The following is a 288358-nucleotide window of genomic DNA, read 5'->3' as shown; positions in this document are numbered from 1 at the left end:
GGCTCCTCTTCTGCTGGAGGTCGTCAGTCGTCTGAGTGCACTGAGATGTCATTGTCCGGGGGGAGAGGAACATCTTGCGGTCTTCCCCAGAGAACAGTAGATGGCAGCGAAGTATAGATCTTTGGCTTGCACTCTGCGGCTCTCACTTCCGCTAATGTGTGAGGCTCCGCTTGGCTGGGGCTGGTGGCTCTCCTTCCAGGGATGTCGGCATTTCTACATCTGCATTTGGCCGGGTAACTTCCAGCTCGAACCAGAGCACCCCTGAGATTTTAAAAGTTCCCATATGGTGCTACACTGCCTTCCTGTGAGCCCCTTCGCTGGCCAAACGTGCCAAACCCCAAAGAAAGCACCCAGACAGCTGACTGATGTGGCAGGAGGTGACTGCGACACATCCGTCTTGGGCCGAGCCATGGCTTCTAAAGCAGCAGCTGCGACTGTGGACTCCACCTTCATATCTCTTAAGGTATTGTCCTGGGGTGACTTTGTGATACTGGTATCCCCAATCGCCTGGTTTATGTTATATATTAAGTTCTGCACCTTTAAAACTGGCTCTGAAAGCGAGAGTGGGGGGAAGAAGAAGCGCACAGTTTGTGTTAAGGAAAAACATCACTCCCACACATCCCGCTCCTGGACTGTGGTGTCTGCAGCATGGACAGACAGCGGGACAGAGCTTCTCTCTGGCTTGTAGTTAGCTTTAGCTAGCTGAGGCAGAAGAGTTCCCTGGACCTTTGTTTTTTTCCCTTTTTTCTTGGATCTGTGCAAACCTGCTCTGGACTTGATAGTAAAAGGCCTTAAAATCTTAGAAAGTTCAGGGACTTAGAAAGAAAGTTAGGTTTGGAAAGCCCTGGGAAAAGCAGGCCCTGGAAATGTTAGGCCTTGTGCTTGCTAAAGACCAGGTCAAGCTGCACCTGTGTAGTCAGTATATGATAAATGATACAATTGTTAGATGGGATTAGATATAATTATTGTTTAGAGAACATGGAGAACCATGCTAGGGGGCTAAGGGGGGATCACGAGAAATTCATGCTTGGGTAAAAACAATGCATACAATGGAACAATGTAAGTTTAACAATTAATATGTAAGTTGTATAACGATAGAGTATAAAATATGTTCAACTCGAAAACCCAAATCAGGTCAGATTTGGGTATGTGTACCCCTGACACCCAGAGCTCTTTAAATAAAGCACCTTCATATAACCATTCGTGGTTATGTGTATTCCTGAACGCTAACAGACTGAACACCCAGCCAAACCCTGGGAGCTCACGCCTTTGGCCCACCAGGGCCTGGGCCTCGGCACTTTCCAGTGCCGAAAGGACTGATAAGAACTTGAGCGAGCCTAGCTACACCACATGAAAAGGACTTTTCTTCCTAGATTTGCCATCCCATTGAACAGTGAGAGGTTTTATTATTTAATATTATTCAATTTCTATTAAATAAACAGCTTTTTCCACTTCTCTCCAAGGAATTTTTTTTTCCTTTCCCAGACCAGTTGTTGGGGATGGGTCATTTCCCTGGGGAAACCCCCATTTGGAGTTTTCCTCCGTAATTTGCCCTAAACTAGGACAGGTATTCAAAAATTTTCCAGATCGAACTGAGCGCTACCGCGTTTTTGCTCTTTCCCGTGATCGCCTTTTCCCACATCAGATCCCCTATATCTTTCCATTCTTCTACTGCAAAAACAGCAGGGGCACCGCAAGGCACCCATGTTTTTTAGCCCATAAAACGAGCCTTTCCAAGTCCTTTCCCCTGACTGCTTCACCTTGTTTAACAATAATAATCAGAAGCAGTTTTTTCACAGCTGCAAATTCAACCTCCATGCTGGCAGCGCACAACCAGGGGAGGGTCACGACCCCTCACTTACTCCTCTGCCTCCGGTTTCCCTCAGCCGTCCGAGACCACATCTCCCCGCGCACGGATCCGCTCCACCAGCCTTGGTCTGAGACCGCGTCTCGCCACGCACGAACCTGCCGAAACCCCCTGCCTGCAGGGTCCCAGTTTGGAGCGCCAGATATTGAGAAACTGCTCAGGCTATTCACGAGTCTACACAGAAGTATAGTGAATGCCGTTTATCTTTAGCACACCTTTTATAGGGTTTTACAGGGTCCGCGTGCTAAGCAAGTTACTATTGGCTAATACACACAGGTTTGCATTTTTTCTCTCGTACACAAGGATATTGTTTTGCTTCATTCTCTCTGCTTCAAGAAAGTTTCAAGGACATTGACTCTTAATATCGCCACTTACACCAAAGGCTGGTTTGTGCAGACAGGCTTTTACTAAAATATCATGCCCACCTTCTGTTAAAATATTCTCTACATCCCTGTCTATGGCTGGGGGTTAGAACTAGATGGTTTTTAAGGTCCCTTTCAAGCCACACCATTCTAGGATTGTATAGAAAAGGATAAACACAGTTGTGATTTCCATAGATTTACCCAGTAGGCCAGCAATAAAGACAGGATGAAAACCCTCCACTTATATTTGTTTCATATATCTGGAAACAAGAAAGGAATTCAGAGTCTTAGGACAACTGTAAACTATGTGCCTGTGAATGTATGCAGAGATATTTATCTCCAGCCAGGAATCTGTCAGAGGAATTTTTCTATGGTTTTGCTATTAGATTCTTCTCTGGCTGACCTCCCTAAAGACCAAAACAGGTGAGAAAATGGTATAAATCTAGTCACAGTTGCTTCATTTCACAGGAATTTCAATTTTGAAGATCCATAACACCTCCCCTTTAAGGAACCTCCTGGTGATTCTGTGCTATCCTTCAAATAACAACTCAAAACAGAGAATACTCAAGTCTGCTGTATCTCAATGAGGCACAGGTGTAAAGGTACTAAACACGTAAGAGTACATGTCTAATTCACAGGCTTCCTTTTACTACCATGTTCAGCAAAGCAGGTAATCAGTACTTGTATTAGTAAAAATTATTTTAAGTCATCTATTAAGGCTTTCTTTGGATTATCCCAGATGTCTTTACTACTCCATTTCCTGGAATAAAAGTCAATCTTCTTACCACAGAAACTACATCTGACAGTGTGACAAGGACGGATTTTTTTTCCAGGACTGTGTGGGATTTTGAAACTTAAAGGAATTTTAATAAGCAAGAGGCAAATTCCTCTGTGGATGCTAACTGTGAAACAGAGAGCACGGTGGAAATTACAGGCCACGTAGCTTTCTCAGTCTTGCCTGAGAAAGTGGCCTGGGAAATCCTAAGGAGGAATTAAAACAATCCTCAGAGATAGAAGACAGCCTTGCAGGTGCTGTTTGTCAGTTTCTTGTTTTCTTGCAAGAGAAGGTCGAGGGGTGGTGTACCCCACTGACCAATGATGGTGATGTGTTAGTTTACTAACCAATAAGAGTTTCTTTTCTGTACTTTTCACGTATCGCTCTATAAAAAAGACCTGAAGTAATAAACCGAAATTCTCCTGATCGACTCCACAAGAGAGTCTGTGCTGTTCTTCTCGCCGTTCCTAATAGAGCGACATTCCTCTAATGAAAAAATAAGAAAGTCCGTCTGAGCAGTACATTCTTCAATTTATTATGAAAATTCTTCACAGATATGACAACTCTCACTGTTGTCCTGATCCTTATGAATGTATTGAAAACATCTAAAATTTTATGTGCAAAGACCATGAGTTCTATGCTGCATATTTAGATTAAGTCTTTTTTTGTCATATTTTCTCTTATGCCAGTTATTTAGTACAATTTAAATTCCTTAAAATTAAATTAATTTAAATAATTTAATTTATAATTTAATTAAACATTTTACAATTTTAAAAAGTAGTTTTGTCTTATAGAGGCTTTCCCCCCATGACTGTTCCTACCATTTTGATTAAAAATACGATACTTTAGAAGCAGAACTTCAGAGTTGGCAGCACGAAAGAAAAAGCAGCTTACATGCTCTGAAACTGGTAATGACGAAAAATTTTGAGACATGCTACCCAAAAATGAGAAGCATAATCCAGATTTAGTTCCTTAAATAAAAAGGATTTTAACTGTCAGAAGTGCTATGCAGGACAGCATTTCTGTTCTGAAGTCACTCTTAGATTTCTATATATACAAAGCTGATCTTATCCACATAAAAAGCTTGAATCCCCTCTGATCTGCTCCTCATGGCAAAGTAACGTTATATCTTCTCTGAGAATAAGAGAAGCTCTTTGCTGAGCTACCTCACCATTTCCTAAGCTTGGTATTTCCATTAACTGGTGGACTTTATTTCAACCAGGAAAATATTTTCAAGCACTTCACATTTTGCATTTTGCCATCTTGACTCATAAAATAAAGAACTGGTTGACCGAGATGCCTCTTTGGAATGAGATGCCAGGTGTATCACTGTGACATCTTCTGTAATAATAGCTCCTTCACTCTGAGAGTAATTGCTGTTTGTGCAGGAAACATAGGAAGCCTGGACTCACCAAGAAAGTATGAGATGTGTCAAGAATTGCAGACAATCTACAGCAGCAAATTAGACCTTTACAAACAACTTGAAAATGTAGGATCTGTAAATAAATATGCTTGTCCAAATACAAGAAGGCAAGAATGGGGATTATTATTTCAACTAAAAGTGAAACTAATGAAAAAATACAGCAGTATGGTAAATAGAATAAGCTCCCTTTCTAAACATGATAGAATCATACAATCATTAAAGTTGGAAAAGACTGCTAAGACCATAAAGCCTAATCATTAACCCAGCACTGCCAGACCCACAACTAAGCCATGTCCATAAGCAACACATCTACAGGTTTTTTGAATGGTTCCATAGATAAGGATTCCACCACACCCCTGGGCAGCCTGTTCCAATGCCTGACCACCCTTTCCATGAAGAATTTTTTAATAAGATCTAGACCTCACCTGGACCAACTTTTGTAGCCATTTCCTCTTGCCTAATCATTTTGTTAGCTGGTAGAAAAGACCCCTGTCTACAACCTCCTTTCAGGGAGTTACATAGAATAACAAGATTCCCCCTGAGCTTCTTTTTCTACAGGTTAACAACCCCTGCTCCCGGGCTAGTCCTCATTTGATGAAAGTTTTCAAGTTATCTTATGGAATCCCAGTCCCATTAGCAAGGTAATTTCTATTACGGGATGTTTGGAGTTTACATGAAGAGAAAACAGGTCTGTTATGGTGGGTATTGCTTTGAACTCTTATTCCTTAAATACAACACCAATTTAAAGGCATTTGCACACAGGTAACCCTGTGGTAATCCAGTTTTGATATTATACAATGAGCTACTTAATATTTTTCTCAGGACTGGATAATGAGTATCTACATCAATATTTTGGATCAAAGCATTATAAAGTAGAGATTTAAAGACTTAAAATAGTTGCCTTATGATTAATATAGACTCTTTGCATTGGTGCTTAAGGACTCATTTAATTAATTCCTTTAATTCTTTTAAGTTAACCAGATGTAGACCTCCTAGAGAAGATTTTACACATCTTTAACTATTTAATCTATCTTCAAATAAGACATTGGTTTCATTGACTATTTTAAGGTATATATCTACTCATTTTTAGTTAGAGTAATTAAAGCTGTAATTTTTTTTTTACATTAAGCACATTAATGTTTAAAACATTAAACCAAACATTAAACATTAAAGCGTTAAACATACAAACATTAAACATTTAAACATTTAAACATTAAACTAAACTCCCACTAAACTCCTCCCCCCAAAGAAAACAAAATCAAAAAAAACAAGCCCACCCCCACCCCCAAGAAAAACTCCCCAACCCCCTGCAACATACCCCCTCCCATAAATCAAAGCTTCGCCACTGTGGCAAATTTTATTATTTGGGATTTTGTCTCAGGTTTTTTATTTGTTTTAAAGATGCAATATCCATATTTTATCAAGAATTCTAACCACAGACAATTTTGCTTTTAAAAATAAGTTATTTTTTATTTTCCACTGCTATAGGACATTGATACTTGTGTTCCACTTCAGTGAAAGCAGAAACATCGTATTTTATGTCAACCAAGTGCAGACAACACTGGTTTTTTCTTATAAAAGTATATTCTAAAGAAGTAATATGGCATGGATTCCTTTCCTATGTGCCATATTTTCTTGTGGAACCATGTCACTCCCCTTGGCCAGTCAAGTTTGTAAGTGCATGCTAAGAGATGCATGCCAGGCTGATGAGAGGACTGCCATCCAGAATGTTCATATTTTAGGGAATTAACTCAGCTGAGCTACAGCCTGGTACATATGGCTGTACCCCATTTGTTGCAGGGGCACACAAGGGGTGCTCTGAGATATAGACCACAGCACAGCGATAAGGACAAGTGTGACATTGCTTTCAAAAGCACTTACCTGGTCCAACCTAAACCATACTTAGTGGTTTCAGTATTTTCCACTGGATCTGATTAAATGTCCTCTTACAGATCTGCTTCTGTAAACTCACTGAACTATGACCCGTGACAGCCATAGGATCATGACAGCACAACTGTTTTGCCTTTCAGTGTCACATTTGACACTCTATTAAAATTCTACAATAAGTTTCAGATATAGGGACTCAAAACACTGCAAACTTTCTTTGATTAAGGGGAAAATTTTGTTATATGCTTTTCAGAACTATTGTAATTCTAAAACCTTTTCATTCACTCAATACACAAAATAGTTGAAAGAAAGATTTTCATGACATCTTCCACTGATGGAACTGGACAGTGTTATAAATGGATAGCCAATAAAAGAATAATATGGATATAAATGGATTTATAATAAAATAAATGGATAGCTAATATAAAGAATTTATTCCATAATTAAAATACCATCGTAAAAGCCACAAGCAAAAATCAGATTGGTGCTGAACCAGGCAAAAAGCACCAGGTGAGACAGGGAGGGGCTCTCTGGCACTGCTCTACCATGTTTCATGAAATGTGGCTATCACAAGGTCCTTTTTATACGTTCCCAGGCTTTTTGGGGGTCCCTCTGTTGGTCTTGTCTTCTTTTGCATGTCGGTACATGTTCCTCTCTTTATCGTGGTGCCCAACAAATCTCTTGGAATACACTTTTTACAGATGAATATTCATGCTGGTCCTGGTGCATATCACTGTAATCTAGTCAGACGAAGATTTCCTGGAAATAGACTTTTTGTAGACGAATATTCATGCTAGATTTGGTGCATGTCACTATAATCTCGTCAGATGAAAATCCCCTGGAGACGAATATATGCTAGGATTTTTATCAGGTGAGATTACTGTAACTTCAGCACGAATTTATTCATGTTATGTATTACAACAGAAATATACCTTGTCATTTACACATCTATGACTAATAGTTTTTTGCAAGCTCATGTTTTCTCATTTGCCTATATCAATGCTTAATAGTACATGTACTAGTTGATGTCTTAATTTTGAAAACAAAGATAGTAGTGGAGCAAAGAATGATAAGAGAAGTGCATCATGACCTGACCACGTATTTGCGATACCCTCTAGGAGAGAAGATTCATTTGAAGATGTGGAATCACAAAAGCAAAATTTGGGAAATGGGATGTCCCCAAATGACCACCAAAGAACCTCAAAAGACCCCCTACTCATATTCAAATAAGTCCATTGAAATAATTAGCATGTATGCATGTATTCAGGAAATATAATAGAAATGTACTGAATATGTATTAGTTTCATTAATATAACCTGGTCTATTAGGTTGATGAGTGTGCATTTTTGTGGACTTATTCCCCATATACTCAGTGCACTGGATAAAGTAATGTTTGCCTCCTAACTTAACAAATTGGTTGGACAGTTTATTTCCTGGTTTTTGGTGACACCTCTAATCACTGTTTCTTGAAACAAGTTAATGCTTCAAAAGTGCAGTAAGGTGTGGTTGTCTGCTCAAAAGTAGCTGCAAATTATTATCCAGTACATTACACAGCATTGACAGGACGGCAGTCTGTCTAATACCCACCTATCTGTTTTCCATCCAATGTGATAACATTCCCTCAGCTGCAAACAGTATTATAAAATTTTCTCATAGACTTTTGGTCAACAGAATGGCCATTTCAGCTTTAAGTCAAGTCAGTATATTAACTACCAGCACCAGCTCTGTCAGACATACTCCTCTGCTTTTCTGGATCAGGATCACCTCAGCTGCTCCTCTGAAGCATTTTATATCAAATTGTACTACATATGCTTACAAAAAGAACATTTTAACTAGGTGCAGAGGAATTTTTCCTGAAAAAAACTCATTCTAAAATTACGTCAAGACACTAAGTATTGGTCAAATTATTTGACAAATTACTTCACAATTGTTGCAGTAATGGTTGTTAGAATGTTACTAAGTTAGATATAGTTTAATATTTGTAGCTGATAGCCTGGAATGCACTCCCCGCCCTCTCCAAGCCGCAGCTTTTCTCCCTACCCCTTTTTCTTCCAGCTCCCTGCTGGGGGCCGGGGGTACCGGAGTTTTTCTTCCTCAGACCCCTCTGTTTGTATCCTTGCCGCCGTGGGGAGTTGGGCCAACCCTACCCTCCCCTTCTGCCTAGCAGCGGGAGGCAGGGGGAAGCCCCAGTGGAGTGGAGGGAGGGCGCCGTTGACATTTCCAGCCGTTCTGGGTTTCCCTAGCCCCGGCACGAGAAGGCGCGGGGGTGGTAATGGCTGGAGCCCACTCTCTGGTGTGGGAACTCACAGCTTTGTTCTGGTCCTGGACCTGTAGTCACTGCCTTTGAGTTTCTATGTGCTTTCCGGTTCCTGTGTCCCATCTAAAGGGGCCGGGTGTGTATCTTTGCCCCCCCTTCTTTGCCCCCCCTTCTTTCCCTCCTGCGTTACCAGGCTCCCTCTGTGCATCCCACGCCAGATAAGAGGTTTCTTATTTGAGGGAATGTACGTCTGTTATTTCTTATCTTAGCGTTTTTAACCTTGATTTGTAGAAAGTTTGTAAATGTTCTATCTGTAGAAAATAATTGGTTTTCTCTGAATGCTCACCCTTCAAAGAGCCCCTGTTAAAAGAACCATCCCAGATTCCCTCTCTTTGTCTCACTCTCTGGAGTTCCCTTCACAGAAATAAACTGTGGAACATAACCCAGCAGAGGATTCCCCCTTTGTTTCTTACTCGTTCGAAAGACTTGAGTTCCAAAAGTGAATTACTGAGCTCAAATCCTACTTCTTCTGGCCTGGAGCTGGAGTGAGGAAAAACCCCATCTCTGAGCTAGCTGAAGCACTCTGGGCACTGAGTCGCACAATGATTTTTTTTTAATGAAAAGCAAACAAAAAATCCCCACCAAAAATATAAACTACAAACAATTTGTACAGACAGAAGACTACATATATATATATACTCACTCCTGCTATAATTGCTTTATTTATAAAAAACGGCAAATTACCTCTTGCTGTTATCTGTTATAAATAAAAATCCCAATGTTCAAATTATATGTTCTTGTTTCAATCCCAGTTTAAGTCCCTGGATAAGGGGTTTTGGTGTTGTAAGTCCCAAAAGGGTTCACTGTTAAGAAGTTTGTATTTGTTTTATTGTTTGGGGTTGCAAGCCTTAAATGGGCCCACTGTCAAGAAGTTCTTACTTGTTTTATCTTTGCATTTGTATCCCCATCCCCTACTCCCTCCCAACCTGTTGGGTAATTTAGCTGCTGCTACCCAGGATGAACTTCCGCATTTCCCATAAAGACTTGCACATAGGACGAGCTTCCACATTTCCCATAAAGACTTGCACACGGGTGCATATTAAAATCATATTACCACCTGGGAGCGGAGACAGCCCTGGACAATGAGCCACTCTTGAGAAATATCTGGAGGACCACACTGTGGAGGCAGCGGGGACCTGGGGAGACTGGGTGCGCCAATCTCCGTCCCGCAAGCTGGTCGCCATGACCTGGGCAGGACTTGAGAGGGAAGACACCCCTAGACCGGCGAGCCTGAGATGGAGTCTCCGGGTGATCCCGGTGAGGATAGAGGCTCTAGTCCTGCCGACAGTGGATGACGACAGGTCTGCATGATCCTCCTCCTCGACGTCAACCACGGGGAGCAGTGGCGGTGGCGCGCACCCTGAGCCTCCACCTTTAGGCCCAGTTCTATCTAATAAAGGCTTGTTAATGGGAACAGAAGGTCTCCTGGCCCTTTAATTTACAACATTATCTGCTCTGCCAAGCCAGACTGGCTGAAAAAGACCAACTTGGGCTCTTCCCTTTTTAGCATAGTGTCCTGGTTCCAGCCAAGATGGGGTTCATTTCTGCAGTAGCTGGGAAGGAGCATGGCTAGGACACAGAGGTTATTTTATACCATGTCATGATATTTCAGAGAGTGAGGGAAAGGGACTCCCTTCCATGGAGAAATGGTTCTTTGTGGACAAGAAAACATCGTGGAAGGAGCTGTCTGATATTGTCTATTCTTGGGAATGTTTGTCCATGTGAATAATTTATTTTCTTATACCCTTTGTTATTAATATTGTTGCTCTTACTATTGCTTTTCTTATCTCATTGCTGTTAAAATTAATTGTTCTGATCTTATCCCATGATCTTTGCCTTTTGCGCCTCCTGTTGGAGGGAGTAGTGGAAGTGCCACATGCTTTGGTGATACGCTGTTGGGGGTTAGGTGTCCTTTTTTTGTTGTTCTGGCTTGCTGGTGGAATTTTTACCCAAATAGTTTCGGGGACAACCTAACTATGGGTACTTAGTGGGTGCTTGACAAAGGACAAAGAGTGACCGTGCCCAGGGGGGGAAGGGGCAGGAAAGGAGGGTGGGGACAGGGTGGGCTGGGTGGGCTTTCTTCGGCTTCGGGGGAAAAGACATTCTTTTTCTGGGGCGCAGAGCTGCTGTGGTAGAGAGAAGGGAATTTTGCCATCACCCAGATGGAGCTGCTGCTTCTTCTCCTTCTTCCCTCTTTGTTGGTGGCCTCACACCCCCTCGCAACCTGCCAGGACGTGTGGCAGTGCCAGCCACCGCCGCGGAGCTGCTGATACACCTCATCCACCGGCCCAGGATCTCTGCTCATCCCTGCTGTTCCAGCCGACTGTTCCTCAGAGCCCTGCAGGAGCACGGGGACTGGCTGCCCGAGGGGGTTTGTGAAACAAGCCTCTCCTCCATCCCGTCTCAGCCGAGAAGGCTGTCATGGGGTCCCTGGTTCTGTTTTCTTGCTAACGCTGTAATTATTGTTGTTTGTTTGCCTGGTTATACTAGTAAAGAACTGTTATTCCTATCCCCAGATCTCTGCCTAAGGGTCCCTTAATTTCAAAATTATAATAATTCGGAGGGAGGGGGTCTACATTCTTTCATCCCAAGGGAGGCTCCCGCCCTCCCTAGCAGACACCTCTCTTCTAGAACCGAGACATATGCGGAATAGAAAGGACCCCTATAACTCGCAGAGTAGTTGTAAGAGTAGGTATGAATTTATTCAGCACTGAGGTGCATGGGGATATCTCATCCAAAGGCATGAACACCTTGAAACTTGTTTCTCCCTTTTTATTCTCTACAGAGTAGGATTACACAGTATGCCTGTCATGGGGTGACTTTACCTTTAAGATAGCTTTGGGAGCTAGGGAAGTTAAAGCTGCTGGTGGCTGATGGGAGTCTTTTGACCAATTATTGGTCATTTCTAAAAATTGACAGCAGTTTTGACCACTGAAAAGTGAGATCAACTTGTGAACACCACCTTAAGATGTAAAGCCAGGGCTCTCTTTTTCTTTTTGGTTTCTGGCTTCTGACAAGGCAACAAGGCTCTGTGTCAGCCTACTCCCACCCCCCCCCCCCCCCCCAGGCCGGACAAGGCCACAGAGCAAGGCCGCAGAGGGTGGGGGGGGGGGAGAAATGGAGCCGGCTGGCCTGACTCTGACTTGGTTTGTAGTTTCTGCTGCTGGACTGAAACCTGACACCATGAACATCTGCAGCTTTTCCAAGACTTTAACTCTTTTACTACCTGGATGAGGCTTAAAGATAACTCTTCTTTCCAAGAGAGACACAGGGAGAGAGAGAGACAATCAACATGAAGAAGACATCATAAAACCATCAAAGACAGTTGTCGTGGTTTTAAAGTAGTAAATAAAAAATACTAGAAAACTTACTTATTTCTTGCTGTGAGATATGGATTAGAACAAGAGCAAAACAGGCTTAAAACTTAAAAGGAATAAAGAAAGTTTATTAACAAAACCACAAGAATAAGAACACTAGAATAAACCTCCAGAAAACCCTTTTATCCCCCACTACCCACCCATTCCCTTGTTCACATGACAACATACAGACAAAAAACTTAGGAACTTTGGTGTTTAAAACAGTCCCAATTCTTGCTAGAGTCTTTTCATCGGTCTTTGTAGAGAAACAGAAGTCTTTCTTCTGCTAATCTATGGAGTTTCTCACAAGAAAACCATTTCTGTTATAGCTTTCTATTTCTCTGATGACAGCTGCCCGGAAGTCTGTCATCAGTTCACTCTTCCCATTTTACATTACTCTGAGGTGTGTATGGGCCATGGGTCTAGGGATATCATTTTTTAAGGATGAGTTATTCAAAGGCAAAAGTTCTCTTCATCTGTCTCTGTGAGTTTTGCTGGAAAACAGTTTTCTCATTGTCCTCAAGGCCTCAAATCTTCACTCTACTCTGTTCCAGCACCTCACTGTATCACAATTACTCTACTTTTTGCTCAAAATCCACACTTTGAACACTCCATTCCTCTCTATATACTCTGTCATGAATTAAAGGAGTTTTTTTTAGGACACTATTGTCCATCTCCATTGCTTTAACAGAAAAATATTTCAGCTTATAAAGCATCTCCTTATTCTCTCTTCCCCATCTAAACTTAACTCTTTTCTTCACTGTCATCTTCATGTTGATTGTCCCTCTCTCTCTGTCTCTCTGGGAAAAAGGAGTAATCTGTACATTTTATCCAGGTAGTAAAAGAATTAAGTCTTGGAAAAGCTGCAGATGTTCATAGTGTCAGGTTTCAGTCCAGCAGCAGAAACTACAAACCAAGCCAAGCTGGCCGGCTCCATTTCTCTTCCCTCCCCCCCGCCTCCTCTGTCCTCTGTGGCCTTGTCCGGCCTGGAGAGGTGGGGAGGAGGCCAAGACAGAGCCTTGTTACCTTGTCAGAAGCCGGAAACACAAAAAGAGAACAAGAGAGCTCTGGCTTTACATTTTAAGGCGGTGTTCACAAGTTGATCTCACTTTTCAATGGTCAAAACTGCTGTCAATTCTTAGAAATGACTGATAATTGGTCAGGAGAAAAGACTCCCATCAGCCACCAGCAGCTTCAACTTCCTTAGCTCTCAAAACTATCTTAAAGGTAAAGTCACCCCATGACAAAAGTGAAGAAAAGAGTTAAGTTTTAGATGGGGAAGAGAGAATTAAGAGATGCTTTAATTAAGCTGAAATATTTTTCTGTTAAAGCAATGGAGATGGACAATAGTGTCCTGAAAAAAACTCCTTTAATTCATGACAGAGTATATAGGGAGGAATGGAGTGTTCAAAGTGTGGGTTTTGAGCAAACAGTAGAGTAGTTGTGACACAGTGAGGTGCTGGAACAGAGGGGAAGAAGTAATAGTTGAAGGTTTAGGGCCTTGAGAGGCAAAGAGAAAACTTCAGTTTCCAGGGAGGCTCACAGAGACAGATGAAGAGAACTTTTGCCTTTGAATAACTCATCCTTAAAAATGACATCCCTAGACTCATTGACCCATATACACCTCAGAGTGATGTGAAATGGGAGGAGGGGACTGAATGCAGATTATTTCCAGGCAGCTGTCATCAGAGAAATAGAAAGCTATAACAGAAATAGTTTTCTTGTGAGAAACTCCATAGATTAGCAGAAGAAGACTTCTGTTTCTCTACAAAGACTGATGAAAAGACTCTAGCAAGAATTGGGACTGTTTTAAACCCCAAAGTTCCAAAGTTTTTTTTTGTCTGTATGTTGTCATGTAAACAAAGGAATGGTTGGCTAGTGGGAGAAAAAGGGGCTTTCTGGAAGTTTAATTTTGGTTATTCTTGTAGTTTGTTAATAAACTTTCTTTATTCCTTTTAAGTTTTAAGCCTGTTTTGCTCTTGTTCTAATCCATATCTCACAGCAAGAAATAAGTTTTCTAGTAATTTTTTACTTACTGCTTTAAAACCACAACAGCGCCTAATGCATATTCATTTGCTAACTCCGCCTGTCCCTGCTTAGTATTAAAATTGGTCCCACGCCTCTTTGCAGCTGTGCACTGCTCCTTGTTGGTCACTCTGATGGTCTTCTGCACGTCTTTGGGGCTGAAGTCAACATTTTTCCTTCGGCTGAACTTTTTACCTTGCCTCCTTGCGCATGCTCTCTTCAGCTCTTTTGAACCCCCTCTTTCCATTTCCTCTGGCTTAGGGGTCCAAAAGAATCCAAGGAAACCCCTCATCCTATGGTGCATTTAGGCTTGTATCCTGTTTACCTATTCCAGCTCCTTACCTCATCCTATAGTCTTTATTCTCTTCCTGCTATTATGGGAACAGTCAGCATTTCACACGGGTTTTGTAGCCCCTTCTTTTATGCAAAGCAATTTTACAAATGATTCCTAATTCTTAATTTTTCTGTTTCATTGGAGAGACTTCGTAAGGGCACTGAATTTTGGAGTACTATTCATAAACTGCAACACATGATTATCAGAATTACCAATGCTTCTGCCACAGTTCTCGTTATATTGATTAATCTATAATGCCAAAAGTTCCTAGGCTCAGGGGAAGCTCACAGTTAAAACAAAATGTCATTTTTTGTAATTCAATAGGTTTTTGTCTGGGAACCAACAGAATAAATATGAAACACTGACTTGATGATTTCCTTCAGAGATCCACTCTTCAGATAAGTTCTACATGCAGAAGGTTTTAATTTATCATAATGAAAAATGGCAGATGATTAACATCTCCTAAAACTCAGCATACACACTCCAGTGATGCTGTGATTAACAGGCCAGCTACTCATCCTGTGATGGCTTCTTCGCTGCTCAGCCAGCAAACTTAAAGAAAAGACTCTGTAACAGGGAACTGTGTGTCCATCCTGCTCTGTTTAGTCTGAAGGGAACTTCAGTGGTACCAAAACTTGTGCAGATAGGAACAAAGTCCTTGAACCAGAAACTGCTCTCCTGTACAGCATCCATCCCCGAAGTTTTATTCTCAGTCCCTTTCAGACAAATTTGAGAATTTAATCCACTCAATCCACTTCATTCTGATTTGCCTTTTCTTTTTATTTTACTTTTTTTTAAAGTGATATATCACTGCAGGTATTTTGCAATTCCCCAATTCTGTCATAAACTTTAATCAAACAAGTCATATCTTTTTTCAGGTAGTATAGTCATAAATATTGTCCATGAAATTCATACAGGAGGAAACATTTTAAAGGCTGTTCTCAATACCCAGAACTGTACATTTGTTCTTGAGAGTCCGCCAGCTTATTCACCACTCTTCACAGAAGTAAACGTGAACGCTGTTTATTTCTATTATTAACACACCTTTTATAGGGTTCTACAGGGTCCACGGTCAAAGCAAGCTACTATTGGCTAATACACACAAGTTTACATTTTTTCCCTTGTACACAAAAATATTGCTTTGCTTTACTCTCTCTTCTGCAGGAAAGTTTCAAGGATTTTAGCCTTTAATATCACGACTTATTCCAGAGGCTGGTTTGTGCAGACAGGCTTTTACTAATATATCATGCCCACCTTCTGCTAAAAAACTCTCTATAATTTGTAATAAAAATCTAGGCTGATGTCAATAGAAATTTGAAGTAGTAAATTGGAAATTACTTAGGAAGTAATTGGATAAAAATTGAATAAAAATTAGAAGCCTTAGAGAGGTCAGGGGCTGCTCAGAAGTATGATATATATTATATTAATGATATTAAATATATGATAGAAATATTATATTAAATTTCAAACCCATCAGACTGATGCAGTACTTGAATTCTCACCTGCAAATGAGCAGATTATTTTAACTGTCAGCCTTTAGTCTGTAATGTTTCAAATGCCACAGAGATCTGTCAGTGAAAGCAGATACATTTTATTTCAAGTGCTGCCAGAGCTGTCCTATGCATCACCCTGTACAGGACACTTCACCTGAACCTTCCTTGCTCTTCCTACCCATTAAACATTTCTCCTAATCATCCTCCACCTCCCAGAGAATATACATGATTTCCAATATTGTCAGAGAAGCATAAATATGGGTCTGTGGTGCCCAAATAAGCCTTTTACAATTCAGAGGAGACACTGGAGGTGGGTGAGAGGTTTTTTTCTTCTGATGGATGAATGGCAGAGATACTGAGAAAATTTAAGTGTATATTGAGTCTTCCATGTCTGAGAATGATTACCGAAGAATGAGTGTTTTTCTAAGGATGCCAAACCATTTAGACACATTTTTCAGATCCTGGCTATTTATAAACAGTAGTCCCAAATACTTGTTGTCAATATACTAATGCCAGATTTGAGAAAGCTGTTACAAATATTCTGATACATCTTTCTTGTCCCATTATTTCCAATTTATAGAACACTTCCATTTCAAAATCTGCATAGCAGATTTATTTGAGTTTGAAAAGCTCACTGCCTGGCTCAAGCCATTTTCTATTTGCTTCAACTACTCTCAGTATTTAATTGTAGCAGCCCACAGACACACATTTGTACCAAGGCTGGCACACAGCTTGCTGTAATAGTTGGAAAAATTTGGTCTTTGACTTCACAGACCTTGCTCCAGAACCAGCAGAGAACAGCATGGGTGCACCTCTGCCTCCCATGCCACCTGTTCCCCCTTGGTGAGAGCTACAGCGAGACTCCAGGCTCTTTTGCAATTTCATGGATGTGAGCTTGTGGGGATATTTCCTTCCTTCATTGGATCCTGCACTTCATCTTGCTGCTGCAATAGTGACAAGGTTGTGATTCCAAATCTCCTGTCTTCTCTGTCTCTATGCTTTCACACCAGAGCACCCAGATGAACATTAACATCTTTAAATGGAGAGCACTTGGCCTCTCCTTCTGCAGAGAGGTTAACTCCCAGTAGCTAAATGCAGCTCTCAGGAGTGCCTTGCTGGTGTGCAATCTTTGCAATCATTTCTCTGCTGTTCTCTGTGTAATGGAATTGCACTTCAGCTTTTATTAGGCCAACCCAGCTGTTACTTCAGTTCTCATCAGACTGCTTTTCACAAGTGAGAAAACTTTATCAAGCCAAAGTGTTTGGAGATTAAAAGGTTTCAAGGAAAGAAGAAATGGCTCTTTTGCTGTACTGACCTACAGTTCTCAAAAGTGGGGTTTTTTTCCATTTTTTTAAACTAGACACCAAAATAGTTCAATTTTCTTTAGTTGCCAGAATAATAAAGAACTCTGACCACTGCATATTTTGTATACACTCCGTGTTCAATTTCACCTTCATACTTAGTTCCAAGGACTTCTTAAATTATATTTTAATTTTAAGCAGTGATACTTCATTTATTAAAAACAAATATTTTCCTGACAAAAAACCCCCAAACACACTATTTAATGACTGAGGGACCAAAAGAAAATACTATATTACTTAATTTGCTCTGTAAAAATCTCTTGAAATTAATCTTCAATTTTGATTTATAAAAAGCTTTTTGTGGGTTTGTCTTTATAACTGGACTAAACACTGTAATAAATAGCATAAATAAATTCATGCTCAAGTTATAATCTTGTCTGATAAAAATCCTTGCATATTTCCAGGAAACCTCTGTCCAGTAAGATTGTAACTCATGAATATTCATCTGGAAGAAGTGTATTTCCAAGAAACTCAACAAGATTATAACATATACACCCAAAACAACCTGAATATTTGTCTACAAGAAGTGTATTCCAAGAGACCCCCGAAAAACCTGAAAACATATAAAAAGCACCTTGAGACAGTTGTAATTTGTGAAGCATGGCAGAGAAGTGCTGCAGATAGCCTCCTCCCTGTATCACCCAGTGCTGTTCGCCTGGCACTGAACTGATTTTTGCTTATGGTTTCCTTTTTATGATTGTAATTTGATTATAGAATAAATTTCTTTTTTTTTATTAATCAAATTGGCTACTCATTTATAACAACACCATAAAACACTTGGTGTTTGCTGCCTTGTTCTAGATAATAGTATCTACACATGTGGTGGTTTCATATTGATTGACATTTGGAAAAAAAGTAAGAAACCATCCACGGAAGTGATTTCTTTGAGAGAAGCTGCTGGGAGCTTCTTCTGTGCCTAGAACAGGCCAGTAGCTGTCTAGTTCTGAGAACTGACAACATTTTGCACCATTTAGAAATTAGATCTGCCACTGTCAATACCACCTTTTAAAAACCACCAGCCCGGGAACTCTCTCTCTTAGGTCTGGCCTTTAACAGGTAACTGGAGGCCAGCCCCTGCCTGGCCCATGGGGCCAGGCTCTGCTCCAGCGCTGGCACCTCCCCAGAAGCCCTCTTGGTCCTATTCCAGCAGAGTGTCTGGGGCCCCTTCCCAGGGGGGACAAGCCCTTCCTGGGGAGCCTGCTGAGCCCTTTCCAGCAGGCCAGGCTGGTCCTCGGTTTGGCTGAAATTCTGCAGCTGCTGAAACTGCCAGGCAGGAGGAGGGGAAGCCCTCAGCCTGCGGTGTGCAGCCTCTGAGTGCTGGCCTGCCTGCTGAGATCATAGCCACCCTCCCCCAGTGCAGCTACCGACAAATCATCCAGCATAAACGGCTCCAGCTGCTGCCCCCAGAAGAGCTCACAAGACCATCCACAGGCCTGGGCAAGATTTAACCCTTCCACTACACCTCGATCCTCTCTTTAGGGAGAAAAAAGGAATGATGACACCTGGAAAGACAACATGAAAACAACAAGGTCAGTAAAAGAAGGAGTCAAACCTCAGATAGAAGGAGGATGAGGAGATGCCAAAAGGAGCAGAAACATTCTTTTGGTAGGGCCATGGAAATGGACAGTGATATACTGAAATATCTACTTTAATTCATGAGAAAAGTGTGGGGGTGTTATTAATTGTCGTGACTGAATAAAAGGGGCAATTTAATAATCATTCATAAAAACCAATTTTATTGATTTAGCAAGTGGTAAAGCAAGCAAAAGGCCAGCTAGCTGGGACGGCTGGGGGTGACGCTGCTCCACTCAGTGTCTCCACCCACAGTGTGCACTTGGCTGAGGAGGTTTTCCTTTTTTAAATAGTTCCTGCATCTGTGTCTTCTTGGATTGCGTCGGCGCCTGCGCCACCTGTTGCTAGGGGGTCTTCTTCTGCCTCCCAGTGATCATGGGGTGAAGGCTTGTAGTCTTCCTTGGTCCGTGATCAGGTGTTGGTCTTAGAACAATTGGGTAACCTTCCTCCTAATAAGAATGATATGAATAGGCCCTACCTGCAGTCCAGGTTTTGCAGGTGTTCTTTCCATTCTCTGTTCCAGGTTCTGAGGCATTCCGGTTCTGGATTCCATGCCAGGCTATTCCTTGTTACCCCTGTCCTGTCGCGACCGGAGTCGGGGACTTCCCGGCATGGCGACTGGAGTCGGCCAGGGTTTGCAAGTGTTCTTTCCAGCCTCTGTTTCAGGTTCTGAAGCGTTCCAGTTCTGAGTTCCATGCCAAACTGTTCCTTGCTACCCCCTGTCCTGTCACGACCGGAATCGGAGACTTCCTGACATGGCGACCGGAGTCGGAGACTTCCTGACACGGCAACCGGGGTTGGGGACTTCCCAAGATGGCAATCAGGGCTTATGCAAATCAGCTACCGAAAAACACCGTCCCGGACAAAAAACCCAATCCATGAAGCATCGGAACACTGAATAAAGAAACCAAGAGCGATGCCCTGGAGTCGAGATCAAAAGACACTATCCGCCAACTCCCCTCTCCTCGCCATGACTGATAAGAGACTCGCTAGAGATGACACCCCTGGACTTTCGAGCCACAAGGGGACTCTGGGTTTACCCGCGAGGACGGAGATCCCGGCTTTGCCTACATTGCACTCCGTAGGAAGAGCAGCATTTCTCCTCCTCCAAGACGCTTCAGGGGAGCAACGGCAGTGTGCGCGTGACCCGTCGGGCCCCCACCCCAAGCTGATTCTAATAAAGGCTTTAAAACAGGAGAAGAAGGTCTCCTGGCCCTGTTTTTGTCAGCTGGGGGCTTGTCCGGGATACCACACCCCTTTGGAGACCCCCCCGACAGGACGGCCGCCTGCTTCGTGGGACCCTCGGGAATTGCTGGTGACCCCCGGACCCTAGGAATCAGCAAGGGATAAGCAATGCGGAGGAGCGCCGGAGTGGTGAGAACATCCGGTGGCGGGTATAGAGGCGTGCGAGTGGGGTGTGAATGAGACGGGGGCCAGCAGCTCGGACCTCTGAAGCAAGAGTGGACCCCTCAGTACCGCGGTTCCGGACTCCCACGAGAGGGCCGGCCAGGAGCAGGGGGAAGTGAGTGAAGGATGAAAGATTGAGGCGCCTCTTGGACAGGGGTATAGGGAGGGGCAGAGTCGTGAACCCTGCTGGGACCTTACCCCAGAGAAAGGGTTGGGTGGATCCTAGCTTGGCTTGCATAGGGGTATAGGGAGGGGCAGCATGAACCCCGCTGGGACCTTACCCCAGAGAAAGGGTCGGGTGGACCCTAGTTTGGCTTGGATAGGGGTATAGGGAGGGGCAGAGCCGTGAACCCCGCTAGGACCTTACCCCAGAGAAAGGGTCAGGCAGACCCTAGTTTGGCTTGAGTAGGGGTATAGGGAGGGGCAGAGTCGTGAACCCCGCTGGGACCTTACCCCAGAGAAAGGGTCGGGTGGACCCTGACTTAGAAAGAGAGTCAAGTAGACCCTGACTTCGATAAGAGAGTAAGAAAGTTGAGTTGTTTTGAGGTTTTGTTTGGAAAGAAGCGAAGGTAATTTTTTTTTAAGAGATATTTTTTGGTAGGAGGCCAGGAAAGTTTAGTTGCGGTCCAGATTTGTGTTGCCCGTCATTAAATTCTAGTTCGGGTAGGGGCACCTTATCAATTTAGTTTGAGGCCTGGAAAATATGGGAGGGTGCGTGAGCAAGAAGACGAGCACTAAAAGAGATAAAAGAGCCAAGAGTATTCCTCCCAATAGTCCCTTAGAGAAATTATTGAACAAATGGGACGATTGGGAAGTAACAAAAGAGCTAGATAAAATAAAGATGATCCACTTTTGTGTGGAGGTGTGGCCTAACTTGAACCTACCAGAACGGTGGCCATGGGTCGGGACACAGGACCTGTGGATGTGCAGGCAATTGAATGAACATCTGAAGGCACAGGACAGGTCTGACCTGGAGGAGATACGGTATGCTGCATGTTGGTTGGAGAATGTAATAGGAGATAGAGGGACGAAAATCTGTATGTTACAGCATAAGGGAGAGAGGAGTAGAGAGAAGAAGGAAAACGGGAAAAAGTGGGACCCCCTTGACTACTTGCCCCCCCCAGATTTTCCTGCTATTTCCCAAAGTGCACCTCCGGCTCCCTCCCAGGTTCACGTGACCCCTCCTACAGCTACCCTTCCTCCACCACCTCCACCCTTCCCAATGACTACCCCTCCTATAACTCCTTCCCCCTTACCTCCTCCTAATTGGGATCAGAGCAAACCAACACCACATTGGGATCAGAGCAAACCAACACCACGTTGGGATCAAAGCAAACCAACACCACATTGGGATCAGAGCAAACCAACATCACCATTGTCACTGTCACCTCTACGAACTTCCAGTAGTCCCCCACCTACTGTCCCCCCACAGTCCGATGCTGCTACTAGCTCTCAACAGGGATTTACCTCCCAAGCAGGTGGTCCTAAGGCAGATGACAGACCATGTTGTAATACTCGGTCCAAGACTTCCAAGGCAGAAAAACTGTTCCCTCTTAGGGAGGTTCCTATGGGAGGGGCAGCTGGTGGCATTGGGTTTGTGAACGTTCCCTTGACTGCTTCAGAGGTCAGAAGTTTCAAGAAGGAAATAGGGAGTTTGGTGGAGGACCCAGTGGGAATAGCTAATCAAGTGGACCAGTTCCTGGGACCCAACACATATACGTGGGGGGAACTTAATTCAATCTTTAACATACTATTCTCCCCAGAAGAAGTCCGGCTAATAAGAATGGCGGGAATAGGGATTTGGGAACGAGAAAATAGACCAGGACCCCCGGGAGATCAAAAAGTACCCATAGCAGATCCCAACTGGAACCCCAATGAGGAGGAAGGGAGGAGAAATATGAGGGAATATAGGTCCCTGATGGTGAGGGGCATAAAAGAGTCAGTCCCCAGGGGGAGTAATGCTAAATTGGCATTCGATGGTTCGCAGGAGAAGGATGAAACTCCGGCAGCCTGGCTAAACCGGTTAAAACGGAACTTCCAGCTGCATTCAAACATTGATCCAGATGGCCCGGAAGGCCAGATGCTTTTAAAGGTGCAATTTGTGAGAAGGGCTTGGCTGGATATTAGGAGAAAATTAGAAAAGATGGAGGGCTGGCAGGAAAAAGACATTAATGAACTCCTGAGGGAATCTCTCAGAGTGTACCTACGGAGAGAAGAAGAGAAAACTAGAACAAAAGCTAAGATAATGGTGGCAGTTGCCAGAGAAAGTGCAGGGTCAGAAAAAAGAGCTCCGGCAACAACAAGTCGAGAGAGGCCAGGGCCAGCAAAACCTTGGAAGAGGTATCCAGAAAGAACGGGGAAACCATGGGTCGGACGCTGCTTTTATTGCAATGAGGCTGGGCATTTTCAAAAGGACTGTAAAAAGTTACAGTTTGACGAAGCCATTGCCTGAGAACAAGATCTTTTAGAGAAGGTTTTAAAAGGGGATGATTAGGGGTGTCGAGGGCTTTATATAGTAGAGGACCCCATGAAACACCTGACAGAGCCCTTGGCAAACTTTGAAGTGGGTCCATTGAGAGAAGATATGGAATTTTTAATAGACACTGGGGCTGAAAGATCTAGTATAAACAAGTTGCCATCAGTAGTCATCCTAGGTGAGAAGACCTGGGAGGTGATAGGGGCAGAGGGGAAACCATTTAGAGCTACGGTGGTTGAAAATGTGGAAATAAGAGGAAACTCTAAGCAATGCAAGGTGAATTTTATTTATTTACCCAAGTCAGACAGTAACCTACTGGGAAGGGACCTTCAGGTTCGTCTAGGTGTGGGAGTAATCCCTGAAGATGGGAGGATGGTGGTAAGAATTATGGCACTTACCCAAAACGAGATGGAGAAAATTAACCCAGAAGTGTGGGCTGGCCAAGGAAAGAGGGGACTCTTGGGGATATCCCCAGTAGTGGTGGAAATGGTGAAAGATACCCCACCAGTGAGAGTTAAACAATACCCGATCTCACCAGAGGGAAGGGAGGGGTTGGCCCCAATAATCAGACAACTATTAGAAGAAGGAGTCTTAGAACCCTGTATGTCCCCTCATAATACACCCATTTTGGCTGTAAAGAAAGCCGATGGAAGTTATCAGCTGGTGCAAGACCTACGGGAAGTCAATAAAAAGACTGTTTCCAGGCATCCTGTTGTGCCGGATCCCTATACCCTCCTCAGCAAGGTGCCGAGAGAACATCAATGGTTTACCACCATAGATTTGAAAGATGCCTTTTGGACCTGTCCCCTTGCAGAGGAGAGTAGAGACTGGTTCGCTTTTGAATGGGATGATCCCGTTACCAGAAGGAAACAACTTAGGTGGACACGTCTCCCCCAAGGATTTTCAGAGTCTCCTAACCTCTTTGGGCAAGCATTAGAAAAGTTGTTGGAACAATTTGATTTAGAAAAAGGAGTACAACTCCTCCAGTACGTAGATGACCTACTAGTCTCTGGAGAGAGCCAAAGTCAGGTAAAGGATACCAGCATACGGCTTTTGAATTTCTTGGGCAAACAAGGATTGAGAGTATCACAGAGTAAATTACAATTCGTGGAATCAGAGGTAAAGTTCTTAGGCCACCTGATTGGAAGTGGTTATAAAAAACTGAGCCCGGAGAGGATCTCGGGAATTCTGTCCATTGAGCCCCCAAAGACTAAGAGGGATGTGAGGAAACTGCTGGGGTTGGTAGGATATTGTAGGTGGTGGATAGAACGATACTCAGAATGTGTAAGATTCTTGTATGAGAAGTTGATCAGCCCGGAACCCATACTCTGGACGGAGAAAGATGAAGTGCAGCTGCAGAACTTAAAAGCAAATTATGCACAGCTCCAGTCCTGAGCCTTCCAGACCTACGTAAAGGGTTTGATTTATTCATAAACAGAGAGGGTGGAGCAGCATATGGAGTACTGACCCAAGAATGGGGAAATTGCAATAAACCTGTGGCATATCTATCTAAGCTACTGGATCCAGTGGCCAGGGGATGGCCGGTGTGTCTGCAAGCAATTGCGGCTACTGCTATCCTACTGGAGGAGGCCCAAAGATTAAAACTATATGGAAAGATAAAAGTGCATACCCCACACGATTTGAGAACAGTGCTCAGCCAGCAAGCACAGCAATGGCTCACTGATGCCCGAATTCTGAAGTATGAAATCATTCTGATGAATACTGACAATTTGGAGATCGCCACCTCTAAGTGCTTAAACCCAGCCCAGTTCCTTTCTGGGGAACCCCTAGAAGACTTAGAACATGACTGTATTGAGCTTATATCGTTACAAACAAAAGTGAGAGAAGATCTGGAAGACAGACCTTTACCACATGGTGAAATCATATTTATAGATGGATCCTCAAGGATGACAGGGGGAACGAGGGCCTCCGGGTATGCCGTAGTAGACGGGAAAACAATGCGGATAATAGAAAAAGGAAAATTGCCATCTCATTGGTCAGCACAAAGTTGTGAGCTTTATGCTCTAAAAAGAGCATAGAATTGCTGGAAGAAAAGTCAGGAACCGTTTACATGGATTCGAGATACGCATTTGGAGTAGTACACATGTTTGGAAAGATCTGGGAAGAAAGAGGTTATATTAACTCGAAGGGGAAGAATATATTTCATGAGAAATTAGTTAAATACCATGAACTCTTGCAGTTTTCTAAAGCTTTTAATTCTTTTACTACTTGGATAAACCGTACAGATTACTCCTTTTTCCCAGAAAGATAGAGAAAGAGACAGACAATCAACATGAAGAAGACATCATAGAACTACCAAAAACATTGAGGAAAAGAGTTAAGTTTTAAATAGGAGAGAGAGAATAAGAAGATGCTTTACAGCTGAAATATCTTTCTGTTAAAGCTATGGAGATGGACAATAGTAGTTTAAAAAGACTCCTTTAATTCATAACAGAGTATTGGGAGGAATAGAGTGTTCGAAGTGTGGACTTTTGAGGAAAAAGAGAGTACTTGCGATACTGTGAGTTGCTGGAACCGGGTAGAGTGAAGATTTTGAAGCCCTGGGGGGCAAAAAGAAAACTGTTTTTCCAGGAAAGCTCACAGAGAAAGATGAAGAAGACTTTTGCCTTTGAATAACTCATCCTTAAAATGACATCCCTAAACTCATGGCCCATACAAACCTCAGAGCGGTGTGAAATGGGAGGAGAAGAACTGATGACAGATTTCCGGGCAGTTGACATCAGAGCAATAGGAAACTATAACAGCAATAGTTTTCTTGTGAGAAACTCCATAGGTTAGCATAAAGAGACTTCTGTTTCTCTACAAAGACTGATGAAAAGATTCTAGCAAGAATTGAGACTGTTTTTGACCACCAAAGTTCTAAAGTTTTTTGTCTCTATGTTGTCATGTGTACAAAAAAATGGGAGATAAAAGGGTTTTTTGGAAGTTTGTTCTGGTGTTCTTGTTCTTGTAGTTTGTTAATAAACAGTCTTTATTCCTTTTAAGTTTTAACCCTGTTTTGCTCTTGTTCTAATCCATATCTCACAGCAAAAAATAAGTAATTTTTTTTAGTTATTGGTTTAAAACAGTGTTAGCTCCTAAAACAGCTTCAGCAATCATAATATATTTAGCAATCATATTAAATTTGATTAACAAACAATAGCAATCTATTACAGGGGGGATGAAGTATTCAAACTGTAGATGTAAGCAGAGGCATCCATTGATGAAGCCAAGCAGATGTTAGAGTAGCTGTGATCCCATGAGAAACTTGAATAGAGAGAGAGATGAGAGTTGAAGAAGACCCTTTGCCACCAGGGAGAAAAGAAGAAAATCTCTGTTTCCAGAGATGAACACAGAGACTGATGAAGAGAACCTTTGCCTTTGAACAACTCATCCTTAAAATAATACCCCATGAGTTCATGGCCCATGGACCTCTTAGGAGGGCTGTGAAAATGGGAGGAATTTCACAATGCAGAACTTTTTGTCTGGGCGGCTGCTATTTGTGGAAATGAAAAGCCACGAGAAAACTGTTTCTTGTGGAGAAGTCTCTATGGCATGACAAGAGAAAACTCCTCTCCCAACAAGAACTGATGAAAGGCTGATTGATTAGTGGGTACTGTTCTAACATCCCAGCTTTTTTCTCTCCAGGTTGTCTGTTGGGAAAGGAAAGAAGTTGGGCCGGGGGGAGAAGAGGTGTTCTGGAGATTTTATTCCGTTGCTTTTTATTCTTGTAATCCTGCTAATAAGTTTCCCTTCTCCTAGTCTGTATCTCACAGCAAGAAATGAGTAAGTGTCCTGGTGATTTTAGCAAGAAATGAGTAAGTGTCCTGGTGATTTTAGCAAGAAATGAGTAAGTGTCCTGGTGATTTTAGCCAGTGCTAAACCCACCACATTATTTGGTGCGCTGGTTGGGAAACTCAAATTGGTGAATCTAAACCACTACAAGACAGTAGAATAATAATGCCACTACACATCTGTTGTACCTCTTTTCCAGATGCTAAATTGAAAAATTTTACTTATGCTTGGGAATCTAGGTGGTGTTCTTTACTGTAAGGTAATTTCAAAACTACTGTACTCCAGGGAGGGTACTATCTGGAAATAGAACAAGGACTCTTTCTCCATGAGCTTGTGGCTTTCCAGTATTAACAACTCTAGCACCTTTTTCTGTAAATAGTTTTACCTCATCATTGTAAGTTAAACTTGAAATAACAATACTGAATGATTAAATAAAGGAACATTTGAGATTAAACATAGAAAAGTCACAAGTATTAGTAAAGTTATGTTATTTTTGAATATTCATAAACACTTTTGCAACATTTTGCCAGAAACAGACCTTGACTTGTCTCTATTTATCAGAGTGCTCCAATTCATAAAATGTTTTTAATTTTGGTAATTCAGTGTTCCAAGAATGTCTAAACAGAATCATGTGTGCTAATTAATATTTAAAATATCAGCAAAATTACAAAAATATTACTTCATTTAGATAGTGCTGAGACAGAAACTTAATCTTGAAAATATTACTTGGTTCTTAAAAATGCCAGATGTTCACAAAATCTCACAGAAAAACATCTTTTTTATCCCTAAAAAATACTCTCTTGAGGCATAACAAATTATAAACTGGTTCTGAATTATTTCTTTCATTAGGGTTTCATCATCATGACACTTACTTTGCTTCAGTTTGCTTACAATTATTTTCTCTCACAGTAACAACGGAAAGAGATGTGGGATGCAAAAGTTTGGTTAAAAGCCAAGACAGCTCATCCCAGCTGTACAGTACAAGCAGACTAGTCCAGCTACCTCCATTTGCTGAGGTTCCACTCATTTTATATTTGTTGTGCAAGAAGTTAATCATTGTGTTAAAATTTTTATTTTAAAAATATAGGTGACAGTAGTATTTGGTTATTTCTGCTACCAACTATGCTCTTTTATAGAAAAAGGATAAGATTCCGGAAAGAGGAAAATACATTTTGTTCTTCTTCTGACTGTAACAGCACATTTAACTGAATTTCAGTAATTTCCAAGTAAAGAAGTCTGACATTTATGTCCAGTACAGTGTGTCTCAAAAGAAACACAAATAAAGATTAGATGACTATGAGGATCTCTCCATTAGCTGCTCTTCACTAAGAATTTCAAGAGAACAGAAACTAATGCCAGTTTATGATAAACGTTACTATAATCCAATATGGTTCAGCTAAGTCTGTATAATGAAATGTCTCCAGAATTCTCAATTCACTTATTTGCACTGCAGATTTTTCCACACATGCAAGGTGTAGTAATGTACTGTATCTTAAAATCCCAAAGTAATTTTATTAAGTTTTCAACTTGAAATATGGTTACTAGCACACCCACTCTCACTTTGTACTTTTGCATTTTGTAAAATCTAGAATTTAATGACACTTAATAAATGACAATTAATGACAGTTCATATATTGTAATTTATTAAATAAAGGGGTTTGTATTGGTCTTTCTTATCATGAGTGGTCTAGTAACATATTTGAAATCGTGCCCATGACTGTGCAGAGGGAGAAAGCACAAATGACAAGTTCTTTCTCTGATCTAAAACCCAGTATTTTAAAAAACTCCATGCCATGTAGGACATCCCTATTTTTACTTGTCTTGCAATAATACATTAGTGTTACACTCTTCATTAGAAGCAAAAGACAGTTAGAAAATTTGAAGCTTACATAGTGAGACAGGACAACTATCATCTTCCTTAATTTTAAAGAAAATATAACATTTCAGTTATATTATTAGTAATGTTTAATGAAATCGATCACTGTTTGATGCACTGAACCAGCTTCTTGAGCTCCAAAGAGCTTAGAATGGAGCCAAACATCTCTGCTGCCAGAGTAACCCAACAGGAATCAGCAGTTACCTTTCAATCCAGACACATAAGCAGCATACTCTTTTGCAAAAGAAATCCCAAACAAAACAAAACAAAAGAGCCCCAAACACACTTCAAAAAGGAAAAAAACAAAGCGAGTGAATAAAAAAATCTCCATAATACATGCAAACTACAGAAGAGGGTGTGCTTTTTGTAAGGTGAATTTGTGAATTTTCACTTTCCACAGGCTCTTAGACAGCTGTCAGAAGAAACAGATTCACTGAAATCTTAAAAGGTACAACAAACATTTGCCTGTCTTTTTTTTTATTCATTCAGCTAGAGCACATGAAAAAGTCAAGTGGAAGGCCAGTTTTAATCAGTATTTCATAGTTCGTCTTCAAACTTAGAATTTATTTAGTAAAATTTTCAAAGGAACAAATCATATTATCAGATTTCAAAATGATGCACTTACTTAAATAGTTGCAAAAATTCTCAAAAACAACTTTCTGCAATTTTATATCCTTCTTTCTTCTTTTTAAAAATAAATCACAGAATGAATAAGGTTGAAAGGGGCTACACTGGGTCATCCAGTCCAACCTCCCTGCTAATACAGGATCATCCCAGAGCACATGGAAAAGGATTTTGTCCACATGGTTCCTGAATATCTCCAGTGAGGGAGACTCCAGAACCTCTTTGGGTAACCTGTTCCAGTGCAAAGGTACCCACGCAGTAAAGTTCTTCCTCATGTTCAGGCAGAACTTTCTATGCAACGGCTTCTTCCTGTTGCTGCTTGTCCTACTGCTTGGTACCACCAAGCAGAGCCTATATCCAACTACTTTTGGAAAAAATCTTTTTGTCCTTTATGAATTATTTTCAGAGGCAGGTGCAGAAATTCTGGGCCAAGGCACCTAAATGACTTGTAAGTATCATAATTATCAAGCACACACAGGCCAACCCAAACATTATCATGCAGATATATGAACTAAACTAAAGGTGTCCAATGACACCATTGAATGAAATTATTTTGTTGAGTTAATAATGTAAATGGGAGAATTTTAGAGAAGAATATTATTTCAGATAATAAATATTAATATAATAAAGTAAAAAATGAAGTTTGGTTCTGAGAGAAGCTAATTCAGAACAAGGCATCTTAATTAACTTTTGCCTGTAATCAGTGGAAAATTTTATTGTTCTAACCCTTGAAGAAATAAGCTTTGAAGGAAATCACTTAGTTTTGATCTAATCTGTTGGGTTTTAAGCAAGATAAGCGCCCCAACCAGCTCCAGCATGGCGGCCACTCTCCAGCCGCTCGGTCCATATCTCACAGCATCAATGTGATGGATGACGAATATGGCGATTTATTGCAGGGAAACTTAACATTTTATAGCCTGGGGTCACTGTGCTACTCCCATCTGCTTATGTCTCACCTAGGTGCTATTGGCTAATTGCAGGAGATGTTACTATCCTAACAGGGAGGGGTTCTTGCTAACTTTCCGTTACATCCCGAAATCTTCCGCATCGCCAGGCCTTAAACTACACCATATCCCCCCTCTCTATGAATAATTAATTTGCTAAAATATAAGGTGTATTAGTCTTAAAAATGGATAATATAAAATTGCGTAACTTTTTCTAGTCGGCTCTTAACAAAGGACACAAGCTTATTTAAAACACATGGTCCAAAGATTAGCACAAGTAAAATCATCACAACTGGTCTAATCAGGATAGACACTAGGGTGGTTAGCCATGGAGATTGATCGAACCAGGACTGGAACCAGCTTTGCTGAGCTTCTCTCTCTGCTTTTCATTGAGACAGCCTGTCTCGTAGCTCTGCCGTGGTGTCTCTCACTACTCCAGTGTGGTCTGCGTAGAAGCAGCACTCCTCTTTCAAGGCGATGCAGAGGCCTCCTTGCTGCATGAATAGAAGGTCGAGACCTCGCCTGTTCTGCAAAACAACTTCAGAGAGTGAGAAGACTGATTTTTCTAGAAAGGATATGGATTTCTCAATTCTCTGTAGATCTTCATCTACATTTATCTGTAGCTAAAACAGTCTCTGTTGTTGGGTCACGATGACAGAGACACCTGTGGCAGCACCAGCTGCTTTCAGGTTAAGCAGCATTGCTATGGTTACACCTGTCACCACTTCTCTTTTCTGAAGTCGGGTGAGTCTCTCCACTTGCAGGCTCAACTCCTCATCCAGGTGGTATAGGACTCTGGGGATGATAACAGCTAATACACAAAAGTCAACAGAGGAGTTAAAGCTTGGGTATAAATACAAGGGCTAGACTATTAAATCGTGGGTTCTCAGCTTGTACCACAAGGTTGGGGCTCACTGCTTCAGGTGTTATGACTATAAACAGCACAATTACTATAAGCAGTTTACCATGTAAATGACACCATGCTTACAAACTTACAGCTAAAACTTTAACGTTAAATGAACTTTCAAAGATGCTTACACTACCTCTTAAAGGAAAAATACTTATACTTTATACTAACATAACAATTACTACACAGGCTAAACATTTTACCTTAAACTATTATCTAACTACTTTTAACATACGTGTTCTGGTATATATGTAGGCTAAGCGTGAAAGCAATTTGCTAGAAAAATAAACACACAATTACAATTTGCTTTGTATATAGTTAGATGGAGTTTCTACACTTCCCAAATCTTCTACAGAATTTCTCCAACACAATTCAGTCCTGGAATGTTCACTGCTCCCATGATGTCAGCTGGTAGCTGATCGGTGACTGAGGGCTTTGATGTTTAAGTTGTTCCTCACATCCTTTTAAATCTTAAAACAAAAGATAACTGAAAAATTGATAGAGACACAACATCATAATAACAACATAAAATTTCTGTTGGCAACTGTCTGTAGTGTTCGGACACAACTGTGTCCTGACAGGTCCACTTCTAATCCATGTCTGGAGTACCAAGGCTGTGTGATGACATCTCCATTCACTGCATCTCATGTGTTCAGAGGCAGACAGTCTGGTCAGATGGACAGGTGACTTTTCTGAATCTGCCAACAAAACACAGGCACTTCTCTCCTTGAAGTTAATGGATTACACTAATCAAATTGATTTTAGGGTATCAATTTCCCCCCTTTTCTTAAAAAAATAAAAATGAGATGTATTTCTGTTCAACATTAACACAAAACCTTATACACAATTAGTAAGAACCTATAACAGTTGAAAATCAATTAAATCGTATACATTATTAATAACATATGTAATATAAAAGTACGGTTAATTATTAAAACACTGCACCAGCATCTCATAGTTAATAAACAAACAAAACCAAAAATTATCAGTGAAGGATTGGAAAATCACCTCCAGAAATGACTCTCCAACCTCACTTTAAAATTGATCCAGCTGTCGTATTAATAGGGTCAAATTGTTGAGTCAAAAAGTGACTCAAATACTAATTTGGTACAAGAACATCTGGATTTGTTGATAAACATTCTGTCCAGGTAAAGTTAAGACTTGGCCAGGGCCTTAAACTTTAAACTGGAAAGATGCCTTTTAACTTATTTTTAAAACAAGGTTTTCAATAGCAACAGCTAAGAGATGCTTACAGCACAGCAAACTGTTAAAATGCATTTGTGCAAAGCAAATAATTAGAAGCCTTAGGTACCAGACCAATTAAATCATTCAGCAGTTGGTTTAATTTGAAGCCTCTTCCATGGCAGCTGATCCTCAGCAATGGTACATCTTCTTTAAAATTCTGGAAACACTGAAAAATAAAAAAGCTATAACAAACAAAAACTGCAAAGATTGCAACAACCAATAGAGCTCTCGATGAAATCAAGGGTGTCACAGACAGCATCTACTTCCATCCACAAGCAGGTGTTCACCAGCGCTCCACCACAGCTGCCCCAGTTGTGGCCGTCCTCATATCTCTAGAAAAACAACTATATTTTGCAATTTAAACAAGTGTTTCCAATAAAACATAAAACAATTTAAATTAAACAACATTTAAACTTAACAATAATTATTTATAACAAAAGAAAATAACAAAACTTAACTTTAAAAGTCTATCTAAGTTATGCAACTTAACTTAAAAACATTCAAGCCAACAGTAACATGGATTCACTATAAAAATTATAAAAATGTAACAAATACATCACAATTCCATGTTATCTAGCTTTGAAAATAACCCACAATAACTGCAAATGTTACCAAAACACTCATTCACAACAAGAATTTGCCTAGTATATGCTCAAATTAGCTAAGATTCCAAAGTGCAGCCTCTCTAAAAAAAAGCCACAACAACACAGGATTGGGCAAGTTGTCATTTAGCTTTTGCAGCACTTCTCAGAAACATCAAGTCCAATTTTTAAACTAAAATCCAAAATCCAAATTGATATATGCAGTTATATGTGTTTTATATAACAAAAAGATTCACATTAAAATTTTCTTACTAAAATTGTCAAAAACTCAGCAAATGGGTAATACATGGTTAACATAACTTTGAGATTATTGAAACAAAACAAAAATCCTTTAAGTTTCTTGGGATGCAAAAATACAACATCTAAACTTTTTAATCTATTTGTAAAGGTACTTCATTCAATAGAAACTTATTTTTAAATCTCAGTTTTAATTACAACAATTTGCTAATTTATAAGCAATACAATTTACAAAGCTTCTAATTTTTAAATTGTCTAATTAAAACTCTCTCTTTTTTATCCCTCTCAAAAATGTCCAGCTTTCTGTTGTTCCTCTTTTGTTTTGTTGTTTTGTTTTCCGCGGTTTTGTCGAAGTTGCTGTTACTTGTTTCACCGGTGGTTGCCATGGCGACAGCGTTTCTGGCTGCTCTGCTCTACTCTACCGTGTGTGTGTGTGTGTGTGTGTGTGTGTGTGTGTGTGTGTGTGTGTGTGTGTGTTTGTTTTTTGGTTTTTTTAAACCTGCCCGAGCCGGGCTGGTTTTAAATCTGAAAAAAACCTCTAAAAAACCTCTAAAATCTCTATGAGTTTATACTCATTATCACTTAATGACTCGATCTTCTCGAGTGTGGCCCGGCTAGCTCAGTGATGAGGTTTCTCTTCACTCGAGTTTCGAGCCAGCATATGTTTGTGGGGTTCACTGATTTTCTTCAAGAATCCAAGTCTATAGAGCGAGTAAAGAAATCAGGGGGGGACTCTCTCTCTGGTTTGCATTCCACAGTTTATTTCTGTGAAGGGGAATCCAAAGGATGAGAGACCAAGGATTTGGGGTCTGGGGGGGTCTCTTTTAACAGGGTTTCTCGGAGGGAGGGAACATCAGAGAGGGAACCAATTATTTTCTCAGTTAGTACATTTTACAAACTTTCTACAAATCAAGGTTACACACGCCAAGATAAAAAATAACAGACACCAACTTCTTCAAATGCCCACAAAGGTGTGGGAGTATTCTATACAGAGGGGCAGAGGGGGAGAGAGGGGGGGCCTGGTTTCCTGGCAACACAGGGGGGAAAGAAAGGGAAGGCAAGGTAAGCATGCCCTCTCAGCTTCCATAGTTTAGAGGCATTCTGGGACAGGAAAAAGTTACAAACTTCCGTGTTGGAAAGAAGAGTTCTCTTCTCCCAACCCCGTGCTTTCCTGGGCTAAAGAAACTTCAAGCAGCTGGAAATGCCAGCGGGGTCCTCTCTTTACTCTACCCGGCCTCTCGCCGTGGGACTGAGGAGAGAAACTTCAGTAACCATGGTAACTTGACGCCAGGTAAACAGGAGAAAGAGAAGCTGGGGGGGAATCACAACTAAAAGATGGGAAAAGATACATTTCAGGCTATCAACTACAACATCTCCCCCTAATTTTTTCCAAAAGAAGGAAGGGAACTTGGTTTTACTTCTTCAAACCAAGGGGAAGGGGTTTGGGGTGTATTGGGATTTGGGAATTCCACAGCATATATCTGAGGTGCAGGAGAAATTAACTTGGTGGTGGTGGTAACACACCAACGTTGCAAAACAGAAAACACAATCAAAACAACAACAACAATTGCAAAAAACCCTAAAACAGTCCAGAAAACAGAAGACAGCTATCCCGAAAATCCCCATCCTGAGAAAATGTCTACAAAACTGTCATACTGAGGATGGTTTCTTCTTAAAATACAGGTAAACAAGGAACAAAAACCATTAGCTAAATTCATCAATAAACAGATTCAACAGTGGAAAGTCAGGGTAGAATGGAGAATCTGGATTTCCTTCTCCACCCAAATACCTGTTTGTTCTTTGAACTTCTGCTACTGAAATATCGGGGGGTCTTGTGGGATGTTTTTCAATGTACGGTTTTACCCACCTCTGTGGGACCCACCGCAAACCCAGGGGTGTTGATACACAAGCGTATCCTCTTCCCCATGTCACTAATTTGTAAGGACCTTCAATTTTTCCACTCTCAGGGTCTCTCATCAGCACTGGTGGATGTTCCTTGAGCTTGTGTTTGCCATGAGGGGAGAAATGCTTAACCACTGGGGGGTTTTGATTTTCCATAGAACAGTTTAAAAAATTGAGAGTGAACAGGGCTTTGCATAATCTTTCCTGTGGTGTTAACTTTACTTTGTTTTTCCATTGATTTTTCAAAACTCTTTTGAGTGACTGGTGTGCTCTCTCTACTATTGCTTGACCTGTTGGAGAGTGGGGGATTCCTGTCTTGTGTCTCACTCCCCATTCCTGCAAAAATTCCTTAAACACTTTGGAAATATATGCTGGTCCATTATCTGTTTTAATTTCTTTAGGGATTCCTAGTACAGAAAAAGCTTGCAACAGGTGCTTTGTGGCATGCACACCTTTTTCTCCTGCATGGGCTGAGGCAAAAATTGCTCCCGAGAAGGTATCAATGGATACATGTACATATTTTACCTGTCCAAATTCAGGGATGTGTGTTACATCAGTCTGCCATACTTCACAGCTTTTCAGTCCCCTTGGATTGACTCCAGCACCCAGGGATGGCAGAGCTGTGCGCTGACAGTGGGGACATGTGGCCACAATGGCTTTGGCTTGATCTCGTTTCAGATTAAACTGTCGAATCAAACCTGGTACATTCTGATGAAACATTTCATGGCTTAATTTTGCCTGTTGAAACAGGTCAGGGAGTCTGGCCAGTCTAACAGGGGCAGCAGCCAGGGAATCAGCTCTGTCATTCCCTTCTGCTATGAAACCAGGTAATTCCATGTGCGACCGGGTATGCATAACAAAATAGGGATGTTCTCGATGGGAAACTGCATAAATTAATTTTGAGAGCAATTCAAACAAAGTTCTGTTTGAGATCTCCTTGAGGACTGCATTTTCTGCTCTGGAAACTACTCCTGCTACATAAGCTGAATCAGTGACCAAATTGAATGGTTCTGAAAACCTCTCAAATGCTCTAACCACTGCTGCTAACTCAGCAATTTGAGGGGATCCTTCTACATAATCAACATCTGTTTCCCACTGCTGCGTCTGAGGATCTTTCCAGGTCATTACTGACTTTCGGGATGCTCCAGAAGCATCAGTAAAAACAGTCAAAGCTTCAAGGGGCTTCTGACTCTTCTTATCTTTTGGTACCAAATTAAATTTTGAATTAAACAATTTGTGTGCAGGGGCATGAACTGAAATCTGCCCAGTAAAATTCTCCAGAGCAATTTGCAGGGTCTCTTGATTCCTCAAGAGGTGCTCAAACATTTCTCTGGTCATCTTCACTGAGGAGGTTTCTTCCTCAGAGAGGCTTAGGGGCAAATGTATACATGAAAAATCACAGCCAGCAAGTTCTCTCATTCTCAGCCTGGCCTTTCCAACCAGCTGGGCCATCAATTCCTGTGGCCTTGTAATATTTTTGGACCGATGGTGACTGAGAAAGACCCACTCAATGATTATCAAATGGTCTTTCTGGTCCTTGTCCCACTGAAAAATCAACCCCTGAAGGTGTGGCAATTTCCCCATTACAATAAATTTGAAAGGCAGCTCTGGATGGCATCTATGTGCCTGTCTCTTCTCCATCATGCTGCTTACCTTCTCTAAAGCATCCCTGGCTTCTGGAGTCAGAGTCCTTGGAGCACTCAGCTCATCTCCCCCTTTCAATAAATTGAAAAGAGGGGCTAGGTCATCAGTGGCAATGCCTAGCCAAGGCCTAACCCAATTCAATGTTCCACACAGAGAGTGCAAGTCGGCTAAGGTTTTGGGATTGCTGTTAAAAGCTAATTTTTGAGGAACAATTGTTTTTGCAGTGATTTCCAGACCTAGGTATTTCCAAGGAGGCATCTTTTGTACTTTTTCTTCCTGAAGGGTGAGTCCTGCAGTTGTTAAAACTTCGGTCACCCGGTCCAGTGTGGATTGGAGCAATTTTTCCTGGGGGGCACACACTAGCACATCATCCATATAATGCAGGATAATGGCTTCCCCCACCTCAGCTCGCACAGGGGATAACAAGGCAGCAACATACCACTGGCAAATCACAGGTGAATTTTTCATCCCTTGGGGGAGGGATTTCCAATGAAACCTTCTCATTGGGGCTTCTCTGTTGAGGGAAGGCACAGAAAAAGCAAACCTGGGGGCATCGATAGGGTTTAGAGGAATTTTGAAAAAGCAATCTTTGATGTCAATCACAGCCAATTCCCAATTTTGAGGAAGCATGGCAGGAGACGGCATCCCTGGTTGAAGAGGTCCCATGTCTACAATGACTTTGTTAATTTCTCTCAGATCATGAACTAATCTCCACTTGTCTTTCCCTGGCTTTTTAATGACAAACACAGGGGAGTTCCAAGGGCTAAAAGTAGGTTCAATATTGCCTTGGGCTAATTGCTCATCTACTAACTCGTTTAGCGCCTTTAATTTCTCTTTACTCAGCGGCCACTGGGGTATCCAAATTGGGGAATCTGTGGTCCATTCTAGTTTCTGGGTCTGGCGCTTCTCAGTGGCCGCAATCAAAAATCCCGAGGTGTTTTCGGAATTTCAATGCGGACTCCCCATTGGGACATGACATCTCTTCCCCACAGGGGAACCTGGAAATCAGTGACAATGGGGCGAATAGATGCTATTTGCCCATCAGGTCCTTTAATCTGAATGGGTTCCTTTGATATCTTGGCCAATTGGGCTCCCCCTATACCTTGGATGTGGCTAACCATCGGTTGCAGTTCCCATTGTGGTGGCCATCTCCTTTCAGGGATGACAGTCACATCTGCTCCTGTGTCTATCATGCCTGTCATTCCCATGCCTTCACTACCTTTTTTCAAATGGCATGAGATGATGGGTTTGTTTTCTCCCACTGCTTGAGCCCAGTAGATCTGAGGTGCTACATCATCTACTGGGATCCCTGATGGAATGGGAATAGCTTGAGCAATTACCTGCCCTTGTGCCAGGTAGAATGGTGGGTTGATGCACCGTGCCAAAAGGATGAGTGCATCCAAGTCAGCTGAAAGAGTGACAGGAGAAATTTCAATCTCTGGGGGTGTGTTTTTTGTGTCCCCAATAACAAGAAACTTACAATTCAAGTCGGGAGTCAGTTTTTCCCTCAGCGGGTCAACGGAAACAACCGTCCAGTGGCGAGACCTAAAAAATTGATCTTTCACAGTAAACAATTTGAGAGGTAATTTTGGCTTCCAAACCTCACAACCATTGGTGTTATTTCGGTGGCAGAAGTCAGACCTGTGAGAAACGTCACATTTAAGAGTGTTATCACATTCAATTTTCCCTCCCCCTGCGACTTCTATTCTACTTGTGTCTCTGCGCGGAATAGACTCGCGCTGCGTATCTAGTTTTTTTGGTTCTGAGGACCCCCTCCCTTTTCCAAGTTTCCCTGCCCTTGCTTGTTAGGATATGGCACTTGGCAGAACTTTGCAAAATGTCCTGGCTGTCCACACCGATGACAGGTGAACGCTCTCTTCGGCTTTGCTGGTGATGGCAGAGTAGGTACAGTTGTGGCTGCAATCCTTCCTGGGGTTCTCTGGGAATCCTCAGTCCTTGGCATTGAAGTGCTGATTACATCCGTACACATCTCGATCAAAGTTGTCAAGGTCGGTGGTGGATCTTTCGGCAGCACCCGAATCAGTGCTTTACAGGCTTCATTCGCATTCACTCGAGCCATTTCCAACAGCAAGTCAGAGTGCAGGGTGGTATTCTGCACTTGTCTTTCAATCTGTACCTTTAATCTATTCACAAAATCTACAAATCTTTCATCAGAACATTGTTTAACTTGAGCATAGGGAACAACAGATTCAGAAAGAGGAATATTGAAAAATGCTTTCTCTGCAGCCTTCTTTATTTTCTCTCTAACTCCTTTTGGCAAATTTTGGGCTTGGTCAATAGGTTCGCTCCAATCACCTTCACCACATAAATGATTCATGGTAATTATTTTACCCGTTTCATCTAAAGCTTCAAAATCACTGCTCAGTAATTCTCCCAAAAGGGTTTTCAACAATCTTTTCCAAGCCCCTTCCCAGAGCAAATATTCTCCTGGGGATAGAAGGCAGGAAAACAAATCCTTCAAATCATGGGGGACCAATTGGTTGGAGGAGAGGGTTGCCTTTAAAAGACTTTTAAAAAATTGGCTTTCCTTTCCAAACTCTTTTGCTGCTTTGCATAATTCCATTTTCAATCGAAATGACATTGCATTCCATTCTGGTAATGTTCCTCCCCTCCCGTAAGTTACAGGTGCTGCAAAGAAGGCAGGCCTCTGTTCCTGGTTTGTCCCTTCACTCCCTCCCTTTACACACTGTGTGAGCTGGAGGGAGTGACCTGGGAGCCAGCAGCAGAGAGAGGGCAGGCGGGGTTGCAGGGGGGGTAGGAGGGGTCAGGGGCGGGGTGCCTTGGGAGGGAGACACCCCTGAGGGGTGGGGCGGAGGCAGAGGAGGGAGGGTCTGGAGGACCAGGAGGGGGGAGGTCTTGAGGGAGGAAAGGGTTGGGGGGGGAGGGGCAACAAAGGGATTGTGGGAAGAAGAAGCAACCTGGGGGTTGACCATGTGCTCGCCACCATTTTGAAGTTCCTGGGCCCTTTGTGTAACACTTGGGGGGAGGCTCACCATGTGGTCTCCTCCATTTTGTGTACCCAAAAGACCACCAGGAACAAAAGGAGAGGGATATTGAGGGTAAAGAGGGGTAGGAGAGGGAGCTGGGATGGGTTTTAGGGAAAGGTTTCCAACAGCTTGGCCAGAGCTCCTGGAACAGGGGTGCTGAGAGGACTCCCCCAGCTTAGGGTAACAGGGTTGAGGTAAAGAAACAGGGTTATCAGGGTTAGGATTGGATAACCTTTTTTCTTCTTTTTCAATAAGGGTTAGTCTAACCAAAACAAACAAATGGATTACTTTCTCTGCTGAACTATCTCCAGCATTCACAGATTCAGTCAATTTTGTCCCCACTCTGTTCCAAAAGGAAACAGAAGTTACATCTGCAGGAGACACTTGAGGAAAATTTAAAAAAACCCAATTCACTAATTTTTTCACTTTTTTCTTAGAAAACGGTTTCTCTCCAATTTGCAAAATGCCAATCACTTGATTAAAAATCCCCCTTTGTGCTACAGACAGTCTTGCACCCATCTCTGTGATCTCACCTGTCTGTCGCAGCTATTTCACCAACGGCTCCAAACTGCTCTGCATCCAGAAGTTTCACCTGGGATGGGACTCTTCTCTCACCCACTCCCTCTTCACCACTTCCCCCCTTTGGGGAATTCAGTCTTCTGAATGCTCCTGCCGTTGTCTCGCTCTCAAAAGCAGCCCCTCGGTGCACAGGGGTTCTTGCTTTTCTCCCCAACACGTCTTCCACTTAGAACAGCGAAGAGACGCTTCTGGGGTAGATGTCGTCCCAGCGGTGGTCAGAATCTCACCTTCCGTGGTTCTTCTGTCCCCTTTGTTGAGGGACAGGCCAGCCCCACGTTGGGCGCCATCTGACTCGATCTTCTCGAGTGTGGCCCGGCTAGCTCAGTGATGAGGTTTCTCTTCACTCGAGTTTCGAGCCAGCATATGTTTGTGGGGTTCACTGATTTTCTTCAAGAATCCAAGTCTATAGAGCGAGTAAAGAAATCAGGGGGGGACTCTCTCTCTGGTTTGCATTCCACAGTTTATTTCTGTGAAGGGGAATCCAAAGGATGAGAGACCAAGGATTTGGGGTCTGGGGGGGTCTCTTTTAACAGGGTTTCTCGGAGGGAGGGAACATCAGAGAGGGAACCAATTATTTTCTCAGTTAGTACATTTTACAAACTTTCTACAAATCAAGGTTACACACGCCAAGATAAAAAATAACAGACACCAACTTCTTCAAATGCCCACAAAGGTGTGGGAGTATTCTATACAGAGGGGCAGAGGGGGAGAGAGGGGGGGCCTGGTTTCCTGGCAACACAGGGGGGAAAGAAAGGGAAGGCAAGGTAAGCATGCCCTCTCAGCTTCCATAGTTTAGAGGCATTCTGGGACAGGAAAAAGTTACAAACTTCCGTGTTGGAAAGAAGAGTTCTCTTCTCCCAACCCCGTGCTTTCCTGGGCTAAAGAAACTTCAAGCAGCTGGAAATGCCAGCGGGGTCCTCTCTTTACTCTACCCGGCCTCTCGCCGTGGGACTGAGGAGAGAAACTTCAGTAACCATGGTAACTTGACGCCAGGTAAACAGGAGAAAGAGAAGCTGGGGGGGAATCACAACTAAAAGATGGGAAAAGATACATTTCAGGCTATCAACTACAACAACTTAAAACACAAAATTAACTCCAAAAGGGTATATAAACACCTTTTAAAAACTCAATAAATCATGACTTTGTAACAAACTGGGTATTATCCCAGCGCTTCTTCCCAGAGAGGGAGTGAGGGGGGGAGGGTGGGGAGGCTGGTGAATCGCTCGTACCTCAGTTGGAGTCAGAACTGGCTGGTGACTTCCTGTTTTCCATGCCTTTTTCTTGGGCCCCGGCCCTGCTACCACCCCTGTGGGCAGGCTGTTCCCTCCCCCCTGGTTCCACTCCTCCTCCACCCCGCCTCTCACTCCACTTTCCCTCCCCTTTTCCCTCCCCTCTCCTCCACTTTTGCTCCCCCTTCTTCTCTTTGCATTCCAATCTCTGTGCTTTTGTACCCATCCCCCCGTGTCTTACCTCTTTCACTTCAGCTTCTCTTTCTTCTTCACATTCCTTTTCTCTCCCATCCCCCCAACTGTGACCTTCCAAGGCCAGCTTTTGTTCTTTGTTAAAGACATTTTTTCCCGCTTTATAACTTTTTTTTCTCAGTGCCATCTTTAAGTTTTTGGGGGGATGCTTTCTTATTTTTTCTGCCACACCTCTGGCTTTTTCTGTTAAATTTTTCCAAAAATCTTCTGCTCTTCACTGTTTCTCTGAGAGCAGATAAGGATTTGGGGGTTGAGGGGACTCCCGGCCCCCCTCCCGGCTCAGTTGAGCTGCTGTCATCTGGAAGCTGTAAAGCTCTAACCCCAAATTTCAGGGTAGCCAGCAAACAGTTCCTTGTCGTTTCCCAAATTTGTTCAGCAAGGATTTTAGCACATCTGTCCCACACCTTAGGGTGGATAAACCTTACAAGCTCATTTACAACTTCAACCACCCAAAGTCTTGCAATAGCAAGCAAATTAGGTTTACAACTTAATTGCAATCTGACCTTTATCTGTGATTCCATCTTCCTTCTGGGCCCAGGATCTCCACGCCAAGAATAGTCCAGCTATCTTGGCCACTGTCCGCTGACTCAGGGTATTCTTCCTTTTTTAATTTCTTCTCACGTTTCTTCCCGCTTTTTCTCCTGGGTTTCGGCACCAGATGTTGGGTTTTAAGCAAGATAAGCACCCTGACCAGCTCCAGCACGGCGGCCACTCTCCAGCCGCTCGGTCCATATCTCACAGCATCAATGTGATGGATGACGAATATGGCGATTTATTGCAGGGAAACTTAACATTTTATAGCCTGGGGTCACTGTGTTACTCCCATCTGCTTACGTCACACCTAGTTGCTATTGGCTAATTGCAGGAGATGTTACTATCCTAACAGAGAGGGGTTCTTGCTAACTTTCCGTTACATCCCGAAATCTTCCGCATTGCCAGGCCTTAAACTACAACACTAATCAGTAAAGAATACCCTTCCAGCTTTAATTTCAGTAGTCTTTGCATTCAGAATTAGTGTTTATTATTGCGGTAAGTGTCTTCATGTATTCATAAATCTGATCTAGTACAACAACAATTTTTTCACGGTAATAACTTCTGCTGAAATTGTTATTATAAACATCATTATTAATAAACACTTATTTGATAGATTAACAAAAAGTAGAAATGGAAAATATCAAACTATAATTGGATCAAGGCTACTTGAAAGAATGTCCCTTGGCAATTGAATCTTGAAACAGTACTTTTGTTCTCTTTATGAATACAACAGGATAAGATAGAAATGTGAGCCTTCTAGGTAATGTAGTACAATGCAAATGACAGCAAATGCAATCCTTCAGTGACTTCAGAGCAGAATGTCAAACAGAGAACCATGAATGCCATGCCATGTCATTACTGAGACATGCCCAAAACATGCTAATAATGGTGTCTTGATTTCTAAAAATTATTTAATTTAAAGGAATTGGGAGCAACTTTTTAGTGCTCAACAGATATGGCAAGATGAGGTTTATTTTTTAAAAGCACATGGTAAATCAAGTAAAATAATATGTCTGACAGTGCAACCAAATTAGATCTCATAATCCTCAATGTAGCCATCCTCAACTATTTGCCTCCACAGGAATATACCGCTTCGATGTCTCTAAAAATTCAGTAGGTTTATTAGGGACCACAGGCTATTAAGGCTTGATTCTGTCTTGTGTGAGCTTCATGTTTGAAGCTTCTTGTTATTTATCTTTAGGAGTACTGGTGCCCAGGAGTTATTTTGTTGGATATCATAAAAAAAATGAAAAAGAAAGCCAAAACCAAGACTGATTTCATAGAATCATAGAGTTCTAAGGGTTGGAAGGGACCTTAAAGACCATCTAGTCCCACCCTCCCCTGCCATAAGCAGGGACATCTCCCCCTAGACAGGCTGTTCAACACCTTATCCAACCTGGCTTTGAACACTTCCAGGGAGAGGGCATCCACAACATCTCTGAGTAACCTGTTCTAGTATGTCACCACCTCACAGTAAAAGACTTCCTCCTCATATCTAACCTAAAGTTCCCTTCTTTCAGTTTTTACCCATTACTTCTTGTCCTGTTACTGCATTTCCTGACAATAAGTCTTTCTTGCTTCCCAGTAGGCCCCCTTCTCCACACAACCTTCTCTTCTCCAGGCTGAACAGCCCAAGCATTCTCATCCTGTCTTTGTGGTAGAGTTGCTCCTGTCACACTATATTGGGAATGGCAAGAAGCACAACATAGACTCTCTTGTGAGTTGAACAGAAGAGTTTTATTACCTCAGATCTTCTTTTATAGACAGATACACGAAAGTACAGAAAGATAAAACTCTCATTGGTTAGCGAACTAACACATCACCATTATTGGTCAGTGGGGTACAGAACCCCTCGACCTTCTCTTGCAAGAAAACAAGGAACTGACAAACAGCACCTTCAAGGCTGTCTTCTATCTCTGAGGATTGTTTTAATTCCTCCTTATGATTTCCTAGGCTTCTTTCTCAGGTGAGTCTGAGAAAGTTATGTGGCCTGCTTTTCCACAGGCACTGTGCTCCCTGCTTGCTGCTCACATTTAGCATCCATAATGCTCCAGTCCTCTTACCAACTTTGTGGCCTCTGCTGGACTTGCTCCAATAGTCCCATATCCTTCTCATGCTGGGGACACCAGAGCTGGTTGCAGTCCTCCAGGTGGGGTCTGACAAGAGCAAAGCAGAGGGAAAGGATACCTCCTTTGATCTGCTTTTCATGCAGTCCAGGATTCAGTTGGCTTTATGGACTGCAAGCACACATTGTCAGGTCATGTTGAGTTTTTCATCAACCATCACCCCCAAATCTTTCTCCATACAGCTGCTGTCAGTCAATTCTCCACTTAACCTGTAGTTGTGTCTGGGATTGCTATAACCTAAGTGTAGGACCTTGCACTTCGCTTTGTTGAACTTCATGGAGTTTACACAGTCCCACCTCTCTAAGCTGTCCAGGTTCCTCTGGATGGCATTCTTTCCCTCCAGAGTGTTGACTGCGCTACAAAGCTTGGTGTTGTCAGCGAACTTGCACTCAATGCCACTGTCCCTACTGATGACAAAAATGTTGAACAGTACGAGCCCCAGTACCAAGCCCTGAGAGACACTAGTCTCCACATGAACAATGAGCTCTTGACCATAACATTTTGTGTCCAACCAGTTCTTTATCTGCTGAGCATGATGGACTCCATGGAGTCCATCCATCAATTTCATGTCTCTCTAAGTTGGATGATTTGTGCTTGACTAGGCATCAGTCTGGCGATAATTCCCTTTTTTTGTAAACTACTAGTGAATTTTAGCCCTTGGCTGTTAACTACACAATAGTACATAGTCAATGCTTGATTTAAAGAGACAACTGCATGTCTACTAGTTTCCAAAGAACAATCAACTTCAGATCCATGGGAAGCCCTGGGGACACTCAACCAAGCAAGCATTCCTGCAGGAACTGTAGTGTGAGGATGGAAAGCAAACAGTTGAGCTGCTTGACTTACATTTTTTCTACATATGGTATTCTATAGATACATACAGAAAAAAGATGCAGACACAAATGCATAGTGGCTTTACATTAATCTTTTAAAATAATTAATAATGTAAAACAATGAATAATTGCAGAATTGTTTGGTCTTCTTAAGGCTACAAAGAGCAGGAGAAAATAACCCACCACACCACACAGACCAGCTGAAGTACAGAGTAGAAGGCTGGATTAAAGAATATCTCACACAGACAAGAGATCTGCACTACCTATAATGGAGGAGGAATGTTAAGAGCTCCAATTTAAATAATCCAGACTAGGAGGGTTCAAGTTATTTGGAAGCAAGGGCTAGAAAATCAGTTACAGTCAGTCTGAGGCTCCATGCATACTGTTCCAAAGAAAAGATGACTATTTTAAAAATTTCCTCCATGCACTTAATTTGTTTAGCTTCAGCCTGAGTTATAGCACATATCTTCTCACCCCTACACTGGAAAAGGAAATTAAGTTCCAGTGGTACTTATGGTATATACATTCACTCTTCAACTATACATTAAGACAGCCTGTCAATTGTTGAATCTTTATCTTATCAAAAAGTCTCAGGAGCTGGTTTTATTCTCAGTGTAATTTGACTGGAAGGAATTGTTGCTTCCAAATGAAAGATTGGAAAGACCACCATGGGCAGGAGCTAAAAAATAATAAGCTTAGAAGTCACAAAGACAGGGAAAGAGATAAAGGGGAAGAACAGGGCAGAGGAAAAAAGTAGACTAAATAAGATAAATTTTAGACACACAAAAGAACCAAACCAAAAATTATCTGTCTAGATTCTTGCCAAATTTTTGTAGTCTCATAAGTATTCAGCAGAGTAGCTGATCAGGAGAGACTTGAATTTTTACAAGATATGACATATATGTGAGAATTCAAGAAAACTTCAGATGAATCTTGAATCATGGCAAGAGAGAGAACAGAAGGGTTATGAAGACCTACAATGGAAAGAAGAGAAACATCTCTCTGACCATGGAGCCAGCATAGAGGTTCAAAGAAAGGCCAAGCATCCCCTTGCATCACTACAGGAAGAGAGTACTAAGCAGCACTGGATATGGAAAAGGAAAAACTCCAGTTGAGATGTGGAATAACAGGATAAAAGTGGCAGGAGTATGGAGGAGTATGAATGCTGGAGGTTTAACATATGCTATATGGATGTAGGGATGTGTCATGGGGTGACTTTACCTTTAAGATAGTTTTGAGAGCTAAGGAAGTTGAAGCTGCTGGTGGCTGATGGGAGTCTTTTCTCCTGACCAATTATCAGTCATTTCTAAGAACTGACAGCAGTTTTGACCATTGAAAAGTGAGATCAACTTGTGAACATCGCCTTAAGATGTAAAGCCAGGGCTCTCTTGTTCTCTTTTTGTGTTTCTGGCTTCTGACAAGGTAACAAGGCTCTGTCTTGGCCTCCTCCCCACCTCTCCAGGCTGGACAAGGCCACAGAGGACGGAGGAGGCGGGGGGGGAAGGAAGTGAAATGGAGCTGGCCAGCTTGGCTTGGTTTGTAGTTTCTGCTGCTGGACTGAAACCTGACACTATGAACATCTGCAGCTTTTCCAAGACTTAATTCTTTTACTACCTGGATAAAATGTACAATGATATAAATAAGCCCTACCTGCAGTCCATGTTTCGCAAGTGTTCTCTCCAGCCTCTGTTCCAGGTTCTGGGACGGTCTGGATCTGGGCCTGTGCCAAGCTGTTCCTCGTTACTCCTGTCCGGCCGCGCCCGGGGTCAGGGATGCCCCGGCGACCGGAGCCGCCGGCCAGGTTTTGCATGTGTTCTTTCCAGCCTCTATTCCAGGTTCCAAAGCATACCGATTCTGGGTTCCATGACGAACTGTTCCTTGTTACCCTTGTCCTATGACAACCGGAGTTAAGAGACTTCCCAACATGGGGACCGGAGACTTCCCGAAACGGCGGCCGGGGAGGAGGATTTCCCAAGGTGGCGATCGGGGCTTATGCAAATCAGCTACCGAAAAACACCACCTCGGACAAAAAACCCAATCTATGAGGCATCGGAACACTGAATAAAGAAACTGAGAGCGATGCCCTAAGGTTGGGATCAAGGGACACTACCCACCAACTCTGCTTTCCTCACCATGACTGGGAAGAGACTCGCTAGGGATGACACCCCTGGACTTTCGAGCCAAAGGGGACTCCGGGTTTACCCGCGAGGACGGAGATCCCGGCTTTGCCTACATTGCACTCCGTAGGAAGAGCCGCATTCCTCCTCCTCCGAGCCACTTCAGGGAGCAACGGCAGTGTGCGCGCAACCCGTCGGGCCCCCACCCCAAGCTGATTCTAATAAATGCTTTAAAACAGGAGAAGAAGGTCTCCTGGCCCTGTTTTTATCAGCTGGGGGCTCGTCCGGGATTACGACACCCACTGGAGACCCCCGACAGGACGGCCGCCTGCTTCGTGGGACCCTCGGGAATTGCTGGTGAGCCCCAGACCCTGAGAATCAGCAAGGGATAAGCGACGGGGAGGAGCGCCGGAGTGGTAAGAGCATTCGGCGGCTGGTATAGAGGCGTGCGAGTGGGGTGTGAACGAGACGGGGGCCGGCAGCTCGGACCTCTGAAGCGAGAGTGGACCCCTCAGTACCGCGGTTCCGGACTCCCGCGAGGGGGCCGGCCAGGAGCAGGGGGAAGTGAGTGAAGGATGGAAGACTGAGGCGCCTCTTGGATAGGGGTATAGGGAGGGGCAGCACGAACCCTGCTGGGGCAGCGTGAACCCCGCTGGGACCTTACCCCAGGGAAAGGGTCGGGTGGGACCCTAGCTTGCCCTGGAGAAAGGGTCGGGTGGACCCTAGCTTGGCTTAGAGAAAGGGTCGGGTGGACCCTAGCGTGGCTTGGATGGGGGTATAGGGAGGGGCAGAGTCGCGAACACCGCTGAGACCTTACCCCAGAGAAAAGGGTCGGGTGGACCCTGACGTATAAGTAGGGTCAAGTAGACCCTGACGTCGTTAAGAGAGTAAGAAAGTTGAGTTGCTTTGAGGTTTTGTTTGGAAAGAAGCGAAGGTAATTTTTTTTTAGGAGATATTTTCTTTTGGAAAGAGGCCAGGAGTTTTGTTGCGGTCCAGATTTGTGTTGCCCGTCATTAAATTTTAGTTCGGGTAGGGGCACCTTATCCATTTAGTTTGGGGCCTGGAAATATGGGAGGGTGCGTAAGCAAGAAGAGTACTAAAAGAAATGTAAGAGCCAAGAGTATTCCTCCCAATAGTCCCTTAGAGAAATTATTGGACAAATGGGACGATTGGGAAGTAACGAAGGAGCTGGATAAAATAAGGATGATCCACTTTTGTGTGGAGGTGTGGCCTAACTTGAACCTACCAGAACGGTGGCCATGGGTTGGGACACAGGACTTGTGGATGTGTAGGCAATTGAATGAACATCTAAAGGCACAGGACGGGTCTGACCTGGAAGAAATATGGTATGCTGCATGTTGGTTGGAGAATGCAACAAGAGATAGAGAAGTAAAAATCTATAAGTTGCAACATAAAGGGGAGAAGAGTGAAGAGGAGGGGAGGAAGGACACGAAGTGGGACCCCCTTGACTACTCGCCCCCCCCAGATTTTCCTGCTATTTCCCAAAGTGCACCTCCGGCCCTCCCTCAGGTTCATGTGATCCCTCCTACAGCTATCCTTCCTCTACTACCTCCACCTTTCCCAATGACTACCTCTCCTGTAACTCCTTCCCCAGTCGCCATTCCCTTACCTCCTCCTAACTGGGATCAGAGCAAACCAACACCACTATTGTTGCTATCACAAACTTCCAGTAGTCCCTCACCTACAGTCACCCCACAGTTTGATGCCACGACTAGCCCTCAACAAGGACTTACCTCCCAAGTGGATGACCCTAAGGCAGAGGGCGGACCATATTGCAACACTCGGTCCAAGACTTCCAAGGCAGAAAAACTGTTCCCTCTTAGGGAAGTCCCTATGGGAGGAGCAACTGGTGGCATTGGGTTTGTAAACGTTCCCTTGACTGCCTCAGAGGTCAGAGGTTTCAAGAAAGAAATAGGGAATTTGGTGGAGGACCCAGTGGGAATAGCTAATCAAGTGGACCAGTTCCTGGGACCCAACACATATACGTGGGGGGAACTTAATTCAATCTTTAACATACTATTCTCCTCAGAAGAGGTCCGGCTAATAAGAATGGCGGGAATACGGATTTGGGAACAAGAGAATAGGCCAGGGCCCCCAGGAGATCAGAAAATACCTATAGCAGATCCCCACTGGAACCCCAATGAAGAGGAAGGGAGGAGAAATATGAGGGAATATAGGTCCCTGATGGTGAGGGGTATAAAAGAGTCGGTTCCCAGGGGGAGCAATAATAAACTGGCATTCGATGGCCCACAGGAGAGGGTTGAAACTCCGGCAGCCTGGCTAAACCGGTTAAAACGGAACTTCCAGCTGCATTCAAACATTGACCCAGATGGCCCGGAAGGCCAGATGCTTTTAAAGGTGCAATTTGTGACAAAGGCTTGGCTGGATATCAGAAGAAAATTAGAAAAGATGGAGGGCTGGCAGGAAAAAGACATTAATGAACTCCTGAGGGAATCTCTCAGAGTGTACCTACAGAGAGAAGAAGAGAAAACTAGAACAAAGGCAAAGATAATGGTGGCAGTTGCCAGAGAAAGTGCAGGGTCAGAAAGAAGAGCTCTGGCAGCAACTAGTCAAGAGAGGCCGGGGCCAGCAAAACCTTGGAAGAGGTATCCGGAAAGAACAGGGAAACCATGGGCCGGACGTTGCTTTTATTGCAATGAGGTTGGACATTTTCAAAAGGACTGTAAAAAGTTACAGTTTGACGAAGCCATTGCCTGAGAACAAGATGTTTTAGAGAAAGTTTTAAAAGGGGATGATTAGGGGTGTCGAGGGCTTTATATAGTAGAGGACCCCATGAAACACCTGACAGAGCCCTTGGCAAACTTTGAAGTGGGTCCATTGAGGGAGGATATGGAATTTTTAATAGACACTGGGGCTGAAAGATCTAGTATAAACAAGTTGCCATCAGGAGTCATCATAGGTGAAAAGACCTGTGAGGTGATGGGGCAGAGGGGAGACCATTTAGAGCTCCGGTGATTGAAAATGTAGAGATAAGAGGAAACTCTAAGCAATGCAAGGTGAATTTTATTTATTTACCCAAGTTGGAAAGTAACTTACGAGGGAGAGACCTTCAAGTGCATTTAGGTGTGGGAGTAATCTCTGAAGATGGGAAGATGGTGGTAAGAATTATGGCACTTACCCAAAACGAGATGGAGAAGATTAACCCAGAAGTGTGGGCTGGCCAAGGAAAGAGAGGACTTTTGGGGATACCCCCAATAGTGGTGGAGATGGTGAAAGATACCCCACCAGTGAGAGTTAAACAATACCCGATCTCACCAGAGGGAAGGGAGGGGTTGGCCCCAATAATCAGACAACTATTAGAAGAAGGGGTCTTGGAACCCTGTATGTCCCCTCACAATACACCCATTTTGGCTGTAAAGAAAGCCGATGGAAGTTATCGGCTGGTGCAAGACCTACGAGAGGTCAACGAAAAGACTGTTTCCAGGCATCCTGTTGTGCCAGATCCCTATACCCTCCTCAGCAAAGTGCCGAGAGAACATCAATGGTTTACCACCATAGATTTGAAAGATGCCTTTTGGACCTGTCCCCTTGCAGAGGAGAGTAGAGACTGGTTTGCTTTTGAATGGGATGATGCCATTACCAGAAGGAAACAACTTAGGTGGACACGTCTCCCCCAAGGATTTTCAGAGTCTCCTAACCTCTTTGGGCAAGCATTGGAGAAGTTATTGGAACAATTTGATTTGGAGGAAGGGGTACAACTCCTCCAGTACGTAGATGACCTACTGGTCTCGGGAAAGAGCCAAAGTCAAGTAAAAGATACCAGCATACGGCTTTTAAATTTCTTGGGCAAACAAGGATTGAGAGTATCACAAAGAAAATTACAATTCGTGGAATCAGAGGTAAAGTTCTTAGGCCACCTGATTGGAAGTGGTTATAAAAAACTGAGCCCTGAGAGGATCTCGGGAATCCTGTCCATTGAGCCCCCAAAGACTAAGAGGGATGTGAGGAAACTGCTGGGGTTGGTAGGATATTGTAGGTGGTGGATAGAACGATACTCAGAATGTGTAAGATTCTTGTATGAGAAGTTGATCAGCCCAGAACCCATACTCTGGACAGAGAGAGATGAAGCACAGCTGCGGAACTTAAAAAGCAAGTTATCCACAGCTCCAGTCCTGAGCCTTCCAGACCTACGTAAAGGGTTTGATTTATTCATAAACAGAGAGGGTGGAGCAGCATATGGGGTACTGACCCAAGAATGGGGAAATTGCAACAAACCAGTGGCATATCTATCTAAGCTACTGGATCCAGTGGCCAGGGGATGGCCGGTGTGTCTGCAAGCAATTGCGGCTACTGCTATCCTACTGGAAGAGGTCCAAAGACTAACCATATATGGGAAAATAAAAGTGCATACCCCACACGATTTGAGAACAGTGCTCAGCCAGCAAGCACAGCAATGGCTCACTGATGCCCGAATTCTGAAGTATGAAATTATTCTGATGAATATGGACAATTTGGAAATTGCCACCTCTAAGTGCTTAAACCCAGCCCAGTTCCTTTCTGGGGAACCCCTAGAAGACTTAGAACATGACTGTATTGAGCTTATATCGTTACAAACAAAAGTGAGAGAAGACCTGGGGGACAGACCTTTACCGCACGGTGAGATCATGTTTATAGATGGATCCTCAAGGATGACGGGGGAATGAGGGCCTCAGGGTATGCCGTAGTAGGTGGGAAAACCATGCGGATGATAGAAAAAGGAAAATTGCCATCAAATTGGTCAGCACAATGTTGTGAGCTTTTTGCTCTAAAAAGAGGTTTGGAATTGCTGGAAGAGAAATCGGGAATCATCTACACAGACTCGAGATACGCATTTGGAGTAGTACACGTGTTTGGAAAGATCTGGGAAGAGGTTATATCAACTCGAAAGGGAAGAATATAATTCATGAGAAATTAGTTAAACTACTCCTAGAAGCCTTAAGAAAACCAGCAGAAATAGCCATAGTTCACATAAAAGGACATCAGAGAGCTAATACCCTGGAGGCAAGAGGAAATAAGATGGCTGATCAAGCAGCGAAAGAAGCGGCATTAGGGCTGGAGGATCCAGTTAAGTCTTTCCACTTGAAAGAGGCACAAGAACAAGAGGAAGGGGACATAGAACCTATATATAGTGAAAAAGAGAAAGAAGCAATCAGAGATCTGGGACTACACCAAGAGCAAGGGGGGAGATGGCTGACTCCAGATGGGCGACAGTTTTTAAATCAACCTTTAGCCAGGAGAGTACTCTCTGAATTACATGGACAAACACACTGGGGAGTACAGGGGTTATGTGACCTGAGGGAGAATCTATGCGTGGGAGTGTATAGGTTAGCTAAAGCTATCACTAAGGGGTGCATAACATGTCAAAAAGTGAATCAGAGGGCAATGAGAAAAATAGAACCAGGAGGGAGAGAAATAGCTCAAAGACCATTCCAGAGTGTGCAAATAGATTTTACCGAAATGCCTCCGTTGCAAGGCTATAAGCACCTCTTAGTCATAGTTGACCACCTAACCCACTGGGTGGAAGCATTTCCTACGAGAAAGGAAACAGCCCAAGTGGTAATTAAGGTCCTATTGGAAGACATCATCCTGCGATATGGTTTGGTAAATCGCATAGATTCAGATCGGGGTCCGCATTTCACGGCTAAAATCTTACACCAGGTCATGAAAGCATTGGGAATAAAGTGGGAATTACATACCCCATGGCACCCTCAGAGTTCTGGCAGGGTGGAGCGAATGAATAAGACTTTGAAAAATGTGCTTACTAAGTTGATTGAGGAGACCAAAATGAACTGGTTAAAGTGCTTGCCTCTAGCTCTTTTACGAGTCAGGACCAGGCCTCGGGCGGACCTAGCGGTTTCTCCGTATGAGATGCTGTTCGGGCTCCCCTTTCTCACTACGTCCTTTGGGGTCGGGAACTATGCAGATGGAGAAACAGCTATCCAAGAGTACCTCAAAACTATAGGGAGAGCTCTAGAGGACTTACTTAAAAAATGTTATCTTCCTCAAACTTCCCCATTAGATGTCAAAGTGCACATCAATCCGGGAGATTGGGTGTTAGTGAAATCCTGGACTATTGTCCCACTGACTCCTAAGTATGAGGGCCCCTTTCAGGTCCTCCTCACGAACACTGCAGTCCGGACACAAGAAAAAGGATGGACACACATCACTAGGGTGAAGGGACCAGTGACACCCCCTGACCCGGAACAAGATCATTCCAAACCCACGGCGAAAACCCCTCAATGGACAGTGTCCAAGGACCCAGGGACTTTAAAGTTAACTTTCAAGAAGAAGACTCCCAGTAAGAGAGGAGTATAAAAAACTTTAATCTAGATTGAAGTTAACATTATTACCACTTTCTTGAAGTTGTTGTTACACCCTTAAATTGCAAAGTTGCTATAAGGTTGTGGTTACACTTCTAACTTAAAAAAATTGTTACAAAGTTGCTGTAGTTCAGTGGGAGAGGTGAACTTTGTTTCCACAAAAGAGTATTTTAGGGCTCTCCGAGGCTTAAGCCAAAACTCCCGCTAGGATCTCCCCTATAGAGAAGTTTGAGAAGAGGTTCAGAGCAGAAGGAACAAAAAGAACTCCTCCCGTGCACCCCTTTGAGAATCCCAGGAGGAAAGACCAGGTAGGCTGATCTCCAATGATGGCCTATACTGGACTCTTTGGGAGTGTGGTGTGGCTCTTGCTGATTCGGGTCTCTAAAGGAGATCCATCAGGACCATGCACCAGATGCTACCAACCTCTCTACTATGAAGAGGAGAGAAGTTCCTTACTGCAAATCCATATGAATCTAAACCCTAAATGCATAAACTCTTCCCTAGCCATGCCATGTCAGGAAGATGGACAGCGATATTGGATGGCTAAAAACACTGCCACATACCAGCAGAGACTACTGGGGGAGTGTCCTGTGGGACAATGGCTGTGTTTCGGAGATGAATTCAGGCAGAATAGACCCATTGACCTGGTAAAAGAAAAGGAAATAACTCATCCCAAGGATGTGGGAGGGGAATTGGACCTTCCAAAGGGAAAAAACCTATTTGTGGACCTAGTGGAGAGAATAAGTCAAGAACTAAATGTAACCAACTGCTGGGTGTGTGGCAACACCCAAATGACTGATATCTGGCCTTGGGAGGGTATTAGTTTAGGTCCCTTGGAATTACTTAAGTGGAAGCAAAGTAAGCCAAAACTCCCGTCTTTAGGAATAAGAAAAATAGAACAATGGAGCCTAAAGAACAAGGTAATGGGAGAGGAATGTATTTTGAGGAGAGGGGAAATGTTTGACATCCCGGTAGGAAACATGGCATGCAAGCGTTACCTGAAGATTAAGAAGGGAATAACTCAATGGGTACCTAAGGCCCCCGTAAAGTATTGGTCTATGGAGAAAGATTCCCACAGCTGTACCTTTCACGAGGGACGTCAATTATATGAATGTGCAGGCGGGGAGACAAACCCCTTCTGGGCAGTGAAAGAACTGTCTAAATTCTGGCAGTCCCCCTCAGCAATCAGTAGTAATTTCTGGGAAACACCAGAACATTTGTTCTGGATTTGCGGAGATACTGCATGCACAAAACTTCCAGGCAGTTGGGCAGGAACATGCACAATCGGAATAGTGAAGCCTGCTTTCTTCCTATTGCCAAAAGAACTTGGGGCAAATCTGGGGATTCCACTGTTCGATGATTTAAAAAAGGACCTAAACCGACAAAAGAGAGGGACCATCCAAATGGGAGGTGACCAAGAATGGAAAGGAAAAATCTGGACCCCAGAAGAGATCATCAAAACTTATGGACCTGCTACCTGGGCCCAAGACGGGTCCTGGGGTTATCGGACCCCGATCTATATGCTGAATAGAATAATTCGGCTACAAGCAGTACTCGAAATAGTGTCCAATAAGACCGCCCTGGCTCTAGATCACATCAGTGACCAACTAACCCAAACTCGCTCCATAATCTACCAAATCAGGCTAGCAGTTGACTATCTACTTGCTGATGAAGGAGGAATCTGTGGTAAGTTTAATAACTCTGAATGCTGCCTGGAAATAAATGACAGGAATGAGGTAATCAAAAATATATCCCAAGGGATCAGAAAGATCGCCTATGTAGGAACCGAACAGTGGACACCCTTGATCAGCACGAACTGGTGGGATGGGTTTTGGTCTTGGAAGGGAGAGTGGTGGAAGAAAATAGCCTTTATCATCATATGTGCTATTACTGGGTTAGTCTTCTTGCCCTGCATACTTCCCTGTGTAACCCGATTGATTACCACCTCAGTGAAAGCCAGCCTTGAAGTCCCTGGAGGATTGAGACAGTCAAGAGAAGTAAGTAAAATGATGGTACTAAAAACTCCTGACAGCACAGAACAGGGGGACGCTAAAGAAATCTATCTTAGGTTTCAAAAACTGAAAGAAATTTATATCCCAGATCCTGAGGCACCAAATTGATGCGGGTTTACAACCCGATCAAAGAATTAGAGGGGGGACTTGATATAAATAAGCCCTACCTGCAGTCCATGTTTCGCAAGTGTTCTCTCCAGCCTCTGTTCCAGGTTCTGGGACTGTCCGGATCTGGGCCTGTGCCAAGCTGTTCCTCGTTACTCCTGTCCGGCTGCGCCCGGGGTCTGGGACACCCCGGTGACCGGAGCCGCCGGCCAGGTTTTGCATGTGTTCTTTCCAGCCTCTATTCCAGGTTCCAAAGCATACCGATTCTGGGTTCCATGACGAACTGTTCCTTGTTACCCTTGTCCTATGACGACCGGAGTTAAGAGACTTCCCAACATGGGGACCGGAGACTTCCCGAAACGGCGGCCGGGGAGGAGGATTTCCCAAGGTGGCGATCGGGGCTTATGCAAATCAGCTACCGAAAAACACCACCTCGGACAAAAAACCCAATCTATGAGGCATCAGAACACTGAATAAAGAAACTGAGAGCGATGCCCTAAGGTCGGGATCAAGGGACACTACCCACCAACTCCACTTTCCTCGCCATGACCGGGAAGAGACTCGCTAGGGATGACACCCCTGGACTTTCGAGCCAAAGGGGACTCCGGGTTTACCCGTGAGGACGGAGATCCTGGCTTTGCCTACATTGCACTCCATAGGAAGAGCCGCATTCCTCCTACTCCGAGCCGCTTCAGGGAGCGATGGCGGTGTGCACGCGACCCGTTGGGCCCCCACCCCAAGCTGATTCTAATAAATGCTTTAAAACAGGAGAAGAAGGTCTCCTGGCCCTGTTTTTATCATACAGATTACTCCTTTTTCCCAGAGAGACAGAGAGAGAGAGAGAGACAATCAACATGAAGAAGACAGTGTAGAAAAGAGTTAAGTTTTAGATGGGGAAAAGAGAATAAGGAGATGCTTTATAAGCTGAAATATTTTTCTGTTAAAGCAATGGAGATGGACAATAATGTTCTGAAAAAAAATTCCTTTAATTCATAACAGAGTATATTGGGAGGAATGGAGTGTTCAAAGTGTGGATTTTGAGCAAAAAGTAGAGTAATTGTGATACAGTGAGGTGCTGGAACAGAGTAGAGTGAAGATTTGAGGCCTTGAGGACAATGAGAAAGCTGTTTTCCAGCAAAACTCACAGAGACAGATGAAGAGAACTTTTGCCTTTGAATAACTCATCCTTAAAAAATGATATCCCTAGACTCATGGCCCATACACACCTCAGAGTAATGTGAAATGGGAGGAGTGAACTGATGGAATATTTCCGGACAGCTGTCATCAGAGAAATAGAAAGCTATAACAGAAATAGTTTTCTTGTGAGAAACTCCATAGATTAGCAGAAGAAGACTTCTGTTTCTCTACAAAGACTGATGAAAAGACTCTAGCAGGAATTGGGGACTGTTTTAAACCCCAAAGTTCCAATGTTTTTTGTCTCTATGTTGTCATGTGAACAAGGGAATGGGTGGGTAGTGAGGGATAAAAGGGTTTTCTGGAAGTTTATTCTGGTGTTCTTATTCTTGTAGTTTTGTTAATAAACTTTCTTTATTCCTTTTAAGTTTTAAGCCTGTTTTGCTCTTGTTCTAATCCATATCTCACAGCAAGAAATAAGTAAGTTTTCTAGTAAATTTTTATTTACTGCTTTAAAACCACAACAGGATGCCAGGGAGAATACAGATTCAGTACCAAATGGAAAGGCCACACTTTCCTTGGCTTCCTGAAGAATAGAAGTGATTTAGTAGTTAAAACACGTGCCTGAAAATCTGGAGGTATTTTTTTGCTGTCATCTCTCTTTATTATTTGCTGTATGATCCTAGGCACAGATTGCTTTGTCTCTCAGGATTTCACTGCAAAAATCTGAATCCCTGAAGGGACTCTAATAATGACTACTGCTGCTGAGGTAAAGCCATTTTCAAAAGAAATACATAAATCATAGCAAACTTACCTTGTACAGCCAATGATAGAGTCTCATTTGTTTTCAATTCAAAGAGAAAATGAATTTTAAAATTCTGATCTAGGACTCAACCATGCCCTGGTCCGCCTCCAAGGCAGCATGGCCAGCAAGCCAAGGGAGGGGATTCTGCCCCTCTTCTCTAGTGAGATCCCACCTTCAGTGCTGCATCCAGCTCTGGGGCCCCATCACAGGAAGGAGATGGACCTATTGGAGTGAGTAAAGAGGAGGGACATCATGTTGATCAGAAGGATGGAGAACCTCTCCTATGAGGAAAGGCTGAGAGAATTGAGATTGTTCAGCCTGAAAAAGAGAAGGCTTTACCAAGACCTAATTGTGGCCTTCTAGTACCTCAAAGAGAACCCTTCAAGGAAGAAGGAGAAAGACTTTTTATAAGAGCCTGTAGTGACAGGAAAAAGAGAAATGAATGCAAACTTGAAAGATAATAGGTTTAGATTAAATACCAGGAGGAAGATCTTCGCTGTGAGGGTGGTGAGCACTGGAACAGGTTGCCCAGAAAAACTGTGGATGCCCCATCCCTGGAAGTATTCAAGGCCAGGCTGGTTGGATTCTGAGTAACCTGGTCTAGTGAAAGGTGTTCCTGCCCATCTCAGGGGTGTTGCAACTTGATAATCTTTAAGATCTCTTCCAACCCAAATCGTTCTGTGATTCTGATTCTGAGGCTGAGACCCAGGTACCCAAGACAAAACTGCAAGAAAAAAACCAAACTCCACAGTAACAGCTAAATTGCTTAAATGATTCATGTACTGCTGTTCTCTTTAGAAATGTGCTTTTTCAAATTATATTCTATTTTGCAGTAAAATTTTGGTTATTTTTCATTCAAAGCAGTTCACTTAACAAACTTGTCACGAAGCTCTTCATGTGGGGAACTCCATATAACACTGTTTTCATATAACATACAGGGAAGAAGACTATAGAAGTTCTTACAATAAGTATAATGTATAAAACAGGACACGATAGTTCCCTAGATTACACTGAAAGGCAGGAAAACTCTCTTTTCTGATCCTGATAAGAGATTCAATCTTCCACCATCACAAAATCTGATCTCTTTGGCTCGTTTTGACTATATGAAAAGATTGAAAACTCTTATATTTCAGCTAGTTTAAGGTTTCTTCATATTGATTAGCTGTGACAGCTTGCAGCTAAGCAACAAGAAAGATTCTTTCTGCCTTGCGTACTGGCCTTATATGCCTGCCATGAAAAATATTCTGTGAGTGTAGGGAGAGGGCAAAGAGGCCACCTCCTACACTCCTCTAGGGTCTAAATAAAGGATTATTTTTGCTTAGAATTGTTTCTTTTTTCATGTCTATTCTTCTTGTCCCTGAAGTTATTTAAAACCATAAATTAAAAAAAAAGTAGAGAAAAATAATTGGGAAGGCAGACCCTACCTCACCATATGCTGTAGGTAATCTCACTAACAGTTGCAAATCAGAAAGCAGAAGAGAATTGATTAGACACAGTTTTATTTTCTCTTTTTTCTCTCATTCTTGATGCCTTGAGCCAAAGATCAATGACAAAGGAGCAGACACATGCACTAAACTCATCCTCTTTCCACAAGCAATAGTGTACCAAGCTAAGTCATCAGAGGATGGTGGCAAATGCTGCTTGTACACATTCTTCTGCATTTGTTCAGTTAATTATTAGATCTACTTTATTCAGAATGACTCTTAATGCATTTCCTTTTTCTAAGAAAACTAAAATACTCCCAGAACCCAGACTTCCTGCAACAAGCACAACCGGCCAGTGGAGATATTGAGTGCTTTGTCTAAGCTATATAGTCCAGATGTATGCTTGCAAAGTATGTCAAACTAAATTTACTTAGTGCATAGTAAATTCTATACCCAACCTCTCAAAGTCATTATGCTTTACCAGAAAAAGAAATAGCAATGCAGAAAATGTGCCACAAAACCTGTCTCAGTGCTGGGGTGGGAAGAGTTCTCTATTTAAGGAAGGTACATACATGATGTCCAACCCCCAGCTTCTGCCGGCAACAAGCCCAGATAGTTGTCCCCGGGGGGAGTTGCTATCCAGAGTTACCAGGCAGTCTCCAGACAGGGGTAACCCTTAGGAGCACAGGCAGAGGTTTTAGGTGATCAGCTCTTTTAGAAGTGATTTCTGTTCTGTGATCAGCTCTGTTCAGCCCAGCCAGCTCCCTTCAGGGGTTACCCCAGCCAACGCAGACAAGAAGTGTGAAGATCATATGGTGTTCCACAGAAAGTCTTTAATGCAGGCTTTAGCAAAGGGGGCCAGTGATGATCTAACCACTGAACTGGGCAAAAGCTGGGGTTTTTATAAGGAAGGGGAGAATTGGGAAGGGGACCAATGGTCTGAGACCGGGATAAGATGACCAATAGTTAACAGGGAGATAACATGGGGTCCTGAGGCAGGAAGGGGTCCACAGCTTAGTCACAGTGGCTAGGCAGTTTTGCCTTATCTTAGGGGGTAGATCTCCAGGGAGGATGCCTGCCAGAGGACTGGCTTCCTCCACACATACAGTCAGTAATACACCTACACATGCCATGTGATTTGAAAGTAGATGTGAAACAACACCATTAAGACTCCCTGAGATCCAAGCAGCAATATACCAGGCTCCTATGTATCTATTTATCACCATTTGCTTTTTCAAAGATTATCTTAAAAAATCCACTAGACACAGAAAGCTAATTAAATGTGGAGTTTTGTACGATGAATATATATTTGATGAGTATATTTTAACATGCTGAGTAATAAATTGATAAAGAGCTTTTACTGACTCATTTTGTTATATTTGACTTCATAAAGTTTTGTACTTTGCAACCATATCTGATATTGCTTTTCTCATTCATATGCATCATCTGATGGATGACAAGAGATGAATCAAGAGATGACATCAAAGGAATGACATCAAGAGAATGACAATATTGATGGACTACAAAACTTATGCAAAGCAGGAGAACTGCAAGAATGCAAAGGAAAATGAGTTCCACTTCAGCTCTTCTATCAGAGTTACAAAGCAGCATGTTAGTCAGTCTTAGGTTTTTGGCACAGCTTTGAAACTCCAAAAATATGCTTATGCATGTAGGGTTTTTTACACATTTATCTAAAATACAGCTTTCTTTCACTTGTCTAAAAGACACTTTCTCCACTTCCTATGGCTGTAACAATTTTAGTAACAAAATATATGCACCTTCATTGATTTAGACAAATAACACTAAAGTTCCCAGGGTATCCATTACAGCTACATCTTCAAACTCAGATACTTTATTCTCATAAATAACCAATTTCAACATCATTACTAATGTCACTCTTCCAATTCAGCACTTGGGGAAACCTTATGCTATTGTACAAAAACACAAAACAAACAAAACAAACCCAGAGTACAAGAAAGATATCATTGTGTTAAATTAAACATAGTAATGCTGTTTAGCAAATTCAAGCAAATAAAAATAAAAATAAAAATATCTGATGAACTACAAAAAAAAATACTGTGGGTGAGAAAGTATCCCACACCCTTTTTCAGAAATGACAGGTTGGTTTTAATCCCATATTGTTAGAGGCAATGGTAAGGGTTCCCAGCCCTATCTCTGTTGTAGGTATGCACCCAACACATGTCAGCAGATACTTGGTATTTACAGTGAACTGCCTTAAGTGTCTTACAAATTAGAAAGTTTAAAAGCGCACAAAAGACCTAGGTATATTTTGCCCTCACCCACTTAGAGAAATATGTGTCTGTACATCACTCTAACTTGTTCTAAGCCTAAGACTTTCATCTAGGAATGGCCACTAATTGTATTTCAGGGTTTTTCATAAAACAAAAATATTCTGAAAATATTCGTATCCCACTCAGATGTCATCACAATGATGTGTCAGAGGCAGGAGAGCAACAAACATACCCACATGTCATGCAGCGACAGCCAACTTTATTGAGACCTCTTCTCCTTATATAGATTGGAAGGGACGTTATTAGTCCTTATTGGTCGAGCTAGTCACCACTGGCCAACCAGCCAATAGCAGCCTGAATCCCCAATGGCCTGGGCCTGCTCTCTAATGGGCATTACTGGTCCAGTTACATAAGCAAGTAATTATGTAATCAATCACATTTCAGTTATAAAACTGGGATTATTTATAACTGTGAGGCCTCCAGGCCACAGTTACCCCTTTTTGTTTTTAAATACAAAAGCAGTGTCTGTCATTCTCTGTGGGGCCCTTGCAGACAAGATGAAAGACACAGCATTGTGTAAAAACCTCAACCTGGGCATTGAAAAGCTTTAAGGAGGCCTTCAACTCAATTTGACAGGTCCAGCCCCTTTTCAGCTGGTGATGCATCCCATATACCTTTGAAGTTGTAACATTCACTCTTGGGAGCTGTCAGGCAGAACCACTTACAACACAATTTATCAAACTGGCATGTTGCAGGCTTATAGCTTGAATGTTACATGTTCACAATTTAAAAACAGGAAATATTTCAACTCTCAGAACTGTGGGAAAAACAACCAACAAGAAAAATAATCTGCCTCAAAATTTTCAATTCAAGTCCTCACATTTAAATATGTAGAAAACCTTCATGTCCATAAATAGATAAAATCCTTAACTAGACTTGTCATCTCAAGAAATCCCAGTTCTCTGTGTGGCAGGTGTGCAAGTTGTTTAAGTCACTGCTTCTCATCATCTGCTGGAGGATCATCATGAGGATATTGTCTCTGGTCCTGAGCACAATATAGGGCAGGATGGACACACCTGGCAGGTGTCCACTGTGCTCCAGTGTTTGTAGAAATACATGCATACCCACATCCCCATGTAACAAGGTCCAGTGGACCTTCCCACTAATTTGTAGTAATGTTTTTTACCATTACCTTAGGTTTAGGTGATTAAACACCACCAGGCAACTGCAAAGATAGAAAATGATTCAGGATCAGTGGGTTCTGATATTTCTCTGGGATGGTTAGGTGGTTCAAGGTGTAGACAGTTTTGGCTACTCTGTGGGGTCTCACCCCACATTCCCCCTTTTTGTTTTTCTAAAATATGTTTTAGAGTGCCATGGGCAGGTTCAAGAATGGCTTGCCCTGTTGGCGAATGGGGGATACCTTTGTGGTGTTTTACGCCCCATAGTTGAAGGAATTGTCTAGTGTTGTGTGCAATGTGAGCAGGGCCATTATCTGTTTTTATGGTGTGTGGGATACCCAAAGTGGCAAAGGCTGATCACCAATGTGCAATGGTATCCCAGCTCTTTTCTGCAAAATGTACAGTAGCCCATATAGCTGAAAAAAATGTGGTAATTGACACATGAACATATTTTAGTTTTCCAAATTCTGGAATGTGAGTCACATCTGTTTGCTAAATCTGTAAGGCTCGTAGGCCATGGGGTTTAACTCCCAACTGTGGTGTTGCTGTGTGACTTTGGCAATTGGAGCAGGAGTTGACTATCTTGCGAGCCTCCAAGTTTGATAACATAAATTATCTCTGCAGGGCCGCACAATGACTCAGGCCAGAATTTTCTGGCTAGCTCAAATGTAGGTTTTCTTCTCTCTCTGGCCTGGGGCCAGGAGGGATCTTGGCCAGAACTGTTGTCTGGGTTTGGATCAGAATTTGAGCATGCCAGTTCACTTTGAGCACAAGTCTATCGACCGAGTAAAGAAGCCAAAGCGGTGGACTCTCCTTCTGGGTTATATTTCACAGTTTATTCTTGTAAAGGGAATGTCAGGAAGAGACAAAGGGCTTGGGGGTCTGGGCTGCTTCTTTTAACAGGACTTTTCTGGAGGGTGGGAAAGAACCAATTATTATTCACAGCTACCTAACTTACGAACTTTCTACAAATCAGGGTTAGACAAGACAAGATAAGAAATAATAGACATAGACTTCTTCAAATGCCAGACAATAGGGAGTAAAGCTACGGGGGTGTAGGAGAGGGCTCACAGGGTGGACTTGGGAACGTGGGGCGAGAGAGGGGAAATGGGGAGGGCGCTTGCCTAACCTCTTATAAAGAGAACACAGGGAACTGGAAGTGCACGGGCGCAAACAGCTGCAACACTGCACTATACTCAGGAAACCAAAAGGCTGAGTCTCCTGCGTCGGAGTCGTCTCTCCCGGGTCGGGGCCGGAGAAACGCGGAGTGGCCTTGACTGCTGGAAATAACAGTTGTGCTTTCTGTCTGCCCCCTTGGGCTCCCCGCTGCATCCATGTGGTGGGGCAGAGGGATGGAGGGGGTCGACATGCCTCTGGCAGCAGCAGGGACTCAAACAAAAAGGTCAAGAGGGGGGAAAACCCAAAAACGGTACACTGGGCCCCAGGCAGGGGGGGGCGGCAGAGAGAAAAAACTGCTGGCACTCTCCACGGGGGTGGGGGGGAAGTGGGAACTCCCCAAGTTGACAGCCACAACAGCACGCCTTGATGGAAAAAAGCATGCAAAGACTTTTAAGAGGAATGATGGGTTTGTCTTTACAAACAAGCTGTGGGTCTGCTGATAAGATGCAGCTATCAGTGAGAGACAGCAGAAACAATGGGATAGATTCCACTGAAAGATGAAAGAGGCACTGAAAGAGCAACATGAATTCCACAAGAGTTAAGAATTAAGAAGGGATTATGCACTGGGTGGGGGGGGGGAAGGTATCCCAGGTATCAGGCATTCCGGGAAGTCTGTACCTCTCAAGTACCTCAGCCTATGGGGAAAGAGAGAAGGGACAAGCGGCAGGGAATTAGGATAAAAAGGAGGCTGCGCCCTCCAAAAATTTGAAAGACGCCAGGGGAATGCCCCATGGCCTCTCCCTTTATTTGAATAAAGTAAAAGGACTCCTCTGTCTCCTTTTTGGACATAAACCTCTGGTGTTTGTGGATTAATCTTCCTGACAATTTTTGGGGGCTAGTCCAGGTTACTTCCACCGTCCGGGGTGGCGGGCAGCGAGCGGAGCTGAAGGCGTGCCTCACCCAGTTTAGGTGATCAGTTCCCCTTGGTGGCCACCGGCACCGGGCTATTGATTGGGTTCCTGAGACTGTCCAGGAGACAGATGAGTGGCGGACCAGGGGGGTCCATGAAGAGTCTACAGGGAAGGACCAGTGAAAATATCACCAGTGAGTAAAATGAGATCTTCAGGGAGCAAGCCTGGGAGGGTAGCACAGGCTAAACAGGGCACCCATGGAAGGTTGCAAGGGTAGAGCTGGGAAGGGGTCTCGGCAAAAGGGATGACCATCCCATAATACCCCCAGAGAGTCCCTTGGGGAGAATGCTGAGATCTTGGGACAGATTATGCATTCACACAGAGCTAACTATGGAGATGATGGTAAAATATTGTTATTACGTATGGCCAGAGTATACATTGCCAAATGGACTTCTATGGCCACCTTAGAAAACAGAATTCATTTGTGTTGAGTTCTGTGAAGCTATCTAGAGGAGAATTGGAAAAGATGGATTGAAAGGGAATGTGGATTGATAGGGTTTAAACAAACAACAAGAGAAATCTATGTGTTAAGAAAAAAAAGGAGAAGAGGAAAAAGGGGGGAAGAAGAAAACAGTGAAGATTAAAATGTCTTTCAGCACCTTCCCCCATCTTGTCCTCCGGTGTTACCTGCTGACCCAGGGCCAGCTGCAGGTCCCTGTATCCTCACCTTCCAGAGCAAAAGGATCAGGGAAATGCTGTTCCTACAGCTCCACCTGAGAATAACAGTGGTGTAGGGGGAGGGGAGCTGCATATCATATCACCCCCTAGAACTAGAAGGGATCTCTAGAATCCACGCCCGGGGGGGGAGCAATAAGGGAAGTCAAGAAAGAGTCTTTGACAACAGGGGATGGATGGATTGTGTTGGTGTGCTGGAACAGAATTGGTTAATGCGGAGTGTGGAGAGAGATGTTGAAGCAGGGACCAGGAGTGGAGGAGCGGGACCAGGAGCACAGGCTGGGGGCCTGTGAGGCTGCTGGGACTCAGCACTGAGCAGTGCCTGACCCCACCAGCCCCGGGCAGGGGCAGCAGCAGCTGCAGGCCCTTTGAGGCTGCAGGATGCCCTGGCCGCCTCTGGTGCTGCTGGCAGTGCCCCCTGGGAGCACTGGAGAGAGGAAGAGCTGTTTGGACAACGTGGTAGGACAGAGACTGGCTCTGGTAAATGGTGTGTGGTAAATAGAGTGAGCACAATGGGGAAAGGTGAAGGTGATGGCCTTTTTCAGGCCAAAAAGGGAAAACCTGCAAGGTCCAAGGGGTCCCCCGGGACAGAGGGGATGGGATCGGCCACAAGAAAGTGGCAGAAGCTTTCTCTCCCCAGCAGGGGAGACCCAACCCAAACAGCAGTTGGGAAAGGATCAGTGTGTTGTCGGCAGGGCATAGGACACTGAAAACTGCAATGTCTGCAAAAAAGCCAAAACCAGCTGGATTGTCGAGAAAGTCCAGAAGATAAGGGAAATGGATTATTAAGAGTGTCAAAGGCTCTCATTATATCCACCAACCTAGAGCCATTGTCAACTTTTAAAGTGGATCTAGATCGAGGAGAGGTGTGTGTCTTAGTAAAAACAAAGACCTCTCGATTCACCTTAATTTTTATCCCTGAGGGGGAAAATTGTCTAAAGAATTTTTTTGATCGTTCAAAGGAGTTGTGAGAATTGTGGTTTCTTCTGTGGACTCAGAAGTTTGAACACATCTTTCTCTGAAAGAATTGTAAAAATTGTAGTAAATTAATTTGAAAATTTACTTCATGTGTCTACATGAGGTTTTGTGCAGAATGGCTCCAGTTTGGAGGAGACCACACCCCTCTGCTTTTTGTATGTTTTGTTGTAAAAAGCCAGAATTGGCAAGTTTCAATTATGAAGCCAATGCTGCAACTCATACCTTGTGGAGAACACCCCCACCAGTCTGTGGTTTGTTGTGGACCTAAAGCAAATTCTGTAACTGCAACCTTGTGAAAATAATGTCCTATGGAAGGCCTGGGTATTTGTCATGCACTTGCTCTGTGGAAGTTATGGGAAAACTTTAAAGGAAAGTATTTTGTTTTCTTTCCTTAATAAAAGTTTTAAATGTTAAAGGTTATAAAATGTTATAAATATTAGAGTTTCCTTAATGGAAGTTAATTTGTTAGTCATCTCCCTACCTAGGATGCCTAGGATGGACTTGATGCAAAAATTGAGATGAGGAGTGGTTAGTTACTAAAAAAATGAAGAAATGTGATGTAATTAGCTTGAAGCAGTGGCATTACTTGCTGCTAAACTAAATCATGTTTATACAAAGTCACCTGTTTTGCTTGGGCAAACTTCGCAGAAGAAAAATGATAGGAGAGTATGCTCCACCCTCAAGGGTTAAGTTGTAGCAGTATGTGGATGATTTGCTTTTATCAGGGGAACAGGAGGAGATGTTTGAAAGAGCTACTGTGAAACTGCTTAAGTTTCTTGCCAAAAAAAAAAAAGACTTAGAGTGTCCAAAAAGAAAGCACAATTGGTAGAGAAAAAGGTCAAATATTTGTGACATATTTTAACTGGAGGGTTACGGTGTATTGATCCAGAAAGAATACAAGGAATTCTACAAGTACCATTACCCCAAACAAAAAGGGAGTTCTGACAGTTTTTAAGGTTGGTGAGATACTGCCGAGTATGGATAGAAGACTTTTCTGTTGTGGCCAGACCTTTATATGGATGTCATGGATGACTTTACCTTTAAGGTGGTTTTGGGAGCTAAGAAGTTGAAGTTGCTGGTGACTGATGGGAGTCTTTTCTCCTGACCAATTATCGGTCATTTCTAAGAATTGACAGCAGTTTTAACCATTGAAAAGTGAGATCAACTTGTGAACCCTACCTTAAGATGTAAAGTCAGAGCTCTCTTGTTCTCTTTGTTTCCTGGCTGTGAAAGGTAACAGAGCTCCAGCTGGCCTCCCATTCCCTGTCTGGCCATGCGGCCAGGCAAGGGCTGGGCTGGGCCCAGCTGCTCCTGGCCAGGAGATGGGGCCTGCAGGACTTGCCCCAGGCTCTGGCCGGGCCAGGCCGGTTCCTGGCTAAGCTGCAGTTTTTGCTGTGACGGAATTCACCAGAGACTGCCGAGTAAAGAAAGAAAAAAAAGCTCTGGACCTGCTGCAGGCTGAGACAGCAACCACACTCTCCAGAGCAGCCATGAAGAATCTTCCATCGCAGACAGCTCCAGCTGCTGCTCCGGCAGAGATCACAGGACCATCTACAAAAGCCTGGGCAAGATTTTAACCCTTTCATTACCCAGATGAGACTTGCAGATTAATCCTTTTATCCAGAGAGAGAAAAAGAGAGTAATTAACATGTAAAGACACTTTATAAACTATCAGAGACAGTAAAGAAAAGAATTAAGCTTCAGAACAGGTAGAGAATAAGGAGATGCTTTATAAGCTGAAATATTTTTCTGTTAAAGCAATGGAGATGGACAATAAGGTCTTGAAAAAACTCCTATAATTCATGACAGAGTATATAGGGAGGAATAGAGTGCTCAAAGTGTAGATTTTGAGTAAAAAGTAGAGTAATTGTGATACAGTGAAGTGCTGGAACAGAGTGAAGCGAAAATTTGAAGTCTTGGGGGGCAATAAGAAAACTGTTTTCCAGTAGAGCTCACAAAGACAGATGAAGAGAACTTTTGCCTTTGAATAACTCATCCTTAAAATGATATCCCTAGACCCATGGCCCATACACACCTCAGAGTGATGTGAAATGGGAGGAGTAAACTCTGATGACAGATTTCAGAACAACTGGCATCAGGAAAATAGAAAGCTATAGCAAGAAATAGCTTTCTTGTGAGAAACTCCATAGATTAACAGAAAGAGACTTCTGTTTCTCTACGAAGACTGATAAAAAGACTGTAGCAGGAATTGGGACTGTTTTAACCACCAAAGTTCCAAAGTTTTTGTCTCTGTTGTCATGTGAACAAAGGAATGGGTGGGTAGTGGGGGATAAAAAGGGTTTTCTGGAAGTTTATTCTGGTGTTCTTATTCTTGTCGTTTGTTAATAAACTTTCTTTATTCCTTTTAAGTTTTAAGCCTGTTTTGCTCTTGTTCTAATCCATATCTCACAGCAAAAAAAAAAAAAAAAAGTAATTTTTTTTTTAGCTACTGGTTTAAAACCACGACAATGGCTTTTTAACACAAGACAGTCCTAATGTTGTGGTATAGACATCAGAAGGAGAGCATGGGGCAACACAGAGACCTGTTGCCTATTTTTCAAAACTGTTAGACCTGGTAGCCAGAGGCTGGCCCCATTGTCCGCAGAACTGTGCAGCCACAGCTCTAATGGTGGCTGAGGCCCGAAAGCTGACAAGGGGGGGTTATCTGACCATTAAAGTTTCACACCAGATTAAAGCTTTATTAACTGAGAGAGCCTCTAAGTGGATGACCAGCTCTCAGTTATTGCAATATGAGTCTTGTTTATTAGAACAGGAGGATTTAGAATTTAAAAGCGGGGAAGGTTTTAACCCAGTCTCCTGTTTGAATGGCCCTGAAGAGGAGAGCCAAGGCAAATTCCATGACTGTATTCAAGTAATAGATCTGCAGACTAGAGCAAGGAATGATTTTTGAGATATTCCATGGCCTGAGGGGGAAAATGTGTTTATTGATGGGTCTTCAAGGGTGATAGAAGGAAGACTATTTACAAGATACTCTATTGTGAATGAGAAGCAACTAAAGGAAGGAGAGAGGTTACCACCCACATGGTCAGCTCAGACAGCAGAGCTGTATGCACTTGTGAGAGCCTGTGAATTATACCGAGACAAGACAGTAAATGTTTTTACTGATTCTAAATATGCATATGAGGTGATACATGCATTTGAGAAACTGTGGGAAGAAAGAGGTTTATTAACCTGCAAAAGAAAGACATTGGCTCATGAGAATTTAATCTCACACCTATTGGAGGTGGTGAATTTGCCAAAAAAGGTAGCAATGATGCACATTAAAAGGCACCAGGCAAGGTGCTCAGAAGAGGCAATGAGAAGCAGACTGGCTGATGGAGAATCTCAAAAAGCTGCATTGTTGCCAGAGGTTTCTGGGATACTTCCCTTGCTCCCGGTAGCTGCCCCCTTGCCAGAAAGGTTGTCTTTTCCACTGGAGGACCTTGAGATAGTTGTGGAGAGTGGGGCAGAGGGAAAGGGAGGTGGTTAGTTTGCAGGGGATGGTGAGCAGTAGACGCCGAGAGCTCTGGCCTTGCAGTTGTGGAAGCAGCTTCATGGGGGAAGTGCCAAGGCTCCCGAGGGATGACAGAGGCCTTCCTCAAGACGTGTGCTGCTGTGAGTCTTTTTGCTCTGGCAAAGCAAGCTTTTAGGGTTTGTTTGATTTGTGCTAAAACAAATAACAGAGTTACAAAGAAACTTGCCAGAGGGAGAAGGCTTTGGTCGGTACCCTCCCTTCCAGAGATACCAAGTAGGTTTCACTGGAATGCCCCTGGTGGCAAGATTTAAATATCTTTTAGTAATAGTATGTCAGTTATAAGCAGCCAGAAGTGTTCCCAGGCGTTTCCGCAACTACAGTGTCAGTTATTAAAGTCTTTTTTGGAACAAGATCAGTTGAGAGATTGAAAAGATGAATGGGGAAATAAAGAAACACCTTCTAAAATTAGTGATAAAAACTGATATGCCATGGGTGCAGCTCTTGGCACTAGCTTTAGCAAGAATAAGAGCCAGACCCAAGAGAGATATTCAACTATCTCCCTTCGAACTGATGTTTAGAATTCCTTATCCTTGTAATTCTTGGCCTAGGGCAGGAGTAAAGTGATGTATATTTAGAACGATTTGTGGCCTGGATACTGTCTCTTGTGAAATCTCTTCGACAGGAAACTCAGCTGTCACAGACCCTGCCTTTGGACAAGTTAGAACCAAGAGACTGAGTCCTAGTTAAAGAGTGGAAAGAAGCACCGCTGGTGGCGAAGTGGCGTGGACATTTCCAAGTGTTGCTAATCACAGAAACAGCCGTCAAGACAGCTGGACACGGGTGGACCCATCACACTCAGGTCAGGGTCTCTAAAGCTCCAGAGATTTGGACATCTCAGATGGAGGAGAAGGATGGGAAGCCGTGACTGACACTCCGCAGCAGTGGACTGGAGCAGTAGCCGTGTGTCGACATCAGGGGAAGCCCTGTGAGCCTACCCACAGACTGCCTGCTGAAATAGTCTGTATGGGCATCCCTACTCTCGAATCTCCAGTCACTGGGGGCCAATCCATGCTGTCATTGCTTTCTATATGCTAAGCTGTTTCTGTGCCTTCACTTGCCACAGGTAGTGTAGAAGACGAAGTGAAAGTGAAAATTAGGTTAAGAAATTAGATTATTACACTATTAGAATGTTTCTCTTAATAATTTTACCTTTATATTTTCAGTTAAGTTAGTGTCTAAAGAGGGAAAATAATTTTTTAACCTTAAGAGAAGAAGTAGCAAAATCTTTGACCTTAGAAATTGTTGGGTCTGCGGAGGGCCACGGAGATCTGAAAACTGGCCATGGGTGGCCAGTCCGGTCGAGCCTAAATGGTAGGTTAGCACCCTGAGTGAAGTCCATAATGGAACAGGATTCTGGGACAAAGAAGTCCATGGCAGCTTCATTCTTCTGAAAGAGGCGTATATTGTCTAATAGAACAGGAAGCACATATGTAGAAAAGAACGTTTGTGACTGGACTTTATCTTTGAGTTTAGATTGTTGGATCCCCAACTGCCCTCCTTATGACTGTTCCAGATATCAAGGCAGATGAAATCAAATGCATATTAAGCTCACTAATGGTAGCTGGGTAAGGTGTTCCTTCCTTAATTACAAAAAAAAATATTTTGAAGGCTGTAAAGCAGTGGGGAAGGGTAAGTTTTTTGACCCCTTATTTTTAAGTTGCCCCCGGGATAATTCCACAAGTAAGACACATGTAGTCCAAGACTATCAGTGTAAACAGCAACACCTGAGTAGAACTCAAATCCCTTTTCAGTAGGTTCTGGTCCCGATCTAATAAAACAGATCTGGGATGTAACTGCAAGTGGAAAAATAAGAAAGTTAGCTCATGTACCAGTGCAAAGGTAGAAAGGATAGGAATAAGACATATTTTCATAGTTACCTGGTGGCCTATGAGTTAAACAGATGCTTTTTTTCCTCTTATGTGTTGTAACAACTCTAATCTTTTTACTATGCATGATCCTTTGCTTAATACAACTCATTCAACATGTGATCAAAAGAATGCTGGTAGTAGCCGTGCCTACTGACCCAGAAATGGCTACAAAAGGGCCGAGAGTGATGCCACTGCAAATAATTGCAAGGCCAAAAAGGACCCAAGGAAAAGAAATTAACTCAATGATAACTAAAGTTTGTAAAGACAATTATTAACAAAAAATTAAAAGAGGAGGGATTGAGAGGAATGATGGGTTTTCTTTACAAACAAGCTGTGGGTCTGCTGATAAGATGCAGCTATCAGTGAGAGACAACAGAAACAATGGGATAGATTCCACTGAAAGATGAAAGAGGCACTGAAAGAACACTATGAATTCCATAAAAGTTAAGAATTAAGAAGGGATTATGCATTGGGTGGGGGGGGAAAGGTATCCCAGGTATCAGGCATTCCGGGAAGTCTGTACCTCTCAAGTACATCAGCCTATGGGGAAAGAGAGAAGGGACAAGCGGCTGGGAATTAGAATAAAAAGGAGGCTGCGCCCTCCAAAAATTTGAGAGACCCCAGGGGAATGCCCCATGGCCTCTCCCTTTATTCAAATAAAGTAAAAGGACTCCTCTGTCTCCTTTTTGGACATAAACCTCTGGTGTTTGTGGATTAATTTTCCTGACACTTTGCTTGTGGACGCATGTCCACTTCTGGTGCTGTCCAAGCAGGGCTCACTAGACAATCTGTTTGGGCAGTGCCCTCTACAATGAAGCCTGGTAGATTTGTGTGACTTCTAACATGTAAAATACAGTAGGGACATTCTCTGGCCTGGATGGTATGCCACATACCTTTTAATATGCTGAATAATCATGCATTGTTAATCTCCTTGAGCAGGGCTCAGTCCAGTCTTTGTGTTATATCCACAACACAGGCTGAGTCAGTGAAAAATATTTAGAGTAGTGTCTGGAAAACACTGAAAGGTCATAGCTACTGCACATAGGTCAACATCCTAAGGTGAGCCATTTTCAAAACCTTCCAGTTCCATGTCACAACAGATTTTCTCATTTTCCCAGACCTGCTGGTAAATACAGTGATATCCTTTAGGGGTATACAACTGTTCAATGGTTTTAAGGATATTTTAGTTAGTCCCACTTAAGTGCAATAAGTTATGACTTGGTAGGTGGTAGCTAATCTCTCCTGAGAAATTTTGTAAAGCACTTTGTAAAGATGTGCTGTTGGCATAGCACCATTTGAATTCTTCCTAAGTCACAGGTATAATTTTGGACGGATCTTTTGCAGCCAATTGTAAACATCATTGATGGCATTTAATTAGTCGAGCGATCAACTCAAAGATGGTAGATGCTGTATTTTTAGGTTGATGGGGTAGAAACACCCACTCTGAGACATGCAAAGGGTTGGACCACTGTGTATCCCATTGCCCTATAATAGTTGTAAGATGGAAATAAATGATGAAAATAAACACAATAGTACATATTTCAGGGTATATCCAGTGAACTTGTTTTTTTGTGACAGCCTGCTCTACTATTTCAAGAGCAGCTTTTGCTTCTGGTGTTAAATTTTGGGAGCATTCAGATTGGGATCACTTTTTAGAATATGAAATAAGGGTGCCAATTGTGATGTAGTCAATCCTAGATACAGTCTGTGTTGTAGTATGTTCATTCAGTTCTGTTAAAGTTGTTGGTGTTTTGTGGGTTTGGTATGTTCCTGGTTTCCCCCCATTTACTGCTTTGGTTGGTTCCAGTTGTCTGTGAACCCCTCCCAGTTTTCTTGAATGTTCCTGGTCAATCACCTCTACCCTGCCCCATCTCCCCATCTATCATTGTAAACCCCACCTCTCTTTCCAGCTCCTTCTATGTATATCATCCCTTCTTCGACACATTATTGGTTGTTATGTTTCCGCCTTCTTTGTATCCCCATTGGTTCCTGATATTGTAACCTCCTCCCCTTACCTCTCCCTCTGCAAACTCCCATTGGACCCTGGACTGTACCCACCCCTGAGATAAAACCCAGTGCACAGAGGTGCTCGGGGCTCTCTTCGGTCCTGATTTCTCCCAGCCCAGACCCTTGTGTTCCTCCTCTCTTCTAAATAAACCTGTTCCTGGGAATTACAGCCGAGTGAGTCTCCTCCGTCCTTTTACCATCACCCACGACGCCTGAGTTGGCAGAGCTCGGTGGGATTTGGCGCTCTGAAGGTTCTGCAGTGGGTTCGCCTTTCCCCTGCAGTTCCCCACTCCTGGCAACTGCCTGTGCCAGAGTGGCACCGTAGAGCTAGCCCAGAGCTCCGGTGTGGCCAGGAGCAGCATCAGGTCTGATCCAATTTTAGTACCCAAAAGATTTTGCACCTTGTTTAGTTTGAATTTCTGTTGAGAGTCAAATTGTTTGTGGTTGTACAGGCTGATCTATGATTTTGAATCCAAGATATTTCTAGGGTGATTGCTGTTGCACTTTTTCTGGTGCCACTTGCAGCCCAAATGTTTTTAATGCTTGCATCAGGCTAGGTCAGATTAATGAAAGATGTTTTTTGGTTGGAGTTGCTATTAAACTAACATCCATATAATGGTAGCAGTATGCCCCTGGAAATTGTTCTCTGATTGATGATAATGCCTGAGCAACATATCACTGACAAATTGTGGGACTGTTTTTCATTCCTTGTGGCAGAACATTCTATTGATAGTGCTCCACTGCTACAGCGTTATTAATGGATGGCACAGTAAAAGCAAACTTTGGGGTATCATCTGGATGGAGAGGAACAGTAAAGAAACAATCATTTAGATACACAATCAGAATGTCCAATTGACAGGAATCATTGTAGGGGATGGCATGCCTGGTTGTGGAGCTCCCATGCTTTCCATGACCACATGAACCAGTTGCTCTTGTACTAAAGTTTTGAGGGTGTATAGTTTCTCCTTTTCTAGGGACCACTGTGGTACCCACCCAGGCTGAGTGGTGAGCCATTTCAGAGCTTGTGTGGGACATTTCATGCCCTTTAAAACAGTGGCCCCCATCAAAAATCTGTTCCTACCCAGACTCCCCATACAGAAAGAACATCCCTCCCCCACAGGTTGAGTGGTGCTGCAGTAATATATGGTTGGATGGTCGCTGTTTGACCTTTGGGATTTTTGACCAACACACATTTGCTGCTCAAGCAGCTCTGTCTGGTCTCCCCAAGTCCAGCAACGGCAGCTCCTACAGGTGTGGTGGACCTTGATAATGGCCAGGTGTGGGCAGAGATGATGGTGACATCTGCCCCTGTGTTAGCCATCCTGCTGACCCTTATTTGCGAGGGCCTCACCTGAGGCACTGTAACAGTGCATACCAGATTTGGTCTTTGATCACTTATGACCTGAGTCCAGCACACCTGGTGGTCTCCGGTGGATCCAGAGTCTCGATCTCCTCGCTCTATAGGCTCTGTTATGGGGACAAGAGACTTAAAAGGGATGAGTTGGGCAATTTGTGTTTTCATGGGGATTGTCACAGGTGGAGTAGGCATTGCAACCAAAGCATGTATCTGCCCAGTGAAATCTGCATTAATAATGTCAGGGTGCACAAAAATACCTTGTAGAGTAGCACTGGATCTTCTGATCAACAGTGCATTCAGTCGTCTCCTGATGGGCCAGTGGGCCTTGAGAGGGACCTTGTATACCTTTAAAATGCTTGTGGTTAAGATGGATGTGGAAACATTCATTCCAGTTGCTCCTCTGGTCCTTCATGTGAGCTGGTTGCATAGGCACTGACAGGAATGTGGGAAGATGCTTGTATCATTGTGCACCTCCCCTTTGAGCTGGGTCTTCTGTTTCTCTGGTCCTTAAAGGAAGGTCTGCTAGTATAAAGTTTGCATTTGCATTGTCTGGCCATATGACCAAGTTTCCCACACCAGCTACAGTATATGTTGGCATTTCCCTGTTCTTGAAATGTCCCTATCTTGCAGGGGCAGTTTGCTCTTAAGTGGCCTTGTTGTCCCCATTGGTAGCACTGCAATGTCCATTTTACTGCAGCAATAATGTAATTTTCTAAAAAGGATGCATTATGGGATTCAGATCCCACCTTGGCACAGGCATTTATCATTTCATCCAAGGATGGGTTCTCATTTGGCAAGTTGTATGACCTTTCGACAGTCCTCATTAGCATTGTCCTTGGCCAACTGCAAAATTAATTGGTTTCTGACCTTAATGTTGATAATTTTTTTTTTCCCCATTGCATCTTGCAGTCTTTCTATGAATTGTAGATATGGCTTGTTAATTCCCTGCCTGATCTTTGAGGAGGTCTGGGTTGGATTTGCCATGTTCATTACCTTAAACAATGCTTGCATCCCCAAATCCTTTATTTGTGCCAGCACTAGTGGATCTAGCCTGGCTTAGAGTCGAGGGCAAGGTAATGGTGGTAGTCCTAAAAGCTGAGAGAACCCTACCTGATAACATGGGTCTTCTCAGGGGACCTTTAGGTTTCTTTGTTCCTGGTTCTCTGCATAGTGTCACCATGCTGACTCAAAGACCATATATTGGATTGTTGTAAAGCTTAGTTTGACAAGATGTTTAATATCAAAGGGAGTAACCTCCTTTGTTGTTAAAAACCACAGCATATTGGCAAGAACAGGTGAGCCCAGGCTATACTTGGCTACAAGCTGATGCAGTTCTGAAGAAACTGGCCACTGAAAAGGTGTGTAATTATCTGGTGTTTTTCCACTACCTCATATTACTGGATATGCTTCAATTGTGCCATACTCAGGTTCCTGACTTCCCAATAATGGCACATCAATCACTTCTGCAGCTTCATAATCCCCATTTGCTATCTCTGCTAGCTTTACCTGGTGACAAATGTTGACTGGATCAGGCATGGCTGTTGGTATTGTACTGATGATGGCTTTGTCTTGAGGGTATGCAGAAAAAAGGTGGCTCTGGCTTTCGGTGCCCCTAACTGGTGGGTGTTCCAGGGGTGACTCCAGGCCTGGTAGCAGTGGTATGTGCACCGTGGTGGGAGCAGCAACTTTCAGACCCTGTGGTCTGCTGCTGCTTCCAGGTATGATGTTCACTGGGTATCCAGGCACCTGAGGTGACGTATTTCCAGGATCCGCCCACGAATTTGCTCCGGTGCTAGGCACGGCTGTTCCATTGTTAGATTCCACTCCAGGGTGGTTGGGCTCAGCTGGGGTGGGTCCTGCTGTCTGTACCTTCTGGCAACAAGGCAGTCTGTAGTGGCCCCAGGGTGCTCTACAGGTGAGGTGTCTCAGCACGACATGGCAGTTTGGTCCCACGCAGCCACAGGGCACTCCACAGGTGAGGTGTCCTGGCATGGCATGGCAGCTTGGTCCCACATGGCCATTTTGCTCCCCTGCATGCCTGGAGCAGTGGCCCTGCCTTCTGCCAGTTCTCCAAATGCCTGATTCTCTTCACCCATCCCAGAAGGCATCTGTAGTGCCCCCTCCACCACCCTCACGTTCTGTTCTTTCTATAGCTGCCTTAGCAGGTCCATTATGAGTCTCCATGGCTTAATAATGCAGATGGCAGCCTTATTTCCAATGGGCGCTGCTTGAAGTATGAGCCTGCCAGCCTGGTCCCATGTTTTAAAATCTAAAGTGACCCCTTCAGTCACATCCAGTTTGTGGCTTTTGCACCACTTTAGCAGGGCAATTAGAGCCCGGCTGTCATACTTTATACCGTGTTTCTTTAGCAAAGGTGTCCATACCTGGAAATGTAGATCCCCATGCTCCCATCCCAGCAGCTTCTTCTTAACTCCTCAAAGAAAGAGGGTCCCAAGACCCAGATACATCTCTCCACACTGTCTTCTGCAGCTCTCTACACTGCAGGTAGCAGCTCTACACGCTGTCTTTGCCAGGGTTCTGTGGCTGTACATGCCACAGGTAGCAGCTCTGCACACTGCAGGCAGTTGTTCCTGCTGCCTTCCTGCCGCCTTCCTGCCTCCTCCACACTACATGCGGCAGCTTGTTGAAATCACTTCAGTGTTCACCAGACATTGCAATGATGTGTCAGAGGCAGGACAGCAACAAACACACCCAAAGGTCATGCAGAAACAGCCAACTTTATTGAGACCTCTTCTGCTTACATAGATCAGAGGGCATGCATGGCCAATCCTCATTGGTCAAGCTAGTCACCATCTGGCCAACCAGCCAATATCGGCCCAAATTCCCAACAGTCTGGGTCTGCTCTCCAATGGGCCTTACTGGTCCAGTTACATAAGCAAGGTTATAACGTTTCAGTTATAAAGTTGGGATTATTTATAACTGTGAGGCCTCCAGGACTACTGTAGGCCACCACAAGATGTGATCAGTTGAACCAGAATTTTAGGTAACAGTCATCCTACTGGTTCATTTACTACTTCCTTAATCATAGGTAACAAATGCATGAGAAAGATGCTTTCATCACCTAAGAACAGGTTTCTGAACATCATTACATACATCTCAAAGCAGTTTCTGCTATTGTCATGGGGTTTACATTCCAGACACACTGCTGAGTCTTGTTTAAAAAAAAAAATTAAAAGCATTTGCCTGACAATACAGCCTTCTTGTTTCCCACTTAATTTCTTCCTTTCCCATGAGCCAGCTGACCACTACTTCTGGTAGCTGCAACAGTAGTGAATATACAGACAGCACTCTACAAACAGAATACTTCTGAACATATCTGAATACAGTAATTGTTCAGGGCACAGATGACTTGGGTTGCAATTGTTCTTTTGTGTTTTAAATAATACATGTGAATAAACATACCCTCTTCTTGACTGTCATTCCAAAGACTAAAACCTGATGTTACCTGTTCCTATGAGGAACATGGTCAAAACAGAACAGAACATAAGCTTACACTCATTATACTATATTATTACACTATTATAGCTGTAGAAAGCCATTCTCACTGAAAGCTACACTGCTGCATAAATGAAATCCTTGTGGAGTGTGAATGAAAACTTAAAAAACCCACTTTTTCGTATTTACTAAAAATCTGAATTTACAATGCAACCAAAAAGTAATGTGCATATTATGCATGGAAAATATTCAAAACAAAGTCAGTTTAACCTTACTGTTGCTGAAGGACACGATGTATTGAGGGTTCCTCAGGTAATCGGATACACACACTGCTTCGTGAGGCTAAAGAATTTATTTTGGGGTTTTGTCAACCTTTATATCTTTTCTTTGATCAGGTCACCCTGATTGGTAGAAGGAACAACATCTCTCTCATCCCATTGGTGGGATAAGAGAGAATACACCAAGAACATCTGTTCAGTATTGTTTTGAGAAATATAGTCTATTTACAATAAAACAATCCTGGAGAGAAAACTGTTCCCAGGAACTTTTCCCCTGAAAAAGGAGGCTGAAACTCTCACAGGCTCAGAAGGCAAGTCTACACCTTACTAGCTCCTACAATTCAATGCTGTTTCAAAAAGATAGGTATGACATATTTAATATAAATAATACTTTTTCCTGTAACTTTTGCTCATAATTCCCTGGTGAGGTCATTTTTAAAGGAAGCCTTTTTTGCTAGGAAAAATTGTCTGTATTTCCATAAGTGCATAACAGCCTGGTAATGAAAGAGTAAGCAAATAGATGTAACATCAAGAAATCCCAGGATATTATTTATAAAACAGACTGTTGTGCAATTATAGCTACAGCAATTTCAGTTGTTACAGTGGTCAGAAATACCTTCACAATCATCAATTTAATGTTTAGCCAACCCAAGTCCTGCCACATTTCTCCTCATACAGACTGGCTTCTTAGAGAAGTAAATATTTTCTTAAAATGTCTTCAAAGGGTTTTCTTAATTTATGTCTTTCAAGCACAGGCTGTGTTATAAATATGGGGTATTAAAAATCCTGAATCCCAGCATAACACATGATTCTGATTAGAACAGTAGAATAGTGCAGTATTTTACTCAGATAAGGACAGTAGAACAGAACAATATAGCCTTGGAGAAATAGATGGTAACATGTATCAGGAGATACAAGCTGCCACATTTTATAGAAGTCTTACACAAATTTAAGGTATGTAGAGTGGCTGTGGCAGTATTTGGTGATAAATCTTCTCCTCTGTTGTCCAGAATCTATGTTATATATTACATGTTCTCCAGTGTCTGTCTGGTCCAGTTGCCTCACTAAATATCCTGACACTCCACATTGCCCCAGAAAATAAAATCTTAAAACCAGTTTTCTATAAATTAGGCAAAAGAATATATATAAAAAAAAATAAATAAATAAAAAAAATTAAAATAAGAAGTCTGAATTAATTCACTTGTGTATGATCTCTCATTTAGAGGGCAAGGGCAGTAACACTACTCAACACCTTTCCACTTGGCTTCTGCTGTCTTACAGTGGCCTTGGAAAGTGCAGGGGGAATGGAGTACATCATATTATTTTCTGTAGGGAAGGTTACAAACATGAGTTGTTGTGGGATAAAGCAGAGAAAATGTCAGATAGCTGGCACTCTAAATTTCCAAACAGCAGTCTGCTAATAGAACAAGGTTATATTTCCCTTCTCCGCAGGAGATAGAACCTCTGGACAACAAATCAGTATGATTTCACAGAAGCTAGTTACTGTTTACATTATGCACTTAATTATACAGTCTAAAACTACTGTTCATGCAATTACGCATTTTTCATTGGTGCCCCTATCTTGTCCACGTGCTCTGCATGCACCCCTTGGGGCACAGGGTTGGTCACAGTCCAGGTGTTCCACCACCCTCTGTTATCTGGCTCCTGTTTTCCTGCTTTCCAGCCTCTTCTTTCTTATTTTTAGAACAGCTTATATCTCAGCAACCTTGAGAAATTCCAGAGGGTCTGATAATAAACTCTAAATACAGTTTGGTTGGAGCACATCATGGCCTAAGCTGTTCAGATGCATTACTACACTTCTCTACAGTTCACATGTACCACATGTAATGCATGAATTAATATTAACTTTTCATAAAATACAAATAACTCATCATGCCCCAACCAGTTTTATACTAAACCTAACTAGAAATCAATAAAAAAAAAAATCAGACAATGAATTCCACTTATTTTTTTAATATTTTCAAGCCTTTTCTTGTATACATAATCAGCATCTGCCTATTTGCTTGATAGCTGTTACAATAAAACAGATAGTTCAGCTTGGCACTCCTATTCCAAAAGGAAATGTACAAGCATTTAATGAAGTGGTCACAACAAGATCTGTGTTTAGTATGAATATTTTCCAATAATTTCTCTGCTTGATATGTCAAATGAGTATAAGTAGATGTGTTCCATCTAAATTTACAGCTACAAAAGCAGAATTCCTCCATATGAGAAAACTAAAAACTATTACTTCTCTGAGCTTTGATAAGGATGCTGTTACAAAACAAATACTGAGTGATAGCATCCTGAATATTATTCACACCAAGAGTAATGGATTTTGCCAAGATAATGCATATTACACATTAGTGTGGGGCACTAACACAAAGGAAGTGGAAGGAAACCTAAGGGAATTCCTGCTCAGTTCCTCTTGTTTGACTGTGCCCTTCTAACTTTGTGAAGGTTTTGCTCAAGCTGTACAGGAAAAACAAGTGTATTTCTTCACTCTTTGTGCACACTGGACTCATCTCTGTGTTACAATTAAACAGCCTTTCTCAAGCTATAGAAACCCAGATCACTAAGGCTGTAAAAGGCCTCCAAGATCATCAAATCCAATCTTCAAAAAAATACCACCCACTAAACCACTATACATACCCACTAAACCATATGTTTATGTTTGTAATTTTATGTACTACATCTATTTTTTTTTTTAACAGTTCTACAGATGGTGACTCCACCATTTTCCTAGGGGGCTTGTTCCAATGCTTAACCAATGTTTCAAGTGAAGACATTTTTCCCAATTCCTTACTTCATAAGCAGCGTCTGCTTTTAGTCTTCCCTCCAAAGTAACTCTAGCCCATACATACTTATTACATCCCTCCCTGGTCAATTTATAACTAAGTTCAGGCTGTCTTCCATCCTGAGTGTGAAGCTTCAATAAAATCTCTCCTCTCTTGCCTAAGAAATTTGCAAATAGATTAAAACCACATTTAACGATAGCAACGAAAGAAGTACATTGTTATTTTAGTGTACACCACCCCACAACCCACCTACCCGCCCCAAACTAGAGTCCAGTTTATTGTGCACTATAGAACCAATGCCAGACTTGACACTGCTGTCTCATTTTCCTCTTCCCTCTAGAGCAGGCAGAGATAGGAGCTCTCTTAGCAGAGAAATGTGGTTCAAATACCCAAACCAAATCCACACAGATGCTCCCCCTCAGCTACTACTCAATTGCAAAGTCAGTTAAAAATCCACAGGACCTGAATTTTCCATATTAAGAGTCTTCATGCAGGTAAAATTCTGCTTAAAGTGTTTCCAAGAGCTACACAGGTCCTGACAGGGTCCATCAGGAAGTGACTGTGTTTCTAAATTCAGCTCTGGCCAAACCAGGCTCTCTGGAACACACTTCTTTTTCAGGATCCATATTTGCAACATGCTTGCAAATCAGAAAATGTATCTGGTGGAAGTGTCAGAGAAAGAAAAGACAGTGGGGATGTTCTATCTTACCTTCTTGTCCCTCTTACTGCAAGCATTAAACCAATGGCAGAATATATAGCAGAGGAGCTCAGTTCCATCCTTCCTCTTATTGAAGCTGCCACCTACCACAGGAAATGTTTAAACCTCCAGATACAGGACAGACTGAGGTCAGAAAGGCAGTGGTTTCAATCTTTTCTACCAAAGCTAAACCATTTCACAGGGATGAATTAAATATTTACTGAGCCAAGAAAAGGAGAAAAAGAATTCACAGACCACTGCACTAGGTATCAGATTCTTTGCCAGAGAAACACAGCTTTCTATGCTGCTCTACTGACTCCTTAATTGAAAGAAAGTGTTGAACAGCACAGATGAGGGGATGGATGCCTCCTTATCTCCCAGAAAACCACACGGCCACTGGGCTTAGAGTCTTCCCAACTCTATTTGCTACATCAATTAATATTTAACCCTTCTTCACAAAGGGAATCAGGTTAAGGACACTGAAGCTATTTGTATCTATGATGCTTTATTGATGTTTCAGTGTATGTCCAAAAAATCTGTACGTCCTTGCGTCCAAAAAAGCCGAAAAATTTCAAGCCAAAGTGGAACAAGCAAAACACCCCAGACAAACTGAATGAAAAATTTACATATCTGGCCACAGTGCAAATTAATAGATCATCTAGATATTTTTATTATCCCAAATTTAAGAAAGTTTTCAGCAAGTCTGAAAAGTGATTGTATGTTGATAATATTTTATATATTAGTAAAGGCCTGTCTGCACAAACCAGTCTTTGAAATAAGTCGTGATATTGATGGCTAAAGTCTTTGAAACCTTCCTGCAGAAGAGAGAGTAAAGCAAAACAATTTCCTTGTGTATAAGAGAAAAAATGTAAACCTGTGTGTATTAGCCAATAGTAATTTGCTTAGCCCACAGACCCTGTAGAACCCTATATAAGGTGTGCTAAAGATAGAAATAAACAGCATTCACTTTTACTTCTGTGAAGAGTTGTGAATAGCTGGCAGTCTCTCAATATTTGGCACTTCGAACAGGACCCTGAGGGCAGGGGGGCTTCGACGGGTCCACGGACAGTGGGACGAGGCCTTGGACTGAGGTTGGTGGAGCAGATCTGAGTGCAGATAGATGCTGCCTCAGATCGGTACCAGATAGGCGACCCACGGGAAAAGGAGGCAGGTTGTTGGGGGAGTCTGAAGGCGGAGGCGTAAGTGAGGGGTCACAACCCTGCCCCAGCTGTGGTCGCATGACAAATGGATGTGGAGTCTGCAGCAGCTAAAAACTGCTTCTTAGCATTATTGTTAAACGAAGCGAAGCAGTCAGGGAAAAGGACCTGGAAAAGCTCATTATATGGGCTAAAAACCATGGGCATTTAGGAGTGCCCCCACTGCTTTTTGCAGTTAAGACATGGATGGATTTAAGGGCTCTGATATGGGAAACGGCAATCATGGGAAAGAGCAAGGACACTCTGTATCTCAGTCCAACTTGGCAGATTATAATTAATACCTTAAAAAACAGAAAAGCAAGATATGCTGAGGCTGTGAGCCCCGTAACTCAACCTGCATCACAGCAGCTGTCTTTACCTCCCACTGCTGGGCAAACATTGTTGTCTATGCTGCCCTTGGAGAGAGGGAGGGAGAGTCAGAGAGAAGAAAATAGTGAGAAAGAAATGCCACAGCAAATGCTGAAACAACTAACAGAATCTGTTCAGCAACAGCAGGATGTGATACATCCTGAACTATTTGCTTACCTTTGGAGACGCTTTTAACACTACCATCTTATTTAAGATCCAGCTTTACTGCCCTAGAAGAAAAGAAGCCAAATTTAGATTGGTTTCTACCTGAACCAGGGGGACATAGGGGAGCACTGAGGTGTGCACAGAGAACAAAGGCACCCTGGGGGCAGAGGCAGTGCAAGAAAAAGTTCCAAGGCCACGCTGAACAATTACAGAAGCAGTTGAGCAGAAACAGGTGGCTCAGACAGCTTCAAAGAGAGACAAAATAGCCAAAAAATTGCAAACTATATGTTATCTAGTTTGAAATTCATCACTGTAATTAGAAGTTGATAAGCTGCAATGGTCACCATTGTTACCATCTGGCCCCGAGAGACTTTTCATGTAACATTGCCTGCTTTTGTAAAATCGTGCCCTTTTTCCTCTATCTGCAAACAATGAGAGAGAAATTGAGAGAAACAACTCCATTTGTTAAAGTTAACTTTGTGAGGTTTTTTCTTTCTCTCCGTTTTCCCTCTCTGCGAGAGTATGTGGAGAATGTGAAGAAAGATAGCAGCAGAGCGGGCAGTCCACCCCCCTTCTCCCTCTCTAAGAAAAAGCACCGGGATAGTACCCAGTTTGTTAAAAAGTCATGATTCATTGGGTTTTTTTAAACTGTTTTTATATACCCTTTTAGAGGTAATTTTGTGTTTTAACTAATTATGGGTATATGCAGTCCCAGTCTTTAGAGTTTTACTAGAGAAATTATTGTGATTCTTTGAAAGTTTAAAAAAGCCCCTTTCCAAAAAAAGGTGTTTAAGGTGAATATTAACAGAAGTTGCCTTGCAATAATTAGTTTTAAAACACAAGGTTAAAATATGGTATGATTTACAGCTACTAAGAAAACCTTCCAATTAATGTTATCTACAAAAGAGATTTATGGTTTAAAAAACAGTTAGTTAAGATTACTTTACTGCACAAGACAAAGTTAAGTTAAAACATATATTACCTATTTGCTTATTTTTTCCACAATTTTAATAAGGTAATTTCAATGTGAGTCCTTTTGTTATATAACACACATATAACTGCATATTTACCAATTTGGATTTTGGATTTTAGTTTAAAAATTGGACTTGATGTTCCTGAAAAGTGCTACAAAAGCTGAATGACAACTTGCCAAATCCTGTGTTGCTGTGGTTTTTCTCTAGAAAAATTGCACTTTAAAATCCTAACCAACTTAAGCATGTACTAGGCAAATTCCTGTTATGAAGAAGTATTTTAGTAACATTTGCAGTTATTGTGAGTTATTCTCAAAGCTAGATGACATAGAATTGTGATGTATTTGTTACATTTTTATAATCTTTATAGTGAATCCATGTTGCTGTTATATTGTGTTTAAAAGGTATATATCAAACTTTTAGTTGCCTTTTTGTAATAACAGAATAAGATTATGTTTTTATATGTCTTGGTTCCAGAAGACAGGTGTCTGCTAGGGAGAGCAGGAACCTCCCTTGGGATGAAAGAATGTAGACCCCCTCCCTCTGAATTATTATAATTTTGAAATCAAGGGGCCCTTAGGCAGAGATCTGGGGATAGGAATAACAGTTCTTTACTAGTATAACCAGGCAAACAAACAACAGTAACTACAGCATTAACAAGAAAACAGAACCAGGGAACCCGTGACAGCTTTCTCGGCTGAGACGGGATGGAGGAGAGGCTTTGTTTTCACAAACCCCCCCGGGCAGTCAGTCCCGGTGCTCCTGCAGGGCTCCGAGGAACAGTCGGCTGGAACAACAGGGATGAGCAGAGATCCTGGGCTGGCGGATGAGGTGTATCAGCAGCTCCACAGCGGTGCCTGGCACTGCCACACGTCCCGGCAGGACAGGGGGTGGATGCGAGGCCACCAACGAAGAGGGAAGAAGGAGAAGAAGCAGCAGCTCCATCTGGGTGATGGCAAAATTCCCTTCTCTCCACCGCAGCAGCTCCGCGACCCAGCAAACGAATGTCTTCCCCGGAAGCCGAAATAAAACCAGCCAAAAACTGTCCCCACCCTCCTTTCCTGCCCCTTCCCCCACCCTGGGCCTGGCCACTCTTTGTCCTTTGTCGAGCACCCACTAAATATCCACAGTTAGGTTGTCTCCGCAGCTAATGGGTAAAAATTCCATGGGCAGGCCAGAACAACAAAAAGGACACCTAACCCTCAACATTATATCATATAGAGTAAGTGTTAATAGAATTAAGAAAAGTCAAGTTTTATTATGTTTAAGCTTGAATGTTTTTAAGTTAAGTTTTATAACTTGGATATTCTTTTAAAGTTAAGTTTTGTTATTTCCTTTTGTTATAATTAATTTTTATTAAGTTTAAATATTGTTTAAATTGTTTTATGTTTTATTGGAGACACTTGTCAAAACTACAAAGTATAGTTATTTTCCTAGAAAAATGAAGATGACTACAACTGAAACATCTGTGATAGAAAACTGATGAACACCTGCTTATGAATAGAAGTGAATGCAGTCTGTGACACCCTTGACTTCATCGGGAGTTCTATTGTTTGTTGCAATCTCTGCAGTTCTTGTGTTTTATAGCTTTCTTATTTTTCAGTGTTTCCAGAATTTCAAGAAAATGTGCCATTGCTGAGGGTCAGCTGCCATGGGAGAGGCTCCAGATTAAACCAACTGCTGAATGGTTTAATTGGTCTCTTACCTAAGGCTTCTGATAATTTGCTTTGTACAAATGCATTTTAACAGTTTGCTGTGCTGTAAGCATCTCATAGCTGGTACTATTGAGAACCTTGTTTTAAAAATGAGTTTTAAGAGGCATCTTTCCAGTTTAAAGCCTAAGGCCCTGGCCAAGCCTTGACTTTACCTGGATGGAATGTTTGCCAACAGATCCAGATGGTTTTTTGTACCAAATCAGTATTTGAGTCACTTTTTGACTTAGCAATTTGACCCTATTAGTATGACAGCTGGATCAATATTGAAGTGGGCTTGGAGAATCACTTCCAGAGGTGGTTATCCAATCCTTCACTGATTTTTTTTTTTTTTTTTTGAGTTGTTTTTGTTTGTTTGCAGAATATAAGATGCTGGTGCAGTGTTTTAGTGGGTAATGATAGTTTTATATTACATATGTTATTAATAATGTTTATGATTTAATTGATTTTTAACTGCTATAGATTTTTATTCATTGTGTATATGGTTTCGTGTTAATATTGATGTGTATAACAGAAGTACATCTCATTTTTATTTTTTTTTTTAAAAAAACAAAACAAAAAAAAAACCACGGGGGAAATTGATGCCCTAAAAACATTTGATTAGTGTAATTCATTAACTTCAAGGGGAGAAGTGTCTGTGTTTTGTTGGCAGGTTCCAAAAAGGTCACCTGTTCATCTGACCAGACTGTCTGCCTCTGAACACATGAGATCCAGTGAACAGAGAAGTCATCACACAGCCTTGGTACTCCAGACATGGATCAGAAGTGGACCTGTCAGGATACAGTTGTGTCCGAACACTACACAGACAGTTGCCAACAGAAATTTTATGTTGTTATTATGATGTCGTGTCTCTACCAATTTTTTTCAGTTATCTTTTGTTTTAAGATTTAGAAGGATCTGAAGAACAACCTAAACATCGCAGCCCTCAATCACCAATAAGCTACCAGCTGACATCACGGGAGCAGTGAACGTTCCAAGACTGAATCATGTTAAATCATAGTCTGTTTGTGAAGGAAATTCTCTAGAAGATCTAGAAAAGTGTAGAGACTCCATCTAATTGTATATAAAGCAAATTGTAGTTGTGTGTTTACCGGTTCAGAAAATTGTTTTCACACTTAGACTACATATACACCAGACCATGTGTGTTAAAATAGTTAGATAATAGTTTAAGACCAAGAGTTTAGCCTGTGTAGTAATTGTTATATTAGTATAAAGTATAAGCATTCCCCCCCTTCAAGAGGTAGTGTAAGCATATTTGAAAGGTCATTTAACGTTAAAGTTTTAGCTGTGAGTTTCCAAGTATCGTGTCATTTACATGGAACAAACTGCTTATGGTAGTTGTGATGTGTATAGTCGCAGTCAACTGTCTGCTAACTAACATCCAAAAGCGACAGAACATATGGGTCACTTTAGCACACTTGACAGGCCAAAAATCAATGTGTTTGAGCCTAGCCACACCTGGAGATCCTTTTCGCACCTGTCTCATACGAGTCCCTGAATAGGATCCTCCAGCATTTAAAGGTTTAGTTAGTAACGAGACTCGATTGAATCGATCAGCAATGCTGCAAGAGTGCAATCGCACCATTGGCTTCACATCTAGACAGCTTGAAGCCTGCTGGCAAGCAAAAATTATCGAAGTTCTCAATGTCACCATAGGGCCCCCGGAAGAATTAGACTTGTTAGGTTCCACCAATACCTCAGGTGGCTGGATAATGTTTGAACCCCCGAAAAAAAAGTCATTCTAACAAAGTAATGCAGCACTGACCTACAGTCAACCCTATAGTTGATCTCTTTACTCACACTGAAAGTGAAGCTTTTTATTCACGGTGCAATCTCACAGGACAATTACCAAAGCGATTACCTAGTTCCATATTCCTAATCTGTGGAGATAGAGCATGGAATGGGATTCCTGCTAATCCACATAGAAGACCCTGTTATCTTGAGAAACTTACTTTGTTCCATCCAAGCTTACATCAATTGCTGAATGTAGCTGATAAAATAAAAAACATCAACCAGTCAAAGCGAAGCCTGAATGAATGAAGGCTTAGCAACTCAAAAAAGGCTCGCTTGTTAGACTGAGGAAGAATTGAACTTAACATCCACAATGTTAAGTGAACTTTCAGCTGATGTGAGTAGTGTACGTCATGCAGTATTACAAAATCGAGCTGCAATTGATTTTTTGCTCTTAGCACAAAGACATGGTTGTGAGGAGTTTGAAGGCATGTGCTGTTTGAATCTTACTGATCATTCCGTTTCCATAAGCAACTACAACAGCTACAGAATGGGTTACATGCCCTGAAAGAAGATAGTGACCCCATTAGAAGTTGGTTTGCCAGCTGGGTATCACTGGATGGTTGAGGTCTCTTGTGCTAGAAGAGGGACGAATTTTACTTATGGTGTTAATTGGGATGACAGTTTTAAGTTGTATGTTATCTTGTCTTCATAAAAGTATAGAACGAGTTGAATCCAAAGCCTGGTTTCTGCAAAAAGAGAAAGGGGAAATAGTTGATGATATTTTATATATTAGGAAAGGCCTGTCTGCACAAACCAGTCTTTGAAGTAAGTCATGATATTGAAGGCTAAAGTCTTTGAAAATCTTCCTGCAGAAGAGAGAGTAAAGCAAAACAATATCCTTGTGTACAGGAGAAAAAATGTAAACCTGTGTGTCTTAGCCAATAGTAACTTGCTTAGCCCGCGGACCCTGTAGAACCCTATATAAGGTGTGCTAAAGATAGAAATAAATGGCGTTCATTATACTTCTGTGAAGACTCGTGAATAGCTGGCAGTCTCTCAATAATTGGGTATTATCAAATTACTTATAAGCAATGGATGACATAGACCCTGACATAATTTTTTATGAAGTGACATAGAGAAATAACAGTTTCCTACAAGTATCAAGTTAGCTGTGACACACTGACATATGATCTGTTGGAAAAACCCTCTTGCAGTAATGAACCATGAGCCATACAGTCACAGCAGGAACAGTCAGATTTAAATTCACTAGGCTAATAAAGAAGAGAAAAAATAATAATATAATTATATAATATAAATAAATATAAATATAATATTTATATTTTATATATTATATAAATAAATAATATAAAATAATAATAAAGATAAATAATGATAATGAAGAATAACAATAATAAATAAATAATAAAGAAAAGGAAAAAAAAAGAGAAATTTTGTTTATGCTAAAGCCAAAAGCCATTGTCAGTATTTTCCTATCGAAAAGCAAAAAAACTCTACTATAATCAACAGACACTGGCTTTGTCAGGTTGTCAAAGTTACTTCTGGTTAGGTGATAGAATTTGGTAGGTTTCCTCCCCGCGGACTTGTTCAGACAATTGTATTTTGGGATTGTCTAGTGATGCAAAAAATGAAAATTAAGTTCCATAAGATATGTTATGCTGTTACTGCTGAAGATGAATAGATCACACGGATACAGGTCAAGGTGTGGTGAAAGAAAGAGAAAGTTTATTTTTCCTCAGGATTTATAGGCTTTTGACCACAGCCAGGGATTGGATGACCAGGATAACACTTTCTCACTCCACTGGCCATGAGAGATGCCCATCACAAGACGCGTAACAGAAAGAATGTACACATATCTATGTTTACAATTACTGTCCTGGGAAAGTCTTTAGAAAACTATGTTAGCAAGCTCAGAAGCTGAGTTTTCAGGGTGACTTTATGCTACTGGGCAGATTGCAGAAGAAAAAGTGGAGTTCCATTACTTCTTGCTATTAGTATTTGCAAGCTGCTTACAAATACTGAACCAAAAGATAGGAGAGTTTCAATAAATACTGTCTTCTTGTTTACTAAAAAACCCAAGTAGTTTGCTATCCAAATTAATAGTATGTAAATTCTCTAGCAATATGTATTTTGGTAGGAAACATAAGCATAAGAAAAGCTTTTTTGGATAGAGAACACCACTATTCCTGCCAAACTACTAGCTTTATATGCAGACCAGAAAATGCTCCTACATGCTACAACTAAAATTTTTTCAAGTCAGCTCACAAATTTCCAATAAACATAATTTTCATGACCCCTTTTTCAAAACTTAAGCAAAGTAGGACCAAACAAGTAATATAATACCAGTGATAAAGATTCAATAAGCTAGAAATTATATTCCTTTTTTCTTGCACTGTATTTCCAGGGTAACAGAAATTCAGCCATGGTGACTAAGGACTCAAACCCATTAGAGTCTTTCCATGTCTGCTGCCATGTGGAACAGACTGTAGGGAGTTCAGTGAGGAAAGCAATTTGGAGGAAAGCAGGAAAAGGAAAAGCAGAGAAAGGACAGTTCCTCCCATAGATATTCAGGAACAACTTTGATGATCAGACTCTCCAGACACTCAGTTTAAGCATGTGACAGTTGGTAAATTATTCACAACAGCACTTCAGAAGAGCTACAATAAGCAGATTGATACAATTCAATCATTTATGGACTGATAGACATAAAAAAATTTTCAGGCTCTGGGTGATGTCAAGCTTGTAGAAGCTTGAGAAGCTTGAATTAAGAAGCTTCAAGTTTGAGAAGCTTGAAATGACCTGGAAATGAGAAACAACATTGCATCCTGGACAGTCAACTGCATCCCTAGGCTGCAGGTCCAGGGACGTAATTAACTCACTGTGTTCCTCTCTGGTGAGACCCCACTGTGATACTACATCCAGCCCTGGGTTTCACAATTTAAGGACATAGATCTCTTGGGAGTGAGTCCAGAGGAGGCCACACAGATGCACAGATAGCTGGAGCACCTCTGCTATGGAGAAAAGCTGAGAGATTTGGGGTTGTTTAGCCTGAAGAAGGGAAGACTTTGGGATTATCTCAGTTTTCCAGTACCTAAAGTGAGCATACAAGACAGAGGGGCATAAAGATATTTTACAAGGGCATATAGTGTTAGGACGAGGGAGAATGGCTTCAAAGAAAAGGAGGGTAGGTTTAGATTACATATTAGGAAGAAATTCTTTACTCAGAGGATAATAAAGCACTGAATAGGTTGCCCAGACAAGTTGTGGGTGCCTCATTCCTGGAAGGCTTCATTCAAGGCCAGATTAGATGGGGCTTTGAGCAACCTGATAAAGTGAAAGGTGCTCCTGCCCACAGCAGACATTGATTTTTGAAGGCCCTTCCAACCCATACCATTCTGTGATTCTATGGTTTAGAGAGAGATTGGATCCTCAGCCACTACAAAGCTTTGTGGTTGAAATTACCTCAATGATGAGTAAGTGTGAAAATCTAGCCAAGAATCTAGTCTACTACACCATGCTCATGGCCACTGAACAGTCAAAAAAAGCTTTGAGTGAACATATAAAGCATTGCCCAGTAATAAAAATAAAATTCACTACTGTCCTTGAAACTTGTTGGTTTAATATTAATTTTACTTTGAGATTAATATATAATCCCAGAATTGGGAGGCCAAAAATGAAAGGGATTGCTGGTACATAAAAACAATTGAAATAGTGACTTTCATAATATTCCCCACATGCCTCAATCAAAGCTTGGTTTTAAGGATTAAATGGCCAGCATCTGGTGTTCAGAGGAACATAAAGCCTCCTAGAGCAGAGCACAAAACAGCAGGTATTCAAAAATTGTATTGAGAGAAGTGGCAGCCATAACAATGCTTTAAATCTGTAGAAAGTACTGTTAGTTTGCAGTCAGGTTAAAAGTGAGGTAAGATATTTACTATTTGCTCTTCCTCTTATAGTCTACCTGTGTTTAGTTTAAGTCTTTTTAAGCACCTTCCTGTTTTCACATATATATTTTTACATACATATTTTTAATATGTATACACATATATGTGTGTGTCTACATGCATGCAAACTGTGCAAAAACACAAGCAGGAACTACTTAATGAAGTTATTATGCACCATAGTGAGCAGGGTAGTACTGTTTAACTAGGAGTATAATATGTTGTCCACTCAAATAGATAAATAGAAAATATATCTAGTTAGTTTAATCATTCAATCACTTTATCGTTTATCTCTACAAGCAAAAAGGGTAGCAACAAAAAAGTATGATAGATTATTAGACAGAGTTGATACACAAGTCGCATGGGGTAGGGTAGAAAGCTGACTTGATAGAAAAAGTCATACAGGTCCTGAGCACCAGATAAATTGAGAAGACATATTAGTTCATTACCCTGAGCTCCTGTAAGACCAAAGGCTTTAGTCTTTCACACAGTTGCACCTGCATTGAATTCACTAATGTGCATTTGCAAAGCTTCATCTTCAAGAAACACAGATAGTTTTGCTTTAAAACAACAGTCACATCATAGAAAGAATTACAGCTTCCCTGGTAATTAGGTCCATTGTTTGACCACCACATTGTTGCTGGCTGGGTCCTGGGGGCCTGTCCGACCCCCAGCTTCTGCTGGCAACAAACCCAGATAGTCAGGCTGTCCCAGGGGACAGAGCAGCCATCCGGGGTTTTGCAGGCAGCCTCCAGCCAGGGGTAACCCTCAGAGCATGGGCAAAGGCTTTGGTGATCAGCTCTTTTAGCAGCGATTTCTGCTCTGTGATTAGCTCAGTTCAACCCAGCCAGCTCCCTTCAGGGGTTACCCCAGCCAACGCAGACAAGAGACGGAAAAACTATATGGCATTCTGCAAGTAGTCTTTAATGCAGGCTTCAGCCAAGGGGGTCAGTGATGGTCTAACCCTGAACTGGGTAAAAGCTGTGGCTTTTATAGGGAAGGGGAGAATCAGGAAGGGGACCAATAGTCTGAGACTGGAGTGATGAGTTCGGTGGGAGAAATGCAGCACTAAATATGAATGATCAGCAAGTCTCATTTATTGGTAACTCTAAAACCACTTATATAGCATCAATAATTAGGCTCATACATAGTGCAAAAGCAAGCTCATTATTGGATATTTCATTTAAGGTCAACTCCACCTAATTCCACATTCCTGTGATCACTCATCTATGCTGAATTCACATTCTTCTGATCACAGCGTCCTGTTCTCAGTTTACAGTTATCACTAAGGTCTTCCTGACTTTGCAACATCTCACACTAACTGTACTCTATTGTCTAATTCTTTCCCAGCTCACTGCTGCATGGGAACATGACCTTTGCTAGCTAGCCATTCCTCTGTACTGGAGCAAGATGACCAATACTTAACAGGGAGATAACACAGGGTCCTGAGGCATGGTGGGGTCCGCAGCTTAGTCACAGTGACTAGGCAGATTTATCTTATCTTAGGGGGTAGATCTCCAGGGAGTATGCCACAGATGCCTGTCAGAGGATTGGGCCTCCTCCACACCACATTACAATGGAGATGGGGTGGGGGAAAAAACAACATAAAGATCCAATTCCAAGACAAATTTGTCAGACTTCAGTTTCCAGCTGCTGGGTACCACTAATCTGGTGACTGGTGTCTGTTTAGTTTTTTTTCTTTTTCCTTCTGTTTGATTTCTATCTATTTTTGTCACATTTCATTTCTTTCCTTTCTTCTTTGATCTTAAAGTATTAAAAAGCTTGATACTTCTTCCACTAAAATGAATTTTCATGTGCCTTCAAGAGCGTCAGACCTTTTTCCCCTTTTTAGAGCAACAGTTGGTTCACCACATTAAAAAGAAGTTACTGAAAACTCAGCACCATTGTCATGGTTTTAAAGGAGTAACTAAAAAAATTACTAGAAAACTTACTTATTTCTTGCTGTGAGATATGGATTAGAACAAGAGCAAAACAGGCTTAAAACTTAAAAGGAATAAAGAAAGTTTATTAACAAAACGACAAGAATAAGAACACCAGAATAAACCTCCAGAAAACCCCTTTATCCCCCACTACTTAACCATTCTCTCGTTCACATGACAACATACAGACAAAAAACTTTGGAACTTTGGGGTTTAAAACAGTCCCCAATTCCTGCTAGAGTCTTTTCATCAGTCTTTGTAGAGAAACAGAAGTCTTTCTTCTGCTAATCTATGGAGTTTCTCACAAGAAAACTATTTCTGTTATAGCTTTCTATTTTTCTGATGCTAGCTGCCCTGAAGTCTGTCATCAGTTCACTCCTCCCATTTCACATCACTCTGAGGTGTGTATGGGTCAATGAGTCTAGGGATATAATTTTAAAGATGAGTTATTCAAAGGCAAAAGTTCTCTTCATCTGTCTCTGTGAGCTTTCCTGGAAAACAGAAGTTTTCTCTTTGCCTCATGCAGCCCCAAATCTTCAACTATTACTTCTCTCCTTCTGTTCCAGCACCTCACTGTATCACAATTACTCTACCTTTTGCTCAAAATCCAAACTTTGAACACTCCATTCCTCCCTATATACTCTGTTATGTATTAAAGGAGTTTTTTCAGGACACTATTGTCCATCTCCATAGCTTTAACAGAAAAATATTTCAGCTTATAAAGCATCTCCTTATTCTCTACCTGTTCTGAAGCTTAATTCTTTTCTTTACTGTCTCTGATAGTTTATAAAGTCTCTTTACATGTTGATTACTCTCTTTTTCTTTCTCTGGAAAAAAAGATTAATCTGCAAGTCTCATCTGGGTAATGAAAGGGTTAAAATCTTGCCCAGGCTTTGTAGATGGTTCTGGGATCTCTGACTGAGCAGCGGCTGGAGTTGTCTGCGATGGAAGATTCTTCATGGCTGCTCTGGAGAGTGTGGTTGCTGTCTCAGCCTGCAGCAGGTCAAGAGCTTTTTTTTCTTTCTTTACTCGGCAGTCTCTGGTGAATTCCGTCACAGCAAAAACTGCAGCCAAGCCAGAGACTGGCCTGGCCCAGCCAGAGCCCGGGGCAAGTCCTGCAGGCCCCATCTCCCGGCCGGGAGCCACAGCAGGCCCAGCCCAGCCCCTGTCCGGGCCGCATGGCCTGGGCAGGGGACGGAAAGCCAGCTAAACCTCTGTTACTTTTCACAGCCAGGGAACAAAGAGACCAAGTGTATTTGTCCTGGTTTAGGGCAAATTTGCGAGAAAACCTCCAGTGGGTCTCCCCCCCGGGAAGCAAACCCACGTGGCCCTTTTCTCCCACACCCCAACCGGTTCGGGAAGAGATTTCTCTGAGAGAAGTGGAAAAAACCTGTTTATTTCACAGGCACAGCACTACCGAGCACGAAAATGAACGATATCAAATTACAAAACCTCTCGCCCTTCAGAAGAGATGACAAACTTCAGAGGGTCTCTTTCCTGTGGGTGTTTGCTCTGTTTTCAGTCCCTCTGGCGCTGGAAAATGCCGCTGCCCAGGCTGGGCTCCCGGTAGTCCATGGGTGCAAGCTCTCGGTGCTCCCCCGAGTCCCCAGTCCAGAGCAGGTAAGATTCATTTCAGAAAAAGGGAAAGAAAACAGTCCAGGAAGACCTCTCTGCTCCGGCTAGTTGGAAAGCCAAGGCGATCTGTGTCTTGTTGTCTGTCTGTGCTGTAGTCAAAACTCCCGATGCGGGGAGTGGGGGGAGCAAGTACAGGCTGATAACAGACTCTGTGCTTCTTTTCCACTCACTTTTACTCTTAGATGTGTTATAAATGCAAAGGCAAATTTGGGTTAAATAAAAGAACAATTTATTATAAAACAATTTTTATGATAAAAATAAACAATGAGGAAAAACCACAATAAAATAAACAGCGCAGCGCTGGGTGGACAGGGGTCTATACCCAAAGGTATAGGTGTTCCCAAATCCACAAAGGAGGGTAGACTGTCCAGGGTTTTTATAGGGATTTTGTGTCCTGAGGCCAAATTCCAGGCAGGCACCATTCACCAAGGGTCCTTGATTGTTGGATGAATTGATTTCCTGGCGTTGGAGAATAGAGTCAAATAGACGTCTGGGCAGAGTCTCCTCATATGTAAAGAAGTTCTGAGTGTTCCTTGATTTCATTTTGGTTCAGGCCATCTGGATGGGATGGTTTGATTCGGGTTGGAGCTGATGGATATCTCGGCTGGACTTTTTCCCTTTGTCTGCCTGATTGCTTCCCCAACAGTGGCCTGCAAGGCAGGGTGTTCAGGTCCGGTGATGAGTATCTCGTCCGAGCCCTTCCCTGTCAGCCTGATGGCCCATGTCCTGTTCATTCTTTTCCATTGATGGGCGCCAGCTAGGATCGTTATCTCTCGAGTGGGAATTCGCGACTAGATCTGGGAAGGACTTGTGGGCCACACTGTACTTTATATTTTATATTATTATCACTACAAATATATTTATTTAGATCTCTACGAATTTTTATAAGTTCATTTATCACAGTCCCCCGCCTAATAATCCATCACATTAAAAATTCGTGTTATTTTATCTAATTCTATGGGGGAAGGACTATAATTTTCACTCACATTCATTTTCTTCCCAGTCTGTTAACGAATTCTCACAATATTCTTGTGACAGGTTATGTTTATTTTGTTTTCAGGGTCCATCCCTTCTTCATCTCTGGAGAAGCAGAACACTTGGTCGAATTGCAAACATACTCGGTCATCATCACTTTTTAACAAATCAAGAATTATCGGTTCATTATTAAAAGAGGCTTTTTCTTCATGTTTTAAATTTTTACCTTCCCAATACACTTTCCCCCCTATGGTACACATTTTTAAGTTTGCTTTATTGTAACACAAAGGGTTGATTTTATAATATGCTAAAAGGTGGATTGTCTTTTTCCTCCTATTCAGACAGTTTTGTTACATTGGCTGCAGATTGGAATTGGAGGAAGCATTCTCACTTCTCTCTTATACTTGAAGTGGGTAGCTTTGGTTTTTCTTCTCATAGGAGTCTTAGACTGCTCGTCCTTAAAACTTGCCCCTGAGTGGTAACACCAGACCTCCCCCTTTAATTCACAAAGATTATACTGAGTGCTGTTAGACAAACAACGTTCCGGAGGACAGTTAATTATTCGTCTGGTATCTGTGGCAGTCCGACACTGCTCACACTTCCCCAGGAGACGCTCCCCCGGAGGTACCTCGGGAATCATTCCCTCGGCCAAGCACACGGCTAGACTCAGGACAGTCAGGATTCCCCACCAGTGTATCCCTCTGCCTTGCCCTTCGCCCGTATAGAAATATACTGCGGGGATTACCATCTTCTCGGCAGCAAGGATATTCTTCAGGGGCCCTTGTAGTCCTAATGGCGTACTTTCTCTTGAAAGCAGCCCACCGAGACGACTTAATCTTGTCTGTCCTGCACGGTACCTTGACTGTCTTTCGGCACTCAATTTCTAAAGTTTCTGCCTTGGAGTCTAGTTTACCTCTAATCCCCTTTTGAAAAAGCAGGTACCACTCAGGAGAGTCAAGTTCTAAAAACCCCGCCCGGGTGACAAGTATTAAGAAACGGCTAGTCAGCTCTTGTTCTTTAGTCAGACAATCGGTACACAATCCCTTAGACTTGTACTCTCCCCAACAGTGGGTTACTCAAATTTGTTTACAATAAGCACATTTAAAATGTATAAATGGAAAACAATCACAGTTTGCGTTGATGTAACTTATCTGGTCTGCAGCTCTATGATCTCAGAACAATCATGTACTAATTTTTCTGAATAGAAACTGAGCAGGATTTTGTGCAGAAGTGGTTTGCAATTTCAAACGGGGTGAGCTGATTAAGATGGCTTCATATTTTAGAAGCCTGGAATCAGTCAGCCACTTCTCTGCTTTTTGCTGCAATATGTTTCTCACGTCATGGGGAGTGTAAACTACCAGGGGAGGAAAAGTTATTTTCTTCGCTTCTCCCACTAACAGAGCCACTGCTACAATTGCTTGTAAACACATAGGCCAACCCCGACTGACTGGATCTAAGATCTTTGAAGCCTATAGGCTTCCTTTTGTCTGCCCATTCCTGAGTCAGGACTCCCTGTGCTGTTTGTCTACTCACATCCACAAACAACTGGAATTCTTTATTCGTATCTGGTAGAGTTAGTACCGGGGCAGTCATAAGAACAGTTTTTAATTTCTGGAAATTAGACTCATCCTGTTCAGTCCACTTCAGCCTGTCAGTGTTTAATCTTTCATACAAAAACTTCACTTTTTCACTGAAACCCTCAATCCACTGCCTGCAATATCCCAAGAGCCCTAGAATTTGTCTAATTTGCCTTTTTGTTTTTGGTGCAGGCAATGCAAAGATGCCTGCTACCCTTTCTGGGTCCAATTTTTTTTTTTTTTTTTATTTTTTTTTTTTTCTTTTTCTTTGAGATATCTAATGTCCGAGGTATTTTATTTCAGGCTCTGTGAATTGCAGCTTGGATTTTGATACTTTCAAACCTTTCTTTCCTAGAAAGTTTAACAAGGCAATCGTGCTTTTCCTCACGCTCTCTTCAGTCGGTCCAGCTATTAGCAAGTCATCTACATATTGCAAAATCTTTGTCCTGTCCTCAAGAGCAAATTGGGTTAACATTTGTTCTAAAGCTTGTCCGAAAAGGTTCGGAGACTCCACAAACCCCTGGGGGAGGACCGTCCACCTTAGCTGTTGCTTACGGTTTGTATCTGGGTCCTCCCACTGAAATGCGAAATAATCTCTACTCCTTTCATCCAGAGGGCAGGTCCAAAAAGCATCTTTCAAATCAATTACACTATACCACACATCTTCTGGTGTGAGTCTATTTAGTAAAGTATAGGGGTTGGCCACCACCGGGAATCTAGTCCGGGTCCTAGCGTTTACCGCTCGTAGGTCCTGGACCAATCGGAAGCTGCCATCCGTCTTCTTTACAGCCAGGATGGGGGTGTTGTGTTGAGACATGCAAGGTTCTAAAGTACCCCCTTTTAGGAGGTCATCAATTATTTGTTTCAACCCCCTTCTCCCTTCCATCGGGATGGGATATTGTTTAACCCTTATAGGGTCCTCAGAGTTCTCGATTTCTATTTTGATAGGTTTGATATCTAGCTTTCCTACCTCTCCCTTTGAATGCCATACTTCAGGGTTTATTTTCTCCTCATCTTTAGGAGTCAACTTAAATATTTTCACCACCAATTCAGAGTTTTTAATCATGATATTAATTCTTAAAGCGACAATCATGTCCCTTCCCAACAAATTGTAATCTGCTTCTTCCACTAATAGTAAATTCCCTAAGCAAATTTTATTTTCAGATTCTATTTCCACATCTTTTATTACAGGCACTTCAAAGGGGTCTCCCTTTGCACCGATTACAAAAACTTTTTCTCTGCTAGCCACACATCCGTATGGCAATTTCTGCAGGGTACTTCTCTCTGCCCCAGTATCCACAAGAAAACTTACCTCCTGTCGTTGGGGTCCCACTTTTAACTTTATCAAGGGCTCCTTGGATGTTCCGGTCCCCAAATTAAAGAGCCCCTGACACCCCTAATCTTCCTGAAAAATTTTCTCATCTTTTATTCTTTGTTTACAATTCCGCTGAATGTGTCCTACCTGTTTACAGTAGTAGCATTCAGGGGGCTCTCTCCGTGGGGCCGGGGCTGCCCGGTGAGAACCTTGACTTTTTCCGGGTAGTGTTTTAAACTTACCCTGCATCTGCTCTTGTTTCTGGACCTCTTTCACCGCAGTTACTAAAACCTTAGCTTGCAATTTCTGCTTCTCATCTTCTCTCCTCATGTATACTTTTTGAGCTTCCCTTAGGAGCTCCTGGAGGCTTTTATCTTGCCACCCCTCGATCTTTTCTAATTTTCTCCTAATGTCTTCCCAAGATTTAGCAACGAATTGTGTTTTTAACAGAACCTCCCCCACAGGAGAGTTCGGGTCAGTCCCAGAGTAAATCTGTAAACTTCGCCGTAATCTCTCGATCCATTCAGTGGGTGGTTCCTCTTTTCCTTGACACTCTCTAAAAACTTTGCTAATATTCTGGCCCCTAGAGACCGCTTCTCTTATACCTTGTACAATTATGCTCCTTAAATCCATCATGTTCCGTCTGCCTTCCTCCGTCTGTGCATTCCAGCTCAGGCTTACACTAGGCCATTTCTGGTTACCTGGCGTCCCTTGTGGATTGCGTCTGTCCCAGTCTCTGATACCGGCTTGTTTAATCATCTCTCTTTCCTCCTGATTAAACAATGATCTCAGGATTGCCATAAGATCGTCAAAGGTATAGATACTACTCCCTAAAAATTCATCTAACCTCTCAGCCACACCAAAAGGGTCATCCAACAACCGCCCCATCTCTTTTTAAATGCCCTTACATCTCCAGAGTTAAGGGGTACATTCACAAAACCGATCACTCCTGGGGCCGTCGGTACTTCCCTAAGAGGGAACAACCGGTGCCCCTCTTCACTCTCTCCCCATTCATTATCCATCATTCTCGCTCTCAAACGGGTTCTACTTGCGGGAGGGGAGTTGGTGATTGTGGGTTGCCTCCCCGTTATCAATTGTGGGAATTCTGCCGCCACCCGACTGAAGGGAGGGATCCCCTCCGTTGTATGGGAGGGTCCCGGTTGTGGCGGCTGGACCGGCAAGGACGGATAGGGTGATCCCCAGCCTTGTGCAGGAGAAACCTCCGAGGAGGTTGCTGTGGCTACGGTGTTTGCAGGCGGGGAAAGGGGAAGGGCTGCCGGCATCGCTGCTGGCCCCGAGTCTCCCGCTTGAGACACACGTATCTCAGTGGGTTGGTCTCGGGGGCCCAAGGGTGCTGAAGGCACCACTTGATCTGCAGAGGAAGGTCCTGCCGGTCCACGATATGGGGGTGGTAAGTGATCGAGGGGTTCCCAGGACTCAGCTCTCGACTCACGTTTTTCTTTTTGTTTTATTGGGAATAGCCCTACTCTGACGTTTACCCAGAGCTTAGCATATTCCCTCTCCTCAGGATCTGAGGGGACCTTGTTCTCCACATAGGAGAATAACTTATTACACGTCCATTTTTCAAATGTGCCTAACACTGGCCAAGTGAGATGACTTCTCAACTCCTGTCCTCCCCAAACCTCCATACAATAATGTATCAATTTTTCCTTTGATTTCCCCTTCCTCTGGGGACAATCTTCCCAGTGTTTTAGCATCCACCCCAAGGGACTTTCCAGCGGGATGTCTGGTGATTCCTCCCCCTGATCGGAGGAATTTTTCCCTGTGCTTCTTCTTTGAAGCTTACTCTTTTTCTGCCCCATACTTCGCAAATATATTTTCTTACCTTTCTTGGACTTCTCCGTGAGTCGGTATCCGTTTCTGTGTTGTGTACTTACTCTAGGAATCAAAATTTGCTGATACTCACCCTTCAGCGAGCTGAGCTGAGGTCTCTTGTAATCGGTACTTTTGATCCTCTTCTGGACCTCTACCTGGGTCCGTTAACTAAAAGGGTTTACCAGTTCCCGAGCTCGACAGGACGTATCCTTCCCCTTTTAGTTCCTTGCGATCAGTCCCCGAGACACCCTTTGGCCTCAGGTTTTTACAAGTGTGTGTCGAGAGAAAAAAAAGCTTTCACTCTGTATCGCTTCCTTCGCGGCCGGCCAATTCCCTCGCGGGAGGATGGAAACGCGGCCTTGAAGTCCACACTCGCCCCGTGATCAGATCACGTCTCACACACTCGCCCGATCGCCCACTCAACCAGCAGTACTTACAGCTATTTTCCTGCGTGGGTGTCTTTGTGCACAATAGACGTTTTACGAGCAAAACAAGCCGCGGCTTCCCGAAGGCTCCGTGCCTTCCCGAGCTCTCCGATCCGGATCCTTTTCCTTTTTATTGTGGTTTTTATCTCAGCCTAAATTTGGTTCGGACGTCGGAACGAGCTACGGGGGCTCTCAACTCACCAGGCCGCCAAAATCAGCGGGGGTACCCGTCCTGGGCAGTGAGATTCCCCGTAGTTTCTCCGATCCGAGTCACGGCACCAATCTGTTATAAATGCAAAGGCAAATTTGGGTTAAATAAAAGAACAATTTATTATAAAACAATTTTTATAATAAAAATAAACAACGAGGAAAAACCACAATAAAATAAACAGCGCAGCGCTGGGTGGACAGGGGTCTATACCCAAAGGTATAGGTGTTCCCAAATCCACAAAGGAGGGTAGACTGTCCGGGGTTTTTATAGGGATTTTGTGTCCTGAGGCCAAATTCCAGGCAGGCACCATTCACCAAGGGTCCTTGATTGTTGGATGAATTGATTTCCTGGCGTTGGAGAATAGAGTCAAATAGACGTCCGGGCAGAGTCTCCTCATATGTAAAGAAGTTCTGAGTGTTCCTTGATTTCATTTTGGTTCAGGCCATCTGGATGGGATGGTTGGATCCGGGTTGGAGCTGATGGATATCTCGGCTGGACTTTTTTTTTCCCTTTGTCTGCCTGATTGCTTCCCCAACAGTGGCCTGCAAGGCAGGGTGTTCAGGTCCGGTGATGAGTATCTCGTCCGAGCCCTTCCCTGTCAGCCTGATGGCCCATGTCCTGTTCATTCTTTTCCATTGATGGGCGCCAGCTAGGATCGTTATCTCTCGAGTGGGAATTCGCGACTAGATCTGGGAAGGACTTGTGGGCCACACTGTACTTTATATTTTATATTATTATTGCTACAAATATATTTATTTAGATCTCTACGAATTTTTATAAGTTCATTTATCACAGATGGAATTTTAAGAATACAAAACCTGTGTCTGGGTTAGGTGGACGAATGGGGATACAATTGAACATCATAATCAATCCAGGACACCAAGAAATTCCCAGGCTTATGTCTTAAGGTGGTGTTCTCAGGTTAATCTCACTTTTCAATGGTTAAAACTGCTGTCAACTCTTAGAAATGGCCAGCTGTTGGCTAGGAGACAAACTCCCATCAGCCTCCAGTGGTTTTAACTTCCTTAGGTGTTTCTCTTTGTTTTCTTAAATGCCAATCTATCACAACCATATATCATCATTCTCGCTTGTGCTGTGAAAAGACAAATCACTTTCTTGCTCATATTTACTACTCCCTTATTCACCCATCTGCAGAGCATCTCACCTTGTTCTGTTAGAGCACATCATCTGTTTCTTGCATACTGTTACCCCCAGGTACTTTTAGTTGCTGCTTTCCACTAATTTCTCATTTGAAGTAAGCTCACACTCCTTTTTTCAAAGAGTGTAAAGGATCACTTTACATTCAGTGTATTTAAAGTTTATTTCTGTTTCAACGAATGTCTATCATTCTTTCAGCTGCTGATTTATCTAAATGTTTTCTCCATGTTGATTTTATAGTTACTATTGCAAAACTGTTAGAGCTGAGACATGATAAAATTAATAGTATTATTCCATATCATCGATCCTTAGTGCTGAGGATGGCTAACATACATTATAGCACTGCTGGAAAAGGCCATCCCATCATGCCCACATATTTACTTGGATGGAAGTTTAGAAGAGGGGAGCAAATTTTCACTTGATCTTTAGCTGTAAGATAAAGCAATGGCAAGTGAGCTCTCTACTGTACAATGAACAAAGGTACATGAAAAATTAAGAGAGATTAGGCTACCAAAATGCAGCACTGACAAAGACTCCATGGAACCCTCAGCTGCTACACTGACACTAGCCTCACACAATTAATAACAAGAATGATTTAAATTAGCTTTTTGCCACAAACAACTGCATAAGATTTTAGACTGGATGGACATACTTTGTCACCAGATGAAGCCATGAAATGATTCAAGGGGAAGGTGAGGAAGATTAGTTTATGCTAATCCTCAGTCCACCTTGCAGGAGAGGAAATTAATGATATCTCAGATTCAAAATACAGTAAGCCACCAGACAAGCCAAGCACCACACTGGAACAAGCAAGCAGAGTGTGTCACATTAGCAAGGAGCAGCATCTCAGTAATTCTTCTAATGATGAATAAAGAAAAGCAACTTTCTCACTGAAAAGAAATTCATCATCTGACCTGCTAAGCATGAGAGAGATAACTAAGGAGAGACAGAACTAGGGCTCCTCTCACAAATGCCCACCTTCTCCCAGACAGCCTTTGTATTTGGGCCAGTAGCAGTATAATTCTGCTAACAACTGGTGTCAGCCCACCAATGATGTGCACATTTTCTACCTGTCCTTCTGACAATACAATGCTTGAGCAAAACAATTTATAATTATCACTGTAGCATCTTACAGGGTCATTGGCGCCACCACAGAATTACCTACTTGAGGCTATCAAATAAAGCAAATGAAGAAAGAAAACAGTGTATATGACTGTATCAATTTTGCAGCTACAAAAAGCACAAGCTCAGTGATTGCATTTCATACAGCAACTCCACAGTTATAACTGCAAACAAGATGCCAAACAAGAAGTCCTTAAGCCTTACACACTTTCCTGCCTGTCTTCCTTTCTTAGTTTTAAAAATAAGAAAGAAAGAAAGTATTTCAGTGCTTTAAGTGACAAGAGGTATTAATGTTTGTTAATTAAGAAAACTAAGTAGTGCAGGAAATCACCTGTACAGAGTATACTTGATTTGAATAGACAATCTATTTTACTTTATTAAACACCTGTCTATATTAGACTAAAGGAATTAATGCAGTGGTTTATTAGACTAAAGGAATTAATGCAGTGGTTTAATACTATGGTAATCTTGACCCACTTGGCAACCTTTGGGCTTTTGTTTATTTGTTCGTTTGTTTTGGGGTTGTGCTTGTGTTTGATTTGGGTTTTTCTTAATTTTTTTGCTGAGGAATGTGGACCTTCAAAGTAATTTCTAGAAATTTGAAAACTGTTCCCTAGCAGAGCCAGTCTGCTTCTGTTTCAAGTTCTGTGCTTCCATTTGGGACTTGCTTCCTTTTTCACATTATTGCTGCAAATAAAATGTCTCCTATAATAAGAAATCCAGCATGAAAATATGCTTCATTACTCCATATGGCAATGAATGCTGATTTTTCTTTGGACTGTCAGGAAGTTTTTATCTGTGTATCAAAACAACAATTTTATTTAATGAACCTTAATTACAGAGGATTTTTTCCAACATCCTTAAAGTTCTTTACAATGACTAATGCTTCAGGACAGGGAGCAGAAGCAACACTGTATAAGATAGTTCCATTTTAAAGGTGTCATGGCCATTGTAAGCAATTTCTGCTGCCCAAGACAGCTTACACAGGTGATTTTCAAATACTGTTTATCTTTATAATATTTATTATCTTTATTTTACCACTTCAATGCAGTTTTCTATTGTATTTAAATAATTATTTACCCTGAGACACTTTATTATGACCTTTCAATAAAGAATCAGCTTATTTATTGCTATTCACATTTTTCATTCACATGTTTGCTGATATAGGAAATTTTTTTCTTAAAACTTTATTTTACTGACTCAACTGTTTCTAAAATAGAATTTATATCATTCTTTCACATGAAAAGGGGAAACTTTCTCAAGCTTTTAGTGTTTGATTAGCCTGTCAGCACCTCAGAGAAGCCAAGATTGCTGTACTTGACCAGTCTGTCAGTATCCCATTGTGGGATTCCTTCCACAAGCAGTGCACTAGACTCAAGTGGCAGTTCAACTGACTTGTGCCAGGTCACACACCAAGCATAGACACCCCTCCTGGGTCTCCACATCTTTACCCACTGCTCACAGTTACCAGCATGCAATGTGTGAGGACTCACACTAGCAGTTTACAGAATAACACTCTTCATCAATAAAATTGTGATGAATTCAAGAATTACTGGTGATAGCATCCGGCTGCAAAAAGATATTCAAAGTAATATACTAATTAAAAGAAATAAACTAAGAAGCTCTAATCCTCAATAAAAGTTAACTTGAGACAATCATTCAGCATACTCACAATATAGTTCTTACTCAATAGGTAACCCCATGGACTGGTCCCTGAAGTTACAATGGAGTCTTTTTTCTAACTTCTCCCCATTCTTAACTCACTTTTATACAATTTCTTTACATTAGGAGGAGCTTGAATAACTTTAGTCATACATCTTACTTAGTGAGGGGTGGTTGTAACTGAGGCAGGTACCTCAGGATAGTACCAGAGAGTACCTTGGGATGGGGACATGCATCAGTCCAAGGAGACTGATTTTGCCACAGTGGCTGATTTAACAACAGGACATCTTCCTTTACCTCCCTTGGTTTTCATTTGCTGTGCAGCTTATTAGCCAGAAAGTACCAACTAGTTCCCTCCTCTGCAGTGGTTTAGACAGAGCCTGGCTTTGGTGTCCCTCCTCTGCTCTACTGTCCTTTTAGGCCCCTTTAGACTTTATTGTGTGGGGGAGGTTGTATATAATGACCATATTCCACCCAGGGAATAGCTGTATTTTTTCCTGTAATTTCCATACTGTTATCTTTTTATCCCCAGTCATCTTCCCACACAATCAAAATAAATCACATTTCCCTTACTTCCCATTTATATATCACACAATGATGAAAGAAAAACAAAAGTAACATTGTAGACCTTTGTATGTTTGCATTTGTCCAGCTACTCCACACTGACATTATTTTCAGATAGGACTTAAAGTATTATCACCATAATGACCACATATCAAACCTAGAAGCTTACAAAGTATATGATAAAAATAGAAAAAACATGATAAATATAGCATTTTGATAAGCAGGAAAGCTTCCCCTAGAGAAAGAAAGAAGTCAGCAGATAGTTTCTATGATTTCCACTTGCCACGTCTCTTTGATAGAGATGAAGAGTATTGCTTCACTATAGTTGTATTTCAGTTCACAATTCATAGTCACATAGACACCTTAGGTTTGCATTGGGATACAGAAAACACTACATCAATAAACTGTTCCCTCTGCTTAGCAGGGATTTTGTTAAAAAATAAGGACCTACACTGTGCTTGAAGATAAGTTTGCTGAACTGGCTTTGCTCATTTGTACTGTGCTCTGAGTGCAAATAGCAGACAGAGGAGGATCCTTAAACATGGTCATTAAAAGCCCTGAATTTCTCTGGGTAAGCTGCATGCCCTGTATCACTGCCATACATTATATATCCTACCCCCTACTGAACAGATAAGACTTTCAAAGGCACAAAGAATGTACTAAAAACCAAAATGCATGTAGAAAGAAAACATATGGATAGTGATAATTTATAAACAAACACTGGATAAAGCAATTGTTACTTCCAAGGTTGTAAGAGAGGCTTTGGGGGGAGGACAGTCTGAGACACGGCTGAGACCTCTATAGTCGAGTTAGGTGTTAGTAGTTTATTTCAGGGTGTGGGAGAGAGAGAGGGAGCCTGCTATGAGCCAGCAGATAGAGCTCAAAGCAGGCTCGGAGAGAACAATACAAAAGGGGGTAGAATATGAATACATGAGCTCAAGACTTAAGATAGCTAAGAAAGAGAGTAACAGAACAGAAGTGAGAGAGCCGGGAAAAAAAGAGGCCGAGCTCTCCTATACAACTACTTATATAACCTATACTTTTGAATATTCTATTCCTTTACTAACCAATCTTTCTAAGTATACTAATACAGTAACATTTGTGTGCAACCTATAGAAATCGCTGCTTTTGCATATTTTTAGTTATCTCAGGGTCTTTCAGACCTTTCCTTATAAGGCTGGGGAGAGGGGTCTCAGCTTAGTTTTATTGGGGGAAAGAATGTGTTCTGGCATACCAGACTGGTTTCTTTGAATTATTCAAACCGTGCTTTCATTTGTATTTCTTCCTTAGCCTTTCTGGCTAAAGAGTCATATTTATAACTTCTTTCTAATTCTACCTTCCCAACACAAGGTGGGAACATTTTCCTTATTGCAAGACAGGAAAGTGAAACACCATTATGAATTTAGAGATTAAATTCTTCTGTACACACACCAGAGAAACTGATTATCTTGACACATGTTGATAGCAAGTTTTTATTTATATCTTACAATCAGAAGATCAAATAAACAGGTTACCAATACTGTACTAAAACTACAGGTTAATGATACCAGTATTTAGAAAAGTTTAGTTTAAGAAGGCTTTTAGCTTTCTGATGCACACAGACTCTTCTCTGTGATTTAAGGAACTTGACATGTAAAGATAGAATGTTCAAAAATATGTTTGGTTTTTTTTAATAGCAAATCTCCTGTATCAGAATATTGGAAGAAACAAGATGATTTCATCATCTGCTGAATATGATTTTGTTGTGATTCTTGTCTCAGTGCAAAAAACTTGATAAAGTTTTCTCCACAAGTGAAAGATGAAAAATGTTACAAATGCCTACTCAGCAGTGAGTTTCGACTATTCTGAAAATGGGATCAAAAACCACAGTGTCAAGTTTACCCTCCTTCAAAATTCATTAGAAAAACATTTTTATTTTTTCCCCTGATGTTAATAGACAAAGAAATACTTATTTCATAACACATTCCCATTCTTTATTAGAATACATATCACTTTTTTCCCTTTCTTTAGTGAAAAATGCCATTCTCTGAAAATATTTGTAAATATCTTATGTATAATGGAATTTGCTAAATCTAGTTTTGATACTTTACAATCACAGTAGTTAACACTGTCAAGACTTGTTCATGACACCCCTGCTGTTGTCTTTGATCTTGTTGCAGGCTTATGCCATATTTACATTAGCCAAATATTTAGCAGGATTCCTTAGACATGCTCAAAGTTCCTTTTCTGTGAAGCAAAGAACATGCTATGACAGCATGGGATATCTGTGTCTCAGATATGAGACACAGCATCAGTCTAGCCACAGATATACTTGACTCCATTGAATTTGACCTCAATGTGAACAAATTTCTTTAGGGGGCTATCACAATAATCTCAGTTGTATTACTTCCGGGACCCCAACTTTTTATATTTATATTTTATATTTTTATATATGACATATTTATGTCCATATACTACATCATTATAAACGTATTGTTGGTGTAAAATGCTCACAAAGTACTACATGCTTCCCTCACAGTTCCAATGACCATGAATCTGAGCACAGAGGGAACTCTAAAATCAAGTTCTGCCTTAAAAAATGCCAAAACACCAAAAAGAACATGCCCTAAATTAGATCAGTTTTTATTTAAAGTGAGGTCTGAAAATTTGTAGCAATTGGCTATTAGTCTCAGAAAAACAATCTGTTGAAAGATTTCCCCTTCCTGCTTCCAGGCAGACCAGAAATACACACAATTTGCTTTGTAGTATTTTCATTTTTCTATACTGCTTCATGAAAGTGCATTCATATAATAAGGCATGGTATAACTGGTCCTCAAAAAGTATGCTTGAATAAATTTACAGATTTTGTTTAATAGAACCCAGAATGTAAAGAAAAAAAGAAAAAAAAATCATCACCAAAGGATGACTTAAAAACTAAACCCCTCATCTTGCAACATTGCAAGCAGTACTCCTTCTAAATAATAGGAAGTATGCTGTAGAGCTGGAGGCCATTTGCAACCTCAACTGTTATGATTGCCCCAGGCTCTTGAATGCTATGAATAATTTCAAAGTTCAATGAACTGTTCATTCACCAGCAGAATTAAAATATTTTCTGGCAGAATTTCCCTTCCTAATGGAAACTCCGAATCTAGTCTTTTAAAGTCAACAAGGACAGGGTGAGTGAACTAAGTAATAATATGGCTGAGGTAGGGAATCTCCAAACTGAGGCTATTTTGGTAGTTTTGAAAATGCAATGGATCAGCCAATGGATCAGCATGATTAAATTATGCCATGCCAAAACTATCACTATTGCCGCACTAGAAGACAACGGGTATACGATCTCTAAATAAAATTTCCAAAACACCTATAAGACAGCAGATATCAGCACTTGCAAACCTTCAACTTGCAACTGATTTCATCCCAGGACAGTTTAAAATGCCTGAGGTGTACAGGTCCCACAGCCAAGGCCAAGAATCACAAGGTAAATGCTCTGTGTCCTTCCCACATCACCATAAGCCTGAACTATGGGTAGACAGTTCACCCACAAAAGATGTTATCACTGAGCAACCTGACCTAGATCAGTCAACCATGTCCCTTGCCATGGCAGGGGGATGAAACTAGATCAGCTTCAAAGGTCCCTTCCAACCTAAACAATTCTATGACTGTTAGATAGAGGCATGCGGGAGCTCAGGACCTCTGAACAATGAACCAATCTGATTACATAGAAGCCGTTTATTGATAACATTATGCACTTATTTATACATTCTAAAACTATTGCACACACCGATCAGGCATTTCTTGATTGGTGCCTCTATTCTGTCCACGCATTCAGCATGCACTCCTCAGGATTGGTAATTGGTCACAGTCCAGGTGTTTGACCACCCCCTGTTATCTGGCTCTTGTGGTCTTGTTTTTCTGTTTCTCAGCCTCTTCTTTCTTATTTTAGAACAATTTATGTCTCAGTAACCTTGAGGAATTCCAGAGGGTATGATAAGAAATTCTACAGATGGTTTGGCTGGAGCACAGTATGGCCTAAGTTACTCAGATACATTGCTACACAGGCATCTGAGTGATGTCAGGCATGTAATGATCACACTTCATTTTTACCTCTCAAAATAAAATTCCTGCCTTTTTGATCACCTAGTCCAAATCCTCCATCAAAACTTTAAAACTGGATGCATGTGCTCCTACAGAACCAACACAGAGTCAGGTACAAGAAGGTCCTTCCCACCACAGTTCCTTATCTCTTTCCAGAGAATCACAGAATATCCTGTGTTGGAAGGGAACCACAAAGATGATCGAAGTCCAAGTGCTGGTCCTACATAGGACAACCCCAAGAATCGCATCATGGATGACCACCAGTGTGGGATTCATAGCAGAAAGAAAATACTTGCAGCCTCACAGGCTGACATTTGCACTATTTTAATGAAATATATGAATAAGTCCGAGGTGCAGGCTCTGCAGTCTCCAACATTAATGCACATTCATAGATAGCACTTCGGGAAATGTCTCATTGCAGCTTTTATTTCATGCAGGCAGTTTTTGTGGCACAGAGCTGGCTGGTTTCAGAGAATGCTATAGAAATACATCTACACTTTGAGTGACTTTGTCAGAAAGGCTTACTTTAGTTTTGAAACCTGTCAGTATTTCACAGTTTCTGGAACAAGCTGTCAGATTTCCTTTGGAAGGGAGAAAGGAGGGGATGTACATCCACTGAAGGAAAATAACTAACACAGAGCTGGATTCAGACTCAAATAAGCAATTATTTCACTGAATAAGGACTACAGGTTTTGCATTACTGATTTTAGGTGAAAAACAATTCTAGGATTTGGCCTTCATATTTAAGCATGAGGCTATTTTATAGGACTTACCTGCCTAAAAACCAAAAAAAGACTTAAATTCTGCATGAGCACAAGATGCATAGAGAAAAGCTTCAACATGTGAAAATTAATACTGCAGACACACAATAAACAGACCAGCAATGATTGCAAGCTTGTATTGTTCAATACAACAGCATCATTCAAAAAAACAACTTGCAATGGAGCAAAATATCACAGAGCTTTGTAGTTACACATCCTCTGACTTTTGAATGCAAAACCTATTTCTGTTACCTGCAACATTGTCAAGCTGAGGTTTATCAGCATGAGACAGCACCCTGACATACCTGTTTAATTTTTTTTACAGAACCAACTAACTGTTATATTGGAGTCACAGGAAGAGATGGAATAGATGGGATACACCATACATAGGCATAGAAAAACAATACCAGCAAGTTTTAGTGCAGTGTTTGGAAAAACAAGTCTTCGCATTCACTGTAAGACTCACCTTTCTTGTCCAGGAATTGTGTAGTTTGTGGGGATATTCTTGAAGTACGAAAAATAATTCCACAAAGATAACCAAGAAATAATCTGCTGAAAGAAATAATCACATCAAGGCTTACCACAGTCTCTCAAAAACCACGTACTTATACCTCCACCACTCTTAATAAAACCACATTACCACCAACCTTTTAAACTAACTATGCCCCAGCAAAAGCATAATAGAAACCCAGCAGCTGTCAGGCACAGAGTTACATAAAAAAGAGACTATTCCAATGGTTTCTGTTAGACAGAGGAAGAGAAACCATTCTTTTTCTCCTCACATAAAAATAAAGGTTATAATAGTGAAGGGTTGAATAAAAGCAAGAGCAGTTACAGAAGAAACTGATAAATCAGGAGAGACATGCTTCTGGGGCTGTACATTTAGAAAATCTGCATCGGGCAAAAATTTTCTACAGTGGAATATCACTTACATATCTATATAGCTAATGCCATCAGCCAGCCATGTGTGAAAAGTGAGAGCTAATGTGCACCATCCAGAAAACTCCCACTGACACACAGAAGAAGTCTTTTTATCTAGTATATAGTCTTTTTATCTATTCTTGCCTTTTGCTGGGGGAGAGCAATAGAGGAACACAGTAGAGGGCCAAAATACTTAGTCTGAAATACTAAATGCTAAGCAAACGCCTTGCCTCTGTTGTCACAGGTGATTCCCATTAAAATGAAGTAATTCAGCTGTGAAGCAGTGTAGCCTACTTGGTTGACTGTCCCCATGTAGATTCAAGTATGAAATGATAGATACTCTGAAAAAAAATGAATCAAAGAAGCCTGGAGTACGTGGAATTTTTCATATTCCTGGTTCAATGACACATGTCTGTAAGTATGTTCATCCAGTGTTACAGCTGTAATTTTTAGCATACAGCTCTTGAGCCTTCTTTCAAAACACTGGGGACTCACATAAAAGACTAAGTCCTCTCTTAAGTGGTAGAATTGCCAAAATAATTACAGGATAAGGAAGCAAAGGGCAGTCCAGAAGCAAGACTGTTTTCAGCCCCAGGGTTTGAAAGGATGCAGGCACTAAAGTCATGTAATGGGGGTATTAAGAATTCCTTTTATAGGATACAGTGCTAAATAGGAGAAAAGAAAACATTATCATTCAATTTGTTCTAAATCAATGCATAATATTGAGAGGATTCACATTTGTATCTGAGTACAATATTTAAATTATCACTAAACCTATTTTCTTGACAGATTTCTTATTGTAAGCCCTGATCTGATTCAACAAGCAGTCACTGGGGCTATTCATATGCTAGAATACTCAAATACTCAAAAATACTCAAATGTTAAATGATGGAAGATGCATTCAAAATAGTAGCTGAAATAAGAAATGAAACACGTATTTTTGAGTCAGAAAGGCTACATTAGACTCTGAAGAAGTACTAGGATTGAAAAAGGAAGTGCTGTTACAGGTGGGAAGACCCCATGTAGCTTTCCCTGGCATCTAGTTTACACCAAGCCTCTGCAGCTTTTCTGGACAAAAGAAACAACACTCTTTTAATGATAAAAGCATAACAGAATTGAGGATTTGCCTCAGTGCAAGAAGTATGCTGATGTTGACTTGGAATCTTATCATTACTTTTATGTTTTAGAGCCTTATTACATCTGGATGAAGTGATTGAGTATTTCAGGAACACTCTTGCCTGAAATGAGGGCCTTGGGCACTCATGGACCTCTTGCCATCACTAGCTCAGCCAGCAACCTATGCACTGCAAGTTGTTTTCAGTGAAAAATTGATGCGGGATCTCGGTCTCTTCAGGGCTGAGTTCTCTTGGAATCCTCCTCCATGGGGAGTTTCACTTATCTTAGTTCTGTGTCAGGAAAAATACTCTAAATGCTTGTTCGGTTTTTGTTTCTTGTGTTTATTAATATATTATCAAAAGACTTGGCAGCCCTCCCCAGACTTTCTGCTCAAGTTCAACCCACCATCAACTGGCTCAAATTGGCTCGAATGGCGTAAAACGGCCTTGAAATACAAAGCTCTTTTATCTTTATACTCATTTTCACCCAGTTTTTATTAAAAATTAATTAATTTTTTTAGTGACCCAATGACCAAAACCCTGTGTGCTGCACTGCAGCATTCTCTATCAAATCACTTATTACTACCCAAAAACCTCTAGAAGAAGATGAAGAAGAAAGAAGGAAAAAGAGACAACACCCTAAATCCTTCATCTTTTCTTCTTTTCTCTAAACTAGTCTAAATCTTTAACTTTTTCACCCAGTGACTTAAGAAAACTACCTAATTTACACACTCACACTCTTAGCTTTTCTGTTTAACAGCTGTTCTCATGGTGTTATATGAAATTCAGTGTTTTCTTGGATATCAAAGCCAGGTATCAGAGATAAGGGCACAACTCTGTGCCTCAGACTCCAACATCTCCCCCTTCTCTTTGCCAAAAAAACCCACTTTCCTTAACTATGAATGAGTCAAACAGATGATGCCTAGACCTGACACATTGGCCAGAGCTCTCCAGACATTTTCCCTTGACTGATTCATGGGCAAAACTGTGTTGCCTAAGGCAACCAAAGAAAGGACAAGGCACTAATACAATAACTGATTGATCTTCTTGTTCAACAGCCCCATCTTCCATAAGAATTCTCAGATGTCTGAACAACCCTCCCTCCCAGAGTTCCCAGTCCACAAATTTCCACACGCAGGTTGTCTGATATTCAAGATGCCAGATTCTGTCTTCATGCTGGATCACGTCTGTGTGCTTGCTTCTCGGTTTCTGGGGTCTCCGTCTGCTTGCTTCTCAGCTTGATATGGTTTCACATGCTTTGCGGGAACTCACTTCGGTCCTTGAACCTGTGGAGACACAAGCATACCCTTTTCCCCAGGTGATTAGTTGAAATGGACCTTCAATCCATCCTGAATCTAAATATCTAATCAAAACCAAAGGATTTTCTCCCAATTTCACTTGAGTACCATTAGAAGAATACCCGGTAATTGGCAGAGTTGGTTTTGTAAAAAAACTGTTCAGAAAGAGCCGTTCAGAAAATTTGCAATATATATAAGATTTTTACGCTTTTTCATAAAATTTAAAATATATAAGGTTTTTATGCTTCTGAGGCATAGCATCTGTTCCCCCTTTTTTTTTTTGTAATTAAAGATATCCGTTTTCTTGTTTTGAACATGAAAAACCATCAAAGTAAAACACATGTACATGTATACATATAGTATATAACACTTTTACAGCAATCAAGAACTTGTTAAGATGCATAATTGATATTATGTGATATTATAAGATCTGAATAATCTATAGTATAGATTACTGAATGTATAAAATGTACTATCATCCCAGAGTCTGCAACAGCTGATAAATCAGTGACAGACTGGAAAATTATGTCCGGGTAACAATTCTCCAAGCTCACTGTAAAGATCCAGTGCTATATTAATTTATTGATTGCCAAGTCAAACTGACTTGAATATTGTTTTGATGCAGAAAACATCTGGGTTTATTGGTAAATTCTCCATCCAGCTAAAGTTGAGGCTTGGCAAGGGCCTCAGCTTCAAACTGGAGGGATGCCCTTAGCTTAATTTTCTTAAACAAAATTCCTAACAATTAGAATTTAATCAATTATCTGTTATTTGGATCTTTTTCAGTTTAACTTTGAAAGTACTGAAAACTGTGTTGAATTAAATCTATAATATACTTATTCGAAAGAAGGAAAAGATTAAAGAATGAAAGAAACCTGCTCATGGTTAACTATGTAATCTTTCAATTCAATTTTAAGGAAATGCATTTTGCAGAAGTTGTAATTACATCACTAGTACTTGGTGATCACCTTATATATATATAATATTTCTTTATATAACTTTATATTATACAGTGCTACACTAGCAGTAGATGAATAGAGAAGATAACATTTTTAAAACATTCATGCATTGAGAATATTGAAGCAAAGCAAAAATCTTTTAAATTTATTGTGATGAATGACTATCATAATTTTTCATGTTATTTATAAAAGCAAAACCAGCAGATATTATCAAAAATGCAATATCTATATGTATTCTATTATGCAATATCTATAAAATTTTTGATTTATTTTTGAAGACACTTCATTCAATAAGGGTTTCTCTGAAGCTTAATTATGACTACAACAATTTGCAGATTAGCCAGCAATGCAACTTACAGTGCTTTTGATTTTTACATTGCCTAATTAAAATGTCCTTTTTTTTTAAAGGTAGATAAATTATTACAAGATTTTTGCCTGTTATTGTTGACCATTTCATTTTCGCCTCAAATATGGTTTGTATTATTCTTTTTATTATTGTGAAAATTGTTTCTGAAGGACCTGTAGGGAAAACATCCATTCTATTATTAACAATGAATTTTTCTTTGAGGTATCTCATTGAGATATGAGACCATAGTTGCATGTTTCTTTTTAGCACTGTAAGAAAGAATGGTTGTGGCATGGCACAACAATGCACCTATCTCTTCTGAAGACCTTCAATGACCTTCTTAAGGGCTTCTTGAGCTTCAGGTGTGAAGGTTCCAGGAGATTCAATGTTGCCTTCTCCTATTAGTAGGTCAAAGAGTGATGCACGTTCATCACTGATGGCTGTTCTCTGGTCTTTGAAGAAGGACTTTTCAATGGTATCTTCACAAGGGTTCTCATTCTTTGATGCTTTAGGATCGAAAATACATCCTTTGGATGACATATAATGTCAAAGAATTCTTAGTGTTATCAGTTCTGGGTTGCTTGGGAAGCTGTAGATTGTTCTGCAGATGGAGTTTGATTGGAGCTCCCCACAGATTGTGTTCCTTGAGGGATGTCGGATTGCTGAGTCACTGTCATTACTTGTGTACTTCTCTTCCCATTCCCTGGAAGGGGTAGGAGTTTTCTATCCGCATCTCTTTTTGAGTGACATTGGCTTGCATAATGTCTTCCTCCTCTGTATCTTAGGCAAAGACCTGGTGCTTTTGTGTTTCCTGAAGGATCTGTGCTCTGAAGGCACATTTTTTTCTATGTGTCCATGTTTCCCACATCTGAAACATGGCTTCTTGTTGCTTGATTTCTGCCTTTCAGCTATTTTGTGGAAAGCAGCCCAGGGATGCTGGACTTCGTGTTGACATGTCCCAAATCCACAGGTTCATGCCTGCTATTTGCTGAAACTGCTGCTCAACTGCTTCTACAACATCTTGAAGCACTTCTGCAGGCAGGTCTGCTATTTGAGTTTCTGGCTTATGGTGTGGCACGTTGTTACCGCTGAAGATCAATAGATCACGCGAACACAGGTTGAGGTGTGGTGAAGGAAAGAGCAGAGTTTATTTTTCTTCTCAGGATTTATAGGTTTCTTACCATGGCCAGGGATTGGATGGTCAGGGTAACACTTTCTCACTGCACTGGCCATGAGAAATGCTCATCACAAGATGTGTAACAGAAAGAATGTATACATATGTATGTTTATAGTTACTGTCCTGGGAAAGTCCTTAGAAAACTATGTTAGCAAGCTCAGAAGCTGAGTTTTCAGGGCAACAGCACGTCTCCTTCCATTTGAGCCACTGTGATGTCTGCATATGGTCCTCTGGCATATTTGTTGCTCAATTCAAGGAGAGCTTTTCTCCATCTTGAATTCCACAGTATATATTGCGAATCCGTGAAAATTGTTGAGGCTATATATTTGCAGACATATGGCAACATTCCATGACTGCAGAAAAGACCTTTTAATAACTGTTTAAAATATGGAGAACCAAGTCCTTTTCTTTCCACAGCATCCAATAAATCCTTTAAAAGCAAACGATCCACAGGCTCCCATCTAGGAACATCATCTCTTCTTCCAAGCCTCACTGGCAGCACAGTAATGTCCTCAATTTTTCTGAAAGCATCACCTCCTTTCTTGAAACATACCTGCATATCAGGTCCTCCCCCTTCTCTTTGAGGGAGAATTGATATAGATTGTAGCTTTGGTTGTTGAGGAGCTGTAAGTATGGTAGAAAAATCCACTGGTTGTGGATTTTGGCTGCACACAGCATCCATTAAATCTTGAAGAAGTGGAGAAAATTGTAATCTTGTCAAAGAAGAGATGTGCTGTCCTAAGAACCAGTCCTTTGGAGCAGTCTTTTGAAAAGCTGAAATATCGGCTTGAAGCAGAAAATCTGGTATTTGAATCGATGTCAGAGGAATCCCTTCACCAGTGATAGATATTATGTTGTCATCTGATACATGCTGGCTTACAAATGTAGAAAAAGTTGAAGGCTGTTGTGATGCTGTTTGCCCACAAGGTGGCGCTGCTGCTCCACGAAGCAGCTCTTGTTCCGATTTTATAGGCACCTGTAATTCAGACTGGATATGAACCTGAGAAAAAAGTTCTAAAAGCCTATATTTAGGGAGAAACTCCTTTTTAGCAGATAAATCCCTTTTAAGGTGAATGCTGCTTGTGCCAGAAACTGGACTCTGAACAGGAATCGTAACTATTTTCCCCATTTCCAGGTTATTTTCACACACGGATTGCGTAACATCGACATGAACGAGAGAAGGTGCATGCGCGGCTTGGCGGGGAGCGGTGCCAGCCTCCGCCTCGGTGGGCTGGGGCCTCCGTGTCATCGATAGTGTCATTGGTCCAGCAGCAGGGCGTGGCTTAGCGATTTTGGCCAGCCCCTTAGTTGCTTTTGCTGCACGACGGGGAAGGCTTTTTGGCACTGCCCCGAGCTCCCCCTTTTGGGTGGGGTTAGCAATGCTTCATGGTCCAGCTGTCCCACCGTATCCGCATTTTGTGGCTCCGCCTCTTGGGCAGCCTCTGGCCCTGCCTCTTGGGGGGCTTCTGGGTCTGCCTGCTGGGAAGACCTTTCTGAACTAGCCTTTTCTGACATCATCTGTAGGCGGTCAGTTTCATCAGAGGGCGGGGTCCTGCTGTCCTCTCTGGCTCCTCTGACGTACTTGGGGAAGACAGGGGAAGGGGTTTCTCTGAGGGTGTGGTTTCAAAAACAGCGCAGGTTTTTTCTAACCTTTTCTTCCCCCTCATAGGGGTTTGCATGGACCGTGAAAATTCTAGAAATACTCGGTCCAATTTATCATGCTTCCCCATGAGACCTCGTATTCTTAAATATTCTTGCAAACTGCTCACTTTGTTTTCTGTACTAATTGCGATACCCTCCGCCTTTTCAGTTTTCCCCCGCGCCCCTCCCTCCTCCGCCATGTCCTCTGAAGGGTTGGGGGCTGGGAATTCCGCGCCGCTGACGGATTTTGGAGTTTCCCACGGTTCCGGAAAGGGCAGTTCGGTCTGGGTGGCTGGGTTTCCTCTCCTCCCGTCCCACCCTCCTGGGAAGGCAATTTTGGAAAATGATACTGATACATTACATTAAAGAGACTATTACTTGTCTCTATCATATTTCCATGCCCCCGTTTTCCCCGGGTATTTAACTCTTTTAACCTCATATTTGCATTTGCCCATATACAGGGCTCAAACAATTGCTCCGTGCTTATGGTGGAGTAATTTTCTTTTATCCAGAGCAGTAGAAATTCCAACTCTTTCCTCTGAATTTTATATAAGGACTGCTCTGTTATTTTTTCTAATTTCTGTAAAATTGCCTGTTCTTCCTTAGAGATATTCGATCCCATTTCTTAGGTTGGACAGAGTTTACCAGACCCGTTGGCTATCTCTGTGGATTACTGACTAGCAGAATCCGATGTTTCCAAGTCCTGGGCCCTTGGAACTCTGGAAGTTGATAGCAGATATATTTGTCCGGACATCTTTCTTTCAGGAACCAGCTGCTCTGGTCCAGGCAGGTGTTGATCGAGTCTTCTTTGAGCTCTTACTGACACACACGGAGCACCACTTGATGCAGGATCTTGGTCTCTTCAGGGCCGAGTTCTCTTGGAATCCTCCTTCACAGGGAGTTTCAATTATCTTAGTTCTGTGTCAGGAAAAATACTCTAAATGCTCATTAGGCTCTTGTTTCTTGTGTTTGTAACTTTTTTAATCTGTTTTTTTTTTTCTCTCTTTTGATTCTTGCTGTATTTCTTCTCACACGTGGATTTCCCAGTCTCCTCTGAGTTGGGCTCCTTCGGAATATTCCCTCACAGGGAGTTCTGCTTATCTCAGTTCTCCAGGTCGGGAAGAAAGCTCCAAAGCCTGTTAGGATCTTGTTTCTTGTGTTTATTAGGATGTTATCACAAAACTTGGCAGGTTTCTCAGACTTTCTGCACAAGTTTAATTCACTGCAATCTGGCACATTTTGGCTCTGACAGCACAAAATAGCCCCAAACCATGTATCTTTTTGTATCTTTATGCTTATCCAATTAACAATAGACATGTATATTATTTTTCTTAATGACCAAATGATCCATCACCTATGTGCTACACTGTGACATTTTTTATCCGATCACCTACTATTACCTAAAATCTTCTAGGAGAAGAACATGAAGAAGAAAGAAGAAGGAAAAGAGACAACACCCTAAATCCTCCATCTTGTCTTCTGTTCTCTAAACTAGTTTAAACTCGAAACTTTAGCTTTTTCACCCAGTGACTTAAGAAAACTCTAATTTACACACTCACACTCTTAGCTTTTCTGTTTAACAGTTGTTCTCATGGTGTTATATGAAATCCAGTGTTTTCTTGGATGTCAGAGCCAGGTATCAGAAATAAGGGCACGCACTCTGTGCCTCAGACTCCAATAAAAAAATAGTATAGACTCTAACCTGATAAATACTTCTAATTGCAAACAATAAACTCATGAGAAATAAATTAATATTAGATTAGCTGCAAGGTAAAGGAAAATCAATTGGAATATTCACTGAGTCCTCATGGAGGTAAGAGGGAACTTCATTTATTGTATAACTCAGTACATTCTTATGTGTTTTTTTCAGGGTTCATGCAGCTTAAGCAAAACTACTGTTGGCTAGTTCATCCTGCTTATCATCCTCATCTTAATTTTCATTCTTTACAGAGACTTGAAGGTTACTGCCCCTGGGGCTGTAAGCTGGGTTGTACAAACAAGCTTTGAATAAAATATCGTGTCCTTGGTCTGCAAGAATATTCTCTACAGCAAGGTTAGTGCAAATCTCTGATGGACATAACCCCACCAAAATCAACCCCACAGAGCAGGTTACAGAAGGCAGGTGTACAAGGTTCGAATTTCACACTGTTCAAACCAATAAAATGAGGATTTCTTTTTAGTAAAGGTTAATGCACATCTGGTTTGAAAAATGAACTCAAAAAATACAGTTCACACATGTGTACAAAGTATTTTGCATTCAAAATACTCCAAACAACCAACAGAAATTAGGCTGAGAAAAAAAAAAACAGCAGCGAAATTAATCTGAACATTTCTAACTTAAATTTATTTATTATTTTACCTTGTAATCATTTGATGGGATTGCTTGGTCTTTTTAATTTACTAGTCAGAATTAAATAGCATACTGATCACTTTTCAGGTTTCCTGGATAAGAATACTCTGATGTTCAAGGACATGAAGATGCGCTTTTTTGCAATCTTTACCTTCAAAAGCATTTGCTCAGTATTTTTTCTACTATATCAGGGCATTCCAGGTACAAATGATGCTTACAAACATCCTAAAACGAGACACAGTTCAGTAAAAAAAAAATAAAAAATTCTAAATTGGAAGAGTTTTCTCTGTCCAGAAAGTCACTCACAGTAGTGGCAAAGCAAGTAGAGGATGTTGCATTTACGAAAGATTACTTGTGTTTAATATATAGAAGAATTTCCCCAGGTTCCTCCCTATTGAACACACAATGATGAAGATGGGTAGGGTAGTGACTTGTAGAAAGCAGTAGAATCCTATGCCATGGTGTTGACAGGGCACACAGAAACCCACGGAAGTGTTCTGCCCAGGTTCACAGGCATGAAAGCCCACAATGAATATTCAAGTCAGCCCACTCATTCCCTCGCCATACATCACACTGTCTAACAATAAAGCACATGTCTGTCTGTCTGTAATATATTATTGTGTAATTTTCCCCACCATACTAGACACAAGTTAACTCCATAAAAAATTATTCTAAACCAGCATTGATTGATTGGGTCCATGGACTAAACTCAGATAATGTACTCATAGACAGATCACAGAATCACAGAATGAACTAGGCTAGAAAAGACCTTTGAGATCATCAAGTCCAACTTATGACCTAACACCACCTCATCAACTACACCATGGCCCTGAGTGCCATGTCCAGCCTTTTTTTAAACATGTCTAGGGACAGTGACTTCACCACCTTCCTGGGCAGTCCATTCCAGTGCCCAGTCACTCTTCAAGTGAAGAATTTTTATCTGATATCTAACCTAAACTTCCCCATGCACATCTGTGTCCTCTTGTTCTGTCAGTTGTTGCCTGGGAGAAGAGACTAACCCCCACATGACTACAACCTCCTTCCAGGGTGTTGTAGTGATAAGGTCTCCCCTGAGCATCCTTTCCTCCAGGCTAAACAACTACAGTTCCCTCAGCCATTCTTTACAGGGCTTGTGTTCCAGACCCTTCACCAGCCTTGTTGCCCTTTTCTGGACATCCTTATTTCAACAGAAAAATCCCCTGTATCAAACAGATAACCCAAATTCAGCCTAAGACCACGTACTTAACTTGCTCCTAGTCTTCCCATAATCATGAATATTGAATTCATCTTCTTAATAAGGCCTAGGCTGTTGCTGGAGTCCTGTAGCTTTATTATGCAATGAAAAAATGAAAGGGAGTAACGTTACACATTGATCCAGGACTATGGCTATAAACAGCTGTCTGGCACAAGCTCCCGCTGGAACTGTGCTGTCCCAAGCATGCTGTCAGCACAAGCTTCCTTCACAAGGCCATTTTGACCACTTACAATCTCAGTGACAAAACCTTCCCTCCTCTTTTCAAGACTGACACTTCCTAGGGCTCAAAATTATTTCCTTTACTCTGGAATGTTCTCAGAGGTATTCCAGGGAACAACTTACTTGGAGATTGTTCTTATCTGTTGGATCTTAGCTTTTTCAGAAAGAAAGAGCAACTTGGCAGAATCCAGGACAGATATGCACATTCTGCTATTCTGACACAATTACATTGCAGATGGTACTATTCCACACAAGCTGAATATTCAACCCTTACTGATTCTGACTTTTTCAATAATAGACAACTTCCAGGAAATCATTGTTATCACCAGTTTAACATCTCAGACTTGATGACAAGAAAGAACTGGGAGGAATTGTGGACATCATTTTCTGAACCTGAGAGAGTTTCAAGCTCTCAGGGGCTGATCTGTTCCCAAGGGAAAGTATTTTGGGGATTTCTCTCAAGGACGGTTGCCAAAACAAGGGTTTACTTTCCCAGAAAAAAGACCCAGATGTTCTGAAAGTATGTTTCTCTTGTCCCAGCAATGGGATGAGGGACATGTTGTTCCTTCTACCAATCAGGATAACCTGTATCAGAACACCTTATAAAAAGGGTTGAAAGACTCCGAAATAAAGGCTTTTGCCTCCTGAGATAAACCTTTGGCTGATGTTCTGTGATTCAAACCCTCACTCTATCCTTCATGTCCTCTAGTGACAAGGATTTTTTTTTAAAAAAAACTCACTAGAGTAAAAATTATTCAATGGAGTCCCATGGCTACAGGCATGCTGAAGTCATTCCATACTCATCATGGCATATGAACATTGTATTCAACTGTAATCAGTCTTAATACAGTATAGAACTATAATTATAAAGTGATTTTGATATCAGAAATGGCATTGCAGTACCTCACTTAAAATTACCCTCCCTTAAAATAGGATGTTAAGACTTTTGTTTAGCAGAGAGACAGTAAGTTAGGCATCAAAGCAGGCTTTGGCAAGGAGAAAGTCAGACACTTATCTCACAAGACATGGCTAACAAAATAAGGATTAAATGCATGCTGAATTCTGCTCTGGAACACTTTCCTAGAAGTTCTGAATTATGTCTTTTGTCTTAAAGGGAAGTAAGGAAAACAAAAGGATAAAGGCAAGATGATGATTGCAAGCATCATGTATCCCTTCACTAAGCATGGGCCAGGATTGAGACGTGTCAGATGGTACAGGATGTAGTTGTGATTCAGCTTCTTCTTTCTAACATTAAAAACACTTTCAATCCCTCAAGACTATTTTCTGCCACCAAGTCTCTGATGGGAATGTAAGAGAGGCAGCACTGACATTCAGCATCTGCTCTCAGAAGCAATGAATTAATAAAACCATTTTCTGACCTTCATGAAAAAATGACAGGACTAGCCTAAAACCAAAACACTGTTCCACTGAGATATTTTCACTCCTTTGTATATTAAGCTTATTTAATTAGACGAACATCAGACATGAAATTCAACTCAGACCCTCACTTTCTCATTCACATAAACAATAGCGTGTCCAGTATTTTAAAAGAGTACTAAAGTGGAATAATGAGTATAAAATAAAACTATTAAAAAACAATGAGTACTTACAAGTAAATGAAAATGCAGCACTATTCCTGCTGCAATTCAGAGAAAGTCTCCAAAACAATGGTTTCTACACTGAAAAGAATTTAAACTATGCAGTAATCCTAAAAATCACTATTTACTCAAGAACAAGGAAAGTGATGAAACATAATAGCTCTCAAAACAAACTCCTGCAAATCAGTTAACAGTTTCTCTTAATCCAGAGATTAACAAATTTGATAAATGAGGTTTGTGTTGCATTTACATTTTCAATGAAAAGAAGAATAAGAGGAGCTCTAAAAAACCAAGTATTTCCCCAAATACCATGAATTATCATGTTAAGCTGCAGGATGCACAGCCATAACAAATCTGTTATACTTCATTCTGGAAAAATCTCAAGACAATTAGTTATATTTCTGAAGAACAGTATGACCCATTTCTATTCCAATTAAAATTTCCAACTTCTTAATTATGTAATATATATCATATATATATAATATAATTTTTATATTATCTGAACTATAAAATAGATATTTTCTAAATATTGGATATGTATGTATCTATGACTGTATACACACACACATACATATATATATATATATGTATGCCTTTTTCACGTAACCTTATTTGGAAGTCATTAATATGGAAGGGATACACATCATACCAACACACCTACTGAGACTTGTAGGAGATCTTAGTCTGTGCAGGAATTTTTAGCTTTTTTAAGGAGTCAGCATGAGGCAATTATGCTTTCCACTTACTATTCCACTTTTTCCACCTGCACAGCTTTTTCTCCACTACCAGTCATAAAATCTCCCGTGTGCTCCCAATGCTTGCCAGGAGCTGCCAAGCATCTTAATCACTGCACAAGTCTAGTGTTTCCCTGGAAAGGCTCATTGTCTGCTGATTTGTTTTAAAGTTGGTAATAAACAAGTATACATTTGATTTACTGTGAGTGGATATCAGAGGACAATAAAAGCGTGGGAACATGAAATCCTCTTCCCATTGCCACACTCCTCTAGTATGGGATTAAAACATTAACATTCTCAGACACTTATGTGCCCTGAAAAATATGGTAAGCATTTTTGGAAACACCAGTGAATAAAGATCATTTACTGCAACAAGATTTATTGGCAGCACAATACATCAGTGAAATTCTGAAAGTAAACCACATCTTTACTTATTTATTAATTTTCATTATGGTTAGTGGGATGAAACCTATATGGCCTATGTTATGATTTCTGTTCAATTCTTCATAGAGCCTTCACTAAATATAGTCAGTCTCAAGGAAAGCAGAAGTTTTCATGTAATTTTATGAAATTTTTCTTCAAATCACACTATTTCAAATTGAAAAATAAAGATATTACATAGTTACATACTACATTACATAGTTACATATTACATTATTGTTAACTGACATACCAGAATTGTGCTTGTTCTAACAGTGTGTCAAATGTTCTTGTTTTTCCATATAACTCTGGAATTCAATGGTTAGAACTTCCTAGAACTTCATTATCATGTTAAATAATTGTTTTTTACCTTTAGTTTTCCAGTTTCTATTCTCTGTTTATTTGACTATGATGTACCATTTCCCTGTAAATGAAATCCTAAAATCATTACTCATATATTTAGATATAGTCATTGTGTCTAGGTGAAGTTTAGGTATGTTCTTGTCTTGTTTCAAGGACACAATTGAGGGAAAGAAGTGTTGGTATGTTCATGTAATCACATGTTACCATACATGTCTTATACATGTCAGAATATGCATGCATGGTGGCAGACTAATTTATGTGTCATTAAAAGTTTTATCCTTAAGTTCTAGTCTGATACTCTACACAAAAAAAGGAAAAAGAAAAGTGGTAGATTTTAGTCGAGTATGTTGTCAGACATTCCAGCATGTGTTGACTGCCAACATCAATTTGTGATGCTTTCTTTCGGCAGAGAAACTGTGTATTACTTTTGTCTTAAGGTAAAGGTTTAACTTTAAAGTCACATTTCCAGGATGAAAGAACAAGAAATCCACGTCTGTGTCCTTTCCTTTTTGGGTTCCCCCAACCTTGCAACACTGATTTAAAACCTGTGAGTGAATCCAAGTGTTCCCCAATAAGCAAATTAATGAGTTCTTCATAAAAGATCCAACAATGCAAACACACACAAATAGTACACTTACGTATGAAAATACAAGAGCCTTGTAGAAGACTCTGCTAGATGTCCCTGCTCCCACAACCCACTTTTTTCATGCCACTCTGTTTGGTAAGGGCTGAAGCATTTCTCAAGTCTAAAGATGCGACTATACAGAGTGACCCATATTAGTGAGTGATCAACCAGTAGAAAAAGAACCACAGAGTGTTAGAACAGCAGTATCAAGACAATTTTGAGCAGGATAAAATTTCAGCCAGAATATATATTTTTAATAGGGTGCTTTATAGCTGTACCAGTCTCTTGGAATCCAGAGTTCATAGCCGGGAACAGACTGTAAACCCCTGTGTCAAACTGGTGAGGCTTATTTGACATGCAGAAGCAAGATCTGTGAGAGCTTAATTCCTTTCCATATCCAAGATATGAAAGAGGTGCCCTAGGCAGGGCTAGAGAATATCAGTGCCTGCAGAAATCAAGTAGAATCTACAAAAGCCAAGAATCATCTGTTCCCATTCTCATCCAGATGTGAGGAAAATTTTACTTGTTTTAGAATTAATTTTATACCAAATAACTCCAAGTCTACCTCTGCTAACATGCTTGAGGGAGGAAACATATGCAGCTCTATGGCTTGGAAAGGTGCACAGTGATTTTTCAGACTGTGTAGCAGCACAAAGGCAAGCAGAGTGCATACTGAGCTTGATAAGTAGTGAAATCTTCCTCTTGGTTTAACTGCCCTTGTACTCAAACAGAAGCTATTTAATGAAGAAAATTTATGCTTGGATATAGTAACTGTAAACAGATGTTCTTTTTGTATTCCCTAATTACTGTCCAACTGAGGTATTCTGGACTGACAAAAGCATCTTATGAACATGCTCAGCACAGTACCTATAAGCATTCTTTGGTTTAGCCAGAAAGTGGAAGGAAGTTTCACAAGGATTTAGAGTTTATCATTATATGCTTTTACAGATTTTATTCAAGGTTATGATACTACTGAGTTTTACACTGAATCTTCCCAAATGTTCCAGTGCTTATACGTATGTTTTTTTGCACATAAGGAAAAGGTATAGACAAAAGGCTTGTATTTAGTGTGCATGTTTTTAGTCACCAATTAGCAACATCCTTAACCCTGTAAAGCTGTCTTGTCTTGTTTCTGTGGAACAGTTGTGACAATCTATGAAGACGTGAAACTAATAAAAAGGGATTCATTGCTGATGAAGGAAAACTATGAAGATTAGCTGAAACCTTATGAAGCAAGTTAAGGTATAACTTCAAAAAAAGCTCTGTTTTCATGGACCCCAACAAAAACTGTACTCTCAGAGACCTTACAGATCTTGGATTGCAATCTGACATTTACAGTAACCTCTACACTAAAACATAAAAATAAATTTGAGGAAAATCATAAAGTGAACAATGAATATCTGCATCTGTGATCTAGAATTAAGCACTACATCATATTTGCTCACCTCTGGTTAGAAAGTTAGAATAATAAAAAATAAAAAAAGTAAAATAAAAAAAACACCTTGCTACCATCTTTTTAAAAGATGTAAAAAATTTCCAATTGTTATAAATACATATAGTGATTTTGCAAGTATTAAGATGAATGTTATATGTATAATGTTAGACAGCTTTTGCTATGTCTTTTTCTTTTTCTCTTGCTATTAGCTAGAATTTAGATGTAGGTCATGAAGAATTTTAGATGTTAGGGTTAAGTCCTGTCTGAATGGGCAGGATAACCTCCAGTGAACAAATGATGGGGCCCAGGCTGCTATCAATGCTTACCGCCTGTGGAAGAAGAAGCCCAAGCCCAAATTAAAAGATGATAATAAAGAAATTAAAACCACAAAGTCAAGAAACGTGCATGCTCTAAAAAGGCGGACCTGAGGTGTGGTCATGCAAAACATTTCCTAGAAGAGTTTGAATATGCATACAGTCCAGACTGTACAAATGCTATATAAAGGGTGTTTCCAAAGCACCAGGTGTGCTCTTGGCAGAAAGCCAAGCACCCGGCCATTTAACTTTTTGCTTTGTTATCTTTGTCTCCTATTGTCTTTTTTTTTTTTATATTAAACCTTTTAAAAATTATCAGGAGAGTGAATCTCATTTTTCACACAATGATATTGAGAATTAGTACATTTAATCTGCCATTAATTATTAATTGTATATATTCATCTAACTGCTCCTTACAGAGCCCCTGTCCTTCTCTACATTTTGGGTTGAATCCCATCTAAGTAGAGGGAAAAATTAAAGTTCGTTATTATTCCACTGCTAATCTGGTATGGACATGTATAGTTATCTTCTGTCTAATGTTAGGGATTTAAGATACAGTTTTCCAAAATGTACAAAACCAGCTACTACATAGAAATCTGTGTCAAATGTTTCCAGATAGGTACAAATCAAAGGTTCTTGTCAGAAGGAACCCTTGAAAGTTCCTCTAGGAAAACTCAAATAACGAAGTCACTAAATTGTGCGCTCATCCTCTGCAACCACCTCTTTTCTCTTGGCCCACAATCCATTTATTATAATAATAAAGACCCTAATGTGGAAGCAGTAAGAAAAGATCCTTATCTTTTTCCCATCATGAGCACCAGTAGAAGTACTATAAAGTTCTAAGGTGACATAGAACTTATGTTTTAAGATTCCGTGATCTTTATGGTGGGAATCAACTTCCTCATATATACATAAAATATTATGAATAAAAATAATCAGTCGCATTGTTTGCTGACTCCTTACAGTCATCCTAAGCCTGAGACTCCAGTAACTGCTTTGGAAAGAAGACTACACAAATGGCTGCTCTTCATCCCCTCAAGAACAAAGGAGCCAGAACAAAGTAGCTGAGGCTCTAAAACAAGCAGCATGCCTGAAGTGCAGCAGAATTTATTGGCTCAATTATATGTATTTTCTAGAGCACTGTTGTGGTTTGACACTAGCCCAAGACCATGCACCCACCAAAGTTGCTTGCTTACCCTCCCCTACTACAGCTGGGCAGCAGAGAGGGGTAAAAAAAAATAAAGAAGGGTTCATGAGTGAGATAAGGACCAGGAGAAATATTTTAAGGGCAAAACAAGCTCAATTTAGAGTTGCAAAGTGAATTTGTTATTAAGAGAATCAGAGGAGGATAATGAGAAGTAAAATAAGTCCTTAAAACACCTTTTCCCCACCAGCCCCTCCCTCCTTCCCACCAACAGGCACAGGGAGACAGGGCGTGGGAGTTTTGGTAGTTCATCACTGAGATTTTCTTCTGCTGCTCTGGGAGAGGAGTCCTTCCCCTGTGAGGTCCATCCCATAGGAGACAGTTCTCCATGAACTTCTCCGGTGTGAGTCCACTCTCACAAGCAGCACCCCTAACACAGCTGCTGCAATGTGAATTCCCCCCACGGGCATGCAGTCCTGCCAAAACTGCTGCAACACCATGGGGTGCAGTCCTCCAAGGACAGGCTACTCCAGCCTGGAAGCGGAGGCCCCTCTCTCCACCAGGTCTCTGTTATAAATCCATATTGTGATATTGACTTTCGCAAGCATTAGGATGAATGTTATATGCTTTTGCTGTGTCTTTCCTTTCTCTCTTGCTAGCAAGTTTTAGGCATGGAAGAATTTAGAATGTTAGAGCTATGTCCCTCTGTACAAAGCAAGATAACCCCAAGAGGGGTTATCTTGCGCAAGATAAGAGGGCAAGACAGTGGGGCCCAGGCTTTTATCAGCAGAAGGATGATGGAGCCCAGACTGTTATCTGCACTGACCACTTGCAGAGAAAGGAACCCCAGCTCAAATAAAATGATGATCAGAAGAAATCAAACCTTTATAGTGCATGTACTAAAAAGGTGGAACCAGGGAGTGGCCATGCAAAATACTACTTGGAAAAGTTTGAATATGCATTAAACCCTCACAGCAGGATGAGATAAAAAGAGTGTTCCAAAGATATCAAGTGTGTTCCTGGCAACGCGCCAGGGCACCTGGCTGTTTTAACCCTTTGCTTTATTATCTCTGTCTCCTAATTGTCGTTTTGTTTATATTAAACCTTTTATAATTTATTAAGAGAGTGAACCTCGTTTTTCACAGCTTCCACTGGATCACAGCCTCCTCCAGGCATCCACCCACCATGGCATGGACACCTCCCCCACAGGCTGCGGGTGGATCTCTACATCCCCTGTGGACCTCCATGGACTGCAGGGGCACAGCTGCTTCACCATGGTCATCACCACGGCCTGCAGAGGAATCTTGGCTCTGACACCTAGAACACCTCCTCCCCATCCTTCTCCATTGACATTGGTGTTGTTTCCCCTCACATGTTCTCACCTTTTTCTCCTCTCTAACTAGAAGTAAAAACTGTGTGACTTTGTTTTGATTTTCTTCTTAAATATGACATGACATATATCATGACAGAGGCAACCTCCCTCATTGGCCCAGTTTTGGCCAGTGGCATGTCCATCAGTGATTGGCTCTGCTGGACATGGTGGAAGCTTCCAGCATCTTCTCACAGGAGCCATCTCTGTTCCACACACCCCACCCCCCCACCCCCCCAGTTCCCTGTTTTACTTCTCATTATCCTCCTCTGATTCTCTTAATAACAAATTCACTTTGCAACTTTAAATTGAGCCTGTTTTGCCCTTAAAATATATCTCCCAGCTCTTATGTCACTCAAGAACCTTTCCTTATTTTTTTTCCTCTTTCTGCTGCCCAGCTGTAGCAGGGGAGGGTGAGCGAGTGACTCTGGTGGGTGCCTGGTGTTGGGCCAGTGTCAAATTACAGCAGTTGTATAAGCATATTAAAAGAATCACTCATCTTTTCTGTTATGTATCTTATACCAGGTCACCCTTCCTTCAGAAAGCTGTGCTCTCTACCTCCATGAAGAGTTCTGTCCAAGCACACTTCAATCTTCCTCTAAATCTTAAAAGATTTGCAGCAAAATCTATTTTAGTTACCTTCAGGGATTATCATCTGATGGGTCCAATGTGCAACGGCAAGCAGTGGAGATCCCCTCAATTCCAATCTAAAGCTTGACAAGTACTGAACACTTAATCCACAAAACAACAGCACCTTGATACTCTAAAAAAAAAAAATAATAATTTTAAAATGCTTTCATTACAAAGCAGAAAATTAATTCTTAACACACTACACCATGCAGCAGGAAAGTTGCAGTACCTCCATACCTCCACTGCAGCTCCCAGGTACACAACACAGGTCTCCTGCATACAATCTCAGACTCTCCAGTAAGGGTAGCAGGTAAGCCTGCTTTTCTCCACCTTCCAATGCACCTCATCAGTCTCTCATTATGACAGTAAGACTTTTGATGACCAGTTCAGAAAGCCCAGGATCATGCTGAGACTTTTGTTAAGTACTTAGATCAGCAACCCAGTAACCCCCTCTGATGACCTAACAGGCTTTTGAAATGGGTCTGTATGAACCCCATGAAGTTCAAGGCCAGGTGCAAGGTGGTGCATATGGGTCAGGCAATCCCAAGCACAAAAACAAGCTGGAAGAAGAATGGTTTGAGAGAAGTCCTCAGGAGTCCTCAGGAGAAGGCCATGGGTGTGAGAAACTCAACATGACCCATCAATGTGCAGCCTAGAAAACCACATCTTGGGCTGCATGAAAAGCAGTGTGATGAGCAGGTCAAGGGAGGTACCTGTCCCTTTACTCTGCTCTTGCGAGACCCCACCAGGAGCACTGTGTACAATTCTGGGGGCCCCAGCATAAGAAGGACATAGACCTGTTGGAGAGTCCAGAGGGGTCCATGAAGAACCTCAGAGGGCTGGACCACCTCTAGTACAGAGAAAGGTTGAGAGAGTTGGGCTTGTTCAACCTAGAGGAGGGAAGACCCCAGAGAAACCTTAAAGCCCTTTTCAGTACATAGACACAAGAGAGCTGGGAAGGTTTACAAGAATGTGCAATTATAAGATGGACTTCAAAGAGGGAATGTCTTTAAACTGAAAGAGGGTAGATTTAGAGTATGCGTTTAGAGGAACTTCTTTACTGTGACAGCAGTGAGGCAGTAGCAGAGGTTGCCCAGAGAAGCTGTGGCTGCCCCATCCCCAAAAATGTCCAAGCCCAGGCTGGATGGGCCTTGGAGCAACCTGGTCTAGTGGAAGGTGTCCCCGACCATGGTAGAGGGTTTGGAACTATGTGGTCATTAAAATCGCTTCCAACCCAACCCACTCTACGATTCTACCCAAGTCACATGACTCTATGCCTAATTATAGATGCAGGGAACAAACACAAAAACTTAAATTCATACTTCACAATAATGTATGACATCACAAGCTAATTAAATAAATGATAGGGCAAGAACACAGATGCAAAAAAGATATACTTTGTTTAAAATTACTGAGGAAGACAAGAAACTGGGCAGACGTTGCATGATCGTTTATGAATAATACATTTTATATTCCTCAACACAATCCTTGGGGATTGATGTATGCACCAGCACTCAAATTCAGGAAATGTTGAATCCAGTAAGGCTGGAGTCTACTATAAAAAGCTGGAAAAGAAGGTTTTTTCTTTTCTTTTAAGGAAAAAAATGGAAGAAACAGAGGAGCCAGTAAGAGACATCTTCAACCACCCAAGCCGAGCTAGATCAGCGCCGGCTTCACCGCTGAGCACCAGCAGCGCCGATGGAAGGCAGAGGTGGGCGGTGCATAGGGTCGGAAATGTTGGCAGAGCACGCCGTCAGCGGGCCCTGAACCCTACATCGGCTGGGAAACCAATCGCGTTGTTCTCCCTTTGCCGTCATAGAACACCTTCCATTGAATTCACTACCGCGGGCACTCGTGCGACCCCGCTACAGCGCCCCGCCCCGCCCGCCCCCGACGGCCCCAGGCCCGGGAGGGCACTGCTGGCGCAGCGCCCGGGGGGGGGCCCGTGGGCGGGCTCCCCGCCGCTTCCTCCGCGGCGCTTGTGGGCGGTCGGGTTCGCCATGGGGCAGTGCCTACCCTGCTTGGGGAGTGCCGTGAAGGACGTGGTGGAGACGCCCGACCCGGTGAGTGTGGGATCACGGTGGCGGTCCCCGGCCCGGGGGCGGTCCCCCCTCCTTTACCCTGTTGTTTATCAGTGACGCCTAGCGTCGCCACGATGAGGGTGAGCGCAGGGGGCGGTTATCTTCCTTCTTCAACATGGAGGCCAGGCCGTGCGGCTGTTTTAGTGCCCCGGGAGGTAGTGGCAGTGCCGGGGAAAGGAAACCCGTCCTTCGGCCCCCGGCGGGTAGAACTTTTGGGCCGAAGCCACCCGGGGCATCCCGCAGCTTGGGGCCTGGCGCCCAGAACGTCCTGCTTCTCTGCCTCACGGATCACGTGTGGGCACTTCTATGGTTGTATGGAGACCGGGGGTTTCAAGTGGGACGTTTTAGTGCATAATTGTGGCCAATATGACCCAGATTTTTACAAGAAATAGGAAAAGCTGGGCGTTTTTGTCCAGTACATAGGTTTGCTCACTTCTAACTACCCTCCATTGCATGACATTTTTCCTAGGTGAGTAAGAACTCATCTCTGTGCTTTGTACCCCTCTTCTGAGGATTTCATGGGGGAGAAGGAAGGGAGCTCACTTTGCCTGGGAGAGCAAGCATTGCCCTTTCCAGACTCTAAAAGGACGTTTCATAGACTGCATGCCATTTCACCCCAGTCTGGATTTTTTTGAGTGAATGCATTCAAAACGGTGCAGAACGGCTGAATAGCGATTTCTGGTGAGGTTTGACTGTATATATGTCAGCAGCTGCTCTTCTGGCATATTCACTAGAAACACTTCGTTCTTGCAGGCTGGCAATGCAGGGTAAGATGATGCTAATTAACTTGAAGTTGACATTTTGTGGGAGTTAGTATCAGCTCTGAGTCATACTTAAAAATTAAGACTTTAAAAAGAATGCAAAGACTATATTGAAGTAGAATTTCACTATCTTTAACTTTATATCTAGGAAATAAAAAGAAGACAACTAGCAGAAGCTGCTGAAAAGAGGCAGATGGAGGTAATGTGTGATAAAATGTCATTTATTGAAATTATTTTTAGATAACTGTTTATGGGGAGAATGGCTGTGGCTTTTCTGGTAACACTGGATATGTTTGGATTGTGGGAATTGTCATTAAGTACCTCCCTAGTATTATTAATGTTGTACAGTTATGCCTTTTTTATATATATTAAGAATTTTACAGCTAGGTAGGTGCTCTAAGATCATTGCAAAGTAACTGAGCTTGTTTGGATGGGAAATACTTTACAGTAGTTTATAAAACAACCCAAGAACTGGAAGTTCAACATTATTTTTTCCTTATTCTAAGGCTTGAAAACAAGAGATAAAGAAGTATTCAAACCAGAGTGGTCAAACAATTGTTGCAGTAGAAATTTCAAGTGGTACTGCACTTGCGCTTTCCTTTAAAATTTGGGTTGTATGCACTTGCAGGTTCTGTTTATCAGCAAGGCAACAGTTTGAACATGTTTATTAGCTCAGATTCCAGCAAAGATGTAGTATTAACTTGGTCTTTTCTTTCTAAGGTTGCCAAGCTTTAACTGCTTTGATATCTTTAAAGTTAGAAGAGGTAGGATACAAATGTTCTAGCCAGCCTGAACAGCCAGCCTGGTTTTTTTTCCTTATGTACCTCTAAAAAATGCTTATGCCTTATACTATTATTGTAGATTTTGAATTCTGTGTCTTAGAGACCACAGCTGAACTTTGAAGAGAAATGATTGTTATTTGTGTGAATGTTAGTGACATTACATATTGAATTAGGAATTAACCATTATGCGTGGGGACCATGTTGACCTGTTTTGAAGGGAGTTTGGTAAATAATTGGAGCTACAGCTGAGTGATGCATTAGACTCCTTAAAACTCTTGATTTTGTGTCATTCTATATACTAAAAGCAATCCACATGTTATTTTCAATCACAAATGGGTTTCAGTTACAGAGATTTTTAAGCATAACAGTAGGAAATAGCTAGCTCTTAACTGGCTAAAAAGTTTTCCTGAGAGGAAGGAGAAATGAAGCAATTAGGGTTGTGGATGTCCGTGGAAATTTGTGGGACCCATTATGCTGACAAAGAGAAATGGAAGTAGCACTCTGTTACTTTTTGTTTTCTCGGAAGACAAAGAGATAAAGCATCTACCAGGATTTTTCAGGACTGTCTTTGAGGTCATTTTAGCCTCTGAATGTTGGGTAATGGAGATGTTTTGCAAGCAGCCATACTTAGTTTCGCCCTAGTGAGGGGACAAGAGAGTAGATCAGATGTCCTTTCTCTGCTTAGTGTTCTCCTGTAAATGCTTCTTAGCTGCTCATTATCCCTTCCTGACATCATGTGAGATGTTCTTCCTTTTGGGGTGCTGCAGGCAGACAGTTTGGGTACGTGACTCACTTGGAAGGCCAGTTTCCTAAGAGGCAGAGTAAGAGTATGGTCTAAGTAGGCTGGTAATTGGTGGTAAGATTTGTCTTAATACCCCACTGAGAATTGAGCTTATTGTCAGGACATTGAAATTCAGGTGAGAACATTGCTGTTTTGCCTTGGTAGATTTTGTCATCTTTTGTATAACTTCTGCATAACTTCTGCTATGTTATTATAACCCTAAACTTAGAAAAGAATCAAGTTTTTTAAACTTTTTTCTATTTGTTTTTCATGGTGTTAACTGTCTGTAATTCTGATACTCCTGCCATCTAGTCTAGATTGTCATTAAACAGTTCCCACAAGGGATGTGAAGCAGTCAGTTCACGACAGAATTTTCATTTGGTTTTCCTACTACCACACACCCTGTGAAATTTTGAAGGGTAGACTATCATGCAGGGTATTTCTCATAGGTCACAATTTAAAAGTTGAACTTCTTCACAGCCTGGGCACTACTAACACAGCTCTTCTCCTCTCCTGTTCATGAGGGTGAAAGTAGGCCCTGACACTGAAAAAAGCAGACAAAAATTTTGTGGACTATTGGGAAGGGAAGTTCTGGTTCTACATCTGAGAATTAAGTATCTTCACCTGGATGTAATAACAGTGAAACAAAACCACCCTCACTTACCCATGGAACCAAGAGTTCACAGAATGAGGAAATACCCTGAAATGTCTACCTTGATATAATAGTAGCATTACTAAGTGCTTTAGTCTTTTCATGCAAACCACAGTTGATAAAATAGTGTTTCCAACACTTGCAGTTTGGTTTCTCTCCAGAAAAATTGTGCTTTCTCCCAGGCTTCCTCTCGAGGTATTAAGAATGCTTACTCTGTAGAGCAGAAGAAAAAGAAACAAGAAGAAATAGAAAGAAGAATTGCAGCTTCATGTCCTGGAGGAGAAGGAAGACTGAGAGTAAGTTTAAAAAAGAAACAATATGATTCAACTGTCCATATATCCATTGTGAAAATCCTGTTTTGTCATGCAGAAGATTGAATAACTTGAAATAAAACCAAGAGGAAGGGAAATGGAATAAAAATAGAAGTATGTGTCATTATCATGCAGTGTTCTTAATTAGACTTCATCACTAGGACAGAAAGACAGCAGGGATGGCAGAGAGCTTTTTTCCCCCCCCTCTTCCCAGTTTTTACATCTATGATGCATCAGTTTTACAGGTCTCTGAACACTGGGGACCCCATCACTGTTACTGTGTACTCAGTGTCCCTTTTCACTGCCAGTTGAGATTGTCTGTTTTACTTCAGAGCTTATAGAAAACATGTGAACTAAGAAGAGCAATGGTTTTGGATTTATGTATGTGTGTCTCATTACAAAAGAAGTGCCAGTGTTGGCATAAATATGGATGAAGTTTACTACTATTGCTATTCTAATGTGAACTTTACCTCAGAAGGCCAGGCAGAGAGTTAATGAAGAATTACAGTCTCTTCAAAACAATAGATGTATCTGATCATTGAAACTCAGGCTTTGTAAACCTTCATCTTTTGCCCTCATTACTGTATATGACTCAGGAGGCAGGAGTTTCTGTAAGTTGCCACTGATACACTGCATGTCCATCACTTGCTGGGATAAAAGGTGAATTGAGAATTTAAAGGTAAATGGAGAATTTATTGTAGTTCAACAATATGATGTTTGTTTGGTTTGGGATTTTGCCTTTCTTGTCATCATACAAACTGGTGGTATATTTTGTTTGTTTCTTTAGTGGCAGGTTGGATAACACATAACTTCTGAAGAAAGATGATTGATGTTTACTGCCAATAACTTGTCAGTTTCTGCAGCCAAGGGGCACTTACTCATCATGTGGCTTTTGCTATTTACACCTGGAAACTTAGCAGTATGTTGCCATTGTGGGACAATGGATGTGGAAACATTCATAAAGAAACTTAAAAACTAATCTGAGCACTGTGGTTTTGCCAATTTTGTTTGTTTGTTTTCCATGCATATTTTATTGCTTCCCTGTCAAGACTTCCTGTCAGCTGGAGGTGGCCTCCTTACATAGTCAGTCAATATGTATATACTGTCTGGTCAGTTGATGTCTGTCTGTCTGTGTATGACTAGCCTGAGGAAGCTCAGGTGCCCATGTGTTGGTTTTGATGGTTATTTCAAGCTCTACAATTAAACTTGGTCTCCAAGTCCTCATGTAGAAAGTTTTTCACACACACACATATACATATATATATGTATTTGAATTTGCAGATGACAGCATTTCAGCATTTCTTTTCTGTTTCCTGATTACTCTTGGACTGCTTAGAAATTTAGTGCCTTTTTCAAAAAAAGAAATGTAGAGTCATGGTGGGTCTTTACAAATGGAATAATTTTGTGACTAGTTAAAAGAAAAAACAGAAACCTTTATAAATCCTGTGTACTTAGATCAAGAATGCTGTTTTATTATGTGTGTAATAATTGTTCTCATATTCTCATGTGGATTTCTTTTGAGTCTGTAAGTATTTGTAATGAACACTAAAAGTTAAACACAAAATTAAAAATCCTGTTATTAGTTGTTTTCATTTATTACCACAAGAGGGCAATGCTGCCCTTCTCAACAGCATTGAAAATAAACTGGAAAACAGTTTGCCATCTCTTTGCCAGTTCGTTTCCAAAAGTTTATGTGTTATTTAGGTGGACTGCTTACAGTGCAAAACCATTTTCTTTTCCCCAGAGAGCATTATGCACATTATGCATGGGCTCAGTACTGCAATTGCCTAATTTCTGACCTAGTCAGGCCTAGAGGCTTTTTTTTTCACCCCTTGAACTATGTATTTTGTCTTTCATATATATCTCAGTACTGCCCAGTGTTGTCCTGGGAGTGCAGTCTTGACACAGTTTCCTGGCTTAGCCTTCAAAATTGAGTTGAGAAGGGAGAACTTTCAATATTAATATAATGGCGTTTGGCCTGAAAAAAGCTGTGTCCTTGGCTGAAGACTGCCTTCAGTTTCCTTTGAGTGTTGGCAGTTGCTTTTTTCAGTGTATTAACTGGTCATATTTTTTTTTAAAGTACTGAAAATGCATTGAGTTACAAAAAGTATCTCAGACATTAATTCAAAATGAGAATTTCAATCTAACATCCCAGTAGGTGTCCTATAAGACACTTAAGCAGCACTTACACTTAGATGGTCACTTGGGGTATTTAAAACTTCAAACATTTTTTTCTTCATTTTCTGTCATACTGCTCCCCCAAAACTGCAAGTGCAGCAAATAACCATGGCTCTTGTCATCCAAGGCTCTGCTTGCATTGGTGCCATGAACACTTTAATTTAAAGCCATTGAAAGAACCTAGAGAAACCAATCACGCTCTTCTCTCTCTCCATCTTCCAAGCCAGAGCTGCCTGTGATTCTTAAGAGACCAAGTTTTGAATCCTGGATTTATTCTATGGCTAAGGAACCACATCAGAGGATATGGGAGTGTGTAGTTCTAGATTAGGGATCACCTACAAAGCTGTTCTAAAAGATGTTCCTACACCATACACATCCAGGCTCAACTGACTGGGAATTGTTTGGGTAAATAAAAACACTTATTGTTGGTTTAAGTTTTGTTTCAGCTGAGAGTGAAAGCAGGAACTACTGCAAGCAGTAGTGTGCAACTGATAAGCTACATGACATGTATCATTAAACAGTAAGGCTGAGAGCCACATAGATTAGAGCTGCTCTCTCCTTATGGATGTCTTCCCTGTCTTTCTTATTGCTTAGTGCAGCACTAAGTTAATGTGAACCACAACAGTTTTGTCCTTTTTTTCTCCAATCCTAGATGTTTACTTCACCTCAGAGTTAAAATGCACCTTTTCACATAGATTATCTAGACAGTTGATATTTTGTTTACATCAGTACAACTTTTTTTTCTTCATCTGCTTGCACTTCAGACACTGGCAGGCCAAAGCCCATTGCTGGTAAATGGGACTGAAAAGCTGACTCTCTGTGACTGTGATAGCATCATCTTTGGAAACCATTTGCCAGTCCATATGGTTAAAATACACATATTATGCTAGAGAGAGAGTGTAGCAGATGTCTTGAAATTTGGGAAGACAGAGAAGCTGTGTCTCCACAAGGATGGGCAGCATCACAGTTGACCCTGAGGAACATAGATTACTTCAGCGTGTGGATTTGGCACAGCGACAAGACTAAATACTTGAGACAGAGCTCATCAGGTATAAGCAGTGCCAGAAGTTTTTCCAGAGTCTGGGAAAGCCTGTCCAGCCCTATCAGCATTAGTGTGATCCCACTTGTCTGTTCCAGCTTACCTTAGTCAACATGCCACAGGCTAAGAAAGTAGGAGACAGAGCAAAGAAGCAGCACTGTACCTCCTTCCCTTGTCAGGTACTGTGAGGCTGCTGCCAATTAGGCAGTACAATGCATAAGCCCAAAAAGAACCAAACCCTTGTCAGCATCTCTGGGAGATCCTTCTCTAACTCTGTGGTGTGGCAAAACAGCTCATCTTCCAGATCGAAAGTGAACATGTGTAATGAATTCAGGACTGAGTCTTCAGTTATGAGAAACTTGCTATGTATATAGTCTCATTTCACACATCTCCACCAACACTCCTTTAACTAGCTGCCATAAATTTTCCTTACCTTCTCTAAATTGCTGGTGGAAAAAAAAAGATGGTACTGCAAAGGAAGGAGCAATTATCCCTATAATAAAAATGCGAAAAAGCTCTATCCTGTCATACAGGATACATTGTGATATTTATATCAGTGATGTAAACAATCCTGCTTGGAAAAAAATCTCCAGGTAATGTATGAATAGCAAGGTGACAGAATGCACTTCCTATAACAAGCAATAACAGATATCACAGTTATATTTCCAAAGTTTGAATAGCTTCCAGCATGGTGAGGTGTATTTGACATTATACAATAATAATGTGTTTTGTACATAAATTTTACATAATTTATCCATTTTGAGATTAAGCACAGTTTATTCACAGGCAGCTCCCATGGGATTTGGTCTGCGAGGACTTTGAGAAAAGGCTTTGTTGCAGCTCCTATCACTTAAACTTTTTAGGACTTCAGCCTCCTCAACATTCACATTCAGCCAATTTGCACAGCAATATAGTTAGCTAAAATCACTATATGATGGAAAATGACCTAAATCTGTTCTGCCTCCACCACTGCAACAAGAGCTGTATCCTTTGAGGAAGATTCTAATGCTCAGCTTTAGCTTTATAAATTGAGCCATAATGTTCTAATAAACTAACAAATGTTTTTTACATCAGGCAGTACTGGCAATACTTTAAAATAAAATCTTACAGTCTCCCATTCTGGAACTGGCAAAGTTGAAGTTTTAAGTGAGGAAGACTTTTTAAAAGACATTTGAGTACCCCAAAACAAAAAGAGACTATTTTGATAGGTACATGTGAGAGCTATAGCTGGTCTACAGCTGCACAGATAAAATTAGCCATGACAGACACCAACTCAACCAGCCTGGCTCCTTAGGGAATAGAAGTAAACAAGTCTCTGGGTATGTAATGATAGGTCAGATTCAAACAGGACCCCAGCCAATCCCTTTGAACCATGAAGGCACTCATATCATTGGCCAGTGCTCTGGGCAGAGTTAAGACCCCTAACCAATCATGTACGAAAGTGTGGGAAATTTGAAGGCCCTATAAAAGAGGGTGCCCAACAATAAAATTTGGCTGTTGCTGCATGAACCTGGTGTGTTCTTGTTGCATTCCTGTCTCCAACATCAGCGACAGGTACAGTTCAACACATAAAGGGGTTCATGTTTAGTTTAAAATCTTGATTTGGATTTACTGGGACTGTTGAAATTTACTATTAAAATAAACCCATTTTTATAATTATCTGCTCTGATTTTTTAATATGTAAACACCTTCAAATATTTAAAAAACCAACATAATAATAGCAACACAAACATAGTCTTGGATGATGGAAATAAAGGTTGAACCTGAAGGTCTTGGAAGTCTTTTCAATGTTAATGATTCTATGAAATCCAGCTAATTGTGTTTAAAAAAATAGCCATTATCTCTAAATAAATATCTCACATTTTCATGAGTGATTTTTTTTTTCATTTGAAAATAGATCTCTCTGTGCTTATATTAAAATAATTATTTTTTTTCAGCTATGCTACATTCTTTCTAAAATTATGTTCCTTGTGGTCTGTTTTCTGCTCCCTTATAGAGGACATATGACAACTTCTATGACAGCTGAGACTTCCTATGGCTTTTCATAAGATTTATTGCTTGAATATGTGTTTAATCTTTGTAGAAAGTGTTTCAAAATAAGAACAAAAGGCTGCAACTTTGGAATTATGTCCTGCTACTTTGTCTGCTGCACCAAGCAATTGTGAACTGTATGCAGCAGTTATTTTTAAATGGTGAGGTAGGCCTTTTCCACAGAAGTAAGATACAACATGCTGATTTTAATAAGGCACAGAACATGAAAGGTGGCCTTGATGCTTTCTATCTTACAGACATTTTGCTGTTAAGGACCACAGGAGCAGACTATAGGACCATTTTTTTAAAATTTAACATCAGAAAATAGAGAAAAATACTAGTCAGTACTAAATTAAATTATTTCAAGGATGCTTTTGAATTTTTTTCCCTGCAAAGAAAAATTATTTTTCAATAAAATTTGGGTATTTCTGTGTTACCTGTTTGCCCCTTTCTTTGTGCAGCTCATTATTAGGGCAGCAAGCAGTGTTGTGTATTGTCGGCATCCAGTCAGTAGCAGCAAAGTGGAGATGAGAGATTACAAATAATAAGAGCTCCAAAATGTATGAGTACCTAAAAAAAATTATTTTTTAAATTTATACAGTCATCAAAACAATCCTATAAAATGATCTTTACAGGATGTTACAAGGCACATAAATTACCAAATATAAACATAGAAAAGTAGCCAAAACAATGAACTGAGCCCACAAAAACCTTTAGCTATATTACAGTTGTGTGAATGATTTATGAGAATGTGAATCACTCTATTTATAGGGTAATGAATATCTCACATTTAACATGACCAACAACATTAAAAAGAAAGGGAAGGAAAAGGTCATATCCAAGAGCAGTGCCATATTTTGTGACTCCATATTTGCATCTTCTGAAGCTCCTCCTTGGGTCTGAAGACTGTGCACCTGTTACTGGTTCCCTTACAGGCTGTAGAACATCACTTCATCGGTATGACCAAACCAGCTCCACTGACTGACAGAGGAAGGGGCAATCTCTCCACTTTCCCATGCTTTTACATTGGGCAACTTTGTGAAAAACAGAAAGGATCTACAAATAGATTGAACACTCAGTATTGTCTTCAGCTTTAAATAGTGAAATGGTGTGAAAGGGTTTCTTTTTGCTTTTAAGTAATAGCTTTGAGAAGTTCTTTGGCATGCAATAAGCCATTATATTCTACTAATTAAGAGAAGATTGCAAAACATACAAATAGCAAATTTTTATTTCATTTCAAGGGACATTACCAAATAATTTCCCCAAATACCCATTTTCCACCTGCATACATATATTTCCACTAGCCTAACAGTCAGAGATTCAGAGTAATAAGATTTTCATACAAATATATTTCATTGTCTATTTTCTTCCATTAACAGGATCCATTCCTCTATGTAGCTCTAAGTATACATTCACATATTAAAGAGTAATAATTTGGCTAAAAATATATGTTTATTTATTATCTGATTGTAGTAATTAGCCTATCAAGGGTAATTTCCTATAAAGGATACAGTACTAGAAATAAATAGTTAGTTCTAAATTCAAAGATCTTCAAAATGGGGTGTCATTTCCAGTCTGTGTTAAATTTTCCGAAGTCCTTTTAAAGCATTAACTAAATTCACTACACTTGGGAGAATAATTTGGACCTACATACATGAAGTCCCACCCACATGAGAAGCTTATTTCACTGAATCTCCTTCTTGGTTTTGTAATGGGCAGAAACAACCAGGTAATTGTCTGGATTCATGTCCCTGAGGTTTGGAGACTTGCTCTGGATTGGAGAAGTTTTCCCATCTGCTCGGGAGATTTGAAGCATTCGGCATGGGTCATGCTTCAGTAAGTAACCTGCAAAAGTCTCCCAGCCTCCTCCAACACGAACCATCACATGTTTGTTGTGCAGCATCTGAAATTACATAGGCGGGAAAAAACACAAACACTCTTGAGAGGCAACCATTAAACTGCTTACTTTAATTCAAAGTTAAAAACATATGATGGTAGTCCACAATAAAAGGAAAGGAAAATAGAGTGGTTTTATTTGCATTTTAAAAGTAAATTTAAAAAAAAATCTTTAAGAAAATGTGCTGGTATTTTAAACTAAAGATTTTCATATTTTATGTAAATAAATGCAATACATTTTTCTAGTCCTATAGCATGAAGTCTTTCTCTTCTTCAGGTGTTTAGTAGAAATATGCCAGGGAACATGACTACATTTAGATTATTTCTTTGAAAATATGTTAGTAAAGACACCATTTTATATTGTCTTGAAATTGGATTTTCTTTATAGGAATAGTGAAGGGCAAGCAACCAAAACAATTTCCTCTATCTCTGAAAAATTACCAAAAAAACAATTAAGAAAATGAAGTTCCATTTATCTTAAAAGTTAAGTCTTGCTGATAATACATTATAATGGAATAGTTTAAAGTTGTAATTAAAAGAATCCAATGAGGTACATCAGAAATAATTTATCTGTAATTGTCTGGAAACATCTGAATTTTCTGCCAAAATTTAAATAAAATTTTTCTCCAAGTGCCAGTGTACCTTCTCCCTGGCCTACCCTTGAGTTCAGTTGGTGATTGTACCCACTTCTCCCTTTTGTTTCTCCATGCAGAAATAAATACCAGTGAGGTATCATAAAGCAGTACAATCTATATTTTATTGGTTTATTTTATAATCAACATTGTAAATACCACATTGAAAAATGCTTTGATCAGGATATCTCGTGAAATGCTAAATATTTAGCTGTAGTACCAGAAATTAAAAATTAGTTCTGTAAAAGGCATCTAGAAGACATTTAACATGGTCTGGGTTTTTGAATTTGGATGTATGGCTGTGATGCCTATATGGACATGTTCAAAACTCCCTTGAGAGCTGGCAGTACTTGCAGTTGAGACTTACATGCTACGTAAACCTTTTGTAACACAGTATAGCAAACAAAACAGGAAACATCCCAAATCAAACAAAATCATACATAACAGAAGGCAAAAAATTAACTAAAAAAAAAAAACAACTCAAAAAAACCCCCACCTCAGCCTATTTGAATGCTGTGACATAAGGAGACAAATTCACGTGGAGTGAAGAAAACATGGCCAGCTGTACAACTTACTGAAGTTTGAAAATCAGGTTATGTAAGTAAGAAATGGAACTCTTCATTAGAATAAGCAGCTGCAGATTAAAATCTCATTTAACAGTTTTCATTTAAAACATTTTTACACAAGGAAATTCTTGCTTCTGCACTTTGGTTTTATGTGAAACATAATGGGAAATCAATTATGGATGCTGAAAAATAAAGTTACTTCTGATCCATCGCAAGGAGGTGCTCAAGCACTCTCAGTTTCATTAGTATCTCCCAGCTACTGAGTCTGCCCTGTTGCTCTGAGTTGCTGGGTTGGATGAATGCTAGCTTCTACAATAGCTGTACATGAATGAGGTTTTTCTCTAGATTTATGTGAGTGAAAACAGAATCAGACTTTGTCTTTCAAGGTTTGTATTTTAGTTTCAAGACTCTGATTTGAGCTGACAAGGGTATGCGACTTGAATCATGCCTTTAGTCTGAACAATATATCATGCAAGAAGCAAATGGTTTTTACATCAAGTTTGAAAATTTAAGTTCAAATGGTGACAGAGCCTTAAGACAATCTAGAGAATTTTATTTAGCAATTTTCTTCTCTTTGAACACCTTAAAAAGCATTTGAGGACTGCCCCAAAAACTTTCAACATTAGAACAACTTAAGCCAAACTAGTGCAATACAACATGGCATGAGGAGAGGTTAACTGTGCCTGAATTTCAGCTTCCCTATATTATCACAGAGGGATTCATATTCCAAGAGCAGTTAGTACCTGGACTTCTGATTAAGATGAAAAGCTAGCAAAAAGTATATGTGGTTCAATTTCCCTTACTGTCTAGTGTGCAAACACACTATACTGTATGGATGCTAACTCTGATGCAGGGAGCACGGTGCCTGTGGAAATTACAGGCCACATAGCTTTCTCAGTCTTGCCTGGGAAAGTGGCCTGGGAATTCATAAGGAGGAATTAAAACAATCCTCAGAGATAGAAAGCAGCCTTGCAGGTGCTGTTTATCTGTTTCTTGTTTTCTTGCAAGAGAAAGTCAAGGGGTGGTGAACCCCACTGACCAATGATGGTGAGTTTACTAACCAATAAGAGTTTTCTTTTCTGTACTTTTCACGTATCGGTCCATAAAAAAGACCTGAGGTAATAAACCGGGAGAAACTTCTCCAGTTCTGACTCCACGAGAGAGTCTATGTCGTTCTTTCACCGTTCCCAATAGAGCAATGCCTGGTGACCTCCAATGTGATGTGCATCTGGTGACCCCTGAGGGTTGTTGTAGTGCATCTAAAAATCTTGGTACCTCCCAAGGGTAAAACTCACCTCTGGTTTGTGTAATGTTAGTTCCTACCTGAGAACCTTCTTTCCCTTCCCCCTTCCCATTGGCTGTGACCTCCCTGCATCCCCTAATCACCCCTGCCCCCTGGTATAAGAGATAAGACCCAGAGCATTTCGGTCTCTCACTTGCCCTGGATGGACGACAGACAATAAACCCGGGATTATTCCAGCAAGTTTGAGCCTCCTGTGAGTCTAGATAGAGTCCATGTTGTATCCACTCCAGGACCCCCTCGGCCGCCTGCGCCTTGAGATGAGCAGGCTCTCACCACAGGGGGTGGGACAGAGGGGTCCCATTGGGGAGAAGGATTGCAACAGAGTGGCGCCTGGCTGTAGGGGCTGAACAAGCCCACGTTCAAAGGCTTATCAAAGCCAGGGTGAGCCGTTCTTTGGAGACTTTGGATGCAGTTTAAAAAATACAGCAAAAAAAGTTTCCGAAAAGGAGTCGAGAATCCTCCAGCACCAGGGGACCGATTCCAGGGCAACAAGTATCTTTCCACCGCCAGAAAACGACAGAAAAAGGTAAGATTGAACTCCGACACCGGGCTGGGAGGGGTGGAGAGTGAAACAGACCCTGGGGGACTGTGTTCTGTGTAACTCCTTCCCAGCGGCAGCAGCCCCGAGCGTGTGGGGTTCCCCCAGCCGTGGGCAGAGACGGAGGGGTGGGAGAGGGAATTCTCCCTGCTGCCTGTACAGTGTGAGTTTAATTGTAATCCTTTTGGTGCAACTTTGTTTTCTGTGGTAGGGAAAATAGACAGATTGTGTGCAGAGCTGCTGTGACCTCCAAAATGGGATCCCGGCTCTGCACACAAGAAAGGAGTCATACACAAAAAATACAGAATTTTTTAAAAACCACAAACGTAAAAATTTCAAAACATAAGATAAAACAGTTTGTATCATATTTGACTCAGCAATGTGAACAGATCAAATTGTTGAAATTAGATTCAGTAACTGCCTGGGATGAAATTGGAAATTTATTAACCTTAAAAATAGAAGGAGGAGACAAATCAGCCCTGAAATTCCTCCCGGTTTTTCTTTTAATTCGAAAAGAATTAGTTAACAGAGAAATAAAAACGGAAGACAAACAAACACCACAGTATCCATCTAACTTCCCTAACTTTTCCCCCAAAACCTCTGCTCCCCCAATGGAAAAGATACCCGAGACAAACAATATAAGTTCTAGTCCCATGTGTCTCTCTCAGCCACCCAGTCCTGCCTCACAAGCCATCAAGGCTCCTTCCCTATACCCTGTCAGTGTTACAGAAAATGTACCTTCCTATCCCCACATGGCTGAGAGCCAAAATGGCGCTGGCCACGTGTTACCTGGCCACATGGTGAATCCTCCTGTGTATTCCCTTTCTCCTACCCATAATCCCTCCCACCCACCAGTTCCTGCCCCTAACCCTTATCAAAATCCCTTTGTTCCCCCTGACATTCCACCCTGCTCCACCCCCCAGCCCTGCTTGGCCCCACCCTATGACCCTGTCCCCCGGGACTGTAACCCTATCCCCTATCCCTCCAGCCCCTGTCCCGCGGGGAGGAGGTGTGAGGAGGGAGAGAGTTACACCCCTTGCTCCTGCAGAGGGGCAGGGGGAGGGGTGTCCCGGCCCTGCACCCCGATGGGGGGGTGCCAGCCTACCAGGCCTGGCATGGTGGGGTGCGGGCTCTCTCCCAGCTCCTGCAGGGGTGGGGCTGGGTCTCTCCACCAGCCCGGTGAGGGAATGGGACCCCCGGGGCCCAGCGTGGGGAAGTGTGGACCCCTGGGGCCCGGCATGGAGGGGGGCAGACCCCTGGGGCCCGGCATGAGGGGGGGCGGCCCCCCCCTGGCTCCTGCGGGGGAGGAGCTGTGTCTCTCCACAGGTGTGAGGAAGAAACGGGCACCCCAGGGCTCGGCGTGGGGGGGGGTGGGCAAAGAAGCCCAGGGAATGTCAGCCCTGGAGAAGATGAAGTTATGCTAACAGCAGCTCCTGTAGTATACAATAACAGCAGAGGAGCAATGTGATTACAACATCAGCCTTTCAATTACCAAGTAATCAAAGATATTTGTAAAATTAAAAATTATTTTGGTCATGATAGTGAAGTCTTGAGGGGAATAATAAGAACTACATTGAAATCACAGGATTTAATTCCTGCAGATATTAAAGATTTATTTTGGTGTTTGCTAACTCCCTCTGAATATGATCTTTGGGAAAGCTTATAGAAAAGATCGTTAACAAAACTCCTAGCTGAACTCAAACAAAGTAATCAAAATGCACATGATACAGAGAACAATGAAATCACTTTAGAACATTTATGTGGGGAGGGAAATTGGATTAATCCTGCTGATCAAGTGAAAATATTAACAAAGTTTGTTGCAGATAAAGTTTGTGATGTGGCTGAAGACATTTTTAACCAATTACCAACAGTTGATATTCAAGTCAGTTATGTTAATATTAACCAGCTCCCATGTGAGAGTTTCTTACAGTTTGTAGATCGTCTGAGACTACAGATACAGAAACAAGTTAAAGAACCAGTGGCCCAGACGGAACTGCTTAAAGAAATGGCCCAAAGAAATGCCAACGAGGCTTGTCGTAGAGTAATTCTGAGTCTTCCTATCAATCCTCCACCCACCATAGCAGATATGATTGAAATGTGTGCCCAGAAAGCAGATTTGTACAGTGTACACGACAAGAAACCAGGAAACCTAAGGACAGTGGCAGCAGTGACACCAGGAATGAACAAGCCACAGATGTCACCAGAACAGCTGCAGCACATCATCTGTTTCCAGTGCAAGAGGCACATTTTGCAAGGAACTGTCCTCAAACCCAGCAACAAGGGAAACAGCAGGAAGAAGCTATAGAAAATCAACCAAAAAACTAAAGTCTCAGCGCTTTTCTGTCAAGCGCAGAAACATAAAAAATGACAGACCCGAAGCAGGAAAAAGACTCTGTTTTAATGGGAAAAGGGGAGGAAAGGGAGCGGGGTGGGAGACTGCAGAAATATAATTGTGAGGAACGTTTGCCTAATAAGGTCCGGCAATCGCAAAAGTGATTCAGACTTGTAACTTCTAAAGCTTTTTGTTTCAGATCTGATCAATGGACTGTTGTTGGAGTAGACTTGCAGGATAATTCACAAGACCTGTCTGAACTGGACAGTAGGTGTTTTGTTATTGGAGACACAGCACACACACCAACAGAGATTGAGGTGGCTCCCATGACAATTAAGGGAGACCTAACACACCTCATTCTCTTAGCTAAGTGCCCCCAACCACCTTACTATATAGACAAAGGGCAGGTAATAGCCCAGGTGATCCCTGTTCCAACAGAAGTCCCAGTAGATGACAAAGCACCAGGAGTCTACTGGGCAGAAGTAGTGGGTGAAGACAAGCCCATTATGGGATGCAATTTAACACATAAATCAGAACATCTCCATGTAGAGGGGTTAATTGATACTGGGGCAGATGTGACCATCATACCAGAGAAGGTGTGGCCCTCACACTGGGAACTACAACCAGTAGCAGGAAAAATACAGGGTGTTGGAGGGGTGAAACTAGCTAAAATTGCTAAAGATATCATCCAGATTGAAGGTCCAGACGGTAGGATAGCTAGTGTCTGACCTTTTGTTATTGACTACAAGTGCCCCCTGTGGGGAAGAGACACCATGTCCCAGTGGGGGGTGAAATTATCAATTCCTGAGACACCTCAGGATTTTTTGATAGAGGCCACTGTAGAGCATCTGGTCCAAAAGCTATCTTGGGTAGATAATGATCCAATTTGGGTGAACCAGTGGCCTCTCAGCAAACAAAAACTCGGGGCGCTAGAAAAATTGGTGGAAGAAGAATTGGCCAAAGGACACATAGTAAAAACACCCAGCCCTTGGAATTCCCCGGTGTTTGTAATAAAAAAGCCAGGGAAAGATAAATGGCGCCTCCTTCAAGATTTAAGAGAAATAAACAAAAAAATACAGGACATGGGATCTCTCCAACTAGGTATGCCATCCCCGACTATGTTACCACAGAATTGGTTACTAGCAGTACTGGATACTAAAGATTGTTTTTTTCAAATTCCCCTGCACCCAGAGGATGCACCAAGGTTTGCCTTTTCCATTCCTACAATTAACAGGGAAGCTCCAATGAAACGGTACCACTGGACAGTATTACCTCAGGGGATGAAAGCCAGCCCCTTCATCTGCCAGTGGTATGTGGGGTCATTGCTGTCCTCAGTGCATGCTGAAAAGAGAGAGGCTATCATTTTGCATTACATGGACGATATTTTAATATGCTGTCCCAATAACAACATACTGAAAGACACCCTTGACCTAGTGGTTAAAGTTTTAACCTCTGCTGGATTCCAATTGCAGGAAGACAAAGTTCAAAGGATGCCGCCTTGGAAATACCTGGGCCTGGAAATTACTGCACGGACTGTTATTCCGCAAAAATTGGAAATTATTGGTAATCCTAAAACTCTAGCAGATCTCCATTCCTTATGCAGGTCACTAAACTGGGTCAGACCACGGCTAGGTCTCACAAATGAAGACCTGAGCCCCCTACTCAATTTACTGAAAGGGGAGAGAGAGTTACTGTCTCCCAGGGAGCTGACTCCAGAAGCAAAAACTGTAATTGAAAAGGCACAAAAAGCCTTGACAGAAAGACAGGCACACCGCTTCAAACCGGAGCTGCCTTTCAAATTTATTGTCCTGGGGAAATTGCCATTTCAATGGGCCGAGGGGCAGAGAGACCCACTCTTAATAATAGAATGGGTTTTCCTCTCCCATCAAAGACCCAAAACTATCACCAAGCCACAAGAGCTGATGGCTCAGCTGATTGAAAAGGCCAGGGTAAGGCTGCGGGAACTGGCAGGTTGTGATTTTATGTGTATTCACTTCCCAGTCAGGCTCTCTGGAGAAGACAAAAACTCCCCTGAGAGACTGACCAAAGAGATGTTTGAGCATCTGCTGCAGAGCAATGCTAACCTCCAGTTAGCTCTGGACAGCTATAGTGGGCAAATTTCAGTTCATGCACCATCACATAAATTGTTTCATGAGGAATTCCACCTCATTCCTCATGAGAAAAGGAGCCGAAGGCCACTCAAAGCTCTCACAGTGTTCGCTGATGCATCTGGGACATCCCACAAGTCGGTGATGACTTGGAGAAATCCACAGACTCAGCTTTGGGAAGCTGATGTTGAGTTTGTAGAGGGGTCACCCCAGATAGCTGAACTAGCTGCAGTCGTGAGAGCCTTAGAGAAATTTTCAGAACCAATTAATTTGGTTACTGACTCAGCCTACGTAGCAGGAGTGGTGTCCAGAGCGGAACAGGCTCAAGGACATTGAGAACGAACATCTCTTTAGATTGCTTTCAAAACTGATTTACTTGGTTTCGAATAGAGAACAAACTTTCTATGTGATGCATATAAGATCGCACACCCCGTTGCCAGGTGAAATTGCTGAGGGGAACCGGAAGGCGGATTCCCTTGCTGCCCCAGCTGAAAAGGTATGTCTCCCAGATGTTTTTCAACAGGCAAAGATAAGTCACCAGCAATACCATCAAAATGTGCCAGGACTGATTCGTCAGTTCCAGCTGACACGGGGTCAGGCTAAAGCCATTGTGGCTACCTGTCCCAATTGTCAGCTCCAGGCAGTGCCATCATTAGGCATCGGGGTTAATCCCTGAGGCCTTAAGAGCTGTGAGGTGTGGCAAACAGACATCACTCACATACCCAGTTCTGGTCGCCTTAAGTATGTACACGTGAGTATTGATACATACTCAGGAGCGGTGTATGCCTCTGCTCATGCAGGAGGAAAGTCTGTACATGGTAAACACTTAGTACAGTCCTTTTCCGTACTGGGAATCCCTAAAGAAATTAAAACAGATAATGGCCCAGCGTATAAATCCAAGGAGTTCCTGGAATTTGTCCAGCAGTGGGGAGTGGAACATAAAACTGGCATCCCCCACTCCCCCACAGGTCAGGCTGTAATTGAGCGTACACACCAGACGCTCAAACAAGTCCTAGCCAGGCAAGGTAGCGAGACAGTGTGGATGTCTCCACAATAGAAACTCTGTAAAGCTCTGTTTACCATTAACTTCCTAAACTGCTCATTTGAAAACATGAATCCTCCTGTAACTCGGCATTTTAACAGTGGCGATCAGTTTAAATTGTCACAGCATCCACCAGTTTTAATCAGGGACCCTGAAACTTGGCAAACCAAGGGCCCCTATGAACTTGTCACCTGGGGGCGTGGTTACGCATGTGTATCCACCCCTTCAGGCCCCTGATGGATTCCTCAGAAATGGGTAAAACCTTTTGTTCCAAAGAATCCAGCACCAGCAAGAAGAGAAGAGAAACAAGTGGCTTTTGCTTCCAAGAGAAGACACCGCTGAAGAGAGCAAGAAGAAACCTCTCTAGCCTCTGACCTGCATACTTTGGCTGTGAATATGTTTTAAAAAATTTCTGTTTCCTTTTTTTTAGAAATAACCTACCTCTTACTCAAATCCATGTTTCTCATTTTTGTATAACAGAAAAGGGTGAGGTGTTGTAGTGCATCTAAAAATCTTGGTACCTCCTAAGGGTAAAACTCACCTCTGGTTTGTGTAATGTTAGTTCCTACCTGAGAACCTTCTTTCCCTTCCCCCTTCCCATTGGCTGTGACCTCCCTGCATCCCCTAATCACCCCTGCCCCCTGGTATAAGAGATAAGACCCAGAGCATTTCGGTCTCTCACTTGCCCTGGATGGACGACAGACAATAAACCCGGGATTATTCCAGCAAGTTTGAGCCTCCTGTGTCTAGATACTTTGAGTCCATGTTGTATCCACTCCAGGACCCCCTCTGCTGCATGTGCCCTGAGACGAGCAGGCTCTCACCACAGGGGGTGGGACAGAGGGGTCCCACTGGGGAGAAGGATTGCAACAGAGGGTCAGTGCAGCCAGCGGTCGACGAGCCAGCCGCTTCCCCCACAGAGGGGTAAGTGAGAATCTCCCACGCTCCCCTGGAGGGAGCTGGTTTTCAGACCAACGGGATAGTAGAACCCTGCCAGTGAGCGGGCTTGGAACGGCTTATCTTGGTGAAGCTAGAGCTTTAAGTCCCGGGTTAAGCCACTGCGTCTGCATCATTGCATTTGCCGGCCGTCAAGATATGAAGATATGACGTCTTCAACATATGAAGATATGACGTCTCACAATGAAGAACCGCATTTCAACTAATGATCAGCTTGACTTCTCTGTGTGGCAGGACGCCTTGCCGTGCATGGGACTCAGTATTTCTGAAGATGCTATGCACGCTTTGTTCCAGTGGGTGAAAGCGCAGTTTTACTGTGACTGTTGATAATGCCTTTGACCTCGAATTTTGGCTGTCAGTGGGAGACCACCTGTGGTCTGAGTTAGCTACAGGAGATACCAGCGTGTGCAGCTTGGCAGCCACCTGGGGCATGCTCTTTAAAGCGCTGGAGCGGTGCCAGTCTGGGGACAGTGATACTGAGATAGAAGATTCGGGTGCCGGGGGTGCCTCTTTTGTACACCATGAGAGACTGGGGGGTGAGTCCGAGAAATCTCCCTCTCCAGAAGAGTTCAAGTACCCGTCACCCGCAGAGCCGAGCTCGCAAGTTTCGTCAACAGAGAGGCGGCAGGGGAACGGAGACCACCCGTCCCCGCCTGCACCCTCCGCGGCGCCTTCACCGGCGCCGCGAGCACCACCACGAGTGGCCGTGGGGGGCCCTTCGCTGTCAATGGTGTTCTTCAGCACCCCTGCGCCCTCTGCGTTTCTTTCTCCTATGCCGCAAGGGACAGCACAGACACCCCCGCTGCGACCCACCGGCGCGGCGGGGGGAGATCAGCTTTCAGCCCCCCCGCGTCCATCTGCAGGATCCGCGCATGTGCCAGTGTTGTGGAGGCAACCATTGCTGCTACCTTCATCAGGGGTGTTCCCTGTGGCCTCCACACCACCTCTGCACAGCACCCTGATGGCAGCGGCACCGCCCACCACGGCGGAAGCGGGCGTGGACTCTTCCCTCCGTGCCCAGCCCAGCGCGGGGGGGCAGAGAGGACCACAAGCGAAGCCGCTGCCCATGCCGGCAACTACAACTTTGTTGCCGGTGCAACCACCGCTGGAAACAACAACAGCTGAGCAGGAGCTTCAGCGAACAACTACAGCTTTACAATGGAGTCAGCTTTACTCAAAGCATGCAAACTTCAAATTACTCAGCAACACAGCTGCAGAACCCGACGAACAGCAACAGCAGCCCGAACCTGACGAAACAACCATCTCTACACTGCAGATAGCTTCCCTGGTTACTTCACTGATTGTGGAGAATCGAGAAGCTTTTAACCACAGCCATGTGAACTCTACAAGTCCCTCAATCATACTTGAGGGGAAAATCCAATGGTCAACCAAAAAATAAAAAAAAAAAGGGGGATCAAAGCATTGTGAATTGCATTGTTAACTGATCTGTAAAAAGTTTATAGATTTTGCATAGCAGAATTGAGTAGAGTTTCACTGGGTCTGAATCTGGGTGTTCTTGAGTTTTGTCACTTTGGTATTCTTTTAAACTTCCCTGTTGACAAGTTAGACTGTCAGTTTGAACAGACTAATGATGTTTTATGTGCTGTGTGTGTTAGTTCACTGAACTAGTCAACCATCAGCTCCTTGCAAAGAAAACAATCCTTAAACATCAAGAACATAGGCCAGAAAATCATTCTTAATCAGTGTCCATACAAAGTTCTGTTGAAAGAGGCCTCTTGTGCTGTGTTTCTTTTCTTTCCTGCAAGGGCCCAGCAGGAGATTACAAACACTGCTTTTTTATTTTAAAACAAAAAGGGGGACATATGGATGCTAACTCTGATGCAGGGAGCACGGTGCCTGTGGAAATTACAGGCCACATAGCTTTCTCAGTCTTGCCTGGGAAAGTGGCCTGGGAATTCATAAGGAGGAATTAAAACAATCCTCAGAGATAGAAAGCAGCCTTGCAGGTGCTGTTTATCTGTTTCTTGTTTTCTTGCAAGAGAAAGTCAAGGGGTGGTGAACCCCACTGACCAATGATGGTGAGTTTACTAACCAGTAAGAGTTTTCTTTTCTGTACTCTTCACGTATCGGTCTATAAAAAAGACCTGAGGTAATAAACTGGGAGAAACTTCTCCAGTTCTGACTCCATGAGAGAGTCTATGTCATTCTTTCACCGTTCCCAATAGAGCGACAATACTGTTTCCTGATGCTTAGGTTAAATGCACATCTTTTGTCTTTCCCCTTTTTGATCTTTACCTTTTGTGTTATTATACTATTACAAAATTCATTGAGTGCTTGCTTTCTATGGACAGAGCTTTCCTGCAACCTAAATGTAGTAACTGTTTATGCAGTGCTGTGCCATTGCTGTGCCACAAATGCACCATTTTACTCCTACAGTCATATTTTGATGTTAGTAACATCAGCAGGATCCAAAATAATTCTGCTACTTTCAGAATTGCTCCAGCTTCACAGAAGTATGAAGGATTTCTTGTCATGGAAAAAAAAACCAACAACTTGCTCTACTTTCTAACTGAAAAAGCAGTTTTCTCCCCAAAATACTTCAGCTGAAGATGAAACTTTTGAGATTTCATAATCAATCCAATTCACCTTTTCAACTGCATGAGATGTCTGAGGAGAAAACAGTTGGATTCTACAATAATAAAGTTTATTAGTATCAATTTAAATACATTCATGGTATACGTGTATTTTCATACTGCTATCCAGCCACCTATAACTAAGAAAATCCTTTCTGAAAATAAAATCCAGCATATGATTATGATTGCCATAAATTCCATTATTTCAGTTGTGTCTGAAACAGGGCTGTCACTAAAGCTCTTCTCTCTTGAACCTGTCTTTAAGCTGAGTCTACAGTGAACCAAACATGTAACACACCAGAGGACCAGAAAATAGCATTACAGAGGAAGATCGATTGATAGATTGTTCTGGTAGACATCAAGGCTATATCTGGAGATAACGAAGGAAAAAGGTGGAAAAATGTTAGGTGATGCTAAGCTGTCATTACACAGGACTTTGGTGTCAGAGTAAAATATAGTCTAGGCAGTTACGGTTTTCACATACCGTAAGTTTGGTGAGTTTGATTCGTTATTAAAGAGCTATTAGGCTGTACGTAAAGACAGAAGTTAATCTAAATAAACAGCATTTTACTGACTTGAAAAAAATCTATTCTGTTTGATCAGAACTAAAAATCTGGCCCAATACACACTTCAGATTATAACTTTCTTACAGAATATTTCAGGAGGTGAGAGGAAGAAGGAGGAACTACAGACTATGGATCTGATCCAAGTACTAAAAAAAAACCCACAAAAATCCTGCTGACTCAAAAGGAACTTGGGCTGGGCTCTGGAAGCTAAATGCAGCAACCTACGGCAAATAGCTGATATAAGACCTGTCATGGTATTGTCACAGTACAGCTGGCCTGGACTGGACAAAGTTAATCTGACCATAACACAAATCTAATTCAGCTAGCTTAGTTCATGCCTGAACATGCCTCTGGATAAGCTAAAAACAGTCATCCAGCCCCATCCAAGCTGAGAAGTAAGCACACCACGGGCCAGGAAGCTGGGCAGGGAGAGATATCTCAGCCAATGGCTGTACAGCCCAGGAGATTTGAACTGGGTATTTAAGTGAGTTCTGAATAATAAACAAGGCTGTTTGTCTCATGAGCACCTGAAGCAGGAGTTGTGGATTTTTGTCTCCCCACCCACAACTGGCATGTTCTGAAGATCAGCTTCAGAAACAGTGTAGGCTACATACTAAGAGAATATTTGACTATAAAAACTGAAGGTGTTTGACAAAATAACGCAGAGCATCACACCATTGTGTTGGCTGTGCAACACAAGTTTCACACTCACAAAAGTGAAATATTAATGGGATTGCTAATGAGAAGAAATCGAATTGTGCTGAATATAAGCCACTTATTGTCATCAGTAGACATATCTTGTTGATTGTATCTTAGGACTTAAGGATCCTTCTTTAAATGGCGTTCAGAACGATATCATGAAATGGGCTTCTAGATCAATACATTTCACACTGTCCCCAGAAACATCACAGGCCAACACTAAAGAAATACCACTGTTCTATAGATGTAAGTGCATTACTGTATCAGACTGCTGCCCACAGGAAGCTTGAAGGCTTTGCTGCTACCACAGAGAGGTACACACATTCATTCACCCACCCACATGCAAGGCACCCTCAGATGTGGTATCTCTAGGATTCTGCTGCAACCCCCGGTGACGCTATTTATGGATCATTTTGCTCCAGCTTGTCCATGCCACTTTTGAGAATCTACCCTACTGTCTATGAAAAATAAGAAAAAATGGTTTTCTCAAATTTCAGCAGTATTTAGCACTCACTAACCATTCTTAGTAAAAAAAAGTGAGAGCAGGATACAAATCTCAGAGCAGGAATGGGACTCAGATCTAGGCTTTTAGCCTGCCACAGTGAGTCTCTGGACCTGCATCTTGAATATGTTATTGTCAAGTGACAAATTATTCTGCAGGGCATAGCTCATGTGGACATTTTCATGGAGTAGGACATCTCTTCCAGTCTTTCTCTTCCCAGTTGTGACCAGAAGAACCGATGTTTGGGGCTGGCAAAAGGTGAAGTCTTGGAATTTGATTTACATATCTATATGAAAGATGAAAAAGTATTATCTACAGACTTGAGACAGTATTGCTTCAGGCAACAGGGCCAGCAAAATTAGTTCTCAAAATCCTCAGAGATTCCAATGCTTGGCAGTTACCCAGGTCTGCTTGAAGGTAGCCATTGAAAATTCTCACATTCATCACTTAATGTGGAACCAGGTCTAGCTTGGTGAAGCCCTGAGAAAACCTCTGGAAGACTGGCAGTGTGCAGAAAAGTCTGTTCAGCTGTATGCCTTCCCAGAGGCTCTGATGACAGTAGCTTAGCATCCCTAACAGTCACCAAAACATTCAAAAGTTCATGCTAACAGTCTATGCTAATAGTCTGTTCAAACAGAATGACTGGGGGCCAGCCAAGAAGAGGACACCACCACAGAAGGCATTTATACAAAACTAGAAATTTTCTAAATTCATTCAAACAGGGATATGAATTTTCAGAAATTTTTAGGTAACTGTTTGTTTCTATATGAAGTTTTTCTACTTCCCTAAGAATTCAGTGACCTGAAAACACCAGAGTATGTAACAGGCTCCTGATTATTTGCTTGCAAGCCACATTTACAGACATTAAAAATACCTTGTAAGCAAAAATTACGCAGCTTCATCTCTAGAATTCCTCATAAAATTTATAACAAAATCCTGAAGTATGATCTATTTATCTGACTTAATTATCAGCCAGGTTCTATTTAGATATAGTCCTATATTAAAAAGTTTATAGACACTACAGCATAAATATTATAAAAGGCAGTATTGCTCTTACAGAGGACTCACCTACACACAAGGAATCATGGGAGTAATTCCCAGAAGAATATGGAAGAAAATCAGCTTCCAGTGGGAAAGCTAGAAAGCTTCCCTTCAACTACACTTTTTCTTGGCTTTCATTCCCCTTTTGTAAAAGAAAAACAATTCTTAGAGAAATGTTTTAGTCTAATAAAACAATAAAGCTTATTTTAGACTTTTAAGGAGTCACTTATGTGCCTGAGTACACACGTCCAAGGGATTCAAATTAAACCTCACCTCTAAAACTCTGAAAAAGTGCAAATGATGTAGTCAATTCCAGGTACCAGTTATTCATCCACACTGAAGTAATTTATTTGCAATCTATTGAATGTATGTTTTTGTTGGAGTCAGAGGCACAGATTGTGTGCCCTTATCTCTGATACCTGTCTCTGACATCCAGGAAAGCACTGAATTTCATATAACACCATGAAAACAACTGTTAAATAGAAAAACTAGGAATGCAAGTGTGTAAATTAGGTAGTTTTCTTAAGTCACTGGGTGAAAAAGTTAAAGATTTAGACTAGTTTAGAGAACAGAAGAAAAGATGAAGGATTTAGGGTGTTGTCTCTTTTTCCTTCTTTCTTCTTCATCTTCTTTGAGAGGTTTTTGGGTAATAGAAAGTGATTGGATAGGGAATACCACAGTGCAGCACACAGGTGTTGGGCCATTGGGTCACTAAGAAAAATAATTTACATGGCATTTGTTAATTGAATAAATAGACATATAAAAGACCTTGAAAAAATGCTTTCTAAGCCATTTTGCACCTTTCTATCTTAGTGCACATAGCTCCTTGTATCCTGTATACATGTAACGTAGATAAAAGAAGAATAAACAACCAAGTCTGAACAAGAGAAAACTGCCTCTCATCAATCTCAGTCCAAGGGGGAAAAAGAACCCAACCACAAGTGTCCCATCAGGACGTATTTTGGCAGATAACAACTTATTAGTCCCTTCCAACCTAAATTGTCCGAAAAATGAATAATTAAAAATAAGTATTTTTCCACCTGAAAACCAGGAAATATGCACTCCTCATTTTCCCTTGTCATCCCTCATTAAGTCACATTTTGCCTAGCTCCCGTCTTTATATAGGATTATACAAAAATGGTTTGGGTTGTCTACTAGTTTTAGAAGTTCCAAACGATGCAACTTCAACCATTACATATGGACTTGTTTAAGGGCCAGCTCCAACTTTCTGTGTTGTCATTCTAAAACTGTAATAAAGTAGCCTGCACTTCCTCTCTCTTCAGACACCATGGTAATGACATAGAAAATAGCTCTCTGTATTAACATCTCCTTCTCACTTTTGGAGAGTTATATATTGGAAATTGCACGAAACAAATCGCAGTTGGAAAAAACATCATAAAAAAGCTCAGACTGAAAAAAATTGTCAAGAGAATATGCTAATTGCTTGTCACAGTATTTCTAGCTATGCTGCGATTTGGTTTCAGAATTAACATAGTTTCTGAATTATAAAGAATTTTGTTTTAATGTTACATCTTGGGCTGTATCAAACACATCAACAGGTATCCACTTAATTAATTGAAACAACATCTGTTTCAGATCAAAAGAACAAGCAAATTTTGTGTAGGCAAATATAAAAGGCATCTAAATAATCATTTAGAGATGTAAATACCCAAAGGACTATTTAAACATTTATAGTATGAAACAGAAAATGGCAGGTGTAATTATCCACTTTTCTTATTTTCAAAATCTGGCTGTCACTTCACTCTGCAAACAAAATTCATCAGAGGACTGCAGACATCTCTCTGCAGGCAGGACATTGAGGAGATCAGCCACAGTAAAGACAGTGATTTTAAGCCATACCCTTATCCTTTTGAAGTTAAAAGTAAGTGAGGTTTTCAGCACAACTGTACTGAGTCCTAATGTAATGTAATCTTCCTAGGCAAAAACTATTATGCTAATAAGAGTATCAAATATTGTTGGGGGTTAGGTGTCCTTTTTTTTGTTCTGGCTTGCCCGTGGAATTTTTACCCATTAGTTGCGGGGACAACCTAACTGTGGGTACTTAGTGGGTAGTTGACAAAAGACAAAGAGTGGCCAGGCCCAGGGGGGGAAGGGGGGCAGGAGAAAGGAGGGTGGGGACAGTTTGGCGGGCTTTTCTTCAGCTTCGGAGAAAGACATTTTTCGGGCGCGGAGCTGTTGTTGTAGAGAGAAGGGAATTTCGCCATCACCCAGACGGAGCTGCTGCTTCTTCTCCTTCTTCCCTCTTCGTTGGTGGCCTCACACCCCCTGTCCTGCAGGGACATGTGGCAGTGCCAGCCACCGCCGCGGAGCTGCTGATACACCTCATCCACCGGCCTAGGATCTCTGCTCATCCCTGCTGTTCCAGCCGACTGTTCCTCAGAGGCCTGCAGGAGCACCGGGGGGTTTGGAAGCAAAGCCTCTCCTCCATCCCGTCTCAGCCGAGAAGGCTGTCACGGGGTCCCTGGTTCTGTTTTCTTGCTAATGCTCTAGTTATTGTTGTTTGTTTGCCTGGTTATACTAGTAAAAAACTGTTATTCCTATCCCCAGATCTCTGCCTAAAAGCCCCTTGATTTCAAAATTATAATAATTCAGAGGGAGGGGGTCTACATTCTTTCATCCCAAGGGAGGCTCCTGCCCTCCCTAGCAGACACCTGTCTTCTAGAACCAAGACAAATATGTAAGAAGGAATGGCAGCAGAGTGGTATATTATATATTGCGACATCTTTAAGACAAACACTATCTTTTATTTAATAATGTGAGAAATGAACTTGTAAAAATTCGTAAAAATCTAAATAAATGTATATAACAATAATGATATAAAATATAAAGTACAGTATGACACACAAGCCCTTCCCAGATCTAGCCACGAATTCCCACTCAAAGGATAACGATCCTAGCCGGCGCCCATCAACAAAAGAATAGACAGGACGCGGCCCATCAAGCTGACAGGAAAAAAAAAACTCCTCAAACTGACAAGGACAGGCTCGGTGACCATCAACGGGGAAGAATAGGCAGGACACGAAACATCAAGCCAAAACGGAGAGGCACCGACGAGATATTCATCACCGGACCCGAACACCTCGCCTTGCAGGCTACCGTTGGGGGAAGCCATCAAGTAAACAAAAGGAAAAATCCAGCCGAAATATCCATCGGCTCCAACCCGGATCCAGCCATCCCATCCGGATGGCCTGAACCACAAGAGCCACTCAGAATTTCTTTACATATGAGGAGACTCGGTCCGGACGTCCATTCGACTCTATTCTCCAATGCCAGGAAATCAATTCATACGACAATCAAGGACTGTTGATGAATGGTGCCTGCCTGGAATTTGGCCTCAAGGCTAAAAATCCCTATAAAAACCCCGGACAGTTTACCCTCCTGCGTGGATTTGGGAACACCTATACCTTTGGGTATAGACCCCTGTCCACCCAGCGCTGCGCTGTTTGTTTTATTGTGGTTTTTCCTCATTGTTTATTTTTTTATAGAAATTGTTTTATAATAAATTGTTTTTATTTAACCCAAATCTGCCTTTGCATTTATAACAGATTGGTGCCGTGACTCGGATCGGAGAAACTGCGGGGAATCTCGCTGCCCAGGACGGGTACCCCCGCTGATTTTGGCGGCCTGGTGAGTTGAGAACCCCCGTAGTTCGTTCCGATATCCGAACCAAATTTAGGCGGAGGTAAAAACCACAATAAAAAGGATAAATCCGGATCGGAGAGCTCGGAAGGCACGGAGCCTTCGGGAGCCGCGGCTTACTTTGCTCGTAAAACGTCTAGTGCGCACAAGGGACACCCACGCAGGAAAATAGCTGTAAGTACTGCTGGTTGAGCGGGCGATCGGGCGAGTGTGTGAGACGTGATCTGATCACGAAGCGAGTGCGGACTTCAAGGTCGCGTTTCCATCCTCCCGCGAGGGAATTGGCCGGCCGCGAAGGAAGCGATACAGAGTGAAAGTTTTTTTTTCCCTCGACACACACTCGTAAAACCTGAGACCAAAGGGTGTCTCGGGAACTGATCGCAAGGTACTAAGAGGGGAAGGGACGTCTTGTCGAGCTCGAGGCTGGTAAACCCTCTTAGTAACGGACCCAGGGAGAGGTCCAGGGAAGAATCAAAAGTTCCGATTACAAGAGACCTCAGCTCAGCTCGCTGAAAGGTGAGTATCGGCAAATTTTGATTCCTAAGTACACAACGCAGAAACTGATATCGACTCACGGAGAAGTCGAAGAAAGGTAAGAATATATTTGCGAAGTATGGGGCAGAAAAAGAGTAAGCTTCAAAGAAGAAGCACAGGAAAAGATTCCTCCGATCAGGGGGAGGAATCACCAGACATCCCACTAGAAAGTCCCTTGGGGTGGATGCTAAAACACTGGGAAGATTGTCCCCAAAGGAAGGGGAAATCAAAGGAGAAATTAATACATTACTGTATGGAGGTTTAGGGAGGACAGGAGTTGAGAAGTCACCTCACTTGGCCAGTGTTAGGCACATTTGAAAAATGGACGTGTAACAAGTTGTTCTCCTATGTGGAGAACAAAGTCCCCTCAGATCCTGAGGAGAGGGAATACGCTAAGCTCTGGGTAAATGTCAGAGTAGGGCTATTCCCAATAAAGCAAAAAGAAAAACGTGAGTCGAAAACTGAGTCCTGGGAACCCCTCGATCACTTACCACCCCCGTATCGAGGACCAGCGGGACCTTCCTCTGCAGATCAAGTAATGCCCACAGCACCCTTGGGCCCCCGAGACCAACCCACTGAGATACGTGTGGCTCAAGCGGGAGACTCGGGGCCAGCAGCGATGCCGGCAGCCCTTCCCCTTTCCCCGCCTGTAAACACCGTAACCACAGCAACCTCCTCGGAGGTTTTTTCTGCGCAAGGCTGGGGAACACCCTATCCGTCCCTGCCGGTCCAGCCGCCACAACCGGGACCCTCCCATACAACGGAGGGGGCTCCTCCCTTCAACCGGGTGGCGGCAGAAATTCCACAATTAATAACAGGGAGGCAATACACAATCACCAATTCCCCTCCCGCAAGTAGAACCCGTTTAAAAGCAAGAATGATAGATAATGAATGGGGAGAGAGTGAAGAGGGGCACCGGTTGCTCCCTCTTAAGGAAGTACCGACGGCCCCGGGAGTGATCGGTTTTGTGAATGTCCCCCTTAACTCTGGAGATGTAAGAGCATTTAAAAAAAGAGATAGGGCGGTTGTTAGATGACCCTCTCGGAGTGGCTGAGAGGTTAGATGAATTTTTAGGGAGTAGCATTTATACCTTTGACGATCTTATGGCAATCCTGAGATCACTGTTTAATCCGGAGGAAAGGGAAATGATTAAACAAGCCGGGATCAGAGACTAGGACAGACGCAATCCACAGGGGATGCCAGGTAACCAGAAATGGCCTAGCGCAAGCCCGAGCTGGAATGCACAAACAGAGGAAAGCAGATAGAACATGATGGATTTAAGGAGCATGATTGTACAAGGTATAAGAGAAGCGGTCCCTAGGGGCCAGAATATTAGCAAAGTTTTTAGAGAGTGTCAAGAAAAAAAAAGGAACCACCCACTGAATAGATCGAGAGATTACGGCGAAGTTTACAGATTTACTCTGAGACTGACCCGAACTCTCCTGTGGGGGAGGTTCTGTTAAAAAACACAATTCGTTGCTAAATCTTGGGAGGACATTAAGAGAAAATTAGAAAAGATCGAGGAGTGGCAAGATAAAAGCCTCCAGGAGCTCCTAAGGGAAGCTCAAAAAAGTATACATGAGGAGAGAAGATGAGAAGCAGAAATTGCAGGCTAAGGTTTTAGTAACTGCAGTAAAAGAAGTCCAGAAACAAGAACAGATGCAGGGTAAGTTTAAATCACTACCCGGAAAAGGTCGAGATTCTCACCGGGCAGCCCCGGCCCCATGGAAAGAACCCCCTGAATGCTACTACTGTAAAAAGGTAGGACACATTCAGCGAAAATGTAAACAAAAATTAAAAGATGAGAAAATTTTTCAGGAAGACTAGGGGTGTCAGGGGCTCTTTAATTTGGGGACCAGAACATCCAAGGAGCCCTTGATAAAGTTAAAAGTGGGACCCCAACGACAAGTGGTAAGTTTTCTTGTAGATACTGGGGCAGAAAGAAGTACTCTGCAAAAATTGCCATACGGATGTGTGGCTAGCAGAAAAAAAGTTTTTGTAATCAGTGCAAAGGGAGACCCCTTTGAAGTACCTATAATAAAAGATGTGGAAATAGAATCTAAAAATAAAATTTGCTTAGAGAATTTGCTATTAGTAGAAGAAGCAGATTACAATTTACTGGGAAGGGACATGATTGTTGCTTTAAGAATTAATATCTTGATTAAAAATTCTGAATTAGTGGTGAAAATATTTAAGTTGACTCCTAAAAATGAAAAGAAAATAAACCCTGAAGTATAGCATTCAAAGAGAGAAGGGAGTTGAAACAAATAATTGATGACCTCCTAAACGAGGGTACTTTAGAGCCTTGCATGTCTCAACACAACACCCCCATCCTGGCTGTAAAAAAAAAAAAAAAAAAAAAAAAAAAAAAAAAAAAAAGACGGATGATAGCGTCCGATTAATCCAGGACCTACGAGCGGTAAACGCTAGGACCCGGACTAGATTCCCGGTGGTGGCCAACCCCTATACTTTACTAAATAAACTCACACCAGAAGATGTGTGGTATAGTGTGATTAATTTAAAAGATGCTTTTTAGACTTGCCCTCTGGATGAAAGGAGTAGAGATTATTTTGCATTTCAGTGGGAGGACCCAGATACAAACCGTAAGCAACAGCTAAGGTGGACGGTCCTCCCCCAGGAGTTTGTAGAGTCTCCGAACCTTTTCGGACAAGCTTTAAAACAAATGTTAACCCAATTTGCTCTTGAGGACAGGACAAAGCTTTCACAGTATGTAGATGACTTGTTAATAGCTGGACCGACTGAAGAGAGTGTGAAGAAAAGCACGATTGCCTTGTTAAACTTTCTAAGAAAGAAAAGTTTGAAAGTATCAAAATCCAAGCTGCAATTCACAGAGCCTGAAATAAAAAAATAAAATACCTCAGACATTGGATATCTCAAAGAAAAAATTAGACCCGGAGAGGGTAGCAGACATCCTTGCATTGCCTGCACCAAAAACAAAAAGGCAAATTAGACAAATTCTAGGGCTCTTAGGATATTGCAGGCAGTGGATTGAGAGTTTCAGTGAAAAAGTGAAGTTTTTGTATGAAAGATTAAACACTGACAGGCTGAAGTAAACTGGACAAGATGAGTCTAATTTCCAGAAATTAAAAACTGTTCTTATGACTGCCCCGGTACTAACTCTACCAGATACGAATAAAGAATTCCAGTTGTTTGTGAATGTGAGTAAACAAACAACACAGGGAAACCTGACTCAGGAATGGGCAGACAAAAGAAAGCCTATAGGCTTCAAAGATCTTAGATCCAATCAGTCAGGGTTAGCCTACGTGTTTACCAGCAATTGTAACAGTGGCTCTGTTAATAAGAGAAGCAAGGAAAATAACTTTTCCTCCCCTAGTAGTTTACACTCCCCACGATGTGAAAAACATATTGCAGCAAAAAGCAGAGAAGTGGCTGACTGATTCCAGGCTTCTAAAATATGAAGCCATCTTAATCAGCTCACCCGGTTTAGAATTGAAAACCACTGCAAAAAAATCCTGCTCAGTTTCTATTCAGAAAAATTAGTACATGATTGTTCTAAAATCGTAGAGCTGCAGACCAGATAAGTTACATCAACGCAAACTGTGATTGTTTTCCATTTATACATTTTAAATGTGCTTGTTGTAAACAAATTTGAGTAACCCACTGTTGGGGAGAGTACAAACCTAAGAGACTGTGTACCAATTGTCTGACTAAAGAACAGGAGCTGACTAGCCGTTTCTTAATACTTGTCACCCGGGCGGGGTTTTTAGAACTTGACTCTCCTGAGTGGTACCTGCTTTTTCAAAAGGGGATTAGAGGTAAACTAGACTCCAAAGCAAAAAAAAAATTGAGTGCCAAAAAAACAGTCAAGGTACCGAGCAAGACAGACACAATTAAGTCGTCTCGGTGAGCTGCTTTCAAGAGAAAGTACGCCATTAGGACTACAAGGGCCCCTGAAGAATATCCTTGCTGCCGAGAAGATGGTAATCCCCGCCGTATATTTCTATACGGGCGAAGGGCAAGGCAGAGGGATACACCGGTGGGGAATCCTGACTGTCCTGAGTCTAGCCGTGTGCTTAGCCGAGAGAATGATTCCCGAAGTACCTCCGGGGGAGCGTCTCCTGGGGAAGTGTGAGCAGTGTCAGACTGCCACAGATACCAGACGAATAGTTAACTACTGTCCTCCGGAACGTTGTTTGTCTAACAGCACTCAGTATAATCTTTGTGAATTAAAGGGGAAGGTCCAGTGTTACCACTCAGGGGCAAGGCTTAAGAACGGGCAGTCTAAAACTCCTATGAAAAGAAAGACTGAAACTTCCCATTTCAGGTATAAGAGAGAAGTGGAAATGATTCCCCCAATTCCAATCTGCAGTCAATGTAACAAAACGGTCTAGATAGGGGGGAAAAGACAATCCACCTTTTTGGCATATTATGCGGTTAACCCTTTATGTTACAATAAAGCGAATTTGAAAATGTGTACCATAGGAGGGAAAATATATTGGGAAAGTAGAAATTTAAAACATGAAAAAAAGGCTTTTTTTAATAATGAACCGATAATCCTTGATTTGTTAAAAAGTAGTGATGACCGGGTATGTTTGCAATTCAACCAAGTATTCTGCTTCTCCAGGGATGAGGAAGGGGTGGACCCTGAAAACAAAATATAAAACAAATAACCCTAGAGTTAAAGAGGCGAGAAGCGGAAGCTCAGAAAAAGAAGTTAGAACAGGAGAGGCTTAACTCTCTTAGTGAACATTATGAGCAATTAGAGAAACAATACAGCAATTGGGGGTTGCCAAACCCCAACCAGAATCTTTTCATAGATCTAATGCAAGAAATAGCCACAGAATTAAGTCTATCTAACTGTTAGATCTGTGGCGGTTTAAAATCAGCTGAAAGATAGCCTTGGAAGGGAGAGGAACTAACCCCAGAGTAACTTCTAAAAATGAGAAGGCTCTAAAATATCAAAAACAAAACAAAGACCAGAGAGAAAAGAATTCACTGATTTAGTAGGCTATACCCCGTGTGTAAGCACACTCACGGTGAATTCGGAAAGCAAAACAAAAACCTGGCAACCTGAACCACCCGCGGGCTATTGGAGTCGCTCCCGGGGGAATAACTGTGAATAGATGGAAATAATTGAACTTTACTGGTACAAAAACTCTGGGGCCAATCCCTTCCATGAGCTAATAGGATTGAAGGAATATTGAGATGATCCGGCAAAGTTGAACAAGGGTTGGGAAGCTCCTGATGGTATATATTGGATATGTGGAAAAAGGCATACAGCGAGCTACCCAGAAAATGGAAAGGATCCTGCACACTTGGAATAATTCGGTCCTTTTTCTTTACTCTACCTAAAACAGAGAGTAAATCATTGAGCCCCTCTCTTTGAGACATTAAACAGACAAAGGAGGGAATTAAAACGGAAACTACCAATAGCGGGAGGCAACCAGAAGTGGAACGAGGAAGAATGACCTGCCAAAAGGATCATTCAATATTACGGGCCGCTACTTAGGCAAATGATGGCAGCTGGGGTTACAGAACCCCCATTTATCTCCTCAACAGACTTATCAAGTTGCAAGCGGTGGTAGAGATAGTTTCCAACCACACTTCAGAAGCCCTAGAACTCCTAGCCAAACAACATTCACAAATGAGAGCTTTTGTGTACCAAAACAGACTAGCTCTCGATTATTTGCTAGCCGAGGAGGGAGGAGTGTGTGGCAGATACAACGAATCCGAGTGTTGTATGGAAATAGACGATTACGGAGAAACAATAAAAGGATTGGCTGCTGAAATTAAAAAGGTAGCTCATGTGCCAGTCCAAAAATAGAATTCAATCCTACAAGCCTCCTGGTGAGACCAGATATTCGGGCAAGGAGCTTGGTAGAAGAAGCTAGTATTTTTCATCACTTGTTCAGTTGCCGGAATCATTTTCCTTCCCTGCTTAATTCCTTGCTTCATCAGACTAATTCACTCTGTTGTGCAAGGAATGCAGATTGCCACACTTCCAATTGATCCTGAGAAAGCGCAAGGGAGACCTACTCCTCTCTCTAAACTAATGAAATTAGAGGAGGAAAAAGAAAACGAAAATGTGTTTAAAGCCTTAAAGAATTTTTGAAAATAAATATAACCTGGCACAAGCATATAGTGAGAATTCGTTAACAGACTGGGAAGAAGATGAATGTGAGTAAAAAAATTATAGTCCTCCCCTGCAGAATTGGATGAAATAACACGAATTTTTAATGTAATGAATTATTAGGCGGGGGACTGTGAGAAATGAACTTGTAAAAATTCGTAAAAATCTAAATAAATGTATATAACAATAATGATATAAAATATAAAGTACAGTATGACACACAAGCCCTTCCCAGATCTAGCCACGAATTCCCACTCAAAGGATAACGATCCTAGCCGGCGCCCATCAACAAAAGAATAGACAGGACGCGGCCCATCAAGCTGACAGGAAAAAAAAAACTCCTCAAACTGACAAGGACAGGCTCGGTGACCATCAACGGGGAAGAATAGGCAGGACACGAAACATCAAGCCAAAACGGAGAGGCACCGACGAGATATTCATCACCGGACCCGAACACCTCGCCTTGCAGGCTACCGTTGGGGGAAGCCATCAAGTAAACAAAAGGAAAAATCCAGCCGAAATATCCATCGGCTCCAACCCGGATCCAGCCATCCCATCCGGATGGCCTGAACCACAAGAGCCACTCAGAATTTCTTTACATATGAGGAGACTCGGTCCGGACGTCCATTCGACTCTATTCTCCAATGCCAGGAAATCAATTCATACGACAATCAAGGACTGTTGATGAATGGTGCCTGCCTGGAATTTGGCCTCAAGGCTAAAAATCCCTATAAAAACCCCGGACAGTTTACCCTCCTGCGTGGATTTGGGAACACCTATACCTTTGGGTATAGACCCCTGTCCACCCAGCGCTGCGCTGTTTGTTTTATTGTGGTTTTTCCTCATTGTTTATTTTTTTATAGAAATTGTTTTATAATACATTGTTTTTATTTAACCCAAATCTGCCTTTGCATTTATAACAATAAGATCCTTAGCAAGATCCTTCATCTGCCCAATGGCATCATCACACAGCAAGGAAGAATTTAGGGTTCAATTACATAGGGGTAACATGGTACATTAGGGTACTATCTTCCATATTCAACTCCAAACTGCTTCAGATATCTGCAGCAGACACACATTAATAATGAGGGTTTTTTTTTCAGCAGTAAGAATAAGATAGTACTATTATTATGATCTATCACAGATACTGTTGTACTTTCAAAGAAGACTTGCTCTTTAAAAAAGCCATTTCTCTTCAGTTAAGGCATAATGAGACTCATAAGATTTAGTTGGCAACAGACACATCTAACAGTCATTATTAGGACAGAATATTTTAATTATAAGTGTGTTTCATTAAATTTTCTTCCCTACTCATATTTTTGTCATTTTTCTATTACACAGTTGAGTTTTCAGGATTTGTAAAGTGATAGCAGCTTATAGCATCATTATGAACTATAATATTAGGTACTATAATACTGTACTGTACTTGTTACTGTAATATTGTATTTTATTATTAAATAGATATTACCTACTGTTTCACACTTTAACCCAGTAATACATTTTGAAATAAAGTAGAGATGGAAATGTTTAAATATATAAATAAAGTGAAGATCTACTCCTACCTGGAAGCTTACTCAGTAACAAACAGATACACTTCTGTACCAAATGAAACCAGTTACATATTTTCAAGAAGTGAGTGGTGTAGTTCCTACTGAAGTCAATAGGAAGTCCAGTTCTTCAAAATGTATTTTGGGTCATGTTTTTCAGAAATCTTAAATAGACCCTTTTGCTAAAATAAGTAGTATTTTTTTTCTTTTATGAAAAGGCCCCTAGGATAAAGGTTTTAAAACCATAACCACTATATCATTTTTTAATTAAATCCACTCCTTTCAAAGTATCCTGAAACCAAGTCACACAACTTTCTCATACTGGCCTAGCAAGTTTTATTATAAAATTATTTGAGAGTTCCCCTAGAAGACGTACAGATATGGAAAAGCTGAGATTTTTTTAAATGTAGATCTGGGCTTATAGAGGTCTGAAAGATGCTAAGAAACATATTTGATCAGGAAGGCACAGGTGTGGGAGTCAGCCGGCCTGAGGTAACCACAGACTTAAGCCCATGGGAAAAACCTGTTAGGCAGGGTGAGGAGAAATGGTTGATGAGAGTTCTTATGTTAAATAAGAATTATTATCTTTTATATATATATAATATTATATATGTAATATATATTATAATGTTAATAGTTATTCCAGATAAGGTTATTTTTCTAGTTCTCTTTTATGATTGGACCCCTACCCTCAGACCTACCCTATATATTGTTGTGTTTCCCCATTTTCTTGTCTTCTGAGGTTGCCCCCATACTGTGCACAGCTTATGTTCCTTTGTTATTTTACGCATTATTAAAGTTCTTTATTTTTGCAACACAGTCGTACCTGTTCCTATTTTAATTTTGCTGTGCAATCCCCAGCTGGACTGGTCTCTGTGTCACAGAGCCGAATGCAACAAGTGGCACAGGATGATAAATTATTAAAGTCCTATGTGATCTAAGAGAGATAAGTAGTTTCACAAGCCTCCATTTATAGCAGAGAGCAGGAAAATTGCATGTTTGCAGTGATATCAGGAACAATGTACCAGAAAAATCTTCCATTTGATGTATCAGCATAACATCATACTAGGACAGCACCACAGCCTCCAAAAAGGGGCAACAGCAATTGCTGAAAACAGTACTCTGATAAATCTAACAACATACAGTGGTATCACTGAAGATCAGCCAATTGTGGTTTGTGAGAAGTACAGCAACAGCAGGGTGGGGACAGAATAAGAAAGTAGAAAATAGGATGTGGAGATGTGTAAAATGGTAACAAACAGGTGGCCTAGAAGTACCCACTGGAATGTTAGAGGCAACAGTACTTGAGAGCCAAGGTATCCTGTGGTGATTGATAATGTTATTGTATTCCATATCTATCTGTGCCAATAATTGTTAGTCTCTTTCAGACCCTGCATCTGGGACCCTTGTGTGTGTCAGGTTGCTATCGCGGTCGTTTTCAAAATCTCCCCACCAAGGTGGTTTGCTGCTTTTGCCACATGGTGTTTGCTCTCAGTCTGTTTGGTCTTTGCTCGGGGAAAGGTGGGGTATTTTTTTGGTGTGTGTGTGGGGTTTTGTTTGTTTTTTTTTTGTGGGGGGGAGTTTGGTTTTTTTTGTTTTGTATTCTTTTTTGGGGGGCAGGGGGTCCCCCTTGGCTTGGAGAGACTGCAGTTAGCGGGTTTGAACTGCCTTGGGGCAGTTCCGCACACGCCTGCGTGTCCATGCCTACGACTCAGCTCCAGTAGAGATGTTGCAGAGCTCTCGCTCTTGTGTGGCAGCAGAGCTCTCGCTCTTGTGTGGCAGTGTGATAAATGTAACCTTGGATAAAAATTCGTGAAAGAATAAATAAGTATATAACTAGATTTGTAACAATGTAAAAAGTATATAAAATATAGTGTGGCCGAAGAATTTCCCCAAACCCAGCAGTAACTACCCATTCAGGCGGTAACGACCCTAGGCGAGGTTCATCAGCCTGAAAGAAAAAGCAGGTTAAGCCAAACAAAGAAAGGAGCCAGGCCGAGATATCTGTCGACTCCACACCGGACTTGGATACTTCACTCTGAGAGCCCAACCGAAGATACAATCAAGAAGCACTCAGAACTTTTACATATGAGAGGACTCTGCCCAGTCGTCTATTGATTCAGTTCCACGGTTCCAGGAAATTCATTCAACCAGCCATCTAAACTCTTTGTTGAACAGTAACTGCTCAGAGTTTTGGCCTCAGGACACAAAATCCCTATAAAAACCCCGGACAGTCTACCCTCCTTCGTGGATTTGGGAACACCTATACCTTTGGGTATAGACCCCTGTCCACCCAGCGCTGCGCTGTTTATTTTATTGTGGTTTTTCCTCGTTGTTTATTTTTATTATAAAGATTGTTTTATAATAAACTGTTCTTTTATTTAACCTAAATTTGTCTTTGCATTTATAACAGCAGCTTTCCATTTGTAACTGTAGCCATTCCTAGAAAGTGTATTTCACAATCAGAAACTGTTTTGAAGTGAATTTTGCAAGCTGCCGGCAGTGAAAAAAAGAGCAAGGGAAGTGCTGGGGTAAGGACACAGGACACCCCAAGTCCCCAGTGGACCTGTCCTCCCCCAGCCACCCCACCACCACGGTGCAGAGCCCAGGAGCAGGAAGAAGCGGTGACAGCGACATGGACGCCCCCACAAGCCGGCAAGGTTCCATCTGCCCTGGAAGTTCTCTGTAGCTCCTGCCTATCTGGTAGGGGCTGTCACCATCTCGTCTGCTCCTGGGGCCAGGCAGTCACCTGGATTGCGTAATTTTAGAAGGGAAAGGTGTGACGTCATCTCCACCCCCCCCCCCAAACCCCCCATCCTTCAGTCATGTGGCCGCTGCTGCCTGGCGCCATTTTGGGAATGGCAGTTTGTGTCTCTCTCTGTTCCCCTGGAGTTGTGAGGTCTAGCAGTTTAGTATCTAGCAATTACTTACTTATTTTCTCCCGCCTGTTGGCATTCTGTTTGTTAATAAATTTCTGTGTTTTTTTTTTTTCATTTCCATCTACTCGTATTCATTCCTTATTAGTGGAAAGGGATTGTATGAACTCTTAAAGGGAGACAACTCATTCCAGAATGTTCTCCATTAAATCATCTCAAACCAAAAGACAAGGGAAAGTTTCTTTTTCAGCAGGCATCTAAGAGTATGCAAGAATATAGCAGCCCACTGAAATCCTGAACTGATGTAGCACATGTGTGATACATGGCATGAATAAATTCATGCTAAAGTTATAATAATCTCATCTGATAAGAATCCTAGCATATTTCCAGGAAACCTTTGTCTGACAAGATTATAGTGATATGCACCAAAGTTAGTATGAATATTTGTCTCCAAGGAATGTATTTCCAAGAAACCTCTGTCCAACAAGATTACAGTGATATACACCAAGACCAGCATGAATATTCGTCTGTAAGAAGTGTATTCCAAGGGACCCCCGAAAAGCACAAGAACATATAAAAAGCACCATGTGATAGTCACATTTTGTGAAACATAGTGGAGAGGAGCTAGAGAGCACCCCTGTCTCACCCAATGCTGTTTGCCCAGTACAATGTCAATCTGATTTTTGCTTGTGGCTTTTACAATTGTATTTTTATTATAGAATGTGAGAAATGAACTTGTAAAAATTCGTAGAAATCTAAATAAATGTATATAACAATAATGATATAAAATATAAAGTACAGTATGGCCCACAAGCCCTTCCCAGATCTAGTCGCGAATTCCCACTCAAAGGATAACGATCCTAGCCGGCGCCCATCAACGAAAAAGAATAGACAGGACAAGGATCATCAAGCTGACAGGGACAGGCTCGGTGCCCATCAACGGAAAAGAATAGACAAGACATGAATCATCAAGCTAACAAGGAGAGGCTCCGACGAGATACTCATCACCGGACCTGAACACCCCGCCTTGCAGGCCACCGTTGGGGGAAGCCATCAGGTAGACAAAAGGAAAAAGTCCAGCCGAGATATCCATCAGCTCCAACCCGGATCCAACCATCCCATCCAGATGGCCTGAACCACAATGAAATTAAGAAACACCCAGAACTTCTTTACATATGAGGAGACTCTGTCCGGACGTCCATTTGACTCTATTCTCCAACGCCAGGAAATCAATTCATACAACAATCAAGGACCGTTGGTGAATGGTGCCTGCCTGGAATTTGGCCTCAAGGCTAAAAATCCCTATAAAAACCCCGGACAGTCTACCCTCCTTCGTGGATTTGGGAACACCTATACCTTTGGGTATAGACCCCTGTCCACCCAGCGCTGCGCTGTTTGTTTTATTGTGGTTTTTCCTCATTGTTTATTTTTTATAGAAATTGTTTTATAATAAATTGTTTTTTTTATTTAACCCAAATCTGCCTTTGCATTTATAACATAGAATAATTGTTTTTTATTAATCAAATTTGCTATTCATTTATAACAGACTGCTGACCCCAATACTATGCAAATTTGGGTCTGCAACCCTCCCTCTCTGATCGGGAGGCACCCCACTATTTATTAGTGACCTGATGCTGTGGGAGACCAGCAACCCCTGCTGCACCCTAATATTGAAGTAGAAGCCATAAGCAAAAGAGAACACCTGTAATTAGAACAAGAGGCCGTAAGTACTGCTGGTTGAGTAGGTGCGACTGAGCATAAGAATGAGACGTGACATAGTCATGAAGTGAATGTGGACTCCTGATAAGCCACAGTTCCTATATCCCATGAGGGATAAGGTCAGTAAAAGGAGGAAGTGATTTTGAAGGGGCTCATTACATACGTAAAATCCGAATTTTGTGAGGAGTTCGGACATTGGTCACAGGGGGGCTAAAAGGAAAGGTACGCTCTCAGGAATTCGAGGGACGAGCAAACCTTTTAGCCTAAGAATGGGAGGTCCACGGGAGAGAGAAGGAGAGAAAATAAAAGGGAGCATATTACCGGTCAGAACTCCAAGGGATGGTCCCCCGCCAGCTGGAAGATCGGTAAAAATGGAAACAAGAACTGATCAGGTACGTTGAGTACCAGCCAATTGAAAATCAGAACGCATGACTAAGACGCAACAGAAGTTGCAGAGCAATTGCAAAACCCCTAGAAGTGTGTTTTTCAGTATCCTACTAAGGACCTGGACACTGAGGGGAGAAGTGATTGAGAATTACACTGAAACATTTAGTAAAATGGGGCAGAGAAAAAGTAAAACCCAGAGAGGATTCCAAGAAAAGTCCTCAGGAGAAAAGAGGAGGGAAATCCCAGAAATTCCACCAGATAGACCACTGGGGTTTTTGTTAGAAAACTGGGAAGACTGTCCCTCAAGAGAAGGAAAATCTGAAGAGACGGTGATTGATTACTATATGGAAGTTTGGGTGGGGAAGGAGCTTAGAAGCCATTTGATCTGGTCCATGTCTGGATCCTTTATGGGATGGGTGTGTCAAGCTCTAAATATTTATGTAAATAGTAAAGAACCATCAGATCATGAGGAGAAGGACTATGCAAAGATATGGATAGGATCAGCAGCTCGGTTACTTACCATTAAGACCAGAAAGCCAGCTGAGACCGAGAATGAGAACAAGGCTTAGGATCCACTTGACAACTTACCACCCCCATAACTGGCACCCCAGCCTCAGCTCATTCAGCCTTCACAATTGCCGACCCAACCCCCACCTCAGCCTACGCAGATCACAAAACCAACGGCTCCCCCTAAGATGACTTGTTCTCCCCCTCCAAGGAGGGCATGGAGGACAATAAGAGAAGAAATTAGTAGTGAGAATAGCGAGAGTGACGAGGATAGGGAAAAGGGGCATAACCTTCTCCTGCTGAGGGAAGTACTGACAGCGCCAGGGATAATCGGATATGTTAATGTCCCCCTTAATACTGGGGATGTCCAAGCCTTCAAAAAGAAGATGGGTTAGCTGATGGTTGACGCCCTGGGGCTGTCAGACAGGTTAGACCAGTTTTTGGGACCCAGTATGTATATGTGTATATGCAGGCTATACTAAGGATGTTGTTTACTACTGAGGAGAGGGAAATGATAAGACAGGCAGGAATGAGAGAATGGGAGTGCCAAAATCCACAAGGGGTACCTGGAAACCAAAAGTGGCCAAACCAAAGATCCAGGTGGGATGCTCAGACAGAAGAGGGTCATCAAAATATGGCAGATTTACGGGATATGATAATACAAGGGGTCCAAGTGATAGTAAAAGGTTTTAAAATCTTAGAAAATCTGGGGACTTAGAAAGAAAGTTAAGCTTGGAAAGCTCTGGGAAAAGTAGGCCCTGGAAAATGTTAGGTCTTTTGCTTGCTAAAGATCAGGTGAAACTGCACCTGTGTAATCAGTATATGCTAAATGATATAATTGTTAGATGTGATTAGATACATTTATTGTTTAAAGAACATGAGGAACAATGTTAGGGGGTTGAGGGGGATCACGAGAAATCCATGCTTGGGTAAAAACAATGCATACAATAGAACAATATAAGTTTAATAATTAATATGTTAAGTTATATAATGATAGAGTATAAACATATGTTCAACTCAAAACCAAGTCGGGTCAGATTTGGGTCTGTGTACCCCTGACACCCAGAGCTCTTCAATAAAGTACTTTCATATAATCATTCCGTGATTATGTGTGTTCCTGAATGCTAACACAAGAAGCTGTCCCATGAGGGCAGAACATTAGCAAAGTATTTGGAGAATGCCAGGGAAAAGACGAATCTCCTACAGATTGGCTCGAGAGATTACGGTAAAGCCTGCAGATGTATTCAGGAGTAGACCTTAATTCTCCAATAGGAGAAGCATTATTGAAAACACAATTTGTAGCAAAATCATGGGAAGATATACGAAAGAAACTCGAGTAGTTGGAAAATTGGCAAGGGAGAGGATTACTGGAATTGTTGAGAGAAGCTCAGAAGGTTTATGTAAGAAGGGATGAGGAAAAACAGAAGGTTCAAGCGAAAGTATTAGCTGCAGTTGTTAGGGAAGTTCAAAAACAAGAGCACCCCTGAAGCCCTGTAAGATCAGCACTGAACCAGGGAAGCCAAAAGAGGCAGTCTGTCCTATGGAAAGGGACATGAAAGAGTCCTCAAAATGGACATCCTGAATGCTATTATTGCAAGAAGAAAGGGTATCTAAAAAAGAATTGTAGAAAAAGAATGCAGGATGAGAGGACTAGGGGCGTCAGGGGATCTTTATTTTGGGGTCCAAACCACCACCTAAGCCCTTGATAAAATTAAAAATAGGACCCCAAAAGGAAAAGGTATTTTTTTCTGATTGATATGGGGGCTGAACGGAGTACTGTTCAAAAATTGCCAAGAGGATGCATGAAAAGTAAGGATACAATGATGGTAGTAGGGGCAAAACAGGAACCCTTTAAGGTCCCAGTTATTACAGATGTAGAAATAGAGTCGGAAACTAAGATTTGTTTACGAAACATGTTGCTGGTTGAGAAGGCAGATTATAATTTATTAGGAAGAGATCTAATTGTAGCTCTGGGAATAAGTTTGACAGTACAAGGAAAAGATCTCGTAGTAAGCCTGTACAGACTAACTCAAGGGGATGAGAGCAAAATTGATACCCAAGTCTGGCACACTCAAGGAGAAGTCAGAAGGTTAAAAATGGATCCAATTTCCATTGAAATACAAAGGCCAGAGGACCCAATTAGGGTCAAACAATATTCCATTTCTATGGAAGGAAGAAAGGGATTAAAACCTGTAACTGATGAATTAATAAAAAGGGGGACTCTGGAGCGTTGTATGTCAAGGTACAACACAGCCCATCTTGCCAGTACAGAAAACTGATGAAACCTATAGGTTAGTTCAGGATCTGAGGGCAGTCAACTAAAGAACAAAGACATGTTTTCCAGTGATTGCAAACCCATACACCCTTCTGAACCAAATTTCTCTCGAAGACACCTGGTATAGTGTAATAGATCTGAAAGATGCCTTCTGACTTGTCCATTAGCAAAAAACAGTCAGGATTATTTTGCCTTTCAGTGACAGGACCCGGAGACAAAAAGAAAACAACAGCTTACATGGGTAGTGCTTCCCCAGGGGTTTGTCGATTCTCCCAATTTATTTGGACAAGCACTGGAGAAGCTATTAAGTCAGTTTGTGCCAACAGAGGGAACCAAGCTCTTGCAGTATGTTGATGACTTATTAATAGCTGGTCAGAAGGAGGAAGAAGTTAGGACAAACACAATAGCATTATTAAATTTCTTAGGAAAGAAAGGGTTAAATGTATCAAAATCGAAGTTGCCATTTACTGAACCAGAGGTAAAGGTACCTAGGGCATTGGATTACAAAAGGGAAAAGCCTTTTTTGTAAATTCCAGCCTAAAAGAGTAGCTGGAATTGTTGCATTACCACTCCCATGGACAAAAAGAGAAGTTAGACAACTACTGTGACTTTCAAGGTATTGCAGGCAATGGACTGAAGGGTATAGTGAGAAAGTAAAATTCTTATATGAGACATTGGCTACTGAGAGAGTAAAATGGACAGAGCAAGATGAAAGAGGATTTAGAGAATTAAAGGAGACTCTTATAGCAGCTCCAGTATTAAGATTTCCTGATGTAAGGAGGCAGTTTCAGCTGTTTGTAGATGTTAGCAACCATACTGCTCATGGAGTATTAAGGCAGAATTGGGCCAGAACTAAAAAACCTGTGAGATATATGACAAAGCTTTTAGACCCCATAAGCCGAGGCTGGCCCACTTGCTTACAAGCAATAGTAGCAGTGGCACTATTAGTAGAAGTGGCCAAAAAGATCACCTTTGGAGCCCCACTAATAGTATATACCTCCACAATGTAAGAAGCATTTTGCAACAGAAAGCAGACAAATGGCTCACAGATGTAAAGTTTTTAAAGTATGAGGCTATACTGATTCATTCACCCAACCTGGAATTGCAAATAACTACCACTCAGAATCCAGCACAGTTCCTATTTGGTGAGCCATTGGAGGTATATAATCGTAATGCAGTGCAGAGGTGGTGGAATTACAAACAAACATAAAACCAGGTTTGGAAGAAGAACTAGAGGAAGGGGAAGAGTGGTTTGTGGATGGGTCCTCAAGAGTCATAGAAGGGAAAAGAAGGTCAGGGTATGCAATAATAGATGTCAGGAGAAGTGGTGGAATCAGAACCCTTAAGTGCTAGTTGGTCAGCACAAGCTTGCAAATTGTATGCAGTTTTAGAAGCACTTAAAAGGTAAAAAGAAAAGAAAGGGACAATTTTTACAAATATGGCTTTGGGGTAGTCCATACCTTTGGGAAAATTTGTGAAGAAAGAGGTTTAACCAGTACCTGAGGGCGAGGATTGATTCATGACGAATTAATAAAACAAATCCTAGAAGCTATTGGGGGACTGGAAGAAATTTTTGTAGTCCATGTTAAGGGCCACTAGACAGGGAGGCGATTTCGGACTAGAGGCAGTAACTTGGCAGATAAGGAAGCTAAGAAAGCAGCACTATTAGTAGTAGATATTCCAGAAATTAAAGAAGACAAATTCCAGGAATATCCCTTCTGTCCCACTTCAAAGGAAATTGAAGAATATAAGATAGGGGGCAAGTGGAAAGGACAAATGGAGACTTCCCAATGGAAAGGAATTGCTATCTAGAGATTATACAAGGAATGTTTTGAGTAGGTTACATCAACAGACTCATTGCAGGGCACGAGCACTTGCAGAGCAGTTTCTGAAGTTTTTTGGGTGTAAAGGAATCTATGAGCTAGACAAACAAGAAATGCTACGGTATATGACATGTCAGAGGATAAATAGGACAAGGATGCGGCAAACACCATCAGGAGGCTGCCCTTTAGCATATCGACTGTTTGAAAGAATTCAAATAGATTTTACTGAACTACCCAAAGTGGGGAGGTATAAATATCTGTTAGTAATGGTAGATCAGTTAACACATTGGGTAGAAGCCTTTCCTAGTACCAGAGACACAGCTCAAACAGTGTCAAAGGTACTGCTGGATGAAATAATACCACAGTACAGGATAATAGATCATATTGATTCAGACCAGGGGATACACTTTACGTCAAAAATCATTAGACAACTGGCAGATGCTTTAGGTATCTGCTGAGAATACCACACCCCTTGGCACCCTCAGAGCTCTGGACAAGTAGAAAGGATGAACCAAGCACTAAAAGCCCAGCTGTCAAAATTGATGCTATAGACAAAAATGTCGTGGGTTAAGTGCCTCCCCTTAGGTCTGCTAAACATACGAACAATGCCACACTCCAAGAGTGGACTGTCACCCTTTGAGATGCTTTACGGAATGCCATACGAGCACAGGATGCCAGGCTACATCCAAGGCTAGAGGATGGCCAAATCCACCCTCATTTAATAGCCATTAATAAGAATTTGCAGGAGCTGAGAATAAAAGGGTTAATAATGCAAAGCACTCCTTTGGGGTTTGCCATATATAAAATACAACCACAAGATGAAGTGTTGATTAAAACGTGGAAAGAAGTCTCCCTCACACCTCACTGGGAGGGTCCTTTCCTTGTGCTTTTAACCACAGACACAGCAGTACAAACTGCTGAAAAAGGCTGGACACACCATTCCTGAGTAAAGAAGATTGAACACCAGAAGACGCCTGTATGGAAAGTGACTTCTCCTCCAGGAAGTTTGAAGATAAAACTGAATCAACATACTAATGACTGAAGAAGACAAGACAATATGTTTGGTACCACAGTGCAAATGTTATCCTTTTGTTCATTTTAAGTGCTATTATTGTCAAGAAATTTGAGTTAAACACTGTACACGTGGATATAAACCTAAAAGGCTTTGTCCAGCGTGCTGGGTGGAAGAAACCTCTACAACCAGTAATTCAATAGTTGTTGCTACTAACTTGGGCGTATTGGAATTAGATTCTCCAGGGTGGTATAGATTGTTTCAAGAGGGAGCGAGAATTAAATTGAGATCAGAGGCTCAAGTCCTTATAACTGAGGGTCGGCAAACAAACAAAGTACCCTGTAATGCCGATGCAGTAAAAATATCAGAGTGGGATGCCTTTAAGAGTTATACAGCTCATTCCACTTATGGATTCCCTGAAGGATATCCCTGCTGCCGAGAAGATGGACTCCCCTGTCACAGGCAAGGGTTTAGGCAGAGGGGTATGTGTGTGGGGAGCCCTGGTGGTTCCGAGTCTGATAATGGGCAGGACTATCAGTCTGCTCTCCAAGGGTTACCCCAGAGTTAAGAAGCAAAGCTCAACCCAAGACTGTGGGCAGTGTTTTGAGAACACCCTGACAGGACAAGGGGTTACAAAAACCCTGGCATGTCGCACCCACTATGACTGCAAAACTGGCAACAAAACACGAGAATGTGAGCGTAACCACACTCAATACAAGATGTGTGTGCCAGATAGGAAGAAGAATAGTCTGTTATGACCCAAGAGAGACACCTAAGGATTGGTGGTTAGAGGTGTAGTCTGTGCCAAAGAGTAAGGGAATAATGACCCATGCATTACACAAAAGAGTTGCTGGGTTAGGGCCTACTGTTCCCACCTGTAACAAATGTAACCGTTCGGTATGGGTCAGAGGAAGAAGGGAATCAACGTTTATGGCACACTATGCACTATGGGTGTGAAAACATACTGGGTTGGAGAAAATCTAAAATATGGTAAAATAGTTTCTTTCAGTAATGAGCCTGGGATAACTAATCCTCTTTGTTGGAGTCTGAGATACAGAGTGTATGCTCTTGTTTTTAATACTTAGTTATAGGATTCAAAAAAACACTGAATTTCATATAATATGAAATTCCTGAGCATGTTTTCATGGTGATACATGAAAACAAATGTTAAAGTTAGATAGAAAAAGCTAAAAGTGTAAGTGTATAGATAGAAAGTTTTTTTAATCACTGGGTGAAAAAGTTAGTTTAGAGAACAGGAGACAAGATGGAGGATTTAGGGTGTTGTCCCTTGTCCCTTCTTTCTTCTTCATGTTCTTCTCCTAGAGGTTTTTGGGTAATAGTGAGTGATTGGATAGAAAATGCCGCAGTGCATCACAGAGGTGATGGGTCATTGGGTCATTAAGAAAAATAATATACGTGTCTATTGTTAACTGGGTAAAAATAGGTATAAAGATAAAAGAACTGCGTAGTTCGAGGCCATTTTGTGCGTCAAACACGAAGTGAGCCACAAGGCCTTGTTTGTACCATCAGAAGAAAGAAATGTGCCAAATTGCAAAGATTGATCTTGTAACCAGCCTGGAGAGACCTGCTAAGTTTTGTAAGGATCCTTCAATAAACACAAGAAACAAGATTCTAACGAGCTCGGGAGTTTTCTTCGAATCATAAGGACTGAGATAAGTGGAACTCCACATGAGGGAGGATCCCAAAGGAATTCAGCCCAAAGGAGGCTGAGAGACTAAGGAAAAGTTGTATCCACAGAGAATTCAGCCCAAAGGAGGCAAAAAAGGAGAAAGAAAATTACACTCTTGACAGTAACAAGGACTGAATTTGCTTACGATATGGCAGAACTTTCTGTTCTGTAAGAGATGGAGAAGGGGTAGATCCAGAGAACAAGTTGAAGCAAATCGCCCAGGAATTGAAGAAACAAGAATCAGAGGCAAAAAAGAAAAAAATGGAGCAAGAAAAGTTAAAAGCATTAAATGAGTAATATGAACAGTTAGAACAGCAGAATAGTAATTGGGACTTACCCACCTCAAATAAGAACCTTTTTGTAGATCTAATACAAGACATCACTACAGAATTAGGATTATCTAACTGCTGGATCTGTGGAGGGCTTAAATCAGCTGAGAAATGGCCATGGAAAGGTGAGAGTTTAGCTCTAGAGCAACTTCTAAAATAGAATCACACCCAAATTTCCAAAACACTAAAATGACCTGAAGGGGGGTTTTGGATCACTGAATAATTGGAACAGTTTGTATCAGCAGAGAAGGAAAAAGATATACTGAAGTAGTGGGATATACTCCTTGTATATCCACTTTAGCAGTAAATTCAAAAAATAATACCAAAGACTGGCTATCAGAAACCCCCACTGGATATTGGAGTTGAACAAAAAAGGCAAATTGTGAATGGAATGATCAAATTGAGTTATGATGGCACAAAAGCCCTGGAGCTAATCCTTACCAACCCTTTAAAATCTTAAAGGGTTACTGTGAGAAACCAGAAACTGTAAATGACCAATGGAAAGCATCTGACAATATACTGGATATGTGGGTAAAAGGCATACAGTGAATTACCCCACAGATGGAAAGGATCCTGTACTCTGGGAATGATTTGACCCTCCTTCCTCATGCTACCAAAGTCTGACAGTAGGCTGTTGGGAGCACCCCTATATGAGACCCTAGACAGAGAAAAGAGAGAGCTGAATCATGAGTTCCTAAAAGCAGGAGGGAATCAGAAATGGGGAGAGGATGAATGGCCTGCAGAAAGGATATTAGCCTACTATGGTCCAGCAACTTGGGCTCAAGGTGGGAGCTGGGGATACAGGACCCAAATTTACCTATTAAATCGACTAATAAGACTTCAGGCTGTAGTAGAAGTTGTAACGAATCATACTTCTGATGCTCTTGAGTTATTGGCTAAACAACACTCACAAATGTGAGCATTTGTGTACCAAGACAAATCGCTTGAATCGCTTTGGACTACTTGTTAGCAGAAGAAGGAGGAGTCTGTGGAAAGTTCAATGAGTCCAAATGCTGTGTAGAAATAGACAGCTATGGGGAAACTATAGGGAACCTTGTGGCAGAAATTAAGAAAGCAGCACTTGTACCAGTTCAAAAATGGAATTCTATCCTTCAAGCATCATGGTGGGATCAAATGTTTGAAGGGGGAGCTTGTGTAAGAAAATAGGATTTTTAATACTGTGCTCAATAATGGGGTTACTATTACTGCCTAGTCTCATACCATGTTTTATCCAACTAATCCATTCTGTTGTCCAAATAGCAGAAATGCCCACTGATCCTGAGTTAGCTACAATGGAAACTGGTCAAACTGAGAGAATATCTAAAATTTCTAAGATAATAGAATTAAAGGAAGATAAAAAGAGCAGAGCTGCTGAAGCTCTGGCCAGATTTGAAGCACAGGTGCGATTAAAAAGCATAAAAAAATAATTTATACAGACAAAAGAAAGATTATGGAATGTGTAAGGTACTGTCCTGGGACAGTCATAAAGATGAGTTTTAACAGACAACCTGAAAAAGCATGGGAAAGTTATTTTACCAGTAGCATTAAGCTGTGTAGTCAAAATATAACTCAAGATACAATAGGCATGTACATTGATATATAATTTAGTATCCAAATAAAAGGAATCAAAGATTAGAATAACCAGTCTTATGAAAAGAGTTGTTAATTTTAGACACCGACTAGCAGTATAGAAAAAGTCTTGCAGTATAGTTAAGTCTTGTAAATACTGATTATAAAGCTGAAGAATAAGTGAGCTTTATTGAAAACTGTCTTAAAAGAACTAATTAATGAATTAACAAAGGGGGGAACTGTGATACATGGCATGAATAAATTCATGCTAAAGTTATAATAATCTCATCTGATAAGAATCCTAGCATATTTCCAGGAAACCTTCATCTGACAAGATTATAGTGATATGCACCAAAGCTAGTATGAATATTCATCTACAAGGAATGTATTTCCAGGAAACCTCTGTCCAACAAGATTACAGTGATATGCACCAAGACCAGCATGAATATTTGTCTGTAAGAAGTGTATTCCAAGGGACCCCCGAAAAGCATGAGAACATATAAAAAGCATCGTGTGATAGTCACATTTTGTGAAACATAGTGGAGAGGAGCTAGAGAGCACCCCTGTCTCACGCAACACTGTTCACCCGGTACAGTGTTGATCTGATTTTTCCTTGCAGCTTTTATGATTGTATTTTGATTATAGAATAAATTGTTTTTATTAATCAATTTGGCTATCCATTTATAACACATGGGACAATGAAAGATAGAAAGGGAAGTCTCTGGGCAACTCACAGTAATTACAACTTAAAAGACTGAAAAGACAAACTGGAAGTGGGACTGACTGTTAACACTGTCCCATAAATTATGGGATCCAGCACAGCAGTGATTTTTAGCTGATACTAAATACAGATAGCTGATACAGACTAGCTGTCTGCTGAAGAGATAGTAGAGACTGTTCCATAGCTTCAAAGATAAAGAAAATTGCACATAATACCTGACCTTAGGACCTGAGATATTTACAAAGACATTATGGAAATCAGGGCCAGGGAAACTGAGAATTTTATAGGCATAGGATAGGAACAAAGAAAGATCCACCTGCACAGTGAAGTGAATGGAAAGATCTCATTGATTTACTAAAATATGGATGTGATCTAGTATCAATATCTAACTGAGATGGACAAAGACTCTTTAACCATTTTGGGGTTGCAGAGTGATATGTTTATTAACAGCTCTGGGCCAGTGCTGGGTCTCCCCTTAATATGCATATCCCCGAATACAGGTGGATCCAGGCTTTTTATTTACAGAAATATTGAAAACAAACGCATATTCATAACCCAGTCGTCACCCACTCTCCACTTCCTATGCTAATTAGGAAAAAAGCAATTAAACATGTGTAATTTATTCCTTGAAATGGGTTGGTGGTCCTATTATGGGTAGGGGTCACAAATGAGAGAAAGGGATATGGCTCTTCCTTGTTCTGACCTTTCTACCTTTTCAATGCAAAGTGACAAAAGGACCCTTGGCTGGGCTCCTAGTTTCATGTCTTCAATGAGTTTCTGATTTACAATTTTCTTATGTTCTTGAAGCTCCTTACCAGATTCTTTGTCTCTCATTATAAGCCCAGCTGAACAAGCATAAAGTTGACAGACAATTAGTTATTAGCCAATGATTAACCTCTAATTTTAGCAAAGCCTTTCTATCTACCTTTAATTTTAACGAGGCCCATCTATTTATTTTAATTAGATTTAGCAAGGCTTATTTTTAATTAAGGCCTCAGCTTCTCTAAAATCTTAAATTCTTCAAAGTTTATGTCTCATCATGAAGCCTGAGAAATTGAAGAACAATGATTTGATTTGTGTAGAAGTCCAGTCTGAGGGTGAGCATTTCTGCAGTCATTCCGTGTATCACTAAAGATACTTAGAAGCCATGAAATAACATCTTGTGTTCTGCAAAGGAAATTAGCAAGTAAGGAAATGGAAATTTTTTCCTTTTCACACTGCAAAAATTCAGCATTCTTCACCTATTTGTGCATGGCAAGAGATGAAGTCAATATGCTTGGCATAATGGCATGAACCACCAATGCACATGAGTTCAGCTATTTGTATACCAGAAGCAGACAGGAACTGGTTTAGAGGATGAAACCACAACCAGGTAAATTCTGTATGGCACAGATAGCTATCAACCTCTGGAGTTAACAGTTGTGTTAAACATTTCTACAAAGGGAAGGCATTGGGATTGACTATAGCAAAAATATTACACCTAATGAAACTGCTTATTTCTGTTTTCAGACAATAGCATACTCATTAAAATAATTATTCCAGGTATTCCTGCCTAAATAACTGAAATCAAGATACATTTCTGTACTGATAAAAGTAACATGCCAAGTGAAATTCTTATTCTTGATTTAATTTTCCCTCAAACCTCATATTTAGTTTCTGATACCATTTTATATAATTTGGAAATAGCGTATGTTTCATTTCTAACACGAGATCTTGTTTTACTGATTGAAAACAGCATCCTGCATAAGTGAGCACTTTGTGTGCAAGAAGTAACACAGATGCAGAAGTAAACACAATTCCTGTTCATTAAGAACAAGTGAATTTCTGACAAGTGAAGGCATTTGTCAATCCAAGATGTAACCGAAAGTATGTATTCTATTACCATTTGTTAAAACTAAGTAGGGCAGTGTTCTTTATCTCTTCCATGACCCATTCCTCATAACTCCAGGGGATATCTTTTGTTTATGGGCCAGCTGTTAAAACCAGATGGGGCAGTGTTCTTTATTTCATCCACGACCCATTCTCCCTCCAGGGAGATACCTTCTGTTAATGGGCCATTGAGTCTCACTGCATGATTGATAAAACAACATCATCCTGTTATGAGATGCTGCACCCAGAGAGAGGAGACAGACATTCCTACCTAAATATAATCTGAGATTTAGAAGAACCCCAATCAGCCTTTTTCCACTGGATTCCTAGAAAAAGACCATCTATACCACCACTAAACCTTCAAAAGAAAACTACACCCTTCTACAAGACCACTGCTTCAACAAAACCACATCTGTCATTCCAGGAAGACTGCAGCCACCATTTAATCAGCCTGCTAACAACACCATGATAGACAGGGTGTCAGACTGTATTCTGACTCTGTCAGTGTTTTTTACTACTACATTTTATTTTTCCTATTAAATTGTAGTTCTAACTTAGGATCTCCCACTGATTTGCTTTCAAACTAGCACAGAACTGTTATTCCTATTCTCATACCTTTGCTAAGAGCCCCTTATTTCAAATTTACAATAATTTAAAGGGAAAGGGTTTACATTTTCCATTCCAAAGGAGGCTCCAGCCTTCCTTAACAGACACTTGTACTTTAAACCAAGACAGCATTTATGTCTTGGATGAAGATTAATAGTGTGAAGGAAAATTATTTAGACATAGGATTCATGTTCAGAATGGTATTTGTAGGTAAAGGGACAGTGCACTCCCAAGCACTTTGGGTGACATCTGGTGCACCTCATTGAGGTCTGAGGGCAATTAAGGTGACACTTTCTTGTTTCTTACCCTCTAGACACATATGCCTGTGCTAGCCACAAGGAGGACCTAGTCCCTATCAACTGATTTGTGTGATATTGAGCAGAAATCTAGTTGCTCTTAGCTGCAACACAGGCTCAAAAGAAATATTTTTTGCAACACTCAGCAGAAGAGATGATATGGCAAACAGATGAAATACATAAAAAGAAATCAGACAGAGTTTATGACAGTAAGTGAAAGTGTCAACTCACAAATGGTATGTCTGGATGGAGTTATGGAAAACCATATGTACTAAAATCAAATAATGGGGGTAGGGGAAGACTAGCATGAGGCTGCTAAAATAAATTTATGAGAGATTTCTTAAAAAGAAGAAAAATTCTTTACCCCTATTTTTGAATAAAACCCCAAACAAACAACTAATTTTCTTAATTGTAATGATTAATCTTTCTACTAGCATTTAGGACCCTGAAAAGTCTCTCTTTAAAAAAACCCAAATAGCTAGAGAAAATTCTCTCTCATTTTCTAATGTCAACTAAGTTTTTACCCCTCAAGAAATACCTCTAAAATTATGTATTAGAGCAGTGAGGTAGTGTTCAGAGTAAGTCAGAAGCAGAATTTAATAAGAAAAGTATGAGTTCTATTTATAAACTGTGCACAAATTTAAAACAGAAGCCCCACTAAATATGAAAAGGAATTAATTTTTTACAAGCAATCAAGATTCTCCTAAGTTACATTTCTTTAAGGGTATTGAGTCACAGAGTGTTTCAAGTAGAGTGATCATCTATTTAGATTTTGCCACTGAATTCAGCTAATCTAGGGTTTCATCATGCAAATGTCCATGGGTTGCATGTGAACATGCTCATGTTACAAGATTGCAGAAGTACATGATAATATTCTTATGAATCCTGAAGTACCATTTGTTTTCTAGGTATTTTATCAAGACTCATTCTGTCTCTTCTAATGCCTCAAACAGCCAAATAAAAGAAAGTACCTCCTGCAACGAAACAAATAACTGCACATATTCATCTACAGAATTCTTATCACTGCCTGCCTCTGGAAGTGATATGCATGTGGTAAGTGACAGATGTTTTAAGTCCAGCACAGATTGATTTCCATTATCATATACATCCAATTGCAGCAATCTATGTGTTTCCCTGTCTGAATGCTTTTTGTTGTTTTTTTTTTTTACCTTCCGAATTGCTTCAAACAGACACTTTCAAGTGTATGCGAGATTAATGCAGAAGCTGAAGTTAAAATGCTCACTTGTTTCTTTTATTGTGTGTCCCCATCCTCTGGGACACTACTACAGCAAACCCAGCAATATCTTCCCTGTAGTTGTGATCTTTGTAATATTTGTCACAAAAGTGTCTGTAGGCCATTTTCCCCAGATCACTGTTTTTTACCCCCTGCTGAAATAAAGATGCTGCCAGTCCCTTAGTGGTAAAAATCATGACCCACAATATTTAAAATTATGTTTAAGGTATTTTGATTTACCCAATGTTCAAAATTAAGTTTAGTTGAGACAGGTATGGTAACATCCTCAAATTGACCATTAACATTTCAGTTTAACATGTGACATCCAAAACAAACAAACAAACAAACAAATGGCATGTCTAGAGTCACTGCAATTCAATTCATTAGCTTAGTATGGCCTATTAAAAAAAAACAAACAACAATAAAAAACCCAGCCCCAAACTAAACCAACCAACCAAAAAATCAAAAAAAACCCCATAAAACCGAAACCATCAAACACATCAGGTCAGGATTGCAGTTTTAAGGAAAATCACAAGGAGGCAGGCAAATACCACAATCAATTAAAAGCATGAGGAATAGGAATAAAAAAGTCTATTCTAGAGAAATTAAGATCTCAAAAAGGATAGGTAGGACTTTTTCATTTCCTTGTGCAATAAAAACTAATAAAATTTAAAAACTTCGATACCTTAACAAGGAACTGAATGCCATGTATTTTATGTTTGCAGATTTATCTTTGCAAAGAACTAAAAAATATATGACACTGTAGAGGTCTTCTGTGCTACTAGTCAGTGTCATGAATACTTTGACTTTAGGCGGTTCTCTGCCTTCTATGAATTTACTCAGGATTAGCAGCTGCCTCATTTGGTTTGAGACTATCAAGTAAGCAAAAGGAAATTAAATACTTTTAAAAATGAGGGTCCCAACAAAAGAATACCAGAAAGATTTGCATTTTTCTGGACATTCTCACGATAGTCTTTACACTTTCAGATGCAGAAACTGTCTACATATTTTTGGATGAAAAGTTCAATAATGCCTTTATTACTCAGGCTTCTTACTTCTTCATGGCATTACTTTTAGGAATGGCAAGTGCTGAGGTGTGTGATCCAACCCATAAGAGAAAACAGTATGTAATAACTATAATACCATTTCAACTTCCTCAAATCTATGAGAGATGTAGGTTTAATTATAAACTCTAAAGTTATCTTTTTCACATGTCCTTCAGCAAGTAAATATACTGTAATTCTCTACTTCAAGTCTCTAGGCTTGGCATAACAAGACTTACTTCTTCCATTTCATCTGTGTACAGGCTTGCTGGCTCATCAAAGGTGGGAACTGTGACTATCTGGATAAAATGTTAACATTAAAAAGTACAGTTTCCAATAACCGAGATAAAACTAGTCAGAGGGTAGCTATGGTTGCAATTAGACTTTTTAAGATTTAACATATGCATAACATAACTCCTCTCTGAATGCTTGCAGATGAAACTGGTCTGTGCTCAAAATTATTGAGCTGTCTATATGTTCCTGAAGATGAAGAACCTATAGTGCATAATTTCAATGTGCACTAACCCCTACCTTACTGTGACTGCAGCTTACTAAAATAAACATAGAAAAATAAAGAAACAAACATGAAAGAACACCACCAACATGACACATGACAATGATGGCTGTTATGAAGATTAATTAAAGTGAGACATGTAAAACTGGGGAAGTTTCAGCCATATGACTACTCTGGCCTGTGGAGATCATGTGCTAAAATACAGAAATTATCCAAGAGAAGCTGTAATACGCTTACAATCCCTGTTCCAAAGAATGAATGTTCTTTTAAAAAGCTTTTTAAAGCAATACATTATACTAGCCAGACATAAAGCCATTTGTCCTTGGTTGCTTAGCAATCCTAGAATAGAGATGTAAATAAAGTCATCTGGCCTTTATTTCTGACTAAGTCGAAATTACATTCTATTGTCTAGTCATTGTAAATATATTTAACAATATGGTCCTTTAGAAGGAAACTATTATTTATACTATCCTCTACAAAAAGACTCATTAAAATGTGGCTATACTGGGGATACTGCTTACAAGAATCTCTTCTAATAGCATCAGCAATTAATAAATAATAATTGAGATACATTTATTGTTTTTAAGGATAGATTATAATTTAATCCATCTACTTTTACTCCATCTTTCCTCTACAGGATGTTTATTTCCTGTACTTTCCATAACTTAACCCACAAACTTCATGGAAGTCTGCTCCCTGTATTACAGGTGAGAGAAAATTAAAACCTCCTAAAAAATAGAAGCACAAAGGAACAAGCAGTGGAACAGAGAGGAGTGCAAACCTCTTTACAAGTGCCCTATGGCAATCCAGTACTCCAAAATGGCAAGAAGAAAACAGGGAGCTGTTCTTGTTCCAGTCTCCTAGCTGTCTTGTATTCTAAGGCCAGAATATTCCTCAAAGAGATGCAGTACAATTTTAGTATCAGACCAGTAGGAACTATTGCCTAACACATTAAGGTGAAACACTGCATATGAAAAATTGCTGTGGAGCAGTAGTAGCTGCTAACTCACATTCCTAAAAGTAATTTGGTTAATTTGCCCAAAAACCTAAGTTGCACAGTCTAATTCTACAGAAATGTAAATTAATTCCCAATATACTGAAAGAGATTTTCTAGTCTGACTCTCTTCCAGAATGTTCTGGACCATGGTGTGAGGGCTTGGCCTTCAATTGCTTCTCCTCATGCTGTAGTGTAGCTGTAATCCCATCTCCTCCCACTAAGACTGCTCTGAGCTCCTAGGTTTCCACCACTCCAAACTCCACCTCCTCCTTCCCTCGATGAGTTACACCTACCATCCTCACTACTTATCACAAGCAGTAAGGAACTCTGGATACTGGACGAATGCTGCTCCTTCTTTATCCTGGACTATATAATGTATACTTTAAAAGAAAGAGTACATGGACAGAAGAACAAATAATGGGCAGAAGACTTCAGAAAAGGACTTTTTTTTCCCCATTCATATTTATACAATTCCACTTCTAGAGCTTGATTTAACTAGATTTCCTTTTCTTCTTTGGAGAAATGCTCTCCTAGATTCATAACCCTGTACATTCATAAGCATGTAGGTGGAGCAGAGTAAGGTTAAAAACATGAGCTGACCAACATTTTAAGATTAAAAGTAATAATGTATATATGTCTGTATCTACTCCATTGTTTGTTGTATGTCTTGTGAACACAGTAATTAACAACTGATACTTAACATTGCAGTAATTATACTGAATATCAGTACATTGTACACTCATTCTAACAGCTATTTCTTTATTAATTCCAGGTTTTCCTTGCCCATGGGGGGAGGGCTGGAACTAGATTATCTTTAAGGTCCCTTCCAACCAAAGCCAATCTATGATTCTATATAGCTTTTTTTACTTGTAGAGCAGTTATATTTGAAAAATGCATTCCTTGTATATTTTATTTCACTCTTTTTCACAGTATCTCCTCATCATAGTGCTGAGAGCCAGCAAGCCTATGCCATCATTGTCATTTGGGCTCACTCTAATGTCCATTCACAAAAAAAAAAAAAAAAAAAAAAAAAAAAAAAAAAAATTGACCCTTATATGTTTTAACAACACTATGTTCTCACTGTGGCAAATTTCCAGCTCGATTTCCCTTTACATATAGGATACATTATAAATGGAAGCAATCTTTATAGTTCCATGTAAATTGAAGGAAATATCTAAGAAACTCAAGGTCCCAAGAAGTGAGTACACTGTCAGCCAACTCTACAGTATCACTGCTTCCATTGACCTATTACTGGAAGAGAAGCAGCTATAGCTTTCACAGGAAATTTATTTTGGAGAAAAATATTTTGGTTACTAGCATCTCTAACAGAGATAAAAGGCTTTTAATAAAAATATCAGTGAGCTGGCAATATTCAGATAATATTTCTTCAACCAATTATATCCACAAGAACTGCTAGGACTCTGTAAGGTACATCAGAAAACCTATGCAAAACAGATAATGTATGATTCTGGTTGTCTGCCTACAGAGTGCCTCAGGTTCCTTCTGTTTTATGATTCCTAGTTATGCTGGAAACCTTAGTCCATGTGCTTTTAGATAAAATGTAATAGACAAAGAAAAAAAAGTCTCAAGATATGTTTTCCAGTTTTACATACAAAGAGTTAAGGGCAACACCAAAATGATGGAAACAGTCACACAGTAAGAGACAGAAATCTGGAAACTCTCTCCTACCTCCATCCCCTGGTTTCTAAATCAACAAACCTACATGCATAAGCAAGAAAATTACATTTGGAAAGTATCTAGAAGCAGATTGTTTTATTAGATCTTGCTTGGATTTAGACTACAGGTATATATGAACAGTTAAGGGCAACACCAAAATGATGAAAACAGTCACACAGTAAGCGACACAAATGTGGAAACTCTCTCTTACCTCCATCCCCTGGTTTCTAAATCAACAAACCTACATGCATAAGCAAGAAAATTACATTTGGAAAGTATCTAGAGGCAGATTTTTTTATTAGATCTTGCTTGCTAGTCTAGAGGCTATTCTTTTAAATGAACAGGCCTGAAATAAATTTATTTAACTTCATGGGTTTCATTAAAATGCCTTCTAATTTACACTAGGTTAATGAGGGGAGAATAAGGGTGGCATAATTTCAATAATGTTTATCCGTTGGTCTAATTTCCTTTAAATAGTACAAAGCATTCCCTCAAAGTTTTCAAAATTATTTCAGTGTCAGTCTATGGGGCATGATGTTACAAAGTTGGAATGAAATTAAGTCACTACAAATCTATGAAACCAGCATTGTCAGTAATGAGCCAAAGCTATACTAATGTGTTAAAAAATTGTGAAAATCATCTAAATGGAATGAAAAACTTTAAATAAAATTAAGATATTGCAGATTGCAAACTATTTATCCAAGACTGCAGTCATGGGTTTTGACTATAGATCCAAATACACATACATATTTGGCTGGAGTCAAATCTAGTCCAATGCTATCTGCAGCAAAATACTACATATTTCAAATCTACCACATCTCAAGTGACTTGATTAGCATGGAAGTCTTTGGACCAAATTTGACCAGAGTATATGTAATACTAGGAATTACATACCAAGTACATCAACTGGAGAAGAGTACAAATGGCTGTAAAATTTAAATTAGCGTGCTAAGTTGACCAAATTAACTCTTGCTGCAATGTGAAAGCAGGAAATCCACAACTGGTCACTCTCCCAACTTCTAAATTAGCCATCTAAATGCAAGTCAGAGGTGAATTGGTTGCATTGATGAGAACAGTATGAGCAGAAGTTAACATATAACAACCTGGCTGCATGATATTTCACTGATACCAACTTTTCTTGCTACACCTTTTTATTTTCTTTTTGGGTCCAGATTAGTACTTCCCATCATCTTGAACCAAAATTCTAATATATTTGAACTTAAAATGGGTTCTGTAATTGTACAGCGGTATAAAATTTAAGGATTTGCATATAAGCTTGAAAAATGTATGAATTTTACATATTGAAATTAACTATTTCATTTCATACGCATCACTACTTTGCCACAGTCATTACACCCATTTTTTGAATCTCCTTACCAGCATTATGTGTACACACTTACACTATTACTCCATTAATACTGAACGTAACTAAACATACAGATTAGAAGTATTTTATTTCTCAGCCACAATAATATATCTTACTAATGTCCTAAACTGTACAGATATAAATCACTTCAGAACTTTTTTTATTCAGGCTTTTCTTCTAAACAGTTTAGCACAAAATAAGTTTCAGCTGAAATCAGTCTCATCTAGTTTGATGTGTTTATGTCGAATTTTTAACTGTTTTGACCCATATTTTACATGGACATGAAACTAAGATTTTGGTAAATTTTGGCAATAAAAGACAAAATACTGATGTTCTTGTTCTCCACAGCCCTACTTTGACAGTATATCTGATACTAACTTTTTTTGTAATCCTCACTTTTCCATGAGACACAATCCAGGAAAAATCATGGTAATATTAGCACTTTTGTTCAGTGGAATTACAAGTTTATCTTTGGAATGCTTTCCAGGAGTTTACTCTACTTTCATGACACTTGTTAGTGGCTGACCAGGTGCCAAGCCCTGAAATCCATTTAAAGTGCAGTGAATGCTACCAAAAAAACCACACTTCCTTGGCATGAAATTTTAAAGATAAAAAATGGATGGGGTTAAAAGGAGAAGCAATCAAAAGAATGCATAGGTTTTTCATATTGTGATATTTTATGTGGGGTATTTAATAATTTTAGGACAATGGTAACTCTCTTGACACAGGAATGAATTATTTAAAGTTAGTATTAGTAATCCAGTTTAGTTTTGATAGCCGCTAGCTGTAACCTGACAGCACTTCAATTCAGTCACGTGGAAATTCCGTTGTATATATTTCAGTATGCTGGATCTCTTTGCACTCATCAGTTTTATATCTTTCTGCAAATACCAAAAGATCATTCTAGGTTCTGGCAAAGATCTTGGAAAGGGAATATGTGCTGGTTGCCAAAAAGACACTGATTACTCTAACAGAGTAGCCGAGAGTTTCTATCCTTTCCCTTTTAGTATGTAAACTTGTTTCTGGATGAGAACTGATTACTGGCAAAGGTGTTTTCGTCAGTGCTCTTTTGTGTATAGTTAGGCTCTATATTGACTCTCTTGTCTTAGAGAACACAAACCAGTTTCCACTTACTCAGAAGCATGAATAGATTTTATAAAATTTAGTCCTGTGTTTCAGGACAGGAAGACAGAATGAGCACACATAATAGGAACAGAAACAGTACTTCTACTGCATGTATACTTTTTAATCATAATTGCAAGAGCAAGAATTATGTAAAATTCGTTTAAAAAGTATAACAAAAGGAAGAGCTAGACAAATCCAATATGTAAACATCAAGTATGCAAGTATCCTTGCAATACTTCATCTTTAGATTTCACTTTCTACAGAGATGTACTTTTTACTTATTGTTAGAATAATAGATTTTCCTTTGATAATATTCCAATAGAGTGATATAAAATTTAATGAATAAGTACAAGATGACTTCATGCTATGATGACATTGTTTTGAGGTGGTTTGGGGGGGTTTAGGGTTTGAGGGTTTTTTTGGGTTGTGTTTGTTGGGCTTGGGCTTTTGTGGTTAGCTTTGGTTTTTGGGGGTTTTGGGGTTTCTTCTTAAGGTGATCAGGTGATGCTTCTGTAAAGCCTGAAAAAGCAATGGAAACATTCTTGATTAAAATGCCTTCTCAAATATTGTCTCTAATTCATTGCTGCTACATCTCAGCTGTGGAGTAGACAGTGTTTCCTATGTTCCACACCTGTATGGTGTGCCCCAGCCAATACCTTAATCTATGAGATGACGAGATTTTTTTTAACCTTACCTCTCCTTGTATTTTCAGGTTATCATAGAAGAGGCACCACAACAACTCTACCTGCATACTCTATCTGAACATTTAAGAAACCCTGTGTGTCCAGAATTGTATCTACTTCACATTCTAAACACAGACCTGACTAGAACCACCTTTTCCTAGAAGTTTCTAAAAATTTCAGTTGACTGTCTACAATTCTGTTAAATCTTTAAAGCTTTATTAAATTTTTATTGAGGAATCAGTTTCCTAACTGTCACTGTTGAAAGTAATTTCTACAGAATCTTTATGCACTGATCTTTGTTTTTACAGTGTCTCTCCCTATATGCAGATTAATAGATACTTTTCATTATAGTGCATATGTTCTGCAAAACAGTTTGACTAGATTAAAAATCAGCATGCAGACATAAATATTTCAAACTCAGGGACAAAACAGAGAATGTTAAATCACTATTTCCTTCTTGCATTTGCCATACTTAAAGGGTACAGTGTTCTCTTTTAATTCACCTGGATGTCTAAAAATTAGCCAGTTAACATATTAACTGTCCTTGATGCAGGACTATGGTTTCACAGACAGTAGTGTGCACACGCACATTTGTACACACCCATGTGTAACTGTGTACACACACACACAAACACACACATACATTCTCTCACATAAAATACATGAGGTACCCCAGGCCCAGGTAAGATGGGTTATTAAAGCAAAAAAGAGTTCCTAAATGCAAGCATATGTGTTAAGTTGGTAGATCAAAAAAATCTTAATAACATTTTTTCCACATCTGCGTTATGAATAAAGCAAAATGAATGTGTGTTGTAAAACAAAGCTTCTTCAGACTCAAGAATCTGTTAAGCTAGTCTCAGCTTTTGTTCTAGAAAGACTTTGCTTTTTAAATAGTTTTTGTTATTATGTTAATCTTGAAAGTCAAAACTAACTGTTAGGACAAGACTTTTAGTACTAATTGCATCACAGATAGCTCCAAGCAGTAGCTCTAAACAGAGATAAAGCTACAGAGATCTTTCCCTTAGACAAGCCTTGCTAATGCTAAGCCCCAGTGCTGAGAAATTCTTTCCATGTAACTTTCTTCTCAAAGTATCAACTAAGCAGTTGTTATGAATCTTAAACAGTTAAAGAAACATGAATGTGAAGATCATAGTGTAAAATGTAAGTATGCCTATTTTCACATCAACATAATCTTTCATCATCAGGATAATCTTAGTTTTTGAATTGGACTCTACTTCAGTATTAGCAAAAAGGGCATATTACATAAAAATTCCTGCAGTATTAAATGACAGTACATTCATATTCACTAGACTCTGCAAAAAATTACTTGATGGCTCCAAGCCAAATACAGGCAGAGTCTTGGCTTCAAAAAATACTCATTGACAAACATTTTAGATATACATATATATACATATATATACATTGCCAAACTTCAATCAAACACTTGATCTCCATATTTCCTACAGCAAAGATTTAATGCCACAGACACCATGATATACAGCATAAAGCTTTGAGCTTTAAGGCATCTCCTCTGGGTAAAACCTCAGACCAGTTTTTGGACTAAATGGAAACAGCAGAGAACAGACAGAGTTAGAGAAGCACCATCATAAGCCTAGTCTGTATGTTACAGACGTGTTGCTTTTCACCAGTCTGAAAGAAGAGATGTGGATGCCTTGCACATTTAACAAAAAGCCTCTGCCACACTATTCCATATATAGTGAGATACTCCAAAAGCACTGGTTGCTTACTTACTTGTCCTCAATAGCTTTTTTGTACTGACAGGATTTCCTGAAGCACTGAGAACCAGCTTTACTTCTCAGAGATTGAATTTTTTGGTGCTGTTTGCAAGGGACTAAGGGCTAGGTCAAGACTGAATACTAAAATGATAATAGCTAAGAAAAAAACCCCTGAGCAAAACCACATCCCCTTTGCTATTACTTTTCCTCAGTTGGAAATGTGTTCTAAAATTAGGCCAGTAAGACTGTAACCCTGAGTAAATTAGCTACATTATACCTGTAACAAAATTATACACAATTATCAGTACATCCAGACCAGATTTTCATGGGCTCCTTCAAAATCTGAGTTTATGCCCAGAATTGTCTTATGTAGGAATTTCTATTAGCATCTTTTGCAAACACTATATTAAATTTAAATAAAAACAAAACAGGAAAAAAAAATCCCACCAGTCTAGCAAAGAATAAAGAGAAAGAGGGAGACTTGAGAACAATATACACTTTCAGCATGAAATTGCCATGATATCATTCTTTAGATTGCCAATACTTTGAGAAACTGGGGTGGGGAGGAGAGAATGAAAGAGAAACAGGGTTCTTTATAACCTTATGAAATGCTAAATTTTCCTTCTCCCTCTTGCCAGTCAGTAAATCATGAGTAAATTTTTAAGTAAAAGAAATTTGTATGAGCACCACTGAAATTTCAGAAAACCTGAACCTTTTGCAGTCTATCATTTTACTTGATTTATGTGAGTTGAATTCTGAATACTACTATGGTTCCACACCTTAGACACAACGGAAATACATTTAAAAGAAAATTTAAAGTAAAAATTAAAAAATACCTCACATACATTTAAAATCCATACATTTTGACTGGGAAGTGTTTTACATTATGATTTTTTAAACCCTACCATATAAAGAATTCAATTTATTGTTCAAAACACTATTCAAATATTACCTTCAACTACAGTGTCTGAAAATAAGTGAGCTATATTAGTTTAACTGGGAATATAATAGGCTAGCTAATGGCAACTAATGACTAGCTAATGTTTCTCAGGTCTGATATGGAAAGTGAAACCTGAGCTGTAAAAAGAATAACTGCTTCAAAAAATTTTTTATGTATTCTCTTGATGGAAACCAGGAGGTATTCTGGAGCCTGAAGCAATACCAGTTTAGCTGAGCTTAAATGTCTTCTAGGGAAAGCAACATGCTAGAGCAAAATGGTATCAAAAGGTTAAATATCTGTGTCAGTTTAAAAAAAAAAAAATTCTACTAGAAGCTCATTTTGTGACTTAGCCGGGTCATCTTTAAGTGATCTACTGATATGCTCCACGTAAAATCACGCTAGTAGAACAGGGCCCGGAGGCCAGGAGTTGCCAATCCAAAAGGCCCTCGGTACACCTGTCTTTGAATCTTCCTGTCACACTAGAACCACTTGCACCAGCACATATCCATTGTTATTCTAATGGAATGATTCAAAATTGTATCTGGGTTCCAGATTGAAATTCAGAGTATAGTGATCAAGTATTCCTTGAGATCTTCATTCAAAAGGAATAATAAAAATTAAACATTCAGGAAAAGGAAGCATTTAAGATGAGGGGGGTTGCAAGGGAAGAACACAGATGAGGTAGAAACCAGTTCCTTTACAGGCAGTCTAACACATGAAAAACTTTGACACAGTGGCAGAGACCCATTTCCTTTATATTTAAAAAGTCTTTGAGATTATTAAAACTTACGTGAAATGAGACAGGAAATTATCATGGTTATGCACTTGCCAAATTGTTATAAACATGTCTCCTTATGAATAAATAATTACTCTTTAATACAATAAAGTTCATGTTAAGCTAATGTAGTAATATGTTAAAGATTATATGAGAAAAGCAAGACTGTTAAAGGCAGTAAACACAGCAGAGGAAGCAGCAATTTTCCTTATGCTGTGTTGTGACAAGACAGGGCAAGGGGTAATGGTTTTAAACTGATGAGAGAGTTGATTTAGATTAGATATAAGGAAGAAGTGTTTTACAACGAGGGTGGTGAAGCCATGGCACAGGTTTCCCAGAGAGGTTGTGGATGTCCCATCCCTGGAAACATTCAAGGCCATGTTGGACAGCTGAACAACCGGGTCTAGCTGAAGGTAACCCTGCTTACAGGAGGGGGTTGAACTAGATGACCTCTAAGGGTCCAAACCAAACCAAACCAAACCCAAACCATTCTATGAGTCTATGTATGATAAAACCTTAATGCAGATTTAAAAATTACTTTTTAATTAATTTCAGTATTATTTACAAATCAATCACAACCTAACATGGCATGTTTTGGGCAACAGTTCTGGCTCTCTTCTAAATTTTAAAAGCTTCAGAAACAGTTGCAACTACTTGGTTAGAGAAGAGGTGTATTCTTAGGACTGCAAAACCTAAAATATCTAGTAAAATATCTAATAAAATCCATAGCATATATTCATCTAAATAGTGTTTATAACAACCAAAGCACTTCAGCATCTGTTGCCATGATTGAAATACTATCTTAATAAAATAGGACAATTCTAGTGTTCTGGCATGTGGAATCGTGGGGGGAGGGGGGTGGTGGGATGAGGAGCTGGAGTTGTGTTTTAAACCTTAATATAAATTCATTTCTGATGAGTTGAAAGCACTCATGATAGCATACCATAAAGCAATCTGTATCAAGTGATGCTGATTTACAACATGGTGAGCAATCTATAGCTGGTCTTCAGTTTAGTAGTTGCTGGGTTTTGGTAGATACACTTAAGATAACAGTTGACTCCGTCCCCCAAGCTTACTAGTCTTTGGCAAAGAAAATGTTTTCTGTGTTTAAAACTTCCTTATAGCAATGTATTCTTGTTTTGTTCTGAGTTTCAAAAATCAGTGACAACAAAAAGAGTACACGGAGTGCTCCTAAACTTCCACTAAAACAAGCAAAACAATGTTTAAGTGTCAGAGCAGTCTTACATCTGTTAGATCTCAATGAGATTTGTAAAACAAATTGTTAAAAAAAAGTAGTAAATAAGTTTTAGAAATCTGAGTATTCATCATTTTAAAAATCAAAATATAAGGGAAAGTTTGTTTGCATGTACAGCTAACCCCCCATGAAATACTTCATTACTAGAAGACAATCACAAAAAAAGCATTTCTGGAAGTATGTTGAACTATGTTGTTTTCAGAAAGGGATAAATAATGGAAACTGCATATTCAGTTTTAACTTTAAATTCCACATTAGGATAGAAGTTTTATCCCTTGGCTTGTGTGGGCTACCTCTAACTTCAGGGCATTTCTAACAACTTGAACCCATCTCTAAGTTGGTACTTACTCTGCAGCATTCATGTGATAATTAACAAACTTTTCATCAAGGGAAAAATGCAGTAATAGTTTTCTTAATGTTCTATTGCTAAAGAAGAGAAACTACACAGCAAACTTCAGTGAAAATTCATTATTTGATGCACAAAGCATATAAGTGGTCTTGGACTCAAACTTCTAATATCAAGAAGAAAATAAACAAAATCAAAGGAAAGAAAGTCAGGATCAAATGGTGACCTTTGTTGGGCATTTGTGATTTCTGCTGATTGAGGTGCTATGGAAGCATAATTCTGATCCCATGTGAACTGGCATAGTCACTTGATACAACTATTTCCCTTTGTGATATACAAGGAGGTGACCAGCTCAAGAAGCAGAAACAGTAACTAATACACACTAGTCTAGGATCATTCAGGTACCTGTGCAGAACTACTAAAACCTGTATTTTAATCTGTTCATGTATTTTGATCATTAACTAAACTTTATATAGTTCAGCACAAATAGCTTCAAGGGCAAGTTGTCATTATATTAGAATAACATATGTAATCAAATTTGAGTGCACTTAACCTTAAAACCTCTTTCCTTAATTCTACCTTAACGTAGGCAAGAATATTTGATAGTCATTTTTCTTTAATTATTTACAAATGGAATTTAAAATATGAACTAAAAACAGCTATTAATACTATCCTAAAGTTTTAAAAGCAAATTATATTTAAAAGGACTTTTTTTTTATCTTGTAGTTAGACAAAAATCAAAAAATCTGTGCTGAAAAAGCATTATTCAGTAAAACCTAAGAGTATTATTTCTATGTTATTGCAATATGAGAGAGATACACTGAATTTATCGTGACTGTTTCCTAGGCTTTGGCTCGTAGACTAATAAATAATTAAAAGGATGTAGCTGTTATGGATAAAAGGTTTCATTGTTTTATTCCTTTGCTACCATGAGAGTTTCTTGTTAAATAATTCTTTTTACTTTTTGAAAGATAAATCTATTCCTACTGACTGACGCAGATGTAGCTAAAGTTTTGTTTGGGGTTCTTTTTCTTTTAAAGTTGGAATATAACATCTCAAAATAGAATCTTAATAAATCAATGTAAAAAACATCCCCACAATTTATAACAAAGAATATATCAAATTGACAAATTTTTACATTTTTAATCTGAAAGATAAATAATATAAAATGCTATATAACTCTGTAGTTTAATTATCAATCCAATTCATCATCATAGAAAATAGAGAGGAATTTCTTGCTCCTCCCCACTGAAAGGACGCTGTAGGTGAGATGAAGGCATCCCTCTGATTCTACAAAAAAACCCCAAAACAAAACAACTTTTTAAGAGAATAAAAACCAAAAACAAAAATTCAACTTCCCCCACCTCTCTAGAAAGAGTGGGCATCCAACAACATCTGCTAGGAAAGACAAGATCCTCATGGAACAGACTAGTTGATAAATTCTCTGCCATGCAAATCATGACTACTCTCATTAAAAAACAATGTTCTGTATTTCAACATGAGAAAGGATTTGGAAATATTTACTACTTCTCCTCTGGTCAGAACTAGAAGGTGTCACAGAGGACAAAGTCATCATTAAACAAACGGGATAAAATCCTGCTGTGTTAATTTCTTGCAAAAAGTACTTTATGCCTTTACATGCATGTTGCCAGAGATGCAGTGGAGCTTAGTAGATACAGTTTTTGGTGAACAACACAAATGCTTAGAAAGTGTAACTGGATATAACAAGAGGAAAAAATTGCTTTCACACTGACAAGGGAATGACAGAGAAATAAAACATTTTTTTAAATGCACTCTAAATTTCTCCTATTATTTTAGGAATAGAAAGGTAAAACCCCATAGTATTAAATATTTTAAAAGCCTACATACCATTTTTGTTAAATTGTGGCCAGAATTATTATTCCTGAGTCAAGATACAAAGCCCAACTGGAAATTCTCTCATGTAGGCTAAGATTTCTCTAAGAGTATTACACTAAAGCTAAGGAATATGGCAATAGATAATCAATGCATTTTTATGCCTGAATCCTAAATGTCCACTGACAATCCCTTATGAACAGTGCAGAAGCTCTGGTTAATGGATGCCAACACATTTGCTCCTTTCTCCAGATGGCAGCATGAGTTATGCTTACAGTATAAAAGTATACTGTACACAATGTATATCATAAAGAATCAGGTGGGTTTTTTTCCTTTTCAATTAGCATTGTGTAGTAATTATCTAAACCTACAGAGAAGAATATTAACTTAAATTCACCCTAAAAAATATTTTAGCATTCTTCTACAAAAGACAGATGTACTTACCTTGACTCTGTTAAATCTAATTCCCATTAGTCTCATACTTAGTCAGAGAAGTTTAAAGAAATGTAAAGCTCAGTGCCATCCTTTAACAGCAACACTACAAATATCAGTATATTAATTTCTAAAGCATCAGGTTTACTAAAGTGTTTTCTAAATTGCAAGCACTTGCTGCTGTCTCATCATTACTGTAGAATATATTATTGTCTAGTAAATGTCAAATGGATTCCTACAAAATGACTAATCTATTTAACAGAAACACAAGAAACTAAGAGACAGGAAATACTTTCCCCCATTAAAATTTTCAGTATAAACTTATGGGACCCAATCCTTAGTTCTCAACAATACACTATAAATAAAGAAGTTTTTGTTTTCAAAATCGTCTGTAGATTAATGGTGGACACAAGTAGCAGTCTATATATGTTCCTAGCTGTGCAGATGCTGGTCCAATACCTTTTATATACAGGAGTAAGGGAGGGGAAAAAAGGAGAGGAGAAGAGTTATATAATTTGGTGTATTTTTATATTCTCGGTATTGAGGGAAAAAAAATCTAAAATAATGAGATCAAGAATACCTATTTTTCTAGCTTTGTACTTATCTTTACAAGTATTGACAATTTTTTGTACAATTAATTACCACGCAGAAAATACTTCCAATGCTGGTGTGCAGTGTAATATTACCCTGGTTTACTCCTGCCAGAGAAGAAACTCAGGCACCTGAGGAATGTCTTGCTTTGCCAGCTTCATCTGTTGCTATGAAAATCAGCTGAATTTTAGGGTGATGCTTTTAGACGTAAAGCTTCAGACTACTCTACCCTAGCCTCCTCCTCAGCAGTATTCTCTTCCTACTAATTTCAGGTAATGTAATATTCTTGTAACTTCAGTTCTAGAAGTCTAAATTATAAATATGGCAGAAAATTACCACAGGTGTATTAGTAATTTCAATAACTAGAATATTACATTTCTTGAAGATGTATTACACCCTAAAAAAAGCACAGTACGATTTGCTAAAATTTTTTCTTATCTCCAAGTGGAGTTCTCATAGTACAATAATGCATTAATTTAATTCTGGGAATTAAAGAAGACATGATATTTGATTGTCCACAGAAGGAGGTCACTGAGGCAAAAAAGACTAAGCTAGTGAGAAAAACTGTAGAGCTATTGCACAGCCTGTCAGTTCCACTGAATCTGAATATTGCATCAAAGATATATTCTGCAAAAAAAATTTCCACCAAATATAACAAGAACTTGGGTGAAAGTAAAAAGGAGTAACTTCAACAGTTTTCCATTAAATTCAGAGCTAATAATTTGACTTACAAAGGGATTTTTTGGTAAAAAGTTTCTGATTAGTCCTTTCAAAGTTTTAGACACTAAATTAACATCAATGGCTGCACAAATGCAGTATGTTGGTGAAAAAATGTAGAAAATTAAATCAAGAGGGGAAAACAAATATTTATTTAATTTATCACACTTTATGGATTTGGATAGCTGTAACTTTTCTCTAAAAAATCTTTTTTCTGTTTCTCTGATTCTGCTTCATTTCTTCTGTATTTTTCTTTTTTGTCTTGGATTTCTCAGCTTTCTTTGGGTTGAATTCTTTCGGGATCCTCCCTATTGGGGAGCCCTGCTTATCTCAATTTTTCTGATTTGAAGAAAACCCCTCAGTTCATTAGAATCTTGTTTTTCGTGTTTATTAAAAGGTCATCACAAAACTTGACAGGTCTTTCTAGGCTGGTTACACAAAGTTAATCTTTGTAATCTGGTCCATTTCTTTCTTCTGATGGTACAAACAAGGCCTTGTGGCACACTTCATGTCTGATGCACAAAATGGCCCCGAAGTACGCAGTTCTTTTATCTTTATACCTATTTTTACTCAATTAACAATGGATACATATGTTATTTTTCTTAATGACCCAATGACCCTTTACCTATGTGCTGCACTGCAGCATTTTTTGTTTAATCACTTACTATTACTCAAAAACTTCTAGGAGAAGAACATGAAGAAGAAAGAAGAAGGGACAAGAGACAACACCCTAAATCCTCCATCTTGTCTCTTGTTCTCTAAACTAACTTTTTCACCCAGTGACTTAAGAAAATTTTCTAATCTACACACTTACATTTTTAGCTTTTTCTATCTAATTTTAACATTTGTTTTCATGTATCACCATGAAAACATGCTCATGAAGTTCATGTTATATGAAATTCAGTGGTTTTTTGGATCTTAAAACTAAGTATCAGAAACAAGGGCACACACTCTGTATCTCAACTCCAACAACAACCCTCAGTGAAAGTCAGTCAACTATTTAACTAGAAATGTCAAATCTTCAAAGGACCAGACAGTGGAGCTCTAGCTACTTTTTTATTCATTGCAAAAACAGGAACAGAGTGAAGAGAGAGATGTCCATGGGCTTCTGGTTCCATAGAGGCATCTAGCCTTAAATAAGAAGAGCTGAAGGCAGGAAGGGGAAAAAATAAATAATAAAGGAAGAGTCAGGAGAGAAGGGGTAACTAAAAGAACAAGCAAGCTGCAACTTAAGTTGAGGCAGGGCAGGGTTCTGCCCAATGTCAACAGATTAACAATGGAGTATAGAATAAAACAGATTTCCTGACAGTTCTATAGGCAACACGCAACTCCAGCCACTCCACTGACACGCTCAGTATCACTGTTTGCCCAAGAATTTTTGAGTCTTGTGGAGTGAATTTTACTGCGCCCTGAGAAGGTTGAGAAGAATTCCACCTTCAGTAGCACCAGACTGAAATGTCATCTATTCTGTGATTGCAAAGCTATTGGAGAGGAATTGGCACGGAGTAAAGATATGTCCAGCTGAAAGATCTCCAAAACCACCTTTTATCTGGATATAAACTAGGGCTGGACTTCAGACATGCCTTTCCCTGGGTGTTTTGCAGTCTCAACTTGAGAATTAATGTAGTTGTCTACAAACACAAGAAGACTGAGATTAGAAGCCCAAAGAGACCAATGACTGTTGCTGCCCTGAGGCCCAAGTTGTTTTCAGAATTCACAAGTTCCCAGGCTTCCTACTATATCTTCTTTGGAGTTAGGTTAATTAAAACTCCTGATCTGCCCATGATTTTCACGTTTTAAACACCCTGAAAAGGTATTTCTTATGGATAAAGCTTAGGAAAGGCTTTTCACTACTGAAAACATAACTCTTTTGCAGATTGGAAGTGAAGAGGCCTGGGAAAAACAGAACTGTGAAAATCTTTGGAATAAGGAAGACAATAAAAACTAGGAAAATGATGCTGAAGGAAAAACAAAAGACAGAAGCACACCATGCAAAAGCTGTGAGTAAACTTTTGCATTTGAATTGGAAAGGCAGAACAAAGCATTTGAGTCTTGTGGTCTGTATAATCAATCTGCTTTCTATTTCTCCTTATTTCTAGTTCTTATATAGTATATGGTACATCATCCCTATCTGGATGGTTTGGAGTAAAATATACTTATGTATTTATATACAAGTAAATTTTTCTCACCAGGAAGAGGCAATAGTGCATACTAGACTGTCTGCAGAGTGATTTTTCTATATATTCTATTCTATATATTACATATATATTATATTAGTGAATCTGAAAATAAAGTTTCTACACAGGTTCTGTAGCAGGTAAATAACATTCCTTTCCTGGGATTTAGAAGAAAGTATTAAATAAACATTTTATTATTACTATAGCAAAATAATGTTACATGATATTAATTATTTAGAATACAGGGTCAATCATTTAAGAGCAATCACATACTTATCAACTGGTCTGCAAGATAGAGAAAATCTATATGTCACAGGAAAAATCAGAAGCTTTAAAACCAGGACCCATTATATCATCTAATGTGACTCCAGTTGCACTAAAGATAATTTCCCAACAGTTTGCATGTCATCATGGATATGGACCAAAACAACAGATCTTTCTGAGAGACACTGGTTAGTTTGTGCAAAATCTTCATACTAATGCATATACAATGCAACATGAGGTAACTTGAAAACAGAATTCTTGTCACTGAAACTGTTAAAAAAGTACTTTTTTAAAGGTGTGACTGACATTTCTTACTATAAAAATCTCTCTTAATAACTACTTTTATGCCTTCTGCAAGAAGCAAGCACTTCAAACTCTGTGACTCTTTTTCCTAATTTATAAACCAAGCATTTGTACAAGTTTCCATGACTTGTTATTCTTTATTTTGAAAAACAGACGTATTCTTTCAGTTCCATTTTGAAAGACTAAAGCATAATGGTAGGATGGTAGGAAAGTGAAACGGCAAATGATTCATTGTATGTTGCACACATCTCACTAACTGTAAACCAATGTTTCAGTTTTAAATAAGATGGTCATTTATTTCAACTTATAAATATAATCCTTTACTATAAAACATGTCTTCCATCTTTTCTGTGTAAGTGGAATTTAGAATCATTCCTATTTGGAAGGAAGGAAAGAAAACCTACAAGCAGATAAATTTTTATTGAAAAAAAATATTTAGCATCTAAGCCACCACAACATTATGTTAATCATATTCAGTTTATGCATTATGGAACCACTTCATGCACAAAAACCCGCTTTTGGGGCATGCAATTTTATCAGGAGATTTAAGTCTCTTAATGTTTTAATGAAGTTTAATAATTTCCTTTAATTCCCATATTTAAAAATTCTATTAGGAATTTAAATATTTTCCAATGTTAAAAAAAAAATTAATTTTAATGGGACCATTACTCCTGCGTTTTTTGCTACATATTCCAAAGGGTTTCCTTTCCTTAGAATTACTTTAAATTGAGACATGTGTTTCTCTGTTTTTTTTGCATGAAATCCATGCTCTGCCATGTTTTACTTTGCTTTGCTGTTCCTTGTTCATTTATGTCATATATAGACATAAATTAATAAAAAGAGGAACTGGGGACACTTTCTTCTCTGGTTTGTATGTTGGTTTTGGGTTTTTTCCTTAACAGAATAGCAGAATTAGAAAAAAATTACAGATATTATATATTAATTTTATATTATTAAATAAGTTCTGAAAAAATAATCTTAGCCATCAATTAATAGGTTTTAACTTCATGGCATACTTGTAGCATCACTGAAATTACAGAGGTTTTAAATTCTATAGTGGTTACTGGAAAAAGCTAATAGGCTAATACAGTAGTGGCTATACTAAGACATCTTAAAACAACAAAAGAGTTTATCTCAATTCAACTGGAACACATTGGGCTGTAAAAATGGCATGTACTTGACTGTGTCACGCTGTGTAAAGAATATACAGCATAGGAGGAACTACCTCAGTGCCATCAAACAGGGTGTCAAATACCAGTAAAATTAAAAATCAGCTATACATCTTAAATGTGCTTTTCCACAAGTGTCTAAAGGATTCCAAAGAAGGGCTAATAACTCTAGTTATAGACACATGAACATGTAGAGTGAAGAGTAAAAACTCACTGTGATCCAGTGAAGTGCTCCGAAATGAAGTTCAAACTAACCTAAACCAAAGAACAACTGACTTCTAAAACCTAGGAACATGAACTTATTCCCACTGAAATGCACGGCAATTTTCCACTGATACAAGTTTTCTAGGAATGGTCTTTAATACTGCTGTTTAATACCTAATCTATATTACTGTTATTTTTTTTTGCAAAATTCAACCTGGAATGCAGAAGTGTGATATGAAAAGGATGTTTTGTTTGCAAATTTGGAATGAAATGTGGCTTGGACTAGACTGCATAACTAAAAAACCAGCAAAAGGAAATTTGATACTCACCATTCTCGCAGAACTCAAGTTTCTTAAAATTAAAAGATTAAAAATACTTTGATACTGTTTTTAAAATGAAAACCAAAAGGAAGAAAATGTAGATGTTAAACTGTGCCAGATTTCTGAGGTCTTTGGTTAATAACCATTACCTTTTTTCAAAGTGGTTTGAAACTAGTAATAAAGCTATTACCTAAATACACTCCAGAATTAAAAAAAAGTCTCACTGGCTACAAACCAGAAAAGCTATTAATCCTTTATACTAGCATGTTAAATCTCAAACTATATGTGAGATTTAACAAATCCCTTATTTCTTCTTCTTTATGATCTATAACTGAATTAATTAGGAGTTCTTAATACTTATTCAGCACAGTACTTATACATGTTCCCAACTTCACACTCCTGAGAAAACCCAAATCCTTACCTGGCTTCATTGACTTCACTGTAAGTTAAATTAAGCAGAAATTTATGAATGAATAAGCACTCTGGTATTTTGTTGAACCAGGAACTTGACTTCTGCAGATAAGAAGGAGTCCCTCTGACTTCTTCTGTTTACAAGTGCTCAGTTTTATCAGGTCACAGTTATGTGCCTTTAGCAAAATAGGGATAACAGTTATTTGAGAGCAAGACCCATCATTGTGTCAAGTCAACATTCAAGAGTTGTACATGTGGAGAGGAAGATGAAGAGAAGCGTAGTATGAATCAGATTCTTAACATACAACTACATAATAAGATAAGCATATTTTCAATTATTATTACCATAGACATATATAAAGAAGATTAAGTGGATCAGAAGAATTAAGCTTTGAAAGTATAGATGCGCTAAATTCAGCCATATAATAATATTAGCAAATATTGATACTGATTAACTTTGTGCTATGGGAGTTAATACTCTACATACAAAGTCTGAAATACAGCTCTGGGTTTGGAAATATCTGTTAATCAAATTAAGTACTATGCATCTTAATGGTTTGCTCATGCTGCTTTACCAATGTATCTTAGTCATGACCAGGCAATTCAATGATCATGAAGCCTCTGATCTGTTTCCTGACCTGATCTGTTTCCTGACCTGTTAAATAATATCAATCAAAACAGAGTAGAAGAAAAGTTATTTTAATGCAGCGGATATTCCTTCAAGCCAAACTGAGAATCACCAGGTCCATTTCTGAAGACTTTTCTTTTGGCTGCAGTTGATTCAAGAGAGAGCAAATTCAATGACCTAAAGTCAGAAGGATATTTATCACATACTAGTAATTCCTTGAGTCAGTTGACACACTGTAGGCTATTTATTCTCCAGTTGTGTCATAAAATGAGTCAGTTCTGGTTAACCAGAAAATATTTTTTCCTGTTAATCAGTGAAGTAATTTTCAAAGTGGAAGGTAGCAGTGAAGTAAAAACAAAGTAAAAATAAAAAAGTGAAAATAAAATCTTTACCCTAATAAAAAGGATCTTCTCTCCAACTCTGTATCTTCCCTGTGAAAGACGTTCCACACAGAACTTACTAGGGCATTTACACGGTGGATCTTCAGAAATATGTTTAACCTATAAAACAAGACATTATTAATAGGAATGGTTTAAAAGAGCATGGATAGCAAAACATTCGGTAAGACACTTGCCATAATGTATAATTTAAGTCTTAATTGATGGTATTTTTCTTGGTCTTCTTAACATTTCTGTAACCCCAGAAAGCACCCTATGGTGCTTCCAATAGCAATGATTTAGTAGCTGAGTTAAAAATGTCCCACAGTTCAGTATCAAATTTGCACTTTTTATCTGAAGTCAAGCAGTCTGTTACATGGAATTTAGCATCAAACTTTTCTAAATGTATTCTCAGTATTTTATGATGAATCAGCTCAAAGTGCTAATACAGCTAACAGGCAAAATGAAGATGTCATAAGATGCATCCTGCCTTCTAAATATATATAAATATAGAGATATCTTCCTTACCAGTTAGAGGCCCTGCCTATTTAAAATTGTAGACTGACACCTTAGAAAAAAGCATACAGAAAATACTGTATCATGTATGCTACATGATTAAAAATTCATGCCAAGACACTGCCCAGTAGTTTCAACTGCACTTACGATCTCCTTGTTAGGGCTAGTTCAATCAAAATTAATTTAAAGGTATCTCAAGCGCACTATCATTGCCAAACCTAACTACATAGCCCCAAAAATAAGGGCTGAGAAAAACAGAAGAAAACCAGCCTCCTGCTTGTTATTAGCTGCATCAGCTTGACTTCAGCTTCCTTGGTCTGGCATGTGCTACCAGAGGCAGTGATGTTTAGTAGAAGTATATTTTGTACTTTTCAGTGATGGGAAAGTAGCAAAGGCATCAATATCAGAAGAGCAGATCTGGCTGTGAAACTCTTACTTGACATTCAAATTGCACTTCTGCATAGGAACAGCAAGAATAAGTGCAGCATCTTCAAACACTGTGGTTTCCTTGGACAAAGTACGTACTTAGTATGTCAACATCTAACAATGCAAAATTCCAGAGGAACTTGTAGATTTTGTCCACTTCAAACAATATTCCAAAGACATTTTCATATCCAGTTTGCAAACCAAGGCCTGTAAAAATGGTCTGAAGCCCAGGAAAGGGTATCTTCAGAATAGCTAACAAATTAAAGTCTTAAAAAACAAATAACTCTGTAAGTCTACAGATGGTTAAAATAAACTAAGATGCTAAACTCAGGCTTTTGTGTCTGGACTATACGAGCAACTGTTATTTTATGGTGTGAATGTCTGGGGCAGTGCAGGTCAGGAATCTAGCTGGATGAATTCCATTCTGTTTCTATCCATGCTGCTTTCTAAATTAAAGGAGGTGGTTAGAGAAAACCTACATACTCTCTGTTCAATTTCTACATGATACGCAGTCATCAGCCTCCTTCTACACATAACTGTTCTTTCTCAATTCTACTGTAACACAAGTGCTTCTGCAAAGTTGAGGAAGAAATACAAACCAGAAAATTTTAAATGTAATTATATGCATCAAATAAAAGAAGTATTTCAATAAAAAGAATGAACATTATATTCCATCTGCTTTTTGTAACAGGAAAGTGGCACATGGATTTTTCAAGAAGTGCTTTGTAACTCCCAGGTGGCACATCTACCTTTCAATGTAGTAGTTACTATGGTAACTGCTTCTTTTTACAGGCTAGCTTTGTACTTTCCCAGTTTAACCTCTTCATGGTCTTAAAATGTGTCCTTCTCACTTGATTCCAGCTATTTCAAATGAACCCCTATGGGTTCATACCAGAAACATGAACACTCGGTATGCTGCAACAAGTTTAATGAAATTTAAAGCAAGATTCTAACAATAAGGAAAACAATGCTTGTTTTTTTAATATGTGAGAATCATGCAGAACAGCATAAAAATTAGGCTGAAATATCTTAGAAGTATTTGTTAACATTCAGTACAAGGCAGTATGAGCCAAATTGTGTTCTGACTCAGTCCATCCTCAGACAAAGCACCAAGTGGGAGTTGGTGAAGGAGTAAAAGAGTAATAAGAAGGGAATGTGGTCCTAAGCACAAAGCTAGGCTAAACTGCAGAGCTCCTACACAGACTTTTTTTTCCCAGGCTTCACACGTAAATAATTGTGGTCAATAAACAAGTAACTCTGTAAGTCTACAAATGTTTAAAATAAAGTATGATGTTAAACTCAGGCTTGTGTGTGTTTTGCATGTAAGTGCATATGAGAATCAGTAAGATAGGAAGAAGCTTCCTCCCACAACTTACAGCATCATCCAACAGTTTTCCTGTGCTTTTTTTCCCAGGAGACTTTGTGGGTGATGGTGAAGGAGATGGAAGGGGAGCTGAAAGTGTTTCCTCTTGTTCAATCTCTTTTTCCAATTTTATTAATCCAGGAGGTTCCACCCCAAATCTTTTGGAAACATGCAAATAATAAATTACTAGTCCATATAAAGTATTATATATTTTAAAACAATACAGTGGAAAGAATTTCTACTTTGTATGCAGTAACAGAATGATACACACATTAACAAACATCTATAAAACACACCAAATATTACCGCCATCATTTCAAATTAATAGAAAAATATAATTTAGATGCAGTCTCTCAGTTAATCAAATTTACAGGAAATACAGGTATTTTTTCAGCTTCTCTGTCTGATATCATATATGTTGGTGAATAATTTATGAACAACACTAGACCTCAAAAATTGCAATACCATGCAGGATAGAGTCAAGTTCAGTACATTTGTGCTTTATTCTATTTTTTTCTTTCCAAACAGCATCTTCTCAGATTACTTGACAACTTATATTTTGTGTTAGTATTTCTCAAAGAAATCAAAATTAAAAGGGATTAAGGGTTTTCCTGGTCTCAGCTACTGTACTGAATTTATAGATAAGTAAACTGAGACATGGCCACTACTCATCAGAAGTGGTTAGTGTTTTTACTAATTGATTTTTGACAGCCAGTCTTCAGATCTCTGTTTACAGTGACAACATACTTATAGCTCCAGCTAAAACAAAATACATGCAAGTTCAGCATGGATAAACTCAAAACAGAGCACTTGAAGAGCAAGGTTGTTTGTGAAAGATCTTTTGAAAGCTTTATGACAAGTCACTGAGTAACTATCTCACAGCAAGCACCAGAGCTTGGACAGAAGTCAGAAGTCTAAAAGCGGATCCCATTTTCCTAATTACTGATTATTCCCTTCTGGTTTTTTTGGGGTTTTATCTGCCAACAATGAACAAATCCCAGAAAAACATACAGAGTCCCTTTTTCACAGAATCACAGAATAACTTCAGCTTGGAAAAGTTATCATGCCAGGTAGACTTCTCATAGCAAACTACTTGCACAAATGAAATCGTATTTTCTTCTGTAGCAGAAAGTCCATAGTCCAGATGCAGAATTATACTGACTTACCTAGTTAAAGATCTGGACGCTAAAATATTAAGCAGTAACAAATATATATCATGAAAATTTAAGCTAAATACCATAATGCTTTTGCATTTTTCTGATAACATTTAATTTAGTCATACTGCTGCCTAGTAAATTAATAGAAACCAAACCAAGAACAAAATTTGTGCTTGTAGAGGCTTCTAACTGGTGCAGTCTGCCTAATGAAAAGCCAGCCAACATTGAAACAAGCACTTACATACAATCTATTTACTTCCTGTCTGTCTGCAGATGCTGACAGGAAGTAAATAATTTAATTCCCACTGGGCTCTAAGCCTACTCCTGCATACAGCCTTACTCATCAAATAAAACTCTTCCACTGTAAGAAATGTTGCTCTTTTGCTTCTACTGCTTTTCATTGTTTCTACATTTTGTGCTTGTGACAGATTTTTAAAGTTGCCTGTACTTCCAGTGTTGTGAATTCCTCTGATGAAAAGTTGAAAAATAAAATCAACAAACACGGGCACACATAGGCACACACACACAGAGGCGCACACACACATTTTCCACACGCTAGAAAGCTGAAATTGTAAAAACCACATATTTTCTGAGAGAGGTAGAGGTGAAAATTCTGGGAAGATATGCTGAGCATTTTCTTTTCTGCTCCTTTCTAGGCTGGTTTCTCACAACTACATGTGAAGCAGCATTAGACTGTAACATGATCTCTGTTAGACTTAGAGCACAACTTTCCATTTTTATCAAAGTAAAATTGAATACAATAGCAGAAAGAACTTGATATTGCTCAACAGTAATTCCAAAAGACGTGTAAGGGTCATTTAACCCCGCAGAGTTTAACAATAACCCAAGAACTTCGTTCTTTGTGATAAAAAAATAATTTAGCTGTTTTTCATTGTATAATCTCTGACTTTCAAATACTTAGGGAGAATGTTCGACCTGTGCAACTCACTGCAATAGTCCTGTGCATTGTCAGTGGTCAATTCCATCCTGTAGGATACTTCCCTCTCTCATAAATCTCACTGTATCGATGTAACATCTTCCAGTGACAAAAGGAAGTTTTGCAGATGATCTCAGAACTTTGTTTTCATAAAAAACTGAAATTCAGGATAATTTATCAGACAACTGTACTTCTATTAATATCTTTGAATTGCTACTCTTTGAACTAAGTGGTCACACCAGTTTCCCACTCACTGTGCAGTCCATCCATCAAGATCATATATTCCTAATTTGTCTAAGAGGACACTGAGATAAAAAGCATTACTAAAGCAAAGGTAAATTATCACCTGTCTCCCCTCCTCCACAGAGTATCTGTTGAATACAAGTTCAAGTTCAGCAGAATAGAGTTCAATTTAACTCTTCCTCAAGCAATCCTCACTCTTCCTCACTTGTGCCTCAATCACAAGTCTATTTGCATTAAATGAAAAGCTTAGGTTGACTTACAGGAGTTACAGACCCTGAAGACAAACAGTAATCTAGCTGGGCGGTGTACCAAAAGCTGAGTTCTTGTGATGACTAAGCCACTTTGAACGTATCTTTCTGCTTCTAAAATTACTCAGTGTCTCTTACTCTTTTTGTTCTTTAAAAACAGGTTGAGGTACTTTTTCAAAGATCTCTGCAGCTCCTGTTCTGGAAAGCAGATCCCTAAGACTGCCAACAGACCTGGTTTGCTTTACAAAGCATACATCTGACTTCTCTCTTGTTTAAAGCAGCACAGCAACATCACTTTAATGTGCTCTTTCCTACACTTAATGAAGGCAACTATAATTTTTTTCCCATACAGCTCTAGTTTACCACAGCACAGGCAAAATAGGCATCATATATTTGGTTTTCAATTGTATTAACCTGACATTCCACTTCAGTTTTTGTGTACTTTGGAAGTGTACAAGATTATAAATGGGAGTTTGTTTTTGAAGAGATACTAGAGCAGGGAAAAGTAGACAGACATGTCATCTGACCCCTAATTTATAAATAAAATTAAAATAAAGAAACATAAATACAGAAACAGAAACACAATATATAAAATAATCATTAATGATATATGGTAATATTCATGTATTAGAAATAAAAAATAAAATGCAAATATTTAAGGGAAAAGGGATAGATATGCATAATAAATGAAAACGTGGCTTATTTACTTGTTCAGTACTTTTCATGTCTGGAATAGAAAGCATCTGAGACATGGAAGCTTAAGACAAATATAAAGAATAAGATTCTATTTTCATTCTCTTGTAGATCTATTGAGACATCAAATCTCACTGCAAAATGAGATTAATCTAACTCAACCAACTTTAGCAGAATCCAACACTGCCTAATGACAAACATGCATCACTGGAGGAAGTTGGATACTATAAATTCACCAGCTGGGGCAGATACCCCTGATAGTTATGCCCCAGGCATAGGGTCTTTGTAGGTCTATCTCCATGCTGGTCTTGAAAGCACAGTTGGTTTGCTCCAGTAAATTAAGATTCATTAAGATTAATTTCATTATGCACCTGCAGATCAAAATACTTCTCTGTGGGAAGTTAAAACAATTTGCCATTTGAACCAAAGTTCTAGAGATAACAAAATAATTGAAAACCTGAAATCACTATTTTTTTGGTCATTGCTGTTCCTATACAAGCTTACACTGAGAGCATGGGTTTTTCTGAAACTTGACCATTATACAAATTTCTAATTTTCCATTCACAAAATATGAATACACATGACAGAATTTTAACAGTCACTACTAGTTCTTAACTAGGAATAAACAGTGGTCTCTTTCACCTCAGTTGTTACCACAAGGAATTCTTCTGAAATCAATGAAACTATCTGAATAGCAAGGCACTCCAAGTTCACACACATCAATGAATTCAACTACAATTTACATGCAAGACTGGGCAGTAGTGCTGCTGCTCATGTATTTTTTAGTAAGTCTTACACATTATGCTGGTTAAATTTGCATCTGCAAAAAGGGGGAAAATCACATTCTAGCTACTATAATTTTGATTGTTTAGCGGAAGTCTTTGTCTTGATGTCAAAGATAACATTACAATGTACTGATGGTCCAGCACAGCTAGATCAGATTTAGGTCATGTGAAGATCAACTTATTACCAGAAAACTTAATTAAATTGCAGTTGTTTATAGAGAGATCTGACTTTGGAAGGAGAAACGTCTTAAAGTTTTATAGAAAAAAGAAATTTCTCAAACCCTTCCTCTCTTAATACAAGGACAGATTTCTTCACTGAGGTACAGAGATTTTGTAATATTTGTTAACAAATGCCCACAAGAGTGACATCAAGACGAACTTCTATTTGAACTCAATAAGCACAAAAGTTAGCTTGAGATGTACTGATTTAATACGGCTGTCAATAGCCCTGCAGTCAAGAATGCAAATATTTCATCAGTCTTTAAATATTTTTTACCTTTAAATATATTTACCTTGCTGCAATTCTTCCAAGTTCCAGCAAACAAAGGCACACTTCTCTTGGCTGCTTGTGGAGTACTAGAAAAGCAAAATGAAGATGGAAAACATTGATAAATAAAAGCTATTTTAAAGATCTTAGTGATGGAATGGAACCTAATCATCAACATCTGTAACTCTTGACTCCGATAAAAGATTGTTTTCTTTGGCTTGAAGTAGAGTTTTACTGGAATAAAAAGGATGGGATTGATGAGTGGTTCTGAGTTCATACAGTTCAGAAGTTTAGTTATCTAAATCACTAAATAACTATCTGAGGTAATTGGTAATCTGCAAGCAGTTCATAACTACTTAAAAATAATCAAGAGATCTGTCACAACACTTTAATTAGTAGAAAGTAAAAAATAATAACATTAGAGTGATACTTTTCTTTCTACAAACTAAGAGAATTCATATCCTTTAGATCACTATTTCTCTTAGCCAATTTAAATTTAAAAAATAACAAAGTTGCATTAAGAAGGATATACCTCTCTACAAATTAGGTCCTGAATTTTTTTCACATCTACTCTTAAAGTAAACATGAAATTAGAATACTTTAGGAATCAGTTCTTCACAGCATAAAAATCCCAAACAGACAAAAAGTTTATTCTTTATACATATATATAATGCAAGTCTGCATGCCTGGATTCCACACAGAATAGTTTTTTTATTATTCAGAAGTAGATGTGATACAGCATGATCTCATTATTGTGAGAGACTGAAATGTTAGGGGTTAATGTCCCAGCCATCCATTTGCAAAAGCAGCAGGTAAAAAGGTTCTTTGCTGAGGCCAGGTTTGCACTCTCTATGGGAAGGAGAGGGGGAGAGTTTTTGGTGTGTGGTGGTCAAATATCTCAACTGCGTAAGAGCAGTCCAGGCACAAGAGGGGGTGTGCACCCACCCCCAGAAGATGACCAAAACCAACCAACTTCTGTTTAGCAACAAGCTGTGTTTTGAGACAAATAAGGGAAAAGGCTCATAAGAAGCAGACCCTGCCAAGTGGGAATAGTGCTTCTCATCATGGCAATGGGCAACGTCCTCCCTTATATAACTGCCTCAGGCATAAAACTCCCCTCCGTGGAAGGTACTGGCACACTCACACTTCCACATAGGCTTGAAGGCATACATCCCTTCTGATGGGGCATAACTGGCTCAGCTATGCTGATGTGAGAGGCACTTGTCATGCTTTAGGTGTCATAAGCCATCCAAGTCCCACAACGTGTGCCCTAATATCTGAGGGTCTAATATCTGAGGTCTAATATCTCAGACTAATATCTGAGGTCTTCCACCAGAGGACTGCACATGATCCACAGTGTTGCAACAGACTGTGAAAAATCCTTGCCTCAGGGGTGGTACTCCAGATGTTCTCACCTGAATGTGACGGTATACTAACCCATTGAACCTGGTGCTTCATAGGCCTACCCCACCCTTGATGGATCAAGACTGTGACCATCACTTCAACCAAGAGACACAGAAATTGCAACAATTAAGCAATTAAGTCTCAGTTCACTCTCTATTCTTATCCTTTCTCTCTTTTCCCTCTATATTTTCTTAAGTGGTATTTCATACTTTTATATTGCTGCATTTCTATAGATGATAATAACCAAAATGGCTACAACCAAACTGATCTAAAATAAATCTGCCACATATATATATATATACATACAAAAAACACTAGTCATTCAGTGTGGTTTCACTCTCACCTGCCCAATGGAATCTATTAGCAAGAACCTTTATAACAATTATGAAATACCACCATAAACCAACATATTTTTCCCCCCACAACTCAGAATAGGTAATGTTCTGTAAATAAGTTTACCAAAGTATAAAAGTAAAAACCAAAAACAATAAACGAAGAAAGGTCTGTGGCTGTTTGCATAATCCACCCCCCAAAACTCCAAGAAGAAGAAAGGAAAAATAGAAGAAAAAAGTAATTATGAGTACATTGTAATCTACTCTTCAGAAATACCTACTAAAGACCTTATGTTGTGAGTAAAAATCAGGTTTTAAAACCTTCCACAATAATAAAAAAATTTGCACCTGACACTTCAGATTTAATTGAGACCAAAACGTAATTGTGTGACTATTTGTATGAATCAGAAAAAACTGAATAGTATCAAAATAAATTTGTTTTTAATGATTTAAGGTCAAGACATGAGCTATATAAACTTTTGGTAATCTAAAGACTCACCTAACTCAAATGCTTGAAGAAAAATACCATACCTGAAAAAGATATTTTAATGTCTAGTTAAAGCTCTGAAAGCAATTACTCTGTTTTATGCATGAGACCCAAAAGGGGAATCCACGGACCTGAATATCTCTAGGTAACTAATGGCCAGAGGTAGACCTCCAGTTTCTGTGACTTGGAGCTCCACTGACATGAATAAGTGTAAGTGGGGTGAGCTGAATGCTCATTCCAATCATCCTCTCCTAGTGTCTGGGTAGCCCTTTGAGAGGTATGTATTTATCCTCTAACCTCATGCAAATATATTTCCAGAAGTGAAACTGCAGAGCATGAAAATTAAACAGGAACTGCACTAGAAAATATATTTATTTTTATTATTTTATATTTAAAATATTTACTATTATTATTTTATATTTATTCTTCAGCCATTTGTTACTAAGAATACAAATGATGAACACTTAGACATTTGGCTATTTTCAATATTCTTCTTTCCTACAACACAGTAATTAAATTAAATATTTATATAATTTTTAAACTTATTTTTTATTTAACTTTTACTAGTAATCAGTATTTTTAAAGTGTTACATTCAAGACCCTAGAAGTGTATTCTTCTATTTTGGTTTCAAACTGGTTGTGACAGCCCCAAAATAAAACTTGACTGTAAGAAGTAAGGCATCCCCCAAAATATAAGTGGAATAAACTGGGTTTGGAATAGTCAGAGAGTCAATTGCAATTCATACATATGCACATTTGAATGACTTTGGAATGGAGGAAAAAGAGAGTTTCAGCTATTACTATTTGCAGAAAGATCCATAAATATAGCTAGAAGAATATACAAATAAAAAAGTAAAAAATTATATACCCAAACAAGATTCATAGACTTATAGCAAGTCTGACTCAAGATAATCTAGACACATTTCATGCATCTCACACTGAGCAATGTGACATACTGTAATCATTGTTAGAGGATGAAGACGTGTGCAGGCAATAACCAACCACAAAAACAAACATCAGGTCATCTCATATGACAGTACTTCTAACAAGAAAATATTAGCATTCCTGAGGACTATACAGCATATGCGTATGGGGACTTCAGAAACCAATAAATGCTATTTTATGCATAAAATGAATGGAAATATTCATCTTTCTAGAGAATCTCATTGATGGCATTTGCTTGACAACAATGCAATGGGAAGATAGAGAAATAGTTCAAACAACTCTGGCTTATTTTAGGTGTCCCGCCTTTTCGCTTTTCATCTCATCTCTTTAAATGCTTCTTATTTGCTGTCCTCATTGCCTGCATCTTTACATCCTACCTGAAGCCACTCTTTGTTAACAATAATACCTCTTCAGGTCCTGGAAGTTTTTACCCCTCCTTCTCTCTGGCAATAACATTTCTTCATACTGTTCCCATCTTATTGGTGTCCAGTTCTCTTTTTATAGGTATTCCTCTTTTGTTCAGTCAACCTTTGTGCATATTCCATGTACTTCCATTTCTTTCCTACCTAATGTTCTCCACACTTTTGCATCCTTCACCGGTCCCTTCCCCAGTGCTCCCTAGCTCAGTGCCTGGATGCTCCCAGGAGAAGCAAAGAAGAAGCAGCCTCTGCTTTCAGCACTATTAGAACCTGGGACTGTGAGGAGACAGAACACACAACGCACTAGGAGTCCATGTGTTTACTGAACATGTTTAAACTGAGAGTTCACAATAACATTCAGGGGTTTAGTTTTGTTTGTAGTTTTCTGTTCATTTTAAATTAGTAGAATATCCACATATTATCTACTAATAAATTAATATAATAATAATAAATTAATAGAGAAAATAGTAGAATAATCGCAATACAGAAAGAAACTTCTCAAAACTTCCTACCAAGTTAAAATCTTGGCTCCTAACTCTTTTATAAGCCATTTTTAATGAAGTCAGTCTTCCTTCTAACATAAACTTTTTTTTTTTGTTTTAAAGATTAAGATATCAGGCATAGCTGAATCACAAAAAGTAAATATGATTTCTATTTCTAAAGCATTCCTTAGCCCACTAGCAGTGAAGAGTTTTACCAAGTGCTTTAGTATTTATTATCACAGGCTTCCAATTGCTATCAGAACTCACACTAGTTCTGGGAAAGTTTTCCAAAAGGTTGGTCCTTTGATTCTCCTTCTTATTGTCTCTCACTTTTTCTTTTATTTTTTATTCTGATCCTACAGAAGGCTTTTTGTGCTTAAAAAAACCCCCAACATTGCTTTGTCAATATGGTGTTAACTTATCTCAAACTTACCCTTGCTTTTGCTTCAGTTATGCTATGACACACTTGTGCTTCCCCCACACTCCCTGCCCCATTTCAGCTCAATCACTTAAGGAAGTCTCAAAACAATTAAGGTGTCAAACATACTAGATCAAAAGAGAGTAAAGAATTCATCTAGAAGGAATATAGAGATCATCTAAACATTAATAATTTACTGAAATTCATTAGTTCCACATGCAAATCCAGTGGTAACAACAAAGAGTCCAGGATGCTTCTACAGTCCTCAAAATGAGACATATTCAGTAATATTATGAGTAGTTTAGTGAAGAGTTGTGAAAGATGGGACAAAATCTTATTCTGATGCAACTTCATCTAAATTTTAACAGGGTATTACAATATGTGGATTTATCAGTATAAAAGAACAGCAAAAACTTGCATCTTGGAATCAGATAAACTACAGTAATCATTAAAAAAAATTTACCCCATGTATAAAATATTTTTAAACAAGCAACGTTTGAGTATTTTTTAAAATAACCTTTAAATCAACAATATGAGAAGAGAGATCAGAGGTACTATTTCCACTAAAATACTAAATGGTTTTATTTAGGAAACCTGTCCATGAAACTCTAATCAATCTGTTGCATCAAAAGAAGTCCATGTCACATACTATGTGTACAGCTGCATAGGATATACAAGTGCAAAACATTAACCATCAACAGCATCCAACACCTCCCAAAACAAATGACATATCAGCATGCTGGCACACTCAGTGGCAAACCCTTTTCTTGCCGGGTAGACTATATCATGGAAGAGATGCAGAAAATTCACTGGATCCAAATCCTATAATCATCCAACAACACTCCATTAGCACAAAGAGTTCAGAACTTATGCTTTATGTTCACTTAACTAAAGCAATCACAGAAAATCTTACCATTCTTATCTGTCCAAGAAGAGTTTTCTTTGAGTATTATACTATTCAGGCATAAGCAAAATTACAAATATCACCTAGAATGCTTCCATAAATAAAATTACCGTAACTGTGGGGATCTGCTGCTCTAAAATCTGTACAGGGAAATTTACAAGGTATATTTATGGGAACAGAGGAGTTAAAGGCAGTAATAATATCCTTACACTGCAAAGAGTTAGCACATTATATTTAGAGTTCCACATGTCTGATACATCTAAGAAGACTGTTCAATGATGCTGTACCTCAAGATTTGCACAGATTATCAAAATTTGGATTTTGGATCATAATTTTTGGTATTAACAAAGCTAATTCCTTATTTAAATACACCAACTTTAAAAATAAAAAATATGACAAGCATGCTAAATTTGGCAATGAGTGCAGGGAGTACACATGGTGTCCCTCTATTTTGCAGCACTCAAGATTATCCCTATGTACCATGTTGTTATAATTTCTACAGATGTTCATGTATGAGCTGCATCTCATACATCAAGTATGCCAGACACCTGTTCTTTGCAAAGGCATTAACTCGGAGACTTCTCTGCCATGTCTCTGCACTTAAAGATGAATTGCTACCACTCAGCTCTGGCTGTGTTAAAACTCTTAACAGAAAACTGTGTTTACAATTTGTTTGCATTTTAACCTATGTTAAAGCATGGTAACATTCAGCAAGACAAACTACATCATATTACAGACTACTAACAAATTAGCAGTGCAAATAATCAAATTTTTGATCTCTCTACTGATGTCTTCCAATATTTAAAGTAATTAGTAATTAGACAGAACTATCACATCTACTGGTATATCAGGCACCTCTATATTTCATTCTAGTTACATTTCCTTCTATTTATTTTGAAGACTTCAATCTTGTTTCCTTGTTTAGCTCAGCTGAATAGCCTAAATCCAACAAAGAATTTGAAACTGTGCTTAACTTTAAATAATTACATGAATTGCTAAATTAGTTCACAAGTGAAGGACAAGAGCAAAATGACATGAACAGATCTGCTCACCTGCTTGTCTGGAACAACCCTGAAATGTTAACCCTTTGCAGAAGCAAGCCTCTAAGAATACTCAAGTTTCCCATTAGCATCACTTACCTGCACACTCATCAGGCATGGACTACCCCTGTCTGCTCTAGTCTAGTTTCAGACAGCTCCATTCTAATGAGGAATACCTTCATACCACTTCAGCCTCAGTGCAAAATAGTTGGAAGTGCTGGGATGCATTTGTGAGCAGTTATACTTGCATTGTTTCAAATACTTCTTCAGAAGTCATAACAATGAGATAGTATTTTTAAGTAATGAGAAGTAATAACAATTAACAATTTCTTAGCTAGTACAAAATTAATTTTGCTGATCTCTAATATACTTGGTAGGGTTTTTTTTTAAATCAGTAGTGCCATAAATCCATTGTTCAAATATTTCAGTGCATGAAATCTTCAAAATCACTCTTACAATTCTAGAATACATATTTGCCAGAAGAAGACCTCAGGAATGTTTTATATGATACAGTAGTATGATGAAAATATAACTATGTGCCTTTAATTAAACAACACAGTATTTGCATACCATAAAACAGACAGAGTAACAGTTTAAAAATGTAGATAAAAATCCACTCAATTGAGAACATTGATACAATAAGGTTCTTCAATACAGACAGAAAAAAGCTCCTTTATCACTAACAATTTACACACCGATTTACTGAGTTTATTAGCCGTGGGGAAAAACAGAAGAAAATACAGAAAACAGTTACCTCTCTAACCATAATTTCACCACTATTAATCATAAAAAATACAGAATTCAATGAGGAAGTGCAAAGACATGTTATTCACACACATTTCTCACTACTTTAAAAAGAACCTTTGATATTACTTACCTTGGATGAATTTTTGCTTCCTATGCATTGGTGAAGTGATTTGTGGGAGAGAGAGGAACATAAAAGCTTTAGGTTGGCAACTGTTAACATTTATCATTATCTCTAATGTATTAGGAAAATCTCAAAAGAAAGCAAAACTTCAAGTTACTTTAAATTGAGGGAGAATGATAGCTACTGGTTTTACTTTTTTTAATGGCATGATTACCACCTCCTTCTCAAGTTCATAAAAATGGGTCAAAGTATTATCAAGTCCTAATCCTATTTCAAGCATCAGAAATCTTTTCTACTAGCCCATTATATAAGAAGGGAAGAAAAAACAGAACCTAGTTTTCAATGAGTGAAGAAAAATAAATTACTAATCAAACAAAATGGAGCACAGATTTGTGCACTCAGTCATATTTCAGTTCAGTTTTCTGAGTGAGGAAGTCTGCTGGAACACACTTTTTCAGGTGTATTTACACTCTGTGTTTTACTATGGCAGGCAAGGCACTATTTATGTGTGAATATTAACTTATCAGGAAATGCCAGTATTCCAGCTATGCAAATTTCATCTCTAAACAAGATCTAGTTTCTCAAAAATGCACAATAAATTTGTGGAACAATGGCAAATGGCTGGGCTTACCATAGCAATACAAACTTCAAATACCTTTAAGTATTCCATTAACCAGAGGTTCTTCTGCCTATCTCAGGCATTGGAGGTCTGCATCTCCTGGTGTTTACAAGCTTCTTGGTCCTAGGTAAAGTCCAAATTCTTCACCATTTCAAATCATTGAAACTACAATTATTGTTCACCTTCCACATGATTTACCATATCAAATAAGAATTTCATCGTAAAGATTTAATTAACAAAACAGAGCCAATACATATATTCAACTTACTATTTGTCACCTTTGAGATACTGATCTGTCCTTGACCAAGCTTTTTCTCCCAGACATATAAAATAGTGTAATTTAAAAAACCTCCCAGGATAAAAGAACAGACAAATGAAAAACTCTCTCAGAAATATTTGTGCTAGACTACAGAAGTAGAACAAGACTGTAAAAGAATAGGAATAGATCAGTCATAACACATGTAAGAGCTTCAACAGGGCAAAGGCTTTTTGAGCAACAGAACAAAGAAGCTTCTTCATGCAGCACAGTGTGTTCATTTGTCTTCCACAGAGACTGATCTGTCACCCTGACTGCTTTACACTTTTATCTGATTTCAGGTAACAAATATTGGACTCTCTTCATCTCATGAGATTTATGAAACTCTGAAGTCAAGATTCGTAAGTTTTCCTTTGAAGAGAAAAGAATTAAAACAACAAAGAATATGTAGTATTAGAACAGTGATTTCCTAAGCAGTCAAATTATTTTCATGAAACACCCTGAAGCAGTAGTATTGGACAATTTTTGTCCAGAACTGCACAAGGGAACCAGCTGGAAAAAATGGTTAGCATAGGAAACAGAAAAATTTTGTATCTTCTAGCCTCCTGTGGAATTCATTAAATCTCCACAAATAGCCAAATGTCTGCAGACAGAACTGCACATGCACTTGTATCCTACTTTCCCAAAACAGAAAAGCACCATCTTACACATTGAACTAAGGAACAGCATTCCATGCTGAGAAAAATATGCGTAGGGTGAAAAATCATTTGTGTGCAAGAAAACAGCAAGATTTTTCTTTCATTTAAGTTCCTCTTAAAATTGACTTAAATGAGTATTATCTTATGTGTACTTTCTTTGTTCATTCTACAGACAAGCAGAAGAATTAACACAGTCAAACACAGATTCATTTCTGTCTTTCAAGGCTAAACACAAAGGAAAAGTTACTTTAAATTACAAACTACTACATAAAGAATAAGAAAATACATACCCAAACCTTCTGATTCAAACAGGCAGGTATCATCCACACCTACATCTCTGCACCAGGATAAGAAATTTGCTGTGTTGTCCCGTGCAAAAAAAGACCCTGAAGGAGCATTGGCTTTGCATGGAATTTTCCGAACTGGTAAGGTCTGAAAAACAGGAATTTTTTATTTAGCTAAATGATATATGCCAGCAAAATACTTAAGTATTATGAAATCACTATGCAAGTTTAGTAACTCCTACCAACTTATTTCCTTGGTCATTAAAGAATTCCAAGCAAAGAAGCATGAGAAGTGAATTTAACAGCATGAAGTTCTCAACCAAAAAGTCTTTCCAAAAGTCCATGCAATGAGATTGAGAGCTGAACCAGTATTAGCTACTTCTTAGGAATATTAGGCTTTGGATACAGTGTTTGGTCCAGTACACTGAATTAAAAAGGAAAAAAATTATAAAGACAGACTTTAAACTAGGAACTGAACTTTCTCACAATTAAGGCTGAATTACTTTCAGTTCTATGTTAGGAGGCAATCACAGTGTAAAAGAATGGGTCTTGAGGCCCAAAGACTACAGACACTTCAGAAAGGTCACTGTCTCCTGTTTAACAACACACAGAAGTCCCCAGTGGACAACACAGGACCATACATCTAGTAAGTACAAAGTCAAGGTCTATAGAGACAGGCTCCCACTCTACCATAGTTTCATTTACATAATTTCACTATCAGACAGGATGCTACAGATACAGCATCAATATCTGTACCAAACAGAGTAATTACCAGAGCAATCCTGCTGCCTGCATTGGTACATTTATTGAAACACATAAAGAAGAAGCCCCTAGCATTTAGTTCTCATTTAAGGCTTGTTTTCCTCAAATAAAAAATAGCTGTGATACCAAGTGATGACACAAAATGAAACATTGTTGCTATGTAACTTTAGGAATGTCTAAAACATAGAGGAATTCAGACCTTAAGTTGATTTGAACGCACTCTTTTTCCAATACTGATTTATGGAATGTTTACTTCTGTTCTGGAGTCAGTAATTACTCAATCAAAAGTGAGCTAAGATGTAGAAAACTGAAAATATGGTGTCTACTCATTCCTAGCTTAAAATTACTGGAAATCGGGGGGGGCAGAAAGACACAGGAGTAGGCTTCCTCTTACAACAGCCTCTAGCAGAATAATATCAATATTAAACACAGCTTAGAAGGAGTTTAAATATTATATTATACATATGACAGCAGCAATGTAATGGTAGAATATGTCTACATGCACAGAGCTACTCACTGCTACCAACCCAATAAGCCAAATAAAAACAGAAAATAGAACAACAGCAGGAATAAACACTATAAACACTTATCAGTACGTCACGGGGACTTTCAGATTGTCTTAGATATACAAATATGTCTCAGAGATTTATGTTTTTAAATCTATTCCTCAAACCACCATCTAGCTTTCATTCCCTCATGAGTTTTACTCCAATTACACAATTTACATTTCCTTGTTTTGGAAAAATTAACTTATGTTTCTAACCATTTGCAAGGAGATATTAATACTTTTCTATAATTTATATAAAACACCAACCAATTTTGCATGGTATTTTAAACAAAAATCTGGGTAAATGTTATGTCACAGATACCATATCACCTCCTCGACCGTCCTGGAACAAGGAGGGGAAAGCAAGTAGAAGCAGGGAATTAAAAACAGCTATTCTTTAATCCAGAATAAATAAAAAAACTACAAAAGATAAATTATTTCATGGAGCTCTAGATATGGAACAATCTTATGGATCAGAGAACAATGAAGTTTTAAAAAATTATCTCTGCCCCATTTCTATTTTTCTGGAGGGAAAAAAAGGGGGAAAAAAGTGGAAAAAAAAGCTCAGTTCCTCACAGATCAGTGATTTTTTTTTTTTTCTCTTCTTAAAAAAAAGTTAATAAAAACCTGTCAGGACTAGACATATTTTTAGGCTAGCACTCTTTTCACATCACATTAATTTCTTCAAAGAAGCAATGAATATTTCTTTTTAGGCAAATATTTATACTCTACAGACTCTTTCTCCCATTGAATTTCCTCTTGTTGACTTAGTCTTTAGGAAGAAGTTAATGCAGCGTTTGTCTATCTTTGTCTCTCCCTATGCCCTTTCCCAAGAGATTTTAACTGGACAAATCTAATAGTCTTAAAAGTATACCCACTTCTTTTAAAAGGAGTCACACAAGTCTCTGACAGCCTGTTGGAAGGTCAGCTAGTCCAGGCTGCAGAGGAAAGCTGTCAAAACAGGACTTCCAATTGATGATTTTTCACTAAAATCCTATACATAACATTGCAGAAACCTTAAAGAAGTTCCTTCTTCAAATTTTTCAAGATAAGGTTCAACCTGACCTTACCTCTTTCAGGGTAAAAGAGGAACAAGCAAAGTGGGCAGTGATATTGGATCAGCACAAAGCAAAATGGGAAATAGACAGCAGCAAGAGCTGAGCTACTCTATGAGGGAAGATAATCCAGGGTCAAAGGGTGACCCCAGCACAGGTGGTGGCAGCCCTCACTGGCAATGGTGCAGTCCCAGAGCATTGCAATAAGGCAATGCTGGGAACATAAGAGCTTTAGACAATTGTTCTGTTAGAGGAGGAAGAGCCAAGTCAGATCCAGTGTGTCCAGGGAAGCCAAGTCAGAAACAGCAGAAGACAAGGCTGAACTCAGGGCTGCAGCAGACACTGAGGCCCTAGCCATGAAATCCAGCAAGCAGGCAGCCAGGCTGGAGATGGTCTGTTCACAACACAGGTCTGGCAAGAAGAGGAGCTGAGACAAAAGGGAGGTTCTGTGACACAGGCAGAGTGCAGGTCAGGGTCCCAGTGGAGACTAGTCATGATTATTAAGGCATTTTGATTCCCTCAGGTCTAGACAACTAATATGCAGTTTCTAGTGTTTCAGTGGATTGAGAAACTACTCGGTAGTTTATAAGTAACTCCATCTTGTCAGTACATGCAAAGAGGTGCCATTTCATCATCCACTGTACATACATCATACTTGATCATATTCTCACTGAATGAAATTACCAGCAGCTCTAAACTGCTTTAACAGCATGAAAATCAAACAGAATGAAATTATTTTCCCGTATCGTCTCTGCTTGAACCAGAGTATCTGAAGTGATGCACGGATGTTGAATCACCTGAGTTAACAGTCAACATATACCAAATAAACTATATCTGACACTACTATAATCTTTGTATTTTTTGATGTATTATGTCAAATTAAAAGCACAAATTCTGGATGATCTACTGTAGATGAACAGCACTGTGACAGGAACAAGACGCCAAGAAGCCAGCTCCAGTATTCCTGGCACTTGCAGACTTGTGCATAAGAACTTCAGAGAGAATGGAAAGGAGATAAGGGTACAGTTACTTTATGTGTAAGAGCAGACCTGCAGTGTCACATCATGTCACCTATCAGTTCCCTCTTCAGTTCTCATCTCTGTATTTTTCTGCAGTGTCCATGTGTTATTTTGTTCTCAGGCTTGCCTTTGCAGAAAACAAGTGAGTCTTCTCCAAGAAAAAAAACCCTGTTTCTAATTCCAGGAACAGCTCAGAAGGGCTGGTGACTTCACACTGGGTTGGTTTGCTTCCACAAAGCTCTCCAGCTCTAGAAAATTCTTTAAACAGCTTTGTGCTGACACAACCATAATAAATACCCTATATTCTTTGAAGTCCTGCTAAGGATATTGCACGCTGTTCTGGAAGTCTGTAATAAACCACTTAGATTACCTTAGAACAACTGAAAAAATAAAAACCCCAAAACAACAAAAAATCCTCACCAAAAAAAACCCAAACAACACAAAAAAGAAATTCTTGTGTGTAAGACTGGTGGCTGCCATCTGGCAATCAGTGGAGATTTGGGCTCAGTGTGGGCACAACCCATCTGCTCTCCTTGGCCCTGAGCCCAGCAGCATGAGCAAGTCTCCAGCACTGGTCCTGGAGACCAAGACCTGTTGCGTTGCACAGAACCTTCAGCAGTACAAAAGCAGCTACAAGTGAGGAGACAGCAGGGAGAACCTGTACTGCCTCTTTTACGGGGTCACTGGGAAGGCATGCAATGCCTGGCAGGAGTGCAGAAAACCCCTAGTGACCCCTTGGGTCACTGTTGCTCCCCAGTACTAACAACATATTAATAAATCTGGTTCTAAATATTTTGTATCTTTTGATTTATGTATATTGCAGTGAATGAATGTAGAATTTCTTTCAAGGAGAGCAATTCAGAACAGATTGTTTGTGTGTCAGTAATCACCTGAAATTTCATACACATGACTATCCATAAATTACAATTCTATGTCTTGATAACTAAGACTTTTAAGCACATCATTTAATCTAGCTTCACTATGAAGTGTAGACATTCATGGAACTTGCAACATACTTTTACAGTTATAAGAATTACAGTGTCTTTCAAAAGCACATTTTTGGTAGTAAGAGTTACAGCAAATAGTAAGAGCCTAGGTACAGAACATCAAAAGCAAATTTGTGATATTCTTTAGTTTCATAGTGACAGAAAAAATCTTTGATTAACAATTAATCGGTTAATTAAGATGTCCTATACAGCTCAGAAGCAACAAACAACCACATGTAAAAACAAGACATTGTTGCAAACCACTACATAATTTAACAACCAAAAAGACCACAAAAGCTTCAAGCCATTTCCTGGAGCAAATACTACACAGACAAATATCCCTGACATTGCATGAACTCACTAAAATATATCGAAGCTTCATCCCATTTCCCACAAGATTAGGGTCTTGCTGAAGAGAACAGAAAAAAATCCCACCCTCTTTTCTATTCAGTAATAGCCCTACCAGGTTTATCACACAAATCATAGGGAAATACTCATATTTTCTAATCACCCACTAAATTTACCTACCACCTCATAAACAGAAGTCTACTTTTTTAATATTTCCAAAACTGCCACTGTACTGCTCAAACTAAAACACATGAAAGCTTTTATTCAAGAAAGGTTTCATTCACGAATATTTTTTACTGAGTAGTATAAACTGCCTATTTCAAAAGTGCTTTCTAACAGATCATTCTGAAATAATTAGGTCTCCACATGGCAAAACTGACTTTTGTTGACGTAGTGTAGTATAACCACAGTTGCTTTGAAGCAGCAATGGCCACAATTACTCCTATCAAGTATCAGGAAAACAATTCCCCAGTCACACTTCTTTTACAATCTTCTCTTGCTGACACGCATGCATGTGGTTTAATACAGGATGTGAAAATGCGAGTAAAACATATGATGCAATCCTGGAAAAATGCTGTCAGGTTCACTTCTAAATCCAAAAGGGACTCTCTTACATTGGTGCTCTGAAATCACAGGGAAAAATGTATTTTTTGTACTGCTTTTTCAAAACGAGTTCACAAACACATGCTAAAATCCCCATTTATTTATGGCAGACTTGGACATGAGCCACATTTTGAAGTGTTCATCATATTTCCCTCTTTGAAAAGATTATTTCAGGACATTTTGAACTGTCACTTATGCTTGAACAAAAAGATGAGAAATTTATCTGCTATGAAAGAGGGCTACAGTTAGCTAGGTACTCATAGGAAAAATTTGCTTTTCTCTCCTGATGACCTACATTAACCAAAATGGGGGGGTGTGTGTGAAATTATGCTATGCAGTGACTTACTGCAGTGGTGTCTTGCTAGGCCATTTAGTGTTACGTGAGAATAAATTCATACTGAAATGTGATTATATCAGCTATATAGAACACGTATCTACTTTAAAACTTTCTATCATTTGCCTTTTAACTTAGCTCTGAGGCCAGTACCAATCATTTTCCTCCTTCAGTTCTTCCCTCATTTTGCTCAAATGTTCTTAAACAACTGGACCAATGGTCAAAAGAATGTGCTAAATGCACATGTAAAACAGAATACGGTAATACATACATAGAATTTAAAATTAAGGATTTCCCACTGAAAAAAAGAATTAAGAAAAGAAATATAAATCCCCCAGCCCTCCTAAAGCTGCAAAATAGAAGTTAAACCCCAGCAAAAATTTAGAACACAAAAACTCAACAAGGAAGTTTTGAAGGCTTAGGAGACAACAAAAAAAAAAACCCAAAGTTTCCCACAGACATAGAACCAAGAACAACTTCTAGATTAATGAAAAATAGCATCGAACTTACAACAAAGCAAGCACCCCTAAGCAATTAACTTAACAAATAGCAAAATATTGTCTTTCAGTGAAATATAGTCTTTACATTGTCATATCATGTCATTTTAATGGAATAGGAGATTGGATTTCAAGTATACAGATTATGTGTTGACCAGATTTTTACCCTATATAATAACTGCAGAGATCGTCAAAAGACAAAAATCATTATCAACTTCCTAGATTCTAAGTAAGCATTTGTGAATGCTTTGGAATCCCTAACAGACTTACAATATGTCAATAAAAGTAATTAACATCATCAAGGCTTTATAGAAATATACAGACTACAACATTCAAATAAATGCAGGACTAAGTGAATGTTTTTACAATGTTATTAAGTGTCAAAGTAGAACACATTCTACCATGTGGCATTAGCTGTAGCTTCTTAAGACTAAGCATATATAGAAAATACACTTAATTTATCAATATAATTTTAAAAGTTAAGCATTTTTTCATGTCTTTTTAATTCTAAGTGCTCTGTCCAAGGCACAGCTTACTCATCACATAGCAAAAGACTGATTATTCAAAAAAGAAATGTTAATAGTAATAACGAAAAACTAGTTTCACAGAAACAATCCAGCATTTATTTCTAGCACTGTGACAGAATGCTAAGGAATACAAGAGACTATTCAATCCACAGACAATGCACTGTGCAACTGTGATACCCAGAAGTAAATGCCAGAAGGCAGCAAGGCAGAAGCTTCATTCACCAGCTTAAGCACACTTCATTACTTGACTAGTAAGTAATTTAAACGTAGTCAAAGGACGTGCATTTCAATACATAGAGGCAAAATCACAGCGTCTATCAAAGCAATAAAGCCATCTCTCAGAGGCCAGCTGCTGGCAGCCGGGTAACACAGAGATCCATAACCAGGAATCTTGCATTGGAGAGCACAGCTCATGGAGGATCACAACAGAGAGCCCACCTAAACAGATGTCAGATGCTCTTCCTTCCCACTTGATTTGTGTAATTGAGGGTGGGATTAAGTCACTATAGTGCAAAGACTATATCTTAGACTATAGTCTTCTAAAACTTCTAGACGTCTACCTCTGTAACATATCCATGCCTACAGACAAGTTCACTTTTAGCAACAGTCTTTCAAAATCTTGAAGAAGCAACTTGCAAACTCCAGGCATGTATGCACCAAAAATTAAAAGCTATTACTCCTACTCTCTGAAAATGCTAGCAGACCAAATGCAAAAATCAATGGTGGTTTGGTTTTTTTTTTTAATGCTGTAATAGCATTAAACAGTGACTACAATTAGACAGCATTCAAGAGAAAGATTAAATTTAAAAGTTTTTTCAAAGTGCATTAAGATTTTATTAACAAAGACAATAAGAGAGACACTATGATAAACCATGGCAAAGACCTTCCTACAGTATCCATGAAAACAGGGATTCACTAGTTCATTCACATTCAATAAATGGTGTATGTTTTTTCCTTAGATCTCTGGGTTTCAGAATTAATGTTTAGATGGGGATTTTTTAAATTGGCATTTCATAATAGGCTTCCTCAATAATATTTGATTAGAACAGAATGGCGCAATTCTCACAGTTGCTCTTTCAGAGGGCAATTATACCTTATCCTTGGTAGATGATCCTGAGCTTTTCCCCACCACAGCCTCAGAACTCAGAGCTGCAATAGCAAAGAGTCAGTTGAAGAAGACAAAAAAATCCTAGTTTCTGAATTTCCTTCATTTTTATTACAATTAAATAAGAAAAAAAAATGGAGGATTGCAATTAACAGGAGAATTACATTTGTTTGTAGTATTGTCACATAGCATGACTTGTGAACGAACATGTCAATAAGCAGCAATTATTCCATGAGATATGAAAGTATTTCCATGAGATATAAATGGTGAAATCTGGGTGGATTTTCATGGAACATATTTTGAGAAGCTTTTTAACACAATTATGCTTTATCAAACATCACATTCTTAAAGGGGACATGATTCTCTTAAATAAAGTTTAAAAAATACTAAATTTTGGCAAAAGCAACTAATTTTAGTAACATCAATTTTAAAATCACTTTACTCTTTCATTATTCCAGAAGAACCCAAGCTAAGGCCAATGCTTTAAAAAAATTCTAAGTAAATAAGTTCATCAAAACACATTACAGGTTCTAAAATTTCTTATTGAAAAAGGTTTCCATAATTTCACTGACAGTGTAGTCAAAGAACATATTACGTTGATCTACAGTAAACAGCCATTCACTGTCAGTCAAAATAACAAATGTAAGAAGCTATTAAAATTATTTGATAATGATGGATATACAGCTGTATTACCATTATGCCTCCTCTTCCTCTTCTGGTTTTGTCCCAATGATCAATCTCACATTTTGTGACCTTCTGAAGTACAAGGCAACGTGAGGGTTTTCCAGCCCTTTCTGTAAGATTAGTTCCAAATGGTGCTTTACCTCCCATGAGACAAGTATCAAGGAAGACTCTGAAATATGTAGACAGTCTAAAGAAGTACAGAATTTTTTGAGATGCTTTATTGCGGAGGAAGCCCAGTCCTCTGACAGGCTTCCTCCCTAAGATAAGACAAAACTGCCTAGTCATGGTGATTAAGCTGCAGCCCCCTTCCTGGAAGCTTCAGGACCCCATGTTATCTCCCTGTTAACTATTGGTCATCTTACCCCTGTCTCAGACCATTGGCCCCCTTTCCTATTCTTCCCTGCTCAATAAAAACCCTTGCTTTTGCTCAGATCAGGGTAGAACATCACTGGCCCCCTTCACTGAAGCCTGCATTAAAGAACTCCCACAGAATACCACACGGTCTCCTGTCTCTTGTCTATGCGCGGCCAGGGTAACCCATAAACAGAGCTGGCTGGGCTGATCTGAGCTGATCACTGCAAGAGCAGAAATCACTTCTAAAAGAGCCGATCACTTAAGCCCCTGCCCACGCTCCTAAAGGTTATCCTGGCTGGAAACTGCCTGTAACCCACCGGACAGCAGCTCCTTTCCTGCAACATCTACCTGGGTTTGTTGCCAGCAGAACTGGGGGTCGGACAGATCCCCAGACCTAACCGCAACACTTTATCTGCTTGCTTTTTGAATTTCCAGATGTTTAACAAAGAAAATTTTTATGCAGATGCTGAAAACATTCAGGAAGAATTCAGCATGTACCTCACTGCAGGTAAATCTGATGCTCCAAGGCCCCAGATGTTAATTTTTAAGAAAAAAACGAATATTTGTCTTTATGATAAAGACTCTGAATTTCTGTGAGTTTTCCAATTAGCAACCACAAGGAAACTGCTGGAGCCCAGGGAATTCTAAACAGGTGTAGAACTCAAAAACTTCCATGATTTGAGAAACATGGTAGAGTGTTTATCTATATAGCCAAATTTCTAAATCAGCCTTCAATCAGCCTCAAGTTAAGAACAAAGCTTTACTGCATACTTGAAGCATTTGGGGCTGATTTACATAAACACAAATTTGAATATTTATTTATGTAAACAAATTCAACATAATTATAGGAGCTATAAACTGATGTCTATGCCTCAAAGGGACTTTTGTTTTCTTCTTCTGCATTGCAGTCATCACTTACATTTACCATTCCCATTTTTTCAGAAATTTTGGCTTATTATTTAAGTTCAAGACTCACTACTGGTTATTGCATCAAATTCTGTAGTTATTCCTTAGTCATTATTCCCAAAGAAATACTACAACTAACTTAGACCTAAGAACTGCACAGTAAAATGAAGACAGTTGGGCTAAATTAGGTGGTTTTCTCAAGTAATAAAGTAAGTTCCATGCAAGTCTGTTATATTTCTGTTCCAGACTATTCCTAGCAGTCTAAATATAAAAAGCCAAATAGAAAGATCTGTTACAAAGATGTCTACAGTTTGCTTTAAATACTTAACAAAATAAGTAATAGAAATATTACAATGCATTTCAGGTAAGAGGCAAAATCCAGCAAATCTGAAAGTGGCTGTTTATAAATTTCTCTCAGAAAATACGCCATCCCTATCTTTAGTACATAGATTAAGTAATGGCAAAAATGTTATGAAAAGTCCAGGTTTAATATAAATTTTATTAAGTGTTTAAGTATTAGCATTCCATACAAAGTCAATGTTAATTAAAAATCTCTGGAAAAAAAATCGGTGTTTTTTTGTTAAATTATATTATTATAAATCAAAATTTGGTCGTCACAACCTGATTTGCAGTCCAAATCCCTATATTTTCCAAAGCTGGAGCTACCAAGTAGTTAAATACTTAAATCTGCCCTGCTTTTTCCCTGACAATTAGCTTGTGATGCAAATTCTGCTTTTTTCTGCAATGTTAAACAGGAGCAGAGAGAGGTCTGCAGGAGAATCCTTGCCTCAGGTTCACTGAAAAGAGCAAGGCCAGTTCACATAAAACATTGTGCTTCAGCCAAACAAGGGAACAAACCATGCCTTCCCAAGGACAAGAAATATAAATGAGAAGAACAATCCAGAGATACATGATGTCTTGGTGATCCATCCAGGATTGTATAGCTCTGCTTCCAACACAGTGCATGGCTTGAAATGCATTTAAAACCTTTTTAAGTAGTTTTTCAATGTAGTTCTTCTGGAACATGCCAAGCAGACAAACACATCCTGGAACTGTTCAGAAATCTACTCTCATAATCTGGTGGGCAACAGCACTCTAGCCTATGCAATCCTCCTGTAAGTACAAACTTCAGTTGTAGGAGTATTTGTTGAGGCATATAGGTTTGCACATGTGACCTATTGCAGAGAAATCCTACAATATTTGCAAGAAACCTGGCAGCAACCCAGTTGAACAAGCACGCTATTGATATGTTTGACAAACATACAAAGAGTTTTCTAACAAGCAGCTTTACAATCTTGTGGAAATTATTCCTTCTAGATGGATTAGTACTTGTGAATCATTTTGCAAGATCATTCTTTTCCTCTCACATCCACATTAATCTGCCACTAGAAAGATTAATACAGAAAAAGACAAAAAAGACAATGCTGTTTTTTAATTTTTTAATCCTCCCAAGTAACCAAGAGCCATATCTATAATGTATATTATTAGAAATTGGTTCCATGAGCTTTTATTGCAAAATAAAAGTCTAGAAAGTACAAGTGCGCGATAAAGCAAATCGGAGCTCCAGACCACAAAGGATCTATTCATAACCTAACAATTCATGCGGCCCTAGTCATGAAATTCTCGACTGGAGAGTCAGATTTATAACTTACACATGGCTCTGATGCAGCTGACGCCTTTTTACACTGCAGACAGGTTCAAGGCAACAAGTTTACAGAGCACTATACATTCATCCCATCTGTAGGATACAGATAAACTTGAGAAGCCTACAGCATAAATAAAACCACCATGTTAATTAGATCAGACTTTCAGCTTGGCCATCTTGGGTCTGAAAGCAAGATCCAGATTCCAGATCTAATTCTGAATTAGTTCTTAGTAGAGTCTTTTAATTGTAACTCTTAAAATATGTAACATGACTCTCAAAGATAATTCACCTTCAAACCTTCTTCATGAAGACATTGTTTTAAATGGAGTGTTTGTAAATACATTGGCAGCTTCAAGGATGGTGGGCAGATTACTATGCCCTGCTGACAAAAATGGTAATAACAATAAACACAATTTATTTATGCTTATTTAAAAATCTTTATTAATGATCTTACTAGATTAAGCCAAACCAAATCAAATGTGGGCTCTGTGCATGCTGCACATGTCTTGATGCTCTGCATTTGTTTGTACAGCTGTGAAATTCTCAAATTAACTATCTGTCAGCAAAAGTAAAACACTGACAGGAAACTGTGGAAAAGAAATATCAATGGGAGAAAATTACAAAATGGCGTTGTGCAACATTAATTACTTTTATGGAACAACTGCTGCTAAAATAATGAGTCTGTAATTTCAAGACAGTACTCCATTAGCAGCAGCACAGGTAGTTTCAACAACTTACTACCATACAAATCCTGAGCATTTATTACGATTGATAGCAGTCATTTCCTTGTCATTTTATAAATGTGCATTGTTAGATTTATAACTCTTAAAAATCTCCAGAAAGAGGAAAAAATTACTTCTTAAAAAATACATTATATAGTCACACTGCCCTCCCTGTTTAAAAAATCCATTTTCATCTAAAACTCAAACATTTTGTCTGTTTGTAGCAAAGGATCAGATACATCATCAATGCTTTCAGAATAATCAGGTTTTGAAGCATGGTTTAGCTGCTTAACAGTGAAGAACATTGTCTTCTGGGACTTGCAAAAGAATCCTAGTACCTAACATCTTCTGAAATAATCAATTTTTAAATGCTTCCTCTTTAGAAACTGAAATGCTTTTGTAACTGAATGATTAACCAATCAAACTGCAAAGTAGCTAGAGTCACAGAAGACAGAGTACCTATTATGATATCCAAAGGTGCTTATTATGCCATTAAGCTCATAATAGCAACATGCAGGGACATCATAAACGGCACCAGAGGCTGCCAAACTCCTGTTTCACATCACTCTCCTGAAAAACAAATACGGAGTGTGGCCCAGGTGGTATTTTTAGATGCAGGGATTCAGTCCTAAAAAGGCTTTATACAGAAGCAAAAGCTACAAATTTAATTTAAAATCATTTCTTTGAAGTTTAACTCTTGTGATAGATTTCCCTTTGTTCGCCAGCACAAATAGCAGGGTATTCATCCCCAAGAAACAATAATACACAGAACATATGAGCGACTCTTATGCTCTCTCAAGTTCTAATAATTTTCAGCTATAGGGGCTTCCTCTTCTGGGTGGTGTTTCTGTGTATTCAGCCTTCCAAGAGATCTCTCTTCCAATATCTTATTCAAGATTTACTTGAATGCAGGTCAATTTAAACATTCCTTGACAAGAATTTTCCAACTTGCATGTAAACAAGGTCCTCCTTTCCCTTGTTTGGCTTCCACCAGCTTTATTAAATGTCCCACAGTTTTTGTATAGAAAAATGTATGTGACCCTCTATCACACCACTCCTGATTTTGCAATTTCTGTCACATGCCCCTCTTTCCACATGCAAGCATCCTAATCTATCCAGTCACTCATAAAAAGCAACTCCATTATCTCTTTTATGCATAAAAAGTTATGTCTTTTTTGCCTGCCTCTGACTCTTAAGGAAAGACTACTTTTGCATCACATACCATTTAATCTCCTTTTCAGTCTCTTAAAGCTCTATCCCCAAGTCACATTACCAGTAGTCTCCTATGTATTTTGACAATGTCCCCAGTATCCACAAGTATTTCCACATGACACAAAAAGGAAGTGTTGGTATCAATATGATAATCTTCCTTCCAGATTTGGAAAACACAGTATTTTTGGGAACTTTTTTGACCTCTGTTTTCCCAATTTACTCCACACTCAAAAAGGCTGATGCTGACCTAGGGCATTTCTGAAATCCAAAAGTAGTTCAATGCTCACTAATAAGAAAGGGAATGATACAGTTTAGCTAACAAATTGCAAAACTGACATTGATTTCAAATTTATTGCACAAGCTATTAAACCAGAAGCAATATGATTTAACTTCTGTATTTTGTAGAGTATTGTAATATGAATTTAGGGAATTATGACAAAAAAACTGATGAATCAGTTCATGCAATATTAGCTTTTAATGCCTTCTTAAATCTGTTGCTATAGTTGCTAAACTGCCCAGACAGTGGTGAGACAACCCCAAAGAGCTGCACAATAAATTCATGATCAGTAGTACATATCAATGAGAGCAAGATATATCATCTTTCTTTAAGAGAAAATTAAACCCAAAATATTATATAAAGCTTTTCCATAGGAACAAGTTCACATACAAGGAAAATCTTTGTTTATGAAAACAGATCAGATCTTCAAGCTTGTGCAAGGCCTTATAGTAAGATTACACACACTCCCTCCATTAACCATATCCTTCTCGTGTCTTCCTCACCCAGATGCAAGCTGGTACAGCAAGCAAACTGATCCTTCTAGCTCATTTTATCAGCTGCTTCTATCTAAAAAAATTAGGAGTTACATAAATGGATAGAAAAGTTTCGTATCTATTTTGACAGAGGCTGAACTAAAGAGAAATCAGTGGCTTCTCCGAGTTGCCAGTGAAGTCATCAGGGCACCTCAGTGAAAGAATATGTTTCTGTTTTCCTGTGCAGAACAAGGGTCAAATGGCTTATAGATTCCACATTTATTAATACAATGCATTAAAATGATTCAGGGGAGGATTGTGGAATTCTTTCTATGCTTACCATATTATCCCTTCATAAATATTCTTGTCAGATTTTTCACCATGAAGACTAGTCCTATTGCCCAAGAGTGCTATACAGTTGAATTAAGATCTGAAAGGATTAATAGCTCCCTAATAGTATACAATGATTCAAAATCTATTATTCTGCCATTTCTTTGAATTCTTACTGTACTGTATGAAATAACATACATTGAGAACCTAGCAGTGAGATAGATTTTTTTCCCTTTAAATGCATTTTCAGTTGTACCAGCCTGACAAAGACCAACAAATCTAAATAATGACCACATATGGGACTGCAAATATCTAATCAGCTTCTAATGCTCTTAGAACACAAAAGACAGTACAAGAAACCCTTCCTTCTGCCTAGGTAGTTCCTAGACTCAATCAAAAAGACTGCCCTATGTGTTTTCTCACTTGAAAACTACCATCACACTTAGGTGAAGACAAGCCAGACCATATTATAAAGAAGAACTCCAAAGTCACACAATACTTCTACTAACAAAGACTTGATCATAATTTCAACCAGCAATTATGACAGACAATTTCTTCTACAACAATTATGAACTTGGAACCAAGAAAAAACAACTTACACAGGTGCAACTGACACTAGACTGCCAGTTCTCAGACCAGCTGATAAAATTTATACCATACCCTAATTTCTGTTACAGACAAGTTATGAAACATTAGAATAGAAGATGCATTATGTGATTTCTATTTTTGGCCTCTTTTTTCCCTGCTCTTTATTTGCCTGTTTTAGCTTTCAAGGAAGATGTCCCTGAATGCAACCAGAAAAGTAAGAACAGTTTCACATTGAATGTGTTAATGTGTCAACCATTTAATTCTACTTCTCCAAGAAATGAACTTGCTGCACTCTTGAATGTTCCCCTGTAAGATTGCCCCAAAAGAATACTTCAAATTAAAGCAAGTTTGTGTTCAAATAAGTGTTTAAACTGATCCTCTGAAAACTCCTAAGTATCTTCTAAGTTTCACATTTTCCATATCATTCCTTCAACTCTACCAAAACTCTGTACTTCCAGTACACCAACACGATCTTGAAACTCAAAGGCACCAAAACTAATACAGAGTTTTATTACTGGTCTCCCTAGAGCTGTTTTTGGAGGAAAATACACCAGTTACTTAATATTCCCCTTAAATATAAATACAAGGATCAAAATATTTTTGCTATTACCTACCACATCCCACTGCTAGATCTCGTTTATTCTTATTCTCCATATATTACAAGTACTTTTTTGAGTAACTGCTTTGCATAGATATTTTAATAAATAGAAAATTTATTTCCCCAATTTCATATTGTCATTTTTCTACACAGAGCAATTGCCTCCCCACCCATCTGCAGAATCTCTACATATAAAATCTCTTAACTCTCCAAAAAAAACCTCAGGACCAAAATGGTCAGATACATCAGACACAGATATTAAATGCTAGAGTGTTGATCAACACTTACTTTGCCAGGCTTGTTTGCATCAAAGCTGTTTTCTTTTAATTTGTCCTGCAGGGTTTCAGCTAACCGGCAAAGCAAGGCACCATTATCCAATTTCTCCATAAAGGTTTCTGCTGTTATTTCTCTACCTGAACAGCAAACAGAAAGTTAACATGGCAGAAAGCATGCAATGGTACAGACTACATATGTGTAAAAAGAGAAATCAAAAGAAATCTGCACAATATTTTGAAATAAGCTTTAACTGAAAAACTTGCATTACTTTGACTATTTTGTGAATGACCTTAATACTGATTTACTGGTAGATATACAGCAAATTATGAAAAAAGTCCCATGCTTTCTTTGGGAAGGCATGTGATATTTGAAAAATAGTTCTATCATATCCAACTAAACATATTTCACTTTACTCATGAAGATCCAGTGCTTTTAACATAATGTTTAAAAAGAGAAAGTATAGTAGGCAAATGGTTTACACCAGTGTGTATGTGTAATTATAGCATGAATTGCTAAAAGTTTATTTTTTAACAGAAGTAGAAAACCATGTCAAAAAGGAAAGGGTGGTATATTTTTAGAAGACCCTTAAATCTTGATCCTATAAGAAGTAGACAAGACAGTGACTTCAATGCTCCTATGAAAGTTCTTTTTCAGATGTAAAGGCAGGCACATAACAAAACAACAGAGTGAAATTTCATGTTATATATCTACTTGCCACACAGTTTAAAATTTTCACTAAAATAACAAAGCCAAAATACTCTGCATTCAAAATATATCAATTCTTATATCACACTACAGGACACAGCACTTCAGCTGCCAGGAACTGTCCAGTCTTCTACAACAGGCTGGACAATCTTATAAAACAATGTAATTACATCACCCTGGAAGAGGGGACCACATGTTCCATGGTTAGATTGTATGCTGACCCCAGATGAGAAGACTAGACTAAACTTCCAGGATCTTAGCATAATTGTCAGTAAAAATATTCCTATTTCTTATTGAAGGTTTTTTATTTCCACATTTCTACTGAAAATTTTGTCTTTACTTTGAACATTGCGTAGATGAACAGCTGTATTTTTCAGCCCCTTTAACTTCCACTGATATCAAGAGAACATCAAAGAATAATTCTTGTTCTTCCAGTTAAGAGAGGAATTATTTCCCCCCTGCCCCAGTATTTACATATGCCATTCAGGAAATAACACAATTAACTTTAAATTAAATTAAATAAAAATTAAAATAATTTCATTTTTTCATAGATTATTACACAACATGCATTAGCAACAATTGTCTTATGTGTCAAAATAAAAAGAAAAATATTCAAAAACTGAAGTGAGACCGGTTCCTCATCCCATCCAGGTCCACTCCTGCTTCCATGAAATTGGAAATATTAGTCTGTTTAGAATAGGTTTACTGCAATTTTTTTGTCAAAAACAGGAAAAGTAAAGCTTTCCACTATCTTTTTGCTAAAAGAAGAGGAAAACAACATTCAAAAGTAACAAAAATGAAGCGCATAAATTTGTACTGAACTTCTTGCTGATACATTGTAACCCAATACTCCATGTCACAATACTGAAGATAGCAACATTATAAAGCAGTAGGATTTTAAAAACGCTATAGGAAAGCTGATTTCTCTAGGCCCTTGTCTGAAAACTCTGAGATACTTTAGCATCTTTTGTCCAAAACCTAAAATGTGAATCTTTTCAGTTTGGTAAGTTAAGATAAAGATTGATAAAGATTTTTGCAGCATACCATCTTTAGACAGAGCAGATTTCTATTTTTCACTGAAGCTAAACTTGCTTTTTCTAACACACTTTTACTTCAGAAATATGTTTTTAACACAAAGATTTTCCCTTTTTTTATTCCCACTTAATTCTACTTGCCATGTAGCCCACTTTAGTGCTCCTGTATACATAAATGACTTCTCCAAGCAAAAGAGCAGCAGTAGCACTGCAGACATGCAGAGTTAGCTTATGCCTAACTGATAATACTTTTGCCATATCTCCAGATCAAATTAAGCCAGGACTGAAACTATAATAGCCCAGACATAAAAAAAAAAAAAAACTGAACAGCTCAGCATCTCAAAAGACTTTGCCAGCATTCTAACCTACATATTTTTCCATTTTCCCCATCAGCATTTTTATTAAATGCTCTAAAGCCACTAGAAGCTAAATGTTAGAAATAACTACGCTACAGGAACTGCTTGAGTATTACTTTTTATACACTCATTTTCCTCTAAAAAATTATTTCAAGTATATTTAACAGACTAAAAAGTTTTATTTAATTTGCAAAACATAATTTTTCACAAAGGCAAACAAACACCCCCCCCCATGTTCTACATAGTTCTTATGTCCTATGATTCATAGATGCATCATTTCATAATAATTGAATGCTATAAAACCCTGAAAACTGATTTAAGGATATTTTCTTTTTACAAATATATAGAAAAATTAGGTTATCTTCTTCTGCTATTTAACATTACACTTGTATTATTTTAAGTGCTGAATTACTTTAGCAGTTTGGTCACTACATATTATCACTAAACTGGATTATTTGAGTTCTGTTCGCCTTTATGAAATCTGAAAGAATGAGTTTTGCACTGAACATCTGTCTCCAATGAAAAGTATATTAGGTGTCAGCTTTCAATTCACTGTATTTTATGGCTTCATAAGGTGGCACTTCTTTTCTAAAACAGACACGCTGACATATTTAACAGTAGAAATGCATTGATTCAAGTAAGAGTAATGTTCATAACCTGAGGAAAAAAATTGCTCCATTTATTTGTATGGAAAAAACATCAAACTCCATTAAAAATGTACAATTCCCCCTATAATTACAAGAAAGCAGTTGCAATGTTTTTATAGAATGGTAATAACATTAAGTATAATAAAAAAACAACACCGAAAGTATGAGAAAATCCAGGAATATGAAGGCTTTTGGAAACCTCTCAAGTACTACCTACCCTCTCTTTTACCACAACCACCAGATTCCCCTTAAAAAGTCAAACAGCTTCACCTGAACACCTACACTTGCAAACTGTGAGCAACTGTCTGTAAGGTCCTGGGGGACCTAATAAAACCAGACTGGAGGTCCATGAAAAAATAATGGAAGAGAGTTCATGCCTTGGGTGTGTGCCCAAGAGATTGAAGATAAGTTTTCCATACAGGTCTCAGACAACAAGAGCCTTCAGAAGAAGAGAGGGACTGAAAGACCCAAGTACCCAAATCTAGTTTATACCTCTATTATGCTTGGTATAATAACTATACTCATAATAACTCAGTACAAGACTGACTCCATCCTCACAACTTGCTGATGGACTATTTTAATTGTACATTTTGTGCAGTAACAAAAAACTAGTAGTTAACAAATAGAAATATTTCACTCAAGTGAATCTCTGAAACATCTACAGTACTGAGGCACTACTGAAACAATTATTCCTGACCCCCTCAATTCACATGGCATATAAACCCAAGAAAACAAAATGTGATAAAAATAAAGAAAACCAAGGCAAATTACTATGTATATACAAAACTGGTTCTATTCTGACAAGGCTACTCTGTTCCCTACAATAGTTGACAATACCTGAAATAAGTCTGAAAGCATTGAGACATTATTACTTACTTGAAATGGAACATATAAAAAATTCTAAAGGCATGCTGATAATAAAGAAAAGTATAAAGCAACTCAACTAAGTAGGAAACTGTATCACTGCCAGCATAATCACTAGAGGTATCAGTACTGTGAATATCTTGATACTCAGACATTTAAAACCTGAATTTCCCACTGGCTCAGCCAGAACAAACCGATGTTGAAAATACACTTTCTGTTATAGAATGCTCTTAGGCAATAAGGTGAGCAAGAACACTAAGCTGACACAGATTTCATTCAAAATCAAAGAAAGACAGCTTTTGTGACAGCTACAGCCGGTCTGTAGCTGCACAGATAAAATTGGCTGTAACAGACACCAATTTGACCAGCCTAGTTTGTTACAGAAGTAAACAAGTCCCCAAGTGAGGCAATGATAGGTTGGATTCAAACTCACACAGGGGGCCCCAGCCAATCCCACTCAATCATGAATGCAGATATCTAATTGGCCAGTGAGCTAGGCGGTGTTAAGACCCCAACCAATCAGATGTGTAAGCATGGGATATTTGAAGCCCCTATAAAAGGGGATGCCCATCAATAAACTTTGACTGTTGTCACATGAATTTTGGTGTGTTCAGTTGCATGCCTGTCTCCAACAACCGTGACAAGCTTCCTTGCAGAAGACTCACCATTTTTCAACCTCAAACTTTACAACTCCTTCAACAAACTTTCAAATACCTAGCCTTGTCTTCAACTTGATGCCTCTCCTAACATCCTCACTTCTGTTCCTTTTCTCCAAGCCTTCTTCACTTTTGCACCCAAGCACCTTTTACATGCATCAAACAATATTCAATGTTTACAAGTCAAATTCCTCAGCATCTTGCATTCCCTGCCCTCTCAGCTCTGAGCTTCTAAAGCCCTCTTGCTGTTAAGAAGAGGTCTCAGGACTGAAATCTTGGAGACCAGCCTGAGATGTAGTAAGTCGTATGTGCTAAATATAGCTGGATAGAATAAAAAGACAATATAACCCTCTACAGCTTGTAAATAAACTCTGGGAATGGGGAAAAATATTACAAGTCCACAAAACTACCAAAGAGGAAACAGGGAAATCATCTCTCTCTACCTATCCTAAGCTACAGGCTGGTGAGGAGGCCCACTCCTCCTCATGTCAGCCATTTAGCTTCTGCAGACACACAAAAAATCAAGAAAATACTAGAGAGTAAAGCAGACAAGCAAACCTTTCAAACTGCCATTTTGCCTCTTCTAGAAGAGTTCTAATGTGTGCTAATTCCCATATGCAGCTTGCTCAGAGTAGAACAGAACTTTTCAGTATCCTGAAGAACATTCTATTAAAGTAAGTATATACACTATCAAATTTGGAGCTTGTCAGCAGTGAAAACATTCCCAAATGCTTCATTGGCTCTGTACCTAATAGAAACAAGACTAAGAGATCATCATGACTTGCAAGTCAGCTAGGTTAACATACCTCATTAGCTTTGTCACAGTCATTTGACTGAGACACCAAAGCTCAACAGAGAGAAGCAAAGACAGGAGATACAACATCTATAGCTACAATCTTCCTTTCCAACAGACAAACCACAACACTGACATGTTCCACATCAAAAATGTTCTAATGTACAATATTTATGAGTTAATCCAATCTGACACATGGATTTCATCTGCAATGCCCGTTTTCCATCCCCCAGAGCGTAGACAGCTAAAATATATTCAGCAATGGAGCTGTAATGACAAACTGTCCTCTCAGAAGACCTGGGTTTCTCTGATATGATTCCAAAAATAATTAGCAAAGCGCACACAAAAGTACTAGTGATTACTAAACAAAAAAGAACCCACAACAGTGTCCATGCTAAATTAAATATCCAAAGTCTCAGGATTTAAAATTCTTTCAATGTTATTCCAGCTGCACCATGTATCTCACTTTTCTAATTTATCAGTTGGGTAAGGTCAAATTCTAGCTATGCCTACTTTCTATCTGATATCAAAATACTTCATTCATATTATAAAGTGCCATGTCCCAATAATGTTTTCCAGTTTGATTTTGAACCCACATCATGCTATGCTGCTGCAAAACCATCACCATTTCAACCCCCAGTAACACTTTATAGAACATAATTGTATGACAATTATCAGACAAATATCTCATTATTGTATGACAATTATGAGACAAAAATCTCCTAAAACACCATCACTTGATCAAACTACCTCAAAGAGTTTCAGCCCTATACTCACCTAAAATACTATTTTTTTAAAAATCTGTATTTCTTTGAAAAGATTATGTGTCCTTTTTGAGTCCTAGTACAGATGAATGGCAAAAATATAGATGAAACAAAGCATGAACCAAAATGGCAAAAGTTAAATGAAATGCATATTAATTTCCTTTATAAATTGAGAAATCTTTTTGCATAAAAAATTCCATAAGGCCACTTACAATGAAGCCACACAAGATACAGACAGAGCAAGCTAGGATGTGGATGCACACAGTATTATCTGATCCATGTTACTTGCACATCAGTGCATGTAAAGATCTACTGACCATTAATGCAAAATACATTATATCTTCCACTTAGAGGGGAAAAAGCCCAAAACAAACAAAAAAAGCTTTCTATATCTTCTATCCTTTTGGATGCTGAAGAATGCATTCTGTATATTCATTTCTATTTTATTATAGAGGAGCATGCTCACACATCCCTTCTCTATTTAAAGTTTGTCCAAATTATGCAGTAATTAAAGTTTGAATTCTCAGTTAATATACTCTTATGAATAATAATTATTTCAATTCACAATTTATTTTGAATGTGAATTTTAACTTAATTGAATTATTGATTTTAATTATATAGGATAGATTCAATTCAGCACCACAAACTCTGAGAAAATGAGAGCTTGGTGCAAGAAGGTGTGGGGGAATGCATTAAGCAAATGAACTGTATACACTGCTTAATTAAAAGAAGGTTGTGCCCATTTATTTCTGCAGTGGAGAACTTGTTGTCCATATGAAAAATCAGATATTTAATTACAGTTGGCATTTCGGAACCTCCTGCTGGTTGTTACTTTCTTGCTCAAAGAGTGACCTCATTCCTAAACTTATCACTGGGAGAACGCTGTTACAAACTGCAAACAAGCTTCTATTTGTTTTTCACTAAAACTTCATTGTTTAAACCATTTAAGCAATATATTGAATCCTTAATGGAATGTGCTGCCTCCAATTCAAAAAACAGTCACTTGGAGAACTGTCTTGTGGTAATTGGAATGAAATGTTTCTGAATTTTGCTCTGGTTTTGCATAGAAAATTTTATATTCAAAACACATTCATTTAAATGGGAGTACCACACAAATATGTCACTTAAAAGACTTGCCACTTTTGCAGTTGTGGATTCATAACTCAACTCAAAACTGGGTATTGTCTACCTGCAAAATACTGTGTTCTATTGACACTGTGCTTATTCACCAGATCTGTCATAAGTGATATTTCCTTCTCTTTCTCTTAAAAATGAGGAAATAGACCAATATAGATTATGCTGATGAAAGACACTGTTATATCGATATACTGTTATACTCTTTTATTGTATAATATCATTGAGATGGTTTAACTACAGCATTTGCCATGACAAGACACTGCCCATGTCTCAACAGAATAGATTTTCAGAAAAGTTTTTTAAAAATTAAATAAATCCTCCAAATTTAAAAGTGCACATCCAAATATTCCTCCAAAATCCCATCAACTAAAGTTTCATATAAACATACTTCTGAAATATTTTTCTTCTCTTTATTTAATGAGAGGAATTACTTGCATGTCTCCCTTAGAATGAAGTATTATTTAAGTCATCTATTTCTTTGGTAGTACCCTCTGTATCTACAGAGATCACACAAGAGCCATTTTTCCCTGAGTGTTCACAGCAAACATCATACTATTTCCTGGCTCATAGTTTCTAAATTCTGCCTTCTTCAATAATTTATACATCTCAAAGTATTGCCTCTCCTTTCTGCCAGGGACAACCTCATTTGCTCTTTTCCGTATGTACCTGATCTTTTTCCTCAGTTTTGGTTTGCATCCTCTTCTGACAACAACAAGCTTTGTCTTCATACACCAAGATGTACAGCTGCAACCAGTAAATCCCCATGTCCCAGCTATGCTAGGTCAAATCCCTCTATGCACAGGCTACCATAAGTCTTAGCATGCATTGCCTTGGGCAGCAGTTATCAATTACTAGACTGTTTGGTCAGAGAAAAACTATTTAATGGTTCTTTCTGTTCAAGACAGTCAGTACACTGTACTCCTTAGGAGGCTATGGAAAACACAGGTGAAGACAGCAATTGGAACCATTCAGCTTAATGGTATAAGTACAGAAAACATGTGAAAAAAAAAATAATTAAAAGGAAATTTGAAAGAAAACTAAATACAGACTGTATAATGTTCATTTATGCTCCTCATAGAAACACAATGGAGGCAAATCTCTCATTAGCTTTTCTGACCTTGCTAATGTTTGTGCTATATGGCGGTAGCTACGTAATCATAACTTGATTTTTGAAACACAAAGAAATCTGAATTCCCAGTGTAAGGAGTTCTCATACTGCCCAGCATCTGCATTCCATCTTATTGTACCTTACCCAGCAGGTTTGTGAGCCACAGGGCCAAATCCTCTTTCATTGGCAGCAAGTTGGCCTCATGTCTACTTGCAAGCCATTGACTATATTGATGCATGTCAGACAGGCCAGGCCCACGTGCCTTCGGGCTCAGGGCAGTGCACATTGCTTATCTGCTTGTTGTACCTGTTTAATTATATAAAAAAAAAAAAAAAAGAAAAAAGAAAAAAGTTATTCATTATACCAAATAAAGTCTCAGGTGCTCCATTTTTAGAATTGTAGAAGACAATGCCATCCAGAATATAATGCCCCATCTCTGGAAGCGTGCAAGGCCAGGTTGGACAGGTCTTTGAGCAACCTGGTCTAGTGGTAGGTGTCTCTGCCATGGCAGGGGAAGGGGCTGGAATGAGGTGTCTTTAAGATCCCTTCCAACCTGAACAATTCTGTGATTCAATACTGACAACAGTAATTATGAGTCTAAGAAATCAGATGTCAGACAAACCGTCATGGATCTAACACATGGTTGCAAACACCAATGACTAAAACTTTGCTTTGTTAATGGATTTTTTTGGCAAGTCATTAAATCATACAAATAAATGTTAATTTCATTTGTATCACCAAGCTACATGTTGCCAACGAAACAAAATATTCTGCAAGGAATTATTAAAATCAAATGAAAATAAGCATTTTACACAAAGCTAACAACTCACTATGGTGCCTGACCCAATACTCATTCAGATTAATTAGAGAACTTCAGACATTTTTGGATCATGCCCAGGAAAAAATACGGCAACAACAAAATTACGCTCCTACAGCAAACTTATTAACAATTAATGAATTCTGTAAGCAAATGGAAACAGTCTACCCTACAGCTTCAAAATTATTAAAGAAAAAACTGCACCAAATATATTGATTGAATAGCATTATTTCTTCAGAAAGCAGAAGAACGGCTAGTATTGGTCACTCACACTTGCCACTTCCCAAACTCTCCTCTGCTCCTGCGACAATTTACTGAAACTTTAGTTTCAGGTAAGATAACTAATCTTTAACACATGATTAATAAAGTGTTGTCAGTTGCAGGAGATCCTGTTGTTAGAACCACTGGACCAATAGCTCTGCGTCTGAAGGGCTAGTTTTCTACCTGTTGGAGAAACATGCTAAATCAAAGCTATTTTTTTCCTCTCTGAAAGAAACTTGCAGCAATGAGCTGAAATACTGCCTTGCCTGGTAGGCCGTAGCCTACACCAACCAACAGACACAAGGTCTTGTATAGGTGGAACTCGACAGACATTAAATGAATATGAGACCCATATGGAATAATCTTTGTCTATTGTCAGCTGACCGATTCTCACCAATTGCAGTAAGATATGTCAACTGGCTTCAGTTCATGATAATCTGCAAACACCTTCTTTCTGATCTTTGCATACCTTTCATACCAGGTAAGAGATATTTGTGACTTCATAAACAACAGCAGAAAAAAAGAACAATTTTTTATACTATCCATTATGGCCTGAGTAACAAAAATACTGAAAAAATTTCTTCGTCAAAAAAGGAAAATATTTACTAAATGTAAAAAAAAAATGCCTTTCCATAAAATTGTGCTGTAACTGACTTTTCCAAATGTATATAATGGTATTTGGGATATTTTAATACTTGTATTAAAATTCTCCAGCATTTTTTACCCTACTCTGTGTAACTCCATGTTTGCAAAAAGATCTGTGTCTAGTTGACAGTACCTCACCCTAAGTCCTGAAGTTTAGCTTGCCCTTGAAACAGGCACAGCTTTCACTACAAATATATTTCTTACTGAAAATTAGACCTTTTTTTCAGTTGGGGAGAAGCAAAAATAAACATAAAAAATATTTATTCTCTTGTATAAACACATATTTCTGAATTATGAGTAGATTTTACATTTCTCTAACAAAAAAAAAAATCCTTATGTATCAAAGTTTCTTTGAAAGCAGAGGAGTTTAAAGCAGACTATTATGCACAGCTCTGTCATGAAACTGACCTTGTAAAAAGGTCAGCTTGGATTTATGGCTCAAATCATATCTGTTCATTTAGGGCAGGCTGCAAGGGAGGGGAGGGAGAAGCCTTGGACTGTTAGCTCTGCAAAAATCGGTCTTGAATGTCACTCTCAAAATAGACTGATTCAGACTAGAAGCAACCAACAGCTAAGAAGTTTCAATGACAATACATTTAAATTTTCTCTAAGTCATTCAGAAGCACATAAATTAGTCTTTCAAACCACTGCTTCATTTGAAGCAAACAGAAGTAAAACAGGTAACTGACACCAGCTGTCTTCAAAGATTATAGGGAAAGATCAACTATCTACCACACACTTGCTTTCCAAAAAGAGCCTTCAAATAATTTTGACCACTTTCTGGAGTCTATAACCTCCACTGAAACAGTGAGAGCCAGAACTGAAATTAGTTTGTTCTCTTTAATTACGTCTGCAATGATAGTGGTGAAATGCAATATAAGTAAGTAAGTAAAGTAAGTAAGTAAATAAATAAATAAATAAATAAATAAATGAGTTCTTATTCCTCCGTATGTATCTAAGTATTTAGGAAAATCCTGCAAAAATACAACAGAAAAAGCAGAACTGCTTCACTGAAGGAACTAATAAGACCATGCACCTCTTCAATGGGAAAAATTTCACAGTTCATACTTTGTGCTTTGTGAAGGGGGTTAGATTGGATGACACTTAGAAGTCCCTTCCATTCTGAATTTATTGTTATTTTTTATTTCACAGATGTACAGAGCAATATTAATCATGAAACCCTACAGGGTCTACCCTGCTACAAGGGTAAAAATTGGCACACACACTGAGCTGGGTTGTGTCAAGAAGAAAACAACAGGCAATACCCTTTTCTTTCACCCTACTTCCATCATTTCCATCACAAGACTGTGTATAGGAAGTGCCCTATGGGAACCTGGGGCTAATTGATCACCAACATTATGATATAGCTGACAGTCAGCCAGATACAATACAGGCTGCTGACACTGGTAGGGCTGAAGTAATTCTATGGTCTCCAAGTTACATTTCATTAAGACAAGACAAAACAGAAGGAAGGCTTCTTAAACAGCTACATAGAAGCTGGGTTTCCACATCAGCCTGTGGAAGAAGCACTGTAATCTATTTACGCTTCTGGCCTGTTTATGTGGAAATGCAGAATAGAGGATTGGTGGACTAGGGATGCTATTTCAGTTTGTCTCTAAAATACAGCATTGTCTTTATATTTCATACTGACCTAACTCAGCAATCAGGCTGTGTAAAGTCCCAAGAAACTATTGAGAGAAAGAAATTCCTTCCCTGAAACTATTCAGGGAAGAAAAGTGGGAGAACAAAGATTTTGGAGGATGCAAGGGTGCTTCAGTTTCTTAGTAACTGTAGTAGTAAGAAGAAAAAAAAGAGACAAGAAGGGTATTCAGAGTTTAAGGCAGTTTTCATACGACACATTCTCAGAATGAGAAACTGGAAAGATAACAAAAGGCAGACAGGTGACAAAAGTCTCTGGAAGATGAAATTGATTCATGCATCTCTATATTGGGACTAGGTCTTCTCAAAATAGTAGCCCCGAATTAAAATAATGTATCACTAATTTTTGAAGTGGGCATGCAAAGTGAGGACTGGGGAATGAGAAAGTTAATACTGATGAAAAGCCTGAAGAATTACAGATAATTACAGACAAGCCAACCTTACCTCTGTATAAGTTTTATTTTTATTTAATTTCAAAAAAAATCCCAAATTTTTCACTTCCCCACTACTTTTATGAAAAACTGCCCTACAGGTCAGTAAAATCCACAAAACTCCTACCTTGGACTTTTAAAATTAATAATTCTTAAAAAATTAAAACTCAGCTTTCAAGGAGCAGAGTATCTCCTGTTACAAACTCTAGTGACAGGTAAGTTACTGATGGTAAGTTATCAAACTGCAAGCATCAGAAACTTTTGAGCTCTGAATTATTCTTCATGCAAACACTGATTGCTACTGAACTTGTTAAATGCAACTTAAGCCTTCACAATACTTCACTATTGAAGTACCCAAGTTTCAGCAAAAAGTTCATCTACTTCATCAATTGTACTAGTCCATACATACTAGAACTTCATCACATATTGGTTGGGATCCATGAAGAAATCAAAATGAGATAATGACAGCAACTGAGTCCTGAGGTCCTTCAAGATCTGTTTGAAGACTCTTTCTCTGGTGAAGGCCAGGCCCTTGTTTCATCACTCAGAAAACTTCAAATCTCTTCCTTAAAATGTCTTAATATATTTATTTTAGTGAAATGAAGAAAAGTTTATCAACAATTTATCAGCGAAGAATTTGGTCAGAGGAATGGACTAATTTGCATCAGAGGTAGAGAGCAGCTTTCAAGGATATATCACCACACCTGAGGCAAGCCTTTGGCTCCAACAAGCATTTCATTCTTTTCTTTTGGCAGACAAAGTATGAAAGAAGTAGCCAAAAACTATTGGGTTTCCTAATCTCACTACATTCTAACAGCAACATCAAATCATCATATATACAGCTGTTTAAAATTAGCCAACATGAGCATGTCAGATATTTTATACAATGTTACACTTCTCTATAAAATGTTGAGGCTGATGTGATATGCAGAAGCATTTTCAAAACTTATCTCTAAAGGCTTTAAAGCAACTGCTTCTCCTTACTATTCAGAACATAGACAAGGAAGTCTTTGACTACTTTTCATCCTGTTTTGTTACAGTTCAAATTTATTTGGCACAACCCTTTTTTGGACATCTCTCAATAAGAGGATGACATCTCAAATTCTTAGCCTTATTGTCTAGATGAAGAATTCAGTGTGGGATGGTTTACAGAACACCCAGAAACGTGTATCAGATTCCACACACTAAAAGGTCCTATTTCTCTCTGCTTGCTACTACTGAACAGTGAAGTTCTTATTTTGCTTTACAGTAGTGCATTTACTTATCTGTGTATTGCAGTTCACTGCTTATATTTTGCCAGCAGTGTAACATTACACTATCTGATAATTTTATCAGTGATCATCAGGTGAAAGCAATGAGAATCAAACAAGTGATCTTCTGTGTTTCTACTGGCTTTTGTTGGGGTTAATGGGTAGGAAAAAAGGAATCAAGAATGATACACTGTACTCAAAACACACAGGAGGCAAAGACTGTTTAATCTAGACAGTAAAACTGGATGCACAATGAAGCACTTACAGTTTCAGATCCCCAGATTCAATTCCCTTTCCTATTCTAACAATCCTCCTTAACTATAAAGTTGTGGTAATTTTCTTCAACCAAGTATAAAAAGGAGGAAAAAATATTCTGTTTAGGAAAAAGATAATAAACTATATAAAAGCTTGCATGTATGTATGTACAAAGAAAATACATGTGCTCCACCCTGCTAGCTAATCATATAAACCAATAAGTTTTTACTCCAAATTACCCATACAGTTTCAGCTTATATACATAACAGCTTATAGTGAGTAGCTGCTGGCTACACAGTGCTCTCTGTACCTCATGAGTTTCACTGTCACTTCAACCTGGTTCCCAATTACAACATGTGCATTAATTCTCAAAGAAAAAGGGGCTTGAACCATTTCTTTCAGCTTGCTCCTACATACAGTCCTTCCAGGTCAGGAAGGAAGAAGTCTTGCTGAGTCACTTGCTCTTTTTGACTTAAGAATTAGCATAGAAGTTAAGTATCCAGTGAAAAGAGCATTTTTCTTTGTAGGCAGTCAGAAGAGAATAAAACTAAGTTAAAAGTGTCTATGGAGGAGAAAAGAAAATTCATAAAGCAAATGCATAACTCCCTACAGTGATCAATCAAATCACCTCTGACGCAAAGCTCCTACATGATGTGCTCTTTGCACCATAACAGCTTGACAGGGACACTGTGCATAGACACAGGTTTGGCCCACCCAGGCACTACTGTCTAGCAGGCAAGTTTGTTGACTGTCTGCGTGCAGTTGGCAGCCAAACCAGAGTTATCCAGGACTGAAGATCTGCATATATGCCAGTTCAATGGCCTAGATGGATACAACTGGAACAGAAGATGGCGTAACTCTGCCTTGGATCCCGAGTTCAAAGACTCTTTTTCATAAATCTAGGATTAAATATGCAGGCTTTAAGCATGTGCACTGAGATCTGTTATAACATGACTGAAGAATCATATTAGCCACCCGCTGTAGAAGAAACTAAACATCATACACACAACAGTGTAACTGCTTTACTGTCAGTGATAGAGGAAACAGACAGCAACTTAGACAAAATCAGCAAGTTTTTCTCTGAAGGAACTGGAACTTGAGCACTAGACTGTACATTGGCTTTGACAGAGGGGTATCAGCTCTAAATGCAGACAATCTCCTGCTGTCTTAGAGAGAAGGTAATGCTATTGGAAAGCAGCCAACCTGGAAGGAGAGGAGACAGAGGATCAAAAGCCAGAACAGAGCTCATGAATGTATCTGGCAAGGGTCTCTGCTGGATCTCCCTGCTAGTTCTAATCACCTCAAGCAGATGGAAAAGAACAGAACTTCTGAAACTTTACTAGAGTTTAAGGGGACTGTGTAAAGCAGTCACTAATTGTAACAGCAAGTTGAATGCAAAAAAGGCGTAAGATTCAGTATTCATAAACAGATTAAGTTGCAGAACAAAATGCATAATTGTGCAAGTAGAAATGAAGCTGCCCACAATTTGGGACCCATATTGCAGTCACCACCTTCACATCATCAAGTGCCAGTTTTATAAATATAGCACAACCAAGGATAAATATATTCACATTTTAAAACTTAAGTAAGTTTTCCAGTCTCACTGTTGACATAGTTTTCAGATTTGGAGAGTATAACATCAGTTCACAGACTAAAGGCTGCTCTTATTTTTCCACCCCGCCCCCCATATATATACATATGTGTATACACATACATATATGCAGAAAGAGGGAAAAAAGATATATATGAACGCTTTCTTTAAAGAGACACAAAAATAACTAAAATCTTTTGATTTTTTTAATGTTAGGAAACTGTTCCCTATGGTGAGATCTGCTAGACAGTGGAATGATTTTTCCAAATGAAACTGTGAAACTTCCCTTTCTTGAAATCCTAAAAATGGACTAAAAGAACCAGTAAGAAAATAACCACAAACTTGCCACTCACTGTTAGATGTTACTTAGTCAATATTTACCACCTTCAATTTCCAGTTTACTACAGTAATAATCACTCTCATTTTGCCCTTTTGCATATGTAAAAACAAACACAATCATTTTTCAAGTCATTCTGCTACTACCTTGCATATCTCCTCTTCAAGAGCTATTTGCAGAGCTTTCCCTTCTGTAAGAAACAGCAGGTCATCATCATACATGTACCTTACATGTAATCTTAGCTCCCTACTATAAACAAGCAGATAAAACATATGCTGACAAATGCAGCAAGCATATATTTATAAGGAAATAGAATTTTTCTAGATATTTTATTATCCTTATAAACTATACCACAAGCAATTTAGCCCAAGGTTTCTGGAGTTTTCCCAGATTAACTTGGAGCATACTGTAAGTTAGGAGCAGGGGGAGGGGCACTGAAGGGGAACCACCATCTGAAACTCATTAATCAATTAGAATTTTTCATGGCTTACATCAAAATGTGATCTGTTCCCACAGAGTAAGTTTTAATCACAAGAAGCCTTTGTCCTTTACATTATGAATATACATTATAAATGTGCACAGTACTTCAAGGGGAGGATGGAGAGCCTAGCACAACAAGATTGAGAGCTTACAAATACTTTATACCTGTAAGGCCCTTGGTTTGAGGCCAGACCAAAACAAAGTTAACTGCATTTAAAAATCTGTTCTAGTAATTGGAAACCTAGACATTTTCAGGACTATGCCTAGTAGAAAGAATTTTATTGCCTTGATAATGACTCCCTTACCAAAAGGAAAGCAGAAAGTCTTTCACACACAGACAGAAACAAAACTTTAGAAACATTCAATACGTAGCTGCTCATAAAATTATAACTTCTGGAAACAGAGCCTGATTCCTAACACTGTCTGAAACCTAAGATGATTCCTCTTTGCCTGGCTCTTACTGTATGTTTATCTGCTTGTCTAAACAAAATAGCCATTAAAAAATAGTACAGAAGAAGTTTCAACCTCTACCAGTTAGAAAAAGAAATACATAAACTGATATATCACATCTTACACGGAGTAGAAGTGTCTCTTGCTGCAAGGACACTATGCAGACAGTACTACAAGCTGACTTCCAATCATCAGCTTTGCTTTTATTTATGATGTTCCATTTCTAAATCCTGTCCTAAAATTAGTGTTAAGTTTAACTGAGAGGTGTAAAGTGGAGTTGAAGAGGTACTGTGGATAGTAAGTGTGCCAATTTAAATAAGACTGTAGGTAAAATAAATAAAGTGACCAAATAAGTCAGTAGGATAAAAAGTGGCAGGTAGAACTTGAGGATAGTATTGACTCTTCAGCACTTAACCACCTTCATACAGGTTTGACCATGGTTCTAACAAGGGCGGTATAATCCTGATCAGATGGCCTATGGCACTGTACATTATGAATTTAGGAATGTCTTATTTAGAAACTTCCTATTAAATCACAATCCACATAACAAAACCTTCATAAAACTGTTACAATTGGCACAGCATCTACTTCACAACAAAGCAAAAAATACATAATTTAATGTATATGAAAAACCAATAATACTTTGTTCATTTTTCATTGCAAAGTAATGTCAGAAGTATGCTGAAACTGCACTGGGGAGCCTGCAATGCATGCGTTCCGGTGTCCCAGGAGCTCTAGTCCCCTAGGAGCGTGCAGAGACAGCAGGTTAAGATGACACTACTGCATCAGGATGCACATAGCAATCCTAGATAGAGACATCTATTCATTCCTTACACGTACAGCGTTAGTGAAGAAACAGAGCAGAGCCTTCTTAAAAGTGAAACTCTGTCCTCGGAGATTCGAATCTAAAGCCTGAGGAGGAAACGAAGAGCCCTGAAAGGGCGGCTTTTGGCACAAGAGGGGTCTCGTCCTCCTGCCTCTGGGGGCGGCGGAAGGGCGAGGTGGGAGCGCTTGGCGCAGCCGCCCGCGCTCCGGCGGACCTCGGCCGCCTCCCGCACCGCAGCTGCCGCAGCTTCACATGCGGACGCTCGCATTTCCCGCGGGCGCTGCAGACAAACCCGCCCTCCTCCTCTCGCACTACCAGCAACCCAGGGCTGTCTAGAAAAGCCACAAAGATAAACCAGAGGTTGGGGCCAGGGCTGAGCGCACAGTAAGAGCCACCCCCCGTCCCTTCTTGCCCGCCCCGCTCTCACCCGCCGCGGATTCCGATGCGTTTGTCCTCCTCGGGGCCCCTCCACAGACAGGCTGAGTTAATGGCTTTGCCATGAGTGCTGGAAGTGCTGCTCCCAGGTCTGCCCCTCCGGGGTAGGACCAAGCAAACCCATCGCAGCCCCCGGCCCTCCGCAGGATGCCCAGGGCAGCCCGCTAGCAACCCGCATCCTCACCGCGGTGAGCCCCGGGAGAACCACGCGTGGACTTCCTCCACGCACACTCTCATTCCGCCTCCACCATGCTTTCAAACTCCCACGCTCAGAGAGCGAGAGGAAAAAAATCCACACCAAAACCCCACCAACAGACAGCAGCAGTAGTCACCCTCGTCGTGCGGCGCAATGCCCACCGCCGAGCCCTACTGCTCCCCCGACATACCCCCGCGGCCTCTCTAAGACGGGGGCGGAGGAAGGAAACAAAAGCACCTACTCCCTACCGAAGAGCCGCCGGGCAAAGATCACCTTCCCGCTTTGCTCCGGCCCCTTTCTCTTTAAACTCGAGAGTAGCCGGCGAGACACACGAAACGCCCTCAATTTAAAGGAGCCCGCGTGACAAACTCCGCCGTAAGGCCGACAGCGAGCTCCACTGCTGGGGCAGGCAGGGCTCCTACCTTGGCTGGGGCGGGGGCAAAAAGGCAGGGCTCCCACCTTGGCTAGGGCGGGCAGGAAGGCAGACAGGCAGAGCTCCCACCTTGGCAAGGAGGGGGGAATAGGCAGGCAGGGCTCCCGCTTTGGCTGGGGCGGGCAGGAAGGCAGGGCTCCCAACCTCGACTTGGGGGAAACAGGCAGGGCTCACACCTTGGCCCGGGTGATCAGGCAGGGCTCCCGGCGCCGCCTCCACGGCCGCACTCCCTGCCCTCTCGCCTCCAGCAACCACCGCTGTCCCCTCCAAGTACAGCTGAGCGGGCTGGTAGCGGCCGCGCTGCCTCTTCTCATACTTCTGTCCGCTCAGCTGTCCTTCGGAAACCCAAAGGTTATGGTTGGGTTTTTTTGTTTGGTTGGGTTTTTTTGTGGTTTTTTTGTTGTTTTGTTTTGTTTTGTTTTGTTTTTGTATTTCTGGTGTTGTTTGGGGTTTTTTGTTTGTTTGTTTGTTTGTTTGTTTTCCTTGTCTTTGTTTGGGGTTTTTTTACACTCCCCCCCCTTCCCTCCTTTTTATTTATTTTTTTTTTTCTTTCTCTGACACCGATTTCCTATCTTTCAGCAGTCCTCATATTGAACGGAAGTTTAATACTTAGTTTTTTTTCAGAGGGACGGCAAACGAAGTTCACATGAATTTACCCTTGAAATGCTGAGATATTGTATTACAGCCCTTGGGAGTGAGTTGATTCTTGATTCCATTTCTCTTTTATTATTGTTCCCTTTCCAAGACTCGTGGTTGTGGAAATGGAAAGAAAAGAATAAAAAATGTCACATCCAAGATAAAACTCTGTTTTTTCTTTAGTTTGACTATTATCTCTGGAATTTTTTAACACTTACAGACACATCTTGTAATTGTCACTGGTTTTTTTTTCTGGCTAAAGAACTATTTTGTGGAACTTTCTTAATTGCATATTTCTCCAAAACCATATCATGCCACATGGTACATCTTGAATAAAAAAGTATGCTGTTCATAAATTGATCATTCATATTAGACATTTTAAAGAGTGATGGGTAGAGGTTTGGGTTATTCTTGTTATCTGTGCTTCATTTGCCAATCTAACTTTTAGCACAGAGTTATTTTAGATATTTCATTCTCATGTCATTTTTGTGATACTTCAACATTTTGCTAAATGTGACAGATATGTCATCAGACAAATGCGCTGTTTGTTCTCTTATTCCCAGCACAGCAAAGCCCCTTTCTTGAATTCAATAGCAGGAAACAGATGTTCAGACTTCTGCTTCTCTTAATACATGAATGTAGATTGTCTTGTTGAGTTTTCTAATGGTATCATGCTGCCACTTTCAATAAGTGTTCTAGAAGTTCCAGTGCACTTATTTTTCTCTACACTGAAAGAGTCACTTAATTAAATTGTTCTAGCCAAAACACATTATGTATAATTATACTGAAAGAATTGCTTTAACTTGATTGCTGAAACACTCATCAAACTGACCCTTATTTTTTATTTACATTATTTTCTTTGTGCACTGATCTGCTGGGAAAACTTGATTTGTGTAACTAATGCTGGACTATTTCTCAAAAATTGCACTATGAGCAAATTCCTGTTCTCTGAATAGCAGATATTCATTCCTGGCCAATCAAATGCACTCTTGTTTTTTATTGTATTCCTATACTATTATTATGCTTTTTTGATGGACAATTAATTGCTGTGATGTGTGCTACTTAAATGAGAGCATTTCATCAGCGTGCTGATATAGTTAAGTATGATGAGCTCTAGCCATGTGCTATATAACAGCACAGAATTAAATTACCTTCTAGTTTTGATCCAGTTAGCAAAATTTTAAGGCCCCTGGGCATGACTGTTTTCATTTACTCATCCAATTTTTTTTGTGAGAAAAAAAATGAAAAAAGCCCTAAAAATACATCCTAAAAATGCACTGTGTTGGAACCGATGGTGAGTTGATTCATGCATGCACTTGATTATCTGTGATCTTACCATTTTTTACCTGACCTTGAGAAAGATTTTATTTGTTACTTAATAAGGAGCAGCAATTTAAATCCAATTTATGTCAACTCAATATAAAAAACAGCTTGAGATGAGAAGACAAATTTTGTTAAAATGTCCCTTATACTTAAAAGTCCTTGCCAATTTCTACAGAAGTTGAAAAACATTCCCCTAAGTAACAGTTACATCTTGATTAGAAGCTCCTCACAGTTCATGTTCTCTTGAAGTTACAACATTTGTAATCATTTTAGGAGCAGTTCTGCACAGGGAGTTAAGCTGAGGCTTTTCCAGAGGCCATGCAATAAATCTTGTGTGAGCATTTGCATAGGTACCAGTGGGAAGGACTAGAAAAGCAGTTGTAAGATTTTGAAGATGAAGTTGGTTGTGTGCTCCTTTATATGGTCAGTGTGTACCAAAGGATAATCTAATAACATGAGAGTATTCATAGATACTTTATCTATGTATCTTTCTCTATTGAGGATTGATAGTAGACAAGCAATATGTAACATCCAGTACAAGAGTTAAGAAAAAAAAAAACCTGACAGATCAAATCTTACTCAAGCAAGAGGGATGGAAACACAGTGCCAAGTATGCATCTGAAGTGTCCATTGTATGAATGCTATCTAAGTTTCAGTAGCAGCATCACAATTCTGAACAAACTGAGATTCACACTTCTTCCACCCATTAGCATTAGAATATAGCTTTCCAATTTGACACAGTAACTTTGGAGCCCCAACAGAAAGACATTTTCTACATGAGGTTATTTCAATAACAGCCTTGCTTATCTCTGCAGAGGAAATAAACAAAACTTTACTAATGAAATGCTATTGTTGTCATTAGTCCTCCACATAATCAATCATAGGTCCTCATACTTTCAACCTCCTGTGTCCACGTGTTCTGATAATATTTTTGACAGTCTACTTCCAAACAAATAAGAGGATTAGTGGGTACATGAATAAACAATGATTTGAAGACAGACAAAGGAAAGGAGAAGGAGAGGGAGGACTTAATGTGACTGAGGAAGGTACAGCATATTTGGAAGTCACGTGTGCACGTAGGAAAGCTGAACAATATTAATATCACAACAAAATGTTTCTGTGTGTTGTCATCTAGATAATATTCTTTTCTTTTTGTTAAAATTAATTCTCATAATAGATGTGTGTATGTGGCTGAGGTGCAACAAATTCTATTTAAAGATGTCATAAGCTTACTATGATTTAGGACAGATTCAGGATTAAAGATTCTGAAAGAATGGTTGCTCATCGTAAACCTTGATGCATAGATATTTGGAGATTAAATTCTGGAGCACGAGGTCAGCAAGGATGACCACAATGGCCCATTTTATTTGCGTAATTCCTCAGTCCTTTTCTAAAAACTGTCTTATAATCACCACCTCTGATGACTTGTGAGTGCTATATTTTTCTGTGACATCAGGATTTTCCTATGAAGGTACCTTGCAGGTAATTTACAAATGGGAGAGAAAATCTACCTAGATCAAAGGTTTCTCAATGCCCAGGGAGCTGAAGCAGCAGTCACTGAATGGGAAGAGGAAAAGAGACCAAGAGAAAGACAATGTAGAGTGGAGGATGGCACTCAGCAGGCAGAGATACAGGAATCTGTCTTGTCATATCTGTTGATCCCACTTTCCTGATAATTTTCCAAATTTCCCAAACACTCCTTCTTCCATATATAATTAGTGTCACAACTGACCAGAAAAAAATCCATCAAATATAACAGATACATTGAAATTAATGACTGGCAGCCCAATTCTGTATCAATTCCTAAAGCATATACATTAAAGAGGACATACATTGGTCAACTAAGAGAAAAGAGATGGGAGAGAACAATGGAGTTGAATAGCAGAAATGTTCTGTAAAGTGTATATTCAGTTGAACCTGCTGATTTTCTTACTTTTTGCCATTAAAGGGACAATATAATTAAATTATTTAAGTGAAAGTAAATAAGTTTGCAATGCAGAAAAAATTTGCTTTGTTCTTTTTTTCAGTACATGCCACAGAAGTTAAAATTCAAAAAACAGAGTTAAAGGTGACTAAAAATTGCTGATACTTGAATCAGTTTGTTAGAATATGAGCAGCTACAATGAGTGCAGAATGTGTTTCATAAATCATCCAGTATTGCCCCAATATTATAGTACTTATTTTGCCAAAAATTTCCATGTCTTCCTTGAGTTTTAATAAAAGGAGAGTTGTCAATAGCTTTGCAGGCCTGAGATCAATAAATATATATGTTATGGAACTTGCTGAAATATATTGCACTAACTGGTGTCAGATACACCTTATTTTAATTTTTTTTCTAAAACAGTTGGAATATAATGTATAAATCTCAGTTAAAATTTGTCCTTTGCATGGCAATTTTAAGAATAGTGGAAAAAAATGAAATGGATAGAATTTTAAATTATTTCAGTTATGCATCATTTACTGTTTTCATTACCATGAAAATAAGACAAGCTGTAATTTAATTCCATCCTCTTATAATTCCTTTCAACATACACAGTGCCTTCACAGTCAACTGAACTTTTATCAAACTTGCAGTGGAACATTCATGTTAAAGCTCTATGAATAAACTTCAAACAACTCCTTTACCATAAAATGTTTTGTCCTTCCATCTTGTAAACTTAGTATGCAAGAACTGCACTTTCTATCCTTATAATGATATATAACTAAAAATAATTACAATTTTCATGAAACTTTGGTTTTAGTCTTAAATATGAGACTGAGTATTGTATCTAAGAGAAGCCAATTTTCATCATTACGAGTTCTAATACAAGTTAACTGTTTCTACTGCATCATATTTACTAAAACATACCTACTTCTAATCTTTTGGAATAATCTTCATTAGTGTAATGGAAAATATGACTAAAATAATACAGATTTCTATCATCACAGAGATGCTGTGATTGATGTACTGTGTACCAGCATACATAGACTCCTCACAAGATCCAGGTCTATAGTATGTGCATCACTGGGACGAATATTATAGAATAAGTGCTCACAATTCTGATTTATATAGAATGGTATTATTTGGCTGCGTGTCGTAACTGTTTATCCATGGATACAGAACATGCAGTTGATATGCACAACTACATAATAATTACCAGGCCAAATATATTCTGTTTGACAAAGCACAATAATCTGTCCTTAAACAAACAATGCCTGAAACATAAATGGAGCAGATAGTTATTATAAATTTTTTTCCTACATATTTTTTCCTAAAACCTCACTTACTACATTGATAATTTGAATCCCAATGTATATTAGATAGGCCTCATAACACCTTTCTTCTTTCTTGGAGTGAAATCAATGATACTGTCACATACAGAGCTCTAAACTTTTCTAACTAGCTCATACTACACAAGCTTCCTCACAAGACAATGTAGCAATTGAAAGTGATTGAGACATATAGCAAATTAATCTAACTGAGATATCTGTCAGAATTAATCCAAATGCAAAGTGATGATCTCTGTTCCTGTTCCTTGTATTTTACTAGAGGCCTAGATTTTTTGGTTGGTCTCTACTTGGAATGGACAAATCATTAAAATAGAGTGCTATTTGAGGTCACATAGAAGTACCGGATTTTAACTGCTTACAGCACAAGAAAAGCACAGCTATCACTGCCACATTGTCTTCTTGTAAATGTTTCAGATTAATTTTATCAGCTTCTTCTTTTATAGTAGTTGAATCAAAATACATAAAATAATTTTCATAGTAATTCATATATGAATGCTGTGTTTGGGAGGCAATTTATAAAGAGTTCTGATGCACACATTGCAGTTTCTTGAAACTTGCAAAATTTCCAGACCAAGAATATCAGAAGACAAATCAGTTTTTCAAGAACTCAAAAATTATTTTAAACAGAATATGTTCTAACAGAGTAATAATGCCTACCCACCCACTTCCCCCATGGCCCGTCAAATTCTTGCCTTCTTTTTTTTTTTGCTTTGGATGTCTTCCTTCTCTTGACACAGATCTATGTTTCCCTTCAATCATTAAGATTATTGCTTCAGTTTTCCTTCCCTTTAAGTTATTCCCTTTGTTATTGGGCTTTGTATGAAAATAGTTTGTTGAGTTTTGTTTATAGTAAACGAGGTTCCAATTCTATCCCTTACAGTGAAACTCCCATTAAAAAAAATCAGATGAGGCTTTTTTTGAGCCTAGTTCATAAGAACAAAATTATCAGCAGTTATTCCAAATCCGAGAGAACTGCAGATAACTTTAGACATAGTTTTAAATCTCTTCCTACAGAGAAGTATATGGACTCAATTCAAAGTCTTCCTAGCTTCATTATAACCACACTGATATTTTCCCAGACCACTTCAGTCTATACCTGTCAGAGACATAATTGTAATATTTTACTGAATGGGGAAAAATGTATTTCAGTAGGGGAGGTACTGATCAGATACCACTAGATGAAAATGCTAAGGTCAATTCCAAAGCAAATATGTGGCATACTGTGGTATTTTATGTGAGACAAACTTGTCTTTCTTTCCCTACTGACTACCTAATGAAAATAATTTCATCAAACTACACTACCCTAGTCACTGGAACAACTTCTGCCACCCAATTTAGGACGCTATTTCAATATCAAAGCCCCGTAATTCAGAAGAAACTTTGGCTATCTCACAAGTTCAGTTTTATTTTTTCTCATTTTTTCTATTTATTGCTCTATTGTATTTATTTCTCTATTTATTGCTTCATCTGTGAGGCAAAAAATTCTACCCCATTCAAAGTGACGCAGAGTCACAAAACATGTAATTTGTTATAAACCTGCCTTTGTAACAAGGGAATTAAAAATTCATTGCCTGGATAGCTATGCAAAGGAAGAGAGACAGGATGAAAATTAGGGCCACACTTAGGTTTCTGCAAGTCTGAGTTTCTTCCCACACTTCCTTCACAGCTCTCCCAGTCTTTTTCCTGGTGCTTGTAACACAGCTGTTCAGCATTTATCACTTAACCCTCTACTTTCTCCATCAACACTCCAAATTAAGTTTCCTCAGAAGCTATTGTTGAGATACAACCTCTACTGCTATTTTTTTCCAGGACTTTTTTTCCAACTCACAGTTCAAACATACAATATTATACCTTAAGGAATGCTTCACGTCCAGTGTTATAAATGCAAAGGCAAATTTGGGTTAAATAAAAGAACAATTTATTATAAAACAATTTTTATAAAAAAATAAACAATGAGGAAAAACCACAATAAAACAAACAGCGCAGCGCTGGGTGGACAGGGGTCTATACCCAGAGGTATAGGTGTTCCCAAATCCACGAAGGAGGGTAGACTGTCCGGGGTTTTTATAGGGATTTTGTGTCCTGAGGCTAAATTCCAGGTAGGCACCATTCACCAAGGGTCCTTGATTGTTGGATGAATTGATTTCCTGGCATTGGAGAATAGAGTCAAATAGACGTCCGGGCAGAGTCTCCTCATATGTAAAGAAGTTCTGAGTGTTCTTTGATTTCATTTTCGGTTTGGGCTCTCAGAGTGAAGTATCTAAGTCCGGTGTGGAGTCGACAGATATCTCGGCTGGGCTTCCACTTATTGTCCGGCCTGTTTGCATCTTCAGTCGGGGCTTGCAGGGAGGGGTGCCCAGGTGCGGTGTGGGGTTGATAGCCATCTCGGCCTGGCTCTTTTCTTTGTTTAGCTTAACCGTTCGTGTCCTGCTTTTTCTTTCAGGCTGATGAACGTCGCCTAGGGTCGTTACCGCCTGAATGGGTAGTTACTGCTGGGTTTGGGGAAATTCTTCGGCCACACTATATTTTATATACTTTTTACATTGTTACAAATCTAGTTATATCTTTATTTCTTTCACGAATTTTTATCCAAGGTTACATTTATCACATCCAGCATTCCTTTTCATTCTTATATTACAGTGTGATCATCAAAGCATTCCTAATGGAAAGTATACCGTTCCCTCTGCACCATACTACTTTGCCAAGTGAAACAGGGTGAATGCCAGCTCATTTAATAAGTTATTCCTGTCTTGTGGGGTTGGGGGATTTGGTTCCTTTTCCCAGCTCTGCAAATGTATGTGTTCTATGAGTTTTGCTAAATCACTTTCTATTTTAGTTTTCCCATCTGCAAAATAGACATTCATAAAACATAATTTAATAAAGTAGTCTGATGCCAGTGGACACCAAAAATTGTATAAAGATAGCCTTGGTTTATTAAGTTGATTTATAGAAGCACCCTGCACATATTTCCCTTCTGTCTTCCTTATTCTGCAAGACATGTATCAGGTAAAATGCTAATAGAGAAGGGAAATAAGGTGGTTTGGGAATAACTCTGGCTCTGGTTATGACTTGCTGTTGTTGGGGATGTCAGGGGCTTCCCTTATACCAAGGACCCACCACTTGGGAGCCCTTGATAACTTTTAGGGTGGGTCCAGATCGAGAGGAGGTGTGTTTTCTGGTAGACACAGGTGCCTCTCGATCCACCTTGAATTTTATACCTAAAGGGGGTAGACTGTCAAAAAGATCACTGCTTATTCAAGGAGTAAGCAGGAAGAATGAGTGAGTGCATTTTATTCAACTGCTGTTAATAGACGTGGGGGACAGGTTTGAAATGCATGAATTCCTGTTTGTTCCTAATTGTGATTGTAATTTACTGGGAAGGGACTTGATGGCAAAAGTGGGAATGCAAATTAATATTGTAAAAAATTATACCGAGTCCAGCACTGTGATATCTTTGTCTAAAATGTCCAAGAAATCCTATGCTGAAATAGATCCGGAAGTGTGGATCCAGGGAAATACGGAAAATTTGACATAGAGCCTCTCCAAATTACTTTGAAGCAACCAGGACAAGTGGTGTATAATGTGATAAATGTAACCTTGGATAAAAATTCGTGAAAGAATAAATAAGTATATAACTAGATTTATAACAATGTAAAAAGTATATAAAATATAGTGTGGCCGAAGAATTTCCCCAAACCCAGCAGTAACTACCCATTCAGGCGGTAACGACCCTAGGCGACGTTCATCAGCCTGAAAGAAAAAGCAGGACACGAATGATTAAGCTAAACAAAGAAAGGAGCCAGGCCGAGATGGCTATCGACCCCACACCGCACCTGGGCACCCCTCCCTGCAAACCCCAACTGAAGAATGAACAGGACATGAACCATCAGGCTGACAGGGAAAGGCTCTGACAAGATACTCATCACCGGACCTGAACACCCCGCCTTGCAGGCCACCGTTGGGGGAAGCAATCAGGCAGACAAAGGGAAAAAGTCCAGCCGAGATATCCATCAGCTCCAACCCGGATCCAACCATCCCATCCAGATGGCCTGAACCAAAATGAAATCAAGGAACACCCAGAACTTCTTTACATATGAGGAGACTCTGTCTGGACGTCTATTTGACTCTATTCTCCAACGCCAGGAAATCAATTCATCCAACAATCAAGGACCCTTGGTGAATGGTGCCTGCCTGGAATTTGGCCTCAAGGCACAAAATCCCTATAAAAACCCCGGACAGTCTACCCTCCTTCGTGGATTTGGGAACACCTATACCTTTGGGTATAGACCCCTGTCCACCCAGTGCTGCGCTGTTTATTTTATTGTGGTTTTTCCTCATTGTTTATTTTTATTATAAAAATTGTTTTATAATAAATTGTTTTTTTTATTTAACCCAAATTTGCCTTTGCATTTATAACATCTAAAAAAAGCAATACACTCTTTCAAGGGAGGGAAAGAAGGGGTTACAGCCTATCATTGAGTCCCTGCTAAAAGCAGGTCTTTTGGAGCTGTGCATGTCTCCCTATAACACTCCTATCCTGCCTGTTAAGAAACTAGATGGAACCTACAGAATGGTGCAAGATTTAAGAATAATAAATAAAATTGTCAAATCAGTGCATCCCACAGTTCCAGATCCCTATACAATCCTGAACAAGATCTCTTCTTCACACCAGTATTATTCAGTACTGGATTTCAAATATGCTTTCTGGGGGTGTCTGATTACGGAAGATAGTAAAAAGTATTTTGCCTTTGAGTGGGAACAAGAGGAAAGAGGTAATAAGCAGCAATTGACTTGGAAAGTCCTCCCGCACAGTTATACAGTCACCTGTTTTGTTTGGACAAGTTTTGGAGAAAATATTAAGAGAGTTTACTTCACCCTCAGGAGTTAAGTTGTTGCAGTATGTGGATGATTTGCTTTTATCAGGATGTCAGGAAAATTAATCCACAAACACCAGATGTTTATGTCCAAAAAGGAGACAGAGGAGTCCTTTTACTTTATTCGAATAAAGGGAGAGGCCATGGGACATTCCCCTGGGGTCTCTCAAATTTTTGAAGGGTGCAGCGTCCCTTTTATCCTAATTCCCGGCTGTATGTCCCCTTCTCTCTTTCCCCATAGGCTGAGGTACTTGAGAGGTACAGACTTCCTGGAACACCTGATACCTGGGATACCACCCCCCCACCCCACCCCCCCACCATCATGCATAATCCCTTCTTAATTCTTAAATTTTGTGGAATTCGTGGTGCTTCCTCAGTGCCTCTTTCATCCTTCAATGGAATCCATCCCATTGTTTCTGTTATCTCTCAGTGATAGTTTAATTTCATCATCAGACCCACATCTTATTTGTAAAGACAAATCCCTGTTATCCTTCTCAAGGAGAACAAGAGGAGATGGTTGTAAAAGCTACTGTAAAATTGCTTACTTTTCTTGCTAGAAAAGGACTTAGAGTGTCCAAAAAGAAGGCGCAGTTGGTAGAGAAAAAAGTCAAATATTTGGGACATATTTTGACTGGAGGGTTACGGTGTATTGATCCAGAAAGAAGAGAAGGGATTTTACAAGTACCATTACCCCAAACAAAAAATGAGTTACAGCAGTTTTTAGGGTTGGTGGGATACTGCAGAGTATGGAAAGAGGACTTTTCTGTTGTGGCCTATTAAAAATGAGATTCACTTAATAAATTATAAAAATAATTTAATATAAACAAAAGACAATTAGGAGACAAAAGAAATAAAGCAAAGGGTTAAAACGGCCGGGTGCCCTGGCACCTTGCCAGGAACACCCCTGGTAGCTCGGGAACACTCCTTTTATCCCCTCCTGCTGTGAGGATTTGATGCATATTCAAACTTTTTCAAGAAGTATTTAACATGTCCCCTCCCTGGTTCCACCTATTTAGAACATTTTTATTTTCTGCTGGTCAGCATTTATTTTTGCTGGTCATCATTATTCTTGCTGGTCATCATTATTTTGGAGTTTGGTTTCCTTTCTTTTGCAAATGGTCACTTGTTGATAACAGTCTGGGCCCCTCATCCTTCCCCTGAGGGCAGCTGGGCTTCATATCTTCTGCTGATAACAGTTTGGGCTCTATTGTTCTCCTGATAAGCAGCTTGGGCCCCACTGTCCTTGCCCTCTGGGGTTTCCTTGCCTTGTACCTAGGAAATTCTTTTAAGCTTAAGACTTGTTAGCAAGAAAAAAAGTACATACTTAGCTAAAAAGTATTTAACATATAAGATTCATCTGCGAAAGCCAACATCACAATACAAATTTATAACATGGCCAGACCTTTATATGTCTTTTTAACAAAAGACAGTCCTAATATTTTGGTATGGACACCAGAAGGAAAGCAAAGCTTTAAAAAATTAAAGGACAAATTGGTTAATGCCCCAGTCCTAGCTTTTCCAGACACAGAAAAAGAATTTGAACTGTATGTGGATGTTAAACAGGGTCATACTAAAGGAATTTTGGTGCAAGAGCATGGGGAAGCCTGTTGCCTACTTTTCTAAAATATTAGACCTGGTAGCCACAGGCTGGCCCCATTGTCTGCAAAACTGTGCAGCCACAGCACTGATTGTGGCTGAGGCCCAAAAGCTGACAAGGGGAGGGTATCTGATTGTTAAAGTTTCACATCAGATTAAAGCTTTATTAACTGAGAGAGCCTCTAAGTGGATGACCAGCGCTCGGTTATTACAGTATGAATCTTGTTTAATAGAACAGGAGGATTTAGAATTTAAAAACGGGGAAGGGTTTAACAGAGGCTCCTGTTTGAACAGCCCTGAAGAGGGGGCCAGGGCGAATCCCAAGACTGCATTCAGGTAATAGATCTCCAGACTTGGGCAAGGGAAGATCTATGAGACATTCCATGGCCTGAGGGAGAAAATGTGTTCATTGATGGGTCTTCAAGGGTGATAGAAGGAAAGTGATTTAAAGGATACTCTGTTGTGATTGGAAAGCAATTAAAGGAAGGGGGAAGGTTACCACACACCCGGTCAGCTTAGACAGCAGAGCTGTATGCTCTTGAATTATATCGAGACAAGACAGTGAATGTTTTTACTGTTTCTAAATATGCATATGGGGTGATACATGCTTTTGAGAAACTATGGGAAGAAAGAAGTTTATTAACCTGCAGAAGAAAAATGTTGGCTCATGAGAACTTAATCTCCCGCCTATTGGAGGTGGTGAATTTACCAAAAAAGGTAGCAATAATACATATCAAGGGGCACCAGGCAGGGTGCTCAAAAGATGCAGTAAGAAACCAACTAGCTGATAAAGAAGCTCTGAAAACTCCATTATCGCCAGAAATCTCTAAGATACTTCTCTTGCTCCCAATAACTGCCCCCTTGCCAAAGAAGCTGTCTTTTCCACCAGAAGAACTTGAGATAATTAAAAAGAGTGGGGCAGAGAAAAGAGGGGATAATTGGTTTACAAAGGATGGAAAGCAGTGCATTCCAAAAGCTCTAGCCTTACAGTTGTTAAAACAACTTAATGAAGGAAGTCATTGGGCTCCTGAGGGATAGCAGAAGCCTTCCTCAAAATGTATGCTGCTGTGGTTCTTTTTACTCTGGCAAAGAGAGCTACTGACAGTTCTTTAATTTGTGCTAAAACAAATAACAGAGTTACGAAGAAACTTGCCAGGGGAGAGAGGTTTTGGGCTGTACATCCCTTCCAGAGATGCCAGGTAGATTTTACTGAAATGCCTCAAGTGGCAAGATTTAAATATCTTTTGGTAATAGTATGTCAGTGGTGGCCAGAAGCGTTTCCAGCCACTTCAGCAACTACAAGGTCAGTTATTAAAGTATTTTTGGAACAAATAATTCCAAGATATGGGACGGTGGAAGCAATAAACTCAGATAAGGGAACGCATTTTACAGGAAAAATTCTTAAAAAGTAATGACAGCTTTAGAGATACAATGGAACATTCATACCCCCTGGCACCCCCAAAGTTCAGGCCAGGTTGAAAGGATGAATGGGGAAATAAAGAAACATCTTCTGAAGATGGTGATAGAAACTGAGATGCCATGGGTACAGCTCTTGCCACTGGCTTTGGCAAGAATAAGGGCCAGACCCAGGGGCATCAACTATCTCCCTTTGAACTGATGTTTGGAATTCCTTATCCTTGTAATTCTCAGTCTGGGGCAGGGGTAGAGATAAGTGATGTATATTTAAACCATATGTGGCCCAGATACTGTCTCCTGTGAAATCTCTTCAACAGGAAGCTCAGCTGATACAGACCCTGCCTTTGGACTTTACTGTTCACAACATCCAACCTGGAGACTGGGTCCTAGTTAAAGAGTGGAAAGAAGCACCACTGGTGGCTAAGCAGGGTGGACATTTCCAGGTGTTGCTGACCACAGAAACATCTGTCAAGAGAGCTGAACACAGGTGGACCCATCACATTCAGGTCAAGGTCTCTGAGGCCCAGAGATCTGGACATCTCAGATGGAGGAGAAGGATGGGAAGCCACGACTGACACTCCGCAGGAGTGGACTTCCCCTGTGTGTCAACATTGGGGGAAGCCCTGAGTACCTACCCACAGACTGCCTGCTGAAATAGTCTGTTCAGGCATCCCTACTCTCAGATCTCCAGACACTGCAGGCCAATCCATGCTGTCACTGCTTTCTTTATGCTAAGCTGTTTCTGTGTGTTCACTTGCCACAGGTGGTGTGAAAGACAACGTGAAAGTGAAAATTAGGTTAGGAAATTAGATTATTACACTATTAGAATGTTTCTCTTAATAAGCTTACCTTTATATTGTCAGCTAAGTAGAGGCCAAAAGTGGGGAAAAAAAATTTTAACCTTAAGAAAAGAAGTAGCAAAAACCTTTAACCTTAGCAATTGTTGGGTCTGCAGAGGGCTAGGGAGATCTGAAAACTGGCCATGGGTGGCCAGCCCAGTGGAACCTAAATGGTGAGTTTTCACCCTGGGTGAAGTCCATAATGGAACAGGATTTTGGGACAAAGAAAGAAGTCCATGGCAGCTTCATTCTTCTGAAAGAGGCATATATTGCCTAAACAGAAGAGGAAGCACATACGTGGGAAAAAGCATTTGTGACTATACTTTATCTTTGGGTTTAGATTGTTTAGATTTTTGACCTCTTATTTTTAAGCTGCCCCCGAGACAATTCCACAAGTAAGAAACACGTTATCTGAAATGTAACTGCAAGTGGAAACCTCATGTGGGAGCTTGAAAATGCAAATACTGTGATTCTTACGGCAAAGTAACTATCGTTGGGGGACCACTAAGCCCTGAAAGCGAGCTGTATTTTGATGATGCGAATTGGAAAGGCCCCTTTGCCAATGAGACCTGAGCTTTAAAGGGGCATTACTAGATTTGTAGCCAATATGCTTAACACAGGTTACCCCCAAACTGGTCAGAGATATGTTATGTGGGGTATATTAGACCATTGTTCTTTCTGCTACTGCAAGTTCAGGGAAATCAAGAGTCAAAATATATGAAAAAAGCAGTCAGTTGATGCATCCCTGGCTGGAGAGAACACCCAAAAGTGGGGCAAAGATGAATAACCACCTGAATGAATATCAGGTGCCAGAGAACCCATTTATAATTTAAATCAGATAATTAAGTTGCAAGCTGTCTTTGAAATAATAATCAACCGGACAGCTACAGCTCTTCTTCTGACCAGTCTACTCAAATGAAAAATGCAATATTTAAACATGAGATAGTACTAGATTATTTATTAGCAGAAGGGAAAGTGTGTGGCAAATTAAAGGACTCAAACTGCTGTTTGCAAATAGATGACAATGGAAAGGTGGTAAAACAGATAACAAAGGAAATAAGAAAGTTAGCCCATGTACCTGTCCAAACATGGAAATGATGGGAATGGGACATGTTTTCATGGTTACCTGATGGCCTATGAGGTAAACAAATGTTTCATTTTTTTTCTTTTATGTGTTGTAGCAACTCTAGTCTTTTTACCATGGATGATCCCTTTTGTAGTACAATTCATTCAACATGTGATCAAAGGGATGCAGGTAGTAGCCATGCCTACTGAGCCAGAGATTGCTACAAAAGGGCAAAGAGTGATGCCACTGCAAATAATTGCAAGAACAAAAAGGACCCAGAAACAAGAAATTAAGTCAATGACTACAAACACTAAAAACTAAAGTTTGTAAAGACAATTATTAAAAAATAAGAAGAGGATTGATTAAGAGGAATGACAGGTTTGTCTTTACAAACAAGCTGTGGGTTTATTAAAAACGAGATTCACTTAATAAATTATAAAAATAATTTAATATAAACAAAAGACAATTAGGAGACAAAAGAAATAAAGCAAAGGGTTAAAACGGCCGGGTGCCCTGGCGCCTTGCCAGGAACACCCCTGGTATCTCAGGAACACCCTTTTTATCCCCCCCTACTGTGAAGGTTTAATGCATATTCAAAGCGTCCCCTCCCTGGTTCCGCCTTCTTAGATCATGCTTTTGTACAATTTTTATTTTCTGCTGGTCAGCATTTATTTTTGCTGGTCATCATTATTCTTGCTGGTCATCATTATTTTGGAGTTTGGTTTCCTTTCTTTTGCAAATGGTCACTTGTTGATAACAGTCCGGGCCCCTCATCCTTCCCCTGAGGGCAGCTGGGTTTCATATCTTCCGCTGATAACAGTTTGGGCTCTATTGTTCTCCTGATAAGCAGCTTGGGCCCCACTGTCCTTGCCCTCTGGGGTTTCCTTGCCTTGTACCTGGGAAATTCTTTTAAGCTTAAGACTTGTTAGCAAGAAAAAAAAAGTACATACATAGCTAAAAAGTATTTAACATATAATATTCATCTGCGAAAGCCAATATCACAATACAAATTTATAACAGGTTTGATGATAAGATGAAACTATCACTGAGAGATAACAGGAACAATGGGATGGATTCCATTGAAGGATGAAAGGGACACTGAGGAAACACCATGAATTCCACAAGAGATAAGAATTAAGAGGGGTATTATGCGGGGGGGGGGGGCGGTGTGTCTCAGGTGTTAGGCATTCCGGGAAGTCTGTACCTCTCAAGTACATCAGCCTATGGGGAAAGAGAGAAGGGGACATGCAGCCGGGAATTAAGATAAAAAGGAGGCTGCACCCTCCAAAAATTTGAGAGACCCCAGGGGAATGCCCCATGGCCTCTCCTTTTATTCGAGTAAAGTAAAAGGACTCCTCTGTCTCCTTTTTGGACATAAATCTGTGGTGTTTCTGGATTAATTTTCCTGACACTTTCATATCAAAACAAGAAATCTGTGTGTGATCTCAAAGCATTTAAGTTATTAAGAGAAAGTCATTTAATCTTCCTGATGCTTCAGAGTTACAATCTATAACATGATTATCAAATATATCTCATAAGGGTTTTGAGGCAATATTAAACATTTTGATGTCACAGACTGAAGATTCAACAAATTACAAATACTGCTTTTTTAGTGTATTACCTCTTTTACAGGCATTCTTGTTTTGAAGAGGTTGATCAATAGCAGAATCATATCTGTGACTTTATACTTCATGTAAGGACACTTTCCCTTCAGGAGAAAATTCCCAGTTCACAGCGTTACAATCTGAAACATGATAAGGGAGTAGCTAATTGCTGACAAAAGACTAGTGTTTATATTTTTAGGATGTTACTTCAGCACCTGCAATCCACAGATCACCCTTTTCCAGTTTATCCTTTCCTTCACTGGAAATGATTTTTTATTCTGTTAACTACCTCAATGTCAAAATAAGGAGTTGGTTTTGTTCAACAATGTATACATTTAGTTTTCCTCTTGGGAGAGCCTGATGCATTTCTTTTTATGCTATAGCCAAATGTCTTGAGCATGTTTTCATAACTGAGATTGGCTGAAATATCTGCTTTCCTGCAGCCTGTCATAGGCTGAATTACAAGCAGTGGTGGGACTGGTTACCAAGCTCTCCACATTTAATGACATATGTTACTGAAATGCATTGGGAAACTTTTAGTAAGATCAAATTGCAGAACTTCAAAATCAAATGCCTCAAACCAACAATGAGGAGAGAAAGATAAAGACAGAAAGCTAGTTTTTTAACCTTGTATAGCCATGCTTACATTATAATTTAACATTATAGCCATGCTTACAAATAGGACCAGTCATAATTCCAGTATTAAAACTTATTCTGTGTGATCTTTAAATTTAGGACATTTCTATTTCTTCATCTGACACAATCCCATGCAAAGAGCCTGCAAAATAAATCAAGAAATAATTCAATGAATGTGAAAAAAAACACTTGTACAAAATATTGTAGGTCTGGCAAGTGAGAAGAAATAGGAACCAAGTAGACCAAACAACTGTTATAAATAAATCAATCAAATTTTATCAATAATATTTTTTATTAATAAATTTGCAAGAAATAAGTTTTGGAACAGCTACAATTAAAGGCAACACCACGCCCGGGATCGGCGCTGAGTGAACGCTGAACCAGCCGCACTGATTCCCCCAAGTTCACACCCTGTCTATTGGAGTGCCAAGTTTTATACAGTTTTTTTCAGCCTGAGGCCACGCAGTCTCAGTTTTTTCTCTGCGATGTGTTGTTAGGTATTCAGAATTTAGATGTTGAACTGCTGATGAGGTTTCTGGGAAGGGGATTAAATCTGAGAGGATTTTCAGGAAGCAGTCTTTGAGATGTAAAATTTTTCTGAGATTTTCCCAGAAGGGGATGGAGTCTGAGTGGTTTTTATTTTGGGAGAGGACATTAAGATGCAGGGTTAACAGAGTTGAGTAGGTATCACCTGCTGATCACTGAACCATTAGTGGCTCGTCTCCTCTGAGTGGATTTGTCTCTCTCCTGGCGCCCCCTTTGTCCTTTTGCAAACAGTCCTGAGCTCTCTTGTAGCTGTTGCAATCCTTTGGTTGCTCAAGTTTTATGCATTTTGCTCAAGTTAGCTTTGTGCACTATGCATGCGAATTATATAAAAAAATACACATATTACAAAACTAAGAATAAATATTTAGAATGGTTATCTGAATGATATGACAGTATGAGATGCTAGTAATTCCATATGGAATTTGCTACCAAATATGGTACTGTGCATCTGTGGTTCTCAGGCTTCATACAACAAGGGGAAAAACCGTAATCTGCAATAATGCAGTCTTGATATACATAAGTGCTAGAGTCTAAATCCATCATAAGGACCTCTACTTCCACCCTCATTGCTATGAAGGTGAAATTTTCATCTGTAGAAAAAAAACTTATGATAAACAAAATTATGCAGTGATCTATCATGGCATAACTGGTGATACACGTCTGCTGTAACATACATGAAGTCTTCCTGGACAGAGATAAAAATAACAATGTTCTTAGTGTTATAAATGCAATGGCAAAATAGGGTTAATATAAAAAGCGATTTATTATAAAACAATTTCAATCACAAACAACGAGAGAAAAAACCACAATAAAATAAATCAGCGCAGCGCTGGGTGGACAGGGAGACGTCTATACCCAGAGGTACAGATTTACCCAAATCCACGAAGTAGGCACGGCAGTCCGGGGTTCTTATAGGGGTTTTCGTATCCTGGGGCAAAATCCGGAGTAAGCACCATCCAACAAAAGAGTTTGAGTAGACTTCCCGGATCTGTTGAGCTGAGTCAATGGTCGGTGGAGCAGAGTCCTTTCATATGCGAGGAGCTCTGAGTGTCCTCCGATTGCATTTCCCGGAATGGAGTGGCCAGTTTGGGTGCGGAGGAGATGGATATCTCGACGGAGCCACTCTCATTGTCTGGTTTGATTGCTTGTGTCCTGCTTTTTATTTTGTGTTGATAAGCGTTGCTGCCGGTTGTTACTGCCCGGGGAAGGTATCTCTGGATTATTTTACATTTTGCATCTTTACAGTATTACAAATATAACATATAATTCTTTATTCTTGTTATAAATGCAAAGGCAGATTTGGGTTAAATAAAAACAATTTATTATAAAACAATTTCTATAAAAAAATAAACAATGAGGAAAAACCACAATAAAACAAACAGCGCAGCGCTGGGTGGACAGGGGTCTATACCCAAAGGTATAGGTGTTCCCAAATCCACGAAGGAGGGTAGACTGTCCGGGGTTTTTATAGGGATTTTTAGCCTTGAGGCCAAATTCCAGGCAGGCACCATTCATCAACAGTCCTTGATTGTCGTATGAATTGATTTCCTGGCGTTGGAGAATAGAGTCAAATGGACGTCCGGACCGAGTCTCCTCATATGTAAAGAAGTTCTGGGTGGTTCTTGATTTCATTGTGGTTCAGGCCATCTGGATGGGATGGTTGGATCCGGGTTGGAGCTGATGGATATCTCGGCTGGATTTTTCCTTTTGTTTACCTGATTGCTTCCCCCAACGGTAGCCTGCAAGGCGGGGTGTTCAGGTCCGGTGATGAGTATCTTGTCGGAGCCTCTCCTTGTTGGCTTGATGTTTCGTGTCCTGTCTATTCTTTCCCGTTGATGGGCACCGAGCCTGTCCCTGTCAGTTTGATGAGTTTTTGTCCTGTCAGCTTGATGAGCCGTGTCCTGTCTATTCTTTTTCGTTGATGGGCGCCGGCTAGGATCGTTATCCTTTGAGTGGGAATTCGTGGCTAGATCTGGGAAGGGCTTGTGTGTCATACTATACTTTATATTTTATATCATTATTGTTATATACATTTTATTTAGATTTCTACGAATTTTTACAAGTTCATTTCTCACATTCTCTTTCACGAATTTTTATCCAATGTTATATTTATCACATTAGGCTAACTTTAATTTTTATTACTCCAATAATGAAAACTAGATTGCTAACCTAATAATAAACAGATAGCCTATGTAGAATATATAATGATATTTTAAATCATATGAATAAGCTAATTTCACATTCTGCTTCTCCATGAGATACTATAAAAGGCAAATCAGAAAAAATGCTGTGAGACTCTGTAGTGGTTTAGATTTGCCAATTTTGTTTCCTGGCCAACACACCAAATAAATGTCGTGGTTTTAAAGCACTAACTAAAAAAAATCACTAGAAAACTTACTTATTTTTTGCTGTGAGATATGGATTAGAACAAGAGCAAAACAGGCTTAAAACTTAAAAGGAATAAAGAAAGTTTATTAACAAAACTACAAGAATAAGAAAACCAGAATAAAACCTCCAGAAAACCCCTTTTTTCCCCCCACTATCCAGCCATTCTCTTGTTTACATGACAACATAGAGACAAAAAACATTGGAACTTCGGGGTTTAAAACAGTCCCAATTCCTGCTAGAGTCTTTTCATCGGTCTTTGTAGAGAAACAGAAGTCTTCTTCTGCTAATCTATGGAGTTTCTCACAAGAAAACTATTTCTGTTATAGCTTTCTCTTTCTCTGATGCCAGCTGCCCGGGAAAATCTGCCATCAGTTCTCTCCCATGAGTGGTGTGAACACCACTCTGAGGAGTGTTATGGGTCAAATGAGTCTAGGGATGTCATTTTTAAGGATGAGTTATTCAAAGGCAAAAGTTCTCTTCATCTGTCTCTGTGAGCCTCCCTGGAAACTGAAGTTTTCTCTTTGCTTCAAACAGCCCCAAATCTTCAACTATTACTTCTTCCCCTCTGTTCCAGCACCTCACTGTGTCACAGCTACTCCACTTTTTGCTCAAAATCCACACTTTGAACACTCCATTCCTCCCAATATACTCTGTCATGAATTAAAGGAGATTTTTTTTTAAAGATCCGTATTGTTATTTGCACCAATATCTTTGTTGGTACTTCCCAATTACTAGTTAATTCAAGTTACCTGAGACACTGATGCATTTGCTATAGTAGCAAGTCAGGCAGAAGGCATCTATTCATGAACAAATTACCTAGAAACAATAATTTTTGCAATAACTTGAAACTTACATGCTTGTTATGAAGTCTAAATATTGCAAAATTTTAACATGAGAGAAATTTCAAAAACTGTAAAAGCAAATACTTGGAAACTAGGAAGAACAAAATGCTATTAGAAATCCAGAAAAATAAACAAAACACCCTGAATATATTGTAAGCAAAAGGAGAAACAAACATTTGCTGTACTAAATATCAGCCCATTCTAAGCCTATTCTCCAAGGAAGCACTGCATCCAAGCCCGCAGTCTCTACATTTACATTTGCATGTCTTCTGTGGTTCTTTGCACACCAGCAAGAGTGTAACATATGTTTGTATAATTTGTGTTTTATTGTATATGTATGTAAGCAGTTGAAAGAAATAAAAAATTGTTACAAGTATCGAACACACATGCGTAGCAAGGAATTGTGACAGGACAGCCAGAAGTCAAAGGAAAAGGGTAATTTGCAAAAGAACAGGATGACACCAAGGCCCACCCAAGCAAGATAGGTGTAGGAAGGACTCGGTGATTTACGCCTGATAGCAACCTGATCTAATTCTCTGGACCATGCATCTCAGTTCTCGCAACTCTCCCCCTCCCTGGGAACTTTGTTAACAATGCCAACAGAAAAATTCTCCGGATCATGCATCTCAATACTCAGTTGCCGTAAAAACCACTCAAACCTTTCCTCCCTTCTCGGAAACTTAGTTAACAAACCAACAGAAAATATGAGTATGCAATGAACTCTGGAAGAAAGAAAAAACTAAGAATGTACAGCCTTAGTCTGTAAAAACTGTATAAAAACTCATCTCGCCAAAGGACAGGCGGTGAACTTGGGGGAGTCAGTGCAATAGAGACTGATTCAGAGTTCACCCAGTGCCAATCCCAGGCTCTAAACTAACGGCGATATGTGGCTTCCATAACTCAATTTTGCTAATTTTTCAATTAATTTATTATTGATAAATTTGGCTGGTTTAGTTTACAACAAAGAGAAACGGTAGGTTTGAATCAGGACATGTATTTCAATTTTGTCAACAGGGCATGGATTGACATGACCCTTTCTTCTTTCCCAAGTCCTTTTGTTATGAACAGGCCAGGAGACCTGCTCCTTTTCAAAGGTTTTTATTGAAGGACACAGCTCTAGGGTGGTGGGCCCGAGGGGTCACACACGCCACCACTGCTCCCACTGGATGACAAGGAGAAGGAGGATTTGTGCAGCTTTGTTGCTAGGGCAGAGCTGGGCCTTCCTTCCTCACGGGAGTCCCTAGGAAAAGACTTTTTCTGGCTCATTGTCCAGGGGGTCACGCTTTTCCAGTCCTCTTGTGGTCATGCCAACACCTTTTAAGCAGGCTCAGGTGATGTAGGAAGACAGTTTTCCTTTGTAGCTTGCTAGGATATGTCCCTTTGATCTTTTATTTCCTTGTTGGTTCATTGTTTTGGTGTCTGGCGTGCCTTAGTTTGCATATGTCTCTGGACACACAGCCACCTGGGAGCAGCAGCTGTGATTCCCAACTGGGGAAGGGAGGTAGGGGTGTAGGGAACAAGGTTGTTACATAATGTCCTGGGGTGACTTTACCTTTAAGATAGCTTTGGGAGCTAGGGAAGTTGAAGCTGCTGAAGGCTGATGGGAGTCTTTTCTTCTGACCAATTATCGGTCAGTTCTGAGAATTGGCGGCGGTTTTAACCATTGAGAAGCGAGATCAACTTGTGAACACCACCTTAAGATGTAAAGCCATGGCTTTCTTGTTCTCTTCGTTTTCTGGCTTCTGACGAGGTAACAGCGCTCCGTCTCAGCCTCCTCCCCCACTCCCTCCAGGACGGACAAGGCTGCAGAGGGCGGAGGAGGGAGAAACCGGCAGGCCTGGCTTAATTTGCAGTTTCTGCTGCTGAACTGAAACCTGACACCATGAACATCTGCAGCTTTCCAAGACTTTAACTCTTTTACTACTTGGATGAGATTTACAGATTACTCCTCTTCCCAGAGAGAGAGAAGGAAGAGAGAGAGAGGGATAATCAACATGAAGAGGACATCATAAAACCACCAAAGACAGTGAAGAAAATAGTTAAGTTTTAGATGGGGAAGAGAGAATAAGGAGATGTTTTAATAAGCTGAAATATTTTTCTGTTAAAGCTATGGAGATGGACAATAGTGTTCTGAAAAAACTCCTTTAATTCATGACAGAGTATATTGGGAGGAATGGAGTGTTCAAAGTGTGGATTTTGAGCAAAAAGTGGAGTAGTTGTGATACAGTGAAGTGCTGGAACAGAAGGGAAGAAGTAATAGTTGAAGATTTGGGGCTGTTTGAAGCAAAGAGAAAACTTGTTTCCAGAGAAGCTCACAGAGACAAATAAAGAGGACTTCTGCCTTTAAATAACTCATCCTTAAAAATGACCTCCCTAGACTCATTTCACCCATAATGCACCTCAGAGTGGTGTTCACACCACTCATGGGAGAGAACTGATGGCAGATTTTCCCGGGCAGCTGGCATCAGAGAAAGAGAAAGCTATAACAGAAATAGTTTTCTTGTGAGAAACTCCATAGATTAGCAGAAGAAGACTTCTGTTTCTCTACAAAGACCGATGAAAAGACTCTAGCAGGAATTGGGACTGTTTTAAACCCCGAAGTTCCAATGTTTTTTGTCTCTATGTTGTCATGTAAACAAGAGAATGGCTGGATAGTGGGGGGAAAAAAGGGGTTTTCTGGAGGTTTTATTCCGGTTTTCTTATTCTTGTAGTTTTGTTAATAAACTTTCTTTATTCCTTTTAAGTTTTAAGCCTGTTTTGCTCTTGTTCTAATCCATATCTCACAGCAAAAAATAAGTAAGTTTTCTAGTGATGTTACTGCTTTAAAACCACGACATTTATTTGGTGTGTTGGCCAGGAAACAAAATTGGCAAATCTAAACTACTACACATAATAACAGTTACATAAGGGAAAGCAGGTAGAGGTAGGAGTGTGGGGAACAGGGTTGTTACATAATAACAGGTAAGTAAGGGAAAGGGGGTAGAGGTACATCTTTAAGAGAGCTCTTAAAACACTTCAGTAACAGGTAGGTAATTAACAATACTAACAACTTGCATAACAGTTTATAATATTTGAACTAATTGACTAGGACCAATGAAGGATAAAATTTATTTCCCACACTTTGAATAGAATTGATAAACTGTACTGATTTTATGTAAATTAACATTTTGATTTAGCCCGAGTAATTTTATTACATAATTTCATTTAGTAGAAAATTCTAACCTCTGACTCTGTCTCAGTTTTGGAAGATAGGTGTCTGCTAGGGAGGTCAGGAGCTTCCTTTGGAATGAAAAATGTAGACACCCCCTCCCTCTGAATTATTGTAATTCTGAAATCAAGGGGCTCTCAGGCAGAGATTTGGGGATAGGAATAACAGTTCTTTACTAGTATTTATAACAAGGCAAACAAACAACAATAATTACAGCGTTAGCAAGAAAACAGAACCAGGGACCCTGTGACAGCCTTCTCAGCTGAGACGGGAAGGGATGGAGGAGAGGCTTTGTTTCACAAACCCCCTCAGGCAGTCAGTCTCGGTGCTCCTGCAGGGCTCTGAGGAACACGTAGTTGGAACAGCAGGGATGAGCTGAGATCCCGGGCTGGTGGATGAGGTGTATCAGCAGCTCCGTGGCGGTGCCTGGCACTGCCACACATCCCGGCAGGATGGGGGTGCGAGGCCACCAACGAAGAGGGAAGAAGGAGAAGAAGCAGCAGCAGCTCCATCTGGGTGATGGCTAAATTCCTTCCTCTATACCGCAACAGCTCTGCGCCCAAAGTGTCCTTCTCTGAAGCTGAAGAAGCCCTCCAAACTGTCCCTGCCCTCCCCTTTTCTTGCCCCCTTCTCCCCTGGGTCCGGCGGAACATTTTTTGTTCTTCAAGTATCCACCAAGTACCCGCAGTTAGGTTTTCCCCGCAACTAATGGGTAAAAATTCCACAGGTAACTAAAAGAACTAAAAAAAGGTAACTAAAAGAACTAAAAAAAGGATACCTAACCCCCAACAGATTCATAGAGAAATCACTGTTCTGATTGCAAAGACCACTAAAGAAAATAGGACCAAACTGCATTCTGAGATTTAAAAATTACTCAGATTACTCCCATGGAAGAGCTCTAGACTATTTCCTTGGATAAATTTCTGTACTATAGTTCATAGCATCTACCCACTGTAGTATTTAGGTGAGTTACACCCAGATCACAAACTGTTGAGTTTTCCATATAAATCCTGACTGCTGCCAGATGTACAGGATGCTTTCACTTCATGACTAAGGTTCCTTAACTTTGGCACAATCATTTCTCTTAATACAGAAATTTTTCAAGAGCTCTTAAGACCTGTAGGTCTTGCGGTGCATTTTTGTCTGTAATCGTCTGTTCCATTTCCCCCCTGCTTTGTGGGTTTAGTCTAAGTTATACCCTCCCCCTTTAGCTGCCTGTATTCCCTAAGAACTATCCCTTGCTATAGCATGTTCTCTGTTTCTCCTCTTTCTGAGTTGTCAATCCCACTTTATCCAGCCCTCTGCCTTGGAAATCCCCTGGAAATCCCCTAATATTTGAATCTGCCTTGGTTTGTTTGATCTGTTCCCCTCCCCTTGTGTTCCCCATTGGTCCATATGTTGTAAATCCCGCCTTATACTCATCTCCATTCCATTCCCTATTGGTCTACTATTTGTACATGCCCCTTGATCCTCCCCCATATATAAGTTGCTTCACCGCTGTGTCTTTTGTCCCTGACTCTTCCGGAGAATAAACCCTTTTGGGAACCGCACAAAAGACCTCTCCCTCATCCTTGCTCCTGCCCTCAACGCTTGACAGCCTGTGCCATAGAGCTTAATCCCTACAGCTGTTCCCAGACTACACTACTTTCTGGGAACAGCCCACTCTTGGCCCAGTGCCGGGAGCTGTCTGGGGAAAATCCAGCACCGTGTCACTTAGATATCTTGTTCCCATAGACTTGCTATTGTGGTAAGGTGCCTAACTCCCTTAGGTGGTTTAGAACAGTCAATCATCAGTAAGTTTTGTCTGGAAGACTTGATCCATATTGTCAATTTTCTAAGAACTATTAGATCCAACTCTTTCTACAAAAAGCAACGGAACCAATTCCAGCCCCCAAGGGTTATAAGCTGTCAGTTAACAGAACTTCACACTTTCAAATGCTGATGAGCACCAGCATTTCACAGAGAGAAAACCAGACACAATGTATTTTCATTGTTTCATGTAATTTTCTCCACACCGAATATAAAATGCAAGTACATTTCTGAGAGAGTAATTATTCCTTGATGAAGTTACCAATATATTTTCCTCAAAATACAAAAAGCTATTGCAATACCAAGAAATAAGATTCTTGCAACAGTAGTTTCAACTAAGAGTAGTGTTTTTGCTCTTTCTGTTAGAAAAAATGGAATTAATATGAATTTTATTATTTCCAGGTTTAATACTGGGCTACAGCAATTATTTTTTTACCCCCACAAAAACCACCAAAATCCTCCCCCCCCAAAAACCAAACCAAACCAAACCAAACAAAACAAAACCAACCTTTTACTAAATCAGACTTTTCTTTTAGACTTTTCCTTTAGTTATAGGAATTCATCTTCAGCCATCACCATCACCCCACCCACAGGTACAAACTGCATAAGAATTTTCTTTTGCTGGCTTTTAGTTTTATGCAAATATCCTTTGTGCTAGAATCTCATCTCTGCTGCCGTTTTTCTTTTAGCCCATTGTTACTCTTTTCTGCAAATAAAAGGCAACACTGTTAATTGGGAAAACTAAGCAACATTTCAGGACCAGCTATGAGCTAGCATATTGTACTACATCTGTTACCTATATTATCATGCTTTTTGGATATACACAAAAGCTCCAATCCTTGCTGTTACACATACCCTTAAGTGCACTGGACTAG

General features: G+C 39.9%; 2 protein-coding genes and 1 long non-coding RNA gene across 11 annotated transcripts; 2 read left to right on the top strand and 1 right to left on the bottom strand.

Annotated features, from left to right (window-relative positions):
- The first annotated feature begins 118716 nt into the window (after positions 1–118716).
- LOC106628633 (uncharacterized) lies at positions 118717–130805 on the top strand. 2 transcript variants are annotated; one of them, XR_015773018.1, is made up of 4 exons: positions 118717–118809; positions 120874–120976; positions 127631–127729; positions 130526–130805. It is a non-coding gene; the product is annotated as an uncharacterized LOC106628633 (long non-coding RNA). The 2 variants fall into 2 exon arrangements; XR_001332044.2 differs by lacking the exon at positions 127631–127729.
- Positions 130806–133262: 2457 nt separating this feature from the next.
- SVIP (small VCP interacting protein) lies at positions 133263–141829 on the top strand. The gene is made up of 4 exons (XM_005531581.3): positions 133263–133442; positions 134370–134420; positions 136619–136732; positions 137535–141829. The coding sequence occupies exons 1-4, from the start codon at positions 133380–133382 to the stop codon at positions 137547–137549; spliced, it is 243 nt and encodes an 80-aa protein (XP_005531638.1). The 5' UTR covers positions 133263–133379; the 3' UTR covers positions 137550–141829.
- Positions 141830–143205: 1376 nt separating this feature from the next.
- On the bottom strand, positions 143206–261499 carry GAS2 (growth arrest specific 2). 8 transcript variants are annotated; one of them, XM_088057701.1, is made up of 9 exons: positions 261239–261337; positions 260381–260452; positions 251509–251670; positions 243313–243437; positions 227459–227600; positions 218322–218385; positions 213760–213904; positions 211457–211564; positions 143206–143898 (listed from the first exon to the last, which is right to left on the bottom strand). In XM_088057701.1, the coding sequence occupies exons 3-9, from the start codon at positions 251648–251650 to the stop codon at positions 143680–143682; spliced, it is 945 nt and encodes a 314-aa protein (XP_087913827.1). In that variant the 5' UTR covers positions 251651–251670; positions 260381–260452; positions 261239–261337; the 3' UTR covers positions 143206–143679. The 8 variants fall into 8 exon arrangements, with proteins under 8 accessions (XP_087913827.1, XP_005531639.1, XP_087913826.1 ...); XM_088057705.1 differs by lacking the exons at positions 260381–260452; positions 261239–261337 and adding exons at positions 210447–210612; positions 261420–261499 and having other exon boundaries at positions 143769–143898; XM_088057706.1 differs by lacking the exons at positions 143206–143898; positions 260381–260452; positions 261239–261337 and adding exons at positions 196732–196778; positions 210447–210612; positions 261420–261499.
- Between the last annotated feature and the right edge of the window lie 26859 nt (positions 261500–288358).

Source organism: Pseudopodoces humilis, chromosome 7 (genome assembly GCF_049639895.1).
Source record: "Pseudopodoces humilis isolate 2021_Gansu_Grassland_sample_001 chromosome 7, ASM4963989v1, whole genome shotgun sequence".
Classification (NCBI taxonomy): Eukaryota; Metazoa; Chordata; class Aves; order Passeriformes; family Paridae; genus Pseudopodoces; species Pseudopodoces humilis.
This window is presented reverse-complemented; position numbering and strand designations above follow the sequence as displayed.

What these genes read in the sequence shown, in the direction of transcription:
- SVIP (XM_005531581.3), top strand. Translation starts at nt 133,380, where the DNA reads ATGGGGCAGTGCCTACCCTGCTTGGGGAGTGCCGTGAAGGACGTGGTG. An exon ending in TGGTGGAGACGCCCGACCCG is followed by an intron (nt 133,443 to 134,369) that starts GTGAGTGTGGGA and finishes CTTTATATCTAG; the next exon opens with GAAATAAAAAGAAGACAACT. An exon ending in CTGAAAAGAGGCAGATGGAG is followed by an intron (nt 134,421 to 136,618) that starts GTAATGTGTGAT and finishes GCTTTCTCCCAG; the next exon opens with GCTTCCTCTCGAGGTATTAA.
- GAS2 (XM_005531582.3), bottom strand. Translation starts at nt 251,650, where the DNA reads ATGTGCACTGCCCTGAGCCCGAAGGCACGTGGGCCTGGCCTGTCTGAC. An exon ending in ATGCAAACAAGCCTGGCAAA is followed by an intron (nt 227,601 to 243,312) that starts GTAAGTGTTGAT and finishes CCTGTTTTTCAG; the next exon opens with ACCTTACCAGTTCGGAAAAT. An exon ending in GAAAACTGTTGGATGATGCT is followed by an intron (nt 211,565 to 213,759) that starts GTAAGTTGTGGG and finishes CTTGTTTTATAG; the next exon opens with GTTAAACATATTTCTGAAGA.